Here is a 288,358-nt window from a genome sequence, read left to right as displayed (position 1 = left end):
CAGAACATCCCAACCTAAACAGAAGCTGTCAAAAGTCTTATCAATCTGTCATATTAACAACTGTAATTAAAAGCATTAAGCAAATGCACTAAAAGCCTCTCTGGGAGGGTGCTAGAACCTGCCTCTGTGTTAAAGTAATTGCTTCAATTACAGTTCTAGGTCGTTAAATGTGGTCTGTACTCAGGGAGCCTGAAGGAAAATGAGAAGGACCTAAGAAATGGATTTTTGTGACGTGTTTTTGAAGTACGAGAGCATATTGTCAGTGCCCCCTTAGCAGCAAAGGAGGCGGAGAGGAATGCAGAGGTGGTGAGAAAGGAGCTCGTGGTGCTGGCAGGGGCGAATGCATATCTGCCACACAGGTCAGGGGACAAAATTAAACTTTCCCCTCCTCCCACTCCAGAACTTTTTTCCCCCAAGCAACTTCAGGATGAAGCAAGTTTCTGGATGGTTTCATGAAACAGGACAGCAAGAAGAGACCCATCTCTCACAAGACACCAACATCCCGTAACTCATACCTCTTGCTGTCCATCACTTGTGACTCTGGGGCGTAGACACTTCTGGAGACAGATTTTTACATTTGTTTATTAATTGACAAGCGAAAAAGTCTAAAGCAGAACACATGAGGCAAAGTCCCCCTCCACACACCCCTCCACGCATCTTTTCCAGGAGGCTGGAGCTAACTCCACATTCACAGCTTGATCACATATGTGTGAAAGGGATCCAGACTTGAAAACTTCAGGTTGGAGCAGCAGCGGTATGAGAGCTGTGTCTGTCTCCATGTCCCAAGAAAGGGTCTGAGTCCAACAGCGAGGGAGGACCTGCCTCCATGCAAACTCTTCCTCACCCCAATTACTTAACAGATAAAACCTTTTTGCTCATGGCCTTATAGCTCTTCCGAAGTGCTGGGTAAATCCAAGTCTGGATTTTAATTCAGAACCAAATTCCAATTTATTTCCCTCTAAACAGCTACAGACTGTTGTATACATGCAACAACTGACAACAGCTAATGGTTATCATAAGGTTAACATTCAGTTGTAAAAGTAACGGCAATTGAGTAATAAGGATAGAAGAGCTCAGACCGATCCAGCAATGCCTCACTTACATAGCTGCATACAGAGACAGTAAATCAGGAAAGTCAGTTCCCATTACGCAGTTTCGCCCTGAAGGAGCTTAGATACTTTGGCAGTGCAGATGACATTAAACAGATGAAGAACAAAAATGGCTCGAATGCGATTATAATACATATGTGTAGCTGTCACAGCCCCCTTTCAACTTGCACCATATGAAAATAACCTCATCAGAACGGAAAGACTCTTAGGGCCGAGGTTAATTGCAAAAAAGTTCTAAATAAAATAGTCGCAAGGCCCCAAGTAATGTTATTAGTATGAGCCAGCAGCTTGCTCCGAACTTTACAGAACAGAAAGTTTGCTCTACACTTGCAAACCTTGCCATAAAACAGACAAATCATAACTATCTGCTGGAACAAACCTATACCTGTTTTTTAATATGCACCAGGTTGCTTATTATCCGTGCACCAAAACTTCTGTCACTGGTGAGTCTGAAGTCAAGCCCTAGATCATCCACCGACTGCTCAGTGTCAGGGAAAGGGGGGCACATCTGGACCCAACACTAGATCCCCCTACACCCTTCTTCTAGAACATGCTGAACGCCATCCCCGATCTGACCATCTCCTTTAAACCTAGCAAAGAATTGAAGGGGGAGCGGAGTTTATTGCTCCATTACAACTCTGTCCAGAAAGCTTGGCATTAGATTGTACAGGGCTGTGTTGAATCTTCATCACAAAGCTTAAAAACCACGTGAAGACTGCTACGAATTTTTTCACGTGTGTGAAAGTAGCAGAGACCTTCAGAGAAGATTTGTGGCCCTTGAGACCACCTCGTATGCGATTTACCATTCCCCTGGTGTGAACGTGAAGCTGGGTGAGACTCTGAAGTTCTGACAGGGTTTTGTTTTCAAAGTTGGGTTTGTTTAATTGACTCAAAGGGGTGCTGAGCCGCCTGGATCGAAGCCAAAGAAAATGTTGATGCAAATCCTGCAAAGTAAACCTACCTCCTCCCAGAGTCACGTGTCATTTAATTGTTTTCTATTTTATTTCATGCAATGTCCCCAATTCATCAGTGCGACAAGCAACACGGCTCATGTGGCAGCATGGAATTATTTCTGACTTTCTTTCCACATGGCTGGAAAAATCTACCTTCTTCTGGCTCTCCCTTGCCAAATGCCTTATGCTTCATTTTTTAAGAAGCTGTACAACAAAGTTTAGAAACTGAGTCAGCTTTGAGACCAGATGTCCCCAAATACCGGGGTAGTTCATGTTCGCTACTCCATATATGACTCTGAAACTAGTCCCTGAAGTTTGACATCCTCTTAAATTCCCATCCCTCAGCACAAAACATCTTTAGCTTATTACAGCATCTCTCCATCCAGGCTATCCCTAAATCTGCTCTTCTTCCCACACTTCTTTAGAAAGACGTGGGAGCAATAGGGCTAATCAGTGAGTGTTGTCCCCTCTTTTTTTTTTTTTAATACCAAAACCTGGTTTCCCATCACTAGCTAATTGATTCCTTAGCACTAAAATGTCAAGCTGTGATGGTTGTCCGTCGCAATCCAAAGCTATAAACTTTCCAGCGCTAACAAGAAAGACAATGATCTAATACCAGGCGATGCAGAGACCAACATAACGTAACTGAAGAGCTGCCCGAAAGCTGCCGCTGCAGCATCTCCCCTTGTATTAAAGAGCATCTTCTGGAAGCGGCTCGGTTTCTGGCTGTGGCAGCATTCATGGCATTCTGGGACGAAATTCCTCTCCCCTGACGAGGGGCAAGCATTGCGTTTGCAGGCTGCTTCCTTCCAGCACTTTTAGCCAAGAATGGTCGATAGGATTAAGCTGGCATTAGGTTTCCTAGTCAAACTTTTGGGATGTTATACTATTACGTGGTCAAAGGGAGGTGAGGAACATAGGAAGGCCATTAAAGATGGGAGAAAAGTGCTCTGGGAAGTAACAAAATTGACTCCAGTCTTCATCAAAGCTGCTTATCAGAAAATGGAAGAGCCACCCAGCAGCACAGCACAAGGACAACTGCTCTTCCCACCCCACTCCGGCACAGGGGAGGTGGCAGGGCAAAACCAGTTCTCCTCTGAACCTCCTAACACGGATCAACCCCTTCTGACTAGGGGCAGCCAGGTTTCTCTGCTAACACTTTGGGAGGAGGAGGGGGCAGAAATGCTTCTCTCAGCTCCATGTGGGTTCGTTAATTAAGGCAAATGCTCCCAGCTGGGCAGGTGGGGAGTGCTGCTGGGGCTGCCTTGGGACTCCTGGCAGGGAAACTCCTCTGGCACCCGAAATAGCTGGTCTTGCAGCTCTGCAGGGATTTTTGGAAGGTAAGAACCTAAATTTGTTCTTTCCTTTAATGAACTTCAAGGTGGAGAGTGAGTTCTGCTCTTGATGTAATCCTCATCTTTTTGGTGTTGGAGGTACAGGGAGCTTGTTGCTTTTCTGGATGTTGCAGAAGCTGGGGCTGATGGCTGCTGCTTTTTGTTTCCAGTGGGAGTTGATGCAAATAAATCCTGCTGTTTTGATCCACGTGGGTGACAGCAGCCCTGGAGGTTTGAAATAATGCTAAGAACAAACTTCATTAATCTTGCTGCATGTCATGTGGCTTTCATGCAAAAATACAAACCACTGCCGGTGTCCAGAGTTTGATCTGTATGCTTACAAAGCTCCGGAGGCCCTATGGTGAACCCGGGTTGGACTTTGAGTTTGCTTGGTTTTGAGATGCATTGTCAGTCTTTTTCTTCTTGCATGAGGGTTGCATGCATAAGTACATGTAGTTTTTACTACCCATCAAAACTAAAGCGCCAGCCCTTTTGAAGTTTCTGTTGTAGCAGATGAATTCAAGATTTTTAGGATCTGCTCGCAATGGGCTTGATAGGGTGCCGGAGGAGCAGCCTGGGAAGCACCCAGAGGGCTATGCCTTCTCCTAGTTTGTTCAGAGACACTGGGCGCATAACAGTCAGTGAAACGGGCTGTGTTATCTAGGTGTGAGAGATCAAGATTTGCTTCAAGAGCTGTAAAGAAGCTAGCAGGGAGATTGGAGTCCAGGGCCTTGGACAGAAGAGATTAAAAAGGTTTTGCGGGTTCAGTAGATCAAAGACCTGTTTTGTTTTAATTGATTTTGCTCCTAAATTTTTCTATCAGCGGTATACGAACCAGGAAACACACCTGTGGTGTGTATGAATCAGCTGAGAAGGGACGAAATGCATTTTGCCAACCGTGATCCTCTTTAGAGCACATGCTTGTTTTGGGTCCTGAGAAGAGCTCTGGGTTATGACAACAGAGAGGGGGCATTTCGGAGCCATTAATGACGTCTGCAGCCTTGCAGGAATGTGTCAGATAGTTAATTATTGTGTTGAACCGTAATTCTATCATGCCAGAACATAAGTAGTTTGTTTGCGTACTCTTTCCTCCCCCCCTTTGCTGAAGATAAAGGAGTTAAGTTTAATCATTAAATCTCCATCTTGATTGGTGTAGGTCACGCGCTGAACCAGAGTCAGATAGCGTAGCATTTAGCAACCTTATCTCCTTTACAATAAAGAGCAAGCAGGAAGCTGACTCTGTTGTCTGTTCTATTTTTTAATATACGTTTATTTAAAGAAAAGCCATCTCGAAAATGGTACTGGGGGGGGGAATCTTCCAAACAGCAGCTTCTGTAAACAGGATGAAATCAGATAAAGAAATTACTGTAAAAATATTGCCTCATCTCTAAAGCTCAGAACTTTTTTTTCTTTTGCTCTTTTTTATCTTTGAGAAAGATAATGAAAGAGGAAGCTTGAAACCACATTTCCATTGATGTTTGAATACACAACTGCTGGATTTAAGAACTGGAGGAGATCAAAGAGAATGGTTTTCATTCCGATAAAATTATAGCAGTTCTGGTATAGGGTGATGGGCTCATTTATGAACTCTACGACACAAATAGTTGTTAAGGCACCTTTTTTTTTCCCTTTGCTAAGAACTAAATGAAAAATGCCCGGAATTCCTAAGGATTAATTAGGACTGTGGCTAATAATGTTATAATAGATACATACTAAGAGCGTACGTCTCTTCAGAATATTCTCCGGGAGCACAAAACATCTGTACAATCCAAAGGGAATAGGAATGCCTGTTCCTTGCTACTGTATATTACAGTTCACATGACATGAAAACTTAACAGCATTAGGTTACAAAAGTATGTATCCTGACACCACGCTATGGTGATTTAATTTTTTATTAACACATACTCTGACATTCATTACTAAGAATAAGCTGCAAGTTAAAGCCATTCATGTATGCAGAGCTAGCACAATTATTTATCACATGGTATATTATGTTTTTAAACCGCACAATAAAAGTTATCAGGGAAGGTCTATATAAAATGCAGGAGTGGTACATCTGTGACTGAACAGGAGATCTAAGGCTGCGGTCCTGTAGTATATCCATGAAGACTTCCTGTGCCTGTGGAAAGATCTGTTGACCTGGGAAGGCTGTGCTTTAGTTGTTGGGAGATTATTTTTTTTTTTGAGAGCTGAGGATTATATCGGGGCTTGTGTCAGCTGCAGCGTGGTAACCTCGTATTTGCATGCCCTGAGGATGTGAATGTGCTTTAACGCAGTTCATGCAGAAATGAATTTGTCCGTGCCGGTCATACAGCCTAGCTTGGTATGGAATCCAGTTTGGTGGATATTTATCCACTTTTTCTTCCACTTCAAAATTTGAAGTTTCACAAAAATCATATTCCGTGTTGGTCACAGTGTAGTAGGAAAAATATGAACTTTCAGAAGTCTTTATTTCTGTTTTGTTTGGGGGTGTTTTGTTTGTTGTTTTAAATTTTGGTTTTGTGGGTGGGTTTTTTTGGTTTTGTAATTTCGATATCCAAAACAAGTCGTACTATCTCCAGGGCAGACAAAGAATGAGGGCAGAGTGCTGGGGAGTGTCTTTCGCTACAGGTCACCCATTCGCATGGAAATCCTGGTCTGTTGGTGGTCGAAGAGCTGGTCGGGCAAAGGAGAGGGAACCTCTTACCCCAAGAGGCTGAGCGATACGAGCAGTTGTGCTCCGTTAATGATGATAACGCACAGGGAGATGGTGCTTTGCACTTGAGGCAGAGGCCAGCTCCAAAGCTGATGGCCAAGTGCGTGACTAGCATAGCTCTCACTGCAGTTTTAGTTTTAAACCACGTTCGCTTTGAAAGAGAGGATCACTTCTCCCCTAGCAGACCCAGCCAGGAGGGTTGATTTGCCCATCTTGGACACAATGGCTTGGGGGTCTGTAACAGTGTAAGGAGGGGGGAATTTGCAACAGGCCAGTTTATGCTTTAGCAACGTCAATGTGGTGTTTGCTCCTGGTGCAACCTGCTTGCGCTACCTCTGTAGGGTAGGCACAGCCACTTGCTACACAATTGCTTTTTTTCTGTGTTTTTTTGAAGCAGACAGGTTTGTTCTCTGCTGTTGACCGGCTTTTGGACTTGGTGGCCATGAGCCCGATCCAGTCTGTTGACTGAACCCCATTTCCCCTCCTTTCTCCGTTAGTCTTTTTAATAAAACCTTGAGCAGAACGTGATTCTTGTGGTCTCACTTCTGCTTTATCAGATGTGTCTTGTACCTCAAAGCAGCACAGAAATGGGTAAACTCTTACCCTGAACTATTTTATTTAGTTTCTTTTGCTGGCAAAGCGCACCATGTCATGGCACGCCGAGCTGCCCAATAGAAGGGATAATGTTGCTTCAACTTGAAAATAGCTTACGTTCAGGGTGGGCATAGAGGACAGCTTGTGCAATTAAAATGGTGATTATCAAAGTAATGCCTAATAAAGTCATCTGTGACTTGCTGAACTCAAGTTAATGACCATGAAATCCATGGTTAATAACAGGACGGCCATTAGTGTGACGGGTGACGTGCCAAAAGTAGCCAATGGAAGGCAATAAATAGTATCATATGTTAACGTTTGACAGCTTAAACTGTCACTTGAAAAATTTATCCCCATGGTGACTGTTTGAAGTTTGTATTTAACTTTTTAAATACCTTTTAAGAGCTTCTTGCTAGCTTTAACTTTCCAGTAAGACTCATCTCGTATTTGGAGCTGAGCGCTGAGATTGCTCAATGGTGCTTGAACCCATAAACATGTTTCTTATGTCCAGTTTTGGAGCTGGCTGAAAATCAGCAAAGCATCGCCAGGTCTCCGTCCTGCTCAGCAGGAACTAAAGGGAAGAGTGGAATTGGGAGCGGAGCAGTAAATTGAGGGAAATGCACATTGAAAGTGCAGGCAGCATGAAAATCGATAGAGGTTAGGATGTGCTCGGAGAGCGCAGCTCATCCCAGGCACTCGTGCACTGGTTGTCTTTGCTGTGAAATGCTCCAGGAATCGGTAGGGAAAATGCACAAATTCACTTTGCAAATGCAGGATGAAATGTAGAATGTGTTTGTGGCCTGCGGGGAAGTAAGGTCCTGAAGCACCTTCCCAAACAGAGCCCGTCAGGAGAAATACAGCCTGGTTTAAAACCAGAGCTTGGGAAAGGGCTGGATGGATGTGGTACTGGTGGTGAGATGGGATCTAGACCTGTTCTCCGGCTGAGTAACACTGCTGCTAATGGTAGTAATGGAGCAGTAAATGCACTTGCAGGACTTGAACTTCCAACGTTTCTGCCTCAAAAGTGATGGGCCCGTTAGAGAACACAATGCTGCAAAACAGCTTTAAATTCCACTTGAAAAGATGATTTGTTTATGACTTCTCAAAATGTGTCAGTCTAGTACAGGAATGCAAACCACTTCATAAATATTGTAGCAATGCTCGGCAGTAAACCTGCAGCAGGTAACAATAACTAGCACACCTCAGGTATTTCTAATGACCTGTGATCCCCAATCCCCAGGGACATGCTCGCCTGGCACAGAGATGCAGGGATTTCCCAAACTCTTCCGTGCGGCTGGCCCAGATCTTGCTTAAATCACATGAGATGGACTGAGAAATTAAGAGAGAAGACAGCGGTGTCCAAGGGACGTGGGAAAACTCTTGTTGATGCTTCTCCTAAAAAGGCAGCGAGGGAGGCCAGTGGCTCGAAGGGTTTTGCTGTCTCTCGAGGACAGTGGGAAGTGTTGAACGGAGGGTGCCATAGCAGAGTGAAGCTCCAGCATGGGAAACCTGAGGTCTCTGAACCTAGGGAATAAACTGAACTCCTTCAGGCTTTTTACAAAGCGATCCTTTTTGTATGGCAATGGTTTCCAGAGTGCTTAGATGTGGCAGTGGTCCTGCTGCTCCTCCTTCAACAGCTTGTGCTGTTTGGCTTTGCTGCATAGCATCCTTACTGGTTCATGGTGGGCACTTGGCTTGGAAAGGGAGGAAAGCACGAGGGGTGCCTGGGCTCAGGGCTGCTCCTACTCCTGCGCTCATTTGGTCAGCCTCTGACTGCTTGTGTAGTGTTTTGGTTTTTATCTCTAATCCTGCTTGTAGGCAGCACTGAAACGGCGAGGAATGGGCAGTTCCTCGGTGCCGAAGCTGCTCGTGTTGGCTCTGGCCCTGCGGGCACACGGCACTTGCCGGGGAGTGCAGAGCAAGTCCCTCCGAACCGCAGGTGAGCTCAGCAGCGCCGAAGCTGCGCGAGTTTGCAAGCAGATGGCTCAGGACGTGGGACTAGCTGGAACGTGCTCCTTGGTGGAGTCCTGGGCTTGCGCGGGGCAGACGGCTGAGCTTCGGCCAAAGGTGGGATGCACCACTGCCGGCTTAATGATACCAAAAAAATGTGCTTGCAGCCGTGGCGAAGCCTCTCTCTCCGCAATGTTGTCCTTTGAGAGAGGAGTGCAATAATACCTGTAGCACATGCAACGTTCCCACCCAACTGTAAATATGGTGTTCTGCATCAACAACGATGTTTTTCATCCTGTGGCATCCCAACCACTCTTGCTATGGATCCGGCTGTTCAGGAATGGGGTTACAGCAGGTACCTGGGGGGTGCTGATAGCTGCTGCATGGCGATGGCCGCAGACAGCTCCTGTCACCTGGGGTGGTTTTACCTTCCTTTTCCACTGGCATGTTGTGAAACTGTTTTAAATGAAAAATAGTGTTTTCTTCTGCCCAAAGAATGTAAAACAGTCTTTCTGGAAACACTGAGGAAAAATACAGCACTTGTTAAGTTTATGTCAGTCATTCAGAAATTACTGACTTAGATAAATACGTAACAGTGAATAATATAATATCTATTTGTTTCAGCTCAAAATGATCTATACTTTTTCCTTTCACTGGGAATAAAGTTTAATCTATTCATACGCTTCAAAAAAAAAACCCCATTGGGGCCATTAGGCAGTCATTAATTATTTTTGTCGTAGGTGGCTGGAATGTCGTTGTAATGAAATATGCATTTCCTTGTACTTGCAAAGAGTCATGGGCCTCTGTTTATCACGTAGACAGCATAGGTTTGCTTAGAGAGAGTGGCAGGTATGTTGCTGTCTCTCAGAAAATGTACTTTTATTTTTTCCTTTTGGGTTGTGTTCATACATATTAACATAGTTAACTTCCCCTGGGAAGAGTTACCTGATGCATCAGGAGGAGGAGGAGGGCAGCGGTAGCAAACAGATCAGAGTGCCGTGGAGCGAGGCATAGCGGGCTTCTCCAAAAACCCATTGCAAGGGAAGGAGCAAACCCATAAGAACCCAACAGTGTTTCTGTGTACAGCCCCGCGTCGCACCCTGGCTCGTTCTGCATCGGACTGTCCCCCGCTGTGATGCTCGCTGCAGACCCGGTGACAGCACGGCCGCTCTGCCCTGGGGCCCGGAGGCGGCGCGGTGGCTCCCGGTGGAGCACTGGGGTATGGGTGCAGCACGGCCCCCGGGCAAGGCTTGTGCCACGGGGCACGGCCCTGCCCGCCGGCAGCAGCACGTTGGGTCACCTCTTCCTCCCCGGAGGCTCGCGGGGTTCAGCCTCCAGCACGGTCCCCAGTCCCTCTCTAGGACTTGCGCCGTCTCACAGCTTCCCTTGCCGCCTCGGGACAGGAGCCGTGTTAAACCCAGGCTGTGCACCTCACTGCTTTCCCCAGCTCTTGCTCCTCCTCGATCGTAAGCGCTTCTCCTCTTGCTGTCACATCACAGGAGCGCTGCGTTTCATTCATTTTCAAGGTCTTTGAAGGGGCTTTGGAGGAAGAGGAGACCTGGCGTCTGCCGTGCGAGCTGTCCATGCCCTCCAGCATCAGCCCAGGAGCTCCACCGAAGCCAAGTGCAGACCTCCTTGCGTGCAGGCGCTGCCACCGCTGCTCTGTCCCATGTCCCCTGCCAGAGAGCATCCCGGGGGGTGAGAGCGGGCGCCCGGCTCCCCTCGGTGCTCTCCCTCTGCAGACTCCAAATAAGTCCCTCGGGGGAAACAGATGCACAGACCGTGCTGGTGCTGGAGGAGGAGGAGCGCAGCCAAGTCCCTGTGATCTCCTGTTGTATCTTCGTCTTGAAGTGCTTATAGCGCTCTCTTAGAAGTGCGTTTTCCATATAGATTGTCCACCTGAGGATATGGGATCCCTTTGTAGGCATTAGTTAGTTTAATTAAGTTTCACCGTACTTCTTTGAGGCAGGGAAATGATGTTCCCTGGGTTTTTACACCTATGTAAACTGAGGCACAGAGAGGTTACACATCTGCGGGAAAGTCCAGAGGCAGTTTGCAGGAGATCTGGTTTGGGGGGTAGTATTTCCTCAGGAAAGAAGAAAGAATAGTTCTAAAAATTGGGAGGGAAAAATCCAAAGCCAGAAAAGCCTCAGAAAAGGGAAAATAATTTTTCGGAAAGCTACACATTGAAGTAATTTTAAATAAAGCATTTGGAAACAAAGCGCAGCAGTTAGCTTAAAATTAAAATCTTCTGGTGGGGAATAGGTTCTGCTTCAAACACCACAGCCTTAAATGTGGGTCAGCCCTAGGTCTAAGAAGGACCAGGAGGATTTTCAGTGCAAAATTAGAATTCCCAAAGGGGCAAAAAACATAAACAAGAAGAGAGAGGGGAAAGGATGCTGGGGGAAAGGACGGCAGGGAGCAGGTCTGAGGTGGGGCCATAGAGACGTGCGGCTTGTGAGAATCCCTCGGCCTGCCTTAGAAAACGAGTTTTGTTTAGCTAAGCCCCAACTCAAACACACTTGAAAATTCAGAGTTTTACCAGCCTGGTATCGAGCTGTGAACAAGTAGCTATTGTTCGAGTGAAGAATGATGTCCCTGTCACCCGCGTTTCGGGGATGCTGGGGAGTAAGTCTGGCTCCTCCGGGCGAGGCAGGCACAGCAGAGTCTTGGAGTGAAGCTGCATACATTAAAAACACACCAACATTTGTACATACAATAAGCAGTGTCAGCCCTTTGTCTTGCCCTGCCTGCTCCTCTTCTCCCCAGGGACCAATCCCCCCCCAAACAGAGGGGAACGGCCACTCGCCGGCAGCTGGCACGTCTCGGTGCTCGGCAGAGGCATGGGTGCACTCCAGGATGGGGACCGGTCATGCCGTGGATGCGCAAGCAGCTCTTCCCTGCTGAGGAGCTGGGAAATCGCGGCTGCACCTGAGGTCCGTGCTCGCTCCCCGCGGTGCAGAGGTCTCATCCAGCACCCGCCAGTGGAGCAAGGTTGGGCTTTGGCAGCTCGGGAAATGCCTTTTCCTGCATGAGACACAAGAAGGGAAACTAAATAGATGAAAGCGTGGTGAGCTCAGACAGTGTGAAATAGCCCTGGGTGATAGGGAAGGATGGGTGGGAGATGTCGGCAGCCAAGCCTGGCTCGCGCTGCCCTTCGCCGTCGTTCCCCGCCGAGCAGGACCCTGCATGTCGAGGCCCAGCGAGTGCTCGCCAATGTGCCAGCGGGCTGTTGGCTGATTCTCAGCCATGTGTGCTTCTTGGGCATCACTACAAAAAACCCCAAACCGGCAGGAATGAGCCTGTTTCCAAGGGGAAGTGCAGTAGGCTCAGCTGGCAGTTGGGCTTTTGGAGGTACTTCAGGCTTGTCTCATACATGTATCGCTCCCACCAACTTCCACTTGGGTCACCACTAAGACCTGAGGTAGGAAAGCGATGTGTACCTGCCTCATGGTGGTATGGATCAGCAGTATTGCTTCAATATGGGATGAATCCTGGCTGATTCTCCAGTTGCTGGTGATTTCCAGACTATATTTACGATTTGATGACTTAAAAATGTAAATCCGTCATAGCAAAATGTCTTCATCTAGAGCAGATTTGTCACCATGATGGTGATGATGTGCTTCCACCATGGCAGTCATTTAAGGTGATATCTAAAGGTGGTATCAGTAGTGCTGTCATTAGATGCTCATCTGATAGCAACCGTTAGATACTATCATTGTATCTAGCTGTCTGTGCCTGGCTCTTAAGCATCTGTGCTGGTCTCATCTTTCTCTCCATGACACCCCTCTCCAGAGCTGGGGAGATGCTGCTTTCATGGCCTCCTCCTTGCAGCAACGAGGAGGATAAGGGCTGGAAGTGTAGCACTTCCCCTGCTCCGTGGCTACCTCTCACCCTCTGGCAAGGTGCTGGAAGAGTAAAGAGCTGGTTGTGGGGTCTGTGGGATACAGGCAGGACACAAAGGAGGCAGGATTGAGGAAGGAGTCCAACCTTCCCAACCTGCTCTACTCTAAGTCACCCAGGAGCAGGGTCCATCCACCAGCATGATAGGACCAGCTGGGGACTGGCGAAGAGGGGTCTCCAGCCCCATATGTGGTGCCACAAGCCCCCGATCCTTATCTGAAGGCTGTGATACTCGGTGGTAGTGTGGAATCGGGAGCGTTAGAGCTGCAAATGATGTTGGTCATCGCTTGGCAGAGCAGGGGGTTTATCTGCGGGCAATTCATGTCCCACAGAAGCTGGGGAAAAGAAAGCAATAATTGAAGCTCATGCCCATTTAAAATACCTTACATCAGAACTGAAGAACTGAAGCTGTTTTTTCCATTGCAGAAATTATTTGGCCTTGAACCATACAGACCTCACTTGCTATTCTGCAATGGAAAAGAGTCTTTTGTGAGGATTTTTTAAAATAATTACTACAAAGCACTTCAAGAAGAATTCTGATTGTCGTCTATTTTTCATTTCATGCTTTCATGACATTTTTGTTCAAGGATGAATCTTTTATGAAATGTCTATTTTAGGTTACACCCTCCAGAACCTTATTATTTGCCTTAAAAAATCCATCATGGGCAGGAGAATATTCTTTAAGCTCTCCTATTAGTATAACTAAATTCATCGGAGTAATATTACTATTCATGCAAAATAGGTGTCGTCTTTCTTTAAACCTCTTGGCAAGTGGTTAAACTGATTTTAACAAGTATGCAGTGCCAACTTCTTAAAGCCCTGAAAACTCTGAAGATTCCCAGGCTGCAAAGGACTATTTACATGGTTAAAATTATACACATATCCCCTCTACTTAAAACTGTCCCCTTGTCACATAAGACCCTTGCAAATCCATTCTGACTTCAAAAGAAGGAAAAGTTCCTCTTCCAAGAAGTTTTTTTCCCCTGTTAGCACAGCCTGGGCTTTCCAGGTTGTGAGAGCCACCAAATTTAGCTCAAGGGCCAAATATACCTTGTAGTTTCAGGGATGCTTCTCTCGTTGAGAGAGAAAATTAATGAAAGGTCTTGTATTTTTAAAGCCTATTGAAAATGTAATTGTAGAGATAAAAGCCCCAGAAGATTTTAGAGATCCCCTTGTCCACTCTTGTAATACATAACTGCTGTGAAAGCATCGCAAGTGATGCCACGAAATCCTGTGGGACACTTTCTTCTAAGCTGATTATCAGGTTTACAAATTACACCTTGACTCCTCGGCTGTCCTTATGCCTCCGAATCCCTACTCCTTTCCTGCAGTCGCTGCAATGAATGACTCTTAATGACCCTGATGCTCACAAAAGGAAAACTTCAAAGTTGCATCCACGATGAATTCATGGGAACTAATTGTTTTAATTCATAGAAATGTTCAGGGCGGGATATTTGCAAGGTTATTCAGCCAAGGAGCAGAAAGCCATGACGTGGCTAGCACAGGCAGGTGTAGCTACGCAGGCAGAACCTACCCAAAGTATCTGCAATCACTCCATAGAGTAATAAATTTGAAATGCCGTTAAAAGATTAAAAGAATTGTTCTCATCTGAGATCTGCAACTTATTGGACTGCATTCGGGGAGCTGCTTTGGCCTGAACTCTCTATCTTTATTACCTTCCTCCTGGCCTGAAAACCTCTTCGTAAATTTGTTGAAATTCTGATTTTCCCGGGAAGGTATCAACCTCATGTCCAGGAATCTTAAATTTGTTCAGGATCCTTGTCTCGTCTCCAGTCTCATATTGGAGCACGTCTCAAGCACTAGGAAGTTGCTGTGCTGATCCTAGTACCAAAAAAAAGGATTTGATAAAGTGCCCTGGCACAAGAATCACACAAGCTATTGCATCTACTACATGTGTTCCTACTGTATTCCTTCGTTTTCTTTTATTTTCTGACTCTTTTGAGCTGGGCTAATCTGCAAAATTGAGTAGTATTTTCAGGAAAATGCTGCAAGTCGTATGCTAGGCACATTTGTGTAAGTCCTCATTTTTACAAATGTAAGTCAGAAAACTGAGATGCCAACAGTTGCCTTGAAGTCGAAAGTTGTTAACATCTCGTGTTTTGATCTGGGTCATTGTTGGAAAAAAAATTTTATATATATATATATATACACACACACACACACGTAATGTGGTGGGGGAGTGGGATAAATGGTCAACCACAAAGCACAGATCCAGATTTGGATCTAAATACCTTTAAAGTTCAGGAGTGCTCATATCCTGGGAGGTGGTTCAAAGCCATCTCTAGATTACATATACCTGTCTGGTGTTCTTGTTGTTATACCTGTCTGACTTGAAGAGTGACCAGAGGAGGATCTTTCTTGCAAGCCTCTCATTAGAGAAAATATGAATTACAGAAAGTAACTCAATACCTACCTAGGCTTGTTGCCATACTGCTTTCCCACTTTCTTCAAAGGAAATTTATCCTGTATTTTGTGTGGATTCAAACCAACACACAAAGGAAAATATGCATCTTTGTAAGCCCAGCAATCAGACGGGAATCTGCACTAGGGGAGATGGAGAGATGCTGACGGCAACATAGTCTGGTCAAAAAGTCTCCATCTTGATTTGCTGCTAATGCTTTCAAGATAAAATAATTTTTAAGAAAAAAAAGTAGGAATTTTATGAAGCATTAGGCGCATGCACTGGTCTGGCTGTGAAAGGTGTGCTGGCTGGTGGCGTTGCTCTTCTTGTACTTTACGGGTAAAGAGGACGGTGATGGAGCACGGGGCCGGAGGTGACACTGCTGTCATTTCATGGTCCCATTGTTTGCTCTGGTTTGTGTAGCACTTACTGCACTGCACCACCTGGCCCGGGACTCTTTTTAGGTGCTTTTGTAATAAACACAAATAATAGTGATAGCAGTAATTTCACATGCCCCTCTGCAAATAGGTGATTTATATTCTTCAGAGTTTAATGATTTGTGTGTGTGTGCGGTTGAGCAGTATTGGGGCGAGCGGCTTTGCAAGCCGAATCACAACTGCAAAATCCGAGCTGGCAGGCCCCTAACATTATTTTGTAAAGCACCTCGGGATACCTGGCGTCTGAAAGGAAACTCTCTTTTATAATATACCAATCTCTGTGCTTTTTATAAAGTGCACTGCGTTTATTTGCAAGGCTTCTGAGGTGTGTTTCATGGTTTAAATCGGGCTATTAGGAGAACCCCCAGGAGCTGCCGGCAGTAGCAGCTGAGGCTGTGCTGGATTCGCATCCCCAGGACGCGCCAGCCGCAAGCAGGAGTGAATAGCTGAGCTCCTTCGCGAGACTCCCAGCCCTTAGTGACCAGCTCATGACAGCACTAATTAAGAAGCAGTCAACTCTCGCTTTCAAAGCAAAAATGCTGTCAGCAGGCAAAGGGAGAAATCCCTTTCCGTTGGCAGGAGGCTGGTTAGTGGGATACTGCTGGACAAAACTAAGGAAAACACAAAGCACTCAGCCTGCCTCCCTACATACAATGAGATGTGGATCTTTGAAATGTAAAAGTTACGTAGCCGTCACCTTCTGCAAAGAGAAGAAAAGTAGTGAAGAACAGAACCAAATTGCACTACCCTGTTTTTTTTTTTTATTAAGGCTGTTTAAGGTTCTTTTGATCTCCCCGAGGTATTTATTATCGTGGACTATTTGTTATGAATGGTGGCATCACTGAGAACCAGAGAGAATTAACTTGGTACTGAAGGCGGCTAGCTTTACAGCAGAAAGCCTTGGGGCTTTGTAGCGTGAAGGGTCTTGGGTGCGGGTGCTCGTCTGAGGGGTGAAAGGCGACAGGACCATAAACAAGGCAGGATCGCACCTCCCGGCAGTGTGTCAGAGGGACGGGGCTCCCTGATGATGTGCCTCTGCCTGAGCCCTTGCAAAGGTTTAATAAGCAAATTAGTTTTTGGTGCCAAACCTAGCATGGACTCTTTTAAAAAATCCAGTGTCTCTGATTTTCCCCTGTTCCCTGGTTTCACGCGGAGGCACCACCTCCTTTCGGCAGGTCCCCGACCCTCGGTAAAAGGAGCATTGGCTGGGTTCGCCTTCGGATGCACTGGCCAAGCACAGAGCAAAGGTCTCCCCAGGGACCGCTGGGGTGGGGGGTGTTTTTCCCCCTCTCTGCACAAGCCCTTTCTACCCCCATGCGTCTGGGGGGAAGAGACACAAACACCCCGAGGGTGATGAGTCTATGAGACTGGGATTGGGGCGATGGCGGGCGCGCAGCAGGCACCCGCTGCTCTGTGCCGGCGAGGTCTGCGGGGTGGGTGGGGGACAAAGCCATCCCCAACCAGTCTCACCGGGAGCCGCTGCCGGGGAGCAGCAGGAGGAGGAGAGCAGGGATGCCGCTGCCTGCCTGGGGAAGAGGAAGAAAGGGGAGGGTCTCAGGCTGCCTCCCCTCGCCCAAGGGAAGCCTCTGCCCCACAAGCGATGCCCTGTGCCAAACCCCAATGTCGCTGTTAATGGAATACAAGTAACTCATAAATAACATTAAACACCATACGGAGATCAGAGGGGTTTGTGCTGTGCTAATAATTCCTTCCAGAGGAGACTCGTGCTTTGAACAGACCAATTACTAGATGCCAATTAAACCAGTGTGAATCCGGAGTGACCCATGTGTCAGCCCAATGTTTCCCTGATTCACACTGAAGCCGTGCAGGGCTCGTCACTCCTTTTATTTGGCCCCAAAAAGCCGCAGTCTGATTTAGGCAGGTGGGCCCCTCAGCTATCTGTGCGCAGCACAGGCCTGAGTGCTCGCTTTGCTTTGTTGCATTGAGTTCACGGCATGTTTTTATGGGAATACTGGTTATTTCCCAATGCCCTGCTCGCAGCTGTGAGCCGCAGTAATGTGGTTGCGCATTTGTGGCTGCCGGCTCTGTGGCAGTGTCATCGTGTGAGATGTGCAGGACTTGCCAATGGATGGGATGGGGCTGACCCTGCGCACACTTGAACCGCCCAGACCTGTGCCCAGTAGGGTTTAGGATGGTTTTCAAAGGGGGGGCCCAAATTCTTGCCTGGTCTCTCTGGAGCATCAAATATTGCTGAGCAAAATCCATCCCCTAACGCAGCCCCGTCTGCAGGATCACCCTCCAACGGTCATGTCACACGTGTGACCTCCATGGGATGAAGCGAACACCAAACCTTCTCAAACAGGTTATAATTGAGGTTTACAGGGGCTTGATCCTGGGATCGCTTGTTCATTAGCCCGAGTGATATTAGTGGGTCCTTCTTCCTATCAGTAGAGGTTGCAGCATCAATCCTCAGTCCTGCTGAGTGCAGGTAACCAGACAGGAAGGTTGTGTCAATGAACCTTGCAACGTGCGACTGGTGGAATTTCACCTGGAATATCCATCCTCCGAGCACCTAAAGAGCAGAACAATGTCAACAAATTGGACGGGACTCTGAGAAGAGCAATAAAAGTGATTAAAGGGCTGGACTGATTTATGAGGAAGGATTAAAAGAGTTACATATGTTTAGCTTGGCACAATGGTGACTAAGGGTGGGATACGGTATCTGTCCGCAAGTATGAGAGGGGTGTAAATACCCAGGGAGGATGGGAATTATTTAGCCTGGTTCAAGTGGGAGTAATGAGATTAAATAAAGGAAATAATCCTTGTGACTGGGTTGAAGGAAAAAATTCTTCATGGTTAGAGCCCATTTCCATGTGGAATAATCTCCCAAAGGAAATAGCTGAAGCCTCAGGACTTGAATCGTTAGAGGGGAGTCTGGGGAGCGGAGCATGGGGAAAACGACACAGGAGTTTGGAAAATGCCAATTCCTGTGATTCCAGCCGTGCCATGAGAGCAGTTAGGATGTTTATATCCAGCCATTAACCGATGCTTTGATGTGGGGAGGCAAATAGAGGGGGAAGAGGGAAAAAAATCCCAACAATTGTACAAATTATCTACATACTTAAAACTGCAAATTCAAAAGGGAAGAAATTCAAACCATTAGTGCAAGTTTCCCAAAGAGTGCCATTGCCAAGCTGTCCAGGAGGTTGTGAAACCCCAACTCACAGTGTGATGGGGAGAGAGCTGGCCTTGTGCATCCAACGGCGCTCACAAACGCAGCCCCAAGTCCCCGCATGACTAACCAGCTCAGGATCGGGTGGGAATCAAAATAAAGCAATTAGCAGGCTTCTAGTTACTCTAATAGCTTCTTATTTGTACAGTGCTTTTTCTAACAATAATTATAAGAAAAGGCTTCTCCTCTGTAATCGTGAAAAGGGAAAAAAAAATGGTAATAATATGAAGAGAGCAACTCCACGTTACAAACAAGAACCATATGTTGACTTATCATGGGAAATATGTAAATACAGGCTCGAGCTGATCCGGAGCACATGTTGTTAGTCATGAAGCAGCTATTTAAAATTCCACGGCTGGATCATTAACTTCACAGTATCCTTTATGGAAGACAACAGAGGGCAAATAATCAGAGTGGCACTGAAAATAGCCCTTTTCTGAAGAAATCTCATTTAACTGAGTTTTATAGGAAGGTCTTTGTGCTTCCTATTGGAGCAGAGTCTCCTCTGCGCTGGTTAATCGTGATGGCTTTCTCCTGCACCAGTTACATGTCCTGGCTCAGAAATTCCCTTTGGATGCTCAGATTACACCAGAAATGATCCATTCCTGTCCCACCTGTACCGGGGGAGCAAAATAGCTGCAGAAAGCGCTAACTGATTGCTCACCTCTATTTGCCATTTGAAATGAGGTTTACCTGGAAAGATGTGGTGATGTATCACAACCTGGAAGGAAGGTTTGTCCTGCGGTTTCTCTGAAGCTGTGGCTGTGCAAAGTTTGTGTTCAAATCTTTGCTTTGCCATGTATTTTCTTAGTCATCCTCGGCAGGTCACTTCTGTCTATCATCTCTTTCTTTTCTCAGTCGATCCAGACAAGACGACTTCTCTCTGGGGCCAGCCATGATCAAAGGAGGTCTAGATTGAAAGAGATTCCATAATTAGGAAAAAACCTCATAAAATGCAAGAAAGAGATCCTGGACCCCAGAGAAGGCTCTGCCTTAAGCAAACGCTTTAGAGCGGTGAAAGGATGGATTTAGACTAATGCAGTAACCTGGATGGGCATTGCCTCGTCCCTCTTGGGCTGTGCAAGATGAGAGCAGTGCCTGGAAACCTCCCCAGAGCCGTTTTCGTGCGGCAGCATCTGCAGAGAGCCCTTGGCGGGAGGCAGGGTGAGAGGCTGAGCAGGCTGCAGCTCAGGCAGGGGTGGAGGGTTAAAAGCATTGCAAAGCCTAGTAAATTGGGACCAAACATGTCAGCATCCTCGGTTTCCATCCCAGAAAGTTGGCGTGAAGCAGCATTTTGCAAAAGTCCTGATTTGCACATGCTTGGGTATTGCTCAATGCTTTAAAAAAAAAAAAAAAAATCTGTTTCTGTGTCATCTTGGACAAAATTCAGAGACGCGCTTGGTCACCCGAGAGGTCGGCAATGCCTAATGTGAGTTGCCTTTGGAGCGGCGAGGGAGCCCACAGGCATCCCCAAACTGGCTGCCCCGTGGGATTCGGGTACTAGCCACTCTCCGTGAGACGCTGTGTGAGTGGTCCATAGGATGAGCATGTTCTGGGGGAGATGGGAAGGGCTGAATTCAGGAGCAGGTCAAGCCCCACTGCAGCATCTGTCTCCACGTACCTCTGGGGCTGCTGAGAAATGCAGGCAAGGTCGGTGCAACACAGAGACCCCCTGGTAATTGGAAAGGCCTCTACAGACTTTATTATGGGGCAGAACAACCTGTTTAAGATTATTTCCCCATCTGATGGCAACATTTTTGCAGTACTTGGGAAGAACACAGTGAAAGGGAACAACCTCCATCACTTGATGTCCCCTCCTGTGGCAGCAGCTCCTAAGCCTTGTGCTGTGCAAAAGTAGCAGCTTTGGTGTTTCATTGCAACCACCCTCAAAAAACATGCACTTGGGTTTATCTTTGCTTACTAAAAGTCAAGAAAAGCTGCCATGAAAAGGTGTTGATCACTTCCCTCATCCCCGTCTATGAGTGGCCTTCTCACCCTTGGACCCAGAGATCGTGGAAGAAGCAATACAGTGAGATGTGGCAGTAGGGAAAGGTCTCGGGGGAAAGCTGGGCTTATCATCAGCGGTTCCTCCCACCCTTTCTCTTGTGTGATGTTCAGTTTCAAACTGTGATGTCCTGATGGCCAGCACCATGTGGGATGAGCTGCGTTTGGCTTTTCATACTTGCCTTGCCTGTTAAGAAATGCAGATAAAAGACTTTCTCCTCCTTCCCCCCCCAACTTTAAAGTGAAGCACCACGTCTTCCACATTAAAAACAAGCCTAGATAGTCTGGTTATCTGTCAAGCAGTTTAATCTCCCTCTATTTAGCTGTGTAGGGCCAAATGTTGGGCAGATGTGACTTGGCCAAGTTGGCTTCATATCCGCTCCTTGCATCTTTAGTGGGTGCCCTGACATGGCCCCAATGTTGTCCCCGCATCGCTCCCAACCCCTCATCCCACCCCCAGTCCTGAAGGCATCACCCAAACCTGCCGTGCTCCCTGTCCCTTGCACACAGCCCGTAACGGGTCACCCGTGCGGCAAGTGCCACTGATGCTATCTCGGGGAAACGCTGTGGATTAGAGGCAGACAAGCAGCGTGAGGATGGGGGAAGAAAGGAGTCTGGGAGAATCAAAATCATCAAAAAGTTGTTGGAAAGAGTGAGAGCTAAAGGAGAAGCTTAAAGGAAGCCATGAATATTAATTCAGAGAGATAACAGGAGTTCAATGACCGTATGAAAGAGGGGGAAAAAATCACAACTGTAAGTGCAGGAGCTGCTGAGGAAGACGGGAGCTGCTCTGAAATGCTCCAAATGGAACAAATCCTCAAGTGGTGTAAATCAGGAGAGCTGCCTCTGGGGCTTGGGAAGGGCAGGTGACAGTGGCTGATGTGATAGGGGTGTTAAAGCAGAAATAGGGTTGCAAGCTGGCTGTGTTGACCGAAGGACATTATGGGGTGTCTTGCTGCACTTGGGGATCTAATGGCGTGTCTTGGTGCCTTGACTTAGCTGTGGATTGTGCCCGTGTCACTGCTCAGAGTTCATGTTTCCAGCTCCCATAATGCTGTATGAGACAGAGGAGCAATCGCTGGTCCTGGAGTTTAGAGCGAGGCCACGGCCCTGCCAACACCTGCTTGTGTCTCAGCATTAATGGTTAATTATGTGCAGAATTGGGACCCGCTCTGATAAGCTGCACCAGGCAAGCTCTGAGCGCCAGGGATGAAGCTAATGCAAGATAAAGTCTAGCAGTGATGATCATCTAATCTCTGATACCCACCCAAAATCACAGAATCACTAAGGTTGGAAAAGACCTGTAAGATCATGAAGTCCAACCATCAACCAACCCCACCATGCCCACTAAACCATGTCCCACAACGCCTCGTCCACGCGTTCCTTGAACACCTCCAGTGAGGGTGACTCCACCAATATGCCAGAGCATCTGCTGAGAGTGTTCAAACACACACTGGAGTCACCCTTTACCTCCCAGCAGCATATCCCCTTCAAGCACTCGCAATTCAGGGTTTTTTCTTTACTTCGCTGCTGGATCAGCTACCTGAAACGCAAAGCACAGGTACGTTACCCAAATTGTGCCTGGGTTTCTTGGAGCCGCGCTCAGCTGCAAGACTCAAAGCCACCAGGAGAGTGCTGCAAAGCAGCTGCTGCCACTCAGCCTTAATATCTGGTTTCCTTCTTGATGTCCAGGCTGTGCTGCTTGTTTATTTTTCTTCTCTGTTATTGGCCTTGTTTGCTGTTCAGCCCTGTAACTTATCACTAGAGAAACATCGCTCTTTTTTCTATTATTAGGGTTTTACAGTGCTTTAAACCGCAGGGTGAAACCTGTTCACGTAGAAGTCCAGGTGGAGGCTGGGGGGACGACAGATGGTTCTGCAGAGGATTTGCCGGGCAGGGGCTGGGCAGTGATGCTGGCAGGAGCGCGTCCCCACCGTGTGCCGGGCGTTGCACCACCCACCCCGTGGCCGCGTCCAGCCCAGGCTGTATCGCAGATGGTGTCCTGACTTTATTCTCCTCTGTACACACGTTCAGTTTAAACGGGAATCACAAATCTGGCGTCTTCTGGCTTCCCAGCACTCGAATTGACAGTCTAAGCCTGGCATTTTTTATGCCTCTTATTTAATAACTTGACAGTATCTCGGTTAAAACAATTATCTTACCCAAATGCAGCAATTCCCTAATCGTGCAGTGCCACCAAGGTTTCAATTGCATTTTTCATGTGATTTTGCTGCAAAAGGGACAAAAAGTTCACAAATCTGAATCTTAGTGGCCATTTGTAATTGCACACTAGCAAAAGCAATTAGCCCCCCAGGCTCTTGATTTGGGGCAGGATGGCGTCTCTGTCCTCTCCAACACAAGGCAGTGCCACCTGGGTGTGAAGGCAGGGACAGCGGTGTGCGGCCGGGGAGGTGCTGGGGCTGAGATGTCCCAGGGGCAACGTGGGGCTGGGGACCTGCAGGGCAGCCCATCTTTTGCGGGGCTACGGGGCACACACTGCTGCGAGCCCCAGCTGCCTTCTCGAGGAGCTGTAGACGAGCAGGTGGGAAGCTGTAACTAAACCGCTGACTTTGCTATCTCCTGATAACAATGAGTTTGTTTAAACTTTCATGATTTTTTGAGAGGAAGCAATGTTTGCTCTTTTGTTGGTTTTTTTTCCCTCTTGTGTTTTGACAGTTTTGTTTCACTGGGGCACTTTTATGAGGAGCATTTTATTATTTTATTATGTTATTCATCTGCATTTTAATTGCACACAATAAAACTTGAAAGCTCCCAGCAGAGAAAATCCTATGGTACTTCCCATCCTGTCCCACTGGGGACGAATTGCTGGGCTCATGTCTTTTGTCAACAAACAGGGCTGAACCCTTTGTAAGGAACGCACTGATTTTCCTGAAATATAACAGTAACAGCTTGCAATTGGTGTTGTCAAACGGTTAAATTTAACCCGCCTTCATTTTGGGGTAACAGGGTGTGTTTTGAACGGAGCAGGTCTTGTTTGGAGGTAGGACAAGAAAGCCCTGAGAGCACCAAGCCTTCTTCCAAAATGTGTCATCTCAAAATCCCTGACAAATGCTGGTACCCAAAATACCAGGGGGAGGATCCATGGCCCTGCAACAGCCCCGCGTTGCATCCTGCCCCCTACACCACCAGCACTGCTTGGGTTTGGGTTGACTCTGCAGAGAATTATCTACAACCCCTTCCCATTTGCTGAGAACGGTTGGGTTTGGTTTTGTTCTCTAATCTCCAAAACCAAAAATTCCCGGCTAAATGCTGCCAGGGAAATCCCTGGAAAACTCCCCTGTGAAGCTCTGTGGGGTTTGGAGAGCATTCCCCATCCACCGTGGGAGCATGGCCGAGGGGCTGAGCCCACCCCAATGCCGGTTCCTCACCCGCTAAGACCCGCGTGGCAGCGTTCAACCCCACGGTGCCACCGGAGCCGGCTAATTCTGCATGCATGCAAGAAAACAATAAAAAAATTCATCTGCGTGTCAGGGTTAGACCTTCAGGTCTCTGTGCTTGGGCTCTGTGCATGAGACGTGGAGCTTGTGCTTGGTTCCTTGCAAGCACAGGCCAACATCTTGCACTTGAAAGATTATGGCCTGTAAATCACTTTAGCCTCTACCTTTCTGTGGCTCTCTGTTGTCTGACAGCCTCTTTCTCCTTGTAATTATTAAAGAAAAGGAAAAAACAAAACAAAACAAGTTAAAGTTTTCATGCAGAAAGTGAAGCAGCTCAAATTGCATCCAGAAAAAAAAAAATAGTCGTCTTCTATTAAAACATCATCCATCCATTCCTTCCCCCCGCCCCCAGCTGATATTTAAGGGGATCAGAAGCAGAATTGCAAGGCAGCATTTAAATCAGCCTGGCTGCTAGCTTCATATATTAGTGCACCTGTGTTTCTCATCAAACATGCTACCAAAAGGACTGGTTAAAAGTGCTTTGATCTGACTTTAAATATCCCCGAACATCAGGAACTGGAGGTATTTTAATCTGATTTTACTGGAACTGCGCCGATTTAAGGAAAACAGAACCCAAAATTAAGTTCATATTTTCCATCAATCCCTGGAGTTTGGAAGGAGGAGACTTTTACTGTGAGTGGGGATGGCAGGAGAATAACCTCAGCTCTGCCGCTAGCGCTGTGCTTGGCGGTCGGTCGCAGCGAGGCAGGAGCATCTTTGGAGCAGCGCTCTGCCATCAGCTGCTTAGAGCAAGAAATTTGGTGCTCTGTCCTTCCTTCCCTTTTAGATTTTTTTGTGATTTTTTTTTTTCCTTCAGTTTCTTTCCCTGCTGCATTTAAAATATGAGTTTATCTGCAGAACTACAAAGCACGTGAGATGTGCAGTCTCTCTCAGCATGCATCTCCAAGCAAGAGGACAGGGTTTCTTGTCCTCAGGTTTGAACGCAGCTCCCCTGGCGCAAAATCCTGCGTGTAATTTAAATGCCCGGGGTCTGTTCTCACCTCAACCTGTCTTACTCCATCGTACACACCCGTTTCCCTTGAGGGAATATTACAAATCCTCTCTCCATCCTCCCCCATCCAGCCTGCAGCCCTCCGAGCATGGAGACGTTCTCTCGTTAGCTCCCAGCCCCGTTCGCAGAGGAGTCTGGCAGGACCGAGCCCAGAGACTCAAACAAAACCCTGTTTGTTTCCTGCACATCCTATTTTCCCTTCCCTCTGCTGTGTTTGTGCAAGGCAAAGCCGGGCTTTGACACGACACTATTATTAGCTCTTTCTCTCCTGCGTCAGAACCTCGGCTGGTGTCACCTGGCAGCGCCCCGGTGACTTGGAGCTGAGGATTCAGCCTGGAGAACAGCTTTAATAAGGAGTTTATTCTCAGGCTACCTGCTCAGCAGATGTTTCTGTTTGTTTTGTTTTATGTTTACTTTAATTCTGCTCCTAATGTGCCTTTTATAATGTCTTCTGGCAATACTTCTAGACCTGCACTGGATGGATGATAGACTCTGTTGTTAAAGGCAAAGCTTGGGCGGCTCTGAGCTGTGTTATCTTCAGATCTCTCCAGTTAGACTTAAGAACTTGCTAAAACACTCAGCTGTAAGCTTTTTTCCCAGGACAGTGCAGGATTTTCCCAGTGCTCCCGTGCGTCTTTGCGTTCCTCTCCTTGTCCTTGCAGGAATCACTGCATCTCGCTGTGAACCACACAGCGGGTCCCCCTCCTGCCCACCTCTCACCCGGCCATGGCCAACAGGACCAAGCTGCGACATGCTGCAGATTCCCTTTCGCTTCATTGCTGGATAAAAACCCTTGACCGTAAAAAGTAGGATTTTTCAAGCAAATGAGGCTGGCTGAAGCCACAGGAAAGAGAGGCGTATAAGCATGGAAAAGAATGAGACCACTCTTGGTGTGGTGGTGGGCTCATCAAAAATAAGATGCATGCCCAGACAAGACAGGCTGAAAGATTATCTCCCACCCTGAGGAAAAAAAAAAAAAGACTTTTCTTTTCCCAGTGGCCGATTGTTTGGCTGGACATTGATTGAGAGCTCGGGCTCAGATAAAGGCTGGAGGGTTGGCGATAATATCAAAAAGGCAGTCGGAGTCTGGGGCCAGCCAAGTTGTCATTTCCTAATACTGCTGCTGCTGTCATCCAGCCTTCTGGGGCACTGACGAGTCTGGAGTGAACTGTTAAAAAGTATTGTAAAAAATAAAGTCAAACCCTTATTCCAGAGTGGTTCTCTCCTCCACAGACCCAGCTCAGCCTTCTCTTGGATACTGTGCTAAACTTCAGCATTTGATCAAAAAAAAAGAAAGAAAAGATAAAACGTATAGGTAGAAATCAATGGAGCCTTTAAACACTGCGCTGTGAAAAAGGCTGCACTTTGCTGTTGTCTTTCTGAACCCTGTGAAATGCTGGGAAACTGTTTTTAATAAACAAGAGTTCAAACAGTGGGGCTCCGTAGCCAACAGTCACGCCTTAAACTCTAAACTTTACATGAAAACTCTCAGATCCCTTTGAACTCTTTTTTTCCTCCCTGGCAGAGGATTCCAGTGTTTATGCATTTTTTTGAGATTGCTGGCGGGATCATGAGGAGGGTTTTAATATTTTTTTTTAAACAATCTCCTGCCTTCAGAAACCATTAATGCCCACTAAGAAACATCAAGGCATTGCTTTGAAGTGCCTTCTGGCTACAGCCCTCTTACACTCTTTGGTTACTGTGCAATCAAATAATTAAATGGAGTCTAAAAAAATTCTTTTACCTGGTAATTAAACACCCCATGTTGGACAGTTGCAAGGGTTTTTAAAGGCACTGCAAATCTACAAAGGCTTGAAACACAAAAGCACTACACGCTACTAGAATAAGCGAGTAGACACTTTCTCCCTGCTTTGGCAACCGGTCACGCAGGCAAGGTAAGAGCTCGCCCTCCTTTACCCGGCTTAACCAAGGTCAGGGCAGCGAATCCCGAAGGAGAAAGGACAGAGCAGAGAGTCATAAATTAGCAAAGCTAAACTCTCAAACTTTTTTTTTTTTCATTTGTTTGTTTGCTTTGGAATAAACAGTAAGGAAGAAAAAGTTGGAAACAGTATTTTGGCTACTTCATCAAATGTTGAATTACGGGCCGGAGGCCATCCCGAAAGGCCATGAAGCCCAATTTGGACACGAGCTGTCTCTGAAGGCTTTGGGCGTTTGGCTCTGTGCAGCGCGGCGGCTCTCGGGAGCGCCGGGACGCGAATGCCACCCGTGCCGGGTGGCACGGGGACGCCAGCACTGGGCTGTGGTTGGCAGGACTCGCTCAAGCTCATCCTTTTCTGGAAGGCTGTGGAAGAACCAAGGGCGTTTTGGTGACGGCTTGAAAAGAGCGGGGCGGGTATTGTAATGGGGTGTGTTGCGATCCGGTGTCCAATAATAATTCCCTGGCTGGGAGGAGAGGGAAAGGGCCACCTCCTCCGCTCCTGCGGAAACTCGTCTCCCTTCAAGGTACCCTTTTGATGGAAGCTTTCTGAAACCTGGTTGTTTCACTTCCCAGAAGTTAGCTGAGAAAGTTTTCTCTGGTTCCAACCTAAATTGGCCCTTCCTTCCTGGAGCTCTGCTTTGATCTGGGCATTTGAATCTCAACGCAACACTCTGGTGCTTTGCCTGGTTTTTGCATGGCAACGACACGGGGCAGGGTTTAACCCCTCCCCAGCCGTTCCGGCTGGAGCGGGCTCCCCACCTACGTGCTCCATCAGCTGCCCCCTTGTTATTCCCGAATCATCTTTGGATACCAGCTGGTTTTACGGCACCCGTCCCAGGAGCGGTGTTCGGTCCCCAAACGCTGCCCTTCGCCTCCGTCCTGCTGGGAGGTTGGTTGGTTGGTCTCTGAAGGCAAAGACCCCTCACCTGCCGTGTAATCCTTTAACGTTTGTACCTGTAGAGGAGAGACGCTTTGGTTGGCAACTTGCTGTGAATCGTTTGGAAAGGATGTTGTGTTTGTAGGGCTACCAGAAGCCTTTAGAGACGTGAGGATTTTAGGAAACAAGAGCTTTGGAAAAGGCACAAACCTTTTGTTCCGAGCTCTGCCAGGCTGCTGCAGCCACCTGCCAATACTTCGAAGGGGTGGCGAGTTTTTGCTGGCCTCCTTGCTGTTCATATTTTAGGGCTGGATGAGACCTTGAGGGGTCGGCTGGGCTCCCTCGCAGGGACAACGCTGAGGCTGCAGCGCTTCCCCGGGAAGCAGCTCTGCAAGCGGGGGGAAAGGGAAGAGCCAAGGTAGGAGCATCCTGGCTGTGCATCCCATTTATCCTTTGACTTTTGAAGGATTTGGGGGGAACGAGAGCTCGCTTTGAGTTGGCACAGCAGAAGGCGAGAAGAAGGGGAAGGCAAGGAGAGCTGCCATGCCGGTGGGAGCGGGAGCAGGGAGCCGGGAGTGCTGCGACTGCAGATGAGGAGGCAGCACTGGCGATGTGCATTAGGAATGACGAGGCGGTTGTTTCAAAGCAGGATGAACTGTAGGGTTCAGAGATGTTCCAGACTCCTGCAGGGCCCAAGACAAATGTTGAAAGCCAGAATTCCCAGAGGGTCTTTCTGTTTTCTTTTTAAAAAATAAAATAATAAAAAAAAAAAAAATCTACCTGTCAAATCTTATCAAGTGAAGTGCTGAATTAAGGAAGGCAAGACTTAATGGGCTTTCTTCCCTAAAAATAGATCTTCTCATGAAAGAGATGAAGGGCATTGCCCAGGGAGGTCAGCCAAAATTGTCTGAAATTACGCTATCACCTAGATCTGATGTCCAAAATTAGCCTCCTCTCTTGCTACGTGGGTTCAATGCTCCCTGAAGATTAAACGCATCACAACACTCATTTAATTTAAAAGAGAGGCTGAAACATATGGCATGCCATGGTTTAAATGTTAGAAAAATTCAGCTCGGGACTCTTCATTATGATTAGTAATATGCTAATGAAGGCAAGGGGGAAAGGAGTGTGTGTGCAGGGCTGTGCCAGGAGGCTGGGCAAGGCTGCGGGCAGGCATCGGGGACGTTGCTGGGAAGAATGGAAGGACCTGAACGAGAGCTGCTTTCACCATCCAGAACTAGTCTGATCTTTTTGCAGAAGGGGAAGGAAGATGATCTGCCTTAAATAATTCTCCAGCCTCCTCTGTGTGGGTGTTTTCTGGGCTCTGTGATTAAGAGAGAGCATTTGAAAGCAATGGGATAGGAACCTCATTTAAAGACCGAGTGTTCCTTTCTTTTTTCCTTTTTAATTAATCTGAGGTTGCTACTGGAGTGGAGTAGTTGGATGAAGGTGTTTGAGGAACATGAGGTTAATGGAAGGTGAAAGAAGAAGGGAATAAAATTGCCAATACGAGCCAAGCAGAGCGTGAACCGGCAGATGCTCCAGCCCAGCCGGCGCACGGCTGACTCATGGGTTTAGAGGGAATCAGCTCCCTAGGCGGAGGGGAGAAAACAACCTCAGGGAGCCTCGGGAAAGGCTGGGGGGAACCGGCAGCACTGCTGATCCCGGCACCCGGGAAAAGGAGGAGGGAGTTTTCATGGGATTCCACCAATGCAAAGCACCTTCCCCAATACTGGCGCCGTTAAAAATAATGCGTAGTCTTTAGTCTATCTGTATGTTCATGAAGAGGGGGGGTGGATTCTGACACTTTTTTGGGGTCTTTGTTTTACCGTCTGAGAAATGGGTTTGCAGAAGAGCACTGGAAGGGTATGGACAGAGTTGATGTGCCTTGGGGTGCTATAAATGGTGTGTTGTGAAGGACAGGAGGCTCCTCTGTCCTCTGATGGTGGCAGGTCACTTTGTGCATTGGTTTCCTGGAGAAAGGATCCCTAAAGCATTGCTGACTGGCCCCTGTATCCACTGCTGGTCCTCAGTGCTGCGGGAGGCAGCCAGCATCCTTCCTCCACCCCTCGCTTCCAGGGGGGCTACGGGAATTTCAGAGGTTTGAGTTGGTTTTACCAACTGAGACCGCCGTTGGATGTATCAGGGATGTGTGTCCGCCCTGCCGCAGGGCTGGGGCACCTCTTCTCAAGGCACAAACCTCTTCCAACTGCCCCACGGGGACGTGCGGCCGCGCGTGAGTCAGCACCCTCAGTCACCACCGTTTTCCAGCACTGACACCGTAATTGCCTCCTGCTCTCTCACTGAACGCTGGGAATTGAAAAATCAGAGGCAGAAATCATGACGAGAGGGGGTTGGTAGTTTTTTAAAATTGTTTTTTTGTTTAACCTCATGATTTTGGAGGCAGCCTCGTACATTTTTTTGGATGCTGACTCAGACGTTTTGCACACTTTGAGCCTGGCAATGTCAAACATTCAGGCTGGAGAAAGAAGAACAAAATATGTCACTTGTATCCGCTGTGACCTGCCCGCCAGCGCGGGGCCAGCGGACAGGCCTGCGAGCAAGGGCTGGGATGTGTTTTGCATCCAAATGAAGCCTATTTTTTTGCCAAGGGAAGAAAAACGCACGTTTCCAAGGTCCTTGTCCCCACTCACCTCGGAGAGGAGAACTGACCCCACAGCTGCCCCCTCCCTGGCCCAGCCCTACTCCCTGTCGCTTCAAGCCTTTATTTGGGACTGAGAAAGACCATTGCTCATCTCCACATGCCCCCAACAAATCCCAGCTGTTAAACACTGGGGAAAGCGAGTTTTTTTTCCAAAAAAAAGCCTCAAGGCAATGCATGCCCATGATTCCCAGCCCGCTGCTACCTCCGGGCTCCATGGCCCAAATGCTTCCAAGGACCGTTAAAGGTCCGTCAACGCGTTTTAATTGTGCTGTAAGCAGGGCCAGTGTTTTTGTTGGACCGTGACCCAGCTTGCAAAGCAGACACACAGCTTTGAAGCTCGCCCGGCCGCCGCTTGCCCCATCCACGCCGCCAATTATCCACCGTGCTATGGTCTAACGCGGGCAGGTTACCTACCTCCGTGGGTGTTGTGGGGCTTAATGAATGTTTCCAGCAGGCTTTGAAGATGAAAAACGCTTTAAGTGTTAAGTATTAGTGTGATTTAAGCATGTGGAGCGGTTAGGGCTCGCTCACGCCGTCCTTCCTACAGTGCTCGAGCACTGCTCGGGTTTGCTGTTGCAGAGAAGGGCTCTTGCTATTGATGTCCCTCCTCTGGAAGGACCCAACCCGGGACATTTCGGCAGGTACTGTAACGCTGCAAGCAGCTCTGCAGGTGCTTTTTTTTCAACATGGGTTCACATAGCTTTTGTTAAACCTGATAAACGTAAGTTAAACCAAAAAAAAAACCCCACTTAAGTCAAAATAAGGTTCTTGCTCCCTCCCCACCTTCTGTACCATTTAAAAAAACCAACTGGTTGGATGTTACACTTTTTAATCTGTAACAGTAGAACTTTCCCATGCTGCCTCTCCATTTAGCAGCTGACAAGCCAGACCTGTAATCAAGATCTTTATCCCGAGACAAGCTAAAAAACAAGATGTTTCCGCAACACTGACGGTAGGTGAACATTTTCAGAGTGTCACATATTAAGGTGGTGTCTAACGAGCTCCATGTCCCGCTTATAATTGAAACAGAAGAGAGTATTCACTTTTCATTCATTTTTAAAAGACTATTCAAATACCCTTTCATCTCCGCTAAACAGCCTGCCATGTATTTGAAGCCATTTTATATTTTGTTTCTACAGACATCCAAAAAACAGAGGTGAGTATTTTGGAACATTGATAGAAAGATGCAAAGGCTTGTAAGGCACTGAATGGCTTCAAGCTGCCTCAAACACATTCATCTTCCCAAGAAGAATTAGGCACAGTGTGATTCATTTTAATAGCAGAAGAAAAATAATACTACGATGTAGTGCTAAGTTCCCAACCTTTGATGGTAGACTGAAAAAAGAGAGAGAAGGGAAAAAAAAAAATCTTTCTTCCCTTATGTTGTTGAAGTCTCCCTACACCCATCCGTTATGTCCAGCTTATCAATTAAGATGAACCCCATGAACTTCAGATGGTTTTTTTAAAACAAGGCACCATCCATTTAAATGTGTAAAACTGCCTGCAGCTCCCTTGAACTGCAGGATTCAGTCCTGAGCTCTGTGTACTCGGTGTGAAGTTGAGCCCTTTGATAGAAGTTTTACTGATGTTTTAAATGAAGTCTTCTCATACACACAAAATAACCCAGATAATTTAAAACCTCATAGAAAAAATAGGGTGGAGAAAGGAAGAAAAAAAAGAAAAACCAAAAAAAAACCCTAGCCGGTGCCATTGGTCTAGCAAAAGAAAAGAGGCTGGCTTTGGTTACCAACAGGACAGACCAAAACCATTTCCACAATTGCTTTCCCAGGGTGACTTGCTTGAGCCAGGGAAGGTCTGGGCGACAGCTGGGAGACAAATCCATCCCTGGTAAGGGCAGCTTCCCTCAGGAGCAAATTAAGCTCGTTCAGCTATAAAATAGGTTTTGTACCGTAAATACCGGTGAGAGGGAAGATGCATGGGTAGGAGCTCCCAGCGCTTGTCCTGCTCAGCCGCTTCCATCAAACCTCTCCCCAGTTCGTCTCGGCCAAGGCAGCCACATTAGCCAGGACTTTACAAAGCTGGGTTTTGCTCGGGCAGGTGACGCAGGTGAGTGGTTCCAGCTCAATCGCACCTGGGTGAGGCTGTGACCACCCTCCATCGCCTAACGATGAAGCCCTGTGATGTGCCGTGGCCCCGGAGAGCTCCAGCACCGGGACCACCAAGCCCCTTCCAACATCATGCCCTGCCTTCATCATCCCACTTACAGAGCGAGAGAAAGTCCCCGCTCCTCCATCAGCCCGGTCTCTCCCCATCAGGTAGGCTTGGCCGTGCTGTCTGGGCAGTAAGGCTGTGCTAAATTTGCAGCTGAGTTACCTGAAGGGGCTGTAAATAAATGATTTAATCATCGCACTCAAGTGCGGCCTCAGCCTTTGCCTTGCCTACTTGAGCTGCAACCGCTTCCCAGCAGGAATAGCTCCTGCCAAGGCTCAGCTACTGTTTCCAGCTACCACCATACATGAGAAGAAACCTTTTAAGGCATTAAGGGTGAAAAAAAGTCAGACAATATTAATTTGAAAAATATAAAATTTTAATAAAGGCTACATCTCTTAATTACAATAATTATTGTACCAAGTAATTTTTTTTAAATGAAACTCTTTATAATGCATAATTTACAGTATAAGTAGAACAAAATGCCATGGCAAAAGTCATGAGTACAGGACTTGTAATAAAAGGCATAAAATATATTTATACATAAACCCCTTAAACAAACAAGGGAAAGCTTGAACCCTGAATATAGGGCGACGCATGGTCTCGTAACACCATGCAGGCACAGGTACTGTACTGATTAAATTTTAAAAACACTAGAGATAGTGTATTAATATTTTCACCATACATTTTCTACAATATATACAGACTTACACAAAGTAGCAATGGCAAACAGAATGCACAGATTAACTTAATCAACACAAAACCCAACTGTAGAAATGCAAGGTCTTTCTCGGGAAAGGGTCGCTCTGCCCCGACACCCATGCACACGCACACACGAAGCTCTGCCAAGGGTTGCAGAGAGCCTTCGCCCACATCTCCCACGGGCTCACGTGGGTGCTGTGAAGGTAAGGCCAAAAAAAAAAACCCCAACCAACAAACCTCAACCGAAACCCACCACACAACAAATCACGCGCTCCGCACCTCTCTGAAAATATGCCCCATCGTAGCTACCTGTCGTGGAAATACAAGTTGTGCTAACGTTGAAGTAGAATGGCTAAACAAAATTAGCTAGCTCTGTGGAATACACACGGGTTCTTTTAACCTGGCTTTGCAACGTGTCCTTTTGGAGTGCTAAGTACAGAAACAGGGACTGGATGGCTTCTTCTACAGCTCTCCCACGCTCAGGGTTTTGCTCTACCTCGCCTTGACCGAGAGAGGCACCGGACACTGCATGGTGCCCTCATCACTGAGCGCAGCAAAGCGAAAACCTCACACCGCAGAAATCCGTGGACAAAATAGCAAGTAAGTTGCTGTTGTTATATTGCATCTAACGTATTTAACGCTTAAGACCTTTATTTCAAATTAGAGCAGCATAGATTAAAATGCACCGGTCTCCAGATGAATGGTAGGACAGTATTTTTATTTCGGTTTTTATTATTATTTCTTTAGAAAAGTTTTATCTTCACTTGGAGAAATACTGGGCACAACGTCACTCCTTCCCTCTTCCCCCTTCAAAAAAAAATAATCATGAATGCACTCATAGCCAAACTCCTAAATTTTAGATAGTGGGCACAATATAAAAAAATAAAATAATCCTTCCTCCCATCACCCCACTTCCCAGCCCCTCTCTTCTCCATTGTTAAAGCAGCATATCCAAAAACTGGACTTAAGGGAAAACAGACTGTTCAATAAATATCAATAGGGATTACTGTTAAGGTAAGCTATACACAGTTTCTCTTAGTCCATAGATTTCAGATCCCCAGGAAATCATATATTATGTATGGAAGTCTCTCAAACACGGTCTGCATCTCCAATAGCCAACAGTGGTCATGTTTTTAATAAATAGTTCAGGGTTTTTATCATCTCAGTACCCAACTCATGAATAATAAATGCCATTTTTTTTCCTCTAAGGCTAATTCAGCAAAGTCTTCATAGACTTCACTTTTTTTTCTTCATTGGTTCAAAACTTTCCTTCAGTTTTTTTTTTCTCCTTGTCATCACTACTGTTGTGTGTCCAAAGACTTTTCTAGCTTAACTTTTCTTAAAAAACACAGATGCCATCAATCGATCCTTTCTACTTTCCCAAGAATCCTTCCTTCGTACATCGGCAGGATGGTTTCATCTTCCCAAATCTCTTCAAACACCGCACCGCAGTCAAACTCATCGCTTGCTTTTTTGAAGTAGTATCTGTGGTAAGGAGAATTAAAACACAGTTAAAAATCAAAAGGTAAAGCAAAGGCTGCTTTGGCAGTTCTTTTAACCACAACGTTTCCAATCTCTCCCTCCTAGGATGCTCCTCCAGCGCCCAGCGTGGCCAGGAAAACCTCAGGGCTGCTCAGGTCCAGCAACATGAAAGCATCCCTGGGGCGCAGGGATGGCGATGGGGCAGAGGGAGCAGGGCTGTGCACGCTCCTCAGTGGTGACAACAGCTTCTACAGTGAGTAAATTCCACGCGTTGGCAGTGGGTATCCTCAGCCGTGAAGAAAATCAGAAAGCGTGGTGATTTCTGGTCAAATGTCTTATTTAAAAAATAAATAAATAGGAATTTCAAAGCAAAGCATGCTTAAGGTTCCCCTCTCTCCCCACCTTCTTTCTTTCATGTGTTTCCTTGTTTCAAAGCTGAAGGCCAACATTAAAATTAGCAGCTGTTATTAAAAGGAGAGGCTTTTTAGCCATACGGATGGATTAAAAGAGAACCATCCCAGCTTCCTGCAACGCAAAAGCTGAAACTCTGCGGTACTCCTACTGCAAAAAAAAACCCCCGGGAGCCCGACATTCAAAACAACCAAATGCCTAATTCACGTATCCATTTTAAGTGACAGAAACTCCTGTATTTGTTTCCCGACGGACGCTTCCTCGCGGTCAGAGGCGCAGAGCAGCCCTGGTCCAGCCTGCGGGACGTGACACGGGGAGGTCAAGTAGCAGTGTCCTGCATTCCTGCTCTTTTGCTCCGGGTCGTTAGATCATGAAGCCAACGCTCCCAGAGACAAAAAGCACCCCCACCCCTCCTGTGTCAAACAGTAAGGACCCCTCTATTATCCTGAATTAGACCGTTCAGCTTCTTGATTAAAGGTTCCTTTTATCCCGTTTGGAGCTTTCTTCCTTCTAAGGCTGCTTAATTGCATATGCACAAATGAAGGGCTTCCATTCAGAGGGGTAGCATTTAGGGAGCCTGCCCGTCTGCCGCCGCACACCTCCTCGGACATGCCTGCTCCCTCGGAAAAGTGCTTTGCCATCTGAGCGCCAGGGATGGAAAAACCTTCATCAGATGGATTACAAAGGAAAATATAAAAAAAATTAACCCCTCCCACACCCCTCCCCTGTAGTTCCCAGACAACTGGGGTGGGCAGATGTTTGTCAGGGGAAAGGGGTTTGCAATTACTATTTTTTTAGGATGGGAAAGGAGATCAAATTAAGCCCACTTTTACTATTAAAACTGAAAGAGCCATGGCAGGGTCTTAAAAGTTGTTTGATTTTGTATTTTTTTTTTTAGTGCCTGTTCTATCACACGTACTCAGTAACAACAGCCTGCAAATCTATTTATTTTTAGGGAACATTAAAAATTATTTTGGTAGGGGGATAAAAGCTGGCTTTTTAGGCAAAGAGATGAAGCCAGCTCCATTTAGTCAAGGTATGGTTAGGGTTTATTTTTGTAAAGTCATTCCAAGCTGAATTGACACATGTTGCGTCTTTAATGGCTCAGCAAGGAAAAACATCTTATTTAAGCCCTTCAGAGCCTGCGCTCATTGAAGTCAACGGCCCAACTCCCACCAACTTCCATGCTGCAGGTCAAGGCCACAATTCCCCAGGCCAGCAGCCTTGAAACAAAACCAAAAAACCCAAGGAAAGTTTGAATGAATTACAAAGAACTTTCTCTTCCCTTTCCAGATAACAGCCGCTCTTCCCAGTGACTTCCTCCACAAGCCCAAGTGCTGGCTGTGTTTACAAAATTTTTATTTGAGAAAACACGCTATGACCTTTTACATAATTACAACCTTATTTGACAGAGAAAAAAGGGGAAATAAAAAGAAAAAGAAGAGGCAAAGCAAAAAAAATCCTCCCCCACAACATCTTCAAACAAGTCACTCTGCTCTTATTTGCTCAGAAATGGGCTTTCCATTGAAACATATTTTATGTGGCAAGCTTTGCTCTTTTTTTTTCTTATTTTATTTTTTGGGACATCTGGCACCAATCGAGGCGAGCAGGCCTGGCGTTACAGCTCTGTTTTGAACCGCTGCCATCTTCAGATTACCCGACACCACCCAGTTTTTTTGTGCGTGTGTGTTTGTTTTTTGTTAACACCATCGGTATTAAATCACTGCTTAATTCCTTCTTTTTTTTGGGGGGGGGAGAGGAAAGCAAACTGGCGATTTCCCGGCGGCTGCCCCACGGCAGGGCCGGCCGCACGGCTCTGGCATCGCGGGAGCCCGAGGTACCTGCCTCGCAAACTGATCCAATCAATAAAGAATTTGGAGAGCGGAGCATTTCTGCATGTCTTTGTGCATTAAATGAAAGGCAACGGCTTCAAAGACATGCTTATTAAATGTGCCTTAAAAAGAAATCAATGCCAGATGTGACCAAAGCGGCCTAGTTAGTGCCTCCCCGTAACACACACGCTACTCCGGGCACTGCGGACCTCTTCCCTGAAGGTCACCCGCAGTTTCACTCAAAGTCCAGCCAAAAGTCAAAGCTTAGATCAAAATGATTCCCCGGAGGTACACACATTTGTGTAATTAGTTTCACCTTATGTCTGTGCAAGATAAAATGCTGGGCACATACCCAAGTTCCTTTTATAAATTTCTGTATTGTCTTTACCCAGGTGTAAAGGGGTGAGATCTAAGCAAAACCTTGTTTCATCCTTGTCAGTCACTTAAAAACATTTTCTAAAGTAATTACAGGCTGACAAGGCACAAATAATTGCACCTGGAGGGACTTTCGGGCCACAGAGGTTTTGGGAGCCTACTCCTGCACTCGGGCATCACACAAAAACGTCACAGAAAACAAACAAACCAAAGAAAAGAGGGGTTTTTTGGGGGGGATGCACTACACAGCCACTGGAGCAACGGCAGACCAGTGATGAGGCGAGAGAAACTGGTCTGCAACTGGGGCATGAGGCTGCATTGGCCGGAGGAGCGCAGCGGGCCGGGAGAGGCTTTAGGGGCTGGAAAATGGCCCAAGGGTGCAAGAAGCCCAGGGACCTCTCCTGGAGGGTGCCCAGGTTGGGTGTACTTGCAGGTTGCTGCCATCTGATGGCAGCTGGGCGGGCTGCGAAGAGGGCTTTGGGGAAGGACTGGCAGTATTTCAGCCCCAGCCCCACTGTGCAACAGCCGGAGACGGACCCCAGCTCAGCACCCCCCTGCCTGAGAGCACCCTTGGGTGACCTACCGCTGATCTGCACAGGTGGACTTTGCAAAGCTAAAGACACGCCAGGGATGGAGCACCAGCTGGGAAGTCCTTGGACCAAACCCAAATGACCATTTGGAGGTTAAAACAGAGGCTGCCAGTTACAGGGCAAGCCTCCTGGCTCTCCGAAGAAGTACCAGAATCGGTGCAAACTCAAAACGTAAAGCTGGAGCTTCCCTCTCCTGCTCACCCTGCAGAAGTGGCCAACAGATGAGCCCACTAGCGCCCCGATCTACTGGGAAAGTACGGCAAAAATAGCCAATGTGAAGCTACTGCCATGGGAACTAGAAGAGCAGGGGAAGCAGCAAACTGGTTAAACTGGGAGCTGGGCCCTGGAAACCAGACAGACAGGGTTTGTTGGTGTTTCTGAGGAGGAACTTGGTATTACTGGTGGAGCTTCCCCTGCAGGGCAGAGGTTTTTTCCCGAACAAAGAGAAAAAATGAGCTCACTTCATCTCAGCTACACGTCCGCTCAGACGCAACATCCCAACCTTTCACTGACCCCGTTTACAGCCACACCATTGCAAAAAACCCAATTAAAAATGAAAAAAATTAAACGAGTAGGCAAAGCAGAAGGCCAGCACCAAGACGAACACTGACCCCAGTTCGGAAACCGCATCCCACCACTCCATGCCTTTGCCACATTGCCATCCCAGCTTTTCCTGGTATTCAAGCTTTTTGGACAAGGGTTGGAGCATGAAGCCTGCCAGCCTGCGTCCTTATGCAACCGGGGGAGGAGGCTGGGGAGGGAGATGGAGAGGAGGTGGCCCCCCAGCCAAGCTGCAGCTCAGGGCCCTTTTCTCCATCTCCAAGTTGCTCTTGGTTTGAGTGGGAAGCGAATAAGATCTACAGCCTCTGAAAAGCGAGGTACATACCTGTGTCATTACGGGTAGACCTGCAAAATAGCCGCTGATTCTTTTGCTGTATTAGAATATACTAAAGAACAAGCAAATCACAGATTCTTACCTGTAATTCCCCTTTTTGCTCAGCTGTTCTTTAAAGTGCCCAAGTGTCAGGCTCTGGGCCTTTAACATCCTCCTGTAGGGAATTTCTTCTCCGCAAAAAAAATAGGTGACAACCAACTCACTCGATTGAGAGGTGTGAACAACTGGCAGTTTCTTTGGCTCTTTGTGACTGAAAAACAGAAAACACACACAAAAACCCTCTATTTTTCCATTTGAGAACAGGCCATTTCACCGTGCTCAATCCAGCAGTGTTTCTGCCACACGTAACGCTGGTCAGAAATATCCTGGGCGTGACCCGAGAAGTCGGATATTCCCGTACTCGCCGTGAATTTGTCACGCTGCGTCTGCACAGCCCTTCGCTGGGCTCCCACAACAGCTCCTGCTCGCTGTGATGGTGGGAATCGTAGAGTCGCAAAGCACCCAGCCCCGGGCAGCAGAGACCTCATCCCGTGTTATGGCTGGGAGAACTGAGGGATGGAGGTTAGACGCTTGCCGGAAGCATCAGAGCAGGACCGCGGGCCAGGCGAGCGTGTGTAGGGCTCACCATGGGCTAACCTCTACCTAGCGAGCCCCAGCGTTGTACAGCTCTGGTTTTAAAAGGCTCGTGCCATCTGCCTTCGGACAAAGCATCTGCCAAGCTTTCTTCTCATGCACGCAACCACCAACAGCTAACAAAGCAAAACCACCGCCAGATTCTTCACCTGAAGTACACAGGTAACCTTATTTTTCCCGGTGAGGACAAAATTAACTGGATCTTGTCATTTGCACTAAGAAAGCCTTCTTAAAGAATAATTAAAACAACACTACCCAGCAAAATGGCAACGCTCTAGTGAACACCATGCAGCCAAATCTACAACTGCTTCTGAGGCAATGTACACTTGGCATGTCAAAAGGTCACAAAGTGTTAGTCCGCAGTAATTTAGTCTTCCTAATTTGTTCTAAGTCTTTGTAGAGTGGCTTCAGAAAAAAAGCTGCTAGCAAAGACAGCTGGTGGACTTAAGGTCAACCAATTAAAAATGAAAGGCTCTAGTCAGGTGGCTCAGTCTGGACTTCAAACATTACTCATTGCTTAAGATGAAGAGGGTAAGAAAGAAAACTTTAATTATTTAGGCCATTTTAGACCTCTCTGTAGCAGATTTCTTGTTAAAAGAACCATCCTGTAATTAGACTAATCCAATCTTTGTCCACTTTACAGGAATGCAAGTTAAAAAGAGCCAGAGACAAGATTTGAAAATGTTTTGTTCTTTCTTTAAGAAGAATGTTTGAAAGACGAAATTTCAGATATAAGAATTCCTCTCTTTTCAAAGTGCAATCCATTTAATGAAAATGTAATTATTCTATATGTATTTCCCAATCCTTTCATGCGCGTGCAATACTCACTCTTCTGTCGTTAGACTTGCATTGCAGAAAGGGGTGTTTCCCCCCTGAACGGCAGCGGAGTGGTTTCGATCCCTCTGCTGATTTGAGGTTGAACATCTGAAGTGGAGAGGGGGAGGGCAAGTGGGGAAGAAGAAGAAGAAGAAGAAAAAAAAGACTTTTAAAAAAAATTGTTGAAATACAATCTTCCTAATTGAAGTCTCCTGTGGGTCGTTAAGTTCGCTCTTTGTATCAACCCTCACATGTTGTAAACAATCAAAGGAAGAATTAGAAATGCTGTGGGGTAATTTATCCTTCCATACCCAAATGAACGATAACCAGTCCAATTCTCCACTTGGTATGTAGCTGGAGTCCGTCCCAGAGGAAAAATGGGCAAATTACAGCCATCAAAAGAGTGGAAGTAATAGTCTAGGATTCAAACTATTTGTGCCGGGGTAGGGTGGGGTTGGAATAAGGAGGCTCATCCTTGGGGCTCGGCCAAGCCGTGCCGTCACGCGTCCCCACGGTCCCGGCCCCATGGCTGACCCTCTACCTAGACGGGGAGGACACCGTCCACATTCACCCGCCGCCTCGCCCGCCACCGGCCCGAGCGCTGGCTGAAGAGGAGCACAACCAGCACCCAGCAAGCCTCTCCTACCCCGGCTGCTCCCCAAACCCCACCGCGGGACCAGAACCATCCCTCCCGCAGCCGTTACCGTTGCTTCTGCGGCTTGGAGACCTCGGCGAGCCGGCGGCACGCTTCCTCCAGCTGCGCCAGGGTGTTGGGTGGGGTGAGCGGGGGCATGGCGGGGTCCTGGACGAAGGGGTGGGCGGGCTGCGCCCCGCGCGGGTGGCTGCCGGTCCCCCACGGGTGGTGACGGCCGGGGGCCCCCTTGGCAAAGTCGGAGCTGTAGGCCTTCTTTGTGCTTTGTGTGCTTGGGGAGGGGAAGAAGTCGGGTTAGAAAAGCTGGAAAATATGACTTTAATAGCAGTTCCTATTCTGCTCGCTCCCTCTCAAAAGTCTGTCATAACATGAAAGGAGGTTTATTGCCAAAAACATGACATTTTTGTGGTTTTTCTGGTTCTGCGGAACAGCTTTTATATTAAACCGGAGGAGCAAAGAGTCTCATTTGTTTTTAGCGATTGTAAAAATAGACAGCCCATGTAATATATAAATATTTACCGGGAGCAATATTGCTGTAGACAGCTGCGTATTTACCTATGGGGCTTGTGCTTATTTTGTCTCTCGCTCTCCAGCATCCACTGCCAGACGTTCTGCGCCCGGTCTGCTTCGCCCCCCGGTAGCTGCACCCCGCCGGAGCTGGGCAGCCCCCCGTCCCCAGCCGGCAGGGCGACGCTCTCCGCTCCTCTGCCCGGCCTCTTCGGCAGCGTCCCCGTCCTGCTGATGGCGAGAAGGGGACACGAGCCTGCCGTTAGCCCCCCGCGCTGCTGCGGGGCTGTCCCGATCAGCCCCATCGCAGGGGGATGACGGGGTGATGGTTTGGGGTGGGTGCAATGGAGGGAGATGCTCGTGACTTACCCGAAGGGCTCCAGTGGAGGGAGAGGGGGGTCTGTGCTTTTTGGGTGGCCCTTGCACTTGGGGTAGCAGTAGTAGTCGCTGCCCGCTGGGCAGCAGCACTGCACCCGCTGAGCCGCCTCCGCTTCGATCTGCTCCTTCGTCTTGGGCACGGCGTGGTGGTGGATGTAGTGGTGGTGGACGTGCTTGGTGGTCTGCTTGGTGATGAACCCCTTACCCACCAAGGCGCACGCCACCGGCGAGGCCGCACCGGGCTGCAGCTTGCCCGTCGGCAGGCGGTCAGGGGAGCGGGCACGGGGGCTGTGCCGGCCCATACCAGGCGACTGGCAGCCGGGGGTCTTCAGCACACGGGAGAGATGCTCATCCAGGATGGCCTGGGGGTCCTCCTCGTAGCTGCCGGAGGGCAGGAGCGAGAGCGGATGCTGCGGATGCTGAGGGTTCACCATCTCCCGACTGCTCTGCAGGCTGGCGGGGAGCTCCGAGCCCTCCTTCTCCTCGTCCTGCCGGCCAAGCAATGGTGAGGAATAAATGCAAGAGGACGGGGAGCCGGCGAGGCGTGCGCCAGGATGTCCCCCCCGCGGGCTCGCGAACTGCAGTGCGATCGAAACGCATTCCTCCCCGTGGGCATGATACGGCCCCCTCCCACCACCCCCCCAAGCCGGGCGGCACACAGCGAGCTCTGCCCGGCCCCGGGAGGGTTAATCCTCCTACCTCCTTGATTTGCTGCAGCCTCTCCTCCAGACTGTCCATGGTTTCCTGCTCCTGCTTCAGCTTCTCCAGCCGGGAAATGAGCTCAGCAGCGAAGGCAGCCGGCTCCACCGGGGTCATCTCCTTGGGAAGACGGTGGGTCCTCTACAAGGAGCGGGGACAGAAGGCACAAGGCATGTTTAGCGGGCGACGCGGGGCACGGGTGCTTAGCTGGAGCGGCATCGCCGGCCCCGCTACGCTTGTTGTGTCTCCATGTTTGGATGAAAAGACGACCGCAACTAGGCATGGTCTGCTCTGGATTTTTATGAGCTAGCGCTGTGGCCTCATGGAGTGACATCCTCCCCACCAGCGTTTGCCTTCGGCAGGAGCAGTTGGTCGCACTCTGAGGAACCCCGCTTGTTCTCTCTGTAGTACAACCAGCCCATCAGTAGCTACTCTGAAGTAGAAAATCTTCAAAGACTGTTGTCAAACATCAAAAAAAAAAAAAAAAAAGAACCCAAAAAAACCTCTGAGGTGGGAGGGAGAGACTTTAACTCAAGGAATAAAGTGAGTATAAACAGAAAGGAGTTGGAAATTAAAAAAAATAAGATGGGGGAGAAAAAGGGAAAGGAGAAAAAAAAAAAGAAAAAAAAAAAAGAAGTCAAACGGTTGCAGATCAGAGAAGTGCTGGTAATTTATTTCCTGGCTACACACTGGGCACCTTTGAGGTAGTGTTGTCTCAACAGTGTCCTAGATCTCTTCCCCCCCCTCCATCTCTTTGTACAGAAAATGAAGAAAGCTGCTGCAGGCTAGCGGTGCTACACTGCTGAGCTTGGCTGCCTCAAGCAGATCTATCAAGGGAAAAAGGGAACATCTCCAAATCAAGTGCAGAATATAAAAAGGCAAAACGCGAATTTCTGCCAAAAGAAGCAAACATGGCAGGAAAAGGGGAGGAAAAAAAAAAAGAGGAAAAAGAAACCACCCACCCGACTCTGCCCTCCCTCCTGCCACCCCCACGCACCCCACTCCTCGCCCCCACTCTCCCTCTTTTTTTTCCTCCCTGAAAGCAGAAAGCTGAACTGCCAACTCTTTCACATACTACCCACCCGATGAGGTGGGGCCTCTCTCCGGCAACCACTTAGCTCCAGAAATGATGTGAGGGTAGAAAAAGGCCACTCTGCTGGAAATTGTCACTCTTACACAAGCTGGCTCTATTCAGTCCCTGATCAAAGCACTGCCTTACAGAGAAAGTCGATTTGCACGCCCTGGGACAAAATAATCTAATTTACAAGCTCAGGCTATAGAACTTTCTTTAGGGAGGAAGGGAAAAAAAATACCAAAAAGAAAAAACACATGAACCACCCCCCCACCACCAGAAATATCATAGATGATTTCTTGCTGCTTAAGACAGCAGAAAGAGGAAATTTAGCATATTAATCTCAAGACAAGATAAGTTTATACTTGTCTGTGTAAACAGTTTATTCACTGCAGGAATCGGGAGTCTGCAAGTCAACTGAATTAGCAAGTCAGCGAGTTAATTTTTGAGAGCACGGCAACGCCGCGAATCGGATCCCCTCAAAGCAAGGCACGTATCTGCTGCAAATGTCTCTCTTTCGGGAGATCCTGCTTCCCGCCAGCTTATGGACAGCGTGCTTTTGAAGGCCGCCGGCGACGCGCATGAGGCCAAGCCCTGGTCTGCTCGGCACCGGCGGAGGTGTCAGGGTGGTGGCCAGAGCCAAGGCTCTCACTAGATCCAACCAGGACACCTCTGCTTGGATTTAGACCAGGAGGACAAATCCAGTGCCACTGAAAAGCCCTGATTAGCACCTGGTTTTCAGGGAAGGACCAAAAGGCGACTGTACACAAGCAGGTTTTTGCAAGGATGCTGAGAGCACGTGGCTCCTGCCCAACACCAAGCAGCATCTCTCCTCTGGCATCGTGCAGGGGTGGAAACGCTCTCCTCCCCTGCTCCCTTCCCTCCACGTGTGCCCACTCCCGGCATTTCCCATGGCCAACTCAGACCCTGTAGCTCCCGCCTGAACTTACCGGAAAATGAGGTAGAGAAACTTGACCGTTGGCCTTGACACTCCGATGCATTTCCCGTTGGAGCTGCTTCTTGCTCCCAATTCTGTACGGGGGGATCCCATCTCTGCACACGGAAGAGAGGTCACCATCAGTCGGGGCTCTCCCCATGGTCTAACCAAGATGCTTCTCCTTCACCTCTGAACCCCCCAGGCACGCCACAGGCCCACGTTCCCAGAGGTGCTGAGCCCTCTGGACGTCACCTGAAGCCTCAAACATCTGGCGGCTTGGGAAGTGCCAGTGTCACCATCTACATGGATGCGCAGTAATTAAGCAAAAGCTGAAAAGCCAGCTGAAGGCAAGTCCGCATGGAAGACCCCATCAGCTCCGCTTCTGAGGCATCTTACAGAAAGGCCCCTCCAACACTAGGTTTCTGCTTCTGCCTGTTTTTTTTGTGGCTTTTTCACCACCGAATCACACTCCCTAAGACCACAACTTTCCTCAAGCTCTGAAACATCCCATGGAAACAGCGGAAACAAGAAGGAAGAGGCTGAAGATGGATGGCCACCAAAAGGCTGCTCCCCATCTCTACCCCTACACAGGATCCGGGATGTTTCTCCCGCCCTGAGGCTGGCCGGCACAGGCAGGCCGCCGCGAGGCACGAGCAAAGCCGGGCCGTACCCTCCGGGCACGACATCGCTCCCCTCAGCCACGCCAGCCCATGGCCAAGAAGCCACGAGAAGAGACCAGGCGAGGAGCACCGGTGGGAACAGCCCCCTGCACAGCCCGCTCGAGGCAACACGGGGCGTTCTCATCCGGCCGCACAAAAAATTACCTCAGCTAGGATTAAAGGGCCTTCTACAGACAGCGGGGACAGCCGGAAGAGCATGCCTGGAGATCCTGAATGTCTAATTCCACCCCTTCCCTCAGACTGGCTGGATAACCTTGATCTCCGGTCCCGTCCTTTCATCCACCTGCCCCCACACCTGACTCATCTCCCGAGCGGAGAAAATAGCTCCTGCCCAAGGAGGAGCGGCGGCGGCCGAGCAGACAGCGGTGGCCCCACGCTGCTGCCAGAGGAGCCAACGTGGCACGGCGTCTCTGTGTGCCACCTCCCGTGTTCACGGTGGTGGTGGGCACACACAGACGTGTTTTGGTCACGCAGCCGGAGAGGAGGCGCAAGGGAACGCCTTCCCGGAGACACCAGGTCCCTTCTCTTGAGGAGGATGATGAGATGCCATCGCTCCACACTCAAGGGTTGAAGCATGCTATCGCAGGCCTTTATGAAGAGCTTGGCCAAAGCGTTCAGTTGCCATTAAATTGGTTTAATGAGCAAGATTAAGCTGCAAAGCCTGGAGTAAAAGGTCCGAACAATTTCATCTTAATAAACTTGGAAAAATCTTTATAATAAAAGAGAGCACACTGGGACCACAGAGAAAGTCCTTGATGCCACAAGACTGAACATCAACCTCCTCTAGACACAGCCCATGAGTGCAAGTTACGTTACAAGTGAAAGGAACTAATTGTCCTCATGTCCCCGTTGCACAACACGGAGCTCTGGAGCGCTTTCTGGGGAAGCAGCCCGGCACGCACTGGCCATCACAGCCGGCCATGGCCACCGAATGAAGCTGCTGCTGGCCACCAAGCATTTCTGCTCCACGAACACATGGGGCAACAGGGCTTGGGGCACATATTATGCCTTAGCTTTGGGGGAGGATGGGGGAAAAGCAAATCTTAAGGTGAAAACCAAATCTTCTGTACCTTCAGAGAAGCATTTGTTAACAGGGGCTTACTGAGATAAGGGTCTCTTAGGGAAGACCTTCAATATAGGGAATAACCAGTAAAATAGGCATTTTTAAAGGTAAGCAAAAATGCCAGCATGAGCACGTTACATGCATACATACATATGGGACTAATGCCACTAACATACCCAATGAAAGAGGAGGTGTCCTCTATAAACAGCAGTCCAAGAGGCCAGATGGGGAAGAGCAGGGAAGCAGCTGAAGGTCTGCGCGTTCAACACGAGGCACCCAAGGACACGACCAAGGGACAACGGGGAGCTCTGCAGCCCTCCTACGTTACCCACCTCGCTCCAGGTCTGCAAGCACGAGATGCCGTCCCCAACCCCTCTGCTGCGGCCACCGAGCTGGGAGCACATCTCCTTGCGGGGTGTCCCCACACTCCCAGCTCTGGGGGACCGTCTCTGCCCACAGGGACAGTCCTGGGACAGGCTATGGAGTGGGGACTCGTGCCGTTGCCAGGCAGGGTGGCTCAAAAAGGAGGAGGAAAAGCAACACTGACCCAACAGTGCGGCTCCTCACTTTATTTCAGATTTGCCCTTGTTCAGGTCAGTGCGAAGGTGGCTCCTTGTCCCTAAAACTCCGGTTGCACTGGAGAGCCCCACATCAAACCTCCTGCTCCCTGCTTCTACAGCCCGGCCCCATCAGAAGGGTTTTACAACTTCTAACAATGTGCAGAATTAAAAAAAGATTTTTTTTAAAAAAAGAGGTATTTCACTGGGATGGGAAGGCTGTGGAGCAGCTCGGGAAAGTCAGTCTGGGGAATGCGGGGGGGACTTTTGCGGCCACTTTGACGAGTGCTGTCTAAACCTCGGCCTTCCATATAAAACAGGGGGAAAACGGGCAGCGCCGGGGTGGAAGGGGTGACCGACGGGTGATCCCCGACTGCAGGAGGGACAGACAGATGGAGCTGGAGCCAGGCTCAGTACAGCAAGAGACATGGGGGGCGGGGGGAACCCTGATGCTGAAACAGACCCCCTGGCCCAGGAGAAAGTGCCTTTGAAATGAAAAGGCTGAGCTTGGCCAGAGGTTTCGGGGCAGGACAAGGGTTAACCCCAGCTCTCCAGGTGCCCCCTCTCCCCTTGCTCCAGCAGAAAACATTTGCACTCACTTTCTTGGCTACTAAAAGCTGCGGGCTGAAGAGCTACAGAGTTTAGGCACTAAATAGTAGAGTTTAATTATAAACATTTCAGCTAACCAGGCTGGGGCTAAGCCAATCTGTTTCTGGGGGAAACACTAGTTTGAAGTCTTCTAGCCAGTCAGCTGCCATTTAAGCTGAGCCAATTATCTTAGCCTTTTGACTCAGATGTGCCTGACCTAACCTGAATGTAGTTTTACTGCTGCTTTGAAATATCAGACTCATGCGCATATGCATTCACTCCCATCTTCATTTGGCAACGGCTCTGAAACAAGCCTCTGATCTTGCCAACATCAAAAGCCTGGTTTGTAAGATAAGGTAATATTTGAAGTTTGCTCAGCAGCATTCCCCTGTGTCCAAAGTAAATCCATAAATAAGATATAAGCAAATAAAAAAAAAAATCCCCTTTCCTCTCCCCCCTCAATCAAGAAATGGAAATATAAATTTGCATGATGCTTTGTGGCCATTACGAAATATATACGGACAGACTGATCCCTAGCATCTATCATAAAAAAAAAAAAAAAAGGCAGATTGTGCATTATTTGGAGACCTCTCCTAATTCCAGTATAGTTCAGGTTTAGATTGATTTGCAAAAAAAACCCAACTCACTTTACTGCTATGTCTGACAGACTTTTCCAGAACAAGTTTTTCCTCTTCAGTTGATACCAATATAAGCCGAAAGAACTAATTTGCATTCGCAGTGACGAAACCGAATAAACCCAGGTCCTCTGTTAAAGGGGGGTAAAACCTCGCAGGCAGAAGAGCACCGGGGCTCAGCCTGTGAAAGCACGTCGGGTTTGTGCCCCAAACACCCTTACAGCATCTCCAGCAAGCAGCAGCGCCAGGTGCCAGGAGGGGCTGCGAATCCCACACGCTTTCCTGCAATCTTGGCAGCAGCCCTTTGCCTCTGCAAAGGAAGTTTTACATCAGCCTTAACTTTAAGCCCAGCCTCCAAAACTGCCAATTTACCTCTCCCACTTCCAAAACCACCCAACATCCCGGTGTGCCCACCTGCTCCCGGCCCCGCGGAGGGAGCGTGGCTCCGGGGATGCCCGGGGGAGCGGTGCTGCAGCAGGAAATATTCCCTTTTGCACCCTCTGCCATCCCGCTCCCCCGCCAGCCCTCCCCGCCGCCCCCCAACCTGGAGCTGCGGGCAGTTTAATCAGCCAAGCTTCCCCAAACTCTCACAGCCTGCGCGGGCTATTGTTACGGCAGGAAAAAACAGGCAGGCTCCTTTCACGCGCTGCTTTATGGGGAGCTCCTATTCACTTGTTCAAGCAAATTTCAAAGCGGGCTGCTGCCCTCTCATCCCCGCTAAGCTCCCCTGGACTAACAATGGGCTGAAAGCGATTCAGTTAAGCCTTTCATCCACCATGCACTTTATTTCTCACTCAGTGCTCTCATCTGTATAAGGCCTACAATTGGCATTGCTGTGAAGAGAGGGTATAATCCTAGCCCTGTGAATCCCAAGTGACCCTACACTGGTCCAGAAATGACTAACCCAATGAATGCTCTGTTGACACATGATCACATACAACCAGAGCCAGTAAGAAGAAATAAAGAAGTCACCCTATGATTCAGCTCTTTTATTTAATGCCAATATTGTTCAATAAGGGAATCTGGTGGGACAACAAACTATTTTTTTCTATAATATCAGTTCAAAACACACATGTGCATTAAAAAAAAAAAAAAGCTAGCTTTTGTTTACGCATCAAGGATTTTTGGTAAATCCTGTTTTCTGCTGTGCATCATCACGCAGTACTGTTGACTTCAAAAACCCAGCATGCAAACCTCTCCGAGGAGTACACAGTAATCACTGGATGCATCTGACAGAGAGACTGGAGAAGTTTCACCTATGAGATGAAGACCAGGAATGCAGCACTCCGTTTACAGGTGGGCTTTTCTAGAGCACTTGTACTTAAGTGAAGCTCACGAAACACAAACGGCAACATCTGCCTTCTGCCCGGTTGAAGAAAATGGTCCTTAGGAGCACTAAGCGAGTCTTACTGTCTCCTCTAGCCCCAGACACAAAAGCACCATTTTGCTCCCGCTGGGGAAAGCAAACTGAGGAGGAACGGTCCAGTTGCACACTTCTCAGCAGAGCCAGGAGGAAAAGACAGATCCTGCAATTCCCGGGCTCAGCCACAGCATCATCACTCATCCCTATGCTCCTGAAACACCCAGACCTGATCCATGTAGCCCCATTCAAATGGCTCTTTGAAGACTGCCCCAGCCACACTAGATGAGCAGCTATTTGCCCCTTCAGGTCACTGGCCCTATTAATGTTCATTCTGACATTAATGACAAACCTTAATTACAGAAAGTACTTCCTACAGGAAGTAATCTCCTCCTCTTTGATGACTGATAAATAGTTAAGGAAGCCTGGCCTTAAGACAAAGGCTCAGGGAGATACGCTCCTTGGGTTAGTCAGGCAGCACCATGAGCACAGGGGAAGACACGTTTGCTCAGCTGCAGTTGCAAAATGGCAGTAGAGGGATTCATCATTTCACTCCATCCGATACCTCCGGCGACTGCATGAAGAGCAAGGCTACCATGCCCTGTTACACCTCTTGGTTTGGGTGCACACCTCCGTTTCGGCAGCCCCCAGTCAACGGCGAGCAGAAGTAGGGTGATGACCCTGGACCCATCACTCCCGTAAGCCCCCACGGCGCATCGGCACAGCCAATTCACGGATGGCGCATCCCAAAAAGACCCGTCCGACACAAGATACTTACACGCTGCTGTCCGTCATCGACATGGAGTCGTCTGTCAGGGCATCACTAGATATTTCACTATCGTTTGCGCTGGTTGCTGGGGCAAAAACATAGCCAGAATTCACATGGTATGGGTTAACGGGATCATTCCTCTTGAAGGACCTAGGGACAAGCAAAACAGGAATCTAGTTACCAGCCAGTCTTGGGCTAGAGAAAAGCACAGAAGTTTCATGGTAGCACTCTCCTTACGGGAACCACACACGCTGGCTGCTCAACCTCTTTGGAAGCAGCTAACCATCCGTAGCTCAGGCCAGCAGCAACCAGGACACGCTCTAAACAGACCCAAAGTCCAACTTTAAAGATGTTGCTTTTAGCATCGGAAGCGCACTTCAGAAAATCCCAGGAAGCACCTCTACATACTTTGATACCTTCAAAAACTTGGTCCTTAAAGCTTGATGCTGCACTGCTGAGGTCAGCGGGAGTTTTGCTGTTGGCATCAGCAGGCAGAAGATGAAGTTCCTAGCTCAAGCCCCACTGAAAGCCATTGAGGGACCAGCTAATAAATGCTTAAGTCTACACTGAAGACAGGACTTAGGGCCTCTTTGGGAATACAAGTTATGGTGTCTGCGTTGCCTGAAACAAGAGAACCGCCTGAAAGAGCTGGAGCAGGACCACCATGCGTCAGAAGAGGCACGGACAGGGCTGAGATCTGCTGTCTCTGGCTTGGCCTCCCAAAGACTGGTGCCATCCTCCTGGCATTATAAAAACCCGCAATAAAAAGGCCCAGTTTTTAGGAGAACCTCCTACCTGTCCAGCTTGTGGTTTCGTGCGTAGAGTTGGGTGGGGAAGAGGGGCACGGGGGATGTGAGGACAGGAGCAGAAGGTTGTATTAACGGGCACATGGGTTACTGACACCAACGCCCTTGCCTTCACCTGGAGAAGCAAACCCAGAGCCCAGCCCGGATGTTTCAGTTGAGTACACAAGAGCGGTCGCATGAAAAATTCATGGGCAGTGCCACGGGCTGTGATGGAGCGTGGCGGGGTCACCAAGGCAGGGTCACCGCGAGCTGGGACCCGGGGTCCCCCTGCCCGCTACCTCCCCTTACTCCAACTTCCCAGCCGGGATCAATACACACATCTTCGGCAGGCGATAAGGGGATTATGCAGGGAGGTTTGAAAGCCGCATGTTAAGGTGCACATTTTGTTCCTCTTCCAGGGAAAGATGGGGTTGTTAAGCTTCTGCCTTTGTATATCAAAGCAAAAGGCCTTGTCATCTGATAAGGACTGCTGATTTTAATAATTAGGGCCACTCACCCAGGACTTGGGGGCCTAAGGAATGTGCCAGCGGGTTTTTTTTAATGGGCTTTCCACCTCCCGGCCCCCACGGGGGTCGGAGGGGACCAGCTGGGTTTAAGTGAGCAGCAATGTCCTCCCACCGCCCCGCTCTCCATCCCTCGCAACCAACCAGGCACCCCGTGCCCCCGCCGCCGCACATTCCTGCTCCGCCAGCACCGAAAACAGGAGCCTCCACAAAGGCTTAAGTTTAAAAAAAAAAAAAAAAAGGAAAGAAAAAAAAAAAAAGGAGGGGGAAGCATGGTGGGGAAGATAGGCCTCTCTGGTATGAGAGGCGCGGGGCTGGCTGCAGGCAGGTATTCAGTCCAGCCGGGGCTGCATTCCTTTCCGAAGGAGGCCAAGGCATTTCTGATGGGGAGATCAAGATGTTAAAAAATATATATCTGAGAAGAAGGAAAAAAAATATGAGATAGTAAAGAATGCCACAGGAAAGAAGTTAAAGCTTCAAAGATAAATTAATTCCACATGTGGGTGAAAGCTAAGTTATCCTACTACTACTACAAGAAAGTTCCTCTAAAAACCATGTAGTCTTCTACTCTGATGCAGGGGGATGTGCAGTCCAAGCGACCCTTCCCAGGTCCTTGCTGGGCTTTTGGGTCCCCTGTGTAAGGGACGCAGCTCTTCTAACGATTTGATTTGAAACCATCTCAGGTCTTGAGAGCGCATCCGTGGACCAGGAGGCTCAGGGGTGCAGGATGCTCCCCAGCACAGGACCACCACCTTGCTGGGAGGGGTCTGCGTCACCCCTGGTTGCACCTGGAGGGCTCATTTGCCGGGTTCTTCCAGCGGACGTGATTGCCAGAGAGGTTGGGGCGGAGGCAGCAGGTCCGTACGCATACGGCACAGGGAGAGGAGGTGTGTCCAAGCACAGCCTTTGGAAAGACATAATTAGAGAAAGTGGCCAGAACTAACTCCTCTTCCCATCAGTACTGGGCTGCGGCACCAAGACGCCTACCAACACCTCACAGACAAGAAAAAAAAATCCCTAAAGTTTACATATTTTTAAAGCCAGCCCCCACACTCCACCTCCAACACAACAGAAATCCCCACATCCTTTAAGACGACCGATGGGGGCTGTTTTGCTATGTTTAATTATTTATTTTTTTAATTTGACCACCTTACTACAGTAATTGCACCCAGATGCATCAAGTTGCCTGCGAGGGTTTTAAATTCCAGTGGAAAGCGGTGCTCTCCTGCCGCAGATGCTGCGCGCACAAACACACTCCCCAGCTCCAAACTCAACATGCAAAGTGTTTTCAGCTGTCAGGTAGCAGTTGCTCTGGAGCTTCAAGGAGAATGTCTGATGTTTCCCAGCCTATTCTTATCTTGATGTGATGACACACAGCATGTAACTCTCTACATGCTATGTTAGGCAATGGCCATATCAGAGGTATTATAATGCCATGAAAATTTCAGGGGCTTTTGGTTGTATCCCCCATTATGAGGGTGCAATTTCAGAGCGTGGGGCTTTTTTTTATTGTCAAACTCTGCTTCATACAAATAAAAGCGCTCTGGAAGTTCAAACCACAGATTTTTACAGAGAGAGAAGAACATCTACATGGAGCACTATGAGGCAAAATTGAATCTCATTAAGTATTTTCTTGGGACAAACATCACTGGGCAATCATGGGTTTAAAGACAAGAAAGGAAAAAAAACCACGCATGCACAAACCTGGGGGGAAAAAAAAAGGGTATTTTAACAAAACTATGTTAATCGCAGCTTCCATGCTCTAATTGTAGAACACTGCTTGGAGCATAGCTTTACAATGGCATCATTTACTTTGATAATTGAAGCCAAACTCGGTTCCAATAACTTCACACACAAGGAGCTCCACCGGCGGGTCCTTTCAAAGGCCAGGAAGCACTGGGAGCCGGCAGAAGGCCATCTGCAAGCCCCAGCCTTCCCAAAGCAAGGCCAGTCCCACCGATGTTAGAGCTTAATGGGAGGCAGATGAGTCCACCTTGGCCTGAACAAAACCACGCTCCACGGCGGCACTGCAAAGGAAGAAGCACTCCCTGTGTACACGAACTCGTGCATGATAAATTTAGAAGCACGTATAAATAATAGCTGGAATTCCTGGAGCACGGGGCCAGGTCCAGCGCAGCGTGGGGAGGCCACACCACAACCTAGAGGGGAGGGGAGTCGCTTTGAGGGACAAGAGGGAGGTTCTACTTTTAAAACATTCCCTGTACTAGGGCTCCAAATACACAACCAGCAGTTTGCACGCATTGGCCTGCTTTGCAAGCAGGCGCAAACACCGTGTTTTCACTTGACTTCTCCTGTTCCTGTCCATCACTGATGCTGGGGCCAAACAAAGTCTTTCAACTCGTACGGTTTCTGTGGTCTCCCGTTCGCCATGGTTTTGGCCATGACTCCGTGCCCTGGGACTTCCAGGTGGTCTCCCATCCAAATACGGGGCTGGCCCGAGGTTGCTGTGCTCCTGCCATCAGGTACGCTCAGCCCAGCGCTCCCGCCTTTCGCTGGCATCATCACACTGCAACCCACCGAAGCGAATGGCAAGAGCCTGCGCAGCGCTTCAAAACCGTAACGCGCTGAGCAGCAGTTCTTTAACTCCATCACGCACACGAGGAGGGAGGTGTGGTTTGGCCACTCACCAGGAAAGACTTTGTGCAAGCTTCAGCTCCAATCCTAAACGCAATCCTAAACGCTGAGTGGTAAGAGATAACCCATCCATATGCTCATCAGCTTCTAGCACATGCACGCACAAGTGGCTTCGCAAATGGATAGCTCAGGGAGGAACCGAGAAGCATCTCAGCTTGACCTCCCTCTCTTTGCATTGAGATCCCTTGGCCCCATGGAGAGCAAAAGCTCCTGGAAATTCAACAGAAGGTGATCAAAGCAAAATGCACTACCTAATGTCCTAGGAGGGTAGATCTGACCTGTGAGGAGCAAGCTGCATTAATCCCTGGACAAAAAAAGAAAAGAAAGAGAAAAAAAAAAATAAAAGGAAAGGAAAAAACCCCAGCACTAATCAGGCAAGCAGCCACGGTTCTGCGAGAGCTCCCCTGGACAAGGCACATGTGGGTTTTTAAGCAGGGCCTGCAGCTCTGGTAGAACATTACAGCCAAGCCCTTCCAGCACGGAATACCAACAAAGGCTGAGAGATAAAAGCATCAAACATCCCCCTCCTGGAAAGCAAGCGAAGGGCAGCAGTTCAAACCAAGTTCTGGAGAACAGCAGATGCTCAGACAGCAACATCCAGGCACGAGATGAGGATCCCAAAGCCCAAGTCCTCCACAGACCAGCTGCCAGCCAGTGCCCCCCCGCGGGCACCCCCCGGCAGGAGAGGTCCAGAGGCCACGCCAGGAGAAAGTGCATCCCTCCTGTCTGCACCCACGCCCATCACCCCTCCATCACCCCGCCGCTGGCAGGGAGGGCCTCCAGGAGAGGGAGAGGACCACAGAGGCCTCTGGCTCTTGGACCCTCCCAGCTCCCGGCGGCTGGGTACCGGGAAGCCCGGCACAGCTGGAAGCTCTCCGCAGGGCAGGAGAGGAGGGCGCGCTCCAGCAAAGCCTCCCCAGGAGAAGCCCGATGCCCTTTGATGTCCATGAATCACAGACACACTCTCAAAATTCCTGTAAACGAGATGTCAAACACTCACCATACCAAACCCCAACCTCCGGGGCCAGCAGAGCCGAGCGCACATCTGCCAGCAGAGCCCTCTCCTCTCAGCCCTGATTCAACAATCCACATTTATGGCAAGGGTGGGGAGAGGAAAGAATACATTTTCAGAGGATTATACAACTCATCATTTGCTCATCAGAGTCTCTCTCTCCCATCCCCCCCTCCACTTCGAGATGGCTCTTACTTTCTTCACCCTCACACCGCTGTGCCATCAACATCTCCAACAAAAGAGAAGGGTTCGGCAACGCAGACGCACCCCGAGCCAAGGGCACAAGAAGACCCTGCCACCAGACAACACTCCCCGCATCCTCACAAGCTGCCGTTAGACACAACCCCATTCTAATGAGTTTAACTTTGAGCAAATGGCCAACGGGAGAGCACCAAAGATCTACAGGAGAGCACCAAAGACCTACTCTTACTCTCCACCTGGAACATCTCTATTACCTTAAAGTACTCAATTTTAAGTATCCTCCTGTATGCATTGGCTCAAAGCCGCCCTAAATGGCTTTGACACGATACCAACACCCAACGCGACGGGAGAGGCTGTAGATCACACACACACGGTCAAAAGAAAAGCAGATTTTGTGCAAGTTGCAGAGTTTGATGTAATAAGCGCATACATTTCCTCCTCCATGACCGCACAATTGCTTCCCACATAACCAACATAGTTAAACACTGGTTGATGGTGGAGTTGGGGAACTAGTAGGTTACATTATTCATGCGTCTATATGATCCACTCTACTACTGCTCTTAATAGGTTTGAAAGTTGAACCAGTAATTAACGTATGTCCGGAGGACATAGTTGCTATGAAGTTTTTGATCTATAAGAGAACTGAAAGAGCCAATAGGGCTCGAGAGCACAGTATCTTGTTTTCCTCTGTGCAGAGGGGAAAAAAAGCCCCAAACCCAGCCAACAACCCCACATTCCAGTGTTTGGAGGTGCGGGGAAGCACCCGTGCTCCCAGCCCCGCGGGAAGCCCAGCCTCCCCTCGCCGCTAGCTCCCCAGCAGCCTTCCGAAAAGCACTCTCAAAGTCCTTAAAGTTAAAACAAAGCACAATTTCCAGGGGTTCCCTTACCTGTATCCGTTCTCGATCGTTTCCGTAGCTCTGACATTCGCCGTAACCCTCAACGTCTTGCTGGATAGTCCAACTACTGAAGGCAAGATTTTGTTTCTGAAGTCTGCACAGCTCCATTCCTCTTCTTCATTCAAGGTCGGGAGATAGCCACAGACAACTTTTAAGCTCCCCAGTCCATTGCTGTTCATGTAAGCAGGGTTCTCTCCTCCACTCCTTACGTATTCGAGGTATATATCAGAAGTTAAAAACATCTGGTAAGCATTTTCCTCCATCACAGTCTGAATCTCAGTCTGTGCCTGATCAAACATGATGGAATCTATCTGCTGCTTCTTGATGCTATCCCTTATGTAGGTCTTGGTAGCAGGCTTGAGCTGCTTGGAGACGATGCTGTTGTTCTCGATGTACCTTTTGTATATAGCTTTGGCTACTCTCAAAGTTTTGGTATCCTTAAGGTCCATCTGCCTGAAGCCGTTGCAGGCAAACCAGAAGTCTAAGGTATCCACACATTTTTCCCTTTCCAGGAAGGTCCGAAAAAGATAGGCACCATCTTGATCTCCCAACAAGGAATGCAAGGATTTGGTCCATCTGGCCAGAGGGGAGTCTGGAGACGCGCTGCCTTCCGGCTCCCCGAGTCCGTTCTCATTCCTCCGCGGGGCAGGAGGCACCGGCATGGCCTTGAAGCTTTGGCTTTTGGGGAGAAACGAGCTGGCGAGTTGCGGGCATGGTGCTTCTCCTTCCTCCCCCGGGACAGGGGGTCGGGGGGCGTCTTCCCTGAAGCTGCTGCTGGGGTCTGGGAGGTGGGCGAGGACCACGGCGCTGCTCATGGCTCCGGAGCCCGATGGGGAGAGGGGCTCCCCGTTCCTGCAGGAGCTGCCTGTGCCTCTGCCTGCAGTCAGCAGGGGATCCTCTGCGCCTCCGCTCTGCAAAGGGGAACGGGGGGGGAAAGGAGTATTGATCTAATCAAAACCAGATCCTCCCAACATCAAAGACAAAAAGTAAACAGGCTTTTCAACTCTTCGCGTTCAAAAAAAAGAGAGAGAGAAAGGAAGGGGGAGAGAGGAAGGCAGGGCAGAGGGAGCGCGGCTCTATCGCCAGCCCGATCGCGACCATCAGATCCGCTCCGCTGAACTCCCGGCGCACTTTAAGCGGCGCGGGGGGGGCAGCGCGGCCCCCCCGACAGCTCACGGCAGCGCAGGGCGTCCCTGCCCCGGCATCTGGTTTCCATTTTGCACCCCCCCTCGCCTCCCAAACCCTCTCTCCCCTCGCCCTCCTCCAGCGCGCACGTTACGCGCCCGAACAGCACCGCGCTGCCGGGGGCGGCCGGTCCCGTGTCGTGTGTGTCGTGTCCCCCCCCCCGACGGGGCGCACCCGTTGGGGAGAAGGGCTTTTTGGGGCGCTTCTCTGCGGAAACCAGATGCTGGAGCAGGGGGACACCCCCCCCCCCCCAAAATACCGGGGGCGGGGGGGGGGTAAGGCGCGGCCGGGCGCGGCGGCCGTACCTGGGCGCAGCGGGGCACCCCGGGCCCCCCCGGAGCCGGGAGCCATCACACCGGGCTCGGGAGGAGGAAAATAAATAGGAAGGAGCACCGGGGGGGCTGGGGGGGGGGCGGGCAGCCCCCGGGAGGCGCCGAGCCCAGCCGGCCGGGCTTCCCGGCACTGCACCGGCGTGCAAAATAATAATAATAAATAAAAATAATAATAAAAACCTGCTCCAGAAATGGCGACGGGCTGGGAGGAGAGAGGTCGGAGCCGGAGCTGGGGGGAGGAAGGGGGGGGGAAAGTCCGGAGCGACTTGGATCCTCCGAGCCCTGTGCAACAGCCGACCCCGGCCGCGCCGGGCCGGCCGTGCCCGCGGAGGCACCGCGCCCGCGCAGGGCGGGCACCGCAAGGCGCGCACACCCCAAAAAAAAAAAAAAAAACAACCCAAAAAACCCGTATTAAAAAAAAAATAAGCCGCCGGGAGCGCGGCCCGCTGCCCCCGAAGTTGCCACTCACCGCGGAGCCGGAGCTCGCTGCGCGCCCGCGGCCCCGCCGCTCTCCGCCGCCGGCAGCGCGCAGGCTGGCCCCGCTCCCCCCGCGCCCCTCGCTGTCCTTCCTCCTCCTCCTCCTCCTCCTCTCCTCCCCGGCGGTGCAACCGCATCGGAGAGCATCGGGAAGGGGGGGCGAGGCGGGGGGGAGGCTGCGAGGGAAGGAGCCCACTGCGATCCGCGCCTCCCTCCTCTCCCTCCCCTGGTTATTTATTTTATTTATTTTAAATACAAAAGCGCTGGTCCCGCCCCCGCCCCCTCCCTCCCCCCGCCCGTCCCCCCGCCCCTCCCCGCCCCCCCGGGCTCTCCCCGCCAGCGCTGCGCGCATCAAAGCGGAGGCCGGCGGAGCGGTCCTGCAAGGGCGGTAGCGCGGCTCCGCGCCGCCCGCCACGCTCGCACACAAAAAAAGAGGGAAAAAACAGGCCCCCCCAAATTTAAAAAAATTTAAAATGAAGAAGAAGAAGCGGGGGGAGCGCCCTCTGCCTCGCCCGCTGCTCCCGTCCCCGGGCATCCCCGGTGCGAGGCGTGCGCGGGGGCAAGCTTCTGCACGGGGAGGGCTCACTATTCGTGAGGAAAATACAATAATTATATTTTGAGGGAGGATTTATTTTATTTTTTTTGCCCCCTCCTCTCGGCGTCCCGGAGCGGCTACGGAGTTGCCAGGACCTTATCAAAGCGAAGCGATCGGCAGCCGCCCCCCGCGCCGCCGCCGCCGCCGCCGCCTTAAAGGCGCAGGCGCACCCTTCCGCCCCGCTCCGCGCCCTTCCGCGCGCCCTTCCGCGGGCCGCGGCAGCGCCGCGCGGCCTTTTCCCCCGGCCAGCGGGGCGGGAGGTCACTCCCAGTCGCAAAAACTTCGCGAAAAGTTTTCGTCTCGGGGAGGGAGCGGGGCGGGTGTGGTGTTCGCGACACGAGTGATCCGAAGGCGTCCTTTGGCCCCGCGTGCTAATTAAACACTGAGTGCCGCCTAACACCCACCCCAGCAAAACTGCAGTTGTGTTCGCGTCTTCGCCCCCCCCATCTGTTAAATATTAAACAGACACGGAATGGAGGGGTTTTTACTTCACACAAAAGGTTTTAATTAGGGGCTGGCCCCCGAACCTGCCCTCCGATCCAAGGCGCCTCCCGCCCCCCTCCCCGCCCTGCTCCCAGGCTGGACGCGGGGGCTCGGCGGGCCCCCCCGCGGGAGCAGGCCCGGCCCCGGGCAGCACAGCCGGGCTCTGCCCCCCGCCTTGCCCTCGGCCCCCCCCGGCCCCGCAGCCCCGTCTCCCTCGGCCTGGAGCGCAGCAAACGCGCCCGGGCCGGCGGGGAGCTCGGAACCGGGTGGCGGAGGCGGGTGGGGGGTACGGCCACAGTAGGGCCAGCTGTTGGAGTCAAGCGCTGCTTCCTTTTTATCATCATCGTTAATTCCTAGATTGCAAGTCTTTTCTAGAGGCCCCAAATGGATTCTCTCCACCGCACCCCAGAGCACAGACTTCGGGATCAAGCCCCGCTCTCGATAGCACTGCTACACACCACCAGAAGACCCCACGTGCCGGTCCCCTCGCTTCTCCTTCTTCACCGAAGGAGACCCATGTCTGCCTGCACCCAGGCTCGCAGCTGGGCTCAGCGCCCCATGATCCCCCTTTTCCTAGGAAAAAGCTTCGGAAAACAAGCCCGCTTCCCCTCCATTTCTGGGTCTGCTGTATGCAGGGGCCAGGAAGGTGATGGCAGCTGGGCAGGTGGCAATGCCTCTGGCAAAAAGAATGGCACCTTCCATTTCTGGTGGGCCTGAACATCGTTTATGGCCTCTCCTGGGAAATGCAACAGCAAAGTGCAGCCCATCATCGGACCAGCCCTTCTCCCCATGCCCACACCCCGCGGGGGCACACCCTGTCCCCCCAGCCCACCTCTGGCACTGAGTCCAGAGCTGCCCGTGCCAGACAGCCAAAACACCCACAGCCCCGAGAAACGGAGCCGAGACGGACCCAGCTCCCACCACCGAGGTCGTCCCCATCAGCCTCACCCAGCTCCCTCCCGCCCTGCCAACCCCCCCGCATCTCCGCAGCGAGAGGGGCCCCCACGGTGAAACCCCAAAGGAACGACGAGGCGCACGGATCCCAGCAGCCGGCACACCGGGGGGGGACCCTGACTCTGGTCCTGGGGGCTTAACCTGGTCCTAGATGGGAGGAAAGAAACCGGAGTCGTGGCCGTAAACCCGTGCCTCTCCCTTCCCACCCAAGCCACCTTCCCTATATGCGCTGTTGAAAAAGCCACTGGTTTGCAACATGGCTAAACACAGTGCTTGGCCTCGCCCCGCGCTGAAGAGCTCCCCGTTTCTTCCTCTCCTCTAGGCCCTTCTCAAACCGCCGTCTCCACCAAGGTGACAAGCAAAACACCAAAGAGGTTGCGTGTCGTGGTGGCCCTGGACGTGGCATCCTTTGAAGCTGCAATTTCATCAGCTCCAGGATGGCTGAACTCATCCGAGAGCCACGCACAGCAGCGAGGAGCTAACTACGCACATTACTAGGTGCCTGGACTGGACAACCCGGGCTAATAATATGAAATAACGTGGGTGATTGTGCTGTTGCTGCCCAATTACACATTTTTCAGGCCTGGGAATGGCTACCATTGGGCATGGAAAGCAAACTTTCTGCCAAACCCACGAGCCGAGCCATAAAAGTCATTTCTAGGCACAACAAGCAGTTACGAATTACTAGAATTACTAGTATTTTTGCTGATGATGATGCCAAGTATCGACGTAGCACTATGCCAGATGCTGCTGAGCCGTACAACATGATCCTTTCCTGGGAGAATGAGCAGCCTGTGTCCCCTGGGCCCCTTGCAATGGTGACAGTGATAACACCTCCAGCCCAGGACCTCCAACCACCAGAAGCCGATTGATCACCTCCTGCTCCTTACAGCTTGAACTTGCTTTGAAACCATGTTGGCATAAAAAGCTCTCCGAGTCCCATTTACTACTACAGCACAAAAAATAAAGCCATTATAATGGAGACTGAAAACCTTGGACTTTTCCACTTTGGAAGAAAATCTCATTAAGTATCATTCATTATATTTCATAAAAAAGTCATTTAACCAACTAGTTTTCTCCAAGCCCCATTGTGCAATAATACTGCCCTGCACCGATGCCCTGGGAGTGCACCAAGCAATCGAGTAACTCCACCAGGTACTTAATTTACTGCATTATTTGGGATCCCACGTGCGTAAGAGCAGCCCACCCAAAGACCTGCCTAGCCCACCATCCTCTTTACGGCAGTCACCAAAAAGGGATGCTTTGGGAACAAAATTAGAGGAAGGCAAGCCCCTGGGGACGTGGCTTTGTGTGGAAGTGCCCGTGGAGCGGTTTGTCCTCCCCAAAGCTGCGGTGGCCCCGTTCATTTGCTGCATGTCCAGTCAGGGAGTCTATTTTCTCCTCCTGCCAACGGGGAAGAGTCACGTAGTGCCTGAGATTTGAAAGAAATCCGATGAAGTAGGCAGGCGGTGGCAGGTACAGGAAGGTCTTCCAGAGCTTTCTTCATCTTTATCAGTTTCTGGAAGTCCTTGTTCGTAGATCTACAGGGAATCTCTGTGTTCAGGTAGCAGCTGCAGTCATCAAGAAAGCAGAGTATCTTTGAATTTCCTTCTGATTTTCCAGTCTAAACTTGAATCTGAATTCCCTGGCTGAACAGAAGGAAAATTAACTATTTATATTTTATTTGTTAGCCCTTCTGCATTTTAGATAAAAATTCAGTAAATATGTGGGAAAATGACTGCAAAAAGCTGTATAAAGTCGCGTCACCCAGCCGTGCGAATGCCCTCCTGGTGCCGCTGCAAAGGCCGGACGCATCCTCTCCTTGCTGCCTGCTGCTATATAGCACGTTCACAGGCAGTGCAAAGAAGCTTGAAGTCAGATTGTGGCACCAAAAAGGAATAATTTTAGATGAAAAGAGTCAGTTCACAGTGAAGCTACATAATAAAGAGAAAATAAATTTTTTTTTTTTTTTGTGACAGCTTTTGTAGAGCAGGTTATAAAAAAAAAATTAGGAAAGAAAAAAGCAGTGGGACCATTAAGGACTCGAGTGCCAGTTTAAGAGCATTACTCTCAGTGCAGTGCTGACAGATGTGCCAGTCCACACTCACGGGGCTCGTAACGCAACACCCGTCTTGCCCTAACTGCACCCGACTGACCCAGCTCCATCACTGCCTTCTCTGCCCACAAGGCAGATATTTTGCTGGTGTCTTGCTCCAAAAGAGATGTCTCCAGGTTGTCTTCCTGCAGAAAACTAGGTCAAACGCCAGGAATGTTAAGGCTCTGAGGACCACACCAGGGCTGTTCTGTTCTTCCCTATATGTGGCAGAACGAGGAGCACAATCAAACCTGACGGCTTCAGCAAATAATAGTGATGCCTCGATTTTAGGCTGCGCTTTTCATGAACTACAAGTCCTACACCAGAGGTCGAAGTCGGTGTCCTTCACTGTGCACAGGGAGACACCGAGGGCCTTACGGACATCACCAAAGCAATGACGAAGCTGGACATCACCAAAGCAATGACGAAGCCAAGAGATGCCACCCAAACCCCGGCCGGCCCCCGCCGCTCAGGCCAGAGCACGCTGCTGCTGCCTGACACTGATTTTACTAATGCAGCTCAAAAATGCTTCCTCTGCTAAAACTATGGTAAGATGACAAAGACATTGATGGAAGATACGGAGGAAGGATGAAAGGAGCGTGCTGAGCTCCCTCTTCTCCAGGCACACCTCTCACCGGCACCCACTTGGGGCCAAATCCCACCTCCCCAAGACCCCTCCAACCTCCCCTCTCCCTGCTCCCCTCTCCATCCCTTTGCCGCCCCTTCCATGGACAAGCAAGAGGAGGGCGAGCAGCGCTATTCACTCTTCCCACCTTGGCGAAATGCATAGCCATGGTGGGCTGAGGTCTCAGGGTATAAATCATTTTCCCAGCAGGAAGACTCCTCTGCGATAAGCGCAGCCCAAGAAGGACCCGCGCGACAGTACGATCTAAACCCAAAAGCGGTGTTAGTCAGAGACGGTGACTGACGTCATCTGCTCTGTCATATGCTCAGCAAGCGGCGGTGCTCTCACTGGTGGTCATGTTGATAACAAGATCAAAGGTTTGCAAGTATTTCAACAGGAGTGCTGGGAACAGTCTTGATCAAAATAAGAGGAAGGCCCTGTATACAGAAGACATGAGAGGTTTGCAACCCACATGTGAACCTTTGAAGTTATTCTTCCTTTTTTTGTTCTTTTTTTTTATAAACTAGTTTAACATCATTAGTTTAAGAGGTATAAAACCGATCAGCTGTATAATCTCCCTATATACTGCAAGCACAGAGTATTATCCACATGCAGACACGCTTTGGCAGTGGGGAAAAGAAGCGCTGCCAGAGATACTCAAAAATAAGACAAGAAAACACACAATTAGTTTTATGGGATTTGAAGTTCATTTCATAAACCGACATACTTTTGTTACCGAGTATTGCCAGATAAGTCCGATACATTTTCTCTTCCTATAATCCTTTTAACATTTCCATTCCCCCCTACAGACTTTTTTCCTTGATGTTTTGTTCAGCGCAATCCCTGCTATCTGCACACGCTTGGCCAGATTTTTTAGACTTAAAAGGGGCACCGTATCAGCATTAACCGTTCTATGAGAGCTGATAAAACACACATAAGCACTTTGCTATCTATTAACATTTCTGAACTGCTTCCTTCACCTGTGTGGAATAGTGGTTGAAAAGCGGGTGGGGGCAAAAGAGGCAAATGAGGATATTTATGACCAACTTCCCACGACTTATTTTTTCCACAACCCCTTCCTCACTGTGCACGAACGAGACGTCGCTTTCTCTGCTAGCTTCTTGTTTAAGTAACCAGAAGGAGACCAGGGCTACAAGACCCCTGATGGGCAACGGCTTGCCTGGATGCGTGCCACCGGGACGGGAATAAGGGGTGCAAACACCACGGCTAGGGTCTGCAGCCGTGCTGTGTACTCTCTAGTCCTAGCAGCCGAGCTCTTCACAGGCAACACGGAGCTCAGATTTCGCCCTTGAAGGTAACATTTAAGTCCTACTGAATTTTTTTAGTCAAATACGGATTTTTTTGATGGAAAACTGAGCACTGCTGTGGCTGCTGGGGACATATCCGTGATGCCATGGCAGAGGCACTGAGTGTGGTCCTTTTGTCGGGCCCAGGTGATAACTCCTTAGATAATCCCGTTCAGGGCCACATTCCTCCTTGCTCCATCCCTGCTCACTGCTTCTGCTAGGCATAATACTGATTCTGGGTTTGCTTCATACATAGTATACACGTGCCAAGGAGAATCTGAATCTAAAGTGGTTTAAAGCCCAGTTTTCATTGGGGTTCTCCATGCACTAGTCCCGTGAGTGCTTATGAAGTGACTTTTAGGCACTCCACCAGGCAAGCAGTCAGGCTTTACACAACAACTGCTTGTAGGTGTCCATCACCCTGAGAGGGCTAAATGCCCCCTGCTCCTTGCAGAGTTTGTGGCAGTTTGCTAAAACCATCACCAGGTAACGTGTTTCTGGCAGCTTGGATCTTTATCTGCCAAATGGGTTCAGATTCAAGGACTTCCCTTCAAATTTGAGATGGTTCGCATCCATCTACACATGCACTCATCCTGCCTCCTCCTGCTCCCGCTTTGCCCTTGCCCAGAGAGCGCTTGGCAGCAAGAACCTGGCACGTGCGGTTCGGCAGGAGCACGTAGGAGAAACATGGGGAGGTGACGGGAGCATCAGTGCTTAGCAAGGCCTGAAGCAGATTCCATCCTATTTTTTCATGGAAACAGGAACATTTTTTCCGTGCATGCTCAGGGAAGTCCTTCTTCTGCGTGCACAGAGCAAGCGGGGTGTGCTGGCTCTCGTTCGGCAAAGGCTGGACGCTCCTGGAAGAGAACGTGGCCAGCTTGGTAACGAATCGGGTCTGATGGTATCTTGGCACGAGTGCGGAGGAAGTGAAATATATGATGTGTTACTAGCCTGAACTGATGTGATTTGATTCTGCAATATAATCCTTTTTGTTTTCTGGCTGGCTTCTATAGCTGTGTAAAAATGGTTACTTAAAAACGCAACTAAGTATGAAGTGTACTGACTGCAAATCTCAGCGAGGAAAGGAAATCCAAATGTTTTGAGTTTAACTATTAAACATAGTTTCCAGCTAGTGTGCTCAGAATTTGAAATTAAACAAATGAAAGAAACATGTTTCAATGGTTTTATGTAGGCAATAATGTCATTAACAGGAAATAAAGAAATTGGGCTTTGCAGCTGCAGCATGAGATTTAACCCTTCCTATGCAGCAGGGTGCTGGCTTGGCTGGCACAGCGCGTTTTGACCCCTGCCTGCTACTGGGCATCCCACACCTGACTATCTCGATTCACCCAGCCCTTAAAGGATGATGATAATGGAAAAAGCAGGAGGAGAGACCACGGTTACGAGTGAATAGGCTTTCCTGACTAGTAGAAAACTTCTAGATCACAAAGTCAAAGAAAACTCTTCACTTCCAGGGGGGAAAAAAAACGCAAACCCTTTATGCACAGTTATTTTTGGGTGCACTGTCAAAGCTGAGTACCCTAAAATTATACCTGTTTTGGTTTGTTTCTGCCTGTCGGTTCAATTCTCAGAATCAAGGAGGATAGTGAAGGGTGTGAGACTCCAGCCCCCGCGGTGCGGTAGGAGCTGGATGGTGCCTCCACCCTGCCTCTCACAAGCTGGACCAGTACTGAGGCCGCAAAAGAAACATTATTTTTTTTTTTTAAGGCTGCCTGTATTTCCAGGTGTGAAATACAGACTGGAGAGAGGAGCCTTTGCATGGAGAAAGCCTCATTCGCACGTCGCGGATGCAGCCCCCACAGCCTGGCCCGCAGAGTCACTGGAGTTTCCTGTACGCAAAGAGTTGCACAACCGAGACCCGTATCTGAGCCCCTTCGATGCTGGAAACAGCACTGAGAAGAATGTCCCCAGAATCTATCAGACAGAGGGGACAATAACCGGAGAGAAACCAGAAGGCAGATTGTTTTAGTCAAAAGACGAAACAGTGGAGAGTTAATTCTAAAAAAAAAAAAAAAAAGAACCTACTCCTGGCATGGGACTTCCCATCATGTAGGGAAAATCAGCACAGTCCCCCAAAAGACAACAAATGCCCTTTGGTTGGGTCTCCTTCACAAAAGCCACCGCCGGCAGGTTGATGGAGGCAGGAGGGCAAGTACTAAGCTCTGCCTCATCGCCTTGATTTGTGCGGTAGGACCTGACCCGCCACATCAGGAGCATTTGCACAATTCCTGACGTAATTTTCCAGAACTAGAACCAGAAAAAATTCATTGTGCTTTTGGGGCACAACATCCACCCGGCTGCCAGCCCTTGTCCTCTAGAGGAGCAGCCACATCCAGAAATGTATTTATTACTGTGGGGCCATCCCGTTCTCCAGCAAACACCTGGATGGTGCTTGGGAGAGTTTTGCCTGGGCGTCGTGGCACGGGGTCTGTTGAGCCCTTTCCGCCCAAGGAGCACAAAGTGCAAATTTTTGGTACCATTTCATCTAGTATCAGATTGCACTGCTCCCCCTTCTCCCAATTTATCTAAATTTTTTTTTAGTAGAGTGTATCTTCCTCTGCCAAAGCCCTATTGATTGTATGAAAAGGCATTTTCTTCCACTGTGGGAACCTCCACCATAATCCTTTCAAGAAAGGTTAAACAATTAATATTGCCATCTTTGCTTCCCCTTTTCATTAAATGTAGGGGAAGCTCAGAAAGTGTGAGGTCAACCTCTCTCCAGACTAGACCCAAAAAATGGCTGTTTGGACATATGTTTCATTAAGAGTCATTAATGATTTTTTCTTTTTAGCAGAAATCATCCTGCTGTGGGACAGACCAGCAAAATCTTATTTTAATCTTTTCTCCTTTTGCTAGTTCTGCATTCTAATCCTTTCGTAGAAGCCTGGAAATCACTTACCCAGTATCCTCTCTCCCCATAAGAAACTGGGGGCACTGGGAACCTCATTGTATCACTGAAAATCAGGAGAAACTGAAGTGCTGTTAGACCACATCCCCACTGCTGCAGTCCCCAGCTGCAGTCGCTGAAACCACGTTCTGGGTTTCTCCCTCTCTTCCCACCGTGACTGAAACTAAGACACCTTTTTTTTTTTTCTTCTTTTGAAAACAAATCTAACTTGAGTCTCCTGTTATCTTGAGAGCGTATTCCCGGCCCTTTCACATCACCACTGACAATTCCCCCCCTCCTTTCTCGTAGCATTGGCATTTGTCAGGATGACCATTCCCCGTGGTCCTCCTGCTCCTCCAAGAGCCCTTCCAGTTCATGGCGTTCTACAAGAGGTAACCCATCCCCACGAGGGTCCTCTGGGGGCTGAAGCAGTTCCTAGCTTGCTATTATTACGCTGGAAAAGGCCAGCACGTCCCCTCCCATGTGTCCCATGTCCCCCTCTAAGGTCTTCTAATAAAACATGCGGATCAGCTCATTAGTGATGACGCAGTGGGAGCCCCTGGCAGGGGACGGTGGCCGTGGCAGGAAGCACCGAGGGGAGCAGGAGGTTGCTGTCACCTCCTAAGTCCCAGCTGCTTCTTCCTGAGAGGAGTTTGTTTCGCAATGGGAACATTTCCACCTGGGGCAAGCTCTAAAAACTCCTCAAATAACAGTAAGAGCTGAAATCCTCCCGTGGCTAATGCAGAGTCAGGTTGTGAGGGCTACAGGACAACTACGCTGCTGCAGTATTTCCCATCTAGAAAAAATACTAGTTCTGAGGATTTTGTTAGCGATGTATTTAGGCGTCTATTTACCTCTGTGCACGTAACTCCCATTAATGTAAACGAGAGCTTCCACACAAGCCCCTCGCAAGCTGAAAGGAGAGCACTCCTACCATCTTAATCATGCATGAAGGGTTTTGCTTGGAAATGGCATTATGGAAACGGAGCTTTGCAACAGTGGAGATGCCTGTCATCCCCACTCGCACGCCTGGTTGGTTAAATTCAACGAGAGTGCTGCCATGACATGTCTCTCCCACTGAAGTAAGCTGGGGATGATGGTCAGCTCTCAGGAAAACGGGGCACCTCCTGCTCCACGCTCCTGCCAGGCGCGGAGGACGTACCGGTGGGACGCCCGTTCCCAGGATGGCGTGGCATGGGGGGCAGCTCCAGTGGGCAGAGGCAGGAGCAAACTGGCAGCAGAGGCAGCGATTTGTGAGCATGTTTTGTACAGATCCAGCTCTGCAAGTCAGGGCTCGCCTTGGGCATTTGTAACATATGTTTTAGCGCTGGGTCCCATTTATCCACCCCGTCTGTGCAACTGATAATAGACGCATTAAAAGCACAACAGAAATGCTGAAATAACTGCTTACTATTCTAGCCATAACTTCAGACAATAACATAAATTCCGTAGATTTAACCAATATACCATTGTCTTTTCATTACACAGGCACGTACCTAACATGAGAACAGAAAGAACAGCTTATATTAAATTGATTTCAGTTCATAAAGAATGTAATATCAGTGCAGGCTAAAAACCCAAGTTATTTAATACATTTAAAAGTATGCAGTTTCCACAAGCTTATACACGTTCACATCTGCTGTTGGAGTGAACACAGATAATGAGACTCTTATGTGATACACCTGACACCAGACAATGCTGGAAATGTTGATCTGTCATGCGTGGCTGCAAGTAAAACGACAAAAACCTGTGGGCCAGATACCTGGGGTTAATCAGCATCCAGCCCTTGCCTTCAACAGTTTTAATAAAGCCACCGTGCTTCAGAGCCGCTGATGGTTTGGCTCCGCGTTTCCAAGCCGGAGCAGTTGGAGAGTTTTGAGCAAGGATGGGCCGTCGTGGGAGGACCACGGGAACAGCCCCCTTCAGCAGCTGAGACACAGTTAAATAGCCTGGACCCGAACCCAGCCCTTTGTCCTGGAGCACACTGAAAAAATAATCTGCCTAACACTTCTCTCTGCTATTACGTGATGCAAATCAGGAGGAAAGGATTACACCAGCATAAAGCCTGCTGTACACCCCTATAAACCAGTAAGAAAAAAAAAAATCCAAGTGATTTTTCTTCTCTTGAGGACTTTACGGAGGCTGAAGCAGCTGGGGAGGTTCTCCCTGACTACTTGAAGTTGCGTGGAGCCTGGACACCAGCCTGAAGTGGCAGCAGCCTTTCTGCAGAGGGGAGCCGGGATGTATTTTTTGGCAGCAGGGACAGCCTGTTTCCTTGGGCCACCCCCTTCATTGTGAATGCTTCGTGCATTAGCTCAGGGAACTCACCCGGTTAAAAATAACCCTCCCCCGCACAAAAAAATAGACAAAGAAAAAGGCTATTTATACCCTGGATCGATTCCTCGGGCTGATTCACCGTGTGGCCCCAGGAACGGTTGCGCTGGGGCGAGGCACGAGGAGCCGCGCGGCTGCCCCGGCAAACCCGGCCGGGGTGACCGTGGGCACGTCCCGCTGGCACGGGGGCACGACACCCGTGCAGCGGTGACACAGCTTGACATCGACAGATGGCTTTTTTTCCCTATAACTGTCAGGGGTTGGAGATGGGAGGATTCTTGTGTGCCTGTATAATTTTGATTTTAGTTCAGTTTATACATGTATTTTTCACGTTCACCTCGCGTGGCTCCCCTCCCAGCTGAGTCAGGGCTCTTCCTTTATGTGCTGTTTCCAAATTCTTGGGCGTAAATGCCTTATACACGGACAGCAAAAAGGCCAGCTCCAAATGTCCAAAGAGAACGAGACAATTAGCCAAACAGTTCGATAAAACTCAGGGAGAATTATCCATCCACCTCAGCAGACGAGTTTAAATATGGATAAAGTTAGTTGGAATAATACAGATACATTTTTTTCCATGTTGTTTTCTGTTTTGACTTCTTTGGGATCATTCAAAGGGAGGTTCAGGCTTTGATCTTCTCTATTGGCAATATTTTTTTCATCTAGGTTTTTATAGTTTGAGAAGAGATGTTACATGCTTGCAACAGAGACTATCAATATGATGTGGGTCTGAACAAAAAACCTGGTGTCAGGTTCTCCATTTGGAGTGTTACCTCAAGCTTTGAAGTTTGTAATGATTCAAAAGCATCTAGAGCTGCTACAAATGTTAATAAAATTAAAGCCATCTGAAAGTGAGGCTTGCATGTGCCTTTGAAAGTAGGTCTGTGATCAGTTATTACCCTCAATTACCTTGTTGTCCACTCTTTTAGCTCGAGGTTAAACTCTTAACACTTTGCTTTGAAGTGGTTATCCTTTTATCTATGACCGGACTGAGGAATTTAAGGGCAATAATCAATGAGAGCTTCATAAGAATAAAGGGGAGACAAGGCAAGGAAAATAGGTGCGAATGTTCCCTTAACGGCTGGCTGGGGCTTTGGAGGGGCTGGGAGGGACACTGAGCTCTGACACGATCCTTAGGGAAAAAAAAAAAAAAAAGAGGAAGAAAAAAGAAGGAAAGAAAGAGGGGAAAAAAGGGGGGAACAAAAGAAAGAAAAAAGGAGCCCCAGCAATTTCCAAATCGCTGCTAAAAATAAAGCAAAAGCACTAATTCAGGGTGGGGCTGGGAGTGGGGAGAGCATGGAGAGGTGAAGCCCTCATCAAAGGCGTGGGACGAGTAATGAGGCACGGAGATACGATTAAAGTATTGGCTTAATCACGGCTTTGATGTCCGCCATGGCACCTCACCCTGCCGAGCCTCTGGAGATGGGATGGGTACCCCGCAATGGGGTCCCGCTGCCCTCCCGGGCCCCCAGCAATGAACCCCCACCCCAAAGCAAGTGGTCGCTGGGCCGAGCGTCGGCACCAGGAGACGTACAGCAAGATACGGGGATTCCTTCCCAGCCCGGGTGGGATCCCCCAGCAAGGGGGTCTCTGCCCTGGCCCGGGAGCAGCAGCATCTCTGCCACCTGCACCCCGCTGGCGCCCAGAAGGTCCTCGGCCACTCCCCAGTTCCCAAAACCCACCACAAAGCCGCTGCGGAACACAGGAGTCCCTTCTCGGAGGAAGGGGGCTCAGAGAATTAACCTGGCTGCTGTCTTGGTCTTGCCCGCTCTCTGTCAGCGAGGGTGCTGGTGACATCCCTTGTCACAGCCCGTGAGGACTCCAGCGTGCCACCCAGCACCTTCCCCGTGGAAAGGCATCCAACCTCCGCTTTCGCTCCATCAGGGGAAAATTGGTATAATACTCCCGGCCAATTTTTTTTTTTTTTTAATTTTTTTTAATCTGAGGTGCCTAAAGCAAGGTGTTGAAACGCATGTTGAGCACGCCGAGTTTGGCAGGGGATCAAGTCCAAATGGCCTGGTTTTCTGAAGTCCTGAGCACAACCTACCACACCGTCGAGCGAGAGCTGCGTGTGCTCAGCATCTCTGAAAATCGCACCGCTTCGCTTTGATCCGGTGCCAACGTTTGGATCTGCCTGTCTAATTTAAGGTGCTTGGGTTGGAAAATGTTGACAATTATTGTTACTCTAAAATTAAATCAGTGCTTAATTATCGAAATTGATGGTAACTTAGAGTGGCATTTTCAAAAGAGCCTGAGGGAGTCAGAAAGAGATTTTTCAAAGGCAGTTTAATGTCTCAGGGCCATGTCTACCTCCTCGTGCCTGCAGTTTCTTACTGACTGCTCCTGCTTCGGCACCTTTTTAAGGCCACCCGAGAGGTGCTGTGGTCTCTTTAACCAAGAAGGTACAAGGTGGACCTGAAACCATGAGCGCAGACCAAAGTCTCAAGCCCTCCAAATGCACTTGGCTAATTCACAGTGAAAAATCAATTGGCTTTGGATGCCTAATTCTCCTATAATCCTTTAGATAATCCCAGCTTTAGGCTTTCAGATACTGATAAAAAAACCCCCAAACAATACAAGAAATTTGTGCAAGTAGAATAGAAAACAAACATATATTTCATATAACTTTCAGATACTCTGAACATAATATGAAATAGGTTGAGGACAATAGCAATAAAGTATTGCTCAAGAGTGAGTAAAGGCACCGAGACCGTGAAGCCTGAGGCTGAGAACACTGTTTCGTAATTAAGGTAGCCTCCAGACAACGATTGTCATACGCAGGCATTGCTCAAGGACCCAACCATTATTGCTTTCATTATAATTTTTCAGGAGAGGATCTTTTTCTGGCTGAGCTCCACCTTCATTCAAAGCTCCCACCGGCCCCAGTCACTAACGAGAAAGTGTTGATTGAGAAACCCTAATGACAGCCTCCACGGGATGCAAAGGAGCGCGCCCGCGGGAGCCTTGCCCTGCGAGGGGCGGCCGTGGAGCGGGATCGTGGCACCACGAGTCTGGACCAGGAGGTCTGGTGAGAGAGGTGACACCAGCCGGGGACATCAAATGCCACGTCTGGGATGAGGAAGCCTCCGAGAGCAGCGCAGCGAGACGTGGATCACTGAGCCTTGTGGAGCAAGGGAGGGCACGGCTGGCTGCTCATGCTGCCGCAGCCCGGACCGGGTGGTCGTTTGCTGATTAAATGGTGTCCTGCTGGTCTTTGTGCATTGAACCAGCTGAAGAAGGACTGGCAGGAAGGGTTTTCCAAAGAAAACTGAGCTGACTTTAAAAAAAATCCTGATAAACCCTACGTTGCAACCAAATAGCTTCTTTTTTTTAATTGCAATACAACATGGGAGCTGTAGTTTCTATGTCTCATGCTCCATGCTTTTCCATAGACCTAGACTGCACCTCCTGCGAAAGGCTGGGCTTCGTGCTTGGACAGGGGGGAGCAGAGGAGCACACGTGTAGCTGGAAATGGCAGTGTCAGACATCCCACGCAACAACGTCTGCTACGGATCACTGCTGCATTTCAGAATTTACACATTCTGGTTTTTGGCTGAAATTGGCCCCAGAGTTTCAGCTTTGCCATGGAGGGGGGAAAATGCATGAATTAGAAACTCCCCTCTGTTTGTAGAAAATTTGACTTCCCATCAAAATCCAAATTTGACTACAATATTTCAGTTGGTGGTAATTACGCTATCTGGTCCTGAGTGAATCTTATTGGAATCGCAGGATTAACTCCCATCACCTGACGTCACATTGAGCATGACCGTGCCTGTCTACACTTAACTGCTGACCTATCTTAATCGTCCTAGTAATTAATACGCTGAAGCAAAGTCATGTTCCAACACAGTCTAATTTTCTAGTGGAGACAAGTGCCAAGGAGGATTAGAAACAAATGGGAACACCCCGAGATGGCTTCCTCATACACCGAGCCACTGTGGGTCATTGCTCCTCCACTTCCAGAGCCCTTCATGCCTGAACCCAGGAGAACTACCGTCCCAGCTAATTCCTGGCTAAGCAGAAATCCCGAATTGAGGCGGCGAGGCCGGGGCTGAGCCCCTCGCTCCTGCTCCAGCTGCTCTGATCTCTGGCCAATTATCAGCACCTGGATACTCAGGCAAGAGGGAGGTAATGTAAGAAGGTAATGAGGGAAGAAAGAAACACTTTCAAGTTCTCGTTGCTTCTGTAATAACGCTTCTGCTAGACAGCCTGCCCGGAGACAGTCGGGGCGCAGCTCAGCTCTTGGGGAGCCTCCTCGGCCGCTGGAAATCCCAGCTGGCTGTGTTGTGGGGAGCACGGGCTCATCCCGTGGAGGGCTGAGCCCCATCCCATAGGATGGGGCTGGCTGCAGCAACATACCCTCTTGCACTATGATTATTACTTAATTATTTTCTGTTTCAGCTCATTATATCGAAGAACAGAGTCAAATACCTTAGAGAAGATCGCTTTGCTCTAAAATGTCCCGCTCCCTCTGCAAAGCAGCGGAGGTGGCCCAGCACACACCGCTGTGCGGCTCTGCTCCGTGCACCGCACCCCCGATAAATGCACCGGGCTTTTTCCCTCCCAGGGGGCTGGGACTGACCCGGGCAAAGGCTGCACGGGTGCCTGCACCCCTGAGAGCTGCTGCTGCACTCGCAGGTGGACAAGCCCTCTCTCGGGTCCTCCCCAGGACCCAGGAGAACCGTGCAGGGAGGGGACCAGATCCCTTAATCCTTGAGAGAGGGAAAAAACCAGTGCCACCAAAAGACCATATATTCAGAGGAGTAGCACCTGGAGCTGCGGGACCTCTCACCATCCCAGCCCCATCACGTCTCCATGAAGGGGGGGGCTCAGTGTAGCAGCAGTTTCCCACAGCCAGACAGGAGTCACAGGCTAATGAAGATCAATCATCAGGTTCTTTTAAGGCTTAAATTCATTTTCTCCCCCACCCAAGATAAATTGTCCTCTCCTGGGTCTCCTCTTGATGGTTCCCCCACCCACTCCTCCTCCAGCACCTGCCACTACCGGAGATGTTCCCTTTTTCTCCCCCCATCAGGTTTAAGAGAGAAGCAGATAACAAGAGAGAGCAACTCCCCTCCCCATGTTTTACCCGTTCCTCTAACGTATTGCCCCAAAAGCCCCCCCGGACACTGTGCCGTGTGTGTACTGGGGCAGACTGGTCCTACTGCAGCTTCCCCTTACTCTGATACATGACCCACCGCCACCGCTTAAACCGAATCTCCCATCTCAGGTGTCCCTGGCCTGTAAAAGAGCAGGGGGTGATCCCAGGCTCCTGCAAAACATCCTCCTCTGCCGGAGGGGAGCCGGGTGAAACCTCGCTGGGTCCCCCCGTAAAATGGCGGGGGGGAGGAGAGGCACAGCCACCCTTTGCGAGGCCACGGTGAGGTTCTGTGACTCCAAAGAGTTGGCAAATCCCCGGATAAAAGGGAAAATATGTTCATAATAAATAACACTGAAGTAACACGTTGCGAAATATTTACTCCCTCGGAAAGGCGGCTGTTTGCTTTCAGTGGAGCTGCTATCTGATCCTCTGCCAAGCGGCGCTGAACGGCTGTAAAAGATACTTTTCTGTGGTTGGCGAGAGAAAACCAGGTGCCCAAAAGTGCAACGACTGCGTGTGCATGGGCATGTGTGTGTGGGGGGAGACGTGCACAGCGTCTCAGGGGTCTCCAGCTCCCGCGAGCCCCGCTAATGCTTCTGCAGAGCAGAGACACCATGGAGTTGAAACTTTAATTTTAATACAGCTAATCATATGTCGGTGTAGAGACTGGGGGAAGGCGAATAGAGGGGGGAAAAAAGAAAGAGGTGTTGATAAAATACTTGTTAGAAAGAAAATTGGATTAGTGGTGCCATTCTGGCCGTGAAGTTCTTTGAGCTAGAGAAAAGAAAATAATAATCTTGTTCCTTTTTTCCCCCTCTCTCCGCAGCCCACAGAAGGCCTCACAGCCAAAACATCAGGCCTTCTAATCTTATTTTCTTTTTTCTAGCATGTATTTTATTAACCCCTTTTCTCATTTAACTACTGTGAATAGCTCAGTGGGTAACATCCTTCTTAAAAAGTGAAAACCTCCTTGGAGATGCGGTTCAAGAAGAGAAATGCAGACAAACTTCCAGCTCCCGCACTCAGAAGAAAAGCCCCCTCTGTAATCCTGTCTGGTGAATCCCGACATTGTACCCCAAGGTAGCCGCGAGTTCCAGGTCCCCTCTTTGGAGCAGGGACAATCGGGGAATTTATCTGCCGACACGCTAGGAGATTGTTCCCGGCTCTATAAGCTCCATGGACACGGAGCGGAGATTAGAAAATAAATAAACGCCCATGCTTCTTCTTGGGAAAGTATATGTATGTACACAGCAGTGCAAGATGTAGCCGGGCACTCTGAATTACCGCTTCCCTCGCCAGCTATCGGTCACGTACAGTGAAATCCCCCAGCGTGGGCTGGGCACCTCGCGGCGGCGAGCCCAGCACCCCTGCGCCGGGGCTGGGGGGGTCTGGGCCAGGCACCGTGCTGCGGGTGGCACAGGGGCTCGGAGTGGTTTTGTCCCTACCAGCCCAAAGTGAGACCACCGCATCTGTCCTCTTACACCCACGGCAGGGTTCTGTGCCCCAAGTAAGACATGGCCAAACTGGGGTCTCAGAAAGCTCAGGGGCCAGTCTTCCCTCTGCGCAACAGCGATACAAATGCGGCCAAAAGAAAAAAAACCCCACAATTAAAACATCAAATCCAATGGAGATAGTCCTGCCCTGCGCTGCTCTAAGTGAGAACAGAGATTTGGCCTCGCCATAAAGAAAATACCAGCTCCAGCGAGCTTGGCTGCCGCCTCCTTCCCTGCGAGCAGCAAACCTTCCTGGGAGAGGAGTGGGAGCAGGATCCAGCCCTGTGTGATATTTGTGTGTTATTTTCCTTGACAGCTGTGGTGCATAGTGGTAAGTGCATGTTTAATTCATTCACAATTTATGGTGTAATGAGAACAATGAATGTGTCTGAGGGAATAATTGCTTCACGGCGGGGATGCTGGAGAGTTCAAGTTGGTTGGCACCTGGACTTTGAATCGGGGCTGGCGGGGATTGGCTCCGCCGGCCCCACAATAGCACCGATAACAAAGCGGCCGGGGACGGGGAGGGGGTTCAAAGTCACCCCGCACCCCCGCACCGCCCAGGCGAGCTGCAAGAGCCTTTCGCCGGGACGGCGGCGGCCAGATCCGAGCCCCGTTCGACCCGTCTGGCCCCATTTACCGAGCACCCGGCGAGGGCTGCAAACGCGGTAGCTGGCTTTTTTCAACCTGCATTTACAAGCCAATTTTGCTGTGCTGCAAATCCATGCCCCCTGAAAACCAGCACTCCCCCCGGCCCCGTCTCCCTCTAAGACCCCTTCACTGCTCGGTCCTGGCCGCGTCTACCAGAACCCTCCTTTTGTTGGGGGTGTAGAGAGGGGGTTGACCCTTCCCTGTGTCCTCAGCAGCCACATGGAGTTTCGGAGGCCTCAGAGGTCAAGAGCATCCATATGGAGGGCCCAGGAGCTCCGTGCGTCTCCCAGCTGTCCCCACGGCAGCTGTGCTTGCAGCCCCTGAACAAAGCTCGTTAGGGGGCTCGTTAGGATGCTCGGGGGTTGCTTGGCGCTGTCCTGGAGGAGCCCTGAAATCAAACCACCCCAAGAAGGCTGCAGCCAGAAGAAGGCATCGGCTTGGCTCCGTGTACGAACGGCTAATTATTCATCAGGCTGAGAGCAGATAGATGGCATTCTCTATCGCAGGCTCTTTCTGCGGCGGCTGAGCGGGGCCAGATTTAGAGCTGACAATACAGAGATGCCGACAAAGCGTCGCTCGAGCCTTGGCCCAGGCAGTGGGAGATCTGCAGCAGCCCTCTCAACAGCTCCTGCCTCTTGGCACCTAGCGGAAACGCAGCTCTAATTTCTCAAACAGACGTGTCAAAGCACGAGCAACAAATCTTCCATGCCACAAATCCACCCCGAGGAGATCATCTATCAAGATGGGTCTCTTGGACCCAGCATCACATATCTGAGGGAAACAGGCTTGTAAAGTGCTGTGGGACTCTCAGATGGAAGGTGCCATATAACCACAGAGGCTGTTGTTAATTATTACACCGTTATATTGGGGAGCTGCACTATAGACCATCAGCGCTCGAGCTTTTCCATACATGGACCGCACGGGATGGAGCTGGGTCCCCCTTCTCCCTCTCCACATGGGAAAGGCGTGGGCTGGGGATGGGCTTGCCTTGGACACCTTTCAGAGATGCTGAGAGCCCTGTTACACATTAACCCCCACGCAGGGCTCTACAAAATGTTCTGAACATGTATGTAACACTTGGTAGCAAAGGGAGTCCGCTTTTAGCTGGGGCAACATCTGGGTACGAGCAGCTGTGGGCCAAGCTGATCAGCAAACCACCGCAAGGGCTTTCCTTTAGGGGCTGGAAGGCATTTTTCTAAGTGTTTAAATGGTTTAGGTGCATAAATTCAAAGCTGTCACTTGAGTTAGGAACCTGATTCAGACTAAAAGGATCAAGATTTTAGGCTCCTATGCCCCCTTGAAAACATTCCACCTGTCTACCCGGTGGAAATAGCCACAGTTAAGACTGGAAGATAGAGTTTAGGTGCAGACAGAAACATGAATTTGTAGTCCTGACAGAGAACCGTGTTTTATCCCATCTAGTCTGAGGTTAAACACAATGTTCTGTCAAGCCACATACGGAGGAAAACATGGTTTGGCAGCGGCGTCTTGCATAACCACGGTTAAACATGGCATACCTCCGCAGGGCCGCCGCTGCAGCAGCGCGCGATTTGCATCGCGTGGAGAGGCTGCCAGTTTTACTTTCATCTGCGTCTTGGGAACACCGAGGAAGCAGCGTCGCTGTAAATACATCAGCCCTTACGTGCTCCCTGCAATGCTCTGTCTCGACACCGCTTTCTCTCTGGAGCTACAGCTGCTCACCGTACACCCCCATACCTCTCTGCCTGGGGAGGAAAAATAACAGACGCTGAGTACTTAAAGAGAGACCCGGCTAGGACACAGTTTTCGTCTCTCCATGGGCACAAAAAGGTTAAAACCAAACGTGACTGCAGATCTAAAATGTGAATTTGACTGGGGTGCGACACCTTCGCCCCCTGCTCCATCCCCTCCCCAAGCTCAGCCACTCAGCCACAGCCTGAGCCCCTTGAAAGTCCCATCCCCAGAGGAGGATCCAGACCCACCCCAGAGCCCCATCTCCTCTCTGGTCCTCCAAATCGACAAACAGCCCAGATGACGGGTCGGGATACAAATAAAACCACCCATAATTGCACATCGCTAATTACTGAGGGTGTTTGGGTTTCTTGGAGAACATTAGGTTGTGAAGAGTCTCAATCAAAGAGCCCTTAGGGCATTCAAATCAAGGCAAGCATCAAAACCCATAGCTGTTTTGGAAACACAGCTTCAAACGCAGGCTGTGGAGGGGAAAGGCTTGAACCCGCCTGCCCAGTAAATAACACGCCCTGGAAGGGTTCCCCGCTACAAAGCCGGCTGCGCAAGGGCAAAGGCTGCGACCTCGGGGTGCAAACATCTGCAGGAGCCTCCAGGGAGTCCCAGGGCTCAATGGAGGGTGATTTCAGCAAGGCTTTAACCACAGCCTTCACCCAAAACGCTGGAAGTAGCCATCATGCCACAGGCAAGTGAGGGAGGTGTTTCCTCCACTGTATTTTCTCTGTTGTTCTCCCAAGCCTAATCTTTTGTGCCCATGCAAGGTAGCTCTGAGGCTGTGCTGGCCAGAGATGCATTTCACAGCATTGTTCTTCCCCAGCTTGGAAACAATTCGCAGAAAAAAGTCAACTGAGGAAGGAACTTTTGTCAAAAAATTGTGACGGGTAACTGCAACCCCCGAAAATATTTTTAGCTAGCCCAAACCGATGTATAATATATAATTATATTTTTATCATGATGGAACAGTATTGCAGGCAAGTGAAGTGTGCAAAGAGGGAGTGAAAGCAGCAAAAAGTAAAATAACAAAACCAATCACAAATTAAAAAGAGAAGGTAATTAATATACACCAAATTCAGGGAAGAAATTACAAATCAAGAAAAAGGAGAAGGTAAAATCTCCAACTAGCAGAACTGAAGCCAGTTCAAAGGACAGTTATTTTTAAGGAAATGTTACAATGGAAGATGATTTGCATGACATGTGTCCACTCTTAGATCAAAATGAAAGACTACTGGTGAAAAGTCAAAAGTGTTCCGTATTTGGAAAAAAGCCAGATAAGCTGTTAGACTGAAGATGAAACCTTTCTATTGCAAAAGATAACATAAGACTGTATTATATACCTTATGGTAAAACATGACTATCAGCAAAGCTGCCTAAGACTTTTCCAGAAGCTGGTCGGGCAGCTCGGCAGGCCGCTGCCGTGCTCTGCCGAACGTCCTGCTCGGAGCGGAAGGTCTGGGGGACCACAGAAGACAGCTATGTTGTGTTAATGTTTGAAGACATGGGCGATGTGCCCCGTTATTATTGACCTAAGCCCTGAGTTTAATTCCAAATGGGATAAAAGACTGATGCTCAGTAAATAAAGGTTTAAAAGAACGCATTCTAATTAATGCCTGTCTATTTAATAATGTCCCATTGAATTAACTTGGTATTATTTTTCACGGGATTTTAGAGAAGAAACATGATGATAGCTAAAAGATAGGAAATTACAACCTGTTGGGAGACTGAGGGAGCTTGCTCTGTTCTGCTTAAAAAGGTTTAATTGGAGAGGATCTGTTCACAGTCACTAAGAACATAGACAAGGATTTCGATAGTACTTGGGTAGTAGTTCTTCTTCTGATAGAGATGTTCTATTTCAGCCAAACCCACTGGGTTTGAAGCAGAACGTTAATTCAGGGTAGTTTTAGGAATGGTGTCCCTAGGCCATTCCTGAGGCCCTTTCGGTCTTTAGAGCTCTAAATACAAGTTTCTAAGCACTCGTGCAGCTATTTCACAGCTTAGCAGTCACATGAGTATACGTACATTTACTTGGAAATAGCTGTCATATGAAAAAAAGAGAAATAAAGGTCCGTAGATCCAGAGGGATCTGCACATATCAATTGGAAAGCTTCTAACAGTCGCAGGAATTTCAAAATATTATTTCAGTTTAAGCTTGGCATTTCTCACCCTCTTCCTTTTACGATGACTATGTACCTTACAATGACTATCTGGCCAAACCCCAGCATCTTCTGCAACAACAGCACTTGGAGGCAAAGGGTCATCAGTCCCTTCTCCACCGAGCACTTCCCATCCTACAGGTTAATGTCACAGCAGGCGTCATTTTCCAAAAACCACGTGCATGTCGCAGAGGCTCAGCCCGTGCAAAGCACTCCTCTTCCCCCGCAAAGGAGCCTCTGCAAAGAGAAAAGCCAGGCAGAGCGATGTATTGGGGAGTGCTCACCCGCACTCCCGGAGGGGGCACTCCGGCGGGGGCCCCGGGGCGGTCCAGCCCCCGACGCTCACACACGTCTCTGGATGCTCAGACCCATCTGTCGAGGTGGCATCGCGCCAAGTCACGAGCGGGCTGGATCCTGTGCGAGGCTCAGCACCGCAGGCCTACTTAGTACCGCTTGTCACAACGGTGTGGGCTCGCTCCTGAGAGCAAAGCTCTTGCATCTATCCTAAAATATGGTTTAGCATTGCCTGGAGAGAAAGGATCAACCCCCACCAGAAATATGTGAAAGAAAATAGCCCACAGCCCTTATTAGATCCGTCAGAAAGGTTAAATAACTTGATTCCACGGAGGTATCACAAAGTACTCCGACGCACAAACCCACGCCACACAGGAAGCTGCTTCTACTGGTACAAAACCCCACCAACTTACTGCAGGGTAAGACCTTCGGTCGTCTCTTGCAGCCACGATGTTCACACCAGCCTTTCTACAGTCACCCAACCACATAGCTGGAGCTGCTGACACAGAGGACTGCGCATGCACGTCCTGGGGTGCCAAAGGATTTTTTGGGCAGGAAGAAGGTAGAGATATGTACAATACTACTGTTTAGAGAAGGACTGCCTCAGCTTTGAGGAAGACATTTGGGAGTATAAACCAGCTCAGGTACGATGGGCACTAAAGGCAGAGGCTAACCATCACACCTGGCTGTAGGTCTGAAGCCTCCAGAAGGTCCCTGCTCATCAGCACATCCAAGCGTGGGGATGGGCCTGGGCTTAAGTCCAAGCTTAAGGTTAAGCGTTTGCACATGTGCTTTGCTGAATTAGGGCCAAAGGTTCAGGTGGGGAGTGCCCGCTGGGAACTGGCTGCTTTGTCCATGATCTGCAAGTGCTCCAGCCCTGCTGCTGTCGGGGCAGGGTGTGGGGTGGCCGCTGGACCCCCTTGCTGTAACTGGACCTTGTCTGCAGGTGCCTGGTTACTTTTTTATTACACCCGGCATTTATATTTCAAACTGTAGCATAGCAGCCCAGTGGTTTAAGGCACCCATAGAGCTGGCAGGAGGAACCATGGCAAAAGTCTGAAAAAAGGCACTGAAGCATCCCTGGGGATAGGGTTACAGAATCACAGAATCACAGAATCATTAAGGTTGGAAAAGACCTGTCAGATCATCAAGTCCAACCATCAACCAACCCCACCATGCCTACTAAACCATGTCCCGCAGTGCCACGTCCACACGTTCCTTGAACACCTCCAGTGATGGTGACTACACCTCCCTGGGCAGTTTATTCCAGTGTCTCACCACTCTCTCCATAAAGACATTTTTCCTAATATCCAGCCTGAACCTCCCCTGGCACAGCTTGAGGCCATTTCCTCTTATCCTCTCACTAGTCACTTGGGAGAAGAGACCAACACCCACCTCACCACAACCCCCTCTCAGGCAGTTGTAGAGAGCGATGAGGTCTCCCCTCAGCCTCCTCTTCTCCAGACTGAACACCCCCAGCTCCCTCAGCCGCTCCTCATCAGACTTGTGCTCCAGACCCCTCACCAGCTCCGTCGCCCTTCTCTGGACACGCTCCAGCACCTCAATGTCCTTCTTGTAGTGAGGGGCCCAAAACTGAACACAGTATTTGAGGTGCGTCCTCACCAGCGCCGAGTACAGGGGCACGATCAACCGTGCACGATCCTGCATGGTTGGCAGGAGATGCTCCTCCGGTCAGCTGCTCCGTGTGTGTGCTGCCGCAGAAAGGGGGATCCACGTGTTTGCTGTCCTCTTGTTCTGCCTTTACAGCGAGGAAGCTGGGCCTCACCCAAACCCTGTCAGCTCTAAGAGAAACTTTCAGGAGGTTGAAGTTGGCTCTAGGTGAGAAGTTGTGGGTCTCGCCGCTCCTTGCTCAGGAGCGAGCTGGGGGAAATGCAACACATGAAGCCCCATGTGCCCCATCTCTGTGCCTGTGGGAGGTTCAAATCCCTTTATGCAAGATGCTCCAGCAAGAAAAAGGTGAGCTTGGATCGGTTGTGTGACACGAGCCCCAGGAGCTGGACCAACCGGCCAGACATGCAGATGACAACCCAGAGGGCCCGTTGTTCACCGTTTCATGGCAGGTCTTACTGCTTTGCACTTGTTCAGAGGCCGCCACAAACGGGTGTCCTTCCAGCTGTGCCCAGGGCAGCAAAACGGGTACGTGCATCTCTGTGTCTGCCTCCAGCAGAAGGACGTGTCCACCTCATATACGTGGCAGCCACATCTTACAAAACCCCTCGATGCTCATGTGCCAAGAGAAGAGAAGCCAAGGGAGCAACTCCACGTCTCCAAACCTACACCAGCTCGATCCTGCTGCCCCCGGGACTTCCCGAGCGGAGCAGCAGTGAGCTGCCCCACTTGCTGTACCCTCGGCAGGAGATGTCAGTAACATAGGTGGTCCTCTGCAGTGAACCCACAGGCCTTGGTCTCGAGCCAGCTGCAGTCTCCTGAAAGTTTCTCTTGGAGTTTAAAGGGTTTGGATTAGGCCCAGCTTCATGGCTGTAAAGGCAGGAAAGGTTTAAACATGAGGATAGCAAATACTGCAACAAAACTGGGTCTCTATTACGAAGCCAGAGGAGAAAACGGAGATTGTCGCTTACGGTGCATTACTCAAAACCTTCAGGAAGAGGCGAAGTAGGTGGCTGGACCATGGCTAGCCTTGCGACCTGCCTGTCGCCTCTACCTAACCCTGACTGCTCTGCAGCTTCTCCGCCACTTTAGCTATGAGACGCCTGCATTAAAAACACCTTTCCGTTCCTTTTCTCCGCAAACCGATCAATCCTGTGGGTTACTTTGAAAAAATGGTTGATTCAGTTGGTTTCTCCAGGTGTTTTGCTACAATCCGTGAGGAAAGGTTGAAATTGCAGAATGATTTTAGGGGGGGTTCAGAAGACGCCTGGCAGCAGGGCCAGGCTCCCTTCCCTCTTGCAGGAGCTCCATGGTGGTGACCCCCCTGGCACCACCACTTTGATAAACAGCCTTTAAAGAAAGGGAGAGAATTACCTGAGGAGGAGCCAGTATCTCTCTTTGGGAGCTGAATCCCCGTTCCTGATGGTTTTATCCACTCATTACATTGAAACCTGGGTGGGGCTGTTCATTTTATATTTTGGCAACTTCGGCTTCCCACTAAACCATTGGGACTCTCTGTCTCCTAATGGGTGGCAGGTTTTCTTCCCTCCTGATTTACCAAGAATTACAGGACCTGCTGAGGGATATTGCTTGGTCCGAGCACATTGCCTTTACTGATCTAACATCATCAGATGGGAGATCTATGGAAGATCTTTCGCCAATTATTTAAAGCGCGAAGCACTTCATTTTGTGTTATTTCCACTTGCATTTGAACTATATATGGAATGTGGATAAATTCATGCAACCTAATTTTAGGACTTTCAGAAATTTTTCCATAACCACCTTTAAATGGAGTGCCGGTGCTGCTCTATAAACAGGGAAAAACCAACAAAACGTGATCTCCTCAGCACAGGTCACTGATAATTTCAGCTGTAATATTCAGCTCTATTAGGAGCAGTAATTAACAGTAAATGGAGCCGTTGAATGTTTTCTCTGCTCCAGATCTGTGCCTGGATGCCCAGTGGCTAAATCATCTGCTAAATGGGTTCTTAGTGCCATAAATGCACCGTGGGCTCCGTCAACAAGCGCTCGGGAGACTCGCCTTTTCTCAGAGGCTCGCTCAGAGCACACTAACGTAGGCATTTTGCTGAAATACCCAGCTACAGACTTTGGAGAGGGATTTAAATTTCATACAGTGCTAGCCTGGAATTTATGAGAACAATATGTTTCAGGTACCTGAATGCCTGAGGAGCTTTATGTTACACCCAATGTTACCAGATTTGTGGCAGGACGGCAAACTGCGCGCCGGTTCCCCTAAGTCCAAGGCGGGCACCCTGAGTGATATGTGAATCTTACACAAGTAGGCTGAAAATCTGGGTTCAGCAGAGGACTGAAGAAACACAACTCAAGTTTCCTCACTCCATTTCACCAAAGCATCTTCACACAGATCCCGCTGCTGTTCTGCTCTGCTATTTCAGCTCTGAATTTCTCTCGAAGGAAGCAAATGGGGAAAAGGAAGAGGGGAAGTGTCTTCTCCTCCTCTGGCTGCAAACTTCTGCACAGGGGTTTTGATGCAAATACATTTATTGCTGATATGAACAGGACGCTGAGGTCGTCGGGGCAGTATGAGCCATGGGCCGGGTGTTTTTGGTGGACGACTCGCTGGCACTCAAGTGCCATCGGTGCTCGCTGCCAGTGCCATGGTGCATCTGCCCTTCCCTGGAGGTGAGGCCGACTGCGGAAAGGAAAACACAGGCTTTGTGGGCTGGAGGTGTTCTCAGGCTGCTGGTGAGGTCAGACAGAAATGCTAAATAAAGCATTCAAGATACCCTGTATGGTCTGCGAGCATCAGTTACAGACGCAGCTGAGTTGGCGCTTTGAGGTTTCATCCAACTGAGCTTTACAAACATAAGCTTCAGCACCTCTTCGAAGAAGAGGCTGTGAGCACCTTCTGTTAGCAGACTACACAACGTACCCTGCCACGGCGACAGTGTGCAGCACGGCCGGGAGCAGCTCCTGTCTCCCAGTGCCAATTCCCCGTCCCTTCGCTGCCCCGCTGCGCTGTCCTCCAGCAGGAACCTGGGACAAGCGACATTCCATCTACTCCAGCCCAGGGGAGATGAGGGAGAGGGGAGGAAGAGCTGATTAAAATCAGAGTTTTCATTCAGAGTTTTCCTTCTAGATTCAAATCTATACTGAAATTAGTCAGCCAATGACCTCATCCAACAGCGATGAACAAACAAGAAGACGACAAGCAAGTGTCGATAAGTCTCAGAAGACGTAACATCATTCCTGAGCACAATTAAACACAGCCTTACAAACATCCAGGCTCTGACTGTTCATGAAATCCATATGGAGTCATTCGCCTTCTTAGGTCGGTTTTTCCACCACCCTTACATGCAGAATGAGAGCCTGACTGTATAAAAACTTACTGAGATTTGGGTAGGCTCTGAATTTAAAGAGAAAGAGCCATTTCTGAGGAATCCCTTTCTAAAAATGCTTGCTCTGGAAGAAGAGTGGTCAACTGTGAATCCACAGGCCATTGCAGACAAACCCCCTAGATCGACCAGCCGCGTCTTCAGTGCCCTGTTAAACGGCTGAGTCCGTGCTACAGCTAATGGTGGAGTTCAGCAGGAAGGAAACCAGCTGGGCAACAACTGCAGCAGTATTGTGTGCTATAGGGTAGGCGTTACCTCTCGGGTCATATAGACTGTCAACTAAATCTCATTAAACATGTCCTGCACCCTCCAGGAGTTCTCAGCACTACTGCATGGGTCCTCAGTGAAGAGACAAGGGTGGTATTATAGAGTCACAGAATCACAGAATCAGTACGGTTGGAAAAGACCTGTAAGATCATCGAGTCCAACCTGAAAAAAAAAAAAAAAAACAAAACCCACACCAAAAAAAAAACCCCACAAAAAAAAAAAAAACCACAAAACCCACGCCACACAACAACAACAACAAGCCACAACCCACCCAACACCACACAGCACCATGTCCATCAAGCTACATCCCACAATGCCACATCCACACGCTCCTTGAATACCTCCAGGGAGGGTGACTCTACCACCTCCCCGGGCAGCCCATTCCAATGTTTCACCACTCTCTCAGTAAAGAACTTTTTCCTAATATCCAGCCTGAACCTCCCCTGTCGCAACTTGAGGCCATTTCCTCTAGTCCTGTCACTAGTCACTTGGGAGAAGAGACCAGCACCCACCTCTCTGCAACCCCCCTTCAGGTAGTTGTAGAGAGCGATAAGGTCTCCCCTCAGCCTCCTCTTCTCCAGACTGAACAACCCCAGCTCCCTCAGCCGCTCCTCATCAGACTTGTGCTCCAGACCCCTCACCAGCTTCGTCGCCCTTCTCTGGACACGCTCCAGCACCTCAATGTCCTTCTTGTAGTGAGGGGCCCAAAACTGAACACAGTATTCGAGGTGCGGCCTCACCAGAGCTGAGTACAGAGGCACCATCACCTCCCTACTCCTGCTGGCCACACCATTTCTGATACAAGCCAGGATGCCGTTGGCCTTCTTGGCCACCTGGGCACACTGCTGGCTCATATTCAGCCGGCTGTCGATCAACACCCCCAGGTCCTTTTCTGCGGGGGAACTTTCCAGCCACTCATCCCCAAGCCTGTAGCGTTGCCTGGGGTTGTTGTGGCCGAAGTGTAGAACCCGGCACTTGGCCTTATTGAACTTCATCCGGTTGGCCTCAGCCCATCGATCCAGCCTGTCCAGATCCCTCTGCAGAGCCTTCCTACCCTCAAGCAGATCAACACTCCCTCCCAACTTGGTGTCGTCTGCAAACTTGCTGAGGGAGCACTCTATCCCCTCATCCAGATCATCAATGAAGACATTAAACAAGACCGGTCCCAAAACTGAGCCCTGGGGGACTCCGCTTGTGACCGGCCGCCAGCTGGATTTCACCCCATTCACCACAACTCTCTGGGCTCGGCCATCCAGCCAGTTTTTTACCCAGCGAAGAGTGTACCTGTCCTCGATTTCAGCTCAGGATCACTTTGACCGGCAGATTTCTTATGGGTTCTAGGTCCAGAATTTTAGTAAATTCCTTGAAGCCTTTCTTTGGGCAAAACTGGACAAAGGTAACTTCAGCATTAGTTTGGCTGGGATAAGACAACTGCAGAATTAGGACCCATGACCTTCTTTTGAAATGATGGCCAAATCTGCCTGTTATTAAACTTTGATATCGGGCTTCAAATGGGAGAAGAGCAAGATTCCTAAAGAATAAAGCTGGTGAATAGATGTTATGAAGTTGGCAGTATTGTGTTATAACTTAACTGTCCAGCTGAGATAAAGGTATTCCTTTACTTTGCTCATTTCACAAACACACATTTCCTTGTTTTCAGCCCCCTAAGTACTGAGACTGTCTGATACATGTGCTGACGTATATAATGCACATCTCCCTTTCCACTAAGCTATATCTTTATGCAGCATGTGAGACAAAACGGGCTGTTGGGACCCAGCTGTGCAGGTAAAATTGTTTTAGAGAGCTGCTCAAAGGAGGTCGCAGCTCTAAATCCTCCTTGTGTGAAGGTAAGCTGCGTGCCCAGCTTCCCAAGGCTCTTCCAAAAATACTACCTTGAATATTGGATATATCTGGGTTAAAACGAAGATTAAGTTCACCGTTGCTAGCAACAGCATTAGGGGAACCATCAGGAGAGAAAATGTCTCTTCTCCCAAGGAGGCCTTGAAGCAAACACGGCGCTTAACGGCCAGTAACCAAGGGTCAGGTTCATGGGATAAAGGCTGGATCAGCAGAGATCAGGATCAGGGACTGCAAAGCAAGGGCACGACACAAGGTCTTCACTCTTTTCCGTTACCATGCTTGTCTGTTAGTGAAGGAGAGATCATCTCGTGGTAGCAAATGGTAAAGAAATGATATTTTGTCCAGGGGCTTGACTTATTTACATTATTACAAATGTCAGATAACGTGAAAGAGAGCTGCGTAATTGCCAGGTAAAAGTGTTACAAACGGCTCCCAAACGCAGCACACACAGACACACTCTTCCTCTCTCACATTTTTGCAGGATCAGACCCTTATTCAGTTCTTTCAATGCTTTTTCACAAAAAAATAATTTCTAATTTAGGGAGGAAAAGTTTTATTTAATTATCTTCATTTTTTTTGTTTGAATTGACCAACTGCATATCTTCCACTGGCTTTATCAAAGAAGCCCCCAGTACCAGAGCACATCTAATTTTAAGTGGGCCTCAGTTGGCAGACTTAAAATTGATCACGCATTTTAGTTTCAGTAACTTGCAATTTCTGCACTCTTTGATAGTGCACTTTAAAGAACAAGTCTTCTTTAATGACAAAGGCTTAAAAGAAATGACCTTTCTGAACAAAATATCAAAGCTTAGAAAAGATAGTTCCTTGAAAAAAAAAAGTCTGAATTAAAATGACCTTGTGTTCTGAAACTTCTTCATACAATATCTGACGTTTTACTTTTCCTTTGTACCCTCAGAACAAGACCAAGTATAATTTAGTAGTGTGGTGCCTCCAGTACATTTTGTGATTTGGGAAGGACTTGCAGTGCATTAAGATAATTAAAAAAAAAAATCAGATCCCATATACACTCTCTATCAAGACTGCTTGTCGTTAGAATCAAAGCTGTGCATGTTTTTCAGAAAATTCAATAAAACACTGTAAGATAGTCTAGTGATCGCAAATATTTTCTTCCACTTGCAATAAAATCTTTTTCTGTGCAGCAAAATCATTTCTCAGTTTGAAACCACAGTCGGTAGAGATTTGGGCAAGTAACAGGAGTATCTGCTGTCACCGGTACAATTAAAGCACTGTTGCAGAAGAAAGCAGAGGGCTGGGAGAAGGAGGGAGGTTGTATCCCTTTTCTTCCAATGGCCCCAGAAATGAGCATATTTGTTACATGTAACACAAGAACTGTGAGTGGCACTGACATAAAGTGTCACCTTGATAAGGGTCACCTCCCTTGATACAGGGGAAAAAAGTTATGATGCCTTTTTCTCCTGGGGTTTTACACAGAGTGAAACAATCTTCTCTCCCACAGCAAAAATCAGTAAAATAAAGAAGTGAAAAGTACAAATAAAGCTCAAACCATACTCAAGCCGGTTTCGCCGGAGCTTGTTTTATGGGCAATGAAGCCAACTACCGGCAGCTGGCAATTCCTTACCCGGCGGGTGAAAAGAGAGGTAGAGAGCAAGTCATATGTGTGAAAACGTTTCTAATCCTGCAGTTTGGACTCTAAATCTTACTTGTTACAAAAATGATCAAAGAAATGTTATCTACACGACAACTCCAACCAAATTTGAATTTAATTTCTTATCAGGTTTATAAGCACCTTCAAAACGGTCCTGACACCGTATTTGATGTTGGAGAGAGTTTCCCAGCGTTTTAAAACTCCCAGATTGACCAAGATCTACTTTTCTCAAGCTGCTTTTTGATCATCGATGACATCAGCAACCCAATTCCATCACAAAGAAGGAAATTCAGGCCTGAATTCAACTAGCTAGAAGAGGGTCCATGTGTTTCTTTATGCATGTACCCGCCCTTACCGCTTTCAAAAGCACTACAACCACCCAGATATCGCGCAAAAACGCAAGCAGAACAGCAGAATCAAAAATGCCTCGTCTCCTTCACGCGTGACAAGAGAGATTTCACTATCCTGATGTCTGCCCTTGGGACACAGGGCAATATCCAGCCAGTAAATCCTAGCGCGCGCGCGCGCGCGCGCAGCCTGCAGCTCTGTGAGCTCTCGGTGCTTCTCCCAAAGAGCCCAACCATCGCTGCCGTGCACCTCTCCAAGTAAATACATTGCATTTTACTGCCCACAATTAAGTAAATGCATCCTAACAAATTCCTCCTACTAAAACTCACCGTTGCCCCGGGCGAGGCTTTGTGGCACCTGCCGCAGCACCTCCTTGCTTATCAGTACCATGACAACCCCTTATCTATAATTAGAAGAATCACTTGTTGATTCAAGGAAGGTGGAAAACCTGCCCAGGCCCAGACCAGACTGACAATCAGCAAAGCACCCAGCGAAGCTGGAGCCTGTATTTGGCAAGGAGCTCGCTGCCGGGGCTGCCAGGAGGTGGGGGTGGATGGAGCCCAGCCTGCCAAAGCCTCTCCTCATTGATCTCCATGCCAGGCGGAGATAAGAGCGCAGCTGGCGAGCTGGGACTCGGCGGGACAGCCGCGGCCAGCCGCGGGCACTTGAGCGGTCAGGACCCTCCGAATTCTGCCCAGACCGCGGTGTGTGAGCGCCGGTGCCACCGGGGCGAGGGAGGAGAGGTGGCCGTCCCCATCCGCAGCGATACGGAGGGTTTCGCCACTGCTGCCAGTGCCACAGCTGGACTTAGAAGACAGGAATTTCTGGCCCCCTCTCAAGCACTCAGACCATTAACTGTGCCTTGATATGAACGCTGCTGGCAGGATGGTGCCTCGGGAAAAAACCCAAGCTATTCTTGTATTCAGCATATCTAAATTTACAGATTACGAATGTACTAATGTACACTCTGGCCCAGGGATGGCCAAGAGATAAGGACACCGTCCTACGCCTGGGAGGCAGAGCCAGCTTTGAGGAGGACTCCCTGTCTGGGTCCATCAGCTTTCCACCGCTGCTCAAACCTCATCTCTGCAAACCCTCGGGAATCCGCTCAGATTTACCAGGATCATCCAAGACAGCCTGTGTACGCTCAGGCAGAATCAAGGCCATATCAGTTACGACTCTTTTTCAATAACGCCCCATAACTGTGTTATCAGTAAATGACGAAGGACTTTCCTGTGACCGGCCTGTGCAACCCCAATGATTGATTTATAGGCTATTAACTGGCAACGGTGGCTGCATTTGTCATCATGGTGTTTTCATTCTCGCTACGAGATTTTTCCTTGAAACACAGCACGAAATACTTTCCCAGTTGTCAAAGCTATACAAAACTCTCATATGCACTGTGGCTACTTAGGTGAGTGAGATGCCCAAGCAGGACAATAATGTCAAAACAAAATAGTACAAAATAATAATATTTTAATATTATGTAAACACATGGACACAAAACAATGTCAAAATATGTTAAAATATCTTGGACAATAATAATAGAAAATGGGATTTTCTTCATGTATAAAAGTGAAAAGGATGGTACTGGGAAGTAATAACAAAACTATTAGTAAAGGAAACTCCTCGCTCAGTAAGCAAGCTCAGCACGGAGTCAAACACACAGTATATTGAAAGCATAAGCCTGTAATAAGATGATAAAAAAAAATGGAAGGAAGATACAACTAAAAACATGCTGGCACGAGCAATGGATGTGTTTTCATGAACTTCATTACACTTTATGTGCTAACAGAACAGCCACTGATCTTTGCATTTTAATTGACAAGAGCCAAATCTTCAAACCTATTCAAAGCAGTCCATTTGGCAATCGAAGAAATCCAACAGCTCCAGCAGCTACCTGAAAATGAAGAGATTCTCATTAGCTGTATCTTATTACTCTTACTCTAAAACCACAACGGGCTGAAGCCGGGGCTGGGTCCGGTGGGCAGCGGGCCTGGATGCGGCCGTGCCCGCTGCTGTGTGGGGCGGTCGGGGCAGGCAGGGGAGCGTGCCACCAGGGAGCTGCGTTACGGCTGCAGCCGCGGCCGCGCACGTGCGTTAAAGCAGCAAAAAGCAGTATTTCAGCGAATGAGGGCCAGGTAAATACTAACACAAAATCTAGCGTGAAGGCAGTCTTGGAAAAAAGATCTGGTCAGGAAGAAAACTTCCCTGAACAGAAGCAGCACAAAAGCTTCTCCAAGTCTACGAGCAAACGCCGCGGCAGCCCCGCCGGGAAGGAGCTGCTGTGTGCCGAGCTGGCACTGTCCCGGCCCTTCCTCTCCGTCAGGACACGGCTGGGGCTCCGTCCACCCCCGGCGTTTCGGTCATTTGTGGCCTGGCCTGATCTAATGGTTCGTGATTATTCATCTTTTTAAAGAGCTGTTTTCCTAACTGTGAAGACACTAATTCAGAATAAGTTTGAGACAAAATGCATCCCTTGGTAATGCTACTGCTGCTATTGGAGAGAGTCTGGAGACTACATTACAGCTTTGTATTTATCTCACAAAGTTAGCTACGCTGGACATAGTACCAAGACTCTAAGCCATTTTCAGTTTCCAGTTAGCTGTAGCTAATTCTCATTAACAGAAAGTTTAGGATTAATATTTTCAGACAACTTTCACGCTGTTAACATTTTTACAAATGTTTAAATATCTTAGAAATTATTTTTACAAGCGCACATTCTTATTTGCTGAAATCCTCACGTGAGATAAGAAAGTATCATCAAAGTCTGTAAATATAATAAAGATGGAGTGGCTTTCCTAGGAAGTTTCCTTTTACTCACCTCTCCATGTGAATCACTTACTCTAAAGGCACAGCAAGGCTTTTTATTGCTGCAGCACTTGCCATAATTTATATTGGAGGGTGTAAACGTCTGAAAAAAGCTCAGGCTCATGAAGATCCGGTACTTTGAAGATGTGATCTGTAATATTACGCATTGCATCATTGTTTTCTATCTTAAAAGGAGGTGGCATCACCGCAGAGCTGCAGCTGTGCACCGAGCCACTGTCTCGTCATGAACGTCGAGGCAAAGCCCAGACTTGTAATGCACCTGCGAGTTCTCTAATCTTGCTCTAATAGGACTGACTAAGCACTGGGAAAATTCTCAGACGCTTGTTTACTGAAAATAAGGATCTTTTAAAACTGCAACCATATTTCAGTGTTTTAATTAAGCCGTAAAACTTCAATAACTGGGATCCACAGGTGTGAAATGGTACAAATTGATCAAAGATAATCACCTACCTTCTGGCGTGGTAGGCGTTCAGCTCTTCCTGGAGGACAGAGACTCTTTTCTGCAGAATATTTACCTGTAAAATACATCCCACATGAAAATGGTGTACAAAATTCTAATTAATAAATTTGCGCTCATGTCATAAAGGGCGTTTGTCTCATCTATCCTGCGTAAATAAAACGCAAGAACACTTTAGCTGCATACTAGACTTACTGCTTGACAGAAGATTGTTAGCACGGCTTCCCTGGCCCTGCTCCAGCGGCACGCTGTCTACTCCTTTAGGAACAGAGTCAAAACAGTTTTTAAACTCAGCTGGGGGTACCGTACGGGTTGTGCAGGGGCTTGGGAGCTCCAGTTCTGCTCTCAGCTCCCATATGATGCCTGTGCTCTGATCCCTGCACTTTCGCTCTTGTGATGAAGGGCCTCCCCTGTTCCTGAAGTGTAGGAAAATTAATGTTTATTAATACACTGTGGCCACTTCTGGACGACGCACCACGAGCAGACAATTGGGCAGCATGCTTTATATTTAGCAACGTTTTTAGAAAACTTTGCCCAAGCCTCACGTATTTTCTTTTTTTGGTGTTTATTTTTATCACTGCTCGGTGCTTTTACCCAGCCCGTCCTCTTCATCCTCCTCCAACAATAAATAATCCTGACAGGTGCAGAGATTCCACTGCCCTTCTTGTCTGCTGTTTTCAAACAGGAATTTCAACAATTTTCAAAGACCGGGACACCTGTGCTTCAGAAAGAGCCCGGCTTACTGAGTGGTCTGCGACGACAGCGTACCGCTGGGAATACAGCCGGCAGCTATCTATTTCTGGGAGAGCACCCAGGTTTTAGTGTGTGTAGTTACTTTTACTCTTTTGAAATGCTGCTGCTGCTTACAGAAGCCCTGCAGGTGGATATCAGAGTCTACTTTTTAAAAACTCATTAAAAGGTGTGGTATTCTTGTATTAGCTCCCAAGTAACGCTTTCTACCAGACAATGCTAATAGTCAACCACACTTTAAAAATAGCTTTTTACTATCAACTGGAAATAGATTTCCCCAGTAGATCCTTAACTCTTTATGTCCCACAACTATCTGTATAAGAAAGAGCATCACTTCCATTAGGAATCCTCTGACATGTAAGCAGAGTGTTTACAGCCATAGTGTTGAAGTTGTGTCACTACCAGCGCACAGGAATATGAAAGTTTCCCCCTATGAAAATCTCCTGCTTCTATTAAAGGCACACTTTGCCAGGGAAAGCGTCTGGTGCGTAGCAAAAAATACTACAGAATAACCCTTATGCATTGTAAAGAGACAAAAAAAGGGGGAAACCCCCCAAATACATTAAATTACCAACCATCCCTATAGAGAGAGATTGCACAAGAAAGAGAAATGGAGAGTTTGAAGATCTGTAATTCCTTGAAAAACGGTCCTGAAAATTGGTATAAGGTGTGTGCTGGTGCCAAGCCTAAACTTGCATGCCATGTCCTCGGGGCTTTTGCTCTTCCCAGAGCTCATGGGCAGCTCTGAGTCACCAGCGCTGCCCTGTCTGTCTCTCATTTCTTCCCTTCAGCCCAGGACAGATCCCAGTCCTTCCCGACACGTTTAAATGCCCAGTCCAGCACTGGGCCATATGCAAACATGGAGAGTGTTTTCTTTGGATTACCATTATTCCACATCTACGATCACTCCTCTTTATTGCTATTTATCCGTCCTCATGTGAGTTCAGGCAATGATGACATTTTGTGTTCTTCCAGCTCCTACTATACTGAACAGGACAGCATCAAATAACTTCTGCGGGAACCATGTACTAGAAACACACCCAATTCATTAGCAATTCCCTATTTACAATGACATTTTGACATTTCTATTAGCCAGTTTTATTTATTTTATTTCATATAAATAATATCGATTCTGTATGATTCTAGATGAGCTAGTGTTCTGCAATATTAAAAACAAAGCTGTTACGGAAGTCTATTAGCGGATCTTTATATCAGAAAATGTACAAATAACACACAGATCATTTGGACTACTATCTTAAAAGAAATATCCCATTTGCTTTACTATATAGGCTGAAAGAAAATGAAATTATTTCTCCTCCTCTTCTGCACCCTTTACATGCACCCTTTAAAGGATTCCTTCAGGAGAAACAGGGTAGGGAAGATGAGAGATAACTGTGTGCTATATTTGAAAAGTTGACACCCCCCCCCCCAATACTGAATACTGCATAATTTCTATTTTCAATTGCCAACTGAAGCAAAATCTGGGATCAAAAGACACAATATGGTACCTCTCAAGGTGAGGAAACTGGGGGAGAAAAGCCGTGTGAAAGATGACTGAGTGAGAAGCGTGCAAGTGCTGCCATAATTTGGTTTTGAGACTTACTCAGTATGTTTGGCCAAATTTTAGACAATCATAATTTCTTGTCTAGAAGATTGAAGATGAACAGTAAAAATTTACCTGAGATTTTAAAGATACAATGGTGTCTTCAAGTTCCTGTCTCAAAGATGCTGGCATCAGACCTTTGAGTATGGTTTCATATTCTTGTCGTATATGGGTCATCTGTAACAGAACAAAAAGAAATTTATGTATAGATGGCTACTCTTGGAAGCCAGAGAGGAACTCTTTTGCTTCTTTCGCCCAATTCGGAGTCCAAGTAAACTCAGAATTGGGATATCAAGGGAAAGGGAAAGAGAGAGAAGAAAGATCAGCGAAGACCTGTAAAGAGCAAAAAAGGTAAAACAGAGGAAGAGAGGAAAAAGAAAACATAAGAATAAAACATATATGGAGAGGAGGAAAAAAATCATGAAAAGAAAACAGTACGGCATTTGTTGGGATGTAGTCTGAAGAAGCAATAATCATTCCTAAATCTATCTCAACAGAGCATTTATACAGACATTCACTTTGCAAATCGATAGTCAGAAGTTTTCTTTTTGTCTTTGGTGGGATCTGAACCAGGTCAGTGGAGTGATATTTGCCCCTTACTCCCTTAGAGAAGGCGAATTACTGTTTCCCAAGTTTTTTTTTACAAAATTTCTCAACTTCTAGGTGCTTTTAAGGCCTTTTTTTATTTATTGCACAACTATTTTTCATTGCACTTTGTGTCTTCCTCAACTTCATTGATGCTATGGGACTTTCAACAAATAGGTTCGAGTATCTTAGAAGTTACAAGATCAGATGTTCACACCAAATGATTACTTCTAAAGGACATTTCAGTCCCTAACCTTATTCAACAGATGCCGAGTAAACAGTACAGTTACAAAGCAATGTTAAAAGAAGACAGATCAGCTGGAAGGATCGTGGGGTTGTATTTGCTGAATCTTGACCCAGAAAAAGTACGGAGAGCCTGGTTCAGCTCCGGCCATCGAGTCGCGCAGGGCTGCTCGCACACTTTATTAGTTGGCTGAATCACGGCCTCACATCTGTACTTAACTTCCAATAGGATTAACCGCTTAATTCAAATTAAGCAAGTACTTAGGTGTTTTTCTGGATTAGCAGCTGAATATGTAAATAAAGGATAAAAGGGATTCAATATCAGATTAACTTATAAAATATCTTTAAACTTTCAAATTGAATCTTTTTTCCAATGGTTTACCCACCAATGCCATTTTGTGCCAATTTTCTTTTAGTTACCAAATTGCTTAAATCTACCATTGCAACCACAAATCAAAACCTCAGTCTTACATCGGAAGAAGCTATGAGCTATAACTTCCAGCTCCCAGCTCGCAAGGAGCGCACGCGCTTAAACACGTGAGAACCGAACACAAAGTTCACTGCAAGATGTGCCAATTACCATCTTTTGGAAAAAGCAGGTCATGCCAAAAAATGCATTATGCATAATACAATTATCAATACAAAAGGAATAAAACAATCTGATGAAACTTTAGGAAAATTCTGTCTATGAGTCATCCCAGCATGCAGAAGAAATCTCCAAATCTCTATGCAAATAGGCAATTAGAGGCTTTCCTTGTGAGCTGCAAGTAAGTGATGCCACTATGCAAATCTAAAGATAAAAAAAACGGTGAGACAGGAAACCTTGTTTGAACTCTGCTTGTATATAAGCCAGTGATCAAAATTTATGTTTTTGAAAGCTACTCCGATAAATTTATGCTACTACTTCTATAAAGGCTTACAAAGCTATGCATAGGTGCTTTGCCAGGATAAATATTTTCTGAGCCAACAGCTCATTTGGGTGGGGACCTTGATAGAGCAGAAACATATATTTCAGTTAATTCAACATGTTATATTTGTTCTTGGTGAAACGGGAGCAGAAACAGTCAGCTGGAACAGCAAAATGCTTTTATTTCCTACATTTTGAATAATAAAGATCTATTTCATGACTAAGAGGATCTGGATGATCGATCACCTTGCCGGTATGTTGGGATGACCCAACCAGCACAGAAACCCCATCGCAGGGGCCTGACTCACGCTCAAGCTCTCCATTTACAGGCGATGCCGATGTCAGGAGCTGAACCTGGACTCTTGGTATAACTCACTAGACCACGATCTAGCCATGCCTACAGAGTGTCTAGGACTCACACCAGCTTCCCCAGGTGCCAGGCACACAGCAAGAGCGCCTTATTAAAAGTTTTCCTAGAGGAAAGTCAAGAAAGTTTCATTGTAAGTAGATGTAACAAAAATTTTAATACAGCTCTGTGAGTGAAATAATAATGTTCTAATTGTACAACAGTCGTCTTTCAGCCAGGTCACTGGTTTTAATAGTTTAATCTGCAAGTGTCCTCTAAATACATGCTTTCACAATGCTGTTAACGTTTCCTATTAATGCCACAAAGCAGCAAGGGGATTGTTCCCTCTTGACGAAGGTGTTTCTTGGAAAATCAGGAAGAAATATGTACTCTTTAAGTACGGATATATACTACTGGGTCAGCTGAAAATGGAGAATGAAAATGAGAAACAAGCCCTGGTAGATGAAATATCGCTTGGGGCTGATTTCTTACTCTATTTCAGAGGGAAGACATGTACTTTTTTTGCAGTGAAAACTGTTCTTTGGGATACAACTGCAATTTGTTTGTTTGCTAAGACAAAATGTGTTACTTTCAACTGTGTTCACTAATAATTGCATCACAGTAAGATGAAAATAAGATCCCAGCTGTTTCCTGTCGTATCATGATAAACAACATGCTGATATTTTTGGCTGAAATTACTATCAAGGTTTATTGACCCAAGAGATTAAAATAGCGCATGGCAAAAATCTGAATCACTCCTTGCAACTGAAAAATAACATACAGTGGGCTAATGTATGCTAATTTTAATGGGGGAAGGATTTTTTTTTTTTTTTTTTTTTGTGCCTTAAAGGCTTTTTTGTTCTTTTATAGCCTCAAGCTGCCTCCCTAGGATCCACAAATACTGTGTCTCCTCTTGCGCTCTTGAGAGATGTTTAAAATTGCAATTCTTCAGCCCTCAGGAGGGCTTTAGTCTGCTGGATGAGGATAGCTCTATTTCACTTACTTGTTGTGTTCATTCTTCTTCAGTCCTGAGAAAGCTTTTTTTGAAAATTCATTTTGGTGAGTTGATTTAATCCGTGAACCCCCAGGAAGGTTTTATAGCTTTTAATATTAAGCTGCCACGCTGGTCTTTGTTTATTCAGGTTGGTGGCTAACATATGAGGTTTAAAGTTTTACCATCAATCATCTTTGGTGTCAGTAGAAACAACCGAAAGCTGGAGTTGCCGCACATAGCTCATGTATGCTTAGTCACACGATGAATTAGAAAAAACCAGACAAATATTCACACAATTATACAAAGCGATGCAAAAAGCAGGGGAGTTATAATTTCACTGACTGCAATGAGATCTTGTCGTAGTTGGGCATTGACCGCTCTCAAATGAGGTAAAAGTTGGTTTTGATGCCCAGAGGAAATATCCAAAACGGAGCTTTCCAAACCAAGCGGTGAGGCCTGGCCCAACGCTTTTCAGTGGCATAAGACGAGTTTCAGTTTTCCTGCTTCAAGGAGTCTTCAGGTGGCACAATTCAGTTTTGCAGCTACTCATTATTTCTAAAAGCCTCCGAAGGATGTTTGTGGGGCTGGGTTGGGAGCAGACGGGAGCACAGGACCGAGCAGGAACAAGTGCCATTGGCACCTAGCTGCACTGCAGTCACTCTCCTTCCTTTTTGAAAGAAACAACTTGAGCACATCCAGAAGAAATACAGTATCTTCAAAATGACCAGATGCATTTTAGTCCATGTGCTAAGAATAGCCTACAAAGCAGAGGATATTCTGGTTCTCTTCTATGCTTTGCTATACAGCCACAATCACGCCGTATCTTATGCGGGCTCCTGATAGCCAGCTCTCCCCTTCTTACTTCCGAGAGGTCTGTGATGCTGAGTTTATCATCCAGAACAGACTGGTCCTGGTGCAAAACCCCCATCTCATTAAAAAAAAAAAAAAAAATTAGAAAACCAAAACCAAATGCAATCTTCTCCAGATCTCCCAATTGTAAATTACTTGATTTGAACCAGAGGAGCATAAGGAAAATGCAACAGAAACTCTGAAGTATACAAAGCAAATGAAGGGACCACAGAAGATCTGTTCAAGTTCCTTTAAAAAAAATACATCATGTCTTGAAGGGCACGAAGTTAACTTTTTGTTTATGTCAGATAAGAATCAAAAGGCAGTTCACTTAACTAAGGTGTTGTGGGTTTTTTAGAATCTTAATTTCTGCCTGTTTATAATATTTGTGAAGGATAATAATTCCACGTGTGCCCAGAAATACTAGGATAGTGACCAAAAGGCAAAATTAGGATCATTTAATTATTATGAAATTTTCCCCACATTTCAGGGGGAGTAGATGAGGAACGTAATTTCCTGTCTCTCTCAAATCCTTTCCTGCATTATTTAAACAGCAGTACGTTACAATGCTGTTTAAAAAAGAAATCTCTTTAAAAAGGTTATGCATCTGTTCTGCAATACACATCTCTGAAAGAAGATGTGAAAGATCCGCTGTAATAAATCTGAAGACAGGTTAGGGTACCAAAAAGGTAAAAATAACTCCTTCAGCCTTAGGCAAATCATTTAATCTCAGACTGAAGTCTGATCCTTCTAAATGAGAAGGATAATAATAATATTGCATAGGTCAACTTCATTCAGGTGATGTGAAGATTGCTGAAGTAATTTCCTGAAAGCACTTTGAAAAGGGCAAGCGAAGGACAAATTACTACGATGCCATCCCAATTAAAAAAACCCCAATCAACAAAAAACAAAAAAACCAAACGACAACTCAAAGAACGTCAAAGTAATGATTAATCACTGCTTGTTTGTGTTCTCCCTGATTGCAGTGACGACTCCTCTGCTTCTCAGTGCTCCTAAACTCTAAGTGAGCATAGCTCTACTCCCACAAAACTGCTACGACTCTATATGAGCCCCTTCATCAGCTGGCCTGGGGGACGCTGAGCAATGTCTATAACCGAGGAACCAAACCTACCAAAACCTCAAATTTCCTTAAACTTCAGATGTCTCAGTGTTCTGTTGCAAGAGAATATTTAATTGGACCTTGAAATCTTCTCCAACAATTTTTCCTAATGAAGAGTCAAATGATGTATCCATATTTTCAATGAAGAGCAAAGCCTGAACATTCGTCCTTTCACAATATAATCAAACACGAATATCCACTGCTTTTTAGTCCACATCCTCTCTTATTTCAGGCAGTGGGAATTTCTGTTCTTACTGTGAAACGTACGTTGAAATATCATTCTTCCAGATTTAGAGAAACAGAATGCAATTTGATACAAATGTTCTCAAGTTCTTAAGAAAAGTAATGAACGCTATAAATTGCATGAATTTGGCTCAGCTGAAAACAGTAACCAAGCAAGATCAGCTGAGCAAGTTATTTTGTCAAGTGTACACCATGTTGTTCTCCACAGAGAAAATACTGCCGGAGAACCTCCTCTGTTCTGACAGTTTCAATAAAACATAAATTGGTGGCATAGCTGTCCTCTTTGTTTTTCTATCTTTAGCTAGTAAACCATCTGAGCGTCCAAACCATTTTTGCCTTGTTGTTTTACTAACCCGTGGGGACCTCCAGTTATGTCGAGCGCCTCGCTGCACACTGAGCTTTCTGCTCTAAGTCGTTTTTTTTTTCCCCAACCAGCATCCAAGAAGCCTTATTACTTCAGTGGCTTGTATTTTGATATCTTTCTTTTCTTAACCAAGATGTCCCACCTGGAAAGTCCTCTGTTTGTAGTTAAGCAATACGAGTCTATATAATTCATAGCTGCAAAGGAAGGGAAGGCAGGCAAAGCTTTTTTAAAAAAAACACCAGTGGGCTGCATATGGCAAGAACAGCATTCTTGGGATTACGCGAGTTGGAGAGGAATAAAAGCTTTCACTGTCAACACCATAGAACAACCAGGAATGCTGTGGCTAGAAAATTCGCGCTGTTCTCTCAACCTCCCCCTCTCCAGGGCTCTGCTATTGTTCCAGCTGGGATTTGGAGGATCCCCGACTTCTTGTTCCCTCCTTCCAAATGACTCATGGCAGATGCCATCTTTGTCCCCAAGCACTATTTCCTTCAGCTCTCGTCAATGCCATCCTTTCGTCGGCCGGAGAGGTCGTTACTGTGCCAGGAGGGTCCTCCCCTCCGCGGGGCGAAGGGGGCTCGGAGACACGGCGCACACCCCCTGACCTGGAGGAACAAAACCTAAACCAGCCCAGCCACTAACCAGCACTGCTGGGCCAAAGCTGAGAACACATGGTGTTCATTTCTGGCTCTGCCGATTCCTAATATGCTATCAAGATAATTAAGTCTGAAATAAAGCTATAAGCATCTTTGACACCACCACTGGAATGTATTTATGTATTTCAGTTTTACATTCCGGCATGTGTTACCTTCTATATAATCCTTTCCATCCTGGGGTGGTTCAGCAAGTCAAGGTTTCAGTGTCTGATACGCAGAGGTGCTGAGTGCTCGCTAACGACAGCAAGAGCTGACGAAGCTCAGCGGCATGCAGGATTAGGCTCAATATTTTCGCACCGACTGTGTGAACACGCAAATCTTTGTAGATAATAATCAGAAGCTACTTTTGCTATCACCATTTCCCCTCTTTCAAGAACAAAAATCTAATCAGCATCTCAACTGGAAAACAAACTGCCAGGTTTACAAAGCACCACGGTTGGTAAGAGTCCGCTCAGCTTTGGGCACGGGTGAGGATGGGTAGAGCGGGAGACAGCCACTGCTGCGCTTCCCGGATGGAATTCTGACAGATGGCATTCGGTGCTGATTAAACTGCAAACAAAATAATACTTCAGAATTTAAATTATGTTAAAAATCAGCATAAAGCTGGCCTTTTTCAGTCCTTTTTAGCTGCATCCAGGCACCTCATCACCTAGAAAAAATGAATGGGGCAGTTCCCTAATTGAGCACGCATCGCTGAGAGCCCGCACTGGAGATGAGGTGTCTCTGCTCTTCCCTTCTGTCATCTGACTGGCTCCTCCGTGCATTGACATATCTTCTTTTTTTTTTAACTTCCTGCATTAAATACCAGCATCATTGTCCCTTGTAGTCCTACTTTAAACACTTCTGAAAGAACAAAATTCCCTTAATTGATAATATGCAAGCAAACCACAGATGCTCTAAAATGATGTACTGCTCTCTTAAAAGAAAGATCTCTTTCTCATTCACTACTATTTAAGACGAAGAGCTAGAAAACTCTCATTTTAAAATACTCTCTAATTCCAGCAATGTGGCATATGCTTCTATTCTTTTTTGGTAAAAATTCTCTTTTTTCTTTTAACTATTTGTTCTGTAGTTTCTGTTTTACTGTCTTTCTCCAGCTGGCCACTTCGTTCCAATAATTCATTCCGTTCTATGAAGTAGGTATATATTTGTGTATTTTCCAGTTGTGTCTGATTACCAAAGCTAACATTTGATCATTGACTTTCACACGTACATCATCATCATCTACCTCTTTTCCCTTTGACAGTTGCACAGTTGGTGAGAGCCTTCACTCCCGCAGTTCCTGCCATATGGAGCTCCTGGGAACTTTCAACTCCATTGATCTCCAGCTCCTTTCAAATCCCACCTGCAAATCTGTTTTTCTGTGCTTGAATCTCAGCTTCTATCTCCTTCTGCTAATCTGAAACTTCGTGCTATACAGTATAACTTACTACATTCTGTTGAATTCTGCATTCCTTTCATAGTAGGCTGTTAAAGAAAATGCTATACAAAATATAAACTACGTCCAATGCAAAGTTATGATTTATTCTAACAATCTCAGTCTTAATTAAAAATTGGGGGGCGCTTTTCTATCAAAGTGATTAATGAATATATCAATGGAATTGCACGTATGGTAGACACTAACCAACCTAAAAGCACTAGAATTGGGCTCCAAATAATGTCGGTAGTAATTTTACGGTACTTTCGTCAACATCGCCAAACACCTATAGAGGCACCTATATCCATGAAAGGTCCCTTATAGAGGTATAACCAGAATCAGTCTGATTCTTCCCCAACAGCCTCTCTCAGCAAGTCTGAAAAGAGAACAACATGCTAAGAAATGGATGTCTTCCTCTGTGTACGCCGAACAGCCTGACCAGCGTGCTCTCGCTTACCTCAGGTTCTTCACTGCTTGTACGTGGCTCTCCAACATCTTCTTTTCAATAAAAATGTTTTAAACTTGAAATTTGCTCACCGTAAGCAGTTAGAAAAGAAATCTTCTATTGTGCTGTCTGCAGACACTGAAGCAGCAGATTTTCAGGTGCCGACCTGTGAGGAGCTACACCACCCTGGCTGTTTGTCGCCTACATTTCTCACAATATATATACATATACAAAATGCTTTATGGGAGGAAAAGAGCTGAAGCACGCAGTACCCTCCTGACCCCAGTGCTTGGGCTGTCCGCAGAGCAATGGACGGACAGAAGCGAATGGGCAAGGAGGGAAGGAGCCCCTTCAGATACGGCCCCTCCGGTCCGTGCTGGTCGCGTACAGAAACCACAGGAACTATTTTAACGTGACAATATTTGGTGTCGCTGCTCTTGAAAGTCACAGTGGAAACTTCTTTCAGATTCTCGCTCTCCTCCCCGTCGCACCCGAGGCTGCTGGGCCCCGGTGCCAGCGCTGCCTGCCCACGGGGTTCATCGCCTGGTCCGCAGGCAGGGACACTGCAAGGGCTGCTCTCTGTGAATCACTTCTGCGGTTAAGATCATTCGAATCTAGACTAAGCTTCCCATTTCTGTGGGAGCAGAAACGGGTCTCCGGGGGAATATTCTGGAAGCGTTTCAGTGACGTGGGTTGAAGCAACCAGAGCAAATGGCAGAATTTCATCACCACCTCCAGTGCGTGCTGACTGTTTGTTTCTCAGTTTCCAAAGCGCTCCTCGGCTCTGCAAAACCAAGGCTGCCTACACCCTCCTCACCTGCAGCTGGCCACAAAGCAAACCTTTATTTTTAAATACCTAACCTAGAGCTTATTAGCCTGTGTTTAGACGACTCCAACATGTTCTGAGAAAGACGACCCTTTGAGAAAGTCTGGAAATTCAAGGCAGGGGCCCCAGAAGCACTGCCTGGCTTTCGCAGTTATCTGGGGCACCTGAGCGAAAAGCCCTGTAAGAAGAGAGAGGCTGGCTTCGGAGCGACCTTCCTGCAGTGCTTCACCCACCTCCCGATGGAGGAAACTCCACTGCTTCCACGTGATTTTTGCCGAGCATATATAGCAGGGCAGGATGATGGAATTGAGGGCAAAGATTTTCTGTGAATTTATCTGATTGCACTTAAAACTCTGTGAGATCTTTAAAAATGAATCTGAAGAGAAATACAGACCAAAAGCCCTAAACTGAAGGGATATTAATATCACTCACGTCTTCCAGCCATCGTTGCATTAAGAACTACTTGGGACCCATACCTTGGACATAGGCATCTCTGTCTTACTGATTCTTTACTCTCAGCACCACAAATCTGCAGGCAGTAGCACTATTCCCGTCAAGGAGAAGGTGTGGCAAATGTTTGAAGTTCTCCGTGCTACACAGCAACTAAAATTTCAGAACGATGCATCACAGCATTCATCTGAGAACAAATATATTTAGTTGGCATGGAAACAGTAAGTTAGGCTGAACGTGGTAAATATCCAGCAGTCATAAAAAATTGAGCAAGTCAGAATAATAAACATTAAAAATGAAAACTCACTGAATGCCTTTGGATCATAGCTCTTTTACAATTATCACTCCTGTTTTCATTTGAACACGAGTGAAATCCACTTAACAAACTAAGCTGTTCCATTTTATTCCAAATACTTCTACAACATCCTTACTCAGATAACTCCTTTCTCCCTTTTTTCATAATCTAGGTAAGAAAAAAGAAATTAAAGGGCTGGAAATCTGCATTGGTATTCTCCTTCATTTCCTCAGTAATATTAATGAATTGAACATAATTGATTTTCTGTCTTCAGAAAATCTCTCTCCTTTAAGACTCTATTTGGAACTTGTCTGCTGGGAGGAGTATTCCTGTGGTTTAAGTGTCTATAGTGATGCTACTTCAGTTGTTTGCGAACATGAGGAACTTTTTTCCCTCTACTATCCCCTACTAGAAATTTTACATCACACTCAATCCGCCCCTATAGTTAAAAACATTAGAACAAGGAATAAAAAGAATAGGGTTTTTTTTCTGAAAAAAAATCTTGCGTGTAATTCTCGAAAGAGAGATTCTCAGAGGTTTTTAGTACACTGAGTTGGGGCGATTATCCTTACAAAAAGGAATTTGAAATGAAATGAGGTGTTCAAAAGAAATCTAGGCAATAAAGCAAGAAGATCACTACTACTAATTTTTATACAGGCCCAATTCAGCAAGATCTGTTGCACATGCCTACATTCCCGGATTCATTAAGGCACATGCTTAAGCTCTCAGTGATGTGCGTTATTTTTAATTACACATTCACAGGACGTAAAGTCTGCTGTATGAACAATTTAGATTTTTTAACTATGACTGACAACTGCACAAAGCCGTACGACTCAAGAAAGAGAAACATTTTTAGTAGAATGAAAGACCTTTCTACCAGAAATCTTGTCTTACATTAGTTCTAGGCACGTATCAGAGACAACCAAATGATGCAGTACAAGAGTATACGATACAGGAACATAAACTACATGGGATTAGTTGACGGGAAGCCGGTTCCCAGAGTTACATACTACTGAGATATAAGAAACTTCAGCATTGCTTTGCAAGGGAAAGGTTCGGACACACCCAAATTTCCTAGGAACCTTCCCAGACTGCTTTAACTGTCTTGGGACTATATATCACAAAAACTATACATAAAAAACTATATATTAAGTGTGAGTTACACATTATTTACTGCTAGTTTGCCACTTTCCATGAATGCAATTACATATGTCTCAAGAAGGTGGATCTAATTTTTGAAAGAAACATCCAACATTTTGCCATGAAGAAAGATGACACGGTTCTGAGACTCCAATCTAGAAGTGTCACATTACTGAACACACGGACCACGCATTGCCCGAGAAAACCATGCTTAGCAGAGAGAGGACAACCTTTACGGAAAAGATAAAATTATTTAGGTTAGTCGAAGAGGGAGAAGTTCCCAGGCACTTTTGACAAATGTACATTCATCTGGATTGGAACGCGTCGTTCAGGTATCGTTGCCATACTGCACCACTGATGAAACAACACAGATAGAACGCGATTCCATCTACTCACACTGTAAAGAGGATCGAAAAAGTAAACAGGAGTAAACACAAGCTCCTACAAGAACATGAAGTATTGGAATGAAAAAGCTCCATAAAAACAACAGCTCGTCTTCAGCTGCAGTGCCACGCTCGCCTCTAGACAGCTCAGGGCTTGCCATCAGAGTCCTTCTAACATGTTCCCCCCCCCTTATTTATAGGATAGTTTGTCTCCGTCTCTCTGGATATTTATAATAAAGAAAGGTTAACTCTGAGCGATCACCAGAGGGTTATTGTAGCAAAGAGTTAAGCTTCACAGATCTGTCAGTCACTCTTAGAGACTGAAGAGTTATAAGGACATTGCACTGAAAAAAGACAAACATGGAGCACTAAGATACCACCCAACAAGCCATAACGAGAAACAGCTTTTTATTTTTAATTAAAAGCACAACAAAATGTTTTTTCATGTCTCATTCATTTGTTTGTTGTTGTTATAGAATCAAAACACAAGATTTTTCCTTTTAATGAAAAACAGAAGCTGTTTAACCCTCTCTCCTCCTTATTTATAGACATGTAAAAGCTCAGAAAAGTGGCCTTTGTAATAGCGCCAGTGCAAATTTTGATGTTTTATGCAATTCTGATTCAGACAATATTTGGTAAAAGCAGAAAGCAAGTTCTAAGTTACTGCCTTAAATATTTCAACTCCCTGATAGGCTGATGAGTCGTTAGCTACTGTTAATACTTGACGAACATGTTTACAGGTAGCCTGGCCAAGACATAATAATTGGAAATATGTCAGAGTTGTCATTTTTGTGTTTTTCTTCCGGAGAGATAAGCATAACTAATGGATTAACCAGCCACAGAGCATACACGTTAACAACTTGCAAAATGTTTGTCTGCAAAATAGACCAAAGCCACCTTAACAAAAACATCCTCAATGGCTCCAGCTTCTTCCAGAAGTCCCAACGGATGAATGGCAGAGACAAGACCGTTGACAAACTCAGACACAAGCATTACCATGAGTCTGCTAACATATTACCACCTTGCAGGAAAAGCTCTAAGCTGGATGGTGCAGTGTCATTTAAAGAACATTTCTGTTCCTTTTATACTGGGGAACGGGACATTTCAGCTGAGCTGTCCTGCATTAATTTAGTGAGGGCAGGATAGCCCCGTAGGTTGCTTTGCACCAGGTGCTCATGTAAGAGAAAACCTCGAAGGCAGAAAGGGAGGACCGTCCTGTAAATCTGCATGTCTAGTCTTCTACCTCTGTATTTCACAAGTCATTTTTTGTTTCTTCTTCTGGATCCTCTCTCAAAATGGGTCAGAAAAAAAGCAAAATGGCAGTGGCAAAGATTAACCAAAAAAAAAAAAAAAAGAGGTTTGGAAGAGGACTCTCATAGCGTGCAGGCCAGTGCTGTTCCCTGGGAGGGACAACCATGCACCAAATAGCTAATTTTCCTTATTCTTTTCCAGAAGACTCTTTGAAGCCAAAATGCAATGCTTGTAGGCCAACTCACTCATTACACCAAACCCTTCCGATGCTGCAAGCACTGCACCTAAGGGTGAACCTGGCCCAGCACCTGGATTTGGGAGGCAGAGGGGGAAGAGAGCAGAACAGCTCATCACTGACTCTCCTGGGAGGAAACACATGAACGTAAACACCAAGGGTGAATGAGGGTTCCCATGTGCAGGTAGGATGACAACAACGGGTGAAAAAATATTTGAAATTAATGATTATTACTCTTTGACAACCACCCCAACTTACTATTCCTTCAGGTAGAGATTTAGAAATGCTTTATATAGAATATGTGTTATCGATACTGTTTAGTCAGCCCCAAATAAACTTCTCAAATGCTGCAAAAACTGATTTGTACTAGAAATCTGTAAATTCGTATGTGATTCAGATACCCACCACCTGTATATTTTCCTGAATACTTCAATTTAATCTGGTTTGAATGCAGATCATTGACTTCCCGTTTCAATACTAGTCTGTAAACTACATACACTGTTTTGCTTGAAGCACACTAAATCTCTGATTTCACTGAAAGTGTCCAAAATAATTTTAGCACTATTAATCATATGGAACTGTTGACAGACAACATGCTAGGACAATGAATGCATAAGATCAGGAATAAAGATTATTTTTAGCTCAGTTATTGTCCAATTATAAATCTCTTCATACAAGCCATTAAACAATAGGTTAGAATAGTCTCAGAAACCTCTATTAAAACAGTATAGTCAGTTGAAAATAAACGCATCATTTAACAGCTAGACTAGTTGAAATACCAACTCGAAATAGAGAGCATGAGATAAGTATTTGCCTGTAGGGTTCAGACAGTTTAATTCTCTTTTGTTACCAAAAAAACCAGAAAAGAAAGCTAGCCGAAAATTTTGCAGGAAAATATGTGCTTTTGCTTTGAAGCAAGATATTATTTTTAAACATCGAACCTCCTGGCCCAAGGGAAGAGGACTGGGGGGGGACAGCACCCAGTACCTGCTCGTGGGTCTCCAGCTCCCTGCGTTGCAGCTTCTTCTCTGCAGCCCGCGCCTGAATGCGGTAACTTTCCACTTCATCTTGTAAGACCTGAAACAATACCAACGGGTGCAAAACACACGTGAGAAACATGGGATGGCAGAAAAACCTACAGGTAATGTCTTTCATTGAGCTGATTAAGAAAACAGTGCGGTATCAGCACAGCTCTTCAGCTACAGCTGCTTCCAGCCGTACGTGATAGCTGCTACGACGTGACAGACCCAGTTTGGCCACCCTTATTGAGTAAAGTTATTCTGCATGGGTAGGACCATTGATTGAACAGGACTATTAAATCTTAGTAGTTCTATCTTATTATAGGCTACAAGTATTCATACTAAAAATGTAATAAATATCCTCAAAGATTGAAGGGGAAATGGAAATGTTGCAATTGCAACAACTGCATTTGCATTCGCAATTGCAAATGTCTCAGATTTTCGCTATCATCTTATTGGTACAACCTGTGCTTCCTAGGAACACTTTTGCAGTGTACCAATAACTTTTCCTTTAAGCCAGAAGAATAATCCTCCCTCTGGAAAACGATGTCTGGAATTTGCAGTGAAAATGTATTCCATATTATTGAAACGGGATGCTCGCCGAGATGAGGGGCTCCCCTCCCGCCCCGTAGTAAAGTCTAGCATGTGATCTACAAATGAAGTATAAATGGCAATAAATAAAAGGAATATTATGATCATGTCACTTTACCGCAACTATCCAGTCTTTATTTAGTTCCGAAATAATCCCTTCTAAACCAAGCTCATAAAATACATTGACAAATCTATTTTGTCATTATTGTTCTTCGTATATATTTATTTTTATTACGGCAGTCCCTCAGAGCCTTGATCTTTTTGTTATATGCTTAACAAAAGACCAGTCATGCCCCAAGGAACTGATAGTCTATGTTATTTCTAACAGATACACACCAAACAATACAAAGTTTCAAAGATTTTTTTTTTAAAGTTCCCTAGCCATTGTTGAATGTTTGAATACACACTTAACATTCACTTACACATTTACTAAAAGCTTAGTTATGTTGTCAGCTTGAATAAAGGCATTGTTAACTGCAAGTGCTGACTTGAAGCAAAGTGCACAATGTGGATGTTAGATTGACATCAACACAGAGGCGGCTGTGGCAGCAGAAAGGGAATATTTTGAGTTATCTTTTGTATGCCAGGAAATCAGGGCATTGCTACCCATCAGCTGAAAAGCGTGGCACACAGTCAGGGCTGGACCTGGGAAGGGACTCGCGCTGGAGATACGCCATAAACGACACCGAAGGTGCCTCCAGGGTTGCTGTTTAAAAAGCTGAGCTGCACAGAGACCTTCTACAGACCACGCTGGAAAGGAGAGACCAGCAAGTCCATGGACTCTTAGTGCGCTTTGCAGAACACACGATATGGTTAACATTTGCTTCCTCCAAGTAGAATACCCGTACATAAACCAGGATCATTAAAAGTACTTGCAGTGCAAAGATTTAACAGAAGAAAACCCTTGCTCTTTTCCACAGCACTGAAATACTGTACTCTCAAATCATTTACAGGATAAAATTGCTATTGAGATAAGATAAGAGGACTACTTATGATAGATCTTGCACATTGTTTTGAAGTGATGCCAGGCATTAACTTTAAAGTCTTATAGCTATAAGACTATTACATGTTCTGATGCCAAAAAATTTAACCAGACCCAAGCATGAACTTCAAATCTGCCCAGGGACTTTTATGCTATCACCGCTTCTGAGAAATGTTGAAATCCAGGCTTTGAACATATAACCAGTCTTCAATACGCCACAAGTCTTGCAGTACCAGGAATTTGCATTAATATAATGAAATATATGTGTGAATTGTAGGCTTTTTGTTCTCTCTTCTGCACATCTAATTTTGTAAGGTAAAATACAAACAAGCATACTTTGATTTAAAAACTAAAATGATCAGGTCATGCAATGTAGAAATGTAATAAGGAGCAGGGCCGTGCCACATATCAGAAAGACCACCAAAGACCCAATTAATTTGACAAAAGTCCTGCCATAACTCCAAAGTGTCCAGACATAACCAGTACAGGACGACTCTCAAGAACATTCACAGAGCACATTTTGGATAAACTACAAAGTATGACCCATCTTCTCCTGCTATTTCCACGGGATCAGCTTATACAGTCCAAAGCTCTCTACAATTACCTGAAAGGGGGTTGCAGAGAGGTGGGTGTTGGTCTCTTCTCCCACGTAACTAGTGACAGAATGAGAGCAAATGGCCTCAAGTTGTGGCAGGGGACGTTCAGGCTGGATATAAGGAAAAATTTCTTTACTGAGAGAGTGGTCAAACACTGGAAGAGGCTGCCCAGGGAGGTGGTGGAGTCACCATCGCTGGAGGTGTTCAAGTAGCGTGCGGACATGGCACTGCGGGACATGGTTTAGTGGGCATGGTGGGGTTGGTTGATGGTTGGACTTGATGATCCTAAAGGTCTTTTCCAACCTTAATGATTCTGTGAGTCTGTGTGAAATAGCTCGGCATGGTGAAAAATAAAGAGGGAGGAAACCTCATTACACATCGGTCATCCTACATGGACTCCCTCCTTGTGCTCAGGAGCAAGTTTCACTCTTCAACAGGACTTTGAAGATGGTCACGAGATAGCATGTATACGTATGAATGTATATGTGTGTGTATATATATATCTACCTATTTGTCTCAGAGAACAGATTTGTATCACACTCCATCACACAAATCTGCAAGTACTGCATACAAAACAGGATCTCAAATTGTTCCTGGTAAAGACAGCAAGCACGTGGTGGCAAAGGAGGGAACTGGTGTGCTGCCGTTTCCTTCCTTAATTCCTCCATTTTTACTTTTCTTATTTACAACAGACAAACATATTTTCCAGAGCATAAAATGAGAGGTTCCTTTAAATCTGAGGGTTTGCAATGCATCTTAAAGTAATTTAATTTGGGAAATTCAGATAACACAGTCTTTGTTAGGTCCACCTACTCTAGATAGTATTTGCCAGCATGGAGCACACATATTTTGTTTCATTATGAGAGCAGGCAATGTCTTAAACAAGTACAATTTACTAATAAGGTAGTTTACTATAGCATGTAAGCGTAGCAAACTATCAAGTCTTATAATTATCCATTCATCAATTGTCCAAACCAGAATATACTGTGTAAGTTTACAGACTTTTCCAATCACATCATAACTGGCTGTTGGTACGTTTTGTGTTGGGATGGCTGAAAAAAAAGACTATCTCCTCTGATCAACCATGAATACCTCTAACGTTTCTGGACTATTGCCGTGCTGCATACCAGCTCTCCTACCGATCACTTTGTAGAATCTAGTTTTGTGCATAAAGGATGTTCTATGAGTAATTAATGTTCATTTGGGTATTTCAGCTTTCCTATCAGCACAAGGACAAAAAGGTAAAACCAAAAGATCAGTATTTGATCAAAGCCATGCCAAAAAAAAAAAAGTAACATCAAAATCTCATGGTTGCTGTAGATTCCTGCATCTGATTAGCTCGGAAAATAGTAATTAGAAGTAAGCAAGTTTGGTGCCCATGATTTTAATTTTCTAGGAGGAATCACGATGGATGTCATGAATAATGTGCCCTTTTGAAGATCACACTGAAAATTCTCTCTACTGTCAAAAAGCTTCACATGCAGTGGCCAGAGCCTGAATGCTGATAGCTGTTCCTGAAGCTACCCAGTACCCTCAAATCTTTTTCTGTATCTGACAGAGAAGCTTTTGTCACGTAGAATACTCTTAAAAACAGCAGATGACTTACCCCAGGTACACAACAGAACATCTCTTTTGTAAAATTAAACAATGGGGTTTGGTTTGGTTTGTTTAGAAATACAGTTTTTATTCTACAGCTTCAAAGTGTCAGATTTTGCCCAAAGAGTAACAGAGCTTATGTTTAATAACTGCTGAGATGAAGAAAAAGGGATTAAAAAAAAAAACCCAGGCCAATTTTTAAGTGTCAGAGGCTTTTTTCCCTGAACAGAAAACAAAGCCTAACTTATTTAGTTAATTTTTTCCAGGTACAGAATTAATCCCTGTCCCTCAGCTTTGCTAAGTTGACTTACATCACTGTTATAAAGACAGTATTTTTTTTTTTTTCAGTTAAACCGGCTTTCAAATGCCATGTAAACATGTTTGCTGTTGAAAGTCTACACCATACCTGACCTTGGAAGTGCTTTGTGTTGGCCCGAGAACAAAGAAATGAAATGTTTTGCTTTCCAGCCCAGATATCCTACACTTTGAAAAGCACTTAAAAATGTAAATGAGATAATAAGCTCTACTGCAACAATGTGGGTGAATTACAGCTGTATAACAAGAACATTCATTTGATTTATTTATAAAAATGGAAAGGATCCTAAAATAAAATCATATTGTAAATATTTTGGTCGGATACAATATTGAGAGACAGGAGACGGATGGAAGGGAAAAGTAATGGTGTTGAGACTATGGCACTGAAATATTACAGTCAGGTTTTGGGACCTCAAGTGGAGCTGGTGGACGAGTCCATCACTGTCACTGTGATACACGGCACGTTTGGGTACTGGCTGATAAGAAGGAGAAAGGAACATCTGAACTGCATTTCTGGGTAGGCACTTTTTTTCCTATTATCCTATTGTGGTTTGATTATCACCAGCAAAATGTTTAATGAAGTTTGTTTCGAACCCAACTCTGCTCATGGTAACTTGGAGCACTTTGGAGACAACAGAGTACCACATGTGGAGTTAGCGCAGAGTTTGGCCTCTGCGGCTCGCAGAGATGGGATGATGCACGAGACCGGGGGAATTCAGCCCGATGTCTGGTGCCAGACTGAGGCTGCAAAAGAGGGGTTTTCAAAAATAAAATCCCAACTTGTAAAGTGTATAGTTTTGACAAGGAGCCCTAGAGAGACAAAAAGGTACGATGCCAGCATTACAAAATCCCTTTTCAAGGCAGGAATAAATTTTTTGGCATTAGTTACAGGGCTTAATCTAAATCAACTAAAAGCTGGTAAGAGAAAGAGTTCTAAGAATCCCATGAACAAGTATGAAATGGGAATATATGAAGGATTTAGTCTTTAATATATGAAAACTGGTTTGATTATCCTTTAACCACAGGATTTCTTAAAAAAGATGTGTGGATTCTCTCAAAGAAAATTCAGTTCTGGAAGAATTACATAAACAGAAATCATTATTATTTTTAATCACTTGGTATTGATTATTACTGTGAAGATACTGTATTTACAAAGGTGTGATATTTTGCTTCTTCAACCTGAAATAATTTCCTACTTTTGGTGTGTTCCCGAGAGTAGACAAGGCTTGATTCCTGCTCCCATCACATCAGTGGCAAGTCTGGGATCACGATGACTTATGTCTCTGGTACTGAGGGCTGAGTAAGTGACACATACAAGGAAAGGAAAATCTTCTAGAAAATGTTAAAACCCCACCGTATTTTCACTTCGAAACAAAAAGTGTCAGCAGGAAAGTCACTGCTTATCATGATCAGACTATGCCAGGCAATGGCAGAATCTTTTTTTGATATACATACATAATTCTTGTTAGCTGTACCAGCAAGTCTGCACACATGGATGTGCATCTGTATCAAGACAAGACCTCAATATTTATGACCAGTGTAGAGTAATACTACAACTAAAGATAGTAATAGTTAGCACTTTTCATCTTCAAAGAATTTTTCAAACGTTACCAAATAAATATAATTAGTTAATGAAAGATTCAGCAATAAAAGCTACCATAATTACCTACTGTAGTTTTAATTATCTCCTTACTAATGGCCACAGAAGAAGGCTTCCACTTTACATCCTCGAAACATGTGCCAACAATAATTCTGAATACAGGCCCCTCTTAAGTGCCTTCTAAATTCAAATTACATCCATTGACATGTTTTCTCTCCCCATTCATGAGAAGAAAACCTAGCTCTGGAACTTCCAAGAAAAGCCACGCGAATGTTAACAAAAATCAAAGCAAATTTTGTTGCAGAAATCTATATGGAGATGCTTTAAAATTTTGTCATTAAAATGCTCAGTCTTGAGTACCTCTATTTCTCCGTGAAGCTGCAAGTATGTGCTGTCTGGGCAAAAAAATCTCCTTTACACTAGGTGGTCTCACAATTTAGAGTCAAATGCAGCTCTATTCAAAAAAAGCAGGCCAAGTATCCCATCAAAATTAATCTCAGCTATTTTAAATTAATCATTATTTTTGCTAAAATATTTTATGGAGATAAGTAAATTTGTCTGGGTTTATTACTACTCTAAATAAATTGATAAAATACATCTGTGAAGATCATTGATGCAATGCCATGAGTCAGAGCAAAACAAGTGTGTTTTTAAAAAGTGAAATACTGATGTTTGAGCCAACTTGTTGGTGCACCCTCAGTACTTTTTGGGTTTCCACAGAGCTCGTGTCCACTGAGACTGCTCCGAACCTCGGGCTCTCTGTGCTGCATTTCAGCGCATGACTGTTTGAAAACCTCTGTACTTAAGTTCTCTCTCGTTTTTGGTGTAAAGCAAAGGAAATCTTACGGTTTTAACCTAATACATATGTTTGCTGTTCACATATGGCAAAATTCCTTTCTGGTGGGAACTTTTTCGCTGTTGTTGCAACACACTATATATCCAAGAAGTCTCCTTTGATGTTGAACTATTGCTCCACTACTCATTATGCTACTGATTCAATATGAAAGGCAAAATTTCTGTGGTTTTTGTTAAAACAATAGCTTTGTTTTTGCAAACAAAGTTTTCCACAACCTATGTGCAGGGGCCAACATTACTGCAACAGAAAATAAAACCTATTATTTTATACTGAAAATAGTTACGGTGTTTAATAACACAAATTATTCTTCCATCCTATAGCTAACATTACAATTACTATTACGACTGCACAGAAAATTTATGCTTTATTGCTCCTCAGGAACAGAAAGTAGAGCACCTTAAGCAGTATTTTACATCTCTCTAACACTTTCCTTCCACTGACCTCCGAGCCTTTTACCAACAGTTCAACTTCATTACCTGGGTGAAGGTGCTAACAGCTATGCATGGGTGGGGGAAAAGAGAAGTCCCGCAAAGACCAACCTGTGCGGTGTCCTACTACGCAATGACAGAACAGCAAATGTGGGAATCTTCATGCCTAGTATATGATTTTAACCACTAAACACCATTTCATGAATAGTGAACAAGAATTACAACATGGAATGAAAATGCAAATGGTAATACCTTTTAAAATGTGTCCCTAAAGGAGCTGGTTGCCCATTTTCTGCTTTCATTATGCAAAAAAGGTTTCTTTGGTCAGGAATCAGATAAAAGGGGTCATTTCCAAAGGCACAGCATTCATGAACTCCCACTGGGCATAATGTGAACTCCCATGTACTGGGCACATTTGGAAGTCTGGCCCACTTCGCTGACATTTCAAAAAGGGAGTGGAGATCTTGCAAAACCACCCGAGCTGTGGGCTTTGCCCATTCACGCAAGTCAAGCAGCTCCTTTTTGCACCAGTCTCTATCGCTTCTGCGATTTGCCAGTAGGAGATGCCGTTGCGAAGTATAACAATTTCTTCCCTTGAGGGACTGTGGGAAGAAAGGAAGGGGTTCAGGAAGGAAGGGAATAATTTGACTCTAGGAACAAAATCAAGTTTCTTTAGTAGTAGTGAAAAATTTTTGAAGTAGGTCGCTTAACGTAAAAGAAACATATACGCAAACATTTTTCCAGTGTGGTAGGCTCTAATGCCACACTATTTTCATTTTTCACAATTCACAGGCAAGAGAGTGATTGGCAGTGTATTATATGCTTTGGCTCTTGAGTGGATCATCAGCATTAGTTCCTTAACACTTTCACACCAGACTTCATCTGGATCAGTGTCTTTTGGAGATTCCCTGAGCACTGTTAGGATTGTCAATGGGCATATTTATTCCATATTTGTTCCTACAAAATATTGGTGTGTTTTCAGCATTTTCTGTAAATACCTAGTTGAGCTGACCAAAGTTTTAGGACCATTTTTCTGCAAATTCTTTAGCCGTATATCCCTAACAGACCTTGACAGCACCAGCAGAGCTATTGGTAGGCTTAAAATTGGGCAAGGGCCTAAGCATTTTGCTGAGTCCGGGCTTCACTGCATGGCACTATAAACTCAATTCTTTTGAAATGCAAAGGATGTCATAAGGCAGAGCAAGTCCTGCAAAGATAAAAATTCAAAGAAAAGAGCAGTATGAATTGTAAAGTTCGGCGTTTTTTTCAGGGGGAGCCAAGGAAGGAATTGTGTTCACTTTGGTTTTAGTGGCCCAGGTGATAGGAGAGGGGGAGGGCGGCAAGGTTCAAAGAGCAGTAATAAACTTGCTTTCATCTGCTTTTCTCAATGAACCACAAAAGCCAACAAGCAGTTGCCGTGTGCAAGCATTGCTTTGTCTATTACCAGGACATTTTAGGGTTGTCGCGATGAAGTCATTCAGAAAGCTTGTCAGCTCGGAAGATTTACTATAATATTTACCTGGAGTGCTTTGTTAGTGTGCTTTAAAACTGGCTTCTCCTTTTTTCCAGCCTCCCTGAGTTTCACGGTCAAGAGCAGGGGCAGAGGTTGCCGAAAGGAGAAAACTGCTGAACTTTTTCCCCCTTTCACTCTCAGAGGTGTAGACAGAAACACCAATGGTTCACATATACCAGATAAAATGAATCTTTTAAACCCAAAGATACCATGACATCTTAAGCATACACTTATGAAGGAAAAGTTCAAAACTCCATTTTAAACCACTTATGAGAGGATTTACCAAGATTCTGCCTAACGTTCAGCTGACGCATTGTCAAAAACATTCATCACGAACCTTTTGAAGTTTCTTAACTCCCCCCGAGTTATTAAAACTTGAACTGCAGAGTTTGTTATCAGCCTCAGAGCACACACAAAATACATCAGGTATTTTTTAAGTCAACCTTTCAGTCTGATTTTGAGACTATTATACAAAATAAAACATTCCAAATCAGGTTAATGTCTGACAGATAATGCTGAACAGGCGTAACTGCTGCGCCTGATTGATCCACGAGACAATTTTCATTTCCTAATTTGCTTTTTATTAAACACTTTGCAATCAAAGGGAACGGCAAGGAGTCTGCCATTCTTGGAGCAGGTTTCCTGTGAAGACCTGATGTCGGCTTCAACATTTTCAGACAACTTCTTGAATTTTTGATGCTCTGTCATAAGGATGTCTAAAATGTCGTGTCAATGGATATGCTGCGCTAGTGAAAAATTGCTATCGTGAATACAAATTAACTAGTAAAACATCTGGTTTTGCTGCTTTCTGCATTCTTACCAACAGCTCTGCAAAAACAAACATCAGAGGTTCAAGCAGAATTTCCTGCAATGATTTAGAGAACGCCTGACTCATGATAAAGCGCATTTATCAATCACTTGCTGAACAAGGCAATCTTCTCACCGCTGGCGGCTTCATTCCCAGCTAAGTTTATCACCAAACTGCCACTTTAAGTAGGTGTTCGGAAACTTTACACCTGGAGACGGACCAGAGGTTCCAGCAGAGCCCTGGTGCTCTACAAATGTCTCCTTGAAATGCATTCCTCATCACAGATGCATGAAGACATGGAAATATAAACATTTCTAACAGACTTTACAAAACATCTTATTTTGCTATGCTCTTTTTAAAAGCAAATATGAAAGGCTCAGATATTTCTAATCAATAGGCTAATCTGATTCCCAGTAAGAACAAAAGAAAAACTACTAATTTTGTCCAACGAACTAGCAGACTGCCCAATATTGCTGGAATTCTCCCCGTTACGTAAAATAACACACATTCTCTTACACACAAAAAGAAGTCTAATCATGTCTTTATACCTTTCAAAGTAACTTTAATCAACAATATTAACTCACAAGGCAAACCACTGCTTTTTGAACTGAACAAGAGCGAGCTTGACTCAACAGTGCGTGCACACTCGATATATGTAAGATGTGAGAGGCAGCAAAGTAGTATCTTCTAAAATTATGTCTGCAAGCCAAAAATGGGATGATTCTTGACAGGGGAGGATGCACACTTGGAAACTTAGAAATTCTTTTATTCCAAGTCTTTAATGACCTCCAACCCAATTACATTTGCAACAAGACATGATAATGCAATTGCTCCTATTTAAAAGTATGTGTGAAAACTGAGCATTTTTGAAGCTTGATTCTTCTTTTTTAATCACGTTGAGATGAAGCTCATTTACTTAAAAAGAAAAAATGAAAAAGAACGTCCTCTGCAGCTGGTCAAACAGATTACGAAACTCTAATCTCACTAGCCTGAGGAAAACGAAAACTGTTTTTCAAGTATCTATTTTACAGAGCATTGGCTTTATACTTTTTAAAAGATGCATTAACATAACTGATCAGAACATCCCAGAATGTTTCTGATCTAGTTAATCATATGACGTTATGACAGAGATACTTGCTGTCATAATGCCAATGTTTCTAAACATTTCTAAAATCCTTTAAGTTCATATTTTTTCCAAGATTAGACATGGGCAAGATCTATTTCAGCTTCTTTAGAAGTCTTTCCTTCCATTTTAGAGCTCTAGAATACTAGTACAGAATATTTTAGATAGACAGACATAGCCACATGTAGCAAACAACAATGTCGGGCTCCACAACCTATTTAAATGTTTCTGCTAGCTTTTTATTTAAAATATTTTACTCTAATTCCTGCGTAACTCATTTCTAGGAGTACCCACCCCCCTATTTCTTTAGCTCTAAAGTAATCTTTTTTGCTGAACTGGAATCATCAATTAAAAACCAATAAGCATCTGTCTAGCTTAAATTTACTGGCCATGCTTCCCTTAAAAGCCACACTCGTTGCATGGCTGAGTACCGATGCATGTTGGACGATTTTGTTCTGCAGACTTCCAGCAGGTCTGTGCCCCTCCAGGGCAGCCCTGGTCAGACCAGACTGAGGATTCCCCGGTAGAGACCCCCGATAGGAGCATCACAGCAACAGGCAACTGCTTGGCTGCACTTAAAACAAACACCCTACATTTGATCCTTTGACGCTGATAATTTCACCAATACAGGTAACAAATTAGGTGTAATTTATATACAGGAAAACTAGGAATAGGATGGGGGAGGGGAACACTTGCCAAAGCTGTCTCTCAGATATGGTTTTCGTGGAATGTCAAGAGCTCTTATCACAGTTGTGACCAAGCAGATATGATTTCAATAGGAGTTTTCTTTTTCTTTTTTTTAAATTTTTTTTTGTTAAGTCTTTTTTGACCCAGTTCTGAGCTGAATGATGGCTGAAAGACTGCTAATTGACTTAGCGGAACTTTCTGCTGTGGCAGAGAAGTCTTACGTGGAAATGCACAGATGGGGGGGACCTCAGTGCCACACAGCAGAAGTTTTTGTTGAGTTACTCGTGAACCTAACCAGCAGCCCCAAGATATCCCTCTGTTTTTCCTTCCAAGGAACTCCCACAGGGTCATGACAAGGCAGTTAAAATACTCCCAACAGGTACACCAAGCCCAGAAACCGTACAGCGGGGGAAGTTTTGCTTCAGACCATCATGAGTACTAAGGGCACAATGACTCAAACAGTGACCACACAGATCCACAGAACAAAAACGCCATCCAAGACTATTAAATACAGACAGCAACTCCCTTAACTGTATCTTGCTGGAGAATGGGAAAGTATATTGAGAACATGTCCCTAGATCTTTAGCCTGTTCTTTGACTCTTTTCTGGGCACCTATTATCAGATACCATGTCCCAGAAGACGGAGACAGATGGACTCCAAGTTTGACCCAGCACAGCCTCTTCCATTCTCCTTGAGCCAATATAATCTTTGCGGTTTATCTTCTACAGGACTTTCAGGCTTCTGAATGACAAGTTTCAAATCTCGAGATCTACAATACACTTCAGTCATCAATCCAAAATGCTCTGAACAAGGAAAACAACATGAATGGTGTCTTCTGGTTTCAGAAAGGCTTGGTGAGAATGTTTCTGCGCAGGTAGAAGATGCTACAAGAGTTCGACTGGCTGAGCGATGCTTGATCAATGCTAAGCGAACGACTGCCAAACCTGTTTGGCACATCTAAAAGGCAGGCAGGCTCTTTTCATTTTCTCTGATTTTTTTTTTTATATGTAAGTAGTTCCAAATATTCTTATGTGGATGACATTTTTAAAATGCAAAAGCATTAAAAATAACAGAAAACAGATCAAGTTCTAAAGCGCCACCAGTTTCTCATTTGTGCAGCCACACACTAGCGTCTCTCATTAGACTTGCGCAGCACAAAGAGCAGAGCTTTCCAGCTACTTTATGTGCTCTCAAAAACTTTTCCTTATCACAAATGAGACATAAACTGCAGGAAAAACAATATATGGTGCAGTGTGAAAGAACTAACAATTCCGGCATTGTTAAAGTTGCATAAATCTTGATCTAGTTTCAGGATCTCTAAGGAAGCACAAATAAGCTTGTCCTCTGCAGAGGCAGGTTTTGCAAACAGCAAGTCAGAGAGGCAGAAGGGACAGCAGCCTTCTCACATACGCCACGAAGGCTGGATTATTAGAGACAGGCGCGAGCAAATGAGTCCACAGCAATGCCAACCTTGACTTGCAAATGAACATTTCGTACGATTCAGGACAGAGAGAAGAGCTGGTAGAGGACAGTAGAAAGGAAAAAGCAGCATGTAGACACTTCAGCAAGTATAAATGTTAACAGTGATGACAAAGACCTCACTGCATTCTTTGCCCATCAATCATGTCACATTTTCCTGTGTCCTCCTTGCTTTTTGGATTTACAGAAAAGTAAGGAGAAGTTATGTATTACTCTGCTAAGAGGAAGAAAAGAATACATCAGGTGTGAGTCGCTCGCTGGAGCTTAGAGCACAGCTGTGGTGCAAGGTGTTTCCAGGTACACAGACAGTTAAAATCCACTGATATGATTCAAATTGTTACATAGTCTTCAGTAATTGTTGTTTTACCTTGCTGAATTACCAGTGCAAAACTGTAAAGGATATGAATTATATTAACGTTAGTAACAAAAACATAAGGAATTGAGATATAGCCATATCGAGAAAAGCGATGCTTTTTTCTGAAGCCAGACAGAGCCAATACATGTCTTAGGTTTCCCCTTCAAGCTGCCTGCAGAGTTCTGGCTTGGTCCAACTGTGCAGGTGTTCCTGCAGGTATCTAACATTTGGTAGCCTAAATTTTTATTTATACAGTTTCATTCTGCCACTCCCAAGCTTCTCAGTAGGCAAACAAACTCACTTTTCATGTTTAGTTTTCTCTTGTTTGTACTCTCACCCTCTCTTACCTAACAGACTTGGAAGAGAGCAGCAGCACGGAGAGCACGCGGGGCTCCCGGTGTGCCTGCAAGGGATCGGACACTCGTCTGCGGGCATCGTCCCTCCCCGAGTAAGCACACCCTCTTCCCGTGTCTCCTCCGGTTTGGATCCCGGTGGTGGAAGGGTGGGTGCGGGGGGAGGAGGGAGTCACACTGGCAACAGGAATAAAAGGGCCAACCATGGTACCACATACGGGTGCCCCTGGCAGTCCCTGAACAGTCACGTAGAAAATACAAAGGAAGACGTTACAGCACTTCAGGCTTTAAATCTTTTCCACAGTTCTGATACAGAGAGCTAGTTCAACCTTCTGTTGACATTGAAATGTTGCACTCCAGAGACAGTGACTCTCAGGAGCCCGGATGAATTCCGGTTAGCACTGCTGCCCATTTGGCAAGAGGGCAAATGCTGTGCTTTCCTAAACCACAGCATATCTGCATGAAGCTTTGGTGCTGACATGTCCTAACTAATTATTTCCCAGGAAAAGGGACTGCTTTGTTTTCTCCTGATCTGGTTCTAAAAGAACTTGCATTCATTGATTTTTGTTTCACAGATGATCTGATTTGTTTTCAGGACACGATGGAGTGATGCTCTCCTTCCTCCCCACACAGCAAGCGTTATTCCTTTGCGATGGTTTAAACTGTAAGAGAGCAAACCCCAGTGCAAAACTGAGCTGTGACTTCATGGCAGATCTCAAAAGGGAAATGAACGGTGCATTGCATGTTTTGTCTTCTAAGGCCAACGCGGACAAGTTTGAAAACCATGATCTCATGCCATGCTGGGCCAGGAAAATGGCATAGTCAGGGCATAGGTTTCCAGCATAAAAATACTCATGAGGTGATCTGATGTGACTCTATTCACCTGCCAACAGTCCTGGCAGAAAAATAAACAGGTTCTGGAGATGAGCTGCTGCTGGAGGCAAAGCAGGAACCATTAAAAGAGCTGCCCTGACCTGCGAGGAACTGGCCTCTTTGCTTTGAACTTCAGCAGATCTTAATGAATTCTTCATAATTGGCAATCTGGGGTTTTCACCAAGGATATATTCCTCTTGAGGTGCCAAATGCAGGAGACATATTCAGCATTAGAAATACAAATTTTGGGTCTCCTGGTTGGTTGGCCAAGGTGGTGGAGGCAGTTCCAACAGGTACCTTCACCACTACTGCAGGTACCTGTGTTGTCTCAGGGATTAGATTCATACATGAACGTGCATCAGTGCTGAAGGATTTGCTTTCATAATTATTAACACATTGACTTCATTGAAGTTATTGACTTCAGTGCTGCAAAAGCTTGAACTAAAAATAAGCAGAGACAGTTTTAGTAACACAAGAAGTTAAAAAGTGGTTGTGTCAGAGGAGCAAGTCTTTTGTTGTGCTTGACTAATCTCTGCTTTACTGCTCTTCCAGTCCTCTGTTATCTGGCAGTTTCAAAGGGGATGTTGCCAAGAAGCTCATTTAGAGTCCTAAATTTTATCCTGTAGGCAACACTTACTTCAGTTTCCTAAGAATAAATTTAATAGGCAGACCCCTGAAGAAGAAAACAAGTGAACTCTTTTTGCTCCACAAAACAATCTCCTCGCTGGAGGACCTCAGGCTTTCTGAAGAGGCCAAAGATACAAAACTCTTGACGCCTGCACAGAAGAGCTTAAGAAAAAGCTTCAGCCTTGAAGTTCCCAGTCTTCCCTGTGAGCTTCAGCCTCAAGTCCAGTCTTCTTCATGCATATTTTTGAGGGTCAGCAAATAAAATATTTGCTCTATCAAATCCGGTTCATCAATGAAGAGAATCAACGCAGCATAGATGGTGCATGAATCAGCAACCATAAACCAGTCCTAGGGAAGGTGTCCCAAACTCCAATGCAAGAGGGAGTATGCACATTAGGTGCAGAATCCACATGCAAAAGGCTCGAAGAACAATGTATATTTTCAATAAAACTTAGTTTTTCACCTTCTTGTACACACATCTACGATATGAACACATAGAGACAGTTTCCTTGAACTGCAAGGCAACAAGGTGAACTGGGCCTAACTGAAAATGTTTACAATACAAATTTTAATGGGAAAAGGTGCAAAGTACGATACACAGGAATAGAATTTTATTCTGTTTCTGGACTCCAGTGCTATTTTGGCTGCCAATAGTACAGAAAATTTCCACTGAAGGGCAAGTCAAACTAATTTCCCTTAGGATGGAAGCATCCGAAAACTTACCAAGTTTATTATATTAGTGCCTACGCATTCTTTAAGCAGATGAACTGCTTCATTTTGAATCTGTGTCAAACCACAAAAACTGGTTGATAATAACATTCAATTAAAATGATCTCGTTCTTCTAGAGAAAATTTGGCTAACAGCTACACCTCACATTTTCTCGTTGGGCACAATAGGGTGATTGATGCTAGACGGAAACAGGATAGGTTTGTATCAAGGATCCAAAGGGTCAGGTTTGGTGACAGTGTTTGTAGATTTAACCTCTTACACAAATTTGTGAGATGAAAAAGCCACTTCTGCTGAATATGAAACTGTGAGAAAGTCAGAGCTAGAACTTGCAAATATGCAAGTTGTGCTAATTAGACAGATGTTTTGAAAAATCCAAACTTTACACTCTATGCATATTTGTATCTTTTGATGTTGTACTTGGTGCTGCTTCACACCACTCGGGGCTTACAGAGAAAAGCAGAAGCTGCTCCCCTGCTAGGCTGCCTGGGTGAGTTTGCCATCTGATCTACTGAATACACAGATAAAAGTTGCCGCATACTTTTTTCCTTTTCAAGTACAGTACTGTAACTTGGAAAGTTCCTTTAGTCTCAACTCCACTGATGCAAGAAAGTGGCAGAAATATGACAGCTCTGGCTGCTTTCCTTTAGTTCTTTGCAACTAATCCTTTAATGCTAAGGAAACAATAGGTATTTGCATTTTGTATGGGAAAAAACCATTCTACTTATAGAAAAGAAGGGCAATGCCTTCCAAAAATTGTAGGAGTGCTACTGACCACTTGATTCTACTGCCACCCTGCCTTTAAGTATCGGTAAATAGTTACCCCGTACAGGTATTGGATTCACCAGGTTTCTCTTGTTACACTTAAGAAAAGCCCAACTATTATGAAAAAATATGGTAAGTTTAACAAAGATATTTCTATTTCACTGTGATCTGCCATTCAAAAGTGTTCGCCAGTCATTTCTTAAAAAATACTCTGATACTTGAGCTGCTTGAGTTTCAGTTACACGTAAAGCTGGAGAGCCAGCAGAAAATTCTAAATGGAATCTGAAGATTTCTAAAGTCAACACAAATTTTGGCAAGAGCTTTTTAATGCGTAAAGCTGAAATCCTCGGTGACTCTCTCCTGCTGATATGCCTGCAGCAGCCAGCACCATGATTAGTAAAACCCAAAAGCAACCTGTATTAGAACATACAGTTTTGCAAAAAATGTTTACACACATACTGGAAATTGTGTAGGCACGCTGCAATCAGCCAAGCCAACCTGGTGCTATTTCGGCTCACTCCTGGGATCAGCCACACCATAAGAAAGATATCAACATTTATTTCCCTTAGATAATAGACCAGGTCCACATCCCCAAATCTCTATCTGCCAAACCCTGCAGCTTGTGTTAGCGTGCCAGGCTTTAAAAATCTTTACTACAGAGTAATAAATGTTTGTGGACTACGGAAGGTTTGCTTTGAAGATGTCATTTTCTCCAGCAATCTTTTGTTGGTTGAATATATAGTTCACACATATTGTGTTTCCACCTACACGGCTGGAGAAGCCCTGCAGTCAAGGCTGTTCCAGGAGCAGGGAAGGAGGCTGCGTTCCAGGAACTCACTGGAACTGGAACAAAGAACAGCCCTTGGAAAGTCTACGCAGTCCTATGCACAGACTGTTTTACAGATGCCCTGTGTTTGGAGGACATTACACACTTGTTTTTATCTTTTTTTTTTTTTCCCCTCTCCAGTAAAGTCACAGACTTTTGAGCACAGGCTCTTCCTCCCAGGCAGTCTGCCTCGTAACTTCTGGTACCTCCCCAGCTCTGTCTTTCTAAGCACCACTTTCTCCTCCACATAAAAGTCCCTGTACTCTTCGGAGAATAAAACATCTTTGAAATGCACCAGTGAGCTGTAACCACCACAGCAGCCTTAAAATGCTAATTTTCATCTTCTTGTATCATAAACATTGTCTGCCCTTCTTTATTAGCTGCGTAGGCTCACATCAGCATTACCTAACACTTACTAATAAGAGTGTTTTCTCTGTACCTTTCTAATCGCCTAGGACCCCACTCGGTGTTATTACTGCTGTCTTGTCAGTTAAAAGCAGTGAATTTTATGGCTTGTTTTGAATTCCTTTTCACCATTGCAAAGTTTTTCCAGTTCAAACGTAGTGTGGTCCACCTCATTAAAAGGAACTGATAGCTGAGCTACATAAGACTTTGTATTTTGTTATGCATTTATGGAATCTTTAATTCCATAATTTGGAGACTGGTAGATGTAAGGTGGCATCCCTTCTAGGGCTAAAAAAGAATAAAAAGGATTTCATGCAGGAAAGTGCCTTCTGGAGGGAAAGGAAAACACCGAGAACAGCAATGGTAATGGAGGAAAAAGTAAAAAAACAAACTTCTAAACCTGCCGGATAAAACCAGACTGTGGTTCAGAGGACTAGGCAAGCACTAGTTCTAGTCTTTTATAAAACTTGTAAGTATGATTTTGCTGTTGGCCATGGTAAGTTCTTCAATGTGTTGAGACATGAAAAGTCAAGAAAAATGCCAGAGTGCAAAGCTTGCTGCAGGAAAAAAAGATGACTCAATTCTTTGTCTCACAAAGCATGTCAAAGATATTATAAAGTACTTACAGATGCTCAGCCACTCGGATTGCCTGATTGGCCAAACATCTGAAACCCTGTAATTTTGAAGAGAAGGTACTATGCTTCAGACAATGAAATAATTTCTGTGGCAACAGAAAAAGAGAGATGATTATGAAAAAGAGAGAGGACTTTTTAAAATTGGAATTTCAGTTGTGATTAACAACTGTTTAACCTTAACACAAATACAAGGTTATTTTTATTACCATTTATAATGAATGTGTCAATACAGCCTTTTAAGGATAAGCATGTAACAGAATCAGGAGACAGTGCATGAGCAACAGTCGGTATGCTCAGGGCTACATCCTCATTTCTCTAACAGACTGAATTTGGGTGAAACTAGTATTCATATAAACAAAGACTGTGAAAAACAGGTGCCTCAGAGTTTGGACCCCATCTAAAAGGGAAAGCAAAACCATGAAAGCCCTGCAGATTTCGTTTACCTATCCTTTTGGAAGACACAATTTCCTCTGCCAATCAAACAGAATATAGGAAATAAGCAAGATAATGTTATTTGCCTGGTAAATTTTAATGACTGCTTTACAATGCTAAGGTATGAATGTTGGTGCCTTGTAATTCCCCGCTAATAAAAGACACTGCAGAGTTGTTGGTATTATTATAGACTAAAGTCCACGACAAAGAAAGAGAGATCCATGAAAAATGACTCCATGTATTTAACGTCAAGAGGCTCCCTTAAAACTCTCTATTTCACCATGCCAAATAGTTTATCATGGTAATGCTTAGCCGCAAAAGCAATTAGATGGATTTGAGATCCCTCTGGAGAACTTTGTGACATACACGTCTCTGAAGAGCTTCAATGACTGACAGAATTTGGCATGTCTGTGGCCATCGAACCATCACAAACAGTAAAGCATGTTCTGACCAGATGTCTTGTAAGACATGAGTCAGTGTCAGCTTCAACAGTGAAATGCTGACCTCCTTTTTACAGGCACTCTTAGTTAAAAAAAACACCCACCTTCAGCCAAGTTAAAATAAAAAATACAATAAAATATATTAAAAAAGCTTATAAATAATGTGGGTCCTATTGGCAAAAGTTTATTACACAGCTATTCAACAGTATTCTAAATTATAACCCTACTGCATCAACGTATGCTGGAGAAGAGAGCAAGTCAAGACTCACTTAACAAAAAGTCCTTGAAATAATACGTCTTCACTTTACCCGAAGTTTTAGATTTTCATTTTTAGCTTACACTAAGCTTTCAGGTTCTTTTTTCCTAATTAACGTCCTCAGTGCTATCAGTTACACATGGGCATAGCCTTCTGAACAACCGGCCATTACACTCTTTCTGCTGCAAAACAAAGAAAATGCTGAACATGTAAATCATTTCCCCTTTATTTGACACGGCTTGGAAACTTGTCAGCAGCCCTAACAAAAAGGTAAAGGATGGAATTGGCCCAGCTTTCTCAAAAGCGTCTAACAAGACTGCAAGTGTACTTGTTAGACGTGGCTCTCACTCCGGGCAATCTCACTTCCACAATCACTCTGCAGTTTTGTCACAGTTTGGAACCTGAAACTGTTCTCCAGAAGGGCCGATGCACCGACTGATGCACGGACCCGGAGCTCAGGAGGCCGGAGTTAGTTTCCATCTTTGCCACAAACCTTGGACAAAGTCAAGGCTCTACCTCCAGTGCCTCATTTGTAAGACAGGACCAAAAACGCTTCTTCTCTGTGCTCTAGATCAGCTCAGTTTAGGTTGTATGCTCTCTGATGCCTCGCCTCCCTTAATAAGCACTAATAAGGACATCTAAACCACTGACAGTTAGCTTTGCTTGGGACTTTTAAACCAACAAATTAGAATTATTTATTTCTTACTAAACCCAACATTGGCTATTGCAGAGTACAGTGGTGGTATTCCAAAAGGTATTTTGACGACAATAGACCAAATACTTCTGCAGGAGTACAGCCACTCAGCTAATGTTCCCATAGCTCTGACATTTTCTTTTAATACAAAATATTATTTGTAATTACAAGTGGAATTTGCTAATAAACATGGTTGATAATGAAATATAACTACACGCAAAATTAGCTTGTTCACAAAATTTTTAAAAACACGGCTTTTCTTATATGCTCCATTTTAGAGGCGTTTGTAAATACCAACAGTATATTTTGACAACTACTTTCTGGAAACAAAGCTATCAGGTGCCCTTAAAGAAATGTTCTGAATGCTTTAAAACATCCCAAGGTTTAAAATAATTTGTTTTACTTTTAGTGAGAACCAAACACAAAAGGGAGGGGGGATTATGCAAACCGAACAAGAAGGACATGCGCCAGGCACGTCGCCCTGGCGCAGCGGGACACAGGCAGACCCGAGGGGTGGGCTGGGCGGCAGACGGGTGCTCCGAGCAGCAAGCCCGAGAGACCACGCACTCTCTTTATGGGGCAATTGGCTGGCATGACATGCCAAAATAGAGTGATATCAATGTAAATCTCCTCTGTGGAAACAGTATTCCAGAATAAAAGGAAATAGAGTACCCCACACAAGGACTGAGTCAAGCAGAACTGTAGCAGAGTAAGCATTTTGTTATATATAGTTGCACTGAGAAATTTCACTGTGTTGATAAAACCCTCAGTCCAATCTCTGCATAGAGGAAATTATCTTTCTGCTCCAAGATACAACAGCATCTAGCAAATATATGATGATGTTGAGAATACTTAATGCCCACATAGGTCCAGACATTTAAAAGCAGAAGTTTTCTCCTTTTGTTCTGACATGGCTATAAAATACACATTTGATTTTTTTCCCTCTCAACATTTTTAAATATAAAAACAACAGTTTCAAAATTTTTCACACAAAGGGGAACATTATTGTATGACATTCTTTCCTAGAAATCTTTTAAGTCTTATTTATTAACAGAATTAATCTGATCATAAGCTGGCTGACACACAAAGTGTTGAAATATGTCATCTTCAAACCATGTTTTGCCAATGAAATTTTGGTGTTAATTCAGGGGATATAACAGAATCCTAGAATCTGTAATATGAGCCAAACAACAAATGTGGTTCCTCTGGCAAAAAAGCATCGTTTTCTCCCTTTTCTATTGTGGGTTTTGTCACTGCATGCTATCCATCATCCATGTCTTTCCAGAATCTACTTTTTGATGTGGAGTCCCCACTTGGCCATCAACTTCTACATTAAAATGCTCTGAAAGTGTTTTGCAGTTCCAATCCCAGGAACTGTTTTGCACTTTCAATCCCAGGATCCAAAAGGATTTCATAAAAAAAACTAAGGCTGGGATTTCATAAATAACCTCAAGGTATCTCTACAATGCAATCAACTTCATGCTAGTGCTGAGTCCAGCCAGCAACCACTGCCAAAAGCAGCAGAAAAGTTAGGTAAATGCTCTGACCATTTGACTGCATTGAGCTCCAGGTTGTTGTGGTTGATTGCTATCGGGATGCAAAAAAGCTGGTTTAAATTTAGCCTTAATAAGTTTACACTACACTTCAATGACCAACGTAGCTCCTGCATAGACATTCTCAGGAGTTCAGCACCCAAACCCTTACTGGAGGCTGCCTGCCGAAATCCCAGTCTAAAGCATCAGAAATGGGTTAACAGACAGGGCAATTTAAGCAGCTTTTCCAAGCATCTGCAGGGCATTAATATAGTTGTGCTCTCAACTAATCCTATGGTCTCACCCAATGGTTCCTGACCTTTGAAGTGTAAGCAGGTTACAGGAGAGGCATGGCACAGAGACCAGGTGAGCTTTGCTGGATTTGCCCCGTGCCAGGCCAATTGCAGCGTCCTTGTACTCTGCTCCAAAGAATGCAAGTCCTGGTAAGTTCAAAGCAAAGATATCTACACGGCACTGAAGGGCAGGCTGTGCTTTTGGGATGGTGCCCTGTGCCAACACTGTCGTAATCCCAACAGGCTCAAACTCAACAGCAGCGAAAAGGCAGCGACAGGAGACGCTCAGTTGTTCAACACTTTGTCAGACCACTGCTTCTTAGGATTCCGCTATTAGACATGGCAACGTGATGCCATCCGAATTGGTTACCTTATAAGCCACAAGAGAGGAATGTGATGAGCCAAAATTTTATCCTGATTTTATGACTGATGGCATGAATGTTGACTTGCCCTTAGGCCAGACAAATCACAGTGTAACACAGAATGCCAAGTACTTTAAGCATGTGTCTCAAACTGACCCAAACCCAGGCCATCTGAAGCCAAAAAGGGTTGCTCAGATTGGGTTTTTAGGTTGTCAAAAGAAGCAAAATGTTCTTAAAAGTTTCATTTATTCTTTTTCGCTAATGTTTAAGACAGTATTTTAAAAAACCCAACAAGATTAAGGAGAAAGAGACAATTGTGAAAAAATAACAACTTCGAAATCTTTAACTGGCAAAGAGAGTCAGGAATTTGAATTAAAATCAAAATCACGTATTATGGCATCCACATCTGGATATCACTTTACTGACTAAATCCAAAACTTCTCTGAGAGCCAGTTGGTTTCTGTAAAAATATATTTCTCCCTTTGAAAGGAAATAATAATTGGAAGGTCTCACAGGAAGTCAACCCAATACCATATAAAGGAAATTGCAATCTGTTTCTCAATGTTAGTTTAAATCAATGTTGTATTTAGCAAATGCCCATTTTTTAGTGACAAACTTTTCAATAGCTTATATTATATTAAGTCTTCTCAAAGACTTATGCTATATTAAAAATTGCTTTGTCTTTAGAATGTTTCTTTAATCACCCCTCAAGGTCTTCAGCTTATCCTAGGTTAGATGTTTTTCCCCATCTCTAGGACACCTAGGATTCCACTTTCACCAAAACCAATTTTTTTTTTTGCCCCAGGCTAATAAAAAGCAAAGTATTTCTGCATATGCTCATCTAGAAGTATGTGTGGCTCTTAAAAATACTAAGTGATTGAATATTAAAAACACCTCTTTCTTCTTCCAGAAGCGTACATAGCAGTTTACCTTCCTAAGAATTTTCTGCTTGGGTATCTGGCTTTCAGTACATTTCCATTAAATCAGTGGTTTCAAAGGGAGATTTTTTTTAAAAGTACAATATTATTGATACTAAACAAAGTTCAAGAACTCTAAGCATAACAGCTCCTGCAATTTCTTCCCCAAGTTGACCAAATCTTATAAAACATACTCGCAGTACCAGTGCTAAAAGCTCTCTGGGACACTGCTCAGAAACCCTCTGCAGAATTCCCCTTTGGTTTTTATGTATTTCATTACATTTTGAGGTAATAATGTCAAAATTAAGTTCCTAACAGCCAAACACAGATTTACATGGAGAAGGATTTCGTACAACCTGTCATCATTAGTGTTCAAAACCTGTTGTTACCAACAGCTGAATTATTTCCACTGAATGTCATTCAATTTAAGTGAATCCATAAATTCAACAGTAGCGCTTGCACCAGGTGCTAAGAAAAAAGCTGGTAAACAGTCTAAAATACGTATTTCAAATATGTAACTCAAGAAGGCGTGGTAACTATTAAATTACAGCATATTTCTGACTACATGGAAGACTATTCCACTGTCACAGGGTTTCTGCATATCTAGGTGGCCACTGGAAAAGCGGAGAACTACAAATAGCACATTTTCCTAATGAGCAAAAATCCACCTGTACCACAAAATAATGTGATTTAACTCTTTGCAGATCCTAGTGATGATAAAAGCTACCTCTAGTGATTCAATTTGGATAACAGATTATAGCCAACATCTATGTGGTTATATGTTTGACAGAAGAGACTAAAGAACAATCAGAAAGAAAATTCTGTTCCTCAACACACACAAATAAAGACAGACATTTTCCTTGAGGAAAAAAAAAAATCATTAAACAAAAAGAACACTCTGCAGATGATGAGATAGTCATGTCAACCTAATTTCCTTACGCAAATCATTCAGATGTAGAGGACAACATTAAGTGTACCATAACTGAACATCAGATAGTTCCAACATGTAAAAACTTCCATGGTTTCTTTTCAGCACAAAAGATTAGACAAACTGTAGGGGTTCATTTTTTCCTGAGTTTCTAGATTTCACAACAGAATTCTTTGTTTGGTACTCGTAAATGTCTTTACGAGGAAAAAAAGGAATTTCCTTCTGCTATACAGCTTTTAATGAAGTGTTTTGGTTGTTAACCCTAGCAGATTACATAATTTCAGAAATCTTCCATCGCTCTTTACTACTCTGAAAGGAAAAATGTCAAAAAAATAATTCTACTTCCTTCTGCAGGTGGGATTCTCTGCAGCCACTTTGAATCAGGGTGTCAAAGCAGCAAGGAACAGCCCAAGTATTCAGAATACGCAGACTCTTAAAGCCTCTCTGAAAAAGGCCAGAGAATGCAACTCTGATGCAAAATATGGAGAAATCTAATGAAAGAAGTTACAAATAATAAATATTTTATTCCATTCGTACTTAGCAGAGACTTTGTTTTCAGTGGAACTTAAGAACATACGTTCCTTCATTGCAGCCTTACACATGAAAGGTGAGATCGCGTTGTGAACACCAAGCTGAAGCCCGTGCCATGCGCCTGGCGCCCAGGTGGGCAACTCGCCTCTCCTACCTTCCACCTTTTTCTCAGGTACCGAGAGCACTGTATGAAAGTGCTGCAAATACCTTAAAATATCTGAGTACACATTAAAAGAAAGAGAACAGGGAAGTTTCAAGTATTTGACTGAAGTGGATGGATTAGACTCGCCAAAACCCAACGTTTCATGCAGGCATATGATCAGCTAGAGGAAAGCGAGCCTGAGTCATCAGCTACATCAAAGTCAAGGTCCAGTGAATGGAATTAGTGCACGCTGTGTGAACAGGAACGATACCTGCATTCATCTGCCCACTGCAGAACTTTTAATTACACTCAAACAGCCAGTAGCATCAGTGACTAAAATCCCCAGATTACCTTGATTGCTCTGTCATTATCCGTAATCAGCTGCTGCTTCTTATCTTCAAACTTCTGTACAACTTCCTGGAGCCGCTGCTCCGCGGCAAGCTGCTGCCGGCTGTTCTCCTCTGTCAGAGAGGAAATGGTTGTCTTAAGTTCAGCTATGATCTAAAAAGAAAACAGCACGCTAAATCTCTCTTCAGTAAAAGGCATGTATTTTGCATGTTTTTATGCTCAGTACAAGCATGGCATTGGCAAACTCTGCTGTGCAAGCTAAATATTTTAAATTAACATATGACACAGTAGCAAGCATGAAATTCCACGCAGAGAAAAAGGAATATAGTAAGGCTGCAAATGACAAAAATTGCTGAACACAAAATATTTGGAAGGGTTTTCCACTATGAGATTCCAAAATGTTTACTCTTAAGAACAAAGCACATCTGTGATCTTCAAAACAGAGCATGTTTCCAGTCTTCCACTGCACCGAAACCAGCACTGCGAATTTACATAGCGATGGCGGTGATCCTTTTCTAGAAGGATGCTTTATAGCTTGATACTGCAGAGAAGAAAAAACCCCAAATTTACCTACTAGACTGAAATTTAAACTCGATAGTGAGATTTCTGAGCTGCTGAAAGGAGCATATTCTGCTTAGCAATACGGTGGGACCTGATTCAATGTCCGGGACCCTTACACTACACCTTTCACATGATTCATTCATAATTTGCTGAAATGTACTTGTTTCACCTTTTTTATCACTGTGGAAAGTCATAACTAAACCTGATCCTTAAGCATATTTACAGAATTTTATGCTGACATGTAAGTCATCACCCAGCAAAGCACTTAAACACATGAGAGAGTCACTGACTTTAATGTATATATTGAAGTTTAAGGTTAAGCTGCTGTAGCAGCATAATATAGTCCAATTCTAAAAACACTTCAGCACACAGGCAGTTTAGGGAGAGATTACCAGAGTGCTCAGACTCGTGTGTTTGCAAGGCCTCCTCATCGGTAGAGGAACATTCAACTATACTAAGGCCACAGTTACTTAGGAAAAAATGGGTTTTTTTAGAACTACTAATAGGATAGGACTAATATATTAAGAAATATTCTACAAATGAAGGTACTAGAATCATGGGAGAAGGGGAAAAGGACTGATTAAAACTCTGCTGTAAATTTATTTCTCTGTTTTACTACCTGAAAACCCCAGAGAATAACAGGGATTATGAGTAAAACCTACATGAATATTTCTGTATTTCTTTTCTAAAAGCAAATGCATATTAAAAAAGATAATATACTGACCAAAAGGAAGGCTATTTGCCCTTAATGAGCTCAATGGGCCAAAGTTTAGATACTATCTGGATAGCTGTAACTCTTCAGGCAGAATTAAGCAGTATCGCTCGCTTTGCAATTTAGATCATCATTTACATGACACACAATTTGCACAAATCTGGCTTTGCTAGGTGGGTAACACATGCAGCGAGAAAGCAGGAGAAAGCGATGGATCATACGAATTATTAAGATAACAATTTGAAACCACACAAACCTATACCATGGTGGGTATGTTCCATTTTGCCACTTTTTAAAAAGAAAACAAAATCAAAACCCCTTTAATACAACACGAAAGTGCAATTTAAAGCTTTTACTGGGTTAAGACCCTGGACTGCATAGGAGTTCTGCAATGCATGCAATGAAATTTCAGCATGAATCGATGGAGAAAGATCTGCTTTGTGCAGTACTTTTCAGAAAAAAAAATCTGTTTACTTTGTATAAACTTCAGAGGAAATTTCTTGAAATATCTTCTCTGTGTGGGTGTTAAAAGTGAATGTTCCAAGAGGCCACAGAGAGTACGATTAGACAGATGTTGTCAGCAACATGACCACAAGAAAAGTTGCAATTGACCTATTATTAATACTGAGCTACAAAACCCCCTATGTTTAAGTAACTTCAGGGATTTGATTCAAACCCACAAAAGTAAAGAAATTCAGACATCAGAGTGAAACTCCTCTATTGTGCCAAACAGCCCTGACTTGTGATGTATGTGTTGTGTCTGCCACAGAAAGCGCAGAGGAATGCCAGTTCTGGTCACCGGGTCCATCTCTCCCCAAGAAAGAGAACAGTGTATTAGCTACAGCAATGCCTAGCTTAAAAAAAATAACATGTCTCAAATTTTTCCATTTTGAGACTCTTCTACAGGCCAATAAATGTCAGGCTGACAAAATGTCTTACGACGTTTAAGTTAAATAGTTATTACCTTGCACTATGCTACCGAGGTGTTCCCACTGTAACAACTGAAGCAATTTCCCTCACCCCTTGCTTAAAAATTCAGAAATGCTTAAATTATTCCATCAGTTTTTAACGAATGGACCAAGACCCATTTTTGTATTGACAGTAAACTACATCTGGCATAGAGAGGCTGACTTTTGATTACACTCACTAGGCAGGACAATAGCCTAAAAATGACAATGACAAAAGGTAAAACAGAGTCAGCAATGAAAGGGATTCTTTTCCTTCAGGTCTGGCATGCATTAGATCTTACTTTTTGAGCTTTATCAATTTTGTGCTATTCAAGTTCAGATAGCACGATAAAAAAAATAGGGGTTTTTTTGTTGTTGTTTCTTTCTTTCTTTCTTTCTTTCTAACTAAGGCTCTCAACAAATTACTAAAAAGGCATTTAGGAAAGCATTCTCTCTGACTGATCACAATTGGGGAGGGTGGAAGGGACCAGCTCAAAGCTGGGTCACCCAGAGCTGGTTGCTCAGGATCACGTCCAGTCAGGTTTGAGTATCTCCAAGGACGGAGACCCCACAACCTCTCTGTATGCAAATGAATGTGCAGAAAATACACATTAGGTTTTAGAAATATAATGTAAAAATATATTGAACAATGATTCTGATAAATGCAGTCTCAAAAAATGTGGTGTGAAAAAATATGATAGTCCAATGACATTTCACTGAAATAACTAAAGCTAAAACTTTGGACAACTTTTACAGACAGTGAGACTCCAAGGTAGCTGAAAAGCTGAAATCAGGAGCTTTAAAGTATTTGAAGTGCTTGTTTGCAATTTCTTGTCATTGTCTCACTGTTCACCTCTGCCTAGTTTAGAGGCTTCTAAACCATTCTTAGTAGTGTTTTTATTGATTTTAAAAGGGTATTATTAGGCTATTATTACTATTGCTGAAAACACACTTTGCAAGTAAAAGGGAGGCATTCTGCTGCGGTTGGGAGGAATGAGAAGAATGACACCTTCACATAAATCCTCGTGGCAATTTTCTTATTATTAAAAGCTTAACTTCTGGTTGCATCTCCATCATTTTTCACACTTCAGTACTATCTGTCAATCAAACTGAAAGCTGAAGTATTTCAAAATCATTCTGTCTTATCATTTTCAAGCATTTATGTAAATTCGACACACATCTTCATCTTCCGTGTTCAAAAGACTACTCTGAAGAGCAAAAACTCAAGTCAAAACTAGTTTGCTTCCAGGAGACTAACATTCTTCAGAGCGTTATTTTGGGCAGAAACGCTGAGCTGGCTGGGAGCAACGACAGACGTCAGGATGGCAGAGGTGGGACTGCCGTCCTGCCATCGGCTGTGCGGGCAAACACCGCCTTGGGACACGAAATGCGAGTCCTGGTTGTGCAACTGCTCCTGATTTTACGAGATGTGCGGGTTGGCGGGGCCCTTCCCGCCGGCTGAGGGAGGATTCAGTCCTCTTGGGTCCTCAGGAGAGGAAAAAGTAGATGAGAGAGATGAAATTCGGAACTCAAAAAATCCCCACCCATTTTCTCTGGTCAGTGTAATGCTCTGTGCTTTTTGAGAGGTTAAAATCTGCAAGACAGGCATTGGCTGTTTGATTTGGGAAATGGTTATGGCTTCTCTTGATCGTCAAGACCAAGAGCAGAACTAATTACACTTCTCATCAAGTGTCCAAATCAAATGGATTCACGTGAGGTTCCTCTCTTCTCGCTACCTACCTGCGAGGATTTAGCCAGCTTCTGGCCGTACTCCTTCTCAGTCTGCTTCAGCCGGCTGTTTGCCTGAAACACACACAAAAGGCAACCAGATTAGCTCAGATGAAGAACGTGTACAGACACTTTGCCACCGACCCCTCCGCTTGGCACCTCATCCACATGCCTATCGCTGAGCGGCTGGGACCCACGCCAACTCCAACGCCCTTTCGTGGCAGCCAAAAAACCGCAAGGGCTTGCCTTTGATCTCGGGCCAACTATTCATCACTTAAAAGAGGGGAGAAATTGTACCTCTGCTGCCAATTATTAGAAAAACATAAAGACTTCTGCGGATTAAAAAAAAAAAAGAGAGCGAGTGTGTCTGTGTGGCAGGGGGAGGGAGGCAACACACACACGAGTTTATCAGGGTGACTTCGCTTCTGATGGGCGGGAAAGGGAAAGGAGAAGGTCCCAGGCCCAGGCTGCAAGCGTACAGCACGACATGGAAGACACGACTTCGTGTCTCAGCTTAGTGTCTGCAACTGCCTTCTGTCCCGCTGCACGTCCCTGCTTTTCTAAAGGTGGCGATTACACTGAAAATCGACAACACGCAGCTGAACCAACCAGGAGCTCTTGGACATACAGCTCTTTCCTTGTCCTAGCGTGTTTTTTTTTTCCCCACAACTCAAAGATAAAGAATAAAAGAAACTGAAAACAAGGCTGCTTTGTCATATTGGAATCCAACATGCAAATATTTCTATAAGTCTGAGGAAAAATAGCTCCTAAGGTTTTTTTTCCTCAAATAATTGACTTTCAGAAATTATTCAATAACTAAAAAATAAATTCAATTCAATTTCAGGACACAATTCTGATTTGTATTTTTCTTGCCAAGTGCCACAGTATTATATTGATAGACCGTCCTCAGAACGCTGTCCTCAGATGAACTGCGAAGCGCTCTTGTGTTCTTGGCTCTAAAATTTGAGGACAGGTGTCTAAGAAAAATATTTTCTTAGGGGGACAGAATATTACAAAGCTGAGTTCTGAAGCAAATTTAAGCTGATTAAGTTTTCAAAATCTATCTGACCTCGTGTTCAAATCTTTGATCTGTCGTCCCTAGTTTTACGGCACAGCATCCAGCACACAAACACATGCTCCTTCAGCCGCCTGCGTGCCAGCGCCTGTTTTGGGGGACCACAGAAGCCGCAGGGGCCCCCCGACGCCTCTGAACCCTGCTTGGATCCCCTTGCAAGACTGAACCCCCAGCTCTGCAAACACCAGGGATTTCAGTCAAGCAAATAGTCGTATTGATTTTACTGGACTGTAAATTTAGGAGCTTAAAGTTGCAGACAGCGTTTGCGAATCACCGCCAAGCGTGATAGGGCCTGAATCATCTTGTACAATCCAGGCAGTCATGTAGGGTGCAGCTTAATATAAGTATATTACAGCCAGTTAAAAATAATCTTAACGTTTACATGATACTGCAATTTAAGATCTTGAATCCCTTAAAATTCCAAAATTATGAAACATATGGAGGTCTTTATATTTCATCTGTTTGTTGGTACTAAGAAATCTACTAAAAAAGTTAATCAAAACCAATTATCAAATACAAGCATAATTTTTGAGAACACATTTTGGTTGTTTTTTGTTACAGAGAAAATAGCACTACATACTGGTTTAAAACAGCATATACAAGAATTCTGGAGCACCAGACAAATTAAATCCCACTTCTTCTACATTTATTATTTAAAGTGTGCCACAAACACTGTAAGGCCATATCGTGGGGCTGCATAAATAAGAAGGGAGCAGTAGCACAGACGCAGCTATGCCAGACAGCTCTCCGCATGCTACATTTCCCTTTGTACTCAGGCTGACCCATGTTAACACTCTTTCCACTGTATTGTCATCTAGTTTCAGATTACGTTTTACCACCACTGCATATCATAAAGTGACAGAAACTGCCAGTTATCTTCAGGGAAAAAAGTAAAAAATAAATTACAGTAATAGTATAAATTACTGTTACTCCCAGAAAGGGAGAGATACTAGTCAGCGAGACAATGCAAAGCAGATCACGTTACAGCTGCTCTCCCCCAACTTGCCTGGGGTAAAAGTCTTCATCTTTCAGAGCAGCAGCTTTATAACCTCCACAACCCATAGAAGAAATCCCAATAAATAATAAAAAAACCTCCATAACTTTCATAAACAAATTAGAACTTGTTTGTTCACACTGAGTAGAACCAGGATGGCACCTCTGATAGACAAGACAGAGGCGATCCAAAAGAAAGATATGCTGAATTTCAGTGTTCTACTCTTAACTGAAGGCAAAGAAAGTATAACCTACCAGTTTATTTAAAGGCTATTACAACATTTTATTTTATAATGGCTTTAACACATTCCAATTAGCAAAATATTTATAAGTTGTCTCCCAGTCATGAACAAACCACAAATCCTTGCATTTGCAGTCCCAAACGTCCTTATTTGAGGGGTTTGATTTTCAGAAGTACTGAGCTACCAAAACTTCCACTGGAGATGGCAAAACCACGTTTAGACCAGCTCTAGCTGGTCTATCTGGACCCTGTGGCACTAAAAACTACGGACACCTGCCGACTTCAGCTTTTCTCCCTAGGTCTGTAACACCGTACAGGTCTTGCATCATCACAAACTGCGCAGGTAGCGCCGGCGAAGCTCTGCAGAAGGCAGTTTCTACAAGTTATATCACACCAGTCAGCTGAAAAGATCTAACTCATGGTGATGTACACGAACTCTTTTCCTTTATCTTCTTTTACTGCAGAAATACAAAACTTTTCCCTTTTTAAAACCTGCGACTACACTAATTTAATACCTCTTGACTATGGGCTGTTGCTTTGCAGCCTAGGGAGGCACAAACCTACTGCCCTGGGGCACATGTAGCACTGCTACGCAAAAAAGCGCCTTTTTACCTTGATTTTTGTAAGAAATGGCTTACTGCAAAGTAAATACACATAGCTTCATTCAGTGAACATCGCAGAAGATTTATATTGCATTTATCTTGACAAACGAGAAGGTTAGACACGGCACTGGGTACACAAGCAGCATCTTCCTGGGCTCCTTCTTCTATAACAAGCTGCTCGGCTCATGTATTGCATGAAGCATAAGCTGCTTCTGTATTATTTTAAGGGCATTCCCTCGCTTTCAGGTTACATGCTATTTCAGAAACATAATGAATAAGAATCCAACTGGAAGGTGAGCATTTGGAGGGTCAGCCAGTATTCATTAAAGTCTAACTCTTTTTATAGCAATGGGCAGCACTGCAAATATAGTTAATGGTCTTAAATCAGTTTTCCGTGTGCGAGAGGTAGCTGTTGAAATTCACACGTGGCAAAAACTTGCCAGAAATATCAATTGTAATATCCATTTGTATAATAAAAAGGTTTAAATTGGATAAGCCATAGAGGAATCCCACTGATTCAAAAATTAACTTCTGTTTAGTTTCACACAGTTAATACATATTTTAGCTAAAATTATCTGATTATGACAATTTTACATGCAGTTATTTTATATTACAGAGTGAGGACTTTTGCATTAAAAAGATTATGCCCTTGTTACAGTTAATTGGTTTTAAAAACCAACTATAATTCCATAACAAGCCTTAAAGCATCATATTGTGGTTGCTGAGCAAAACTGCACCGACTTCAACAAAACATTTCACGTAAAAATTAAAAACGGTATTAGCACTACAGATGTGGTATCTGAATTAATGGAGGCTATTCTAACACAGTCGGATTTTAATTTTTTCATTTCGTGAAACAGAACAGTATTACTAATAAAAGAGCAAAGGACTTACGATGGGACCATACCGCAAAAAGCATACCATGTCTTACCCCAATTACAAAGTTTTTACATGCTATTTTTAAGGTATAAGATGTATTAGAGGGGACTGTTAGTTCTAGTCCCACTCGATGGAACGCACGCCCTAAGCGGCCCCGGGGGCAGCTCACCAGTTCGGCCGCCGCCGGTGTCAACAGCAGCTCTAGCTGCGCTATGGGGTTGGCGGGCACGTGGACAACTTCATCTTCCAGCAACATCCATGAAGGCATTTAGGACATCTTGAACGTTCATCAAAAACGCAACCGCTAAGAATTTTTTGGAACAGTACAAATCTGTGCATATCTTCCAGCTTTGGAATGGTGACTTTCAGATGGGAAGTTAGATTTCAATTATGCTACAAAATTAATATGAAAACTAACCGCTGCAACCCAAATGCAGATAGATTTGTAAGAGTTAAGGATGCATAGTGAAATACTGTTCATCTATATATGAATTACAGTTTTGTGACTGATTCAGTAGTGTTTCAATTTGATTTCAATCTCCCCAATACATAAACAAACAACCCCCCCCCAAACATAACTCTCATGAACTAGAAGGTTATACACATACATATACACACCCCCACGTTCGCTAATAGAAAAGCAGATTTAAGAAATCTGTTTAGGGTACTAGCTATGAAACAATCATTTTTCAAAATGCCTGCAACTAGCTAAACGATGGCCATACATAAGCTGATCCTCCATAATTAGTTAGATAAAAGTGTAAGCAAACTAAATAAAAAAAAAGAAGGGAAAAAAAAATCAAAGGGTGGGGGAAGGAGAAGAAAGAAAACTTGCTCCAGGGAAGAAGCAACTGTTCTCTGATGTGCAGCAAAGAATTTAACATCAAAGAACTAATGTAAATGGGGCCCATTTACCTTAAACAACAACACACCGCACCACATTCTGGAATATTTCTATTTCAGTTTGACAGCATTATGCTTTGTACCAAAATTCAAGATTGTGTAATTTGACAGATGTCAAAAGAAAATGACCTTCAGAATGGCTAACTGTAGCAATTTTTGTTATTAAGTATGTTAAAACCCTCTGTACAGTATCTGTTTAAACTTCAGAGATTAGCAGATCACCTTTTAAGTTCCTCTGATTGTACATAAAAACTTCATTTCGACCTCAAAGCCTGAACCATGTATTTTCCTTATGTGTCTCTAATACCGGCAGTGGGTGACCTCCTACGCCAATACCCTTGTTCTCTCTACTGCTCTCCCCACCAATCAGATACCAAATGGAAAGCCGAAACTCTGTGTAACAGTCAAAATAGCACACCAATTCAAATATGTAATTTAAGCCACCCAAAAGACCATTAAAAATAGTTCAATACCCAAAACGATGTTAACAGAATAATTAGTCAAGTACCAAATGACTTCAAGGGTTTTGAAAATGAATGATAGAAATCCCAATCTGTCATACCCACAAATCCTATTAATATTCTATTTTACATTCCACTTTTGTAGGTCTATAAATCTTTTTTTTTTTCTTTGAATGTACATCTTTACGAGAAAAAAACCCCTCTTGTTCATGTGCTAAGTACTTTTCATTGGGAAAAAACCAAGAATGAATAGAAATGAATTTGACACTCCACCTGTACGGAGAATTGCCTTTCTGCAGTACAGCACAATTCTGCGCTTAATGGGGGCCTACCAAAAAACTGCTTGTGCAATCTGTGCCTTGGGAAAACTCTGATTTCCTGTCCTTTCATTTAAACCAAAAGCGTATTTCTAATCATTCTGAAATTATGTAGAGAAATTAAATACAGACATTTAACTCTTCCAAAAATTCTTCTATGAGACTCCAACTGCATGGTGTCTGATGCCAAAGTTACACCATCCTTACACTAGTACGCAATTACTAGCTTCATCTAGATGGATTTACTGAGCATCTAAATATTTCCCAGCATCACTAATACTGATTTCTATCCAATATTGCATTGAGCCAGGCACCTTATTTAAAACCAACTGCATGATTTGGCCTAAAATACAAGCCTTGTATACAATACAAGGTTTTAAACCCAGATTAATAGTCTAGGTTTGCCACATGAAATTGTTCAATACCTTAACTATACTTTATACAAGATAGTGCTGACGCAGACAGACAGCAAATTATAGCTTAATCTCAAGATGGACTGTGACATTTGACCAAAACAATTCAGAGGCGAATGGCTTTTATATTATGGCACGATTCCTTCTTTTGCTCGACACTCAAAGAACATGAGCTGAGTAAACCTAGGGAAGATGGTGAGACTGCAACACTCTCCCCATCAGGGCACTGAAGCCTATTTTTCCCGCAGCTACATGCTTAAATCTGGCACAGCACAAATGCATTCCCGGATTACGATTTTTAACATTTCCTGCTTTTCTTCTGCTCTGTCCAACTAAATTAAGATGGTTATTTAAAGTGGGTTTAAGACATTATATCAAAAGTGGTGGCATTTTCTTTTTCAGAGCCTTAACAAATAAAACATGCACCCAACAGGAATTATTTGAGCTTTTACAAGCCGCCTTGATCCACTTGCTCATGTGCTCTCTGTCTCTCTCTCCCCATCTAATACAAAGAAGTTTACAGAATAGCTTGTATCACTCAGGCCCAGATGGTTTTGGTACCCAAACAGCTGACACCCAGTAAAATCACGAAGGGATGGGCCACTAAATATCTTTGAAGGCGCAAGTCAAAGCTAATGTTTCCTCCACAAATAGAAGGCAACGGTACCAAGATGTGACGCTGACCCATGATTTGACTCAGTTAAAGGCTGCTTAACAGGAGCTTTACAAGACATGATTCTTTCAGAAATTGGAGAATTCTGAGACCCATGCACTTTATCCTTATATATCAGCTAAGTTTACACTCCTTGATTTTTGCCAAGGAGAGACTATAAGGCTCCTGAAAGGACTATAAAGGGATAAGAATGCGATTTTTATTTTTTAGGTTCTCCATTGCTGTTGTAAGTTGAATTTTGTGGCAATAACAAGCAAGTGTTATGAAGATAACGACTAGAAAAAATCCTACATATATATAATTTTGAGAGCAAATCTTTTTTTATTAAATAGGAGGAAAACTGGAAACAAAAGGATAGACTCGGTATTACTAAGTTAACTCGGTATTACTAAGTTACGTTATTAGATAAGAGCCCAACAAAAGTTAAGCTTCTACAGTTGGAAAGACAAATAGTGAAAATACGACAAAATCCCCTAACAAATCTACGATCTGAAGCAATCAGTGTTCCTTAGCAAGATTATGCTGGATTACTTTTTGTAGTTTTAAACACAACAAAGCTTCCCAAAAAGAACGACAGCTTCACGGAGCCAGAAAGCATTACTGTACCGATGACTAACTACGCGCAAGTCCAGCAAAGTCCCAATTAAAAAGAGAATGGAATATATTGCTCAATCATGAAAGCAATTAAAAACATAAATAAGACATTGCGAGACTCCTAACATTCCCAATGTTTAATTATTTATCCGTTCTCCGTCCTGCAGCTGTAGGTCAGAATTAACTCCTCTGAACTCTTTTGGGGATTTGTACCTTATTCATTTTCAAGCAAACACCCAAATTCATTTCAAATGCACACAAGAACTGCAACAGTTTCACCTAAATCAGATTTTCTACAAGTTAAACACCCCTCCTACACTCAGATGTGATTGTGAAACTACTTTGATCTCTGTTCCCAAATTTATTGCTCTGTGTAATCCATGACAAAATATAATGTGATTTACTGTATCTCTATATGACAGCCCAGCAGCTGACAGAACTTAATAATTTAGCATAAGAAAAAAAACCTTCTGGCACCAAAATATACAAATCATAATTGAGGCACTTTAGTATCACATTACAATGAAGCATATGCAGACTGATCGTAAGAACTTCAAAACAATTAGAATTCTTTCTCACCCCTTTAATGAAGGTGGGTTTTACTCCATGACATGTTCTGCAGCTGTAAGCAAGTCATTTTGGAACACTTTTGTTTCTTCACATTAAAGACTGAAGGACTAATAACATCGTTTTACCCCTTCCCTATTTCCCAAACACTCCTTCTCTTCCAAAAAGGAAAAAAAAAAAAACCACCTGCAGCTTTTCTCTATTACAAAGATACGAAGAAAGAGCAAATTAGTGTAAACAATGTCTTCAAATTGCGCCAGGATTGGAATACGCAATAAAGATGTTTTATATTAGTTTGGTCTTGATAACTGAGCATTTTTTCCTAAAATAAAGCTATAGTGAAAAATTTAAATACCCAAATACTGACCTAAGCAGGGATGCGACCGACCCATTCTGTGGGGCAGCTTCTGTTTTGGCTTGTGCCGACGCTCAGGTTTGGGGGACCTGAGAAAGTCTTTGTGTAAAGGATGCGTTACCCCACAAGCCTTCAAGAAAGGTAAGAATGTGGAGTGCATGGTGTGGGATGCAGGAGAAATTTCCACTTAGTATTTATTAATTCCAGGTAACAAACACCAGTCACCATTGTCTGCATAAACAAAACCATGAACAAGCCCCAGCAAAATCGGCAGCGATCGCTGCGGGTACTGGGATCCAGTAGCAGGGCATCGGTCGCGGGATCTGCCCTCTCGCCCCTCTCTAGGTACCCAGAGCAGATGGTATTCATTTAATAATTCTGAAAAAAACTAAGAATGAATCGGCCGAGTTGCTAAAAAAAAAGTAATCTCACATTTCAATCAGCTGCCGTACGGGAGAATAGCCAATGTTTTCCCTAATGTTATAATGTACCCTGGGATGTAAAGATAAGTAAAATTGGTAAATTAGAGAAAACTGTACCTACATGCAATCAGCCTTCTCCAAGACATATAGTATTATGAAAAAAAAGGAGAGAATGAGGTAATGATTCAACTGGGCTTTAAAAAATATTTAATAAAGTTAAAATAATAAGCAATTGTGTATTACAAGATAAAATTGGTGTATTACAGTTTGTTTGGATAGGGAAGAAAGGCTCAGGAAACTATTGAAAAAATAATTAGAACAGTCATTCTGCCACTGGAAAAGCCTCCTGCACTTCGTAACCAGGAAAACAAAGACGGAAACCATCGGGGTACTAAAAACATCAGGTACGTCCTCCAGAGTCAGGCTCAGGGGCCAGCGAGCCCCATGTTCTCTCCGGAGGCATGGGAGATGCTCCTCGCAGAGACTGCAGAAACCTGGCCCCCTTCTGCGTCTTGTACCCCTCCCATTCCCCCAGCACCCACAACTGCTGCATCAGGGAGGTTAGAAGTTAAATCCCTGCTTATTCCCATTAGTGACCGGTCACGAACACGCTGCTCATAAAACTGTTTAATCCTTTCTTGAACCTGCTGATAACATCTGCCTTCACAAGCTCCAAGGAAATCGGTTCAAGAAGCTCACTGTTGTTTAGAGAAGTACCTTCTTTCACCAGTTTTAAATCATTCTCGTATTAGTTTCCAGCAACTACACCCAAGTTCTTGGGCAGTAAATAACAATTCAGCATTCACCTTACCTACCATCTTCATGATTTTGTGAGTCTTGATCTTATGAATATACACCAAAGGCTACAACCTGGAAGTTACAGAACTGAGAAAAAGCAGAGAGTGCCCTGGTGAGGCAGAACTAGAAGGGGTGTTTGGACACAGACTTGAAAAGAAATAGGAGACAGAGAAGACAAAAAACCCACCTGTGAATACTTCTTCGATAGAGACCTTAGATTAATAGCAGTTGGTTAAAAAAACCCCCAAACTTCTCAAACAACTAACCAACTGTAATTGATATGATAGGGAGTGAACGAAGTGCACTGAAAGGCAGGCCATATGACAGAGCTCTAATTTTAATTATGTCAGTCCTTGCCCTGCTGAAAGCTATCTTTTTAATTCCGTATTTTGTCATAATTTATCATTTATCTCAATTACGCTTTTTCTTGTCTGGTTCTCATTTCTAAAATGACTGATGCAATACTGTTAAATTTTTAACCCTATGGTGTTATTTGTGAATGCAAATAATGTGGTGTTTGATCTCCTCTGCAAACGTTAATGAAGATGTTAAAAAGTAAGCCGAATGCTCATGGGTGCGTATTTTTTCCCCACAGCGACAATTAAACCAGCTACTCTTGGTTACCTATGGAACCAGGTTTATAAATACAATTGATGGGCAGAAATCTTACCTGTTTTCCATTTTGTTTTTCTGAGGGTTTTTTGATTTTTTTCTTTTTTTTAAAGGACGTAGAAGCAGAGTAACTCTCTGTGAATAACTGAGACTATTGCTTTGAAATATCTCCTGTAGGGAGAGGCCATAAATTCTGTTTAGTCTCATTTGAGTGAAATATCCCTGAGATTATTCTACCATATTTTTCTTCATGTTTGGCTCTGTTGATTGAAGACTCTTCCAAATGGCTCCCCTAAGGGATGATGCAATTCCTGTGACCATGTTCCTGGTCCACTATCATCTTTCTTTCTTTTTCTTTGGAGGAATAAGAAGCAGTGCGAAAGGGGACACACTAGAGAAGGAAATTGGTTTTCTCCCCTTGTCTGTAAGCAAAATTTTATTGCAAGAGTTGCTGTAAAGGTACAATAAAGACAGATTAAATAATCTGCACTTCTTGTGCTAACAAACACTAACTTTGCTATACAAATCTTTCCTCTTTTTGAAATACATTTCTTTTTGCTTGATCTTCTAGGCTTTTGGCAGATTTTCTCTAACAAAGCCAAAGTATTACGCTCATTTTTAGTAATATTAGTTGGTGAATCACTAACACAGTGTCAGAAATGTTCAAGAACCAAATGTAAGTAAACGTACGCAGACTCAACAACACAAAACCAACAAAAATATTACTACTCTGGAATAGAGATGGAATATCATAGACAATAGTTCTTGGATTATAATGTAAAAAATTAAGAGACTCGGGGAATATCCAATTCTTCTTGGTAAGAATTAAAAGCTCTTTAGATCATTCATGGCTAAGGCCTAAACAAAAGAATCTATGTAACAGATCCAAACATTTAAAAATTCTAGTCTAAAAAAGGGGCACATATACAACAACTGGTGGAGATCCTGAATGCATTCAGCAACGAGAAAAACATACATCTACATTGTAATTAGATACCAATTTAATGATATCATTATACTCAGGAAGAATACATGTCCACATTTTATGCCTGACCTATTTGCCCCCATGTAAATAACCAGGGTATCGAGCAACGAGCGTGAAAATAGTTCATCTGGATGCTCACATAAATGAAGCTATCTATACTATGGCTATTAGTGCTCAAGTTAATGAAGTGAAAGGTGTCACATGGATCAAAGACTTCATTATGCTAAGAAGCAGGAACCTACAGAATTGCTGCAGTGATGGTCCAGTTCCCAGAAGGTCTTAGATGCAAAGATGGAACCGTTTTCGGTAGTTAATGAAATGTAGAGCTGGGAGAGAAGAACAACAGCTAGAGAGACAGTATTCAACAACATAAGCTAATGGAAAGCATGCAATGCTTATTATTTATGAGCAGAAGTAACATAACAGGTTAGGGAAAACTCAGTACTTTTAACAGAGTATCTCTTCAATCTCTGTACATGTCATACTCTTTCTCTTCATCTTCTATTTCTTTGCCAGTGCTGAACAGTATGACATCATCTGTATGCATACTGACAACAGTGCCAGAACAGATATTGTGAATTGAAGATATTCCTACACATGCAGTATGTAAGTATGCCCAACAAGCATGTCCAACTGGACTGCCTCCTAGAGCTGTACTTGCTGGTTAATTAATCCAGCATCAGAAAGCTTGATGATAAAGGAAGGACTGAAATGCTCTGAAGGGCACATTATCAGTACCTTATTTGCAAACTATATGCAAGAAGTTGTTCAAAAATTAAGCATCCAATTATAGGACACTGTCTGCAGATTGCTGAAAAAGGCCCCATTACAAAAACATACTACAACATAACTATTCCATAAAATAGTTATTCTTAATTAGGGAAGCGGTAACTTACACCGAGTACAATACTTTTAACTGATTAATATTTTTTTTAAATTTTAAGGTTAACTTGGAATTTCCTAGGCATTTTAGTTTTATGTGGACTTCCTACCAGACACAGGTGGAGTGATTGTAACAGGTATAGACTAGACAACATTGTAAATGTCAATTTTTATTTAAAATAACAGAAATCTCAGAGTACAACTAACTGCTACATCATCAAAACCTACAAGCACAATTTGCACGGCTCTGGCCAGGTTGCATGCCATCTTGGAGCCCCACCTCTCCAGACTGAACAGTTTCACAGCTGTACTGAAATCAGAAGAAACTAAAGTGTTTGACTCTACTTTTTTTTGACTACAGCTTCATCCTGTAATCAACTATCATGTGCGTTCAGTACAGTCAATACACAAAAATGTAAATTACTTCTTCACAAGAAAAGCAGCACTGAAAAAGAATTAGTGTTCCTGGAACCTGCATAAAGATTTAACAGGATGAGTCAAAATATCTATTTAAATATAGAAGAGAAGGCAATAAAAAGCTAAATGTTGAAAATTATTTAGAGAGGAAAAAACCACCCTTTTTCTCCCACTCCAATTTACTCATGTGAACTGCTCAAAGAGAGCTTTTTTTATGAGATATTTTCAGTTCCAAGGTTGCTTCCTTTGAGCATTGTTAGCATGTCTACTGATCTGCTCGGGTCATGCTTTCTGAATGCTCATTTTCTTTGCCAAGAAAATACCACAGATGAATGTTACAAACAGTTGTGTTAGCCAAGCTTCACATCTGCACGCACTTAGAAATGCAGTTTCTCTCTTGCTTTTAGTAATTTCTGGCAAACCTGAAAATGCCCATAAGCTTTGTACAGTCCGTTACACCTGGCTGATTAGTGTTCATGCCGAAAGTGCTGCTGATGCAACCTATAGCACACCTGCCTCCCTACTGAAATTACTCATTAGGGGAGCCTAACTGCAGTACTATGTATTCTCCAATATGTTTATTTCTTAAACAGTTTATGTTTCATTTCATCATAATGAGGTATGACTTCAAATAGAAAAAATAAAATTACCGTCACATCAAAAAATGCTATAATCACTTGCTAGAATGAAATGCAAGCAAATTAAATCTATACTTTAAAAGTAAATCGAAATCATTATGATTGAACACAAGTGTTCTTCTGAAAAAATATTTAAGATTCCTTAACTAATAGACAAGAAATAATTTGGAGATATTCTCAAGTCATTTTTATGTTAGAGACAGATAACATATCATGGAAGTACTGACGCCCTAAGAACAAGATAAGCAGTGTTTCAAATTCTCCATGCTATCATCTTGAATTTTTCTCTGATTTATGTCCAGCAGGGCTTATCTGACCTTAAGGACATGAAAATTTGTTACCCTTATCTGATAAGGCGGTTCTGTGTTCTACTATAACTACCACGTTACATCTTAAAAAGTGAGAAATAAGGTGATTACGTGTGATCGGGCTGTGGCACCCGATCTAGCAAAAGGCAAGGCTGAAGATGACTGGCTGCACTGCCCCAGCAAGAACGCTGCCTCTGCATCGCATCAGCCCAGCACACGCCGAGCTGCTCTGGTATCACCTCAGCTCTCTTTCTACGTACCAGGCTGGTGAGAAGGACCTTGCTTACAGAAGTCTCTGACTGCAGTTCGGGTAGAGCCCTCGTCACCCTCTCCAGCGCTGCTGCAGCTCAGAGGCAGCACTCGGCACGGAGGAGTCTCAGAGGGGCCCAACTTGTCCACAACAGGTTCAGCTCTACTCATAATGTGCGCAGTTAGGTCACCTCTAGCTCACTTTCTTACAAAGAGGTGTTCACTTGAAACTAATACCTGCAACAGGGAAGGTCACTGGAAAATTATGGACTTTTCCCTTTATTATTATTTCCACAATAACAGATGCCATGCTTATTTTTCCTATAGTGCAGGTTACACAGCGCCATTTGGCAACCTGTTAAATATTTTCCCACTTATCATTCCCTAGCGATTGGGAGACGCAATAACCGTCAAAAGATATTTGCTTTTAGAATCACAGGTTCAAAAACATTACCGTACTGTGTTTGTTGAGCAACTTTTTGGCATTGTATGCTGTAATCACTAACAAAATGAATCAACTAAAGTACTACAATAAACAATGTAGTATCTTTAAAGTTGAGGTTTTTAAGCAACAGAAAATTAAAGACGTCAGTAAATGATGTGTCCCTAAATATTGAAAAGCTGTCTACAAATACCAAATATTTACATGTCCAGTGCGCTTGCAATGACAACTATTCCTCTGTCTCTGCCCCCCACTCTCCTTCTTCCCATCCTCACCGCAGCAGGGCTATGGGGAGGGCAATACCCTATGAATCCTGGATCTCCTTCTACCCATTTTTACTTCAGTTTTTCTTTTCACTTAAGTGTTAGCCATTTCTTTTGTATTTTGTCATGTTCACATGAACAACAGTCCACAACTCCACAAAGCAATCCGCACAGAAATCAGTACTACTCACAAAACAGACCACAGAGGAATGAGATCCTTCACTTGGGAATGGACTGACCTTCAGAAAATCTGAATAGTCAGATGTTCCAAGCCTGAAGAGTGAAATTCAGCTTCCCCTTGGATTTTTAAGCAATATTTACAGAATTGGCAGAAAAAAAGTAAATTTAGAGGACAAATTTTTCTCCCATATTGTCCTAAATTTCAAGGTAACAAGATTTGCTAGAAAAATAAAAAGACTTTTAAAAACAAGTTTCAACACTCATGCTGCAATTAAGATGCTTTTTTTTTTTCCCCTTGGATAAAATCTCCTTCATCAAAGTTCTGTGGACTTCAATAGGATCAAGATTTCAACTCAGTTAGCTGAAACTGTAACTTCTGAGTTTTAAATGGGGTTTGCCCTCTAAGCTACTTTGACTTTTGGACTTTGTGGCCAATTTCCACAGCTCTACATTTGGAAGACAGAAACAAAGTAGAATGGTAAATGGAGATTTGAAGGCAATGCAAGGTATTTTCACGTCTGTGAAAGACTTTCCAACAGAGATACATTTTTTTCCCCTCCCCTCCTATCTTTAACTCAACATGTGGTCTTCTGATTAGAGGTAAAAATAGGGAAGTAGGTTAAATAAAAAAAATTTCAGTCGCAGTTAACGTAGCTTAAAATTAGCTTTCTTTTTTTGAAAAACAGAAAAAATCCAACAAATTAAAAAAAATAGTATTTCTGACAGAAATGACAATTCAAGACTATTAAAGATATTGCCCTATGAAGGATTATTTGTAACTTTAATTTGAGGATGTAAAGAAGTTAACTTTTCTTTTGCTATACTACACATGTAAAAAAAGATCAAAGAAAGAAAAGAATTGAGATTCAAATTCCATTTTTAAGCAAAAATGACAATGTCTTCCTGAGTTAAAATTAATCCTTTAATGATGAATTTCAAAGGTTTAAATACTTTCTGTGACCTTGGCTTTAAATAATTATGCCAAGCAGAGCTTTCCTTACATTCAGAAAAGATTCTGAATTGTTGATCACAGCCATTTTAATGGCTTCAGGCTGGCTGATTTCCAACATAATCCTCCAAATGCTGTTTAAAATTACAGACCAAGAACCTGATGCAGGTAAATGAAATGTCACTTTCACAAAGGCGGTTCAAACAGTATACGCAGACTGTTAATTTGTGCCACGGTACATCACTTCGCAATAAAATGTATGATTTATTACATTAACGCAAATAAAAGATACTTCAACAACTATCTGCTTACATATACACAGCATCTACCATAAATATTAAGTAGGGTTTTTTTAGTTCAGCTTTTGAAATAAAACTAATGTTTTAGCTCCTATCATCCCTAACGTGGTGAAATACTTGAATTCAGGACACTGGTACAAGGGGCTGCTCAGCAAGCACCGATGCGCAGTCACTGACCCCACTGAACAGAGTAAGGAGAGAAGCCTTGATGTATCTGAAACATTAATTTCTATTTTCAAGGCTTTCGTACAGTACTTGCTCATCCGATGCACAGAGGCAAAAGGAGACCAGCCATTGTTAGCAACTAGACCCAATTTCCTTGCAGTTTTAGCCTGAGCTTTTTCCTCCTTAAGAACTTTCCCTCTTTTTAAGGGAGAAAAAGCTTGGTTAGCTAGAACCGCCCTTTCTACTCTATCCATTCCAGCAAAGGAAAAGCGATTAGCCTAGTCCTTGGCTGGCTTGGCTTTTGAAATCCTCTGGATTTTTGAAGCCCCGCCAGCTCCTGAGCGCTACATGGCCAATCCCTTCCACGCTCACCACGGCTGGAAGGTGCTGCCCCAGCACCGCTCTCGGGGAAAACAGCTACGGCAGCGACCACTGCCACTGCGTCTTCAAAGAGAAGAAGTCTTTCATTATAGAACCACAAAACTTTCCATACTTGTGCTGTGATTGCGGCATCCAATGTCAGATCTACAGCATACGTCTGGTTTTCAACTCAGGTGACCCCTAAACCTTTTTCCTCAGGGAAACTTTGCTTAGCTGACTTTTGGGGTGATCGCTCCCCTTTTGCCATGCCACAAGAAGCAGCCCTGTGCGAACCTCTTACCTTGTCCAAGGCCTTCTCTGTTTCTGCCGCGTGTATCTTTTTCAGGTCGAACGTCATTTTATCTGCCTCCACTTTCAGCTTATTCACCGCTGTCTCGTGGTCTCGAGCTGCCCTCTGCTTCTCCTCTTCCCACTGATGGCTCAGCTCCAGCAGCTGCTGCTTCCGCTGAACATTTACCTGAATAAGCTCTTCCCTCAGCTTGTGGATCTGGTTCTCCATATCACAGATAACCTGAAATAAAGAACAAAGTAAAAAACCAAAACACAAACCCCTTGATTCTCTCAGACAGGCTGTTAGCTGGGGTAGGAAGGACACTCAAAGGATTCGCTACCCCTTTTCTTGGCCTCTCTTATTGCTCTTTCCCCTATCTTTTTATAAGCAGATGAACACTGCTCCCCCCTGCCCAAAGCATGGACGGAGCAAGATTTACCTTTTTGGAGGAGGTGCCCCCATAGGTGAAGAAGTGTAGTTTGGGGCATATAATCACTATGGATAATGTCCATGCCTTCTTTTTTTTTTTTTTTCCTTAAGAAATGACCTGCTGCCTTCTAACAAGATATCAGTGTACCATCAATCATTTATCAATCACTGCTACAGATCATAGACTGTATTTCATCATAATGTGCTAACGCACACCAGGAATGTATCGAAGAGCATCCTTGTCCGGGCGAGGGAACTAGAGCATGCCAAGAGAGGATGACACGGGCCAACACAGAGAAGCCTTAAGACTCTGCAAGCACAGTATAGGTAAGATACGCGACCTTCAAAATGCAAGACAGACTTCAGAACCCACAACTCTCTTTTATGTGATCACAGATTACCCTTCGGTCCTCAGGAGCAAAATATGACATGCGATGCAGCAGTGGCATCGGAAGCGGGGACTACGGTGCGGCAGTGGAACAGCAGGGAGTCGGCTCACTGCCTGCCTTCCGTGGGGGAACTTGAAAGGGTAAGGAATGAAAGTTATATGCAGTAAAACTGTGTTACTCCTGAAGTACACAGAATATACATTGCTACTTTACAGTAGTAGTAGAGTATACATTTATTACTTTAGATTTTCACTTACATATAACTCTCATTAGTTGCTTTTCCAACTGCATTTCTTCTGTAGCTTCTTAAACCAAGTATAGAAGCATTGTATCTGTGACACAAACCCGTTGTCCTTACAGCTAGTTACAATGTATGACCTCGCAAGCACGTATGTTTTCATTTGTAAATACAATTCTGAAAATCAGCATTTTCACTAAAAACCTCACACAGTATTTCCCCCTTTTTCCTCCCTGCTTCACAAGTAACTGTGCGGTTCCCCAGAATTCCTTCACAGAGGATGTGATAATATTGAGATGAGAAATTAATGTTCTACCAAATAGATGTAGGTGACTCAGCTCAAACTTATTAAAGGTTTCATAAGAAAATCTGATGAAAATTACTGTATATTTAAAGATCCCATTGCCCTGGAACGCCAGTTACTGCTTCTAGAGCTCTGAACTGATCTCCCTCTCCAATTACTATTTTTCTTCTTTAGACATTTGTAATATGCTGTCTGTATTCAGCTAAACCATCTATTTGCAGTCTCTGAGAACCACATTACTACAAACCTTTGAAAAAGAAACATTCATTTCTGACCAAAGTTGGGAAATGAATGACTATCAGAAACATTGCCTTGTACATTAATATCCCAAGACAGATTGTTATAAATACTGCGATCTGAGAGAGGAAAAATCGAGGCTTGAAAGTTTGCCTATTTTTTCAAACTATTTGAACTATATGGTGTAATAAAAGACATGTCGTCTCCCCTCAGACCTTCAGTTGTGTCCTTCGACTATCACAGCTGTAACGTGTATTAAATAATACCAACCATCTCAGAAATTTATCACAAGCTGACTTGTGCTTCCATGCTTTCTTAATTACTCATTGGCCTTATTCCCTACTATGTCAAAGGTAAAATTTTGTGTGTGTATGCGTAGAGATGGAATGAGCACATCGTTTGTATACAGAAGTGTAACACAGGCCACATACTTCAGCTATATCAGCATTATCTCAAACATATGTTTCATATAGTGTAATCTGCACTAGATCCTTTCCTTCCTTTCCTGATCTTTTCCTCTACACATGTTTAATTTTTTAAATCTGTATACGGACTAAAAATGTAAAGTACATTTTAGTATATAATTATGCATACTGAAATGAAAAGTACATTTTAATATATAATCATCATCTACAATATACTTCTATAATTATTTTGGAAAATAATTTCACCTCAAGACCATGAGAAAATGTTAGCCTAACTGCCTTTTACTTAACCAAAGAAATGCTACAGAGCTACAATTTCTATAGGATGATATGGTCTGAGTTCTAATCTTTCATACATACGCAGCATTTGGGTTTTTTAATAGCCCTTCCAATGCAAATCCTGCCTGGAATAGCAACAATTATCTTTTAATCTGGGAGAGCTCTTTTTGAGAGCTCATTTCCCCTCCAGTACTACCTTCCTTTCCGCCCCCCCCCCCTTCTTTTTTAAAAGAAAAAACTTCCTTAAACTTTTCTTTTCCCCCCCATATAAATGAAACGAAGATATTACATTGCTCAGAAGTTTCCTATAAAGTTTGATAAAACATTTAGGATAAGGAGCCAAGGCTAACTTCTTACAATACAGGGAAAATTCATTCATAAATCACATCACAAGCCAAAACAGACACTGTGTGAATTCCTGACTCAACTGTTACGTCTTTCTGCTTTACTTTGTTCTATATTCAATAATTCTTATACAAAGCCATGAGAAAAATCAAATAGCACAATATAGCGTTTTCTACTGCCACATGGAAAAAGTAACAGCTCCAAGTGTTCAGATTCAAAACTGGGGAGCCAAAAGATGGTGGGCTGAATGGTATAGGTAAAGTAACAGTAATTAATATGCAAAGGAGCATTAATGTTGGACCTAATAGATGGCAAAAGCAGATGTGGTTCTATTAGGAAAGAAGAAAGAATCTGAAGACAGGGCAATGGCAGCGAAACTAATATGATTAAAGAAGCCCTTTTGGAGCAACTTCACTGCTAGTAAGATGATGTTAAGAGACATCTAATCTCTCCAAAGTGACTGGAAAAAGCTTACATTGGGGATCACGGACACAGTTCTTGTCAATTACTTTAAAATAAGTCTAGTTCTCACAGCCAGATTATTTTTTCCCCACAAACAAAGTCGCTGGCAGAAGCAGCTTACAACCGAACAACTTGCTGCATGAGACAACTTTGTGTGACATGGATATTGTCAAACTGCTAAAGGAAACGAATCCCAAACTTCCCATCACTAAGATTCTGCTATTCCACAGGCCAGGTTTCATAAATATTATTAGACTGAAATGTAGGCAAATTAGTACTACTAGGAAAAAAAACCCCAAGATGACATAATTCTCAGGTGTGAAAAATCCATGAAATACAAAACTTCAGAGCAACCACCTTTTCTTAACAATTCTGTGGAAAGACAAAAAGATGCAATTACAAAATCTCACTTCTCGTGCCTGAGATCTGAAGGCACGATGCTTGCTTGGTTTGTTTATGCAACTGAATCCTCCTTCTCAGTATTGGTTTCTTAAATTCTTTTTCTAGCTGCTCAAATCTATGTTTGTGAACAATGCCTCCCAAATTGTTTGCATGGCCCAAACAGTAACTCGGGTACAAAAGCTGCTGTGAGAAATACACATCTTAAACACTCCACCAGAGCACATTATTCCTGTGCCAAGCATAAGGCTTAAACATAAGAAATAAAGACTTCACAGTCATAGTAGGTCCAAAATTTTATTGCTACTTGCTGCCTTTTTTCTTTTTGGATAAAAATTTTATAGTCTTTATTTTGGTTGTACAGGTACAAGTAAATGAAATAAAAGAGATCTCTGTCTTTTTTACAAAGAATGCAGAAGTTCATAGCGATTCCACAGGACGGCCGTGCTGTAGCAGCATGTCCCAAATAAGAAAGCATTTTGTAAAATTACTATTAATCCCCATAAAGAAAAAACAAATAGAAAGAAATCACTAGCTTACAGAGTATCCCAAATGGAACAAAAATACAAATATGTAAAGTAAACTGCGTGACAGGGTAGAGATTTCATATGAATTTATACGGCACACTTGTATGTATGTGTATGCACACATGACAATCCCATAGCTGACGAAACTGCTAGCTGAGATGGTGATTTCTATTTCTGTTTCAAAAGAGTAACTTAGAATTCTAACTAAGAATATCTGTGCTGAAATAGTGTCATAAAAAGGGTGGGTCACAAGCCCACAGCAATTTGCCTGTAGGGAAAAAATAGACTTGAAAGAAAAAAAAAGAAGGTTGCTCACTCACTTTGGCCTATTTAAAATGCCAATAAATGTTCTGCATGTTATTTGGAAGGAAAACATGTGCTCTTAATTTTAAAAAGTAAATTGCATAAGAAAATATAAAGCTGGCAAAAAGTTTAAATTAAAATCTGTTGCCGATGTCTGAAACTGCTACAGTTACATGCAACACAGATGAGAAATGGACCAAATGACTACAGTCTAATTAAAAAAAAGGAAAAAAAGAAAAAGAATATTCCCTTTATTTTTCAGGAGCTCCTACTTCAACCCCATGAAGCATTTACTTGGATCAGTTTCTAAGGAAGAGGCTGGAACATGACCGCATCTTTTATACTCACAGCGATGGAATACACGGACTTCACTGTCTCCCTCTCAATGTATTACACAGCAAACCACATCCGCCCCGTCACCATATTTAGCTTCAAATACTGTTGAGGGCATTTTAAACTCACAAAAACAAGGCAATGCAGAATTAAGATCAAATCCACTCTCAACTTATTCCCTGAGGCTCAGGTCTAGAGTCATTTAGGTGTTGCTTCAGCAGTTTTTACAGTAAGTGACTAACATCTCCCAGCAGATGAAGTTGCAGTAACCCCTCGTTGCTCTTCATTGCTGAGTGTACTCAGGCTGACGAAAAAAAAAGTATCACTTTTAAAGACCACTGCATTTCTCAAGTGGATCGTGACAATTCTTCAAACTGAGTTTCAAAACTTTTCCGCATTGGGCTAACTTGGCTTCAGTCGCAGATTACTGCATAGGTCTCAATTTGATGTGTTTAATGTTGCTTGCATGTAATATTTAAAAAAAAAAACAAACAAAACAACCCAAAACCCCTCTGAGCAGTTCCATGGACTTAGCTCAAACATGAACCATTAGGTTACATGATGACAATGATCCCTTTTAGGACAACAACATAAAATATTAGCCCACAAGTAACAGCCTTATTTGAAGCACTGATGCGCAGCTTCTGCCTCTGTGTGCACTGATACGTTCTCAGCATTTTCTCACCTGGAAGAACATTAAAATTAGTGCCTGCATTTGAACAGCGTGTTCTGCGAAACCATCAGCCGAACCCTTCTGAAAGGGAGATTGGTTTCTTTGTGTCTTGTTACACTGGCGTGATGTGACAGAGATGGATGAGGTATACATAACGTTTGTTATTGGGTAGTGGCTTATTTTTGAAAGGAGATCAGTCCAGTCAAGGGAAAGGAAGCCTGTAGTAAAAACAAATCTCACTTCGATGATGAAGAACAATTAAAAGGAAAATAAGGAACAAAGTAGAAACACCCTGTGATTCAGTGGTGACAACGACTCCCTTCTTACGGGCGATCAGTGCGACATCCCAGAAGAGGTGGATGCAGTATCCCATCCCAGTCATGCAGCAACTGGTGACATATTTAGTGTAAAATACCTTAGAAGGGATTATCTGTTGGAAGTGGGAATCTGAACTACTTTAACTTCTCTTATTAATAAACAAAGCTTTATAAAGTGCTGAGAAACAGATAAGACAAGTTTCCCTACCATTACAAAAATAAGCAATGCATCTAATATAGAAAGAATGCTAAAAAAAGTAAACAAATATTATTTGTTTGCAGCTCACAGCTATACTGTTTTCTGAGCTTAAAGAACTTCAAAGATTTGTAATGTTGGTTTGTGTTTAAAACAAAACTGGTTTATGTTAATGAGTCTTGTTACTGCAGTTTCAGCAAGTCACAACGATCGGTCTTCACTTGTTCTCATTCTGGTTTTAGGGAACTATGGCCACGATTTTCACTCTGAAGAGATACAAGAGATAGGCAACCAAGTGCAGTACCAAGGGCCAGGCACCATCCTAATGGCTCTCGGATCTTTTTGCCCACAAAGCATCCTACTGAGTCGGACTCCCTGGTCCCAGTATACCCCTGCATTTCTCCGTGCCAGATGAATTTCAGCTGGCTGCTTCAGCCAGCTGGCACCTACATTGGTGGCTCCTTTGTAACACGACAGTGACACAAAGGGTACCCAGCAGTGCTGAAAAAAGCAATCTTTTTCTTTAAGCTACAGTTGAAATCTGAAGAGATAGCAAATCTAAACTGATACTTTAAAAGAATTTTGAGCTAGCAAGAGTCATTAAAATTTAGTAACTTTTTAATGTAATTTTCTAAATAAAGCTTTGTAATTAACTGAATTATCTCCATTTTAACCAACTATATTGAAAGCATTTTCTATACCACAGCAATTTCAATTAAAATAGGTTGAGAATTTATTCTCCAATTTTTCTTGTGACTGGCAAAATCAGCAATTTGTCAATATTATGAATCCTTAAAAAGATAGATTTGACTTGCAAAGAAAACTACTTCCGCAAATGTCACACACATTATGACATGGGTAATGATGCAAAGCGCAAATTAATAGGGATAAGTAATAAACAGCTATTTAGCTTTCACAGCACAATCTATTACACTGTCAAGTTTAAATGCCTTTTGGGTAAGAACACATAAGCCCATAAATATGGTAATTAAGGGAGCAGATAAATTAAATGGTGTGAAATGACGTGAAAATGAACAACAGTGCAATGGCCAACAGGTTGGTCTCACCTCCTAAGAGTGCTGGTCACATTTTCCAAAAAGCATGGGGCTGTGCAAGCTCTTCCAGAGGAAATCACGGAAGCACAGGAGCTCTGCTAGCACCACCGTTATTAGTAGTAGTCCTGATCACTAGTCTAGTGCTTCTGGAAACACTAGAACATCAGCAAAGCTAAAACTTCAGTACTCGAGGAGATGCATTTTATTACATGCTCCTATAGTATTTTGTGCGTACTGAAGTGTCCTCATTCTTGAGGGGAAAAAATTCTGTCCGTAATGTTGGTGCTATTCCACAACTTGTTCACTACACAACATCTTTATCATATATATGACTACATTGCAGTGATGAGGTGACGTTATTAATACACCCATTAATGAAATGTTCACAGTTTATAAATCAGGCGGTATAATAGCAAGTTTAGGTATTCTCCTCTAGGAAAACTGTTACACAAACCAAAGTTGTACTCGCTAACCTGCGCCGCAGAGAAAGAGTGGCAGTTCTCTAGACTCAAACAACCAATGTTTAATGTCAAAAAAACTTCTGTAAAAGCAATGCAGATGGCAACCATAGTACTACCAGTAAAATGTTTGCTGTTCAGCAGTGTAAAATCTGAACCCCCATATTACAGGGCTTACGCAAAGGTATATCAACTCCATCTCAACACAATCCCAGCTTTTCTCACCTCTGCAAATGTACCTCTGACTTCTCTCAAAAATATCCACTAGGACTTGCAAAGTGAGGTGTTGAGCTGCTGACTTACATATTTATTTTATTAATTTTAACAGCATTAAGGTGCTTTTAAATGTCAAACCTCCTTTATAAGATTCTTTACTTGGACTGTTCCAACACTGTGCATGCTCTGAAAAATACCTCTAGCATTTATGAATCTGATAAAAGTATATTCGTACCAACCTTGCTTATTTTGTATCTGCTAGGGTGTTATAGATAGGAGCAGGTTTAACACCACCCTACCTGTACAGTGCTGCTGGAAGCTAAACATCGCTCTCTTCTTCATACTCTTCATACTTCATAGTACATGGTCAACTTCATCTTTTCCCCTGCACTTAACATAGTCCCCCAAAAAGTCCAGCACCCTTTAAATTTTATTTTTTAGTAATGCATTTGCTTTATATCGTCTACTCTTGTTCTACAGCTTAAGCATTTTCCTGAAACATGACAGAAGTGTTGACTCATGAAGAACAATAAAGAGAAGTTACCTTCTGCTGAGCTCCGTTTGCAATAAAATTAATGAAAAAAGAGTCTATCCATGTCATTCCTATAGAGAAACATGCCTAGGCAACACTTCCATAGGTATTCTAAACCCCAGACTGTTCACTAACTTTGCCATATATTTCTGAAGGCTGGAAAGAAAATATGCAAGACACAGGTATCAAAATGCCAGTAAGAAAACTTACATCAAAGAATAAATTGGCACCAGACTTGTTTCTACATCTATGAGTACATGCGAGAAAGGGGTAGCAAATTCTCAAGATCAGCTGTGACATGGTATTCAGCAAAACACAAATTTTGATTTTTTTTCCAAAAGGAGTGCACTGAAATAGATCTGGACTTTTAAAGAAGCCAGTTAGCTGCCTAAATCCCAGTTAATGTAAATGACACTTAAGCTACAAACTACTGGGCTTTAAAAAAAAAAAAAAGGGGGGGGTGCAGAGAGTAAGAAAGAAAATCAGACATCCATTTGAACAGCTCCACAAAGAGCTTAAAATTAACAGGGCTTATTTTGATTTCTTAATTTACATAAGTACATTTGATTCTAATTTAGTTAACAGCAGCTAGAAAGCAGAACTTGAAGCAGGTTGGTCATTGTCACTGCTTTCCTACTAAAATGATTTTGTCAAATGGAAGAACCTCAAGCCTACACATGCAACTAAACAATACAGTGCACTGGTGAGTGAAAGGATTACTTAAGTTGAAATTGAGATAAACATAAATTTTCCATTTAACAGTTCGAAGACCTGGAAAAGACTTGGCCAGCTTGCCTGGAAGACAGATCCAGAACAGTTTCTTATTACCTGATTTACTGTATTTGCTTTGAAATAGAGTAGTGAGTCAAAAATTAAAACATCCAGCCTTCTTCCTCCTCTTTTTATCTGATAAAAGAAATGTTTACTTTTGTATTTTTCTCTGTACAAAGAAAATGATTTGAATAAGACTACTAAGAGACCTACCTCGAAAGGACTAGTTGGAGGACTCATTTCCTTCTGTCTTTCTATTAAGAAGTTTAACGAAGACACTCAACTAGGCACCTAGTAATCTACATAACTGCATTAATGTAACTTATATATGATGGAGATGCAAAAAAAAAAAGTCAGCCATAAATACCTGCTTAATGCAGTGATCCCCTAAAATGACTTGTCAGAGCAGAATATAGATAAAATACCGAGTGGCTAAAAAAATAAATAAAAATCCATATCTAATACCAGGTTTGCTGCATCATACAAATCATAACAACCTATCTCTGAACGATGATTGACGAAAATTACACCAAACACATGTGTTTAGTTTTTCCTGTTTTCCCTTGGAAAAAATAAAGCTTTATTTTCTGTATTCCAGGATGTGAAAGGAAAATTTTCCTTTTAGATGAATGTTAAAGATATATTCAGTTCTGAAATAACATTGGAGCAAAGCTTGTTCTGAAAGTGAAGAAAAGCTACTGATATTTAAGGAAGGATAGGACCTTCCTGCAATGGAATACAGAAATGGAGGCTAAAGATCTCTGCAGCAGATTGGGAAGAGCTACCCGTCAATCTGAGAGAGTATTTCTGTGTCCAGCATCCCCTAAGTCAAAGCTTTTAAAAAACATTTGCCTTTAAATTTTCCACATATTAAATTTAAAAGCATTAGCATTTCCTGAACAACATGTAATTCTGATTTAAATGCAGAAATGATGTATTACAGATTTAAGGATTACTACAGACATTCATCTCTATGAGGCAGCAAAATTAAACATATTATAATTCCATTATAATGTCCCCAGAAGAGCTACAGGCTGTATTGTCTACGAGAAATATCTTTGCCCTGTCAGCTAATGAAAAGACGTCACTGTAAGTAAAAAAAAAAACAAAACAACACCACCCCCCAAAAAAAAAACACCCAGAAAAGCATCACACACTTCTCCTTTGGATGCATTCATTTACATTACTGCTCAAAACACATACATCTTTTGAGTATTCCAGAAATTTTACCCCATGCATCCCGTAAGGGTTTTAAGGTGACCGTAACGGAAATGGCATCGGTTGCAAAACTTGGCAAGACAAATATAAGACAAGGTGAAGATACAAAGCCTAAGTAATAAGCTGCTCATGTGTAAGGTATCTCCCATTTTCAACTTCTGAAGTTAACACCTGTAGAAATGCAAACTTTGGACACTAACTCCCATTCAGGTCATCTGCCACGACTACCTCCTCAACAGGCAGTTCAAGGACTTGAGGAAGACTTGCAGTCCACGCTACTGTCCACGCTCTGCCCTGACTGTTAATCAAGGTGAAAGAAATTTTTCAAAACTCCCGCATAATTATAGGAAGCCAGCTAAGGAACCTAACGCTGTTATTCTCTGGGCCAATGACTAAAGATGACTTAAATGCACTAGCCTGTGTGTACTATTCTGCTCTACTAAAGAACCTAATACACCAGGAAACTCTCTCATTACTGATGTCATGCTGCTATAGTGAAGATGACAGTCTTTAACCAAGCATGAAGTCCTCATTCTCGGTCTCATGAATGGCAATATGTGTGGGCTGAAATCCAGCAGCTTCAGAAATAAAAATTGTGTCACTTACAGGTTTAGACTTTAAAGAAATAATCAGCTTCTAACTTTCAAAAAACCCCACATTTCTGGAAGGCAGTAACAGCGGTTGCAGTATTTCTGTTAATCAATCAGTTGTGGTAAATTCTTATCTGTACATTAGCTGCTTACACAAATAAGATGCAGAATTACACACACCTGCAGCTTTTGACTTTCTCCGTTTTGAATTCAGCTCCTAACTGGAAGCAGCATATTCTAGTTGATCATATTTAGTGTCAATCCTTATGTCAGAAAGATAAATTTGTCACCTCCGTCTGAGGATGAAAGTCCTAGAGAAGGACGTCTTCACTCCAACCTAGGTGTTAGGTTGGAGTCAAAGGCATCAGCTGGTGGTATGATTGTGTATTTTGTGCACACACATACAGCTGACACCATTTCTAGTCTCCTTCTCTGCATCTTCATCCTCAAGTACTGGTTGCACTATTCCCATCATCTCGACAGTGGCTCCTCTGAGTTCAGAGACCTTTTGGAAGCATCATGCTCCACAGCTACCAGTTCAGAAAGACAAGATCAATCACAGGATGATCTGTACAAAATAAATGAAAACTGTGTGCATAACATTTCTTTTCTTGGAATCGAGAGTATTTTTGGCTCAGTATCTTCCTCTGGCACCTTTACATTGATCTCTATCCTTTTCATCCTTCTCAGTTTGTCCTTGAATTCAGTTGATGCCACTTTCGTTTTCTGACTGACAAATAGGCCACTGCATCCTGGGGCAGGAATTTCTTCAGACTTATTTATGCAACTGTTTTGAATCTACTGTACTTTGAATAAATATTAATATATAGTTTAAATGTAAAATCAAAATACATACTAAACAGGCAAACTCTGTGAAATACCAGTAAAATAAAAGAACCCATTAAATATACCCATGTATACCGGTCCATGTTTATATTTACTGCCCACTCCCCCAAAAACCCCCAACCTCAAAGTTGCATTAAGAGACCAGGAGCAACGTATTACTCCTAAACCGAATATTCTGGCAGGGAACAACAGTTGCGGGGAGGGCTTGAAGGAGAAACTGTTGACTGAAGGCAGAGCACCAAAGGGAGCAGTCTCCTTTCTGTACAACAATGAAGCACAGTCTTTTCAGAGGACATAATTTGCAGACTTTTGAAATCTACTGCTTTTACTTTTCAGGAAAGCATCACCATTTTGAAGGACACAATCTGATTATGTAAAAGTAAGAGATCATGACAATGTACCACATTTCTGCTAACATGAAGCATGAAGATCAGGGAACTATTGTAGAGATTATTTCTTGAACACCATGAGGTGGTATTTTTGACAAATGGCATCTGATGCATTTGTTGAGACAGAGATTTCAGTTCTCTCCATATGCGTGCCTAATTACCACGTTAATGAAGGCTATTGCTATAAAGGAATAGCAAGGCTGTCTCTGCTAAACCTCCTTGAAACTCACGCACAGAAAAACAAATATTGCCTTCCATAGAAATGACTACATTAGAACCATTACTGATTAATGCCGCCTATTTTCTCTCAGCCTCTGATGCAAAAGATGCCAAAGAAATGTTATCACACGGGTTTGTTTGCACAGCTTTAGAAACGATAGTAATCTACTAAGTATCCGACACAATACTCAGGTAGAGCAGGTAAGAATTAATTGGTACCTTCCCCCCTGCCCCCAAGAATTTCAGATGCTGAAACTGTTTTTCCCTTTATTGAACCAGCTCGGCCTAGACTAGCTTGTCCCGCAGTGACATGTATATTGAATACAAATCAGACAGCATGGCTTTAAATCTGTGTTGCAACTCTCATTTCCAATTCGAGAACTGTACTATAATCATAAGCTTCTGGTGGATGAAAGGAAATCAGCTCTCTGAATATTAGCTAATGCCACATTTGCAAGTCCTGAAGAGATCTGTGCTGTTTAAAAAAAAAATAGATCATTTCTCGTGAACCTATATATATGAATCGCTTTGTACTGCTCGACTGATAGAAGCGATGCCTGTGCTGGGATTAAACCCTTTTCATCATAAAACCTCATCTGGTTCGGAGTCCAAGTCCATCAAACCTTTTCCCTTTAAAGTCCCGCCTTTGATTCTACATCAATTTATTCAAACCGCAGCTGGGTGGCTGAAAACGAAAGGACAGCATCATTTAAACCAACCATGTTCCTAACTTGAAAGAAGGGCTATAATTAAAAAAATGGGCATAAAAGAATGGAAATGGGATAATATTTTTTAATGGTAGTTCAAAGGCCGACAGATGTCAGAGCCTTTGAAGATGTCAGTACACTGAGCAAGAAGTTGCCATTAAATAGTTTGCCTGAGAGGTGAAGCAGCTTTTTAATGACTGAAAAAGCCCTTGCAGACACATCCTTGTGTTTTTAATTTGTCAGAGTTTCTGCAGTATTTTCTGATTAATGACACATGATTATAACTGCATAGCATACATATTTTTATACTTTGTTAAATGAATACTTTATTCCACATTCCTTCAGTGCCAGATAAGAACAGGAAAGCTTTACTACAGAGTCCAAAACTATTCAGATTGCTCAAATATTTATGGTAATTTGAGGGGATTGGCCAGATACAGAGCTACTATGTGTTGCTACCTTTTGTTCTTTAATGGTGCTATTACTACTGCCATCACAATGTGCATGCATTAAGCGAGCATGTTACCCAGTAATGTGTTGTACCCTTCTTGTGCACTAAACAATCAGAGCTTTCATAATTCACTGATGAACAAAGTCATCAAATCAAAATAACATTTAGAAAAACTCCTCAATTGATCCTAAACAATACAAACAATGGCTGCCAACGTATTGTAAGTGGAAAATAGCTTTTCTTAGGAAAAAAACATATTGCTAGGAAACATCATGTTCAGAAGAAAACCACCAATATTTATAAATGCAGATAAAGTCCCCATCTTGGGCTGAGAAGATGCTCCTGCAATAGCCTCCATCTCTCTGTTAACATATGCACATTTTTTCTGTTTTCACAATGAATGGAAAATGTAATAGCCCAAAACCCAGGGACAGTTTCTTTTGCTCCCAGGAGTAAGCTCTCAGATCACTACAACAGTCTTTTGTGAAAGCCTGCCTGCCAAGCTGAGCAGGTAGAGCACAGGGAAGCACCCCAGCCCTGGGGAGGGACAAGAAAAGCCCGTACTGCGTGCCTTGCGTTGTAACACACCTTAGAGAAGTCATCCGTATGAAAACACAGTCATTACACGGGAATTTGATTGATGTACTGTTCTTTCTGCTCCTCCAACCTAGATTCAGCTTGTTAATTGGATGATAAATAGAAATATGATGGACTCAGCTAAAACTTACTGTACAGAGAGGTTGGAGGTACCTTAGCAGAGCTTTGTGGAATCAGTTGCTGGTCTCCCCAGAACATTCACATGATTTCATAAGTATGAGTATTTGGCTTGTTGCAATCCATATCCATCAGGAACCTCTGTAATAACCATGCTGCCTACCACCACCACCACCAACCTCCTCGAGGGGAGGAAGGTAACTGTTGGATACTTCAGAGTAGCAGTGAGTCTCATGCATCTACAACTGGAGGTGAAGAAAGCTGTTAGCAACAAATGCTCTGCTCTGCATTCAAAACACTGTAGAGTTATCCAACTGCAAAAGCAAGCGCTGGAAATTTTGAAAAGGAAAAGTCAATGGCTGCAGAGAGAAGAAATGTAATTGTGAGAATTAATTCTCCCAAAGGTATTTATTGAATGAATACAGAGTCCTGCTAGGAAAAAATGGACTCCACTGTAAAGAATATGTAGAAGTGGACTACTTTCAGTAGAAACAATTGTAAATCCAATTTCCAACTAACCTGCAGCCTTCTTTCTCAGGTTATTCTCAAGTTACCTTCAAAGGTAGTTTTATTTAAAAGGCAAAACAAAACCTAATCTCCCACGCATCGCTAGAATACTTGACTTTATCAAGAATCTCATCAAGATTTCAAACCTCCATCTACAAACATTACATTACACACTTTCACCACTTTTCCTAGAAAACAAACTACACGCAGAAGCAGCCAGGAAGCTGCTCAGCAGGATGGGGTGGAAGTGGCCACAGGGAACAGCCACTACAGCCCGGGGATCAACCAGGGAAGTGAGATGAAGAGCTCGCTCCCTCTTCCACCCACATGTCAGGAGCTTGGCAGATCCTGGTTACGAGGGGCTCTCAGCAGGGGCATTGCGAGACAGGGGCACGCTCTGGATGTGATAAAGCTCAGGGACTGAGCTCTACTCATCTACTTCTCTCCAAAGGCTGTTGATGTTGCCATTCTACAGAGATGTGGTGCTTTCTGTTGGTATTCAGTTATTATTTTAGCACTATGGTAAAAATAGGAAAATGGCGAATTTTAAGCAGTTATAATTTAGCCGAAATAAAACTTCAGAGAACAAAGAAAAGGCACTTCTCTAAGCTGTGGGACTTTCTACTGCATTTCAAATTAATTTTACAAACTAAAGGAACGTTACCTACAAAAGATGTATCAGACTTATGAATAAATGTTCCAAGATTCTTCTAAAATGGGAAATATCAGACACCCTGAAAATAATGTTTTGCCACAGAAACCCATATAATCATGCAAAGCTGAGCCATTCGGATTCTATCCATTAGAGGGCAATGATACATACACACACATACTCATACATTATATACATACAAACAGACACACTCTCACACACCCTCAACTGACTTCAGCAGGAAAACTAGTATTTTCTCTCTAATATTACCACCGGTATATTGACAGCTTGGATCCTGTTCCATTCTCTCCCCCTCCACTCTCCAACAACAGTATCCACCAGACCAGAAGTTGCAATAACAAATTATTCTTTCAATTTGCTTTCCTACAAGGAAATCAATGCAATACACAGCTTTAGAAAGCTTACAGTTAGTTGTTGTTAAACATAGCTTAAATAGATTGAACAACTAGCATTTATATAAGCATGTAAATCATGATAAGGGTTCCCAAACTTTGAACAGACAAAAATGCTCTTCATGTGTTCATCTCCCACCTACAGTCAAATGCTTTTCCTTTTCTATTCAGTCACATAAGAAACCTTCGATAACAGCAGCAACTGCAGACATGGCAAGTATCCAATATACTTTAGATGTCTCTTAACGCCACAGACAAATCATGGAAAGGCATTTTTACTATGTCATTAGCAGAGCTACTTGAGGGAAGCAGCTCACATGCTGTGTCTTCTGCTTTCCTGCTCAAACCATGTCAACTGACTAATAAACTTCATCATTGTTTATCATGGGTCCTCAACGTTCTGCTTGCTGCACCCACTTCTAAAATCCTACAAGCTTACTGGGACAGGAATTGTCTGTTGTTATATATGTTCACTAACACAACGTAGACTCAGACTCCTGAGAGGATTCCAGCAATACAAATAATTACCATCAGCCCCTAAACTACTGCTTGTCAACATCTTATTAGTCACAGTGTTGTTGGAGTTTACAGTAACACACAAGCAGCTGTATCAGTCACATAATGCACATCATGACCAGTAATGCCTACAAGAATCCAGACTACATTGATTTGTGTTTGTGTTTTTTTTCTACTTTTTAAATATATTACTTTGCAATAATCAATCTGTATTTCATTAGGAACAGTAATTCAGGTAATGATTTCAACTAACAGCTAGTTGTTGCCATGGACTGTTGAATAAACATTAAGTTTATTTTATGCTAGAGGTTTAATTGAAGATCTGAATTCAACTTCATAAGGCCCAAGATGAAGATGTAGAATCCCGGACAGCACACACACCTCCTCGACGGGCACGCACCACGAACTCGGAAATCCCTAACGATACCAAATACAGCAGGAGAACATGCAGCTATTTTCATATATTTCAGTGTACTCTGTGTTTGCAGTGGCTGCCTTTCTAAAACCCCTTTCCTTGCTATTTCTCTTTTCTAAATTCATTTTACAGATGCCAATACAGCAGAAAGCACAGACTACAAAAGAATTCAAGCTGTCAGAGACAACTTTAGAAGAATTGTATCACCTGTGTGAAAGACAGAGTTCACTCTTCATGGGATTTTCAGATCTGATTCAAGTAAAAACACTGTGTCAGGTTTTTTTCTCCTTTTTTTTTTTTTAACTACATCAGTGTTGTTTTTATGAACTCTGAAGAACAACTTTAAAACCTGAAAATGGAATATTCATAATCAGGCCAATATTTTAGGAGCCAAAAAGGAAGTTCTCTTATTTGCAATATTTCAGGAGGACTTTCATACATATGAATACAAATTACTATGCGATATGTAATTGCAGTTTGAAATATATTGTCTTCTCCATTAAACAGAAATCTACAGCATCCTTGACATCGATTTCTGTCATTTTGTCATGATAAACACTCAGGTATTAAGTACCTTCCACATCATGCACCCAGGCATGATTCCAATTAGTGCTGAATAGAAGACAAAATGTCAGCCTAATAAGCTTCAATTTGCAAAGTCTTTGAACATTTGATGATATCATCACTTTGCCAATCATTTCTTGTACTTTGGCTTCTTTTTTTCACATCACCTTCCCTGTCAAAAGAAAGTCTTTCAAATCTACAGAAACGGAAGACATGAACAGTGTCAGTCACTGGCCTGACTGAGCTAAAAAATCCAAAAATGACTCCCCAGTACATCAACAGAGAACTATGATGTGCCCAATATTCCCTCAAAGCTAATTTGCTGCCAACATGTAGAGTAATTGGGGGAAAAAAGTCTACTTTAAAGTCATACTGTGAAAAATATTTTTTCACATGAAATCAACACTAAAGACCGTAAATCACTGTCAGAGTCTGTGCCACTCTTTCAAAATGAAGAAACAGTATTTGTTTAAAATGGCAATCATTTCTTCAAAGGTGACTGGACCAAAGAACTGCTCTGCTGTCTGACTTCATATTGAAAATACTGTATTTTAAAATAATGTATTTTCTTTCTAATTTGTTTCTAAAAACAAAGGGAAAAGAAAAAAAAAGGTAGGTTTCCAGGAAGAAAAAAAAGACTACTTGCAAAAAGGGCACATACAGTTCTGTAAGCTTGAACATATATGCCTAGCACATGTCCAAAGCCTACAGCTGAGGAGTCACGAAGCTTTCTCTATCTGGAATTTCCCCAAATGCAGAACCTAAAATCCCTGCTCTTATCTGGGTTCCAGGGAAAACAGAAACACAAAATGGCAGCAGAAAAGACAAGGAGATAATGAATCAGGATGGGAAATGTGGAGCAATACAAAAGACTACCTGGGCCCTCCAAGGCTCTGCCAGGGCAGCTGGTCCCGCCCGAGGGCCAAACACAGAGTCCCAGTTCTGAATAGGAGAGGCAGGCAATGGTCTCTTCTGACCGGAGGAGGTGGGCCACAGCGGGGCTCACCAGAGCACACGACCAGCGACCGACAGGCTCCACCACCCAGGTCCAACATGATTCCTCACATTGCGCCAAGTTGCCCCGTTTCTTTGGTTTGCACGTCCCATGGAGCCTGGTCAAGAGACCTTCGTTGGCACGCATTTGTTGCTGCTCAGAACTGGCAGGAGACAAAACCCAGCTTACAACGCACGTCGCGTGGCATGGCAAGCGTCGGTGCTTCAGTAGAAAAGGAGGTCGAGCAGCTTGGAAGGGGTGGATCTGAAACGAGGGGAGGGAGCTGGGAGCACACACCGAGCACAGCGTGAGGAGCGGCGCTGAAAGAGTGCAGAGCACTTGGCTACCCCTCCAGCCGATGGGTTAGCAAATTCCTAACATCTGAGGCAGAAATGGAGACTTCGAAGAGTTGCTACAGGCACTGGGGTTGGGCCAGTGGGCAAACAGCTGCAAAGATGTTTAACAGTAAAGCACTCAGCCTCGTGTCTGTGCCAGTAACATCATCTTCAGATCCACAGATAACCCATCATGGGGGTTTGGGGTTTCCACCCCCCATAGCTCCTGTCTATGAAATAGAGGAAAATCAGAGAAGTCTTCCGTTTTTCTTCCCGACTAAAGCAATATACGGAGGAATAAGCAGAGCAGTGGTAGGGCGCCCAGGACAGCGCACTATGTCATAAGCATCTCAGCTGCAATTTGTTACTGGTTTTCCACTTGAAGGTTTCTCTATAATACTTTAATGTGGGAGCGTGCGGAGCTTTACGGATGGTCTCACATTTCTCAACTGACATATCTTTAGCCAAAGTATGTCAGCTACAGCAGAGGGCAAGGCTTTTCACTGGCTTTGTGATTTCTTCTTCCCCCGTCATAAACCACATAAAAGAAAAATACAAATAATCAGCTCTCCAAAATTGCTATTTACTACCTCATCGTGAAACCATCTACTGGACCCTGCAGTGGTATTGAGTAATATCATTACTTAAACCATAAAAAGGTTGTATTTATTACTCAAAATTGGGAAAATTAGCATCCATATGGATCCTATTGTTTTAAGACCAGTAATACTGCCAAAACAAGTGGTGTTAACATTCCAAACTACAGATTGTCATAATTTCTCGTCTAGTGTTTCATTCTTTCATTTGGTATTTATAATACCTTTGAACTGAGGAACTGAATGGATCATAAAATCTCTCCTATCAGATAAATCATTTAACAGCTAGACTACTGTTCAACACTTGATTTATGGTGGGAGTGAGTGAATGGAATTAACATCTGCTGACCTAAGGCAGAGAGACTAAATTGATTTTGGATAATCTTTCTCTAGAAAAGGAACAAGAGAAAAAGAAAACTCTAAAAAATTCAGCTACTTAATTTGCAATACATAGCACCTTAGTAGGTAGTCACAGACAGGATATCCTAATCTCCATCCCTGGAAAAATTACGGAGTAAAACTCCATGAAATTCATTTCCAGGCATATGAGGAATAAAAGGGTCACTGGGAACAGCCAACCTGCATATACCAAGGGCAAATCATGCTTGATCAAACTGATCATCTTCTACAATGAAATGACTGACTCTGTGGAAGGGGGAGAGCTGTCGATGTCTTTTATCTTGACTTTAGCAAGGCTTTTGATACAGACTTTTATAGCAGTCAAACTCAAGAGACATAGACTGGATGGCTGTACTACAACGTGAGTAGAGAGCTCACTGGACCACAGGGTTTGAAGAGAAGGAGTCAACAGGCAACCAGCTACAAGTGGCATTTCTCAAAGCTCAAATGGGGCTGATACAGCTTCATATCTCCACCGATGACTTGGATGATAGAACACAACGAACCCTGTGCAATACTGTGGATGGCACCTCCTGGGGGGAAGGGGTCAGTATGTTGGAGAGCAGGGTTGCCATTCACATGGACCTCAACTCTGCAAGCTGGAGGAACGGGCCACTAGGACCTTCAGGAAGTTCACCAAACTAGGTTTATTCAGCCTAGAGAACAGAAAACTAAGGAGAAATCTAATTGCTCTCTTCAACTGAGTGTAAGGAATTGTAGAGAAGACAGAGGCAGACTCTTCTTGAAGGTGGCAGTGAAAGGACAAGAAGCTACAGATCCAAATTATAAGAGACATTCCAACTGGATATAAAGGAAAAGAAATTTCACAATGGATTAGTAAAGCACCTCAGGGAGGTTGTGAAATCTCCATCACTGCAGATTTTCAAAACTCAGTGGGACCTGGCCCTAAGCAACATGATGTAACTTTGAAGTTAGACCTGCTTTGAGCAGGAGGTTGGCCGCGATGACCTCCAGAGGTCCTTCCAACCCAAATTATTCTATGATGCTGTGAAAAAACACTTGAGAATGAATCCTGATCTTGCATTAGAGGATGTCCCTTCAGCCATTCAGTAGAACGTTTGAAGTAGATATGGCTGCTGTTTTCCAAATGGCTGTACTTGTTCCATGGATTAGAAAAAGTCAACTTGCTTCTATTTAACAACTCTCTCAAGCAAACTGTAAGATAACACTAAAAAGCAATTTTCAAAAGAACTAAAAAGCATGAATAAAGAATTATGTGAGTAAGCACCCCCTTCTCTGTACAGCAGACATTTACCAAACAACAAGTTTAGTTATAATATTTGGAACAATCCAATATCACAGAATCTACATTCAAAAGAGAAGATTTAGACTCTTACACTTGGAAGTAATATTAGTAAGCAACTTTAGAGTCTGGCTTTGCCATACACTGAACTTCAAATAGAAAGCACGTGTTCCTTTTATTTCAAAATCAAGAGCTAATATTTTAAGTTGACCATTTCTGCAAAGTAACACAGTATTTTTGCCTCTCTGCTTAGAAATTATGTTACACCATCTCAAATGCTGCAGTTACTATCACCGGGTTTGTTTACTAGTGTACTTGATCATTTATTGCTACAGTATTCCCTTATATAACTTTAATTTTAAAAATAATTTCACACTATGTATAGCTTATTGTCTATTAGTGTTAATCATTCATTGTAACCATCACACACAAACCCTATACGCAAAGCCACACCTAGCGTAAAAGCTGGCATAAAGATCCTTTACCCTGCTGATGAGCAACAGTGACCTCATTTTTCTTTCAGAGAAATTATTCTGTATTTATTAATTTCTATGCAGGAAATACCACTTTTTCCTAAACAGGGAGTACTGTTATAAAATAAAATGACTGCCATATGATATACACCCTACCCCTACACAAGTGAAATTACATAGTCTACCTTTTCAGCTGCCAATATTTAAAATTAAAACAAACAATGAATATCAAATGTTGACTACAGTGTAATAACAAGTACCATAATTCAATTTCACATTCTATATACAGAAAGTCCATTTTGCTGTGAAGAACTCCATCTCAGAATCGGAGTTCATATTATGTGATGAGCTAGTTTCTATGGTAACTGCTTTCTCTTTTACATACACTGTAGACAGCACAAAATGTCAGTTGTCTCCTAAGCTAACTGTACATTTTTAATCAGCAAGTGATAATTTATGCACCATTATGTATGGCTTCCAAAAATGTCTTTAGTAAATATTTCAAATGCTGAACAGCCTGAAGTATAAAAGGACAGAGGAGCAAGTGAAGTCACACCTCCTGCACTGAATTCCTCGCTAGCTAATTTCAGTCCTATCGTAAAAAGTGAGAGTCAAGGAAAAACGTGGAAGAGATCATAGATGATCACCCACTACAGCACGAGAACACTTTGATGGTTCCATTAAGCAAGGAAGTGGCAGATGTTTATAGCTTGTTCAACAGCCTTTTGAAAGGCATCTCAAACAGAAGCAGCAGCTTAGAAGTGGGGACCAGAAGCAGAGGGCTTGATGCAAAACAACAAACGTGGCAATGGGTCTTCATCTGAGCAGGGAAGGGGAAGGCGTACAGGAGGCCCAGACCCTTGACCCTTGCCTTGATGGAGGGAACCCTGAGCCTGAACTGTGTGCTTCAGTTTCAGAGCAAAGGCTCACTTTTTCCTCTAGTCTCAAAGATGTCCATCCTGCAGCCCAAATTCTTCCCACAGCTCCTCGGCATTTACTCAAGCACAGCTGAAACTAGCTGTGTTGACTACTAGAGCCCAATATGGGACAGTAATTGAGTATTTCCCCAGGAAACTGGTGCATTTGGCCATTTCATTGAACTCTCAACTTCACAGCAATACTATTAGAGACATTCAGCCTGGGCTTTAACTATAGGACCCATCATCAGATCCTTGATTTTAGCAGATATTCCCCATCAATGGGATCCACCCCAACCCTGAGTCAGCCGACTATGAATAACAACAAAGGAAAACCACACAAGCACTGCAACAAATACTTGGTGCTTTAAATATTTTACATTAACAGTCATGTTCATTATCCTGGCTTGATTGGTGGTAAATTAAACATGCTGCAATTTAGCTGAAAGCTTTTGTTTAGGAAAGGCTAAAATGGAATGGCTGTCTTTCTACAGAAGTCTGACTGTCAGCCCAACAGCTACTCTCCAAGTAAAATAGAACAAACAAATATTTAGATTGCAACTCCATCATTTAGATTCTCTGCAGAGAAAGCCTGCAGAGCAAACAATGCATTTCTTCTCATGCCAAAAGACATCTCCTATTGAGAAAAGAAAAAGAAGTCAAAGAAAAAATGAGTCATAGAATTTATTTACTCAAAATTGTATACAGAAGCGACTTCAGTAGCACAATCAACATCTGAATGTTTCACAGGCTACATCTATCTTACCCTCCAGACACGAACAAGCAAACTGCTTCCACGGATACTAGAAGAATATCTCTGTGGAAACTGGTGTTTGGAGATATTAGAACAATTACATGAAGTTGATCAGTGATTTTTCTGTACAGTAACAACAGGGTCTTTCAGATCAAAGTTGAAGTCACCTATTGTGAAACAAATGCTCCCCAAATTCTTCTGTATTAGTACAGCACTGAAAAAAGTTACTGCTACAGCAATATTTACACACAGACAGAAATTGTGCATGTGTTGGGGTATTTAGTTACCATTAAATAAATATATAATATTTCTATTAATTTTTTCCTGTATTTTCTCTTGTCAATAGTTGATAAAGCTCTCCATCAGACAAACATATCAGCACAGTACCACTTCAGACTGACTACATATATGGAGGCAAGAGAAATCTCTTCCGTTCCCCCTACTTTGTTGATACAGTAATTATATCTATACAGAACCATAAACATATACCAAGGATTTGCTGGAATGAAAATAATGATCATAGACGGAATGAAAATAATGATCATTACTGGGGTTTTTTTAATTGTTAACTCAATAGGCTCAAACAGCTCAGAATTAATTCAGACAAAACCAGGTGCAAAGCAACAGCTGCAGAAGGATCACGGTTTACAAGTGCAAAGAAGCAAATTTTCAAAGAGGAGAAGCCAGAAGAGAAGTGAAAGGATGCCCTACACATTGGGCCCCAAGGAAGCAGCCGCTGATCTCTGAGAAAGTAAAGCAAACCGGGATGGGAAAGGCCAAGGGCATTACGGGCCAAGGGCAAAAAGCAAGAGAGAAAAAAGGAAAAGGATGCTTCAGCCACAGGAAACTGTCTTAGTAACTCTTCTCGCCACCTCCAGCCCGCTCTTCTTTTTGTAACAACCTCCATTCTCAATGTGTGTGTTCACATGACTTCAGAACTGCTCAAGGTTTTCTTCTCCCAGCTGGTAATGGTTTATCAAGAGCGCTAAGACACACCCAAACACCAGTGATCTTCTCTTAAAGCAGCCTCATTTTTGAGAGCATAAACAGTATTTGTTAAAATTAAATACCGTGACATCAATGACAAGTACTGGCAAAACATGTCTCAGTGTTCGAGCTACTCTTGACCCAATTACAAATGGATGAAAACACTGGGCTTGCCAATTATCTTGTAACAGAACCTGGAAAGAGAATTCCGTTTCCTCACGGAAACTTTTTTCCCCTCTCATTTTAGTGTAAAGCGCTATATTTGAAGTTACAGGGGTACACTTTTTTCTTCTTCTTGCCCGAAGGTCAACGGTCAAAGAACAAGCACAAAAATGATCCAACTTTGTACAGCAGCTAGAACATGAAAATCTTTGAGCTGGTCGAGGGCACGTGTCAGATGCTGGGAAGAGAATGACATTTGCAGGATAAAGGGAAAATGTAAGGGTATGACTGGTACCACAGCCCATCAGGCATTGGTTATTAAAATTTCCTAACCTTGCTATCTTATTTGGCAGAAGCAAACTAGATGTATTATTCTCTGTAATCAGAAGTCTTGCTTCAGAAAATTGCCGATTCAGTAGCAAGGCTGTTTTTATTAAAACAAAAGTAAGATTTCTATCATCCAAGGACTTTCCCTCTTTTGTGAGCTCATGTATAAACTAAAGTTAATTATTTAGGGGGGTGGGGAACAAATGACCAACCAAACTATAGCTTAAAAATGCTCCTGAAGAAAATCCAGATAAAAAAAAATAATATCCAATTTAAATAGAAGTAGTGATTCAAAGCTACCCTTTTAAAAAAAAAAATCCTGTATTATTAGCTGCTATTTAAATAACAAGAATATTAAGGCAGTTCACAGAAAACATATAGGATTTAAAAGACTACAAGAACACAGCATGGTATAAAAGCCTTTGTACTGCTTTGACTTTTATTGACCTACATGTCAATTTACTCCTCCCCAAGCATTACAACCCTAGGTGAAAAAATCAAAGCAAGCCTCCTAGAAATGGGTAAATCCAAGAGCTAAAGTGGAATGCAATTGTTATCCAGAAATTCATCAGCAATACAGAAGGTGATCCACTTAAATCATGTTTCTTCCCTGAAAACACATTAAACTTACATTTCAAAGAAGCAGTAACATCATATTTAATTAAAATCTGGCAATGCACTGAAATCTTAATTTTTATACTTTAGTTCCGAGTAAAATATTTAAAAACATATTCATATTTGAATAAATTCTAACCGTTTTGTGTACTATATTTCGCAGTAGCTGAAGACCTACATGAAAGCAGAAACCTTGGATATGCAATAAAAAGAATAAATTACTCTTTTCAGTAACAGTATAATAAGTTGTTCCGCAGTACTCAGTCATAGCTGGCCTTAGTAATACAGTAAGAAATACATATTTTAAACATTCACTACTCTTTCATATGGAAAAGGATTTAAGAAAGAGGAGCAATGAATACCTTTAATAATGGTGCTTTCACATCATTCACCAAACACTGAACAGATAGGTCCTTCAAACCAAGCTACTCTTATGTGATTAACGCTAATTATTATTCAAATTTTTTGAAATACCCAGCAAATCTACTTTCTATTTAGCGAAGCAAAATGGCCTCTTCTCCTGTTTCATCGCACCTTCACTGTAATATAAAGCAGTCCTAAAAATTACTGCTGTCAAACGTGGTTCAATTTTAACAGGTTTTTAAAAGCTATGTCTACATAAACTCATTAAATCACTGTGATATCTTTGTTAAGAGACTGCCAAATGTTTCATAAAGGACCTTGGCCATTAGTCACGTTAGATGTCCAAAACACGCATTTTAGTAAACATATGCAAAGATTAAAAAATTTTATTAAAAATATGTGCCATAATTTCATAATAAACACCAGTGTTGAGCTCAGTGCAAAGACAAAAGCGAATTCTAATACAAAGACCGAGGAAGGAACGAAGAATGATTTATTTTCCAAAACGGAAAAAATATGCATCCTTGAAAGCTGATAGATTCTTACTAGAATTTAAATAAACAACAGCTCTTCCAGTCAAAGGCAACCGCATTTTCTTCCCTGATTTACATGTCATTCTCATGGCAGCAATGTTCGAATCACTGTTTAGGAATATTCAAACTACAAAGAAAAGCCCTGTAAAAAGGCCAAAGTTTTTGCTGTTCAGACTGTTCAGATTTTCCTAATAGCTGCGATAATTTCCAGCTTTCTACATAGCACCTGTAGTAGCATTAAATATCCCACTGCAAATAGAAAGCACAAGCAAACTTTGAGCTCCAATCTTTGCCAGAAATGACCCACAACAGAACCAAATAGAGCAATATACTTACAAGACACCTCCCAGATTCTCTGAATTTGCTTAAGATAGTCCCTTTACCTTTGTATTCGGTGTGATACAGAGCAATACAATAATTGTAATGAACGCTGGCCTGTAGACAGAATAATTCTATATATAACTCTAAAACTGTTTTATAACCTGAGTGCCACAGCTCTGCCTTTGCACACAAACACAACATCAGGAGTGCAGGTGAGAGGACGATACAACTTTGAAAAGGCACTCGCAAATAGCTATATAGTTAAGATGCATCTATCTTGGCCCAAAGAAAAAAAATGCAACGATAAAAACCAACCCCTTTAACAATTTAAGTCTTTGTTCGCTCTTACAATAAAGTGGAGACTAAAGGGCAATGTTTAATTTTTCAGAAGCCACCTGAATATCCTCTTCCCAAGCGTTCTCACAAAAGTATCTCTTGTTTTCCTTGGAAAACCATAATGGTGGAAATGGAGAAATAAGTCCTGGCTCTGCAATATATCCCTCATCCTCCCCCAACAAGCCATTTGTTTTCCAATAGACTTACTTAAGCCAGATTTCGATAGAGTCCGAGTCATCCAAAGGTAACAAAAAAAATTAATTTAAAAATTAAACATTCAATTTCACTTAGCTACATTATGGCTGCCAGTAAAAGACACAGCCTTCTAGTCTACAGGAAAGTAAAGTGAAAATGCCTCAATGTCAGAGCCTTACATCTCGCATCTCATAGGGAAGGCGGTGGTGCGCGGAAAACGTATGTCGTTAAAGATGCCTTACCAAAATGTCCAGTTTTGGTATAAAATAATCCATGCATGATAAGTAATTCTAATGCTGATTAGTAAAGATTATTTTCTGAATACTCTTTAAACTACAAAATCACCTTAATTTTTTAAATATTGCCATTGCAGGCCTTTTTAATATAGGCTCTTAGGAAAATACACCATGCCATCCTTACAAAATATATTTAAAAAATGCAATAAGATGTTTTTTGAACTGAAAACTCATAAAGATCATTTTCCATGCTGACAGTGCGCATTTCATCCAGAAGTTTGAAGAGTCAAATGCTACCCCAGCTGGGGGTTATTCTGCCAAATGGCTTCCAACAGTGACCACAGAGATGGAGGATGGGAGGGGTGCGTGTGTGTAGAGGAAAATAAACGTGATGGTAAGCGACCCCAAACCCACATCATCTTATCAAATATCCGACATACGTAGCCAAACACACAATGCAAATCTAGAATACAAAACTGAAACAAAAAGACATGAGCAAAATGAAATAAAGCCATTTGTGAGTTACCTGCAGAGATTTAAAACAAAAAAAGCATACGAATGAAGCAGATATAATTCATATGGATTTGCCCAGGAAGGAGAAAAGGAGGGGTGAGTGTGAGGGCTGGGGGGGGAGAGAAGAACAGATACCTTTTTTTCTTAAACAAATCCATCATGAAAGAAAATGAGACAAGATTATAAATAGGCCGAGTTATAGCGCACCATGGGATTTTTAATCTGGCTACCTGTGGTTTTTGCAGTTAAAGCCCTATTCAACAGTGGGAAGGGAGGGGGGAAAGCGGGAAAAAAAAACCCAAAAAAGAAAAACAAAATCACGTTTACGTGCCAGTTTCGCAAATGCTCACACAGCGTGCATCACCAACAATGCTGGCAAACAGGAAACACTAATTATTAGCATTTTCTAGTAAGCGTACGCCTTTCAAACATTATTGATCATTACCTGCCCGTCTCGTTTCCTGCATTCTTGAGTTTTACTCTCGTGCTCTGCCATGGCAGCGCGAAGCTGTTTTTCCAGTTTCTCGATTTCCCGTTCATGGTCTCGGACCAGGCAGTCCTTCTCTGCGTTGTGCTGCTGGAATAGGTGCGTCTTCTCCTGTTCATGCTCCAGCTTCAGCTCCACTATCTGATTGGACAGTGAGGAGTACAGTTCATCAATAGAACATCCTTGTCGTCATGACAACTCGTCTACAGCTTAATTTTCCCCTTAATTTCATCAAGTTGGCAATTTTATTTTTACGTCACTATTACCTCACCTTTTAAAAAGCCACTGTTAGCGTGACAGAATTCCTCCAGACAATTCCAACAATGGAGACAACCGAGCAAATCCAGCGCATCCTTAACCAATTTGTTGGTACAAATGTCGGAGCGTACAAAAAAAAGAAATTGCATTGTCGTATTCTGCGCACGGTCCCCCCATACCCTGCTGCTGCTCATCAGCAGGGCTGAGGATCCTAAATGGTTAATAGGCAGCCTGCTCTCCCCTTCGCTTAAGTATACACACACAACCCCCCCAGCCCAGCTACTAAATCTTTTAAAGATTTCTTTATGATTTCCAAAGCGAAAGCTCTTCCTTCAATATTCCTCAACGCTGTTGTATATACAGTTGTTTTCTTTTTTTAATAAAAAAAGAAAGAAAATGATAAAAAACAAAGCTCTATTATCCCGTTGTCAGCTACGCTATCCCAACATAAACAGATGTATGTGTTCCAGAAGGGCACCTGCTGTGCTGCAAGCTTGCACCATGATTTCATAAGAAGCCCTCTATTCTCAGGATCCTTTCCCAGTCCGCACCACACTGGATGCTGTGACCTTGGCCAGTCTTAGCCTCTCCCCGCTAGCCTGAATGGCAGCCCGAGACCAAGGGCCTGGTTGCCGCAGCTTTGATACTAATCCTCCCCGCCTGCGCACAATGGCACCCTACCTGGCCTGCACACTGGAGCAGCCAGGCTGCCTTTGAAGCAGGTGATGAATAGGGACGGCAGGAAGCCGCTTCCCCACTGAACTCCGGGCCACACAGCTGCTAAGAACAGTCACTTGGATTTTTCTTCAGTTTTGGTGGATTTCGGAGAGGGGGGAAAAGGGAAAAAAAAAAAAATGCTCTTATCATGAATATGGTGGGTTATTTTCAGCGTGAGAAAAAAAGCCAACGGGAGGAGCCGGCTGTGTGTGCGCCGAGAGCGCCCCGGCACCTTATCTTAAAGCTGTAGCATTCAATTCTGGAATAATATTAGCTCTTTGCTTGGCTTTCGGGTTTAAAATTTGAAGCAAAGTAAAAAAAAAACCCCATTTTCTCAAACTACAGACCAGCGTATTCCGAGTTTTAAAGTAAAATGTGTCATCCGTGCTGCAGCCAGGAGCATCCTTCTGAAAACGGAGCAAGTAGAACAGATGCAATATTCTACAGTTTAACATTTCTACATTATTTAATAATACCAAAGAGCTCATTAATAGACGTCTGAAGTCCCTGAAGGAGTTCACCCCCCAGGAGGCACACATTATCTGTACTGGGCCTGGGATCCTTACACAAAGTTCTTTAAGTCAGGTTTTTGCAGAAGGTTTGCGTACAAAACCGGTTTCTTTTCAGATGCTATCGGTGTCCTTCGTGTGCCTAAATGAAAGAATTCTTCCTCCCTAAAATAATTTTAAAGGCTTTGACTGAGTTATGGGAAAGAATGTTTAGCGGTTTTTCATAAATCAGACCTGATTAAAAAGAAATAGTGTCAACACAAGAGGTCTTTTTAGTCAAACATTTTCTTTTCTTAATTACCAGATTTTCAGCTGGCTGTGCCATGCAAGGACTGGCATAAGACAGTCTGGTGTAAGACAGTCTGGTGTGGGGAAATTCAGTTATTTAGGTTTTCACTTTAACTGAAGACGAGAAACGGCAGCAGGCAGGGAATGTGTGCTGGAAGGGGGCAAGGGACAGATCCTGCTTCTTCAACCAGTTACACGGTACACATGTACGTCACCAGTTTACCCAACCAAAGTCATTAAAGATTTATTTAGTAGCCTCTTCACCTACAGCATTTATGTTATAGACCACGTTTTTGAATTTAAGAGGTGGGAAGAGCTAAAAGAGATCGGTCCTTCTGCATGCAGGAGGGGCGTCCCCCAGTCTGCTATGTGGAAACAGAAAGGATGGCAGCGTGAGGAGAGGTGTTTTATAAAAGGCAAATTTGTTGAAGAAAAAACCCTCACCGCTTAAAGCAAAGGATTCCCCATGATGGTTTTGGTTTGCTTTTTAGAGGTTTCTGGCAGGGAGCGGCGGTGGAGAGACAGGAAAGGAGAGGAGAGAAAGGATGGGGACGAGAGCATTTTCTTCCCTCAAGTTCAAAGACGTAGAAAACCCATCTTCCCTAATGATTATTAACAAGTACCCCACATTTGTAACCCACAAAACGTGCATTCCTGTACAAATAACGTGAAGTGACTGAGTAGCTATTCGACTGCCCTGGTGAACACTCACTCAACCTCCTCTTCTCCTCAGAACTGCTGCCAAGCACTACGGTTTCTCTGCTACTCCTCCCTCTCTCATTCTTGTATTGTTGTTGGGGTTATTTAAAAGGAAAAAGAATTAATGTATACCAACAAAAGGAAAAAAACAAACCGTGCTGTTTTGCAGCAACAACAGGAATTCTTCATCCCAGGAAGCTGCATGAAAACTATATTAATTCTTCATAAATCAGTATGGATTCTGTCTCTTCTTTGAGGTAGAGAGCGCCTTTATGAATGATATAACAAAACCACCTCCTTTAAAAATTGTATCGTGTTGAGATCTTTCTGTATCTACCCCTAGATGCTAGCACTTCATCAGATTACATTAAAATGTCCGCTCAAATCCAGTACATAAGTGCCTAGAAGACAGACAGCTTTAGGTGCTATACATTTCAGACAGACAAGCAACACGATATTCACACAATGGGAATCAGGGGCGACACTGAAAAGATACATTCATTAAATAATAGTGTGCGTCCTATTACCATAATCAGATTGTATTCATTGTGGCTTAGATGTTTCCTCATTTTGCCCTCCCAAAGATGAAAATCTCTCATTCTCTTCTCTGCGCATCTGTTCCCAGCTCCAGCCATGGCCTGGCACTAAAACAAGCAGGACTGTCTGACCCCACATAGCCGTTCCTACTGTGAAACACTTATTACCAAGTAACACAAGTATTTTAAAATTATGATCTCCTTGTACATGAATTCTTTGTTTTTTAATTCTTTCCGCACCAGTATGATAGAACCATATTCAAGACAACAGCCAACAGCTGATTTACTAAGCCATCACTAGAATTACATAATTTACTTTTAAATTTCTGCTTTTAACTGAAATTTAACGTTTATTTACTCTTGCAGAGAGGAGAAAAGAGAAGACAAAATTTTTAAGAAAAAGCTAAAACCAGATTAATCCAAGAACTGTGACCATCTTTTGCTATTCACTAGCATAAATATACACACAGATGGAAACTGCCAAACGAATCGGGCAACATAGATCATGCCCACCCTACACAGGACACCGGCAACCTCAGCTGCTATGACCTTTAACGCAGGCAGACCTAACCGCGCCTGAATGTGGAGGTGCTTTAGAACAACCTGCTAAACCAGGAGACAATCTAATGAAGACAAAGTGAAATCATGCTGCTGTTAATGCTGGTTCAGTTTGTACATCTGAAGGACAAAGATCTACAGTAAATAGCCTGCTGATTGAAAAAGATATTTTCAGAAGCCAAATAATCAACGTCAGCAAATACCTTTTTAAAGTCCCTAATATAGACAAGACCTTCTACTATCCAGTTTTTGCTTTTACATCACACACTAAGTTTAGGCTTTTCAATTTTAGAACAATTTTGACTTGTTCTCAAGAACAAGTATGCCTTTGAAACTCTTTTTATAGTCCCCAAAGGAGGGAAAGGAAATTAGTTAGCTCACTACCTCTTTGAAAAATGTAGCTGCTACAATAAATATTTGACACCAAAGTATGAAAATTCATGTAAATTTATGTCCACCATTCCAGAAATATTGTAAGTAACACCTACATAAAATACAGTTCTGCATGGCAGGATGATTTTATTAGTGCTGTTTTGGCATGACCGAACTGAAGGCTGGAGAAGCCACCAATAAGTTACACACGTCATGGCAAAGAACTGAACTAAACTCACTCCTACAGCACGCATATAGCACGTCTCTTTTTCAGCAAGTCTATCTTATAAGCATTTCAGAGTGTTTGTAAATCAGGTGTCTTCATTATCATTACTCTGCTCAAAACCAGCCCTAACCTCTGCCCAGCACAGCATGTGGCACATGATCTATCCCCAAATAACAACTCTGGTAAAATCTAGCGTTTTCTGTCTCTTAAGCCTATAAACAAACGTGCGTGTTTCATGAGGATATGGGGATTACCCATCTCTGCAAATACACTGCTTCTAAAAGTAATCTGATATAACAGGCTGGAGGATCGAGTATTAATCATGCTGGGCTCTGGCTTAGCATAACTTTGGGTAGAAAAGAGGAATCTTCACTGCAAGGCAAGGGAGCATACCAGAACTACTTTGCAGCAGATAAATTAAATGGATTTTAAAAGTACACATTTTTTTCAGATTTTGCTATAATTTGGAACACAAAGTACTCCCAAGATAAAAGGGCTGTAATGAGCCGAGGGCAAATGGGACAGTGAAAAATACATCAGTGCAGAACCATATATTACCACTGAAGTAGCAAATACATATAGGGTAATGTACATGCATAGCAAATGCATTTTACTTTCTATTTCATTGCAGGCTACAATAATTTAATCGGCATGACTGTGTTTCTGTTATACTTCACCTTATAATCAACCACTAATAACTGTATTTGAACTGCAAACTAAGAATTGCAAGAAATTCCCGAAAAGAGACAAGCTGGTCTGTTAGCCAAACTGCAGTTTGATTTATCCTCCCCACTGCAACAATATACCTGAGTGGTCTCACTATGTATATAAAATTATATACCCGATCTGAAAATTTTTTACTTACAAAGGCCTTCCAGAATTCTAATATTTTTAAAGCATGGGCAGCACAAACCTCACCTCAATCCTCCTATCTTCCCAATCCTCCTGCCATGAGTAAATTCGGTTTTGAATCACCACCATACTGGAAATGAAGCTGCATCCCTGGGGTTAAACCACACTTAGCGCCGTGATGAACATCAGGAGGTCCCACTCCCCTCCCCAGCCCACCTGCCCCGTAAAGCCAATGCAGTCTGCAAACAGAAACATTTCTTTCAGACTAATATATCTTGAGTCACTGCAAACGCCTGTTTGTAGCAAGCTCTGGTACAGAATTTACTGTACATTGTCTTTGTTTAGGGATTCAGTTTATCCAAGGACCTTCTTTGAACACTGAGAACTGACTTCACAGGCGTTCGCAGCCTGACTTGCTATTTACTGCAGGCACCAGTTTATGTTCCTGGAATCGTCTCCCCTCTCCCTCCTCCCCCCAAAGTTGATTCTGTTGACTATACAGGGAGCTCAGGCTTTTAACTCTGAATCACACACAAGTTAGATGCCTGAAGGAGACAGTGTAAATACCCATCTGTCTGGTTAACAATTCTGTAAACAGCAATGGTACAGCGAGAAGATTTCCACCCACGCTCTCTTGGAGGTTAAATTCGTATCCTTTTCCCATTTGTGAGTTTTAGCTCTATCATAAAGTGAAAAGTTGGTGTTGATGATTGAAGAAACTACTCCTCAGATATTCTGCGCAAATGGCATTCATCTGTGTGTTACGATGGTTCAAAGGAAACATTTATGCATCCTAGATTAATTTATTAAATGAAATTTATGCAGCTTGTTGCTGATGACATGAAAAATTTAGAGCTTCTGCTAACGTGCTCATTTGGCCTCCATGCAAGAACAGACTGTATTTCAATTATCTTAGGCTACAGACAAAGAGGAGAGGAACAAAGCTTTTTACAAAGACTGTGTCCTTATAACTAAACCAGCATACTAAAAATGGATCGTGAACCTCTGAATATAACTGGACTCTTTAAAGTACAGCTAAGAAATGCCTGGAACATTAGTCTGTTTGAGGAATACCGTATTTCAAGCATGCCTTTGGAAATGTTTTCTTCACTCAAGTGGGTAACAGATTGGTCAAAAAGAAGCTAGAAGAATCAGAAAAGGAAGAATGAGGCCAGAAGAAAAGCTAGATTTAAGTGCAGTGGCAGGAACTCTTAACTGACAAAAGGTAGAGGGACAAAGCAAGCTGAATGTTAAACTTGTCATCTCAGTTAGTGTGTCCAGCTGAATGCCTCTGAAGGCTTGAGCATGACACTGGAGCCAGTGTTTAAGGAGCACGTATGGTGATTGTGTCTCATGATAGGACTGATGATGTTTGTAGCAGTTCTGAAGACAAGACCACCAGCTGGAAGATCAATTGAGGTAGAAGTAATATGCCAAATAAACACGATAGGACTGTAAACTCAATGCATTCAACGTAGAAGCAGCATCTATCCTCCCTCCTTCCTATCTTAGACAGGCAGAGTGGCCACGGTTAAAGCAGGAGGTAATAAGGAACGCTGGCTCCTGGAGAGCCAACTCATGCTCAATGGATCCTTCAGCCCACACCACCCCTCCGACTGATCCCTTCTGCAGGACTTGCCTCCCCAGTGCTCCCGATCCATGGGACTAAATGACATTTCTCAGCCTAAATAGCTCTAGGCTCCATTGCATGGGCTTTTCAGAGCCACTCACAAATTCTTTTCACAGACAGTATTTATTTTCCATGAGGAGCTTCCTTTCCAAGTCCCATCCCCAAGTCACAGCAGTGTCTTGGTTTAATGCTTAATCCTCACTTTTTACTCTATTCCTTACCTACGCTGTATTTTCTCCTCTCTCTCACGAGGTCACAGCCTTTACGCTGCTCTTTCATACACAAACTGTTCTGGCTCCATTTCCCAGAGAGGACATGGAAATCCTCAGTGAGACTCTTCAGAACATTTAGCTGCTAAACTCTTGAACATCTGAATTAAGCAATGTTTGTTACCTAAATACACTTGAGTAGGTCTTCAAGGGAAAAATAAAAAACACATGCAGGTCAAAAATACCCTACACCTTCAGATAAAAACACACCCAGGTCAAAAATACCCTACCCGCAGCATTTCAAGGAATTATCGCTACAATTTTAAGCAAAAGCAAAACAACATCATCTCAGCCTTGATCATCCAAACACTGGTGAAATCTCTTGGCACAAAGTTAAACAGCTGAAAATTAGCAGGGGAGATGCCCAACCATTAAATGTTAATCTAAATGACACTTCAGAATTTTTTTAAGCAACCGAGCATGAGATTGTGCTTGGAACCTTAATATTAAATGGCACTCCTAGCACTGAGATGTTTGTTTTTAAATATATACACTTACGTGTAAAAACAATGGTTGTGATTACAAAATTCGTATTTTACCTGAGATAACCTCACTCTTTTCTTTAAATTAACCTCACTAGGAAGTTATGAAAGACAAGACACACAGAAAGATCTAAAGAATATTCTTCCCCTCCTCCTAAAAATATTTTCCTCTGCTCCAGCACACTGCTAAAAGAAGAACAACTTCCCAACACTACCTTGGATACTTGTCCTTGCTGCTGGCAGGTAAGATTACAGCCATGCTTTTTTTCACTTTTAACCAGCTGATTCTGCACTTCTTTACCTCTCCTTCTTTAATATAAAAAGGCATATTTAAGCTCAAGCACATCTTTGTCTTGCTCCCAACTTAAAAGTGTAGACTATTTCTCTCATCTTTAACATGATTTCAAAGTGATTTTGTTAAATACCCAGTAAAATATTTCTGAAGGTGTTCTGTTTCTTTCCTATTTGGCTAAACAGGACAAGACAACAACGCTAATTATTCCTTCACAAGTTTTACAGAAGTCAGAACCCAACAATAAATGTCGCAAGAAAGGATTTCCTGAGATATGGGGAGATTCTTCAGCTATCACGTAATAGCTTTCCACTTTGCTATGGAAGCATGAATAATTATTATTTTAAAATGGAATAAACACTATTAAAGAAAAGACGAACCAAAACAAAAGGCTTATTTAGACATTCATCTAATGGCATCTAATCTCAGAAAGTATGTCCGTAACTCAGGAAGTAACACTATCCTCCTATTGCAATAATTCATCAACTTTTTCATACCATGTTCTCCCTGCTAGGAAAATGAAGTTTCATACGCTTTGGCTCTCTTATTAATCTTGTATCTCAATTTTTTCACACTCACTCAGTAATAGCATTTCAGCAACTGTTTATAGCAAAAAATGGATGTAATGGTGATCATAGTGATCTATTACTGTAATTTTTTTCTTTTAGAAAAGGACAAGCTAATGCCATTTAAACATTAAGATCTCCAAAAGTTCACTGAAAGTGTTCCATTCATGACAATTTATGACAATCTGCTTGAAACGAAGGTGAGTACATACTTGACTCTGCTGCGAAACATCCCTGCGTGAAGCCCTGCTCCACCACGAGCACTCTGCCGCGGCACCACAGCTCGCCCCAAGAGACGTGCTCTCAGAAAGTGCCCAACCGACGCAGATATGGGAAAAAAACAAATTCATTAACTTTTCTGTCAAATTTGCCTGCCTAAAATCCATTACTGCAAAGTTTGGGCACATGCTCTTTCAAACATTTGGGCTTGCGGAAAATGATTTCAGCAGAAACACCTCACAGGTATTTTGAGCTAAACTGAGGACGTAATTAGAAAGTGAGGGGAAAAAAAAAAAACAAAAATGAAAAAAGAAAAAAGGGAGGGGGTGCAAAAAACCAAACAACCTTTTTTCCTGTGCTGACGGTGCCGTAAAGCCCGACTATAGATACTGCAACCATTTCAAAGGCAGGAAAGGCTGAGGCCTTCGCTGTGGTGTCCACTGGCTTTGAAGTGCCGAAAGCAGCTGCTCCCAGCAGATAGGAACTGTGGTGCTGCTGAAGTTATTTTTTTTCTTCAAAATATACTTTCAAATCTAACAGCTGCAAGTAGAACAAAGTTGAGCTAAAGTATATTTAAAGAAAAAAAAGCCACCAGTTTCTCTCTAAGAGTGTTCTCAGTGGATACTTCAAAAGAGAGTGGGACTGAATCAGATGAAGCTGGAACCAGGAGTGACACGTGAGAGCTGAAACCAAATACTGCAAGATCCAAACCTTCTTCTTTGCTTTATTAATGGATTCAAGTGCATTTGAAAAGTTAACAAAATATTAACTGCCTCAGTTTTCTATGGTTTTTTCCTAACTCTTTTTCAAGGAAAAAAAATAAATTATCAGAATATATATCAGGTTATTTATTGATATAAATATCAGATAAATATCAATATATAATATATCAGTACATCTAATCTGTAGGCAGAGCAATCTTTCAGCCCCACAACCAACAGTCCATGTTCACACCAGTAATCTCTTTGAAATCAAAATTCAAGGGGAGTCCTGTGAAGCACAGGCAACCATTTACGTAGAGGTAAAACCACAGCTCTCAAGTTCCTACACTTCCAAGATGTTTCTCAGGTTGGAGAACTGGGTAACACATCAGTTCATTTAATCATCACCAACTTATTAAATTCACCGGCAACTGCATTGTCCAGTACGCTGCCAGTGCTAGCCCTGCCACTCACCATGCCAACCTATGCAAAACGTGTCTGAAGGCCAATTTTCTTCCCCTTTGTGTATAAATTCAATTTGACAATTAGATTCAGACACTTGAGGCAGAACATCTCAAAGCAATTGATTTCTCAGGTAACTAAAGTATCAGGTTTTTGGTTGGGTGTCTATTTCCTGACTGGAAGTCTGCGAGAGCCCTGCTGAAATGCACCACCAATTCTAATTTACTGCTCTATTTAAACAGTTTAAATCAGCCTATTCCTCCCCAAGTAACTACCGAAGAAACATGCAGTAAAACAAGGCAAAGAAAAGTCTGCTTTAAAAATGGTTTAGAAGTTCTGAAGCATAAATAGAGAGTAATACAGAGAAAGAGAAACTGGAACTACTGAAAGGAAATTTTAAGAGTGGAAGAACTGAGCTCATACCGCGCTGTGCCTGGGCTGAAGGAGCTTTGTACTGCTGAAATGACAATACAAAAAGAACGTCGTTTCCAATGATAACCCATTGCAATCTGCAGGAAGGGTCACATATTTTTCATGTTCGCAAGCTTTCAAAGAACATTCCAAATGAAGTATGAAAAGAAGTAGATTTTAAAAAAGGGCATAAGCAGGATTACTCTGAAAATTCTTCTGAGGCTCTCATTGTTTAGCTGTTTAGTGCTGAAACCCTTTCCTTGGGTTTCAGTGATGTTTCGTAAAATCTAGCTGTTCTTTCTTACAGTAAAAAGTAGTTATCCTAAACAAAATAAAAGTGAAGCAGTAAACATCTCCTCTTAGTGGAAAATGCTTTCACTGATGTTTACCACAATATCAACATTGTTACAGAATATTAATGGAAAAAGATTCACCAAAAAAGTTAAGTATCGCATTCATTTCTTGGTTTTTGGGCTTTTTTGATCCACTCTCCAGAAGGTCTGAATATAATAGGCATGATGACACAAGAAAACAAGTAAAAAATAAACCATGACGCTACTAGGCATTATCATTTTCCTTTAGCGTGCAAAATCAGCGGATTATTTGGCAGAAGATTGTATCTATGGTTTGGTAGCTCTTGCCATGTATACTGAAAGTAAAAAATTTACCATTTGTTGGTAGGAACAGGATTGTGATAACATCTGATGAACTGCAGATGAGTACTTATCTCTATAGATCGTGTTCCTAAGCCTCGGAACAAAATCTTTGAATAAATGCTTACTTTGGACTTTAAAGATGCACCACAAATTATGAGAACTGTAATGAAAAAAGTGAACTAATCATATCACTAAAATGATGTGAATGTAAGAATCCATAAAAAAAATTCACCTTAAGGTGGATGCCCAACTAACCCCATCGTCCTCCCTTCAGTACGTCCTTTAATTGACACGTCAAACTTCCTCACCTTTAATGCAAGCAATTATTGCAATGGCTTTCACATGAATAAGTAATTTGAAGGAAATCTATTGCCATGATGACATAGTAGTGACTGCATTTGTGATTTCCAGCTTTTATTCCAGAGATTATACTAGATCATGACAGAGAAGTAGAATTCTTACTGTTCTTCTGGCAAATGAGGTCACCTGCAAGACAAAACCCACGACCCAAAAACCCCCAATATCTCTGCAACCTGGACTACTCCTGAATCCTTAAGTAGAAGAATCATAAATAATAGCACCCAGTAAAACAAAATGCCTGTGGAGATGTATCTGTTAGAAGGGACAGCTTCTCAACCTTTGTCAGGTGACAACACAGTTAGTAATGTTGACAACTCTGAGTGAGGATAAGGAAAATACTTTGATCTGAACCAACAAACTCCCTTTGATTCAAATCTAAGTTGAGATCCACGCACAAAACACACTGTCATTCCTCCCAAGCACAGGCAAAGGTGTCTCTCAACAGCTACCAAAGTGATCCCGTTCCTTAATTAGTTGAAAAAGCCCCTTCCAGACGGACCAGAGCAGGTCACGTACCACAAGCCAACTGCAGTATTTCATCCTCTTACCAGCACAGAAGAAAAACAGAAATGAAACCACATTTCCCTGGTGGAAACGTAAACTTATATCCATGCAAAAACAATGATAAGAGAGAACTTCAAGCTTATGAACTAACTGTATCATTGCTAAAAAAACTTTTTCAATCCTTGAACAGGTGTTACCAAACAGACACCACTGTGGTTTCGTGACAAAGCACCACCTTACGCCAAGTGTTTGATGGGCTGTTTCAGCTGCCTAGCTCTCAAGTCTATCATGCAATAATTTGCCTGCTTCTATTTCTGTTTTTTCCCTTTACACTTCACAACACTACTGAACACAACTTTCTTGTCTCCACCCAAATGTTTCCTGAATATTTCCCAACCCTGAAATTACATTACAATAAAGAAAATCACTATCAGTGGGCCAAAACAAGCATTCATATGAACACTCCCCATGTTAAAAATGATAAAAAAGAATAAAAAGCTGTTTCTTGACAAGAAAAACAGATAACACTAAATAATTTCATCTGGCCATTAGGAAAATAGGTGTTGCCACCTGGAAGCCTGGGAAACAATTTGAAAGAGTCAGAGCTACAAAGGATTGCAAAGAGGAAACAAAAATATTTTCTCTGTAGACTCTTCCCCCTCCGTCCCCCATCGCATGAACTCTGCATACCTATAAAATTTGTCTTTATACAAAGAACAACAACGCACAGCGAGAACAGGATTAAGCCTGCCACAGGAACTGACCTACACCTGCACGAAAAGATGTCCCTCCTCCCCTCCACCCGAAGGAGCAAACTGACTGACCTGTTGCTCGTATCTTTGCTTGAGCTCTTCCAATTGCCAGGAGAATTCTTTGGATTGCTTTTCCCGGAGTGATTTTGATCTGCTTAGATCTGCTTCAACCTTTTCCATCTACATGGTAAAAGAAAGGGAATATTTAATTTTTTTTAAAAAGGCATAGCTTGAATCGTCCTGACGTTTCTACAGTTGTTTGCAAGCCATCAAAGACATGACTATAACTTGCTGAGAATAATGATAATGCTGTTTGTATGGAGTGAAAATTCATATTCAGTGAATACGGGATTATTAGTTACTTAAGGATATAGTGATCACCTACACCATGCCACTCCCCAATTACAAAGTATTGGCTCAGTTTTTCACTTGACAGTGGTGAACATCCCATCAAAATTAAGTGAATATTTTTCTAGACATATTTAAGACTTAAATATATTTCCCTTAAAAATATATTGCCTGTGGAAATTCAAGGGAAATCATGTGTGGTGAGTCAGTGCACAAACTACACATTTAAAGTAAGTTTACATTAAATCAGTAAAATAACTTAAAAGAGAATTATTTGGCTGCAAGTAAAGTTCTCTGAAGATAGTCATCGCCTATGAATAATGAGTCCCACAGATTCCAGCACACAGCATCAAGGAAGTAATTTCATAACCCAATTAACAAAGGCTTTTGTATCAAAAGCACAACTGTTAGCTGTACATCAGGCATGTTTCCAGGGGAATACATATATAGACACACAGTACTATGCTGCAGTGCATACTCATCAATTACTTTTAGACTTAGGTCCCAACACAAGCAGTGAATAAAACATCTCCCTACAAAAGGCAGAAAAGGGGTGTAGCTGTCAGGAGGACCAGGGCTGCCACAAGACCATCTGCTGTACCGCAAGAAGAAACGCATGAATTCCTGAACCACAAGCCCAAATCCTGTTTGGCCTGAGGGAGTGCTCTGCCTTCAGCAGATGTCATTGCCAGTTGGCCTGGACATCACTTCCAAGCCAGGGAAAAGGCAGTACTCGGAGTGGGAAAAGCATTTCATTGGAAAATACTGCAGCAAGAGGGGAAGATACTGGACTAGGAATTGTTGGCCAGACAGAAAGTGGAAAAATAGAATAGAAAGGAACAAGTTATCCTTCCAGTAGTTCTTGAACCTCACTGCTATCTCCTACTAAGAAAAGGGACTTCAATGAATATTTTATGAACAATTTCTTCCACCTCCAAACTTACTCAAGTTACATGTTCATAGCCATATTTTACTCAGCTCAACAAAAACCAGAAAAATAAAAGATCTTGTTACTTTATTGAAGGATTTTTTTTTTTTTTTGAGAATGAAAATATTCTAAAAAGTGAAATAGTAGAATCATATACAACAATGCTTTGAGTCTACTGGCTTTTGTGCTTTACTCATTAGGTCACGTTCATATATTTCCTACAAGTGCAATGGGGGCTCTTGATCATTATTTGCCAAACCCAAGAAACCACAAAGTACCATGACATAGTCTACATCTTGTTTCTCTTTTTGCCAGTACTATTAGAAAAAAATGCAGACCTTACAGCTAAAACTGTACCCCTTGCCCATCGATGGGCATCAGGTGACTCTTAATAATCACAAGCTTGACAAAATAGGAAGCAGATGGCAAAAAGAAAAATCAGAGCCAAACTAATGAATCAAATATTGATTACAAGAACTGAAAATGCCAAACCCCATCCTACTTATCTCCATGATTAACTTTACCACACACCCAAAATGGTTTTAGAAGCCCAATATTTCTAGTGCAGTTAGAAGTACAGTGTTGCTATAGCTACTACAGTTTTTGCTTTGAAAGTAATACATTCCACCTAACCACAAAAAATAGAATTTTCCAATATGTTACAATCTAATGGGTGATTTATCTAAAGAGTATGTGCGTGCAGAAGAATAAGAAAGGACAAAGCTATGAAGACAGCTTCAGTAGTGTTTCTTTGATGTATTCCCTTGAGCCTTGGTTCCTGTAGAACAGTACTGCTCAATTGTACAGTATCATTTACTGTTTCTGTATTTTTAGTGTGCAAGTAGGGACAGAACAAACCCATAGCTGATTCTTGGAGTACAGCAAAATCTATTTTCAAAATTTCCCAGAACACAGCAATATTCTAAAAGAAATTTGCAGTAATTTTTAAATTACAATTGACTTCCATTTTTCCAAATTCTTTTGCACATTTTTTTTGTTTTGGATTGGGTTTTTTTGCCTTTTTTTTTTTTAAGTGAATGAAACGAAACTATTATTAGTCTTTCTAGAATTAGACTATATCCCTTTTGGAGCAGAAGTAAGATACTATTTTAAGTCATCGTGACAAAGTTGGAGGAGAGTCTCACGGCATAGAAAAAGTCAGATTAAAACTGTAGGATTTGTCATATTGCCCTCATGGGTCTAGTTTGCAGAACAAATCTTGCTTTTATAAGTTTGTTCTTGCTTTTTTTATTTCCAAGTTCTGTTATTTGCTCTCTGCACAGGTCTTAAAAATATCAGCAATGCCTTACTTAATTTCTCACTTTTGTTGAGGACTTTAGGAAAAAAACAACTTTGCGAGAACAACAAAAAGAGAATTTGTTAAATTATAAGCCGGCATCCTTCGAAATCCATTACAGTATCAGATTGCAGCATCCTACTGTCAACAGCAAGATTTGGTTATGATAGGTGTGGTTGGAAAACTGAGTATTATGGTCAGGAAGAATTACAAGCTTGAAATAACGTAGCGATTTCAACCACATGAGCAAGTAAAGGCAATACTCCCTTCTCTCCCCTTCTTTTTGATCACCTGTCGCCTGTTCCTTATTTCACTCATCATGCAGCATTTGTAAAATCCCAGGGACAACGGTTTAACCATTGTTTGCTCCATAAGGAATTTGAGACGCTAAAATCTTACATAAATTCCTGCTACTAATTTTCAGGGACAGAAAACCAGATTTTTCTGTCCTCTGCACACAACTGCCAGCAGCTACAATGGCTCTGCCCCTGTTTAGGCTCAAACTGATTACAAGACCTCATTAACAGGAGACAGAGTCGTTCCGAAAGAGTAGGAAGGGACACACATTTAAGTGGAAAATTACAAACGTTGTTCCATAGGGGTGTATAAACTAACACTTTATACTCTCACTCCTGAAAAATCCCTAATCAGTATCGTAACCACAGATATCTTTATACAATGACAATTCTGGCTTTGTTAGAAAGATGAAACAACTGCTAACATCCCTTTTTGACTTGCTAGCAAAGACACTACATTGTGAAAGATTTTGATGTAGCACTCTCAAGTGAAGCATGTTTCTGGCATTGTAAGATCAGAATACGCTATCCTACTGAGAGAGAGTTTCAGAAAGGCTGGCATTGTGACCTCCTCACCTGCTGTTTCATTTCAGCATAGACTTTTTCCGAGTTCAGCTCCACCTGCCGCTTAAACTCCTCCAGGGCAGCATCTGCCTGCTGGGCCTGCAGCCTCTGTACCTCTGCCACCCGAGTCAGCTGCTCCTCCTTCTCCCTAGAAAGTCACAGAAAATTTTCAGAGTTCAAGTATCAAATAAAAGAACAAGTGTGCTAGCGTAAAAGAGAGGCCTTTAACCCCATCAGTTTAAAATAGTATTCAGATTTCAATTTCCTGTCCCAGCTTCTGCCAAACTTCCCTTAGCAATACTTTGAAGAAGGGAATAGAAGGCTAGAGTTATTTTCGCTTTCTCTTATTGAATTTCGCACACCTAAACAGAGCATTCACAGCTTACGACAATACCTCCATCTTCAAAGATCGCGTTGACTTGAATGGTTTACTACCCACAGTATAAATCCCCTTTTTTAATCTTGCCTTTAAAAGCCTATTGCCCCCACAATATTTAAATGAAATCCTTTTAACATGATCATCTTCTCCCATTAAAAACAAACAAAAAAATTATCCCAGTGCCATCTTTGCTCAGACAAGATGCAGGATTATTCACTGCTTGACATATATCAAAATGCAAAGCAGGGTAATGCGTGACATATGGTACCTTCTTAATCTATTAGAAACCCATAATGCTGTATTATCTATTCAGCCTTTACAGTAATGACAGATGTTAAATCTTTATGCAAAGATATTTCATATTAACAGCCTGTACTATTTGACATATTACCATCGATATATACACAGAAATCGGTTTGGGTTTCTTAAGACATCATAGTGTATCAATAGTAATGCATGTATAACATTCTATGTATGTGCACATATACACACACACACATACATATCTAAAAAATAGACACATCCACCATACTGACACAACACACACAAAAATTCTGATAACCTGTAAATATTTAAGAAATTTTGATGTGATTCCTCACCTAGACAACAATCAGGCAGCATTATTAACTTTCTATCAGACGTTTCTACTATCGCAGGTCAGCGGAGCTGCCTGACTTTGTGTTAAAACACGGGGGAACACGATGGTGGTGTCAATGGACAAAGCTGGCTCCACCAGTGGTTTGTAACAGAAGACACATTCAAACAGACCTGTGGTTGACATTTTCATTTTACAGGCAGAGGAAGTACCTCATGATAAATTTCCCATTTTGACAGAAATTATTTCCATATAAAACAAAGAACCTGACACATAAGAGACGGAAAAGACCAGCTAATTCATCTAGTCTGTCACCTTGCCAGCACTGAAGTAGCTATTACAGCACTGAGCGAGCCTTTTATAAAGGTCCGGAAGCTGCCGATCCCAAAGTTACAGTATTCACATCCTCTGCTGTGGTTTTCATACCAAACTTTGACAATGGGACAAAGAACATAATCCTACATCTTCACAAAGTGTCCGTTTGCAGTGCAGGAGAGCAGGGTAACTCCATTAGCAAGGAGATCAAAGAAATGCCACAAGCCCTGAATAAGTATATTACTGTTTACTTTTATAGTTCTTTCATTATGCATATTTTTTTTAATAAATATTTGCTTTTGGTACCTTACTCACAGCTGATGAATAATTGAGACATAAGGAGACTGCTGTTTTCCTTACAGAAAAAGGAAAATACCTTTCTTACCCAGCAGAAACTGAAGCAAAACAGAACAAAATCCTGTATCACATTTTTGGTGATAATTGTTTAGTGGTTTTGGTTTTGTGTTCATAGAAGAGCGTGTGCAAATTTTCTTCAAATTTGCTAGAGAGCTACCCCTACGCAGATACGCTTTATTTCTACTGTGACAATAATTCCATTTTCTAAAGACCTTTGTGGGGGAAGCATATCTGCATATCAATTTAACTCACCATATTCTCCATTCACTTACAAGACAATAAAAATTACACAGAAAAAAAAGTAAAAACCCAAAAAAATCAAAGTTTTTTCCCTGTCTAAATTCAACCGGCAAAAAGAACATTCAGGATTTAAATTTCTACTACAGAGGATCCAAAAGATCTGCAAGTACAAAAATCCTGAGACATTCTCAGAATGGGCACACCGGTGATGCCTCCAGAGCTGAAAATGATATGAACCGTCTGATGAGTTAGTTATGCATCGGCTCTAGCTGCAAAGGCATTTGGCTCAATTATGCCCCTGAAACCCATGAACTAGGGAGCTGCTGAATATAGAAATTTTTACGTTAATAGCTGTTTGATACTGAATTACCATGAGCACATCATTCCCCTCTGCCACAACAAAATCTACCAGGAGTTAAGAGGCTGAACTATCCTCCGAGCCCTACGTAGGGCTCAACACCCTGAAAGAGAAGATGGGAGCCAGGCAGCAGCACGGTTCACCAGCGGAGCACTATCCACCTGTGTTACCTTGGAGGAAACACCAAGAGGGGAAAACCTCAACTTCTCCCCCCCCCCAAAGATCCTTAATTCAGTTAGGGGCACTGGGTAACAAATCTCTCTCCCCGCAAAACACATCCAATACTTCCACTCCACACTGGAGACAAAACCAAAAACCGAAGCTTATTCAAACATATACGCACTGATAAGTGTCAAGAGATGTCGGAACAACATTTTTGGTCCAGTCAGATGGAAATGCAACAAAACCAATCATAAAAGGACAAGATGCCAGTCCTAGCACTCTTAGTGAGCCTCCAAATTTATACATCATCTTCCTGAGGTATATATTTTTATTCTGAAATATTATGATGTAAACTTTTAGGAATCTGGTTTTATGCACCTTCCTTTCTTTTAAGGACTTAATCCCATGAATAGATGCAACATCTCATTACAACCAGGAATAAAACTGCATTTTTTAAGGATGTGGGAGCTAGCTCTCTCTACTTTTTGTGCAGTTAAGACTTGTACAGAAGCTTAGAAAACATGTACAACAATGGACCACAGCTCACAAATATAAGAAAAGCTTTACTTCTTTTTTCCCAAGACACTGAGCAATGTGCCTTGCATGAAGCACTAAAATATTCACTTTGAAGATTTTTTTTTTTTTTTTTCCCAGTCGGACTAGTTGTGGGGCCGAATACAATACAATTACATCACTTCAATCCACTAAAGTTGAGCTGGCTCGAATATAAAAATAGGGTGAATTTACTCTTTGGCCCCCATTTAAAAAGCAGCAAATTCCTCTTGTTTCAGTATATAAAGGATATGGCAACAGAATTAGCAATCTTACACAGCACAAGCCATCTCAGTGGAAGTTGACTATGAAGTCCAGAATTGCAATTCCTGAAAACAGCACTCTGAAGTGTACTGATAAATGGAAAATACAAACATCTTACATACTACTTCTTCATGCTTAATCATAAATATTTTCCTTGCTTCATAAAACGTCTTCCAAGAGGTAACAATTAAACACAGTAAGACATTACAGCATTGCAAGTCAAGTTAATGAAACACAGGGCAACCCAGTGATTTACACGAGAGGTTAAACAAACTCAAGATGTCCCAGCAAACGTGGTATAACCCAGCATCGTCACTCACAGGGTTCTCACCATTCCCTGTACAAAAGCAAGGGCTGACCAACAGCAAACAAGAACAGGAGATGCACCTGTCTCGCTCACAGCCTCTTCCACAAATTAAAACATTTTAGACTGCATGTAACCACACAGATGTACAAAACGTGTACCTCCAGGAGCTACATGTGGACAACTTCTGTGGACAGTGAGTTTCACATACCATTAGCAAATCCGCACACAAGCACCCTGTGCATAGCTCAGAAAGCTTTTCAGTGATATGAAAAATAACTAGATTGGGAAAATCCTGATGTTTTCTCATAAAAATTATACCAGGCTTTAACCAATGGACATGCAAATTCTTTACCAGGTTTTCAAATACTGCTGGCAGCAGTGAAAACCCACTCGTGTCCAAACAGACCGTGGTTCCCCGAGTTCAGTGGAGCGCAAAAGCAGAGCAAGGAATTTCTACAATAAGGATACATTTTGCCACTGAATAAGCTTCTGAAACTTAGATTCTGATGGACTCCACAAGAGAGAGCTCCACAAGGCTTCATCTCTTCTCTATCGCAGGTTAGTAGGACGCTGGGTTTATTGCTGTAGATAAAGATGAATCTGGCTCTGTAAGTCTGAGGCACGGAAAAGCAGAGGAATGGCTGAGCCTTCAGTCCCAATGATGAAGCCGAGATCTTCCAATGGTGATCTACTCCGAAAGACCAGGCTCTCCTGCTGATTACCCTGATGATCCCGCATTACACATATGCACTGACCCTATGTATTTAGATTTGCTGTACTTAGACAAGTCTTTGCCCATTCCTTCCTCTCCTCTCCAAAAATTGATACTTATGAGGGAAAATTGCTTCACTACCCACCAAACTGCAAACTATTCACTTGCAGGATGGCAGCTGAAGAAGGATATTGCTGGGTTTGTTTCTAAACAGCTTTCCTTTTAACTTGTTGACACAAGAAATAAAAATTTAACTCTTTTACTAAACTGTGTTGAAACAAAATCTGTTATCACCATTTATATAGCCCATTTAGATTTAAAAAAACCCTATATAAACACATGTTCCCAAAGGAGAAGACAATTCGCTAGACAATACACAGCATACTGAGCAGCTAAAAACATAACCGTCATCGAAACATGTATGATCTGCCCATGCAAAAGCAAAAGCTAGGAAATTTACCCTCCTATCCTTTGTGTATAAGCTACAGACACAAGTACCCGCCCAGTATACGGACACCTATACTTGCGTATACAAAACCTTATATAAGTGACCCCATGATCCTGCTCCCGCTCTCAGAGAGACTCTTAGGCGGAGGTGCCCGGACACTGGCAGGACTCCACACGAAAGCAGCAGTTTATTGATTTATAGCCAAACGCAAGCTCCACGACAGCACTTTTTAGCTGGGTGCGATAACCACCAGAAACCACTCCCCGCAACAGCCCCTCTACTTTAGCTTCTAGAATGCAGACTATTTCAACTACGTGAATAATGTATGAAGGCCTGAAGTACCATATATTTGTAGGAAGAAGGGCTAACTGGTTTAGTTTATTGTTACAGAAAAATGCTTCAGTAGTAGTAACAATTCTCTAAAATACACAAAACCAATTTTACTTCTCCTGCTCTACTATTTTTAACAAACAGTGACAGTTAAGTAACAGCTTTCTGTGTAAATTGCATATTGGGCCTAAACGCACCCATCTTAGCTGTGGCTGGAGTATCTCACTGCCGAGGCAGTTACTACCAGCAAATGATGAGGAACAACGAGGCCTCTCCTACTACGCGAGGGCCCAAACATATGGAATATGTGCAGAACACTTCTTTTTGGTGTGGAGAGGAAGAAAGACAGTGTGAAGTCATTCAAGCGGAATGATAACTAAACCAAAGCCAGATCAAAGGAACGAAGAAGAAAGACTGAAATGTGAAGCTGAAATATTTATTGCCTTCAAAACATCATCCCTATCCTGTCCCTGGGCACTTTAATATTTCGAAGTTGTTAGAAAGCATTCTAACTTGTTTCATCATTTCAAAGAAATAAAGCCAAAAATGTAAAGTAGAGAACAATTTTATCTTTTGTTCCCTGATTTTAAGTATAAGATGAGCTTGTCTTAATGAGAAAAAGCACGAATCCACTTATAAATTGTTTACAGTTTGCATAATTTGGGATGTTAACATCAAAAAGCTGGTCTGCATTCCTTCAAGTAAGCTATAACAATGAATGATATTTACAATACAATTACTATTTTATACTATATACTTACGTTTTAAATAAATCATGAGATAACATTAACAATCTAAACCACTACTTAAAGCCACTAATGAATTTAGAGTAAATAATATTCCATGTGCATATATCACACTTCTGTGAAATAAGAATAATGCATTACATTCAAAATTAATGGCTCACAAATTAACTAGACATTGGTTAAACACACTAATAATTATCATAACTATTTCTCATTATAATAATGACAGGATACTGTTGTGCTAGGTGCTATGCAAACAGAATAAAACCAGCAACTGCAAAATGATGAATGAGATGTGGATTAAAAGGCTGGGCAAGTGTTGTAAATGTGGCTGGAAAGGAAAATATTATAATTTTGCTCAACACTGCAGAAACTGCCTCCAAGATTTAGATACACCACATATATGAAAGGCCACAGAGGCTCAGTTATCAAGAAAGGAGAATTAGAACAGAGATTAATAGTCATGGCTTTTACATGCTGAGATGACAGCTAAACATCAACAAGGAGAACATGGAGGGGAGAATTAGAGACAGGTGTAGATAATGCCTTAGATAAAAAGGAGACAAGACTGTAATTAAAAGGTGGACCAGAAAGTCAGCAGCACAGATAGTAAATAGATTCATGAGATACCCAGAGAAGAGGTGCAACGAAGGAAAAGATAGGTATCAGAGAACAGTGCTGTGGTGCAGAAAGCTGGAGGGCAAATAAAATAAACCATCTGAAGGACAAACTATAGGAGTGATCACTGAGCAGAGGAGGAGAGCCAGGCAAGAAGAATTACTTCACACTAACAAAGAACAGCCCAAGATGTGTTATGAGTGACAGAGCCAACAGTGGTTGGCAAATCAAAGACAACGAGGATGAAATAACAGTATTAAGCCTGTCTCCATTTTTCCAATACGGAATTCTAAATGAAATATCGAACTAATTACTTCAGCTTAAAGCATGCCAGGTTCAAAGAGATGCTGATAAAAACACCCTGGGTCAAAAAGCCTTTAATATAATAAATTATTTCCCACCAATCCTGTTTCTCTTCTTCCCTTAGACAATCACAGCTACACCACCAAACACCAGTTTTGAATAAGTTAAGAATCCAAAAAGCAAGCATATCACTCGCCTGTACAAGGAGGTACAAGAATACAGTATTCAGTCTGTCGTTCCACATATCTAAGGTAACTATTTTTATGGCTAAAATAATTGTACTATTACAGTTTAGGATTCAGAATAATACCATCCATGTTGTAATGGACAATATAGTAACTCAATACTGAGGAACAATGAGTATCTACTAAGCTCATCAGTTTCTTCTAAGAGGCTGGTATGGTGGACATGGATTTTCACATTCTTTTTTTCAATAAAAGTACCGTTTGAAATATTAACTTTATTTCCTCAATGAAGGTCAGTTGTGTTCTTGATGAAGCTCGAGGGAAGTTGTACTAAGTGTGTAAAAAGTAGAAGTAAACTTAAGATTACCATGTGTAACTGAAGTCTAGCAATCATAGTCATCTAGCAACAACAACAAAAGGAACAAAGTCATTCCTTGTACTATTTTCGTAGACAATTTTTAAATGACCCAAAAAAGGTGACAGCCTGAAACATTTCATACTTATTAAAAAATCAGTAATTGACTTCAATCATCTGTAAGACTTTCTTTAGCCAACTGAAGGCTCTTCACATTTCAACAATGTTTTGGGCACTATATAGTCTTGAAATATACTGCACTGAATCTAAAAGATACACTAATGTGAAAAGGAAGCCTTTCTGAATAATAAGGGAACAATTCTGACATTTGTGTTAACTACTTTTATATTCATTTAAAATGTAAGGTCAAAATCTATAGCCCTTAATTACATTAATTATTAGAATAGCAATTTACAGCAGTTAACCTAAGTGCTATAGCATGATACACTGATGCTCTTCATCTCACAAGGCAATACGTTTCATTTCATACAGCTTTGTATTATATTGAAGGATTTTCATAGTTGATACCATTAAAAGTATGTCATATGATATCTCTATAACCATCTTGAGGGACATAACAGTCCCATAGACAAGGAGTAAAAAACCAACTGTTACTTTTTTTGTACAACTGGAGCTTTCCTTTAAATACATATTTCATTATTGCCAGTAGGTCTCCAGAGAAACTGGTGAAAGAAAATGAAAGGCTGTAAATAGTTAATAGAACACTTTATTTTTTCTTTTAAGTGAGACTATTAAATAAAGCTACCACATTTTTTTGTCCTCTGTTCATACTTTACATTGTGCGCCCTAGAGCGAGGGTTATGTCAGCATGTTCACTAGGGCTCCAGGAATGTTTACAATACGCTGGAAACTTTGACTGGTTTTGCTCTAAAAGGTTTCAGATGCTCAAACAGAGCACCAAGTGGAGAACAGCTGGCTGTTTTTCCACTGATTCTTAGAGGAGGAAAAAAAAAAAACCACCAAAAAACACACAGCCCTGTTCTAAAGAGTAAAATTATATCCAAACTCTTCAGCCACTTAACATTAACACTGGTTTTAAATCAAAGTTTGCTTTTTTCATCATATCGCAACTGTTGCAACAAGACAACACTAAACATTTTAATAGAAGAGAATGATGAACACAATGAACATGAGTATAAACTCTTAAAAATGTTCTTTATTGCAACATTTGGAATTAAAGACAATGCCGTCTCATATTTCTTTAATTATTTCCGGCTTTAAATAGTAATAGCTTTTCCATTCCTACAAGCATTCCTCCACACACAAATACTTCATTTTCAAGGAAAAACGGAATTAACTAGAGGAAAAACAGCTACACTTAGGCAATCATCCCAAAAATATTAACAACAACAAGTAATTATTCAGAATCTGGATTCAACTTTGAGGAGCAAGAAAGGAGAAAAAAAAAATCAACTTGCGGTTAAAGCTATCACTCCATTTATTTATTTATGATCGTATTGATGATTATCATGCAGTTGTATTTTTCTATGTGCACTGGCATTTATGACATCCACCACTACAGGAAGTCCATACAATACAATCCATACAATAGCATTCTGAAGAAGCTGTTTAAAAATAAGTTCTCAAAGGGTTTGGTATCATTAAATTCTCAAAATCCACTCTAACTCACAGGTTTTTAAAAACACAATTCCTGTATATATTGAAAGTCCAAATTTAACTTTTTTAAAATATTGGGATACAACATAACAGTAAATGCAAAATTATGCAACTATAACCTGCAAAACAAAATGAAATTTATTCACTGCTATTTATTCTATCTCCTCCTGCCATCTATTTTCACGTTTTTAATTTATCCTTGCCTTCATCTGTTTCCCTCTATGAGCTCAGAAGCATTATGTATACCATTCATTTCTGTCAAATTTATGTACCCTCATTTATTTTACACTGTCCCTTTTACGATAATACAGAGAAAAGAAAAATTATATAAACACCATGGGTATTTTGCAAGAGATTAGTAATCTCAAAGACTAAAAGACCCTTACACAAAACTTCTGGTGCTAAAATTTGATACATTTTTACATATTCTGAACAAAGCAAAAAGCGCCTTTCAGACCAAAGAAATCTGGGCCTTCTCTTTGTGTATCAAAGAAAACCATACAATGAAAAAATGAGTCATTACACAGCCATCGCTGTAGGAAAAAGTAGAACAGAGATTCTGCAAGGGACCATCTTGCTCTGTTCCCATTTTTGTCTTGTCCCCGTTTCACCAACACAGGGGAACTGTAGGAAACAGCCGGCAGAACGCCTGCTGGAGGCAGGCAAGGAGTCTCAGAAAAAAAACAAACGAAAAAATCAGGGCAGCATGACAACAGGCCCATGTAAACTCAAATCATTCCACTGCACCAGAGTCCAAACCAGACTGAAGCCCTGTGGATGTAAAAATGAGATGGGAACGCCCTGAACCTCCACGTAGCTGCAATCCAGGCATCCCTTTTGCCAGGGACTCAGGCTGAAGTTGCAGAATAATTATAATTAGATTTCTTCTTGCAGAATGTACTGACACTAGCTTCTGCTTTTGAGTAAGTGCGATATAAAAGCCATTCTCCTAAGGCTTTGCAGGTATCAGCACTAAGTTCAAAACCTCAGGACAAGCCTGAGAAGAGCTCCAGCTCCATTGCTCCATATATCTTGTAATAATGTCAGGCAGGGAACAAATGATTCAGAAGGGAACAACCAAATGACTGGCAAACCATACTAGGAGATAATAAGTAGAAACCCTTTGAATAAAGAAATTACTAAGATCTCAAGAAGAGTAACTGGTATGAAAAAATGTTCCTTCTCTCCCAAAACAGCATTTTTCCAACTTCTTTTAGTGAACACAAGTGCAAATGCTTTTTTATCAGATACTTTCTACGAAACAAAACCTTGTAGTAGTAATAACTGTACTACAGACAAGAATTGAAATTTAAAATATACATTAGTATCAGTGAACTACACTTGACAAAGTCCCGAGAAACAGTAGAGTCCAGCATCAATATGTGGAGGTATAAAGGATTGACACAGCTATCATATTGGGAATAACAAAAAGCAACAAAATAAGGGTTTTTTTAAGTCTACAGTGAGGAAACTCCACGGCACCAGCCCCAAAAAGAAATCAACTTTCCCTTGATTCTCATGTCAAGGATTCCCAGAGAGAATATGTGCATGTACACAAGTATATACAGGAAAAGAAAGGCAATTACTTTTATTTCTGTATTTTCTTTAACATCTACATGCACCACCTTCACACCATGCCTTTGGTTGAAAAGACTTTGCCATGTTTTGGTCTGCCATCTAAACCAAATCACAAGATACTGTGAGAACTGTATGTGTGCGCTTTAGAAACTCTTGTAAAAATACAAATCTGCTAATAGATAGGAGCGGCTTTGCTGGTTTCTGGGAAGTTCAGCCCCTCTTTCTTCCCCAGAAGAGTTTTAAACAAGTTCAGATGAGGGGTAGAGAAGCAACGGAGAAAAGAGGTGTTGCTAGTTTCTTATGTAAACAAACAATTTTATTAAGTGACTTTCAATAAACCAGCTGCTAAACATTTGCTCTGTATCATCACCACTTGCAAAATGCTGAGATTTGGCTCCATAGGCAGGTTTAAAAAAAAAAAAGGCAAAGACAAGAGGAAGAACATTACGAAGCATTTAACTGTAGATAGCATGCATGCATTCCTTGACACTTTCATGTTTAATTACAATGTCTACACCTGTAGAGGCAACAGTTCATTTCACTTCTCCTAAAGTGACTTTTTAAAGATTGTTTCCTTCAATCACACTACAGAACAGAAGAGTAAGAACTTGGAAAAGCTATATTTCAGTAGCATAATGAAATACTAATTTGTGTACGAGACATGCAAACCAAAAAGTATTACATCAGATCCCATAATTATTTCCAATAGGGGAGAACCATCGCAACCATCATCCTGAGAAACCAGCAGCAGCAAGGTGCTCTGCACTTCCATGCAGGTGGCAGATGACAGCCTCAACTTGTGTGTTTATAATGTAGTCCAAAAACCTCCATCTCAAGACAGACAAACTTTATACATCTATGCAGTCATAAAGCTGTTATGGACTCCAGAATGGAAGTGGCAAAAACCAAACCACATTACAACTGAGGTGGTCTAAACATATGCTGCATTCACACTTCAAAAAACCTGTAAGGATTTATTTTACTCATACAATCAAATCCTCCCTTATTTACTGTTTCATCTTTAGTTTTTTACATATTATTACTGATAATATATTTTACGGTTTACAGTTGGACTCAATCTTAAGGGTCTTTTCCAACCTAAATGATTGTGTGATTCTAATAACATATAAATGAACTTCAAACTAAACGTTGTAAAACAAATGTTTCCTCCTGTACACCTGATATCCTCCTTGATGTCTGTCAAGCTGGCAGTTATACCTCGTACACTAATGGAGTATATAAATACTAATAATGCACATGGCTATCCTGCTCTTTCTTTGGATCGTAAAAGAGATTTTTACCTCTGATTTTAAGCAACAATGCTCTAAGTTTCTCTGTTTATCAGCAAATAAATGAGGCCAGCCTTAGACCGTATGCACTTCTGCTGGCTGCAAGTAACACCTGGCACAGAACTGGGATACTTCTACGGGAAGCCTTCAGGACCATTGCTATGACTAGCCTGCTAACATGAAATCCTGAATATTTCAATTGTGAACGTAATATACAGTTATCTCCAAGGTCCTTATTGAACATGCACTCTCACTGGTGTTTCATGAAATTGCTACTATAATTATTTCTGAAATTTTTGCAATGACTAGGAAGACTGTTGTCTGTAGTTTACAGTGCTATTTTGGAACCAAAAGAAACAGTGAAAAAGGAAATGTTTTGTTTGTTTTGTTTTGGTTTTTTTTTTTTTAAATAGTACCTTCAATACGTCTTCAAAGAATTCTATAGTGAGAGGGCTAATATCAACCGAGGTCATTATTTAGTCCACCTTCTGTTGAAGAGAAAGATAATTTAATATTTGTGACCGACACATCAAACTGATTAAAGCATTAACAGCTCAGAATGCTTGCTTCGTTTTACGAAAACAAGTTAGATACAACTTTAGAGCTTTTGTTTAGTAATTGGGACAGATGCTTACTAAAACCTGCTACTTAATAGACACAGCAAGAGTCTTCACAGCCAGAGAATGTGCAGAACACGTCCAAACTGAAAGGAGCTTAAATACTTCAACATTTTTAAGACACAAATATTTATTGTGGAAGAGAGGTCTTTAAACCTCCATGTCAGGTCTTTAGAAAAGTGCATAAATCCTCCACCTGCAATATTATGGTTGGGAACATTACTCAAGTGCAGATCAGATAAGTAAAGCTGCTTCAGAAATGATCACTGAAATAGAAATAAGAGTAAAAACAGTCAAAGAGGCTTTAACACACATGTCCCAGCCTCATTTTTAAATGACATCAAGGCCATGCCTGTTTCCAGTTCCCTAAATGCCACAAGTCTCTAAGCTTCTATATTTCAAGTCTTCAATAAAATGGGAAATATTTCCCTACAGCCTAGTAAATTAAAATTATGAAATAATTAGATATTAAAATATTAGCAGAGGCAAAATAAATATTTTTAATAAATAGATGTCCAAATTTCACAGAGCAAGACACAACAGATCATGTTGAGAGCTACTCTGGATAAGTGTTGTATAAAGTCAGCAAGACCCTTTCTTCCTCTTCCATGTAATATCTTCAGCAACAAACTTACACAGATTTTTTTCTTAATTTTTTTCTGTTGAATACAACTCAGTCTGTAGTGTGACAAATTGTACTATAACTATACCTTTTTATTTCCTATTCCTCTACTTAAAATAAAAGAGATAAGAACCACAGAGATTTAGCCTATTTGTAACCCACTCTCATGACATATTTTATGCAACCAAACTAAAGGGATTAGAGAAACAACCTTTCCCCCCAAGTAATTACACAGAAGCTTTTAAGAATACTTTGTTATTATATAAATGCAGTTTAAATGACATTCTAGAAAAAATCCTTGGATCACTTCCTACAGTCACTTTTGCTATTAGGCAATGCCTACGACATGTGTTGCTAAACTAAATATAAAATTTATATCTACAAGTCACCACCAATAGCCATGAGTATTAGAGCAATTGTTTTGCAAAAGATTTATTTTTGACAGAGATTTCTACCATAAACTTCCGAAGGAAAAAAAAACCCTTCCATAAACTATGTAACCCATATTCGGTATTAAAACTCTGGCAACACTATTTATTTGAAGTGAAAGATACCTTTAGAAATGTGGATTTTACTATTTCACACAACGTCTCAAATCACTTTCATTATGCATCTATGTGGATACGTTTGAAACTGCAATAGCACTCTTTGCTGTCACACCACTGGAAAAAAAATAATAAAAACCCCACTAAAATGCCTGCCACTTCCTTTCTATGTGTTTGTAGCTGACTAGCTACTCAAGATATAATCCTGTGGCCATTTCAGAATCAAAGTGCATTCAGATCAAAGCAGTTTATGAGAAATCACTGATGCATCTACTGGGTTCTGAGCTGCAATTCCACAAGGCATCATTTCTATTGAAGATGGTGAACTGCATTTTCACCCATCTCAAGGAAGATAAGGTTGTGTTCTAAAGGTTTATGTGTCTGCCTTAGCTTGTAGTTACTTAATTTGATTTCACAAATAGTCTAAGAAATACAGAAAAATAAAACATTTTCACATAAAACATTAGATCTTGAGGATTCATGTTAATAGCAAGAGACTGTTAAAAAGACTAATTTTTGCAGCAATGGGAAAAAAAGACATAAGGAAGCCGTCCATTTCTGACACAAAAATATTATTGCTTGTTATGTATTACTTACATGCATATCATATATAAACATATACATGTAAAATCTTAATCTTGTCCAGAAACATTGGTACTAAATTAACGGCCTGGTTTTCCAGCCTTGCAGGATTAGCAGTTCCTCTATATGGGCATGTGAATTTGTTCTTAACACTCACATGCACTGACACATCTGTGATCAGAAACGTACAGATGCAAGCTGCAGAGGTTTTGCACCTGAGTTGAAATCGGAAAGAACCGGTCAGGAGAATGTATGCTGGGCTGAGACTAGGGCACTATATTTCTGTACATACAATGTTTTTAATCTTTAGGAGCACAAATCCACCCCAATGATTCTGCCAACTTCTGTCTCCATCCAGACAAAAACAAGGATGAAAGCCAATTTTTATTTCTACTCAATTACAAAATAATTACTTATTAGCATGACTAATTCCATTACTAATCTTAAAATTAATCCCAAATCACTGCTATAAAACAACCAAAAGACCAGTAGTATAGATTCATTATTAAAGAGTAAGCCTTCTCCAAAACGAAAATATTTTCCATTTTAAATTAGTAGAGTGTGACATCATTTAATATTAGAAATCGCCACACTATTTTCAACACTCTGAATAAAAAAAAAAATAATAATGAAAAAAGCATAACAGAAGCAGAGTGCCACAGGACATGGAAGCGACCTGGGAAAAGTACTCTGCAGAATGAGTGGAAGTAGCTTATAATATAAGACTTTGAAAATGGGGAATAGGTATTAATCACTTGCTGTAGGGGAAATAGTCTGGACTTACTTTTAACCTGTCATGCAGTCTCTAGGGCTCTTGGATCCCAGACGCTGACCCATCCTCAGTTTGGGCCAAAGGACCCACTCACACAAAGCATAAGGTTGGGACTGGTCTCTGCCAACATCATCTTAATTTGTGGGCGCTGAGGCATCCACCAGTCAACTGGGCTCCTGAAACTTTAGTCTTCTAAATCCTTACCTCTAACCCAAACATTAAACCTAAGCTTAATTAAAGTTAGGGAACATCCAAAATAAATGAGGACCTCCTCAGCTATCTACAGAGCTTCTCGGCACAGTGCTATTAACTAAAAAGTCAGTTCAAAATCCACGGCACACTAACCCACTTTACAAATACTTGCCTGAAGTGGAGCACTACCATATTTACTCTGCACTGAGAGCACCCACATGGGGAATAAATTCGGAGCAGCCAGTGGACTATAAAAAGTCAGCCTTATTTTATTAACATAAGTAAGTGCAAACTGACATGTTATTTGAAAGCCATGGAAGATAATTAATGCAACTACATTATCAATGAATCAGACGTTAAAATACTAAAAGATTAAGTTTAGTTCATAACAATTCAATCTCCCTAAAATTATACATAATAGTGTAAAGAATTCAAAAATTAAAAGCTAGAGTTTTTATTAATGTCTGTAGTGATTTAAGATCGGTATTTGGCATAGAGACTAAGAGATTACAGAAATAAAGGAATACAGACTTCACCCCATGACTTTTATTCAATGAAAGTATCTTCACAATGCCTCTATCAGCCTAGATAAGATACAATGTAACATTTAACTGAATAGTTTTAGCAAATAACTTCTGGTTTGTTTCAGAATAATCTGTTTTTCCTAGAAATTATTTCCACAACTTTGAATTTAAACTGGATAAACATATGGAAATAGTATTTTACATAATCAAAAATGGAAGCAGCATAACAAGAGTCAATCTTGTCATATGTGCATTTGCTGTATGTAAACCACTCCCCCACTCAGAAAACATCAAACTTGTCGCATCCTGATTAGTTTTTTTAATGTACAAGGTCAGCAAAAAAGCTGTTCTAAGTTACTTAATGAAAAGTGTCTTCTGTTTGCTGCAGACCATTTCTCCGAGCCTTAGCTACATTTGAAAAATAAGTATTCACCAAAAAAGTGTGGTATCAAAGAAGAAAAATCCACATTAAAGTTGCTATTTACAGATATTAAAAAAATAATCACAAACACCATATACTAAATCAAGTTAAAATATAATTTAAATAAATGCATCTTTCAAATTTACCCCTTCCTTTAAAATAGTCCAATGCAACTAGTCTTTAGTTTGGATTATTGGCCTACTATGTATCCATTCTAAATTGAAGCTGGTTTCATTTATTTGACAGGGCAAGAGCAGCTGACATCACTAATTTCAATTCTGTTTTATTCCCACCACTTGAAAGTCAACAAATTTGGGTGGCTTGGTCCTTGCTTTACTTTTTAAATTTTTGTGGCTGACTAGAACCCTGAAGATGCAGCTCTACAATGGGAAGATAACCCAGACAAGTTATAGGAAGGCAGTTAGATCAGACAAAGCATAAGTTTATTAAATAAATCTGACTTAAAAAAAAAAATCGGGCATGGTTCAATAATTATTCCATAGTCACTTACTTCAAAGTCTCTTCCAGTTTGCGAATTTTCTTTTGAGCATCCCCTCTTTCTTTATCAAGATCATTCCGGATGCCATGGATCTACCGTTTGAAGGAAAAAAAATACCATATTTCAGCTAAAACAAAAGATTGATTAAAAAATGTTATTTTAAATAATAAAAACTATTTGGTTTGCATATTTCTTTTGCACTGATGTAGACAACCATCTATATATTTCTAAAATTACATAAAATGCAAGAATAAGGATTAACAGAGATATGAAGTATGAGAATATAGCCAAATATGAATAGCCAAATGAATATTATTCTCTAGAATAAAAAAAAGTATCAGTAATTACATAAAAAGGAACTAGATTTCCTTTAGATAAATATAGGAAATCTGCCTAAAATAATGATGTGTATGCTCTATGGTGCAGAGTTCCTACTTGCCAATTTGTGAATACCCCAAGTGAGCTACTTTTTCTCAATTCTTACAACAATAAAAATCCCAAACATAATGATAGTAAATAACATTACCTTAGAACAATACATACTCAAACATTAACTTGCTGAGGGTAGATACTGCTAAGAAAAGTAAAACTTGGAGGAAAAGTGGCTTACTATTAATGAACTCCTGACCCAGTGAAATCAAACCAGAGTGCTTGAATCATTATATAAAACTTTTCATTTTGCATCCAGACATTAAAAACACCATTTGGAAATGCAGGGGTATGGCACTCTTGTATAAGCGTACAACTACCTCTCTTAAGGTAGCCAAATGCCTCGTCATCTAATTAGTGACGCGCATGAACGGATGAACGAGATTCCCACTGTCCCTACCTAGAATCCATTCTGTGAAACTACAAACCCACAAAAAGCACACAAACATCTCTAAAATGACAGAGCATCTTGGCTAACAATTATTATTCCATAGTAAGCTGTGACCACATGCTGCTTATAATACAGTGTGAACCCAGAAGAGTAAGTCATGGGGCACTCCAATGGATGTGGGAGGAAATCAATGCCAGTGCAACCCAAAAGCCTCTGCATCCTCGCACAACAGCAAAAAGCTGCCCCCGTCACCCTCCTATCTCTTCCCCATCACCTCTTACCTAGATCAGCATTAGTATGTGTCTTCACTTTGACTAGTCTTGCAGTATAATAATCTTCCACATCACTAATCATGACCTCAATACACAGCAGAGGATCGCTTCTGTCTAACGTCACGGGATCTCACACCTCTCTCCATTTTCCTTCGCTCGGCCATGCTGCTTATCCCTCTTCCTTTCCATTTCCCCAAGAAAAGTGTATATTTCCAGGTAACTCTTCCCCTCCATGCAACCGCCAGTACACCAGGCAATATCTCTACACACATATTTTATAAGGCATACTTGCACACAAAGGCGATACAGACCTCTTATGTAAATATCCTGAAGATACTCAGAGTTACAAAAAACTTTGAGGCCCTTTAATTCTCCTCTAAATATTTTCCCAGTATATTTTAATTTCCATTTAAATTTGAAATACTATTTTAGTATTTATTTTCCATTAGTATTTAATCAATGCAGAATGAATATGGCAACTTTCAAGACCTCCCAAGGAACATATGCTAGCAATCTGAGAAATTGCTTCTCTCCCTATAAAGCAATGGAGTCGCAAAAAACATCGAACAAAATCTGACTCCTGCTTCCTAAATTCACTAACCGGGAATAGACATTTTTATGACGAATTCTTTTCTCTGGTACTTTTGGATCAAGAGAGGAAAGCAAATTCAGAATTTGACAACCTCCCAGGCATGGTCCAAACCGTGGGTTTTCATAATATTTTTTGCCAAAGGCAGATTAAGTACAAGAGTCTGTTTTGCTTTTAGGATTGCTCGGGCGATGTGACCTACTAAGCATGTTTTTTCTTTACCGGATGGGTAGCACAGGAAATCCTTTATTCACCTACAATCATTTGCAAGGTTACATGCTATTAAGTCACTACAATAAAGAAAAACATGTTTTAATAAGTGTATAGTCAGAAGCATAAGAGTGCAGTCCAATGAAAAAACAAATTTAGAGAGTCTCTGCTGTAAGCAGTTCCACGTAGGTGTTTACTACGCGGAAGTCTGAATACTTAGTTGGTTTGAAAGAGCCTCCAAACCAACAGGCTATCTATCAGAGAGTAAAGAAGGTACTGCCAAACCTGGTAAAATTATATATATTTAACAGCTGGCTCGAGAATGGCTCTCAGGAATAATTTGTCACTGTTCTTACGCTTAGTTGAATGTTTGCAAAACAAGCAGTAGATTATTTATAAAAAGCAGGTGTTTCCTTTGCTTGTAAAACCATTTAGCCTAACTGGTTCCTGATTCAGCAGATAAGCACATTTAATCAAACAGTGACATTTAGGGTTACTACCTATTATTTGTTTGATGTTTAAATATCCTAGCAGGCAATAGCCACTGCAGACTAATAAAGATTATTAGATAATGGGTAGGTTCTTAAGCGAACAGATTGCACCAGAGACTTCATGATTCCTTTACTTGAAGGCAAGCTTGTTTTAGTATTTTATGGGCCAATCTATACTATTTTATGGATTTATATCCACAGGTTGTTCACGTGTTTTTTTTTTTTCCTCCTCCTTTCTCAAAGATTTGATTTCAAAAACATACTTACATCAAGATTTATGAATAGGCAAACTGCTGTAAAGTCATCTATTAAAAACAAAGGGTCTACTTTCTTGTTTACTGATACAGAGTTACAACTTCAATGTCTGTGCTTACTGGTGTAGAGTGATTGCTGACATGCTCTTAGCCCATGCTAAGTTGCATTCTCCCAGACGATCCTCAAACCTCATTCAAGATTCACACAGGACAGGCACCACTGCAGAAAGGTAATAGGGATGCATCCACCTTACTGTCCAGAATCGTAAAGTTTAATAGTGTAGATGTGAGCCATTTGATGGCATTTGGACTTGGTGCCTGGAAACGTCACCAGTCACATTTCATCTGTACTCATCTGCAGAGGAAGTGATGTATTGCAATAAACCAATGTCCACCATACTTCAATAGCTAGAAGATATCCAAGTTATGCTAATATATTTTTATTATGACCTGCAAAATTATTCCAATCCTAGGCTTTTCTTGAGGCCAACACTCATAAAAACCATGACTTGCCTAAAAAGACAAATGTAGGCTAGGATTAGGCCAAAACTATCTTGGAACAAAAAAGTATTTGACTGCAAGTGCAGAAGGCACTAACTCAAACCAAAAACTCACTACAATTCATGTTGCAAATGCTATTACCAAGTGACAAGTAGCTATGATCACAGTTCATTATTTTATGTTATAAATTTGCCACATTTGGAAATGACATGTTTGAATAACACATCCTTTCAATTAAATAGGCATCTAATGCCCCCTCTTACTTAACACTGCGTGAGTTGAACATGTAACGTCACTAAAATTGGAGTTTAATTTGAAACCTATTGATGTCTGAAGTCTAAAAGGGTAGACAGTATTTGCAAAGTGCTTTAAGATGAAGTGTTTTTGATGAAAATTACAGTTTTTAATTTAAGCTTCTGATGTAAAACCAATGCATGTTGACAATATAGAGAGAACACATTCCAATCATGGAGAAGTATGGAATAAAGATATACTGGGGAAAAAGAAGTATGGAAGAACATATGAACACTGACAACAGGTCAAGCTAAGTTGAATTTAGTTCATTATCTTTTCTCTAACAGCAGTTAACAGCAAATGCCAACAAAAGAAGTGTTTACAAACAGGACAGGCTTAGAGTGGCGTTTCTTTGGGAATGCTCTCCCAGCATCCATCATTTGGCAACAGGTTCCTAGGATCAGAGGCGATATCTCTGTACTTAAATAGCTGTACTTAAAATCTTCCTTGAATTTGTCCAATTATTTTTCCAACCCATGTGAAATGCTTGGATTCCAAAATTTACTTCTTTGGGGATCTCAGAATTTAAACCTTTAGCTTCTGTATACAACAAAATTGGAAACGTGTATAAGATGGTATATTTTCCTGAAAACATTACCTGTTTTTCATATACACGCTCCAAGTGAAGTCTGTCCTGTTGAAACTTGTATTCTTGATCCTGCAAAGAGATGTGTATTCCAAATAAACAAATCACATTTTTCTTTCATTTCAAAGCAGTCATTAAACACACACACATTTGCTATTATATAGAATAGTCCATAAAAATTAGAAAACCACTTTATATCATTAAAAAATTATTTGACATACAAAAAAATGCAACCAACAGCAAAAATATCCACACATAACAAAACTATCTCAAAAGTCATGATTCCTGTTTCCTAAAGAGAAACAGCAACTTGTTCTCCTGAGCTATTAAAATGCCATTCTGTACTACATCAACTGTGAAATGAAAGACATAGGAGGAAAAGTAGATGCCAAAACTCCAACAGGATTGACACATGATACAGATGTGGAACTCATTATCCTGAGATAGTAGGATTAATTTAAATGCCTACAGGAAGGCGGAATATTGAACTGAACTGTTAAATAGCAACAAAAATAAAACCAATTTTGAAACTGACTTGAAAGTGTTTACAGTTTAGGAAAAAAAAAGATATTCGTAATTCTTTGACATGCTTCTCTAATCCACTGATACACGTTTATACTGTTTTAACATGTGAATTACAACAAACAGTCCAAAAGTTCCTGTGAAAATTCTGCTTTTACCCATGAAGTGATCTCTTTCAGTCATACTTTTTAAATCGACGCATAAGGAAGCGTAAGGTAACACTTTATATATTTCTATGAATAAAACACATACAAAGATGCATGTTATATATAAGTGCATTTTAGTATGGCTATCTAAACATTCAAATCACTGGAAAAAGTAAAAAGGGCTGGTCATTCTTGAGTAAGAAATTCAGGGCTCACCCTCAGCTGTTGCTGTCTTTGATGTTCTGAATCTTCTAACTGTTGTTTTAATAGAGACACACTATGCTGTAATTCTTCAATGGCATCAGATGCCTGTAGGGATTTAACAGAGAAAGGAATTTTTCTGTTGCATTCCTCATTAACTCTACAGATACGTCTTTTGTGGTTTTAAATTTATTTCTCAAAGGTGCCTCAAAATCAGAAAAAATTATCAACTTGGGAAAAAACCTGTATGAGTTTACAACTCCAGATACATCACTTCTGTCTGTCTGGTGAACTTAGAAATGTAAACAAAACCACAAAAAACCCCCTAATAATAAAAAAACCTTGGCACTAACAATTGAAAGAAAAATACCCTGTAAATTAAGTGGAGTAAAGTATCATCAAAGCTCCCAGAATTCCAGTAAAAAAATGCAAAAGACCCCATTTGTCCTATGGCTCTAAGGATTAGCAGATGGTATTTAAAACATGAGCCTTCTCTACAATTATTTAACTTGAAAATTATATTAAATATATACTATATTGATATCTACCAATATGCATAGGTAGATATGAATCTGACAGATTTTTCTACAAAACAGTCCAGAATTACTACATTTCGGGAGGAATGTACGCTTGCAGAATTTAAAAATAATTTCTTAACATAATGTTCCATACGAAGAGGCCTGCAAGACGGTGTATTCCTGGAAAAAATATTTTCCCTCATTGAAGAAGCCTTATGAAAACATTAAGTCTTCAAGTGTGCTGAGGTCCTCTGGCATCCGGAATTTTTACAGAAGCACAAACAAAAACAGTGTATTAATTGTACCATATCTGAAGCAGCTACAGAAGTACCACCTGTATGTACACATACACACCTCCCCCAGAATTATCAGTCAACTTCAGATGATTTTTCAGTCAAACTTGGGAATGAAAAATTAAATCACAATTTTTTTTTAGACTTACGCACATGAATAACTTAGGGAACTGAACAGTTCCTTGGATTTATTCATAAGCATTACATTTATATTGAGGAGACCACTTAAAAAATAAACAACATTTTAATGCCTATTATACATGGAAGCATACCTTAGCTGCAGAGAGAGCATGTTCCTGCTTTATAAAATTTGTATCAACATCATATTTACTTTGTAGTTGCTGAATGTTCTGCTCATATTCCTGTATAATATGGTCCTTGTCTTTCTGAAGTGAGCTGTGCCTACAAGTAGTGAGCAAACAGAATATGGAAATTGCTTTCATATTTTGGCATCTTACCTGCTCAGTATCAATTCTACAGAGTATGAAAGTCTGCCTGTACCATGTGCTCATTGTAACAAAATGAAATGCTTATAAATAATGGAAAGATAACATACTCCTTACGATGGTCATTTGGGTCAGTTCCAAAATGAGTTTTACATCAATTAATACATTTTCATGAAAATTTTCTAATGCCAATTACCATTCACTGAGTTCTTGAAATAAAACTAATAATGTTTGCTTTTGGAAATTCCATTTTCTTCAATGTTAAAACCAGCAATTGCTATTTAATTACCTTGCTTTCACTTCCTGAAGTTCAGAACATACCACCTGGTAACGTTGTTCTGCATCAGCCTTTTCTTGAGACAATTTTTGACGCTGTAAATTACTATTTTCAGCTTCAACAGTCAACTGCTGGACACGAGCCTCCAGTTTTTTGACCGTCTGGTTCTAAAAGAATAGGTCATTGTAGAGAAAACACCAGAATAAATTAGTGTATACCCCTGTTGTTATTCAGTAGCCTAGAGCAACAAGGTTCTTTGGTGGTCTAGAAACACAAGAGTTACAATAGCAAAGCTGTCATCAATCATGACAGTAAATTCTATGTGGTATATAAAAAATAAATAAATCTTCAAAATATGGATGTCTAGTATGCGCACACACACACCCCCCCACAAAGTAGCATATCTTCTCCCCTAAGTAAAACAATATCTGCAACTGATTTCTAAACTACAAATTTTTTAAAATGGGAGAGAAGACATATTTCTATGAAAAACTATAATGGATGATAATACATGTAAACCATTTTTAGACCTTCCATTAACCAACGGGTGCATTATCACTAGCGATGTGTACAACCTTATGTGGGAAAGAGTATTTAGGGCAAAAAACCCCAATATATATAAAAAGATTTTACTGATTATTATGGTGAGGAGCAGATATAAAAGTCAGCTAAAAAACATATTAAACTATATAGCATCCGGTGAAATCTGTAGCTTTCTCATGATGAAATGATCTTCCAAGTACTTTTATGACTATCATATGTTGACATAAAAAAAATTTTTTATATATATATATATTGAATTTCTAAACTAAAACAAGGAGCAATGCACTCTAGGTTACTAAAGAATTATAAATATTGAACAACTGCCTTTTATGTGCACACTTTGGCAAAACCACATCCAAGGATGTAAACAATAAGATACAGTAATATCTGCTATGGATTTGGAGGATATAAGAGGAATCATTACAATACAAATGCTATACGAACAGTGGGAATGCCATCTAATTGTGTTTCAAATCAATTAACAAATATTAACTAAATAATTCACCAATCATTGTATAAGGTAGGTATATCATCTCCATTTTATTACTGGAAAACGGAGGCAAGCGGAGAAGGAAAGTGTTGTGCACAGGAATATATCAAATCCGTATCAGGACTGAGAGCACATTCCTCAAGTCTCTGCTGATATACCTTTCCCTAATCCACTTCTCCATATCATTTGCTTAATTGCAGTGCTTTCTTTTCAAGAAATTACAAATATCTATCAAAAGTTGTATCCTTTCCCAACAACTTCAACTCCTAATATAAGCAATTTTACAAATGAGCAGAACGAGAACAGGCAGGTAGCACAAGACTACTTTACTACTTCCCATTCTTCCCTAAATTTACGTTAATATGCACGGAAATGAGAGAAGAATTCCTCAGGAGGCTAGAGTCAGAAAAATAAGACTCAGCTGTCCTTCCAGGATGTACGTATCATAGTTATTTTTATATTAACAAAGGTCCAAAGATGAGGGAAGTGGAAGAGTATTTTCACCCTCTGTTAAAGTAAAATAAAAACTGAAACATCTGCCAGCTCAAGGCAGTGCCCCAACTGTCACAGAATTGTTAAGTGAGCCTGGACTAACACAAGAACCTCACACAGCCAGAATGGTCACCTGAACTTCCTCGGCTGGCTTAAGGTATGTCATGAACATAGTACAGCAAACTTTTCCATCAATGCAAAGCCAGCTGCACAGTATGGGTTGGGGGGGCGGAGGTTGTTTGGTTTTGGTTGGTTTGTTTTTAAGAACACCACCGCATAAAAAACCAAAAGATTCATACTTAACATACTGCCAAATATCATAATTCCTGCCTGGCCCCCCACCCCTCAAGGAAGTTAATACTTGTTCAACGCACAAAACCCTACTTATCAGTTCTACGGTATTAGTTAAACTGTCTAGCTGATTTCGCTTGCTAACAGCTATGGCATTTCTTGACAACGTGAAACTCTGAACAAGGAAACTCTGAAATACCAACAAAAAAACCCAAAAATCAGGAAAGCGAAAGAAAAAGAGAAAAAAAGAAAACTAATTTCCAGCGACAGTCTAGTCTTTCATCTCAAGCCCTGCCTTGAACTCTACCTTGTTTAATTATTAAATCAGAAGCTGCTCAGCAAGATCTGTCTAGTTTTGATGGTTCTTAAATTCAATCTTGCTGACAGACTGCATCCATTTTTCTCTGTATTTACTGTTACCTATGACATGATCTGAATGCTAATTTTTAAATTCAACATTCATTAATAAAGGAATAAATCTTGTTTGACATTGTCTTTTCACTCATACAATTTTCTTCATACCTCATCCTGATAATAAGTACAGGATGCTTTCTTGAGGATACTTGTTAATTTTTTGCTTTTTACATCGTTTATATAGCGGCACAAAATCCAGATTACACCCACTTACATGTTTCTAATTATTCTAGGAAAGAAATGCAGTAAGTTAGACTAATACAATCATTATTCCTAAAATCCTTTTTATTTGACCTTTAATCTAACAGAAGCATTTGATCATTCGAAGAGGAGGTGGGTAAGTAAGAAGTCACATGTATCTATGAAAATAGATGTACTATATAAATCCTTTTTTATAGTCTGCAGCCCTACAGAGACAAAAGTTTGCTAACTTGAATCAAAAACAGTGAGAAATACTAGAAACAGTCCTTCAATACAAACATATATATATATCTATCTATGTATCTCTACCTGTGTAATATTCATTGAAGGGCTGTACTTCGACAAATTTTATCCAAGGGGAAAAGTCCTTGGTTGGACTGGCTGCTAGGACACTGTCCTCTCCCTCTCACTATCAAAAATACTTCTCAGCTCAACAGTATTTATGTACACTTTTGCACAAATGCATGAAATATGAATACTGCAAGAGACATTTGCTGTCGTGACTTATTTACAAAAAACTTACAGTTGATTTGATCTGTTCCAAATAATCTTCCTCCATTTTGCTAAGACGAGCATTGGTGTCCTCAAGCAGCTCCTGCATATCTTCTGTGTGCTTCTTCCGAATATTAAACTTGTCCTTCTCCATCTCAGCCACAGCATTGTGAAGCTGCATCACAAAAATATTACCAAATAATAAATGGCATATAAAGCTAGCATTTATAAGTATTATATTATTATAGTACATAAATAGAGTAACTAACAAGTACAGGCCATATTTCTGTGCTCTATAACAAAACTAGATCATTGTCTCACTAAATAGGTCTACTATGACTCTATAAAGTGGTAATTTAGAAGTAGAAGTCATTTAAAAAAGTGTAGAGGGCTTAACTTATCTGTACAGAATACTAAAACACAAACACATTTTTGCCCTTCTCTGCTATTCTATTTGTTTACATATTTAAACTGAACACCAATGACTGTTGCACAAAATCAATGAATTTTATTACAGAAACACTAATACTCTCTCCAGATACTTACACTACCGGTTTATCTGCCTCTCAATTTGTAAGAAGGTGGAGAGCCTTGACTATTTGCTTGTCTAATAAAAGGAATATTTGTGTCATTACTAACCCTTGATTTATATTCCAAACACCAGTGGCCTCCCTTTCTAGTTAAGCAGCCTCAAATCTAAATTTTCTATCTATACAATAGTAAAGAATAATGTCACGTCAAGTGAGCATACAAAACTTGTATGGTGTATTGGTTGTGTAACAACTATTAGAAACTTGAGAAATACATAATATCCATTTTACAGCTGAAGGAGAAAGCTGCAATATACAAAATAAAAACATCATTCTAAACACACTGCTAAAATCAGGTTAATTTGCACAAGTATCGATTTTTCTCTCCAACATAAAATCATGGAGATGTCTGTGAATCTGGACCATTATTTAACAGTCTTCAACAGTGGGCAGTAACTTAACACAAAATTTTTCATCCAGAAGATGAAAATGCTAATAAATTATTATTATTATTATAAGTGTCATGTATATACTGTGGTGTTCAGAAGATTTGCTGAATTTGAGATACTTTTAAAAATAATCTGGGAAAATAAATAAATAAATATTTAATCTCCAGGTGCATAAGATATAAATAAACCCAAAATTACTGGGAATGTCTCTACCTCCTGTACAACAGACTATAGTGATATTTGCAATACTGTCAGCAACGTCTATTTAAATAACTTGCATCTATTCAAAGGAAAAAATACACAGAAGTAGTACATAAATTACAAAAATATTGCACTGTTAACTTTCACTATATTTCCATCCTACTTCCCACTACCCACGTTTTTCCGTGGGATACATGCTCCGATTTCACTTCTGAAATTTCATTAAGTTAAAATTAATATTAACATTTTAATTTGCCTCGTTTGCGCACTGGCATCATTGACGACAATTACAGCTGTCGGAACAGCACTTGCTAGGTAACTGCAAAAACCGGCATGACCTCGGGCTGAAAAGAATGCTTCTCTAAAACAAAACAAAACCCCACCTAACACTGAAGCCTCAAGGTCTTAAGCACAAAGGACAAGATTTATGATTTATCTCTTACAAGACAAGAATTAAAACCAACATCACTTCCAGATGCGGGGCTGCAAAAAAATTAAATTAAACAGCATACTTCATCCACGAAGGGAGGTGGGTTTGCCCTTTTTGTGACCCTCCCTCTCCTGAGAGGGGTAGGCAAGACAAATACTGACAATAATCTGGGCAAAGGTGAAGCTGTCTTGCAATAAACTTGCTTGACTCTCTGCTTTGCCGCTGTCTTGAGTCTAACAATAAATAAAAATACACTGAAGAATTCATGACCCAATGCAAAAAGAATAGTTCAAAGGAATCACCGTGGCAGCAGGTAGCAGCAGGTTTACCGAGATTAAAATTCCATGTCAGGTCACCCAGAAATAAACACTTCCCTAATGCATCCAGGGACTTGCCAAGAGGGCCAGATGAACCCCAGGAACAGTGACCAGCTGGGTGGGGTGGGTGGATGGGTGGGTGTGGGTGTGCAAGCCTCAGCAAAAAGTCTTGCAAGATTACTCCAGAAAAAAATAAAATCAGCGTAAGAAAATATCACTAAAAGTAACATATTCCTTATACTATTTTTTTTAAAGTGACAAAATGTATTATCCCAGACATACACTGTAGGAGTCTTTCAAAGAAAGCAAGTATTACTCATTACCCTTTTCTCCCACTCATTGTTCAAAGAATCACTGCTTTGCTCACACATCTTCTTTAACTCCACAATCTGCTTCTCTTTTGCTTCTCTGACGACTTGTGACTCACGAACAAGGGTCTGAACTGTCAGAAATGGGAAAATAAACAACCATTCAAGAGATACCTTTGGGATTTTTCAGTGTTGGCAACAGATGCGATCAGATTACATCAGTTTTCCAATTGACCTGGCTTTCTGATGCTTTTTGGCTCTTAAAAATTCTTAATGCATGTGCTCCTTTAAAATGTAGCACTTAGATTCTGTGTCACTACACTATTACAAGGTGTTCTCTCTTCTCTACTTTATTTGCAAAATCTTTCATAGTGAGGTTTCCTTACTGAAGCAGTAAATACACATCAACAAAATTCTGTAACCTAAAGAAACAGGCATTTTTAATCTGATTTGCTGTGCATTCTTAGGAGAAAAGGTTCTTGTGAAGGTTGAATGCCCAAGATATACAAGGAAATTAAGTTCCCTGACTTGCAATTTAAGTGATTGCATCAAGAATTCACAGTCTGACAAACTTTGTGGGAAACAAAGCAGATACATATTCACTTTTCAAAAGCGACTGATGATTTTCACTATCTGGCAAGGTTTAGGTGACTCGAACACAACCCGTTACAGCTGAGGGCAACCACCAGCCCACCAACAGAAGCACCAGATCCCATGCTGGACAATTTACTTTCCCAAGGAGCAGGAACCAATACACATCGAACTCTCTCCATTTTTGTTCATAGGTTACCAAAGTTGTGTATTATTTCACACTGTGGTTTAGTCCATAGCGTAAAAGGACTCCAAGGAATTCTAAAAGAAACTAATGTTCAAAAATTGCTAACAAGCCACACTCAGACCAAGTTTTGTACTTACAACATATTCAAGACTACTATTCATGTTTGAAATCTCTTGCCACAATAGTCCTAAGTAAGTAATACCTTGTGGTTTGATTAAAATGTACTGAATGTATAAATAAATTAACCTTGAGCCAGAGATTCCAAAAAGTTTGAAATAAGTGGTCAAAATACTTCACGAATCAAAGAAACTTTTTCTGGTGACTCTCACAAAACCTGCAAGTTTTAAATATAACAAGATCACACTGCCTCTTGGAAAATTTCATTTGGAAAATGGACAAAGAACCAGGCAGGCCTCTGAAAATCTAAAGGAAAAATTAGGTCAAGACCTGCAAATGAAGAGGAAAGGGACATCTGCACCTAGAAGGAACACATAAGCCCACTGACACAAGAAGGATGCAGTACAATACCACTACGCAGAAAACAACCATGAATATAAAAATCACCTTTTTTCTCCAGTTTTCTAATCGTCTCCTCAGCTTCATTTTGTTTGTTTTTGTAGAGGGATTTCAATACCTCTATTTCATCATTCTTTCTATCCAAAATCTGTAGGGAAAATTCACAATACTTTAACAAAAGTCCAAAAACCAAAACTACAACCAGTGCACAAAATAATACAGACTGATGTCTGTCAAAGGAGCTGCCTTCAAGAAGTGCTTACTTAGGTCAAGCAGGACTAAGTGATTCAATCTAAGTAATTTTCACAGCTAAGACACAAACAAGGGATTTGTTTAGATAAATGTAGGCAGCAGAGCAGATGAAAAAGGAGTTTCATGTTTTAGGGGGGTCTTTTTGTTATTCTTTAAACTTGGGCAAATCCAATGTTGCTTTTGTTGAGTTTGGAAGTTTCATGGTGCTACTACTGCAAATAGAAAGGAATTGTTTCTGGTTTCATATTTACACTGCCTAATACTATTTTAAAAATCTAAAATTGTCAGCAGGTTTAAGAAATACTTAAATCATCAGTGAACTTCATTACACTCTGGTACTTCACCAATTGCAATTCTTTGTATGTAGCCCAAGAAACAATGGGTTGGAATAGAGCAAGTATATGAGGTGTAACTACATTCACATTTCTGTACACGCTGATTTTGGAAAAAAATGCTCAAATACTCGCACACTTTGAGATAGCATTTTAATTTAAACTTCGTGTTTAAGATAAACATTAAAGTCACAGAAATTTTATAACAGTGCCCCAAATTTCTCATCAAACAGAAGCTTTCATCTTAAAACAATATTACTCTATCTGCGTTAAATGTTTTGTGTCTTTAAAGATTACTATGACACTATTTAACCTTTTCTAAAATATCCAACGTTATTAAACAACTTCAAAAGATGGAATTCTAACATCAGTTAGAAAAGGATGACAACTCAAGGGATGAGAAAGCATTTAAACTATTTCTTATTCTCACAAAGCTGTTTCCGTTAGACTCTCAGCTTTGCTAGCTAGTTATGCTTGCAGACTTTGAGAACAGATGAGCCAAATATGCACCTGACCAAATATTAACATCCTTCCAGGAGGCTTTGATGTGTCATAGCGTTGTGTCAACACACTTCCTCCAAGTCTGTGACTCAGTCTTCAGAAACAAAACAGAGGTACTCAGTAACACAAAGCTTACAGTAGGGTAAGTGATCACGATCCTGACGCTGAGCATTTAACTCCCATTGCGCTCCTGGGATCAGAGTGCTTCAGAAGGCACTTGGGACCTCGCAGAATTTGACCCCACATGTTTAAACCACAGTAATAAAAGTAACAGTATGGTCTTTGATAGTTTTTTTTCTAATCTTCCCAAAAGTGGTGTTATGCAACACAATAAAGACAAATCCAACTTAACCTAAAGGAAATATATCTGGTGTCATTTTATTGCTGTGAAGAATTAAAAGCCACATATAGCTTTAACAATGCAATAACAAATAACGAACTGTTTGACCAGCCTATGCTTTAAGATACAGTCTCAAAACGGAGACACGAGAACAAGCACTATTGCTGTATTAGTAGGAACATATGTGATATACTTGCAGATTTCCCTGTTATTTTTTTCATTTTGTCCATAAAAATTTAATTAAGTATTTTCGTTCACATTTTTCTATAATACGAGTGCTTTCTCTCTAAAAGAAAAATCACGAATTTATGATTTCATCAGCATATGAATCAACAGAAGCTGTTAGGCTGGTAAAATAGGTTGTCTTGTTCAAACCAACAAACAAATCACCTTGTATTTTCATCTGCTTTCTGCAAGCGTTCTTCCCTTCCTAAGTTTATGTTGTGTTACGCATTCCTATCAGCTTATGCAAACTGTTACCTACAATCTTACTTTACAGGAACATTAATTGCAATTGTGAAGAAGTTAAAGTACAACTGCAAATTATTACAATCAGATTCTCTATTATTTTGTTTTATATACTGGTTTTGGAAAAAAAATAGAAACACTTCTTACCTTTTGAACATCAGTATCATGCTTCTGCTGTAATTTAAGTTTTTCTTCATGAAATTTACCTTCCACTATTTTCATTTTCATGTCCAGCTTTAAAAAGCAAAATAGAACAGATATGGAACGTAATTAAAACAAAGAATAAATTACGCTAATGACCTTTGCATAACTTTTAAATTATTCATTTACATCTTTGAGAAGGCAATGGGAAGTCACTAACAAATAACTGCTATGAAAAATCTATATTCAGTTTCTCAGTATTTTCATATTTATTTGATAACTGTGACAAAAAAATCTCAACCTAAAATATGTATTTAGAAAACAAATTTGTAAGATGTTTTCGTTGGCAATAAAAACAACTGCTACTGCCCAGAAAAAGCTATACTAATCATCCTTTATTTAAATAAACACTTAAGAATGAAACTTTTAATATTTCTGCTAATACACCAAGTATGGTAAACTTGCTTTTATTCTTTAGGCAGGTGTTACATTTATACAAAGAATGTCCTTTAGCCCAGATGCATGTTTATTTTTGTTTGTTTTCTATTATTCACAGATTTCACATTATAAACACATTTCCTTTTAAAGGTTACTTATAATGGGATTAAGGATATTACTGCTGAATTTGATTGCTAAAATACATTTCCTGCTTCTGCTTGTGTTTGTTCAAAGCAGTGTACTTGAACCCTTCTGACACAATAACACATTGCCACTTCTTACTTATAGGCTAAGTTTCCAGCTTTAAAGTATTTTTAAATCTCTTGCATATTTTCACTATGCCATTAAAGACTGTCTTCAGGACTCTGCAAATATAATAGGTATTTTGGGTTTCTCAGAGTTTTCTGAAAAACAGAAGTGACATCTCGAGTTCAGATTCAGGCTATTCCACTTCTACATTTAATCACCTCCACCATTCAGAAAGCAAAGCAGACAGAAATGTTTCCCCAGAGCAACGGATCCCAACAACCCCCCTCACCGCAGAAAGGGCGGGCCAAAATCATTGGAGTGCAAGTACCAACATCCCACCAGAAGATATCTTTAAGCAGTTTGTTGCCAACAGAAAAATTTCTATTTGCCTTTTGGATGTTCTAAGAGCCCACGGTGCTGAGACCCACCGGCCCTGGAGGTGGACACTGGACCCCCATCACCAGCCAGCTATTTTCAGTTCTCAAATTTTTGTTTTGCTCAACTGAGAACCTGACTTCTAATAGTCTCAAGTGACCAACTCTAAAGGAAACAACAAGCATTATTCATTCTGCCTTTATTTTTACTCCTTTATCTTATTAAAAGTAGTCATTCAAGCATGAATCTTTATCTAACATATACAAACACACTGCAAATTGTGAATTTCTTTTATATGATTAACTTTGTGTTATACATTACTGTTTATTGTGACTTGAAAATATCACTACGTTATTGAGACTTGAACACATGAGCTACAAGAATCCAAGTCAACTCAAAAATGCAAAATGCTGTGCAGCAAATACAGAAGACTCCTCAAGAACTGAAAACAGAAGCAGCAAGAGAAGCAAATTCTTTTGATTTCTGGACTCCACATCCACTGATAGCCAAAGTATATGCCTGCTTGTTACTCCACATATAAAGAGGCTACCTATCTCGCAAGACTAAATATGTACATAGTCTTATGCAAATTACCAGGGGAAAAAAGTTAGATTGACAATTAATCCAAAGAAAATAGATGGTATTCTCAGCTGTCAGCCATCTCTTATCATCCAAAAATAAGCATCACAATAAAAATGCATGTTCTATTCATGAAATATACACATATTTCTATATGAAAAGAAATATATGCATATATCCCTCCAACAAAGTGACATCATAGAAGAAAATCTTAGTACCGGGTGATAAGTAAGTGTTGATTTAAAAAAAAAAGAGCACAGTAATCCACTTCCAGATAGACAGTTTGTGAACATTCCATAAATAAATATGAAGGTCTTGTAAAAACACAAATAGTAGAAACTAAACATGAAAGAGACTCCAATCTACTTGAATTACATTAAAAGCTTATGAATTACTGATGTATAGCTGTTGCCCTCACATAGCTATTAAATCCGCACAAACACATTACAGTTAAAACTCATTAATAAAGTGAGAATGTCTTGGCTGATGTAAATTAATCCTTGGCGGTTTGCACCAGCTGAGATCTGGTCTACGTTTTATTATTCTGTAGGTTGAAAGAACATAAAAATAAATCAAACTCTAAAATTTGTCTTGTATTAAATATGGACATATATTTTCAAGTGATGGTGATTGTTCTCAGCCACATGGTTGTGTTCCCACAGGTTGACAGCAGAAATCCCTGTACTTGAAGTTGGCTCCCACTCCTTGTCATTAATCTTCCACTTAACACTATCACAACTAGTTCTCATCAATTTTAGTTCATTAAGTCATTGCACTGCTTCCAGTAGAACAGATGTCCCTTAAAATTTCACAGATTTTGGGACTACTTTCCAAAAAGGATTGGCAGGTTTGTCCCAGGAGAGCTAGTTGCAACCAAACAACAAATTTGAAAAATGTGTCTGTCCAAGATACAGAAGTCAGCTCTTAATGAAGGCAAGCACTATAATAACAAAATAGATTACTACTTCTTTGAATACTAAAAAGAAATAAATACTCAATCTCTCTTACTTGAAAAATCCCAAAGACCAACTCCTCAACAGCTGAGGGCTGACAAGGTGATACCTTCAAAAGCACTCAAGGTCCTCAACTTCTATAAACTTAATGAAATTCCAAAGTTTCAGCACCCCAGACATTTTCCTGCCCTATCTGCTTCGTCCACAACTTACACAGTTTTGTCCCTTCAGGACCTACTATACAAATAAACGTGAGGAGCCCCATATTAAAGTGTTTGAAAGTTGATGTGCACATGGAGTTTTCAGCTAGTCTTAAGAGAAAAGCTATATTTGTAATGAGTAACTGGTGAAAAATAAAATAAAATAAAAAATATCCAGCAGCATGGAAATTTTATAATGGTCCATAGTTCCAAGACACACATGTATCTTCATCACAACTTCTGGAAGTGTTAATTTGAGCATTTGCTGTAAAAATAAAGATAAATTGGTTTAAAAATCCTATCCTTACAATCTCTTCTGTGGAAAACTGCTGGAACAGCCAGAAAGAATAAGGACAACAAAACAGTGTCCTATAGCAAAGCTTGAAGTACTGGTTTCACTTATAAATCTGCTTTTTGACCCACCCTTCGTGTAAGGCAGACTTCCAATCTCACTGCATATGTAGATAAAAAAATTGAGTCATGTAAACACATTTTAAAAAGTGATCTCACCAAGGCTGGGATTGAAGCAAATGGGCTCATCACTTCACAACTGGAAACTTCTCCCCTTCGTTTCAAAGTTTAAACATGTTATTAAATACTAATTTCAATAAAGGAGTATCTTTCAAATTAAAACCACACCAGACTCAGTCAACTGCATATCTGTAGTTACCAAATGTCAAACCTCATTTGCTGAGTTAGTCTCAATTTCCTGTGGAGTAGCGCTTTGTAACTTTACATGCTACTCTTCTATAAAGCGCCCTTTGCACTTCAGCTTTATTTATTAAACACATAGTGAGAAACAAAATAACCCACAACAGTATCAAAGACCTTCATCAGTTTTAGAGAAAATAGATAAAAACAACTTAGAAAAGTCATTCACCTTGTTAGAAGCAATTAACTGCGCTCATGCTCATCAGTTTTAATACCTTTTATTACCAGTTAAGAGGCAACAGAAAACATGAAATTTATGGCACGCTACCATTCACACACACACAAAAAAGGTGTAGATATTTAGCTGTAGTTGAGAAGTTTGCAACTATGTATGAAATGCAGCCATTGCTGTTGCCTGAACATCATTCCTTTGGATTTCTGTCATTGTTTATTCTCCTTACAAAGAGTATGAGGCAATTAAACCCTAAGGCCATGTAAACATTACTGATGTCAAACATCTGTGCTGTCCCTGTTATTTAAAGCCATGGAGGGTGGTATCAACAGAACTGCTTTTATGTGCCTAGTCACACTTTCTCCTTAATTTAAAAAAGCAGAACACCACCAACACCAGCAAATAGTTACCTGAAAATGGGGTTTCACTGTATCACTGTCCTGTAATTTCACGGCACACGTTAGGTGCTACAAAAATTTAAATAATACTTGTCAAACTTAAACCGATAGAGTCTAATCTGCAACTGTCATAAATCTTTCGCAAAAAAACAAAGGCGGTATCTCATTTTTTCATGACAGAAGACAAACATTCATCTTGTCACCATTTACACAAACTTGTAGTAATATTTAAATACCTGATTTAAAAGTAAATCAGTAAGTAGACTAACAATATTAATCAGAGATAGCTTTGAACTACCAATCACTGCTCACTTGTCTTCGTTACAGGGATCACCCTTAGGCCAGAGGTGGCATTTTGAAGGTTTAACATCCATCAGAGATTTTTCTTTTTGGATATTTGACAAAACAGTACTTGGTGCTTGCCAGATTTTTTCCAAGTCTATGATATAGGGGGGAGGGAGGGAGGAAGTGAGGAAGGGGGAGAAGGATGTAAACAATAAATGAGAACTTCAAAGTAAGAACTAACAATGTAGAACAATGACTTGTATATCTTACAATATACGACAGAACTTATTTGTCTTGGTGCTACACAGCTGCTAAAAGAAATCAGTGCACAACACAAAGCTTTGATATTTTCATACAAGAAAAGGGTTTGTTAGAGAAAACCCTAAACCAACAAACAACTAGAACTTTCTACGGAATTGTGTTTACTCAATTTTTACATCCAGGGTTAAAAAAATAAATACCAGTAATTTATACAGTGTTTTAAACTATATAGGCAGGCCAAGGCAGGAGATACTGTACTTGCAAAACATTCAAGGTTAATTATACATAAAGACATGCTGACTTTAGACAAAAGTAATTTGGAATAGCATCTCCCACATCATAATTAACAAGCTATATTTTTTCATTGTGTTATTTCTGTATCTTATATTGTACCCTCAAAAATTATTAAGATTAGCTTTGGGGTATATTAATACTTCTAATGTTCAGAGCAATTTAAGAACCAGAATAACCACCTAACTATCTAGAAAAAAAAAAATCACTGGCATGAAAAAAAACAAAATTCATACTTTATAATGATTTATTTGAACAAAAATTTCTACAGTAAATATAAAATTTAATCATATTGGAACTAATCTTCCATTTTCAAAACTGAAATGCTGAAAAGCTTGCGCTGAGTTTACAGTATGTGGAAAAAATACTGTTCACTTCCAACTTCATTGCATTCAGATGTCTGTAACCAGCACACTTGTCACATGATATATAACTTAGTATCGCATCTTATATTTAACTAGTGGCTTCTACCCACTTGCTCAAACAATTTTGAAGATCAGCATCTACTTTTTAAGTGTTTTCACTGAAGAGAGAAATGCATTATAACACAAAAAGACAGCAGGAAGGGTAAAATGTGATGCATATAGAAACACAGCTCATTGTTCACACGCTGATGAATGTGCTGATCATACTCCCTTCTCATGACAATCAAGAGCTGGAAAAATCTTCACAAGTAAAACAGGCAGAGTACATTAGGAAAGAAGACTGACTGATGTTCCGGGTCTATAGCGAAGTGAAATGTGCATAACATGACCGAAGTATCAAATATGACCACAGGTCTTAAAAGTCAAACAGATTTGATTTCCTTGCAAGTGCAGAAGGTATTCGGGGAGCACGTTGTACAGGAGAGTTTACTGATCTTTACTCAAAGTCCAAAAGACAGGCAAGAGGAAAAGCTGTTTTCTGGAAGAGTTAAGATCCTCAAGCCTGTGTTGTTCACCTAAACTACTTAGAATAAACCTTTGAGAGATAACAGGTAAAAGTCTCAAGACTGAACAAAACACAAGACAGACCTGGTGTGGATGACGTTGTGTGTAACAGATCACCAGAAAATTCCAGGAAGGCTAAAACCAGGGCAACATTTAAGCTGTGCCAAGGTAAAGCGATGTAAGTCTACAGACAAGCTTGCAGCCCTACCAAAATGCCTTACAAACAAATAAGGAAAGTTAACAGATAAATGTTTTGTTGAGAAGAAAAAAAACAAAATACATTGTCGAGAAGTTTGCTTTTCTTCACAGGTTAAGGTTTCAAGAGGAGTTCCAGGTACAGAAGCAGTACCTGCTGCACCTCCCCGAGGTTCAGCTTGGGTCCCTTGATACATTCTATACCATAAAGAAGGACTATTTTGAGTCTTCGACATAAAAAAGTTTTATGATATGGCAAATGAGATTCTTAAGTATCAAGGGTCATTGTTTCTCACTGTTTCAGATGCAGACACTTCCCAAAAATGTCTGGGGGGGAGGGGGGGGGGGGCGGGGGATGGTGGTGCTTAGCTTTGCCACCTAGCTGGTCATACTTGATTGAAATTTCCAAGGCTCTATCAGACTTTAAGAATAAATCCCTGTAAGTTAAAGGAAGTCATAAATAATATTTTTTCTAGTGGAACATTACACACAAAGGCCAGTTTTCCATCTGGGATTCACATTAATGTTGGGCTTTTTCCTGACATTTGTGGTCATCCTCTGAGTGTAACACAGAAATTTTCCAAAAAAATTAATAATTTATAACATACAATGCCTAAGGTGAGATAAATGTCTTGTAAAGTCTCTGTTGCAAAGAGCTTACAGTCTGGATAAACTAGAGAGAGCGCAAAAGAAAAGCAGTATCAAACAAGTGAAACATGCAAGCCAGAAATTAGAATGTAAAAATATCCTTTATAAACATGGCATTTTGCCCAGATTCAAAGGTCCCTCCACAAAAGTCTCTGTTTATGATTCAGAACTATATTATTTGACCTAACAAACATTTAAACTTCTCTCCAAATATCTACCCTTCTTTGTATCTTTACTCTTTAAAAACACTACAACTGCTACTTCCAGTTATAATGTTTTTAGAGAGTACTCTCTGAAGAGAAACTAGATATTCACTTAAGTAAAAAATTAATATGGCGTCGCCCCATTTTTAGAGCCACTAAAAATGAAAGGCTTTGTCCTAAATCAAATCATACCACAGCTTTCCCCGTCAAGAAAAGGTCAGACTTTTTAAATGACACTGAACATTAATACACATTTGCTGTATACAGAAAATAATGGAATGGACAATTGTTCTTATTCATATGTAAATGTCATTAGTCTCTTTCAAGAGAGAACAATGTATTTTTCATAGATTTCCAAGTTAGGGGTGGTGGGAATAGGGAGAAAAGCATAGAGCTTTGTATCCCAACAACTGTAATAACTTGAAATGGTATTTTTACTCGAAAGGATGCTTTCTATAGCTAATAAACATAACATGCATATTAGCACTACAACACATCATATTACTTAGCTTTATTTGGAGCGGCAAGTGTCCCACTTCCATACGTAACAAATACATTGGCCACTAGTAGTAGAGACTGACATCAGTAAGTACCAAAAAAGTTCAAAATATGTTTAGAAATTGTGAAAGCTTATACATGGTAATAACTTACTAGATGCAATTTCATAAAAGACAGCTCAAAAATGCAACAAACTGTATCTTCAATTGGCAGCACTGAAAATTGAACCCAGTTGAACCTTGTGAACATGCATAACTCATACTGATTTCAAAAGGGAGTTAGTAAAATCTGAGTATAATAAAATAGGAGATACTACTTGAAAACTTCATATAATTCTGCATAGTGCCGAGTCCAGTGAAGTTAATGAGCCTTTATACACTTAGTCAACACTTACTTTTTCTCCCCAATCTTACTCCTTTTTTTTAATATGTTGTACTTCAGCAGCTACTGAATTTTTTTTACACTCATTTCAGAATCTCCTAAACCGGTCACTAAAACTGTACCCCTACCTTTATTTCGCAAGTGTAATGTAGCAATAACAGTGTGTAGTACCTACTTTTTCTAGTCAATGTCTTTTCTCTCTTAAAAACCAGGATCTATATACGTAAAAAAAAATTTTTTTTTTTTTTTTTAAGAGAGAGAGACAGACACTTTGAGGTAGAGATTAATCATGCAGCAAAAGATTAATTCCCAGCTGCTTGGCAACCATCTGGACATTCTACTGGTTAAAACACTAGTTTGAATTGCTAACCTACCTCTTTGATCTTTCTCAATGTCTCCAGCACATATGTGCAATAATTAAAGACATAGTTCACAAACTACTGCAAAAAAAATAAATAAATAACTGTACGTGTACATATATATCTCCATGACCAGACCAATTAGTATCAGGAATTATAAATCACAAGTCAGTTTATGAAAACATGTCTCATCCTGACATACACTGTATGTCTCGCACCAGTCTAGCAATAAAATAAGGTTTGGGTTTTATTACATTACATTCTGAAGAGTTATCAAAGGAAGACAAGATGCGATTTCCTCACACGGAAGACAATGGACAACTTGCGTATGTTCTGAGGAACAGGACATTAATCAGCGAGGAATCATGTTAACAGAAGTCAAGATTGCTGCGTTTTTAAACATGAACTAACAGATTACTATTCAGAAAGATCACTTGATGGCGAGAATCAGTTTACAACTGAATTCTCAATATAAATCAGACACTGCATTCAAAATAGACATCAGGTTTGTGGCTAAAAGGAGAAAATTCAGATGAACTAGAGAATATTCAAAGTCACAATACACACTGCTTAGAATATTTTTAAGGGGAACAAAACAGTATTTTCAGAACCATGTTGTCATAAGAAAATAGTTACGAAAAAGTGAAAATCAAGATGAAAGCAATTATGTCATATCTGCCTTTTCGCATTTTCTTGCCCCTTCTTCTGGGCCACACTTGTGTGAACAGAATTCAACATGCATTCCTACATTTTAACAAGAATATTCACCAGAATTAAAAACCTTAACAATTTTTACCCCTTGGAAAACAGCAAGATGTTTATGAGCAGAAGTATGACTTGGACAGTTCTGGATGAACAGGACAACAAAAGAAGGGGAACAGTAAAGGAAGAGAAGTGGAAGCAAAGAACAGAGGGATCAGAAGAAAAAAAATTCCAACACACGAAACTCCAGTTATTGTAAGATTCAAGTTTTGGGCCCACACAGATACCTTTGTGACACAAATGCTTTCAGAAAGTCCATCAAAAACACTCTCCTCCTATTATTAGTAAATACCTCTGAGCTTAAAAAGCGTAAATAGGATCACCAGCCCCATTGCATGCCTAAGCAGGCTCCTTTAGCTGTATTCAGCTCTCCCAATTCCACACACGTATCTATATCCATCTACCAAGAAGATTTGAACTCTAGAAACATACATACACACGAGCACACAAACTTTTGTTTCATTATAATATACAAGAGAACAATACTGATATATTTTTTTACTATTCTTAGAAGATATGAACAAAATATCTGTTTTCAATGAGGAAAAAAGGCAATCCATGATGTACCTAAAAGCACAATAATGTTAATTTTACATTGGTAAAAAACTCAGTTTAATTACAAGAGTCCTTCCTTTAGGATACTGTCTCCATATTAGTTTTATTTATTGCTTTTAATTTGGCATGCATTAAATGTTTAATTCATGTATTTAAATACTTTGCTATATAACAGAGCAATTAAGAGAAAGAAATCAAAACCAGAAGGACAAAGCTCACTGATCACCATCTCCTTCTAACTGCGGGAACACATATTTTTATTTTCAAGTGGATTTTTTTGTTGTGGGTTTTTTTTCCTAAAGCCCCACCTCTTTTCTATAACAACACCAGCAAGTGTTACACACTCTCCCTCCCAAGTTCTACAACTTTCCTTCCTGCTTTCTCTTTCCTCTACATCCTATGTATGCTCCCTTTTGGGGAAAATCTATATCACAGCCTTTATGCAACTGTCTCCATTGCAAGTTATAATCTCTTGCCAGATAAGTGAGAAGCACAGTAAATCTGCTGCTTTCAACACCTTAAATTCAGAACACTTTTAGCCAGACCAAGACTTAACTATAACATGATCACTGCAGCATGCTGATTTTATCTTGACATAAATGTATCACTAGATACCAATACTTTTGGTGCAGTAAAACTATATACATGACTTGATGATCCTTACAAACAAAACCTGTGTCATGCAACAAATGAGAGTGCTCATTCACAAAAAGAGAAAAAAAACATAAATAAAGATTACAAAGATAAAGGTTCTAAATAAATAGTTTTTTTAAGAAGGCTCTATCTCAAAGACTGAATTCGTGAATAGATAAAAAACCAAAACCCCTCTCTTTCTTTTCATCTTACTTCCAGTCCTCAAGCCATGAAAATGCATTTTCAGGAGGAAAAAGATGTCTTTTTCTCATTCTGTACACGCTAAGTTATCTTTCACTACCCAGCTCATCTCTCCTTTTCTCTTCCTCAGTCCTCATTCCACATGACAAATTGCCAGAAATTATCCTGCAAGTATTCTGTATCCTCTGCAAGATTCACCCATTGCCTTCCCGAGAACCACTCCTCCCTCCAGTTGCACTGCACTAACTACGACTCCAGCTGATTGTAGGAAAGACAACCATTTCTGCCAGACTGCTTTAGTATCCAAGAAGCAGGAAAAGCACCCGTGCTCCAGTGCCCCAAGACTTTAATCACTGGATTTCCAAAAATCAAAACAGAAAAAACTGACAGAAGCACAGTGATAGAGTCAACAAAAATATTGGAAACACTCGATGTTCTCAGTTAACCCAGACAGACAAAGCTTCATAATACAGTTATTGCACAAAGCATTGAGCTTGCCAGTTTGCCTAAAAAAAAGATTTAAGAGCTGGTATATAGCTCACTACAAATTTACTCCTGATGTTAATTATAACCTTCAATTTAAAAGAATAAAAAGATAAAATTATTTCCAATATTCTTGCCTCAGATTTGTTTAGGTTTCGTTTGCTGAGTCTAGATAAATAAATATCTTTGCTTACAGAAATAAAAAAGAAGGAAATTGAGAAAAATGCTAAGGAAAATTAAGACAGACAAAATGAAAAATTAAGAAACAGAACTTCTTTAAAGAAACACCAAAACTTTTTAAAGGATATATCAGATCAACTAGTTGTTTGAGAAAGGTTAACAAAACATCGTATTTTATTGACATGGCTAAATTTGTTTTTTAATTCCAGAAAAATTTCAAACCCATATCTTAGCAGTGGTATTGGTTCTGTTTTTCTGAAAAATCAGAAATAAAAACTTTTTCTTTCCCCTCTTCCTCTGCTCTGTGGAGTATTGGGTGGCACTCAGGATGACCGAAGGTGAAGTTCAAAGGGAGCCTTTTTCCTATTTATCAAGATAAGCCAGTCACGCCGTCTGTTCTGTTTTCCTGTACTGCTGAAAACGGATATATTCCTGTTTTGTTGCATCTTCCTTGTTTGAACCCATGATTTTTCGGTAATGACAGTTTCCCAAATGGTTTAATCCATGTCAGAAGTATTTGCGGAAAATATGACTAAAAACCACTGCTTGATGATAGTCACATTTTCATAAATCTGTGATGTGGTTATCATTGAAAATGGCCACGTGTTTAGCATTACAGAGTCAAAACAGGTGCAGGAATGGTTTATGAACAAAGGTCTAAAGGTTAAAAGCAAAAAACCACAGTTATCCTATTTTATGTTCTCCCGTTCTACTACAAAGAGGTTGAAAACAGTTAAAGGTTTACCAAAACTCTTTTGTACAGCACTCTCTTTCTGTTAATACATTTACATTCTATAAATGAAAAGGCTTTATTCTTAATTGAGCTTCACAAACAAAATAAGATGAAAACACATTTATGTTTTCTACTTAATAGCACACACATGGCGATTGTGAAATACGGTCTATCATCTTTCCAGTTTAAACTAGCCCACAGTCGAGTACCATTAGCAAAAAGTACTGGATTTTTACTGTGTGGTTTAGAGGATTTTTCCACTGAACTAGAGAAGCATTCGCTGAGTATTTTATGTAGCTACTTGGCATGCATTCCTGTTTATTTAATTTGAAAATATTATTTAAATGACAACATTGTGCTTTCAATTTATTTATTTTTTGGTCTATTCTCACATCTTATGAAACCTTGCCTTGCCTCATGCTGAGGCAATGGTGGTTTGAATATTGTCAATACAAAAGAACAGTCAATATTAGACGAGAGCAGAGAAAGTGAAAGGCACACAATTGTGCAACTGCTGTATCAGGCCGGTTGTTTAAGCATCAAATTAGACTGCCAGCTACCAATATAAAGCAGACTTTCATATACATTACTTTATTAACAGTGAAGTATCTGCAAACCAAATGTACCCTCCCCTGTATCTCAGTTCAAGATGTCTTCTGAAGTGGCCTTGAAAGTAACTTTAGGACAGTTCTAATTCCTAAGTGTCCTTACAACATACCATGTAAAAGGCAGGATGGTTTCATGGTTTGCAGATGATGCCCCTTCCTTTCCAACTCATACATATTTGGAATCCTATGTAGGTCTAAGTACCTGTGGATAGCTAGGGAACTGTGTACATATGCCTCTATTTTCCAAGAGCATCTGGCTGAAAACAGACATTTGGAGGGCAAAGAGAGGACTGTTGGGGGTGGGGGGGGTGTTAAATCTTTTTTCCTAATACATGTTGAATTTCCTTTCCTGAAGTCTGGTCCACCGGACCACTGATTCACTGACTTTCCAAAAAAATATGTAATGCTTACATGGTTTCAGAAGGATCTGAAATATCTATGCGCTAAACATAGTATATTTGAGTTTTGTCTCATGACTGATGTTTTAAATGAACTGAATAGTTTATGACAAAAATATGACAGGTATAAAATTTCCTTAAACTATGAATAACATAAAAATGACCACAAAACTTTATTTCTGTACACATTCAAAACAAAACAACATGATATGAGATAATTAGATAGGCATGCTTTGACAGTAATCTCACCAATTAACAATGCTCAAAAGAAATAATACAAAACCCCATATGAATAAACCAGAATTGGAGCTAGATGAAGCAAATACAGAAATAATGTAGGGCCTAATAGAAATAAGGTCTAGATCTGCAGATTTTTGAAGGTATGTAGAAAGTAAACAAAAATCCTCACTAAACCAAGGTTTCCATTGCTTCTGTTAAAAGGTAGTTTGGAAAATTCCTGGAGTTCAAAGTCTTCTACACTAAAAATTCCTTCAAAGGAACAGTAAATGTGTTCAGAAAGTCTTTTTTATTCCCTAAGTAATTGGGAAATACATTAAGTATTTAATGAAAAGCCCTGTCACTTCAGCAAAAATTCTCTTACATGAGATTTTCTGCTATAACAAACTGCTTTGTGAATAGCCAATTTCCAAAGAAAATGCCCTAACTTACTAATTTAGGTGTAATTTTCTTTTTCTAAAAAACCTAAAAAGAATCTTACCTCTTTTTCATGCATTCGAAATAGTGCCTGCTCATCACGAAAAGTGCTACTTTTTCCTAGGCCAATTTTGGGTGTCATCTATTGAATGAGAAAAAGTTCAAAACAGCTTACTAAGTTCAAAGCAGTAACTCCAAGTAAAATCAATCCTAACTAGAAATGAAAAATATTAAGCATGTTTGTTCGCCCTTATAAAATATCAGGGGAATATAAATACCTACCAAAGACACTGGCATTGGTTTTTCCCGCAAGTATCTTGGATTTTCTAACTGAAAAACAAGTTAGAGAAAAAGTAATCATGTCAGCAATGTGTTATTATTTCTTACAAAGACTAAGAAATATCTCCAAATATTCAAAAAAGTCTGCAATGACAACTTTGAGTACATACTTTGAGAGGTAATCTGTATCAGTGAGGGTGTACTTAACACAGGAACTATATCACTCAAAACAAGAACAATAGAATGGATTTAAGCATGCCTTTGGACATACACACCAGTTCAAGAACTGTTTTCCCCTAGAAAATTTGGTTATCTATTAAAACATAGTTAATCTGCAAATCATCAAAACAGTACTGTCTCTTACATGGCTGTAACCTAGATACAACACACAAATTAATTTTCCTGTGTGTAATTCTTTCTCCTTTACAACATTTCAATGATCCTTAAGAAAAGCACTCAGCAGAATGCATAGCTCCAATAACATATTGCCATCTTTTACAAGTTATAGAAATAGAAAATCTTCATAAGAGATCGTTTGTTGGCCATGACCTGCTCAGCAAGTTTTAAAATTTTAGTATTTCCCAATGCAAATGGACCAAAAATTGGACTCTTTTTCCCCTCAAACTCTTGTGGTTGTATCAATTCTATCAATGCATGTTTTGAAAGAATTTGGCAGATAAATACATAGCTTATACAAAAGATTTCCACTTTATCAGTTAAATTCTCATTTAAATCAATGCAAAGCTAGAATAAATTTACAGATTACAATTATTTTAATCTAGTGCTTTCGAAAAACTACAGTTGAGTGCATTGAAACTATATCCACATATGTAAGTCAGAGACAAAACATAAGGAAATAATTCATTAACAGTACTGCATAATTAAAGCAGCTCTTTCAATCACTATTTTTAAGAACTGACTATAAAACATTGTTCACAACCCACTTCCTCTATCAGACAGCTATATCTTTTTAATTTTCTCAGATGATGAGGCTCAAACATCCTATCACAGAGAATGCATAACACCTAAGAAAAGCTTTCAAGGGTATAATCTTGTAAAATGTGGCAGTGAGATTTGGAATACAAATGTGAACTGCAATACACATCTTACAACATTTAGACTTTTCCCCCCCCGCCCCGAAAAGATTAAATTGATCTATGAGGCATGGCAAATATATGAAATATTTCAAACTTTCTCCAGTATTATTAAATAAATTTGTGTGTTGAATTTATCAGTGAAAAAGAGGCTTAATCCCTCTGAAATTTCAATTTGATACAGTATTATTAGTTTCCTGTCCTAAAAGGTTATGTAGGATTTCTATATGCTGTTGAAGAGTCATCATATTTCACCCAGAAATAGTTGTAGATGTTAGCAGGTTTAACACATACATTCAATTTCAATGAATAGTATTTTAATACCATAGCTGAAAGTATATAAAAACAATAATTTAACAAATTACCTATTTCGCTGTATTGTCAATGAGTTTACTAAAACAGACACATTAAACTTTCTTTCATATAAAGCATCCTGGGTTGGTTTTATTTTGGGATTTTTTTGGTGTCTTTTTTTTTATAAATATGCCACAATGATTGGCATGCAAAAAAACACAGGTAGGCTTTAGTGAATAAAGGAATGCCATATGCACCTGCTGCTGAAAAAAAAATCAATAATTTTGGACACAGAAGAGGAGATTGGTGAGGAGAGGAATACAGGAATGAGACCATCATGGAGCATTAACCACAGAATACAGATAACAGTGAGAGGGGGAAAAAAAAAAATCAAGAGAGAGACAGAAATGAGAAGTACAGAAATTCTAAACCAGGAAAATTTAGGAGGATTTTCTTTGTCCTGCATATTTGTACCCGCAATAGTATTCTCTATCTAAAAATTCTCTAATTTTACTAGTATTATACTCTTCCTTCTAGCTCATTTTGCCTATTTCCCCACCCATCCCACACGCCTAACCATCACCTGTACAGATACCCAGGACCAAAGGCGGCTTGCCCAAAGTTCAAGGCAGAGCCCTGATCCGGCTCCCCAGAACATGGAGCAGCAGGTAACACTGAAAGCATTCACCAATACCTGGTGGAATTTTGAGAAGGCTAAGGCTGCAGAACCAAATTTCAAAGGCTTAATTATTTTCCAAAAGCTCACCCTCTCATGCAAAATTAATACAATCACCCTTTACTTTTGCTTTTTGAAAGCTAAAAATTATTGTAAATATTTACAATTAAATCAAATACTTTATCGGACCAGGAAATTAAGCTGTTTACTGTCTTCATTTCAAAAGCAATCCAAAAAGCTAAGGTATATCCTACTTGTTTATGAGAAAGGAAAATGTGTCTCTAATGCTTTGTATGGCCCAAGTCTTGCATTTTTTGATTTTGTAACAGCAGCCATATGTGCTTTGAAGTTAAATGTTCCCACTTTGTTACTTGTTGTGGATTATATCCACTTAAACTGATCTGTAAACATTTAATGTCTCAACATTCATTCTTTTCATGCTGGTCTTCTGCAAAACTTCTTGTGCTCAAAATTACACCACATTAAAGAGGGAATATCACAATAAAGAATGCCCAAAAAAGAAAAAAGCTTGTATTTATGAGAAACATGCAAATTTAAAAATAATAAGCAAAAGGTCAAAGTCAAACCAAAATACATATGCATGAAACTGAAGGACTGCCATGAGAAGAACAGTAAATCACAAGCTTTTTTAAGACTATGAACCAAATAAATGTCATCATGAAAGACATCTTTATTTGAACTAGAATTGAACTCTAATTTGTAAATACCACTTCTTAACAAAAATGGCATTTTGAATTTCTTTGTAGAAAAGATTTTGGATTCTCCTGTTCTATTCGGCAGTCAAACAGACAACAAACGTTTCAATTTGTGAGGACTGGCATGGTCACATTCTAGTACTTGGGCCCTCGTAAACCAGAGTTGGGAAGGCTTTGGATGATCAGATCCCCATTAAGAGATTCCCATCACTTAACAGAAAGAATCTACTTTATGAAAATATACTTATTCTCCTAAGTTAAAAAAATGTATGGCAGAAATCTGCACAAAGACATAGATTCTAAAACTGAATTTGAGGTAAATTAACCATAATTTTTTTGTATTTTCAACTTCTGTATATAAAGTTGTCAAAACTAAACATTTTAAACATGTTAAAGCTACCAATGCAAGCCACAAGAGAATCACTGATAGGAGAAGTAAGCCGAGCTGAAACGGTTTCCCCCAAAAGCAAGAACAGTGCAGAAAAAGCACAACTTGGAGCACTAAGTACTGCCACAAGACTCATCCTCAGGACATCAACTATATTTCAACCCTCAGGCTGAAAACAGTGTACAGGCTCTACATCTGTCACAGTCCAGAAACTTATACCAAAGCTTCTGCTCTATTGACACAGTAAATACCACAACAACGACAACGTTGATGTTATGCTTTCATTCTACCCCTTCCAAAGTCACATTTCGTTCTTTGGAAGATGTTTATCAAGGTATACTGATCTTCAGTAACACACAACTGTAGCTCATTACAGTTCAGTAACAGAGTCAGAAGGTATGTCGTATATAGTAAAATTCAGGAAAAAAAAAAACCCAACACATTTGGATCAGCAGGCTTGTTGCACATTCTCCCTTAAGCTTCTTCAAAGACAAAATGTGATTGTTTTCAAAACAAGGATGGAAAACACACACTTGAAAGAGTTAAGAACACTCAAGATTTTGAAATGGCAAACAACTAAACTGAACCTTGCCCTAAGTTCTTACTTTAATCTAACAAACCCGGCCAGCCAGCATGTTCCCTACAGAAATAACTGCTGAGTAGCTTCAGGAAATTTGAGTAAGGACATTCTTATCTAACATCATAATTTGTAGGGAAGTTCACTTTAATGCTGCTTCTGCAGTCTTAGTGGAAGGACATTAAAGCACATGAAGATTGTTTGTCAGCATGGAAGTTGAATTTATTTTTTGAAGTCACAACACCACTTGGAGTTCACTGTGGGAAAGTTTTTACAGTGTTGCTGCCCTCCAACACCACAACATATACAGTAGGTATGTTTATAGTAAGCAGACAGACTAAGAAACCAAACAAAAGATAATCAAATGGTTTGTACAGAGATGGTTGAGCTTAACTAGACTGGAAAGACACAGGCAGATGTGAGCCAAGTACACAAAACAGGCATAACACACACTGTTGCTGTAGCCACCCAAGAATTCTCTATGCTTGCATCTACTTTAACCCTGTGTTATATACAATTTCTCCAAGAAAGGAGAACGTAAAGCAAGCCACTGATGATGGAATTTCTTTGGTCTAAGTCCTCTTAAACCTTTATTAGGCAATAATATTTCCCATGACAAATTCTTCTGGGCAAGACCTGAGTGTCCAGGTTCTTGGTATTGAAGATCACACATCACTTCTGGTAAAAGCGAAAGAGTTAATTCTTGTCCTGGCTGAACTCCAATGATGAAAAAATATGTTCTCCCTGATTAAAAAACCCTTTGCTATTTCTCCAGGGTACAATCTCTTTGTATGCTTTCTACCTAAAATGAAGTGCTGAATTTCTTGGGATGTTTAAAAGATTTGCTTTGTCACACCTAAAATTGGCTACAATTCAGTGACAAATGAAACTGTATCAGAAGCATCATGAAAAAAATATATATGGGCAGGTCAGGTAAGAATATGCAGTGGTTTAATTCATTGTTGTTCCCTTACATAACTTAAATTTTATATCAAAAAATTGTGTTTGAATACAATTGAATACAAGTCTAAAAAGCTTAGCAACTACAAGAGGGGAAAAAAGACCCAGCAAGTTTAATTCCATTATCCCGCAAGCTTCTTTTACTGACACTACATGTATTTCCCAATATTTAATGATTGAGACAGAACTAAAGGGAAGGTGAGGTTGTTTCATTTATGAAGTGTACTAAGTTTGCAACAACATGTAGAAGTTTATCGACAGCTGTTAATAAAGTAAGACAGCTGAGGGATTTTTATTATATTCTAAAATAGCTAAGGAATGACAAAGAAAGTTTAAAGTAACAACATGACCAAAGGTTACTTGCATTTGTCTAAACTCCTGGCTCTGAAACTTCTCCCTTCAAACAGCAATACAAAAGGATTTCTTCTTTTCTACACTGCAAATGCAACTTCAAGGCATGAACACTTACTAAAGGATAGTCCCCACATCAGTTTAAATTAGAGTCAATAAGGGCTAAGAAAAACACATTTTTATAATGTATTTAAAATTAGCTTATATTAGTATTCCATGTATGAAAGGCAAATTTATCACAATCAAAACTCAGCTTTTTTTAAACATTTACCCATGCATGACTAGAATCTAAAGAACTTGAACAATAAAATGTTTGATAGAGATAACCAGGAACGCTGCAAGGCAAATGGAAAAATTCTTTTATTACTCATGAGAAGCAACAATATTAGCAGAGTAATGCAGTAGTCTTACTTCTCGTGTAGAAAATGTTATTACTACTACTAACAAAATTATCATTACATTACAGTCTGTTAAGCTTTGCCCTCTGCTTAGCAGAGAAATCATGAAATTCTTTCCCAGAACTTTTCAAAATATTTTTAACAATAATAACAAAAAAATCTCAGCCACTGATGTAAGCGTATCATAGAAACTGAAAATACATTCAGTATGTGACCTTAAAAATACACAACCTTTGAAGGAGAGGAAACTTAGGACGTATCAAAGAAGTATAAGCCCAAAAGATAAGGGTAAAAAATAAATTAACAGTTTATAGCTGGTCATTATAATCCAGACAAGCCTATATTGAAGGCTTGGCAGCAACTCACAGTTGCAAGATGCTAAACTTTTCTCACTTTTATGTAGAGCACCTATCTATGTATTTGCAGATTCTTGAATATAAGCATATTCTCCATATATACTTGCCTGAAATAAGAATGGCTTCCTAAAATGTCAAGGATTCTTACTGAGAAGAATCCTTGTATAAGGACTTGTCCAAAATTCTCAGCATCAGCTCTGTTCCCATCATTGCAAGAAAAATGTACAGAAGCACACATTCTTTGCCAGATGAGCAACCCTGATTCACCATTTATTCCTTGACACACAAGTAAAACTCCAAATTTTCCTTTTTTTTTTTTTAAAAAGCTTTTTAAGCAACTGTTCTTTACATTAGGCAGTTCAAGTGAAAGCCATTCTGTATTTCCTTTCCTAACTTTCCCCCACTAGTGAAGTATTCTTTTGGGTCAAGGGTCTTCTGTGTCTGAGGTTGGATCACTTGTAAATTAAGTTTCTCAAACTGTCTGCAAACGTGGCTAGCAATTAAAAGATAGCTAGATGTTCCTATGGCAATGTAAATGCTTACAAATAACAGCAGTCACATCTTACACTCAAACCTTACAGATTGTGAAGTGCTTCCAGCATTTAATAAGCATTTTTTTTTCATTTTTATAATTACATATTCTTCTTTAAGTATGAAACTCTACTTAAAACTTCCTGACCCTTAAAGAACCCATTGGAGGCCGTGTTCCATAGCAGGGAAACACTGTTCAACAGCAACCACTTACAGACCTCTCTTTTAACAACCTCAAATCCTCTTTGTCAGGTAACTCCCAACAAGTCTTATCAGGCAATCAAAGTCTCTCACTAGCGACTTGTTTAATTACCATCCCTGGAGAGGAGACTTGAAGAACTGATTTATGTGTCACGGTAGCCAACTTGTTATCCAAGAGAGCTCCCATATCAGTGAAGGATCATCATAGTTTAATAACTATCCATTATCAACACAACATGACTGCAAACTGGAATTTCAATTAGAAAAATAAATAAAAAACAAATACAGTTAGAGAGATAAGCAAGCACTCAGATCAACACTGATATAAAAATGCTGGATAAAAAGATTCTTTGTCAGCATCAATTGGAACAATTTGTAAAATGGCCATGAGCAAGTTCCCCCCTGAAAGCAGCCTGAAAAGCTCAAGGTACTACAACTATCTGTTCATATAAACCCAAATATCCAAAATCTGCAAGTGACTGCTTGCACATTTGTTACAAACACCTGCATAGCACTTTTGCAAATTGGGGTTGACTGCTACTGAAAAGCTTTCTGGAGATCCACTCTCCCCACTTTACAAAACTACAATTCCTGGAAAATATATTTGTCTAAGTCTAGAAGTGCTAGAAATTGTTCTTGTATTACTCTATAAAAGACAAGGAGCTCCAAGGAGCAATAACATGCACTCAAACTAATATTTTCACTAATCTCCACCTTCAGTTTGGAGAAAGCAGTCAGGCAGCTCCTGGATTGTCTCAAGACTTCCTTCTCTCAGAAGTAAAGCAAGCAAGCAATTTGCATTTAGAATGCTAACAGGCACCAAAACAGCATGAGAAACACCAAGAAGGACACAAAAAAGTTAATATTCTCTCATATAATTTATGTTTTTACTGAAGAGAACTTAGCCACCAGTGCAAAACATTGAGTGTAATAGCCAAGATTTTTAAATGTGGTCATATCCCTCTGGGCTGACAATAGTGTAGGAAGAATAAGACTATTCGGTAACTGATTAAATTGACTACGTGAAAATACATGACTTTTTTTTAAAAAAACAAAGCTGAAGTATTTCATTAGAAACTAGCTCTCATCCTCCTAACTTCAGCTGCCCTCTCTCCCAAACACAACTGAGTGAGCTTTCAACCTGTAAGAATAAGCAGAAAATTAGAAAGAAAAAAAGAAAAAACTTCTTTATTAAAATAAAAGTGATCTTAATAAAATTTAATGGTTATGAGAATATTAATACTAATCAAACAGGTTAAAGATTTGGTGGTACAGGGAGAAGACAAAACAACACAACAGATAAAATATAGCAGAATATAGCTACAGAGAAGGAACTTCACTAGGACCTTAGAACAGTCGTGGACTGATACCACAGAAAATACAACCATGGGAATAAAGTCTTATTATAACAGTGGAATTTAAATTTTATTTTCACTTACTGCATCTACTATGACTAGGTCCAAAATACTTGATTAACTGCTCAGGAACAAGACATAGATCAAGCCCCACTTATTAAATTTGTACATGCAAACATCAAAGGAGATTAACACAGATTCGCATCGATCTTAGCTAGCCATTTTTTCATCTCTCATTGCAAAAATATATTTACTGCCTCACTGTATTTACCTCTTGTGCTACATCAGCCCAAAAATATACAGGATGTGTTCAAATCCTAAGAAAAGATGATAGCTTGAAAACAGATTTGATTTTACACAAGTGTTTACAAAAGAGCCTAAAAAAAAAATTTTTAATACAGATTAAAGTCCTCCCAGCTGTAACCATGGAAAGCTTTGGGGAGATATCTTCTACATTTTTGCTGAGATCCAATAAATACTAGCTCTGAAATTGTCAAGCTGTCCAAGAAAGAACTCCTCTTTATTCCATCCCCACAGCAGATTCTCTTTCAGATACTTTAGTTGTGATATATCAAAGTCAGGACAAATCTCAGCATTGTAGTAAAAGTACCGTATTCACAAATGCATTCTAAAGCCAAGGCTACACAAGAACACAGGCCAAAGTACTGCAGAAGCTTCCACAAAGGTAGATTCTTTCCTCAGCAAAGCAAATTTGCAAAGACACATTATTCTTTCCATGAGGAAGAGTCACAGAGCTGGTCTAAAGATTCTAAATATTAAAAAGGAAGAAAAGAGTTTAACACACTGAAAAGCCTCTTGAACAGTTCTAAAAGGAGGCAAAGTCTGGCAAAAAATGTTGAGTTGTATTAATAGCTTGCAAACTCTGTATTCCTTAAAAAAATAATTCAGAGAGCCAAACTCTTCTTTCATTTACACAAACATAAATTCAAAATAGTGTTATCAAGAAACAGTCTGAATTTCTACCTGAGTAAGACACTAGGTTTTGTTCAGAAGTTGTTACTATTTTGCTTGATTTATCAGTAACTATATTAAATATAACAGGATTATTATTGCTTAAAAATGAGGCATTTTTAACATTTTCTTCTCAAAATGACATGTATTCATAATTAACCTTTCCAAGCTTTACCATTTCATTTCTAAAAGACTGATTCCCACATAAAGTTTTGTTGACTAAATTCAGAGATGCAGACTGTATTAGTAAGGAGTTTTCATTTCAAGTCAATAAAATAAGTAATGTACTCTGTTTATTTTACCCCAAGATTCCAACTATTGAGACGTGCTTCGAGGTCACTGTCATCCAAAGAAATGGTTTTTTTATGACGATGATCCTGGAACATAAAAGTCAAACAAAATATCAGAAGAGCTGGCAGATACATAGTCTAAAAAATAACCTTCTCATTGACTTGGCCATGCCTACACTGCACTTCCTAATAGTGTCATGATACCTCTGACAGCTTTAATCTAAACAGCTCAGTTACCAGTAGGATACTGTGCTAAGAAAGGAATTCAGAGGATAAGTTAGCCTGCCTCCTCACTTTAATGTTGTTCTTTATTTTACTTATTTCCAAAGCAACGGTCTCCTTTAGAAAATTGAGTTTACTAAACAAAAATCACAATACTCCATTCTTCAGGCAACACATTTATTCTAGAAATCACCTGTCTTCACAATACCTTTTGTGGGACTAATCTAGAATTCGGAGATCACCTGATCAGCCTCCAAATAAAAAAAATAATTAAAGGAAACAACAGCAAGGCAGGGATAGTTACAGAGGGCAGAGCTGCAAAAGCAGAAGACAGAGTAAGTGCTGCCCAGCTCAAGGCTAGGGGTCCTCTTTGCAGAAAGAATTTCCTACATTCAGTAAGAACTGTAGTTATTGTTGCTTGAGGCTACATCTTTCAGAAGAAAGTTCTTCCTGTAGGACAACAGTAACTACTGATTGTATTTGATGTATCAAATAGGGGAGCTAGTACAGAAAATTTTCCTTAACTGAGATATCACACTATTTAGAAAAACAGAACATTGAAATGCGAATTACTTTGTCTCATTAAGTTTTGTTAGCAAGAGGTTTGTGCACTGGCATGAAGGCACCTCTTTTTTAAAATCTGCTCATTCATTATGAACATACAGTGAACGGAAATTTGACTTCAGTTAATCAACACTTGGTGAGGCAGTTCTTAATGTTTCTTAAAAGACTCCCTGTTCCTCTACCTGGGCCTGAATTATGCCAAAACATCTGTGCGTCACTGACAACAGAACAAGATACGATTTGTTCCAGCCAGCCAAATGTTCATCAAACTGTTTGGCAAAGCAAGACAGGATTTTTTCACTTAAAGGCCCTTTTAAAGCTGTAATCACAGTAGAATCCAGTATATGGAGCTGAAGAACAATGAAGTGCAGTGATTTGTCTAACATTGCCCTGGAAGCCTGTGGCAGAGCCAGGAACAAGAAAAAAGCCCCCAAAAAAAACACCAAAAAACCACCAAAAAACCACCACCACACCTTTAAAGCCCCAAATCCAAATTCCAACTGAAGGAAATCCTTTTCTTTACAATAACTGTTCCATAAGAAATGTTTAAGTAATACAAACAAGAAACCAATAAGGAGAAATTTAGTAAATCCAGCATCTGTTTTTATTTTTTATTTTTAGTTAAGGCTTTTTTTTTTTTTAAATTACATTTGTATATATACACAATCAACGCACACATTATAAGTACATTCATACCAACCGGGCCCTAGAGCAGAGACATTCAGTTTTTGCTCACAGACCATTTGTAGCCTGCCATGATAAAGCATCCCCTTGCTAGTCCTCTACTCCAAATGCATAGCAGAACACATTTCCTCAGAAAGACAGATCCCAGAAGCAAGCTTCCAGTTTATCCCACTTGCACTTCATGTCCTCATAAGTTCTTGAGTGTGCCCGGTAAAGGGTAAGAACAGTCTATATGAATTGCTCAGGTGTCAACAGCCCACTTTCAGCTGCCATCTTTCTAAACTGTTCCTCCGATACAATCATAAAATAAGTGTGGGCAGACTGACAATGTACATACAGAAAATTCAATGCTTCATGGAGGATTGAGAGCTATTATAGATGCACTGGCTATGGTGAAGGAGCCACAGGAGATAGACCTCTCCAGTAATAAAGACTGGACACTACAAGGCTACAGAACACATTCACGAAAGAAAACTGCATACTTGTTGATAATGTATATTTATCAGGAGTAATTTTCAGTTTAAATGCTTGCATTTATACATAAAATATCATTAAACATTTTGGACTAAAAGGGTTTTACATGAAGTCTGTTTAGTGTCCTTCCATCAGCCATAATGCTAGTTGTGGAAAGTTTGATAAAACAAACTGTCCAAAAATCACTCTTTCAGAGGTCAATCATCATTAAACAGAGCCAAAGACATCTATGCAGCTTTCTTTAATCTACTATTGCAAAATACAAGATTATGTCAATACAGTCAGTTTGCCAAGCCGAGGGAAAACAACACAGCAGACATTAAACACACTACACTAAACAGAGGTCAACCATTAGGATGAACTGAGATCATCCTACAAGAAATTCTTTTCCCCTGCACTTGCAGTGAGCAGATTTTGATGAGCTTCAGTCCTTCCTATCACTCCTTCCCAAATGTCTGCACTTGTACACAGGCGTCATGACTCATACAATTAGAAATAACAGCTTTACGGGGATATACATAAACAATTCACTGAAACTAGAGCAAGTTTTATGACAGAAAAGAGAAGCATCTTACAGACAGTGGTGTGGCTAGGTTATCTTCATCTGTCCGGTGAGGAGGACTCATAGAATGAGATCTTAATGCTGGTTTCTCATTGTACTTGAATCTTTCCCTGTTATTGACAAAAAGAGTAAGCAGGAAGATAAGAATTCATTTTCAACAACTTGTAGCACACAAAGGATGTTAAATCTTAACATAAAATCTTTTAAAACATACAAGAGAAAATAATTGTCAAGATGTAAAGATCAAAAATAGTAGAATAAAACCAGAAAAAATTCTTATTAAAGGCATGTTAAAGGCAAACAAAAGCCTTAAACATCTCATTAAAAAAACAGCCAAAAAACCCCACACCAACAAAAATTGTGTACATCACAATATATGAAAAGGTGTTATTTGCATTTCTCAGTTACTACGTGACCCAACATCTCCCAACAGATTTTAGAATAAATCCAAGTTAACTGAGAAGGCTGATCTAAAAGAATGTTTTTGAAACAAAATTTCTCAACATATGAGACAGCATAGGATAAAGTCCAGTGACTCAAAGAAGAAAAAGGAGTGATGGTGATGGCTGGCCACACCATAGATGAGAAGACTTTGGGAAGACCAAAAAATATACATTAGATCTAGGTATATCTTCATATAACATACAAACCTGAAGACAAGGTCAAGAACTACACATACAGCTCAACAGAAAAGCAATGACTTGAAAGGCCAGGGTGGAGACTAACATGTCAAAAGAAACAAGTCACAAAGATAGTATTAGTTGCATTTCTCTTCAGCTCTATTTTATGAACTAAAGTGGTATATATGGGGGATGGTAAAGAAAGGCCCGCAAGACGGTTGGACTGGATGACCTTAAAGGTCTTTTCCAACCTAAGTGATTCTATGATTCCAAGACAGGATACAAGGGCAGCATGAACAAGTACTCTGTCCAGTAGAGGAAAAAAAGTGGACAGGGATTTTTTTGGAAAAGCTTTTGCCATAATTAACGCATTTGAACAAAAGGAAATTAAGAATAGCAGTTAGGTGAAGATAACCATCACTGATGCACCTGGTCAGCAGACCTTTCTCAACTATAGAACAGTGAAAGAACAGAACAGCCTGGAGCAAAATAAAATAAAAATTGTAAGAGTTTATTAGATAGGTTGATACAGCATAAGATCCAAAACAGTAGCGAAACACCCTTCAGCATATACTCCAACGTCAAATCCACACGTACTAAAGTAATTAAAAACTCCTGTTAGTCCATTCACCTTCCTATGACTAGCTATATTGTATTGAAATCAAGTCAGACCATTAAAATACCTTTCATTCTTTCCATCCGGCAGCAAATTAGACAGTAAGTTATGCCAAAAAGACACTGAGACAAATTAAGTGTTTATGAACAGAAAGACAACTGTTGGATGTACAATGTAAACAAGTCACTTCTAGGAAGACAAACACAGACAAACTTTTCATGAAGCACACCGCCCCAGCTTTCATCAAAACAGCAGGGAACAGTGAAATATAACAACTGGGAGCATACCTTCCCTTCCAGCACCAATAAATACCAACAACATACACAGATGCAAAACAACAATTACAAAGCAGTAAATAGTTTAGATAAGCAAAGTCTTAGAGGTAAAAAAGATCAAAAGAAATATAATACTACAATCACAGTCTCTAGCTCTCTAGCATTCCAAATCATGCATTTCTTACCAATATTTCATTTGATACAAAATTATCTTTCATTAAAAGGAGAAAAATCTTTGCCTGTCAGTAAATCTGCGCTTTTATCAGACTTCTTTCCTGAACAATACTCAGGTTTCCTAACAATTGACTAAAGTTCCAATTGTTTAAAAATGAAAGAAAACAGAATTCATGCCCCTACCATTAACAGATTAAGGAAGATCAATAAATATTCAAACCAACCCAAGTTACCTGCAATATTTTTAAACTGACGAAATAGGGGAAAAAAAAAAGTCTAGATATGTTCTTCATTCTATATTTGCTATTTTGAAGAGGAACTGAAAAGGAAGTTGCTTTACTTGATTCGATAAACAGAATTTGAAAAGAAGGTTAAGGATGGACTGCAATTTTGCTCATATCAAGCATATACTACCTGTTCACTCCCTTTTCCAGCCTTCTGCTAATACAAGTCAGGCTCCAGAAATCACAAGATTATTTCTTTTTCCTCCCATGGCAGGTGAATAGTATATGGTCAGAGTCTTGACACCAGCCCTGTGACCTCCTGCTTCAGCCAAAACAGTGAGCTAGCATGGGAGAAGGAAGCAATTTGCTGCTAATAAAAGAGATTGGTAAATAATTTCCTACTAGGAAGAAAATAAGGGAAACTCACTGGTTCCTCTGGTACCGCACAGCTACACACTAACCTTTAACAATGTTTTTCAGGCATAATCTATAAACATACAGTAGAATTTTCCTATGGGGTCAGAAAGACCAGGTTTCTGTTCAAACAAAACCACACATTCCTAAAACCAATTCTCTTGTGTTTCAAAATAAAGATGCACTTTTCCAGCACCAGCTGGCTCGGTCTTATTCATTTACACCCTACTTTGCAAGTAAGGTTTGTCTATCTACTTTTTATTTAGAAAGATAAACAACTTCTTATAGAAAAGCCAAAATCTTCATACATAGAAGTGTATGTATTTGCAAGATAAAAATAACTATGAAAAGAACTTCTCTATTTGCTCACTTCTTTCAAAGGAGGGAATCTTGAGATAAATAAACATCAAAAAATTACTCAGACATTTCTCACTGACATTATCTATTTTGCCCTGAGAAAATGTTGTAGTCTATTTGTGAGAATTGAGTCATGGCTGGAATGCAAAATTTTCATCCAACTACATATACTAGATGCCTATGGATACAGTTTTCCTAATGCACATTCCGAGCAGAGACACAAGTATAACGTAACAAGATCTCCATCTGCTGGCTCCCTCTACAAACTGCAGATTCCAGAAGTATTTCATACTTCACATCTTTACTTGCACCGATAGCCGATTCAAAATTGTAAATACAAAAAAAGACAGGATCTATACATTGAGTAGAGCTAACATCTTAGCATAGACACACGTAAATAGAAGTCTTAAATAAGCTATTTCTACAAAACATAACAGCTGAAATATTTACCTTCAGTATTTCTTCCTGCATAACTCACACATTTAACGTACGTTTCTCATTGCTACAAAGATTAATTTATGTAATCTACAGAGCTATCAAAATTTCTAATTGCCAACACATAAATTCAGATTTCCTTAGACACAGCTCCATTCTTGGTATGAGTACCCATTAGCAGAACCATGCCTACACAGCTAAGTTTGACTTCCAGATTTCTTTAAACCAGTAACTTATTCCATCACATTTACTTGCTTCTCCTGGCATGAAATAATATGCAATACGGGTCTCCGGAGAACCCACCAGAGCCTTGGGAACCATCTGTTGATCACCAATGTAGGTATTGCTACAGTCCCACAGGACAAAAAAGTAAATGAAATAAAGCTTCGTTACCCCACCCACGACTTAGGGAACTTTGCCAGACCAAGCTGAATCTTAGGTTCAGATACTGAATGGGAAAAGGGGTCAGAATTCCAATATTCTACTATAATCCAGGTAGTGAAGAGAGAGAAAACATTAATAAAGAATACAAGGAATGGAGTAGGCAGAACTATACCTCAGCCTTCCTCAAATGGCAACAAGCACCAGCTGGATGCAGGAGGAGCATGCTGCCTCATCCCACTCAAATAACACCCCTGCTGACAGTACAAGTAAGGAATTTGAATGAATTAGGTGTATTTTTATGCCACAAATATGGCCTTGTAAAGATATCAATATGCTAGATTGGGCCTCATAGGGGAGAGTTATGCTGATATCACTTTATTGCTTCTAATACCCAGAGTGATACTTTATCATTACAGTGCTACTCCCAGCAACCAAGACAATCTGATCAGGTCTATGCCAGCTGTCTTGACACAGCACAATGCTATCTAACACAGATTTAGCTGAGGTCTCAAAAAGCATTTCTAAAGCATAATACATTCCTTGTTTTCATAAGGACAAACCTGATTTTTTTTAATTGAGGGTATCTGGACAGCTCCTCCCAGCACTTCACCAAGCCTAAAGCAGTAATATGGTAACAGAGCTGGCAATTTCTCCATTCTCCACCTTTGTTTCTTAAACCACAAGTCTGCTATCAAAACCACAGGTTCATATCAGAGCATCTGAGCATAAGCAACCAGAAGACCTCTTAGTATTAACATTGTAGGACTCAGAAAGAGGAGATACATCAGTCTTAAGAGCAACTTTTTAAATGACTGTTAGAATTACATAGTCAATGGATGCATAAAAGGAAAAGCTTCACGATACAGAGTATCAACGTGATGTAACTTGCAAGAGTGCCTATCTGCCACCTATCCAAATCACAGCTAAAAAATTAAAAAATGCAAGACTCAGCACTGTGATATAGCATAAACATCAGTGTATCTAAAAAATAAGTACAGCTAATGATAGCCACTTATAAAAAATATAAGTGAACACATAAAAAAAAGCATTAGACTTCTGAAACAAAACCTGAGAGTATGTTTATAATGCAATGAAACCAAACCAGAAGTTTCATATAGAAGTAGAGCAAACACTTACTTCCTCTTGTACAGAGCCTACTGAGTTTCGAATAATATTCATGCTCTACCTCTAAGAGTGCTTCTTTCACTGAGGATTTCAGAGAGTTTAAACATTAACTAAACTTCAAAACGAGCAAACAAGAGGCAATTCCATCCATGACTGAAAAGCAGCCACAAAAAAAATGGAACATAGATCTTGATAATCAATGCAAAGTTGCACTTAATAAGAAAAACTAGAAAGAAAGTAATCTACATTCTGTTCTTAAGTATTTAAAGTAAAATTTAGCTAAGATTCACACAAAACAGGAGAAAAAAAAGCCTATGATTTTCAACAGCATTCAGCCAACCAGCTTGGCACACCTTCAGTTCTGCAGGGACATTTTCCTAAGCCAACAGGAAAACAAGCCTTAATAACCTGATACATTTCATCCCTTTGCCTGCCCTGCAAACAGCTCTATACCCAACCGATTGGAACTAAGGATGCAGCTTAAGCTTACTGGCTCCTGCAAAACTACAAAAGGAGACTGTCCAATGGATTGCCGTAACAAGGTGCAGCTGCAGATATTCAGGATTCTGCTGTACAGCTGCAAATGAGCAATACTAAAATTTTTGTGTTATCCTAATGACAAACATCTGGGATCTAGGCATAGTGGGTGCTAGTCACCAACAAAGCACATGTATTTGTAGTAGACAGCATGATATGAATCAAAACATTTTAAATCAAACTCAGAGAGAGATTGTTCAGACAAGGATGGAGTCATTGCAAACAATCCTCCTCACACAGGAGAACAAAACAACATGGCACAGTATCCCACAGGCAGCGGCTCCGATTTTTAGCCTCATAAGTTTTAACAAGTATAGCTGGTCCAGTCTGACCTTCTGTAATCCAAGATTCATGAAGCTTACGGGAAATATAAAGAAATCTTGCTATTTCACAAAGAAGCCATGATGAAACACACGACAAACAGGTAAGTGTTTAATAAGAACTAACATGCTCACAAAAACAGGGATCAAATCCCTCTTTCTTTGTACAAATCTAACTTTTTTCCTTTGTCACAGAACAGCAAAACTTGCTCATCTGTAGGGAGCCACTATTCTGTTTCCTCTAAAAAAACCTGTGAGCAGCAATGATGGAACATCCTTCAAATCTACCATCCATATGCTTGTTTATATTCCCATTCTCTACAGAAAAAAGCCATTAAAAATTATTTGATATAAAAACTCCTTTCAGCATTATGACCTTAAACTACAACTTTTTTTAACATTATACGTTTACTCTCCCCACATTTTTTGTCACTTGCTTACTGTACGTACCTTGTATTTTGAACTGTATAGAAATAGTGAAGATTATTCCACCTCAATTTCATTAGTTAGTACCACTTTCCAGTTTCCATACATCAGCATGCAGAAAACAGGACTGCACAAGAACTCCAAGGGGACTGCAACTGTTTTGATCTATTTTAAGAAAAATCTGGCCTGAGAGCCTTCTGCATCCATAGTCTTGTACCCCATCACTTCTTCCTTACTGCCTGTCCACATTTGGCTGTGCTTCCCTCTCCCAGTTAAGTAATTTTGTATTAATTCTGCCTCTTGCCTTCTGACCACTGTGCTTTGCCACCATAATATCTGAGGTCTGAAAATCATAACCAGAATGCCAGCTTATTTGATAGATATTTAGAATGTCAGAACAATGGCTATTATCTACTTTTGAAGTCTACAGAGGATGTCACCAAGTCTACAGAAAGTATTAACATGAAGAGAGATGAGACTGGTGTAAAAAAGTGGACAGTGACTATTTCTACATTAGCAAACAGGCTGTCTGTAAGTCATGAGTACCCCACGGTAACCACCAGTCCAAATCACTATAAAGCCCTCTCTTCACTTGCTGCTACATTTCTCAAACTATCAGTTTGGCCTATTGATTTTCCATGCTAAGTGTCTGTAACTGAAAGGGGAAGGAGAACAAGAGGAAAGGAAAGAGAACACAGCTACAGGACATGGAAGAAGACATAATGGAGGAATATACTAATGGTAACTTTAATACTTTTTTGTTAAGTTAGATGCTATTACCAGAGTTTCTGTATATAAAGTACAAACACTATATTCAAGACGGGTCCATGAGGAAGCATAATAAATTCATACATACAAATTGAAACATAGAGACAGAGCTTACCAAATCAAGCATCTATTAAATACAAATCAAATACTGAACAAAGCAAATACAGAAATCTTACCCATATGTATGTGGTGTTGCTAAAGATGATTCCTCTTTAGAGGATATCTTCCATGATTCCTCAAGCTTAGATCCACTGTTTCCTAGTTCTCCCATTACCCAGTCAGGCAAGCAGTCTGGGCTACTACTCCGAACTCTTGTTGAATTTGGTTCATCAAAATAAATTGACTATAATTAAAATAAATGTAAAATCAACACTGGAATATATTTACACCAATATATTCTTTACACTGTTAATGTCATTTCTTGCAGGAATATCTGCAGTATAAAAATTCTTTTTCTAATGAAGTCAGCAAGGCATGCAAATATTACCTTCCCAACCCATGGAAATTAGTACAACAGCCAGTGGTGTAAATGTTTTCCAGTACTTTAGTTCTTTCAGTATGGGTAATTGTAGCATAAATTAGGACTGTTATCGCACTAAAGCTGATGCCAGTGACCAACATGGTATAGTCAGGTCTTCAGAAAACAAATTGCAAGCTTAACAATATCTAGGTAAAATACCGTTATCTTTACCTTCATAGAAAGATAGGCTACTATAGTCACCTCAGACCACTAAAGTCACCTCATTTAATCACATTTTTCCTTTCACAAGAACTATCTGCTGATTAAGACAAAATATAGCCTCTAGAGTCTTTTATTACACCTTTCCAAAGAATTAGACAAAAATTATCTTTCTCTTCCTTCAGAACACCTATTTTTTTCAGAACACCTATTTTTATGTCTTCTTAGAACCTGAATTTTGAAGAAACAGGTCTCACAAAAGGTTTTGCACATTGAAAGATTTTTCCAACACCAATTACAAGACACACAATGTAAATGCCTGTATTTACCACATGCAGTTCCACTCAATTCATTCAGAATCGTTTTTCATATTTATGCCAAATCAAAGACTTAAAAGTATTTTCAGAACATATTTAAGCAAGTTTGTCTTATAAAGAAGTTACACCCACCATGTATGAAGGTAAAGTTTTCAGCATTCCTGGTTCTGGTTTATGTGTAAAAGGACCTTCCAGCACACCTCGCTTTAACATGTGGAGCAAAAGTTTTGCATATAGGTTCCGATTCTTCCTTCCCACTATTCCTGTGCCTGCTCCTGAGGGTTCGCATAGTTTCTTAATCCACAGTGCACACCTTTGTCGTTCTAGAAATATAGATATACATAATCACTATACGTTTTCAGAGCAAATCAAACACATAGGAAAAACAGAAGCCATTACTGGTCACCAATTTTGTAGATGTTTCCCTTCTACCCAAAAGTTTAAAGCAAAACAAACAAGAAAAACCCAAATAACTGAACCAAAGGGAAAAATGGTTAAAAACCTAGATTAAAAATAAGTCTTTAACAATAGTTCAGATGTACATCATCCAGAAATATTTTCTATAAATTCATGTTTACTGAAGTTTACATGACTTCTAGAAACAGTGTTCTGAATCTCTCTCTAATAAGTACAGAACACATAATTCACCAGGAATTCTGAACTTACTGCAAGAGCTGCCATTAACTACAACGTGCAGCTTGCAGAAGCATTAATATTTTAAATACATAATAAATATTCATTAATTTTTTTAAAAAAAAATCTCTATTTACACAAGCTTTGCTACCAGGTGATGAAATTATTCATTTGATGAAAGGTTTACAAAGCAAGGTCTTAATTTGTAGGGTTCGTGCCTTTAGTAATAATCAGTTTGTTCTAATAATTAGATTTATAAACATCAATTAATACATGATGTTTTATATTATTACACATTCCTAAGCCAAATTTTAAAAATGTTATCTCTAAAAAATATTTGCAATTTCATAAGTGCAATCTCAAAAACAACACCTTTTAGAAGCTTTTAGCTCCTACTGAATTAATTTTTTTAAAAATAGAGATGTTAACATATTTATGCAAAAGCACATTTACATCACCAAGACAGATAAGCTCAAACAATAGCAATAGGCACCTAAAAAAAAAAATCCAACTTTAGAAGTTGTACAACCCCCCCTCAAAATAGTGCCTTGTAACATCAGACATTAAGCATCTGATACAAGTAGAAGTACACATAATAATCATCAGTAACCTAGAACTTTGTTATTAGTGTTTCTCTATATGCACGTTTTACCATATTTACCTGACCTATGCTGTAGTTTTAGAACATGAGGCTTCATATCCACAACACAGTGATCAAATTCGGCATCTAGTTTTTCCCATATTTCCTCTTCACCATTCATTTTGAAAGAACACAACGTAACCTGCAAAATTATTCACATTGCAGTAGAAAAGATCAAATACCACTATATGTTAGTCTCTGTTCACCTTCAGCCATGCAAAGACATGCTTTGGAACTATATGGAAAATAAAACTAAATAGTTTATTATGTTCCAATAAACACAAAAACAAGAGTTATTCTTTGCAAACAGGTGTTCAATCTACAAGAATGTGTTTGTTTAGGTTTGAAAAAGAACAGTCAACCACACAAAAACATATTCAGTTACACACAATGTGTGTAAAACACCTGAAGGCATTTGTGTCACAGCCACATTCCTAAGTTTTTCTTCCTTATAGTATTGTATTTTTTTTAAACAAGAGGGGAAAAAAGAAAGAAAAACGGCAAATAGAACTATGAGTTAAAAGTTACAGAAGCACCAAATGTTGCCAGAATTGTTTTTCAACGAGGGAGTATTGAAAAGACAGCCAAACAAGAGCTCTTTACCCAAGGTCATCTGTCACTGATTTCCCAGCTGGAGCAGGCATCTTTTTTGTACATCGGAGCTTGCAATTAGCGCATTTCTTTGCCGACTTCAGCTGAACACAACAGACAGCCTGCTGAAGCCCTTGGGCCCTTCCCTGCAGACGAACCCCGTTACACCCCCAGCCCCGGCCGCACCGCCCCAGCCGCAGCACCCCTGCCCGAGCCGCGGGGCCCTCCCCGCCCGGCTCCGAGCCTCCGCCGCCTCCCCTGCGGGGCGAAAACAAGTGCTTTCCTGCTTCCCTTCCTTCAGGTGCTTTATCGAGCCGCTTGCTAGCGGCCCCGCGCCCGCCCGGAGCCGATTTGCAGCGATTTACCACAGCGAACGACCCCGTTTCCCGCCCGCTGCCATGATGAAGTTCGCGGGATTTGATGCCACAAACCGCCCCCAGACCCCGCACCCCGGCGGGCCACCCCGCCCCGGCCCGGCCCCTCTCCCGCAGGGGAGGCCGCCCCGCTCCCCTCACTGCCCCCGGGACACGCCGCCCCCTTTACCTCGCTCTCCGCAGCTCCCCGGCCTGGCTCCGAGGGAGGGGTGGGGGGGCCGAGCCGGGCCGACGGCTCCCGGCCCCCCTCAGCGGGGGAAAGGCCGCCCCGCGCTGAGCCGGCCCGGCCGAGCGGCCAACGGTTCAAACCGACCCCACCCCCGCTCCCGGCGGCCCCCGCCGGCTGCCGGCCCCGCGCGTTTCCGTTTCCGCGGGCCGCCCGCGGGTTGCCAGGCGACGCGGCCGGCGGCAGCCAGGCCCGGCCCGGCCCCGGGCGGCGGCGGCCTGCGGGCGGGAACCTGAGGCGGCGGGCCCGAGGCGGCCGGTCGCACTGGCGCCGCCCTGGAGGGGAACCCTGAGGGGTGTGGGGGCAGCGGTTGGGTTTGGGGAGTTGCTGGTGCCCAGAAGCAGGTGCGGAAAAAACCTCTTTGGGCTTGAGAGAGGCAAACTGTGCGTTGGCGGTGGTCCCGTCGTACCGCAGAAGCACAGGCACTGCCTGCCATCGTTAATCACTGCCCGAAGTGATTAATGTCACCTCGCGTAGGGTCAGCAGCCGCTCTCCCAGCCGGGCCCGCTGGGCCAAACTGAGCAATCATCGCTATGCCCAACGCTCTTCCCTGCCAAAATACATATGCATATGTAGATAAATATTTATTTATACACTTAGTCATGCATGCACATTAAAAACCTCGAGAGGGGCCAGCAGAGCCTGAGGGAGCACGAAGGGAGAAATGGGAGATGCCAGGAATTTCATTAGGTTGGCTCGGGTCCTCCTTACGCAGGGGATCGCTCTCTACAGCTACCTGTCAGGGGGTTGTGGGGAGGTGGGTGCTGGTCTCTTCTCCCATGTCACTAGTGACAGAACGAGAGGAAATGGCCTCAAGTTGCGCCAGGGGAGGTTCAGGCTGGATATTAGGAAAAACGTCTTTCCCGAGAGAGTGGTGAAGCACTGGCACAGGCTGCCCAGGGAGGTGGTGGGGTCACCATCACTGGAGGTGTTCAAGGAACGTGTGGACGTAGCACTGTGGGACATGGTTTAGTGGGCATGGTGGGGTTGGGTTGATGGTTGGACCTGATGATCTTACAGGTCTTTTCCAACCGTAGTGATTCTGCGGTGCTTCAGCGTCGCCGGAGAGCCTGGACTAGAAAAGTGAGGGTGCAGAAGCAGTGGGAGATAACTCTGGGTTGTTTGGGATGTGTTTCTTTGTTTTAATTGCTGCTAGTTGGATATCAGCTATGTCTGGTTTTATATCTTCATTATGATCAATATTTGGGGAAAAACAAGCTTCTGCTCAAAGCTTTGTGAAAAATATTTGCCACTCTGAAATTAAAGGTCACTAAGTCAGAAGTAGCTTTTGAGTCTGAGCAATGTTTTTGTAGCTCCATAGTGGGTGCCAGAAACATGAGCGGATAAAATGAGACTGAAATTGCAGGTGCAGGCTGAATAATTGCAGAGCCTATTTTAGCCACAGCTTCTGAGTATTTCTAAGTAAAATTTGTTCAGGTATATCCTTGTAGACAATAGAGTGATTTTGAGTTCACTTTAAAACATTTAATATGCTCAGTATTGCTCATGTTTCATGGGTTGTTTATGTCCTATACCAAGGACAGAGAATATGAGGGGGTGTTTTGGAAAAGAAAAATATAATAAAAGTGCATGCCTGACATTTCTACACAAAAGACATAGGTTACACTTCTTGTTTTGTAGCCATGTCAAGAAAACCATCGATTAATCCAAAAGAATTAGAGAAATCTCCCAGTCCTTTCAGCTCTTCAGTCTCAATGAGTGATTGTGTGTGATTTGTGATCCCAAATAAAACGTCTGACCTCTTTCATTCATTTATTTCTTTCCCCAAAATCTGTCATTGACCTTACTGTGTGTATAGCGTCTAAAGTGCTTTTACCTCAAACGAGTAAACTCTTCAGCTCTTCTAAGCTTGATTCACATGCACATATACATCAAACAAGAATTTCTTAAATGTACGGTGGAAAATTGGCTGTTTTCTTTGATTTCTCAGCTAATCTTGAGCAGAAATGGTTCTGCATTAGGGCTCATTCAGTGATAGCTGTGACAGCTACACTGGTTGCCTACTCAGATTGCACATAGCTCCTTAACAAACGCATAGAAGCAGTGCAAAAATCAGTGATGGAGTATTTAATCCAGGATAGAATCTCATGAGTGGATTACAAATATTATCTATTATCTTTAAATTCCAAATTTAAAATACTTGTCATTTAATATATTTTTGAAGCTATCACTACTGTTAATCTGTTTTAAAATAGTGGAAGACTCTTGCAACACAGGAATTACTGACTACAGGGTGGCTGACTTGCTCAAATAGCTGAACTTGCCAGACTTTTCAAATCCGAATCGCCCATTCAGATACCCAGATTTGGGATGGGAATCTGGTAATCATTATGAAATCAGTTCGTCCAAGTCACTCCAAATCACAGAGACAGACAAGAGTTTTGTTAGTTGGTAGAATATGGAAGGCTGAATAGACTTAACAACGTGACTCTTTCCAGGCAGGTTTCTCAAGGGCAGCATGTCAGCATGTTGGCCGGGTGATACAGTGAGGTTTGCATTTCTGCCCAGCTTTGCAAATCTGCTTTATGACAGCTGAAAAGGGTTGGAATTTCTAAGCCAACTTTTTTGTACGTTGCTGTTCATTGATTCGTATCTGCACGTTGCCTTCAGATTTGAATATCTCTCTGTCATGCTTATCACAAAATACTTTGAAAAACTGAATTTGTTGGTATATGGTGAAAAAGAACATGAGACAGAGCAGAAACAAAGAAATTGTAACTAGTACTCCAGGACAAATTCCCTGAGAGAATAGATCCGGTTTCTGTGTCTGCTTACCAATGCAGAGCAGGGTGGCCAGAGAGGTTGAAGCCTACCTGCATTGATTTGACAATTGCATAACTTCTGTCCAAAAAAGAAAGAAAAACTAAAGATTCAAGAAATGACCGAGGTCTTGTCTCCAGCCAAAGCTGCAGCCTGGACATGATGAGTACTGATGTGCACTGACCCTCCACAGGAAATCACTATAGATACATGATTGTAGAACACGTAGATATCCCAACCAGAATACAGAACAAATTCCCAATTTGAATTGTAAAAATATCTTCATTTAAGTAAAGCACATTCAGTACTTCTTTTTTCATCTTTTTTTCATCTCATTTTACCATGTTCTCTTATCTCTGTAACTGTCTCAGCAGGTTGCCACAAGTAACATAGCACAGCTTAAGGCATTCTTTCAAACACCTTAAAAAAAAAAAGGCAGGTTTCACTCACTCGTACCAGCCTTTGGAACACTTCTAATTGCAATACATCATTTTTCAGACTTTCTAAGCAAACCTTTCATGTCTAAAAAGTTGTGATTCACAAACTCCTCACTACTTCAAAGACTTATCAGGTCACAAATTTTTTCTCCCCTTCTTGCTTCAGGAGACTAGATAATAAATTCAGCATATGAACATTGGTTCCTAAGGGTGATTCTTTAAAATATTCAAATACTGCATATCCAGCCAGGAAGCAGGGCCAGCTGATGCGGTCAGTTGTTACCCTGTTGCACGGGTAAGTAGAACTGGGAAAATTTGCTTAGAAAAGTCTGGATGTTCCTGGGCAACTGTTTGTTTTGTACAAAATACAAATCATATCAGGGGAAAGTAGCATTTCTGTGACAGTGAATGATAACTTTACTTACACCAACTTCACCGTATTTTACTGTGAAAGACAAGTCAATATTAAGCTGTGTTTGGTATCTCAGCTACCGTCCTGAATGTCCCAATCCCAGGGATGTGTCCACACAACATTTAGACAAGATGTCCAAACAGATAGGTTCCTGCCAGCTGATCTATGTATGTGTTAAAAGCAATTATGAATATCTTGGCCTGTAAGTCAAACGTCATTCAAGGATCCCGCTTAAACATGCTAGGAACCAAAACACAGCACACATTGTACCAACAAAATACCCTCTTCAGTTGCTAGTCTGAATTTGTCTGTTTCTACATTCGAGAATTAAATTGCTGATGAGTACGAAGTATTAAATACTTAACAATAGCTGCCTCGATCTCTCCTTAAAAATGGGAAATATAAGAACAAATTATATCAGTCATACTATTAAAATATTCATGTGCAGCCTTCAAAAAAAAAGATAATTAGAGTATGTTCAGAGTTTTTTAATGGTAGCTGTAGCATCTTACAAGCAGTTTGATCTTAATGTTAAATGGTCCTTTTAAAAAGTTCTACAGTAGCTTGCTTACTGTGTAGCTTACTTCTGCTTTTAATCACAGAGAAGGCTTTTATACTTCAGAGGGAACCGCATATGACTCATGACAATTTATTATAAGTGTACAACAAATATTTCTCTATCACTTTCTAGTATGTTGAAATTATAATTATTTTTTCTGAATGGAAATGGAGACATAAGCACAAAACTTGCCAGACTGGATCATACCAGTGAACTACCTGTATCATAAATCAAATTAAAAGTACAGTTTACTTCAAAGCTACTTAATGACCAGAAATCATTACTATTGCTTGATGGTGCACAACTCTTTTTTTTTAAAAAAAGGAATCAGTTCCATTGCGTAATATTGAAACAGTGGTAAAAATTAACAGTTGTTTAAAACAACAGTTTCAGGTGAAGTTAGAATCTCAAAAACAAAAGTAGTCTTACTAAGTTTAGCAATTTTTTTTAAAAGTGTAAAAGAACCCTTCTTCTGATGCTATTGACATTTAAACTGCGGTTGGATACTTGGCTTCTAAGCTTATTTGGAAATCTCAGTCTTTCTCCTTACGTAAATTCTGGAAAATCCTAGGCTGATGACCCTCTGTCTATCTATAATTAAAGTTCCACTCCCTATCATAGGGGAGCGGTAATGGAATTAGAATCCAGCTAATTACTAACGATGAAGGCCTTTCTGTATAAATCAGTTAAGAGCTAAAGGATTTGATTGATGGTTAGGTAATATTAAATAAGAACACACTATTGGCTGAAAATTACTTTATTGTAAAGGGACTGCTATTAAGAAAGTAATTTACAATTGCATAAATGTTGGAAATATGGAAAGAGAAGCAGTATTGCGGGAATTTTGAGGAAGGCAGAGAAAAGAGGATGAAAGTCAACGGCTGAAATAATGTGTCATAGCTTGTGAAAGAGGCTGGCAGGGATGGTGGTTGGGAAAACAGCTAAGACCGTTTGCAGAGAGTCCGGAGTTCACCTGGAAATTTAAACTCACAGAAGCTAAGTTTTTCTCTCGTATATAATGCTTTGTCTCAGTAAGGCAGAGATTTAGTACTGTATTACTTCTCTGGTTCATGCTTGGTCTTCACATGGTTTCATGTCCGATGGGTCCTTCTTCACAAGAGTTGAAAAAAAGCCACGTTCTGTTGAAAGCAAGTTAAGAACTTGGGTTAAATTCTTGAAACATGTGATAGCTGAAAACAATATGTCTCATGGTCCCTGCTAGGTGAGCAATCAATCTTGGCATCATAGTAAAACTGCTAGAAGAAATACACTGTTTTAATTTCTATTTTAATGAAAGCTAAGCTACATCCATCAGAAGCCAAGCCAGCTGTGAGGAAAGATGTTTTCATCATGCATAGGTTGTGTTTTTCCCTTCACTTACAAATGAAAATAAAACTTACAAGGAATATTCTATGTAAGGAATATTGATAAAACAAATGCAAAGCATTTCCTCTCACTATGGAACATCAGTATTTAGCCTGTTTATTTATTCTAAAAACCTGTGTTGTTGTGAAGGAGTTCCTCCAGCATCAATTCCTCACTACAGCTGGCAGCTGCTTTTTAACACTCTTGGTCCGAAGTCAGAACCAGTGTGTTACTGGTCAGCAAAATGTGGGAGTAATTCACCAGAATGGGAGTGAACACCTCAGGTTCTCAAGACTGCAGTGGTGTTCAGGCTCTTTTTCACTGTAGAAGACGTTGATCCAAGAATTCCTGAAATCCCGGAATACTTTATGTACGGCCTTTTGTTTGGGCTAGGCCACCTCTAAATAACACCTTCTAAGAACAGAATGGGGATTAAAGCAGGGCTCTGACGTACCCAAAAGAAAAGTCTTGCTGTGCATTCTCTCCTCTCAGGCCATTTCTTCCTAAATACCCAGTAAGTTTAGCACAAGGCAGATGAATTAGCCAGTCAAATAGGGCTCGAAGATGAATTATGACATTGCACCTACACTAAAGTACTTGTTATTCCACCAACAGAAGCTGGTTTATGATTAGCCTAGCTCGTACCTTTGAAACAGGCAGGGAGAGTAAGGTTGCCATCCACACATGGAACAGCTACGGTATAGGCACAGGATTTTTCTTTATTCTTGCAGAAGAAGGATATAGTTTCACCATGCTGAATGCCTTCCTTAAGGTCGTTCTGAACTCTTTTCTTCTCACCATTGTATAATACTACAGCTTTTTTAACTGGTATTTTACATGGTCCTGTAAAACAATCCAGTTACAAGCAACACATAAGGATAATTAGAACTCTGTTTTGAAAAGTGAGTAGATTAGATCCCATCAGAAATCTGTATAGGTGACATTTGGGAATGAAAAATAATATGTCCCACACGCACATAGTACTTCTGCTGGTATTACAATGCTGAAGGCATTCAGAGCCCTAAGTATAGGGTCAAAAGTTTCCCATGAAAATCCAGTCTCAGTAAGATTTCTAATTATGTTAAATAGGAAGAGGAGAGGAAATAGTCAGACAAAATAAAGTTACATGGCTGATTACTGAAGTCAATTCAGATACATCATGTCATACAACGTTCAGTGTTGGGAGTTGTCTTAGATTATCAGGGCCTTGAAATTACTATTTCAGTTTTCTTTTGAGGACAGCTCTTGCACAAAGGTGTAGTAGCTCACTAACAATCAGAGCAGTGGTCTTTTAGGAAAATTCAATCTGATACGTGGTTTCTAACAGATAGTGTATGTATACCTTTACAGGTTGGCTTTGTGGACCAGTTTCCAGTCTTTTCACACCGGGAATGCTTAGGTCCGTCCAGCACATAGCTGGACTGGCAGCCGAAGCTGACGCTTTCATTATAGTGGTAAGTTCTACGAACAGCAAACTCTATGAATCCATTTTCTATTCCTGTTGGAGTGGGGCATGTGACAACTGCGGTACAAAAACAAAATCAAAGCTTTATCAATGTTGCAGTTCTGAAAGACATACTATATACTTTGAAAAATGCATAAAACTTTCACGGTGGTTCATTTCAGCCTATTGCACAGGAAAACATAGCCAGAGGAAAGAGAGTTTAAAAAAAAAAATTACTTGCTTTAAATACACATCTATTGCAATCTGTGGTTATATCCAAAACCTACTTAAATGTGGCATAGTTTCACTGAAACTAGTGAAGTTCTTAGGACTAAGGTTGTCTATTTCTTAGATTAATCCTAGCACTTAGTAGAATAAAAAGTTTGCTGAGCTCTGGAGGCCAGATCTGATTCCCCACTCTGAACTGTGCTTAGCAGGTTTTGTTTATATAACCTTCATACCTGCAGCAAATATTTTGTCAATCCCACATTGCGTACAATCTTGTTAGCAATCACCTTGCATTCTCGAGTCTGACTTTCAGAATAATTCTACTGTATGTTTGCAATAACAATTGTAAAAAAAAATAATATTAAGGTTGTTCATATAGTTTTATATATACAATTCTAGGCAACATTTTTAGGTGTCGATAAAAGTAAGTTACTTACCCTTGCACTCTGGAATGCCGCTCCAGTTCCCATTGGCCATGCAGGTAGCCGTCTCATTCCCAATAAGTGCGAGAGGAGGTACACATTCAAAAGTAATTGTGTCCATGAAATTAGAAATATTTCCAGGTTTTAAGCGACGGTAAGAAAGGACTCCAAATTCAGGGAGCGAGGGAGGTGCACAAGTCACCGCTGGAAAAGCACAGCATTCATAGAAATTAAAGCTTAAAGATCAAATTATTACTAGAATCACAGGAGCAGCATGCTTATAACCAAATTAACCCACACTGCCCTTTACGGAAGTGTAGTTAACAAAACAAAAAGTTCAGATTAAAAGTCTGAGGAGCCTTAGAGTATGTAATTCATGATTTTTGCTGTATTTTTCCAACAATATTTTGCAGTATATTGCTTTTTCAGTAAAGTGTTTATGCAGGAGATGTTATAACAAAAACACGTATAACAGTTGCAAAGGCATGACAATATCCTCTTTTTATACACAGGGAGAATGAATTTGAGTGGATAAGCACCTTACCTTCAGCTGTGAATAGCATCCCTGATCCTGGCCTTTTGTACAGACCTTTAAACTCTATTTCTCTCAAACTAGAATCCACACATCTAAAACCAGACATACAGGGTTCTTCTTGATTTTTCCCAACCATTTTTTTGCACGGTGCTATAGGAGGCCTCTGAATAAGAGTGTGTGTAATTCTGAGCAATGTAAAGGAATCCTTCTGTAATAAGAATAAGGATAGAGTAGTTCTTCAGTATTTAAACACTTACGTTGACACTGTGGAAAAGTTCCACTCCACTTTCCATCTGCCATGCATTGACTCGTTCTTGTCCCAACAAGGTTGTAACTGAAAACAAAAAGACCTGGTTATCAAAAAGCTTGATGAACATGGAGAAGTATCAAGTTGGTCTTTGCAAGAAAGATTACTATTTCTCATAAACAGACTTGAGAGTCCAGTTCTGAAATCCTTCTCTAGTGCTAGCACTTACTGACCTCAAAGGAAGTTTAGATTCAAATATGAAAAATTGTTCGCATTTGAGTATTCCAAGCATCCAGACAAAAGGCTTGATACAACAAGATGTTTTACCATTTCAACTGTATATTCTATCTTATATATTAATTTCTACAAGTGATTAATACTCTGGATATATGTAAGTAGTGAGCATTGGTCTGTGATTGCTAATGTAAATGTTACGGTTTCCTGGGAGGAGTTCCTAGCTAATTACAGCAATTAGGACCAAACTATTGCAAAGAAGTCAGCACTCTTTAGAACTAAAGTCACTGAGGTGCATTATTTTACTTTAATGCCAGATAGCCCAATTTAATTTCCATATCCACTCTAAATGCTTCTCTCCCATCCTCTGTACTTATGTTATTAGCACTTACTCTGAGTTTTAAAGAAATGTTCATCGTGTGTCTGTCATTTCAATATCACATAGCTGAAACCCAGTAAATTACAATTAGCAAAATTAAGTCAAGTCCCATTGCTACATTTGGTCTCATAGCTGAATTTATTTATTCCTTATCTTGCTCCTGTTTTGCAGAAGAAGGAGGTAGCTGAGGCTGTTGACAGTCTTTGGTGAATGCTAGGCTATGTCTGACCTAGGACCTTCCCAGGTAAATACTGTTTATTAATTAATTACCCAAGTAAAATTAACTGTGTGCTACTATCAAATATTTCCCTGCATTTGCTGTAACTATTTTTCTTTAAATGAATCCTTATTTCTAAAACTGGCAAGTAGCCTTGAGTAAAAGTGCATTTGTTCCAGGCACCAAATTAGGATTAACCTCATGTTTTCATTTACTGAGCTCAGAAAGGCATAGAAACAAAATTTTCAGTCTCCAGAGCCTAACAGCATAACAACTTAGATGGAGATTATCTTCTCTCTGCTGTAGGATTTCATCTCATGATGTAGTAAGAGGATTTAAAAAGCAGGGGAAAGCAGTCCAGAATAAATCTTTGCATAAAATCTCTACTATTTTGATGGTTTCCATATCTGTAAGACATTGCTTTGGAGTAGCAAAGCTCCAGGATGTCATAGCTAAGACTGAACAGAGGAGGATCACCAGATACCCAATTTATTTTTTTTTAGTTTCTGAAGTGGAGGTGGGCTTTGATGTGCCGTTTATCTAAGTTCCCTGGCTTGCAATACTGCAGCAGGTGATACTAGAATGTGACATCGTGATTTAGGTTATTTATTTAACAGCATGAGGAAGGGAACGCTTACCCTGGTTCACATGAAAAACTTATAGAACTCTGATAGTGGAGGTCTAGAAAATCAATTTTTCCATGCTGCAAGGGTCCAGGACTGGGACATCTTTTTGCTGTGAATTAAGGATAAAAAAAGGATAATATTATTTCATGAGGCATGAAGCTAAGGTAATGGAAATGAAATGAGTTGATCATAAAGGGGTCCTGGTGTCTTTCACATTTCGCCAGTCCTATGTACTACATTTCATAAGTCTAGCTATTTTACATTTCTATCAAAATATAGTAGTTTCAAAGTTTTTGTGATTAAATAATTTTTAACACTTGATTGTCTGAGGAGAATAACTTTTATGCAATGAAATGATAAAAATTAAGAATGAGGGATACAATAAATGCAGGTGTTATCAAGCAGTATATGTCATTAGAGTATAAGCACTGCTGAGGTGAGTCAGATTAAAGTTCACCTTGTCCGGATCCAATCTCCATCACCATCTGAGAGCAGAGGCTTAAGGGAAAGCGTGGGACATGCATGGGAAGATCCTTCCCCTGTTACTTGCCCCTCTTCTCCCCCACGCCCACTTGTCTTCCGACAAGTAAGGAAAGAACAATCAGAAAACAGAAGTGTATCGGTTTAAATATATCAGATTAATCATGTGGACTACAAAATATCCTTTTCAGATCAGTGCGTGGCATGTCACTGCAACGGCATAAAATCTAGGGGTAGGATTTGCTTTGTTTTACTTACGTAGGCATAACAGCGTATTGAGAGGCCACTTGCCAGTCGGGAGGCAGGTGTACTTCCTTTGCCCATTATTGGGGACGAACCCAGGCCTACAGGTATATTCAATTTCCTCACCCACGTCATACACGCTTTTGTTTACATCAATTGTGGCAAATAGCACTTCTGGTGGCCTGGGACAGACTGGAGGAAAAGAGATGCTTTACAAGAAATTGGGCAGAAAGTTGGAGTTGTTTGTATTTCTCAACTGGAAGCACAGGTTTCTGTATTATCATCGGCTATGGTATGTTCCTGCACTGAGCTAAACAGTGCTTCTGTAATCTATGGGTACAGAAATTACTGAGGCAGCTGATGGCTGCTATAAGCATTAGCCAGAAAAAGATGTGCTCTTCCTCTTCTCCTCGGCAGCTCTATCAGTGGCCCCAGTTAGATTTTGTGTCACTTTTTTTTTTTTGCTAAAACTTACTTTTGCTTCAGAATGGTTTTATGAAGGTATTCTGCAAAGTGAGTCAATTATGGTAAATTATCTTGGACAAAAGAGGGTGAGAAGGACTTAGAAGCAAACCAATGCATTTCATTTTTAATCTAAATTAGTTTGGTGGGGTCAGCCTGAAATGAGATTTTTTTTTTAATTTCTTTTTCTCTGGTTTCCCCAAATTTTCTGCTCAGTGGGGCAAACACTCTGTTACATTAGACAGTTCTGAATCCAAAACAGCTTTAACATGTTGACAGTGTGAACAGCTCATCACCCGGAGAGTGCGAACAGGAGGGGAGCAGCGAGGGAGGAATGGAGGGTGCAGACTGCGCTCCTGCAAAGGCCATGAAGAGAGGCACCTGCTGAGATTGTGGGGAGAGAACAGAGGAACACAAAGCTCATGCTGTAGAAATGCATAGTGAACAGAGGGAGAGAGTACATGGAACAGTGCCCAGAGCCCTTGGTGTGGGGGAAAGGAGGAGAAAAGCAAGGCAAGAGCCGTGCCAGGCAGCCCCTGCAGCGGAGGGGAAAGCGAGGTGAGCAGGGCAGAGGGATGGAGCGAGGTTAGTTCCTGGCACACGCAGTGCAGGCAACTTGGTTTCCACAACTTCTGTCAATATTTCTTCTGTTTTCCTCCATTTTATCCTTTTGTATACAGCAATTCACCTCACTGTAGGAAGAGACGGAGGGAGGAATGGAAGGGAAAAAGAGAGGAAAGAGCTTTTGGAGAAAATTCCTCTTCAAAACACTTGACAAGAATTGTCTGAAGGCTTTAAAATCCTGTTGCTTTCTCCAGCTTCCCTCACTCATGCTTCAGGATAGTATTGCCTGTTAGAAAGTGGAAGATGCTTACCTTTTGCTGTAAGAGCGCAGTGACTCAGAGCAACTATGCACGCAACCAGTGCCAGGGAGTACATTGCTGCCAGTCCACGAGCCCAAATGACCCTCGGTCCAGTGTTTCTTCTCTTAAAAATGAAGGCATCCACAAAAGGATGGTTACATATTAACTCTTTGTATTTATTCCCATCTTAGTAAACAGAAGATAAAAGGTTCTTTGTGTTCCTTGTAATAAAGGATGAAACAACCATCACATGTTGCATTTGTACATAATGCAGGAATTCAAATAGCGATCTCTGCTGAAAACGTCTCCTCTCTGGTTGTTTCTGCAGAGCATCTCCTGTTGGGACCAATGTTTTTGAAAAAACAATATTATCTTCTCAGCATCTTTAGAGCATGAGGATGTTTGGAATACGATATTGGATCAAATAACAGAACTGTCACTAAGAAGCTTTTGTTTATCACTCGAGCTTGTACATTTCTATGTACCAAAGAGTCCTGATAGTTATAACGAAATCTTTTTAAGGCAAAATGATTAGTGTTGGAGTGACATTGGTATTGTCATACACCTCCAGTGATGATACCAACTTCATGCCAGTTTACACTGAATGATGATCTGGCCTGAAACTTCAGGCTTCAGGGGCCTGTTTGATCAGATTCCCATCATCAGTAAGCATCTTTCAATTAACAGGTAACTAAAGCAGCAGAGACAGGTCTCACTATGCCAGCGCTGCAGGAAAGGTGAAATAATGATTCTGGACTGTGCTCATTTTTGACAAGGGGATCAAACTTAAATCACATTTTTGGGTGGTATAAAAACTTGTTTTGGTGCTGTGATTTGGGGTCATCAAGTCAAAACTCCACAGATACCAGCTGAGGTTCTGATCCCTGCAGTTCTCCTAATTTAGCAGATTTTAACTGCAGGAGCATCTGAAGTGCAACCAAAATAACATTTCTGTAATCATTGTTCCACAGTTTGGCGTTTCTAATCTAAGTATCCTCCTTCCCTGCTGACTCACAGCCTGTGAGGGGGAGTGAGGGACATTTGAAGCTCTAACGAGAAGCTAGGCTATGTCAAACACTTACTGCTGTGATCTTAAATAGTTTGTTTATTTTTGTTTTATGAAGTTTCTCTGTTTGCATTTAAAACACAAATTTTAGCCACGATGTTAAACAATTAGGAACATGCTATTCCTCTCAGGAAGAAAGTGCTGTGAATGTCCTGCTCAAAATATTTACCAAATACACAGTGGCAAAGGGCAAAGTACCACTGCTAAATCAACAGAAAAAAAACTGACTTCATTTTCTGTATTTACATCTGATTATTTTTCCATTTGTCACAGCCAGCTTTGTCCTCTTCTCGTTCTCTACAAAATTTCACAAGTATCTTTTCCCTTCCCAACACACTGCAATGCTGTAATGAACTTCCTTGCCTCTGGTTTAAATCCTGCCTTATATCTGCCTGATATTTGATGACATGCTTTTCTGTGTTTAAAATAGCACAGGAATAGATGGGCACAGTTTTATCCATTTCAACGTTGTCCATATGAGCATTTCTCACTGTGCGCAGCAGATGGCAGAATGCACTCTGCCATATACCACACAGACATACAGGGGAACTGAAAAGTTTTTTATACTACTTTAAGAAGAGGAAAACAAATTGGCTTAAATAATGTGTACATTATTTTTTCCATAGATTTTGTGTGTGATAACTTTACTACTTTTAAAATTGAAAGTAAAACTGAATAATTGCATGTGAAACTGAAAGATGAATGAATATTTAAGTATGCATTTTACACAACTGCATAATAACTGCCAATATTGTGATTCTTCTTGAAAACATATTTCTCTGCAGTAAGATGCATTAGAATGTACATTACAAATAACTGTGTCTTTTCCAGTAACTGGAGAAGACGTGATTATTATTGTATGGATTTGCCTTGGCAGAGCATGAGCAAACCAACCTAGTTCTTCCTGTATTTGTCTATAGTATGCAAATATATATATATAATCTGATTTTTCCATCAAGTCCAACCCACTCCTTTAGCACATGTGCTATTTATTATTATAGCTCCTACAAGAATCATAGAATCATTTAGCTTGGAAAAGACCTTTAAGATCATCAAGTGCAACCATAAATAAACCTAATCATGAAGCAGAACTTTATTTCATTAGTGACCATATAAATACAGAGCAGACTGGTGGTCTCTACCACAAATAGTATTATATTCTAAGGGAAGAAATGGTAGCTGCAAGCCCAGAAAGTAGTGCAAGAACACCCTGAGATGATACCGGCTAGCATACTATGCAGAGTATCAGTATCACAGCAGTCTAATTGTTACCCGGTTTTGTGCTAGCATAACCTAAAAGGAGAATATGCGGGAGGGACGTGAACAAACTGGCTTTGCAGAAGCAGTGTTGCCCTGATAAAAATGTGAAGGGCAGCATAACAGAGATCGAGAGTGTGTGTTTGAAAAGATAGCAATTAAATGATGGAGACCAGCATCATGGGCTGATCAGAGTGGTTTCAGGAAGGAGTAAGAGAGAGGAAGAGGATAAGCCAGCAAAGGCCTTAAAAGTGAAGGTAAAAATGTCATATGGAAGAGAAGGAGGAAAAAATAGTAGAGGGATGCTAAAAGAAAAATGATGATGAAAAACAGTCTATGCAGCAGCATTCTTCATTGACACCAGGGGTCAACTGGAGCTGTCATGACAATAGGAAAAGACACAGTAATAATCGAGACACAAGATATAAGAAGGTAGACAAAGACTTTCAGATGGGAATTGGTCTCTCCTAGAGATATTATGCAGAAAGTTTGCAAGAACTAGGCAGACTGAAGGTCAGTGCGAGGTAGCAGTTCCCCAGCCAATGAGCCAGACCTTATGTCCTTCCTCTAATCTGTCTGTCTGCTTCTCTAGTTGATGCTGTAATTTTCCTGAGGTTGTAGGATATGTCATACCTCTGATCCTGCCACAGACTTACTGGCAGTCTGTCTTCCCAGACAATGGGTGTTGGATCTGTGTTACCCACCATTCTCAAGATTTTATGACTGTTCTTCAACCAGAAAATGCACGACATGGCCAGTTCAAGATGTGGATGTTTCTCAAATCATCAGGAATGTATTGATTAGGGACACTGAGATAGAATATTAAAGAGAAGTCTGAGTGCAGTCCTCCCTTATGTGCCAGCATCCCCTTGCTGAGGCACTCTCTCTGGCATGAGAGCTGACCTTGGGACTGTACTTGGACCAACAATCTCATCCTTTTCCTGCAAGGGTAAGATATTCAGATTCCAGCTTCCTTCATGCTGTTCCTTTTGTTTCACATGTCAGTCACTGGGTTTTCATGTGTACACCTGTTCCTCTCTCCGGCATATGAAGAGGTAATGGTCAGATGGCTAACGGATGTATCCATTTTCCTGCACGGGAGCAGGTGTTAAGTCACGGGTCCAATCATTGCCCTTCATGTTGCCAAGATAATTCTATTAATATTTGTTCAAAGTTCATTTATGCACTGCATAAACATTTTTATAATCTCTGCTCAATACATCTAATATTGAAGTGAGTGCTCCATTGCACTGAAGAGATAAGAAATAAAAAGTAAGAAGGTAAACAGAGTCATTTTTAGTCTTAAAGAAAAATAAATTCAGTTCTGGACAAGTTGAAACTACCCTTACTTCCTAAATACTAGTTGTATTTCATATTTAATGAAGAACTGTGCAGACAATTTAGATGTATACATTAATTAGAGCAAAATATTCAGCCAGCCAGAAGCCAAGATCCATTTGCAGTGAATTATTTTCCAGTGAAAGTTTATATTTCATATATTTGGAGATGTTGGAAGTAAACACATAGTAACTGTTATTGACCTGAAAGAATGTCTCAGTGACATAAAAAGTAACCAGTGTCTATATAATTCTTAAAAAGATTATTTTCATTTAGTAGCATATTTTAGGTGTAAACTGCAGTCCTAGTTACCACTGAAGTTCCAAAATGGTTTTACTGAAGTCAGCAAAGTAATTATCATTTTAGTCCTAGACCTTAGATCTCTTTAAGCACCCACCAATTTACTGGAAGTGTCGTATTAAAATACCCAATCCTGTATTAATCTGAGATGTCAGAGGGCTGGCACTAACAAATTTTCAAGGTGATAGCAGGCCTATATTCTCTCGCAGAGGCATGAAGGTGTTCTGGTTTTCACATACATTAAACACACAGCGTACAAAACCAGAGAGCATTTTAAAGCTACTTCCTCCTCTCCGCCTTCTCATTTCCTGCACAGAAAATCCGGAGGATCTCTCTCACAGTTCTACTGTGACCCAAATATTGTGAAACAGTCTGTTCCTCTGATAAATTCATCAAAACGCTGTCTAAAACTCTGTGTTACATTGCTTCATTGGGAATGTTAAATTACAAAGCCTTGGGGGGGCAAATTATTCTCTATGAGAGTTTGAATCTGCAGTGAACAGATCTGCAAGGGACAGTATTTCAGATGTTGACATAAAAGCGCAATATGGAGCCACAGACCTTCTCACCCTTTTTTGCCGTGTCCCACCTTTTTGTCTTTTCCCTGAGCGCAGGTGAGAGATACACAATTGCATTCAAGGAGGAAGACAGCATCCTTTGTAATGGAGAGGTCAGAAAAGACAGGGTGCTCTCCAAGCTCCAGCCAAACAGTTTCTCTTCTCCCATCAAGCTTGAAACAAAGTTTTCAAGATTCTCTTCATCATTATTCTTCCGCTTTGTATGAAGCCAGATGCCACAGACTTCTGTGAGAGCAGCATCTGGCCTTGGCTTTTTTATTTTTTATATATATGTAAAATATGTATTGCCTCCGGTTGTCATCTTGTTTACAAGCTGGAGAGAGTTCAATTCTGGTCAGGATCTGATGCAAGTTCTCCAAGGGAAGTGCAGCGCTGCAGGAATGCACTTTACACTTCCAGTACATCAAAACTGTCCTTAGCATTTTACTGCTTTGTGATGCAGCGGAGCAATCCTTGCTAGTTTTCATCCTAGGATGACTCCATCCCTCCCAATAAAGGATTTCTCTGGGTAAACAGGAACACTCTTAAATTGCCTGTGCCTCCCTTGGCACATTGCTGTGATACTATCGGAAAGCCCAGCTACCACCAGATTTATTTACTGCTGTTCTTTGGTTTTCCCAAATGACGGAGAAGGGGATCAATAATCAAGAAGCCATTTGGTATATTCATCCACGTTAAAAACTTCATTGAAAAGTGCGTGTGTCTAAAAGCAGCCTAGAATCGATGCTCTTTGGCTGTGTCGGAGGCGTCCATTGGTATCACCTAATAAATCGGCAGCTTCAATCTAGACAGATCCTATGATCTCTATTAACCCACAGATATCATCTGTTAAATTCTTTCTGGGCAGAAGTCCAGAGTGTTCAGATGAATAAATCTACCTTCTTTGTGATTCAGCTCCTGTACAGTGTAATCAAAAAGTGGATACTGATCTCCCTTACGGTCTAAACCAAAACCTTCACAAGCCAGGCTGAGTCTTGTCATCGTCTTCATTTGGGGCTTTTTAATGGGATTTTATCAATGTTTTTATACATTATTTGAATCAATTTATATACAATTAACAAAATTACAAGATTAGGAATTCTTACCAAATCTTTATTAATCAACACAAATAGTTGACTATAATTTTATCTCATATCTTTTTAATCTGGTATTCTTAGCAAATTTACTCCAAAAGGGAATTGCTCACTTCACTGTTGACTGACAAGTCTGAAAAAGCTAAAAATGTAGTCTCAGAACTGAAAATTGCACGAAATGTTGGACCCAAAGGGAAGGCCATTTACTTTTATAAGCTGATTTTTAAGAGTGTTCTTGAATATTTAAACATAAGTGGATGAGTTCAGGGCTAATGCGATAGGAAAGATTAGTTTGTCTTGAGCTAGACATTTTGCTAGAAAAATCACGCTGCTGTTGAAGCTTCCTCGTACACCTCTGTTGACGTGGCCTATGTCTGATGCTCATGACATCGCATTATTCTGCGTCTGGATCCTGTTAACAGGATATTGTACCACGAAGTATGGTACTTTTATAGTGTGGACCATTAAAGAGTGGGAAGATATCAATAAACTAATTTCACTTTGTGACAGCCTCTAATCTCCGGCAATAAATCCAGGGCGAAGCCTTTCTAGGAGGAAGCAGATTTTGAAGGGGCCAGTATCAATAACTGGAATCAGATTTTCAGAAGGGCTCAAATTCTATTTAGACAACTAAATGAAGGCCATGCTTTTAAAAGTGCTCACTTTATTAAAGTAAATTTTTGGTGTATTGGGTTCTTTGGAAAATGTAGCGCTCTCTTTTGGTTTCCAGAAGGCCACTCAGCTGCTTTGACAATCTCCACATGTGTGTATATCTCTAAAAATTTTCATTCTAGTGTTGTAACCTGCCTCATCATCCAGCCAGGCTTTTCTTGGAGTTTTCCATTTATTTTATAATTTTATTTTAAAATAACAAAAATAAATATCAGCGGTTGATTTCCTTTATTCATTGCACATGGAGATTTTTCATTGCACGTGGAGACACAAAGATGCTGCCAGCATTTTGGCAACAGAATGAAATAAAATTGCAATCGTTCCAGCATTGCCAGAATTGATATCAGTGACATTTGTTCCAGCATTGCCAGAACTGATATCAGCGACATTCTCGTAAATTAAGTTTTGAGAAGAGAAGATGTCCAGATGTTTTGGAGAGAACAGGTCATGAGCATTCTACGGAGTGCATAATATTTATGATAGAAGTTGGAAATGAGCAGAAAGCACACGTATGTATGCTTGCTACACATTTTTTCTTTTTTTTTTTTATTTCTAGGAAAAAAAAAATAAATCTCATTTTTCTCCCTCATGTCACCTAAGCATGTGGTCATTAACGAGAGGGTCACTGTATTTTCCACGGACATCAGAGTATAGTCAAGTTGAATATGAGCCCACTGTACAATTTGACTTAGCCACTGTTCCAAACCTTTTTAAAGCAAGCTACCTGCTGAGCTCTTGTCTCGCAAACATGATGTAACGCATCTGGAACAAAACCCACTGGCACTTGCATATGGGATGCCCTGGGTTTTTTTTCCTTAGCAGCATTGTGGGTGAGATCTCTGATTTTTAAAATTATGTTCGCTGGAGCAAAACTATTTTAAAATGTAATTCATGTTGAAAGAGCATCTGTAGCATTTTATTTTCTTACAAATAGCAATTTTGGGCTATTAGGGTCACCACACCCTGTAAAACTGAACGGAGGCATGAGACTTGCTTCGCACAACCTAAGGAGATGTTCCCTTGTTATGATATGTATTAGTCTGCTAATCTTTTCAGTCTTTAATCCGCAACACTGGATTGAAAGGCCAAAAATAGTCTCTACTGTCGTTAAAGGACAGTTTCTGGGTTTTTTGGAAAATGAAATTCCAGTGAGGAGTTGAATGAATGTTAAATGCTAACAAACAGAATCCTTCCTCGTGTTATGTCTCTGTGGCAGAGAGGTTTTCCATGCTTCATTTTACAGTTAACTGTCACTTTGGGTTTTTGAAATGTTTTTTTGAAATTAATGTCAGCTTGTTTTGTGAGTCAGTGTTTTCTCTTTTCAGTTCTTCTAAATTAAACAAATATTTTAAAGCTGTGTTTGTCCAGCCAAACTCTTGTCATTTCAATTATTAGTGTTTCCACAAGTGTAAACACTTGTGTAGAGCACAGACGGACGTGGCATAATTGGAAATCATACCATTGAAAATGGCATTCTGCTTTCTCTACATCAACACGTCATAATATAATGGTGGCACAGAAAAAGAAGTGAATATCCTGTATATTCCAGCCGATATGATTCTGTTTTCCTCTCGCATTTATTCTCTACAATAAAACAAATGCAAGGTGAAAGTTACTATTTCTTGTATATGTGATAAATGATATTTAGCCATCAAAAATAATAATTTTAAATATGAGATATATAATAGCTGTTTACATCTCATCTTCACATGGCAAAATTCTGCTCAGCTTGCAAAATTATCATCCCTTTCAATAGAAGATTTCTGGGAATATGGTAAATAAAGTATACCACACCCTTCTGTTCACATTGAAATCGTGGGAAATTTCTCTGACTTCAATGTCAGCGAGGTGACATCACATGGCCCATAACTAGCATAAAGAAACTGTAAGTATTGTCCTGCTATACCAGCAGCTATCTGATGCTAGACATACTGATATTCCAAAGTGGATGTTTTCCAGCAATCAAGCAGTATAAAGTAATTAACTCTTTGCAACAGTTTAGTGTCAGAAAAGCACACTGGAGATTCCAACAGACAATCGGGAAAAGGCTTCAGGACAGTGCAGTGTCTCTGCTTTCCTAACCTGTTTTTGATGGACATATTTTACTCTTCAAGGGATCACGTATAGACGTACCTGCAGAGTTCCTTTTACCTGCAAACTTAAACCCTACACGTGCAGCTTACACTTTCCATGCAAACAGACTGGAAAAAATAGTTTTCTGAGAGTAACTTTTTGTCAGCTGGCAGTAATACAGTACATACTTCTTCTTTAATTAAAGAAGAAAACGAAGGCCATAGGAGTGCTGGTACCAGTTCAGGCAGGGCCCATCTCTAACTGTGACCACAGGTGCACACCTAAGAAGAAGTGAGAAGGGCGCAAGCAGATATGATACTTCCTCCTAAGAATCTCTCGCTTTCTGAGCATTTTCTGTTTAGGGAATTTTCTGAGCCAGCTGTGGTCTGTGTTCAGTAACACCCAACGTTTGTCTCTCCCAGGCTTTCACGCTCCCCTGAGCCCACGTAAGCGTCCTGCACCAGCGCTGGTTCTGGTGTTTGGTTCTTCCGGGCAAGGAATTCCAGGGGTCAGTTGTCCATTGCAAAAAACCGCCTGCTTTGTTTCTTACAAACCTGTGTGCCATGTTTCTCTAAATAAATCATAGAGGCTTTCTTGTTTAGTTGGTACAAGAGAGGTTTGTTCTTTTTTCCACATCGTTTGAGTGCTTTGTTTGTATTTCTAAGTCTGAGTCTTTCTGCCTTTTTTGTGTGTACAGTCGAAGACTGAAAATTTGCCTACACAAGAGAATTGTTCCGATGTACTCACAAGAATGTGAAATACTTTTTGGAAGAGCTATTCAAATTTTTCCAGCATGATTGCTAGTGGGAAGGACAAAATCTGCAAAACAATGCTAGCAAATACTCCAGCTGAGGCAGAAATTTTTATTTATACAGTCTAGAAAGAGACAAAACCCCTGAAACATCCCAAAGGACCCCCATCACATTTCAGTGTGTAACAGCATCAAGCTCCGATTCAGCTCCATAACTAGAAGATGTTTTAGCATGCTCCTAATACACCTGAGATATGAGAAAAGAAAACAATAGGTTGTCACTCAGTATTCTGATGAGAACACTGATACAAAGAAAATGTATTTTACACTCAGTGTTCTGTATATCATCAGCCATTTATTTCCAGTTCTATGGAGAGGTGCTGTGAGGATAAATCACAGGCAGCTATGAGCTATCTGTGTGAGGAATGGGTTTTGCACCACTTTCAAGGAAATGCAAGTTGAAATAATGGCATCATCTACATGTCGCAAAGGGAAGCAGGATTTTGCTGATTAGGACTTATCAATGAACTGCAATTTCATCCCTGGCCAAATGATTTTGTTATTATGTTATGCCATTTTATTCCTCAGAATTTTTCAGAAATATGTTTTCTGTGACATTTCATCTCAAATAGGACTTTTTTCTGTACTTAGTCTTCTTTTTGACAGTCTTTTAATACATACATTCAAACTTTCACATTAGTAGTAGCGTCTGTAAACAAGCTGTCTGTCACATGGAATAATTTAATAATAAAGTCTGTCTAATCACCCTGTATTTCCCAACCTGCAATCTGAGTAACCCTGAGGGGAAAAGGGCAGAGAAGAGAATCAGTGTAAATACAGAGACACAGATAGAGTTGTGCAGACTCTAAACGCGCAGATGCAGAAAGACACAGAAAGATGCAGAAACCAGTGTTGATACAGAGAGACTCAAAATATTTCTACCTCCTTCTCACCACTCAGGTAACAGACATACGAACGCTCACACAAATGTATTTATTTATGTTACCACATCCTACCTTTTTCAAATATTTGGAAACATTTAGAAACATTTGGAAACATTGTTGGACACATTGTTGCCAAAGTGTCTGGGTAAGAACAATAAACAATTTTGTTGATGAATGTGTAGTACGATCTGGAAAAACCATAGGAGTAGTGGACATTATCTCGTAATTAATAGCTACTGGTCAAAACATGGCAAACAAACTTCAGAATGGGAGCTTCCACACTAAACTCTATAGGTGATTTCAAACCAAGAGAGAAACAAAGAATGTGTTGCGTGGAAAAAGAAATTAGGAAAACCTGGCTTCTGAAATTTTAGTCTGAAGTCCGTGTACTAGGGGAAACTGGTAACTGCTTTTGACTTAATTATGTCAAGTAATTACTCCGCAATAGTAGCTGGTAAAAATGCCTCGTAAGTTGACAGTGCAGAAATTCCTTTGGAAGCGGAGACTGGGTGAAGCAAATCATTTTCAGACAGCGGGTTTGCAATGATCAAGTCATCCTTCCTACAAGGGATTTGGAGAATAGCTACTTGTTCTGATAACACTCTAGAAAAGGAAGTGGTTGTAATTTGCTTTGAAATGTGAGGAGAAATTAGCTTGTGGACTTCCTTATAGGTCTCAAGCAGGAAGTGATTCCTGTTTGTTGACTATTTCTTACAAGCAGGAAATAATAAAAGAGAGACGTAATTGCCGAAGAAGTTGATGAAGGTTTCCTCCTCAGCTTTGTCTTTGAGTTGATCTGATGCAGCGCAGCGCACGTAAATAGGGACAGAACAATCCAAACACTTTTCCTTTAGGAAGGAGACACTTTTTTTCTTGCCTTTTGATCCAAAAATTATGCAGGCAGTAGCAAGCTGATCCAGCAGATGAGTAAAAGGAGAAGGCATTTCACAGACAGCA

At 41.7% G+C, this 288,358-nt stretch overlaps 3 protein-coding genes across 5 annotated transcripts; all 3 read right to left on the bottom strand.

The window, feature by feature from the left end:
* Positions 1-34,691: 34,691 nt before the first annotated feature.
* Positions 34,692-57,235, bottom strand: AXIN2 (axin 2). Of its 2 annotated transcripts, XM_059828144.1 has the most exons (10): positions 56,412-57,235; positions 50,357-50,497; positions 44,709-44,811; positions 42,687-42,827; positions 41,979-42,475; positions 41,658-41,840; positions 41,155-41,373; positions 40,463-40,558; positions 39,084-39,251; positions 34,692-34,901 (listed from the first exon to the last, which is right to left on the bottom strand). In XM_059828144.1, exons 1-10 carry the CDS (start codon positions 57,233-57,235, stop codon positions 34,775-34,777), a joined length of 2,499 nt encoding a protein of 832 aa, XP_059684127.1. In that variant the 3' UTR covers positions 34,692-34,774. The 2 variants fall into 2 exon arrangements, with proteins under 2 accessions (XP_059684127.1, XP_059684128.1); XM_059828145.1 differs by lacking the exon at positions 41,658-41,840.
* Positions 57,236-91,695: 34,460 nt separating this feature from the next.
* CEP112 (centrosomal protein 112) lies at positions 91,696-265,411 on the bottom strand. Of its 2 annotated transcripts, none has more exons than XM_059828064.1 (27): positions 265,359-265,411; positions 264,246-264,366; positions 263,084-263,274; positions 262,132-262,298; positions 255,294-255,390; positions 252,787-252,861; positions 243,619-243,666; positions 243,401-243,478; positions 230,011-230,097; positions 228,019-228,118; positions 226,692-226,810; positions 224,473-224,616; positions 221,531-221,685; positions 221,068-221,197; positions 220,000-220,092; positions 219,128-219,187; positions 215,111-215,190; positions 198,606-198,741; positions 195,233-195,340; positions 182,800-182,982; positions 154,955-155,185; positions 138,624-138,686; positions 134,667-134,816; positions 109,616-109,705; positions 95,955-96,056; positions 93,520-93,584; positions 91,696-92,137 (listed from the first exon to the last, which is right to left on the bottom strand). In XM_059828064.1, the coding sequence occupies exons 2-27, from the start codon at positions 264,343-264,345 to the stop codon at positions 92,134-92,136; spliced, it is 2,856 nt and encodes a 951-aa protein (XP_059684047.1). In that variant the 5' UTR covers positions 264,346-264,366; positions 265,359-265,411; the 3' UTR covers positions 91,696-92,133. The 2 variants fall into 2 exon arrangements, with proteins under 2 accessions (XP_059684047.1, XP_059684046.1); XM_059828063.1 differs by lacking the exon at positions 265,359-265,411 and adding an exon at positions 264,828-264,832.
* A 4,954-nt stretch (positions 265,412-270,365) lies between these two features.
* APOH (apolipoprotein H) lies at positions 270,366-277,425 on the bottom strand. Its single transcript, XM_009809916.2, has 8 exons — positions 277,362-277,425; positions 276,040-276,216; positions 275,314-275,410; positions 273,856-273,932; positions 273,079-273,267; positions 272,312-272,491; positions 271,615-271,812; positions 270,366-270,743 (listed from the first exon to the last, which is right to left on the bottom strand). Exons 1-8 carry the CDS (start codon positions 277,423-277,425, stop codon positions 270,673-270,675), a joined length of 1,053 nt encoding a protein of 350 aa, XP_009808218.1. The 3' UTR covers positions 270,366-270,672.
* Positions 277,426-288,358: the final 10,933 nt, after the last annotated feature.

The sequence above is a fragment of the Gavia stellata genome, chromosome 22, assembly GCF_030936135.1.
Source record: "Gavia stellata isolate bGavSte3 chromosome 22, bGavSte3.hap2, whole genome shotgun sequence".
Classification (NCBI taxonomy): domain Eukaryota; kingdom Metazoa; phylum Chordata; class Aves; order Gaviiformes; family Gaviidae; genus Gavia; species Gavia stellata.
The sequence above is the reverse complement of the archived record's forward strand: the minus strand, read 5'-3'. Positions and strand labels throughout refer to the sequence as shown.

Excerpts from the sequence above, each read along its gene's own strand:
- AXIN2 (XM_059828144.1), bottom strand. The coding sequence starts at position 57,235 with ATGAGCAGCGCCGTGGTCCTCGCCCACCTCCCAGACCCCAGCAGCAGC. Across the intron at positions 41,841-41,978 it reads CCTCCACTGGAGCCCTTCGG|CAGGACGGGGACGCTGCCGA; the intron begins GTAAGTCACGAG and ends TCTCGCCATCAG. Across the intron at positions 41,374-41,657 it reads AATAAGCACAAGCCCCATAG|CACACAAAGCACAAAGAAGG; the intron begins GTAAATACGCAG and ends CCCCTCCCCAAG.
- CEP112 (XM_059828064.1), bottom strand. The coding sequence starts at position 264,345 with ATGAATGGTGAAGAGGAAATATGGGAAAAACTAGATGCCGAATTTGAT. Across the intron at positions 221,686-224,472 it reads TGGAACAGATCAAATCAACT|AACCAGACGGTCAAAAAACT; the intron begins GTAAGTTTTTTG and ends CTATTCTTTTAG. Across the intron at positions 96,057-109,615 it reads AGCTGGAGACCCACGAGCAG|ATGACCCATATACGACAAGA; the intron begins GTACTGGGTGCT and ends GTTCTGTTACAG.
- APOH (XM_009809916.2), bottom strand. The coding sequence starts at position 277,425 with ATGTACTCCCTGGCACTGGTTGCGTGCATAGTTGCTCTGAGTCACTGC. Across the intron at positions 275,411-276,039 it reads CAATACGCTGTTATGCCTAC|CAAAAAGATGTCCCAGTCCT; the intron begins GTAAGTAAAACA and ends CTTAATTCACAG. Across the intron at positions 273,268-273,855 it reads AACTTTTCCACAGTGTCAAC|CGGTGACTTGTGCACCTCCC; the intron begins GTAAGTGTTTAA and ends GTGCTTTTCCAG.